Source organism: Anolis sagrei, chromosome Y (assembly GCF_037176765.1).
Source record: "Anolis sagrei isolate rAnoSag1 chromosome Y, rAnoSag1.mat, whole genome shotgun sequence".
NCBI lineage: Eukaryota > Metazoa > Chordata > Lepidosauria > Squamata > Dactyloidae > Anolis > Anolis sagrei.
This window is the reverse complement of record NC_090035.1, coordinates 35,444,564-35,732,921: the sequence shown is the minus strand read 5'-3', so window position 1 is coordinate 35,732,921 and position 288,358 is coordinate 35,444,564. Positions and strand designations below refer to the sequence as shown.

Below are 288,358 nucleotides of genomic sequence, written 5' to 3'. Positions count from 1 at the left end.
ACATTCTGAGATCGCTGTTAACCTCATCCAATGACTGATCAGGACCAAACTTGGCACATAGACCTCTAATGTCCCATTCTACATCCTGGTGTGGTTTGGCCAGGGATGGACCATGGATTATGGGACTTGCAGTACCTTTGCTCAATTTTTGAGACCACTGCAACCCTCATCCAATTACCGATAAAGACCAAACTTGGCACCCTGAGTCTCCATGACGCATTCTACACCCTGGTGCTGTTTGGAGGAGGATGCACCATGGACGATGGGACTTGCAATCCCTGCACTCCCTTCCTAAGACCATTACAACTGCCAACAATGAAGGATCAGGACCACAATTTACACAGAGAGCAAACATGACCCACTCTACATCCTGGTGCGGTTTGGAAGAATTTGACAATGGATGATGGGACTTGCAATCACTTCACTCACTTCCTGAGACTACTGAGACCCTCGCCAGTGACTGATCAAGACCAAATTTGGCACACAGAGCCCCCATGACCCACTCTACATCCTGGTGCACTTTCGAAAAGGACAGACCATGGATGATAGGACTTCAAGAATCTCCACTCCTTTCCCAAGACTGCTGCAACCCTCATCTAATGTCTGATCAAAACCAAACTAAGGATGCACCATGGACGATGGGACTTGCAATCCCTGCACTCCCTTCCTAAGACCATTACAACTGCCAACAATGAAGGATCAGGACCACAATTTACACAGAGAGCCTGCATGACCCACTCTACATCCTGGTGCTATTTCGAGGAGGACAGACCATGGATGATGGAACTTCAAGTACCTCCTCTCTCTTCCCAAGACTGCTGCAACCCTCATCTAATGTCCAATCAAGACCAAACTTGGCAAATAGAGCCCCCATGACCCTCTCTCCATACTACTGCAGTTTGGAGGAGGATGGACCATGGATGATGGGACTTGCAGTATCTAAACTTACTTTGTGAAACCACTGTGACCCTGAACCAATGACTGATCAATACCAAACTTGGCACACAGAGCCCCCATGACCCTATCTACATTGGAGTAGGGTTGGTTATGGATGATGGGACTTGCAGTACCTTCACTCACTTACTGAAACCACTGTAACCCTAATCCAATGACTGATCAAGACTAAACTTAGCACACAGAGCCCCCATGACCCACTCTACATCCTGCTGCAGTTTGAAGAGGGATGGACTTTGGATGATGAGACTTGCAGTACCTTCACTCACTTACTGAAACCATTGTGACACTGAACCAATGACTGATCAAGACCAAACTTGGCACACAGAGCTCCCGTGACCCTATCTGCATCCTGTTTCAGTTTGGAGGAGGGTGGGTCATGGATGATGGGACTTGCAGTACCTTAACTCACTTTCTGAGACCACTGTCACCCTCAGCCAATGACTGATCAAGACCAAACTTGGCACACAGAGTCCCCATGACCCACTCTACATCCCGACGCTTTTCGGAGGAGGACGGACGATGGATGATGGGACTTCCAGTACCTTCACTCACTTCCTGAAACCACAGCAACACTTATCTAAATACCAAGAAAGACCAAACTTGGCACAGAGAGCCCCTTTGCCAACTCAACATTCTGGTGAGTTTTGGGGGAGAACAAACTATGGATGATGGTACTTGCAGTACCTTAACTCACTTTCTGAGAACACTGTGACCCTCATCCAATGACTCATCAAGAACAAAACTTGGCACACAGAGCCCCCACGACCCACTCTCCATTCTGGTGCAATTTGGAGGAGGATGGACCAGAGATGATGGGACTCGCAGTACCTTCACTAACTTCCTGAGACCACTGTGAGCCATATAAATAATAGTTAAAGATCAACCTTGATACACAATTCCTTTCTCAAATAACCCGCGCAGCGCCGGGTCCCCAAGCTAGTAGTAATATATAATACAATATAGCAATATGCATACAATATATTATATTATGCTAATAATATAATATATTGTATGCATAGTTACGGTATCTTGTAAGACATTCTGAGTCCCCTTCGGGGTGAGAAGGGCGTTATATAAATGTCGTAAATAAATAAATAAATAAATATCCCCTTATGGCAGATAGCAGCACAACAATGCTCCTCCTGCTTGGAACAAAATTTGAGTGATGTGACCTCACAACAAGCTTTCTGTTAGTAAGGGATAGAGGATGGAATCCTTGCTTCAGTACAAGAAGGGGGGCCTGATGTACTTCAGATGGGAGAGGGATGACTTTATGAGTCACAAATGTAGCACTATGTGTTTTTTGTCATTCACTTCCAATGGCTCCTTCTGGTTTCTTACTCCCATCACACCTCCTCCATACTGCCTTGTTCTTGCTTTCACTTACAGCTCATTCTCCCAAATGGTTCATCATTCAAAGCACCAGCAGAAATCTCACATGCTTCTGGAAATACTTGGGAAATTAAAAGGCCAGTTGCTAAACAAAATAGAAGATGCTAAAACCACCTTAGAAAACTGTTGTGGTTAGTATCTGCATTTTTGTGTGTATCAGGAGTGACTTGAGAAACTGCAAGTTGTTTCTGGTATGAGATAATTGGCCATCTGCAAGGACTTTGCCCAAGGGATGCCTGGATGTTTTGATGTTTTTACCATCTTTGTGTGAAGCTTCTTTCATGTCCCCGCATGGGGAGCTGGAGCTGACAGAGGGAGCTCATCTGCACTCTCTCTCCAAATTCGAAGGTTGAGAAACACTGGTTTAACCCATTGTGCTACTGGGGGATTCTAGTATCTGCGTGACAGAAATAGGAACTCCAACTTTTCTTTTGTCTCTGTGAGTTTTAGAGAAGCAGATACTGTTAGTCCCCAACAACATGAGCACCTTGAAATCCTTTTTTTTAAAAACTATTTCTCATTAGAACCTGAGCAGCAGTGCCACCAAAATGCGAACTTGAGCTCCTGCTCCTTGACTGGTGACTTGCATACAAACCCTCACATATCAGTTGTAGGATACCAGCTTTAGCTTTTGTCACACCATCTTTGTGACTCTTATTTAAAGGTGTTAACTGTCAGCCCACAGAACACTCTTACTTGCTTATCTGCTCATCTTACCAAGCCCAGAGCTTGTGAGAACTCTTCTAGATGTAGAGGTTGCTAAATATAAATAATTTACCTATCATGGTTTGTTGTGTAACTCATATGGAAGGGGCCACATGAGCACATCCTTCGGATAAAATGCTGACAAGTTCTGTCCAAGACAGAGTGTTGGGGAACCTGTGCCCTTAAGGCAGTGTTTCTCAACTTTCCTGTGACTGCTTAATACATTTCCTCATGTTGTGGTGACCGCCAACCATACAATTATTTCTGTTGCAACCTCATAACTCTAATTGTGCTGGTACGAATGTACCATGAGCTCCAACTTCCTTTTCTTTCTTTGAGTGTATTCCAAAGTTCCATGCATTTTGCAATAAGGTGGCTTCCCTTGGTTTGCAGCCACCTACCTATCATTGTTGGGTTTTTTTTAGTTCCGCCCCTTACCCCAGTGTTCAGGAAGGAAAGGGAGCCATTTTAGTTCAGTCTTACAGTAGAAAGCTTAGCTACAGGACGTGAATCAGCTCCACCTGTAGAGAAGTTTAGTTTCTTATGAAATTCCGGGGGGAAACAGTTCCAAAGGACTCCAGCTGGAGATTCTACAAAGCCTTGACTGGTAGGTCTACTTGGGACTTAAGAAGCTGTTTGGAGCTGGGAGTAGTTTAAAAAGTAAATTGCCCAAGGAGGGGTTAAAAAAGGTTTTCCTCTTAAAGGAAATAAACAGTTCACGAAGCCAGTTGCCTGTCCCTTGTGGACAAGATTAAGAAAGCCACCTGTTGATTCAAAGCCTTGAAGTATTTGTTTGACTTGTTGAAGATCTGAGAAGTATTTGATTGTTTTGCTGAAGACCTAAGCAATAATAAAGGATCTTGTTAAACTTTTCAAGTTTCTAAAGACTTTGCATAGGAAAATCTTTAGGGCCTCTCAGCTGAGGCACCCCGGCTTCCCACTGGGCACAAAGAGCACGTCCTGTTCAAAAGCCAATTGCTATAGGCCCAGCGCGTGACAGCACACTAATTTTGCTACTGTTCTGAATCATAATGTAAATATCTGATATGCAGGATGTATTTTCATTTACTGGTTCAAATTTGGCACAAATACTCAATACGCCCAAATTTGAATACTGATGGGGTTGAGTGGCAGATTGATTTTGTCACCTGGGAGTTGTAGTTGCAGGGATTTATAGTTAACCTACAATCAAAGAGCAGTCTGAATTCCACCAACGATGGAACCGAACCAAACTTGGCACACAGAACTCCCCATGACTAGCAGAAAGTACTGGAAGGGTTTGGTGGCCATGGACCTTGAATTTTGAAGTTGTAGTTCACCTACATCCAGAGAGCATTGTGGATTCAAACAATGATGAATCTGGACCAAACTTGGCACAAATTCTCAATATGCCCAAATGTGACCACTGGTGTAGTTTGGGGAAAATAGACCTTGGCATTTGGGAGTTGTAGTTGCTGGGATTTATAGTTAACCTACACTCAAAGAACATTCTGAACTCTACTAACGTTGGAATTGAACCAAACTTGACACACAGAACTCCCATGACCAACAGAATATACCGGAAGGTATTGGTGGGTAATGGCCTTGAGTTTGGGAGTTGTAGTTCACCTACATCCAGAGAGCACTGTGGACTCAAACAATGATGGATCTGGACCAAACTTGGCACAAATACTCAATATGCCCAAATGGGAACACTGGTGGAATTAGGGGGAAATAGATCTTGCTATTTGGAAGTTGTAGTTGCTGGGATGTATAGTTCACCTGCAATCAAAGAGCATTCTGAACCCCACCAACTATAGAATGGGGCCAAATTTCCTACACAAAACCCCCATGCCTTGTAGGGACTCTCTGATGTGAGCCTCACTCCAGTCTCACACACTCTTCCTCACCCACACATGCGCCATGTGCTAAGCATGTCTGCTCTCCCTTCCCATTGGCTGAGAGGCCGGCTGTGAGGTGAATCACAGCAGAGGAGAGCTTTTGGTGAGAGGCTTCAGCATCTGTTTCCAAAAAGGAAGAGAAGGATGGGTGGAAAGATCTTCAGCCTTCCCTGCCAAATGGGTTCCTATCCAAAAATATATATATATTCTGATTCATGAGCTGGTCATTGACTGCAATAAAGTGAACTTAAACTTGAACAATGTTTTTTGATGGTTTTAGACGACCTTTCTGAAAAATTCTCACAACTCCCCAGAGGCCCTGACCGCCAGGTTTAGAAACACTGAGCTAGGATAAAGAGCAACACATTCAAACTGCAGGAAAAGAGATTCCACTTGAGTATTAGAGCTGTGGAACAGTGGAATGCACTGCTTTGGATTGTGGTGGCGTCTCCTTCTCTGGAGCTTTTTAAATGGGCTAGATGGCCATCTGTTGGGAGTGCTTTGATTGTGTATTCTTACATGATAGGAGGTTGGGCTGGATGCCCTTTGTGGTCTCCCTATGATTCTATATATAACATTGTAATAATGCCCATCTGGCACAATTAGTAAAGTATTACTGAAAGCATTGCATATCTCCCCAAAACAACAAATAATCACCAGAATCCTATTGGGGCTATACGTCTTCGTAAATGCACTTACTTCAGTGGGAATTAGAATTGTGTAGCTGCCTAATATGCAGCAGAGGGCTGCTTTTTATGGTATTATGGTATTATGTGACAGAGCAGCTCCCATTATGCATCCTCATAATTCAGTAACAGAGTTTATGAATGCTTCTGCTCCTTAGCAAGGCATATGCAAAGTTATGCAATGTGACAGGTCATATAGAACCATCATTTTAAAAAGAAACAAATCTGCCCATGGTGGAGAATATTGTGACCAAATGACATGTGGGCCTACTGCTCAGTAGGCTGTCCAGGTTTTGAGTTTCATCAGCTCATTCAAGATCCTTCGTGACCGCATCTCCTACCACCAACCTGCACGATCCCTTCAATCTTCTGGGGAGGCCCTCTTTTCACCCCTTCCTCTATCACAGGCATGACTTGTGGGAACAAGGGAGAGAACCTTCTCCGCTGTGACCTCCCGGCTTTGGAACTCGCTACCTGGCGAGATTAGGCAAGCCCCCACCCAAGCAGCCTTTAAGAAAGAACTGAAAACTAGGCTTTTCCGATGTGTCTTTGGAGAGTGACCATCCATCCCATTTCTGTCTGTTCCATCTACAGTGTTGTCCTTATGATGCACTTTTCCCCATCCTAAATTGAAGGCCTAACCCCACTGTTCATCCTTCTTGGTCTCCTCTCAAATACACTTTTTCTACTCCTACCTTCTCCAGGGTTTTATCATTTTATCTTGTGCATTTGGTCCGCCCATTGTGTTTGATTTTCCATTATGTTATTTTGCTTTATTTATTTTATTTTGCTGCTGTATGTATTTTATTCTGATGTAATTTTTGTTGTTTTGTATTTTATTTGCTGTATTGTATCTTTGGGCTTAGCCTCATGTTAGCTGCCCCGAGATGGTGACAGGGTATAAATAAAATTTATTAATATTATTATTATCCTTGCTATTTTAAAAGAACTGGATGAACTAGATGAGATAGAAGAACTGGATGAACCTTCCATGACCAGATGACTAAACATGCAGAAAGAAGCAATATAGTAGTAATGGGGGACTTCAACTACTCTGATATTTGTTGGAAAGCAAACTTTGCCAAAAGTACAAAGTTCAACAAATTCCTTACTTGTCTTACAGACAATTTTATTGTCCAGAAGGTGAAAGAGGTAACAAGGGGATCAGCTATTCCTGATCTCATTCTAACCAACACTGAGGATCTGGTCAATGGAGTGGAAGTGGTGGGATCCTTAGGTGGGAATGACCATATGCTCCTGGAGTTTGTGATACAAAAGAAGGGGAAACCAAGAGAAGTCAAACACGCATTCTAGACTTTAGGAGAGATGGCTTCAGGAAATTTAAGGAAATGTTAGGTATGATTCCATGGACAGGAAAACTAAAAGAAAATGGAGTTAATGATGGATGGGAGTTTCTTAAAAGTGAGATATTGAAAGCACAATTGCAAACAGTGCCAGCAAGGAGAAAAAAAAATAAGAGAAGTGTAAAGAAACTAGAATGGGACCAAGGGCAAGATGGATGGATGGTATTCTTGAAGGGACTGGCTTGACTCTGAAGAAGCTGTGGGTGGTGACAGCCGACAGGGAGCTCTGGCGTGGGCTGGTCCATGAGGTCACAAAGAGTCGGAAGCGACCGAACAAATAAACAATGATGACGAAACATTTGACAATCTTATCATTCTTTGTATGATAAGATACAAACCAAATACAGGAGTTCCATTCTTGCAGTGTTCTCAATGGCAAGGGTGTTATAAAATTCCGTATCTCCTGAACAACTCTGGTGCATTCTTTTACAAGATTGTTGCAAGATTTATTCTTGAGATTAGTAATTTTTAATTATGTTTTTTTTCTTTTTTATCTGTGACTTCATTTTGCTATACACATCTGTGCTGTGATCTTCTCAGTGTATGCCAATTAAGGCTGTTGTTGAATCGTACTCCATTACTGGTGCTGACATTTAATTGCGAATCCAATTTCCTCTGGTGAAAGCATATAATCTGCATTGCTGTGCTGTGAAATGATGTGCCAGTTCCTTCCTATTGAACATCCCACGCTTCTTTCAGGAGAAGAATGGTAAGCCTTGTAAGCTGCTGAACTCGGCTGTAGGTCCTCTTGCTTTTGATAGGTGTCTTTCAATGAAGAGCAGTCAAGATTACTCAAGCTTACTCCATCAGCTAGGCACCACCACCTGGAATTTCAAGCATCTGCATATGTATCCAGTTTAATTTCCCTTATCTTGTGCTGTTTGGTGATGTTCAATAGCAAATTACTTTAGAAGTAATTTACATATAAATAGCGATGGAAAGATGAAGGTAATGTTGAAAGGCACTTCTTATTCAGGCCGAACAGGGTATAGGGTTACAACCTGTGTTGGATGGGGTTACACTCCGTCTAAAGACACAGGTTCACAGCTTGGGAGTCCCCCTGGATTCGTCACTGAGCCTGGAAGCCAGGGTCTCAGTGGTGGCCAGGAGTGCTTTCGCACAGTTAAAACTTGTGCGCCAGTTGTGCCCGTACCTTGGGAAGTCAAACTTGGCCATGGTAGTCCATGCTTTTTACATGTCAAATTGACTACTGCAATGCACTCAAATTGACTACTGCAAAGTCAATGGGGTTGACTTTGAAGACTGTTTGGAAGCTCAAAGTAATCAAATGGGCAGCAGCCAGATTGTTCACTGGAGCACTGAACCTCAGGATGAGGTTCACTGAACCTCACCCTGTTATGTCAGCTCCATTGCCTGCCAGTCTGACCCTGAGCAAAATTCAAAGTGCTAGCTTTCCCGTATAAAGCCGTAAATGTTTCTGATTCAACTTACTATCTGAATGTAAGTGTTGTATGTGTTCAGCCTGTGGTTGTGTCTGATGTCAATGGGGATAAGGGTTCTTCTGGGCCTGTGTCTATTGACAATGAGGGAGAGGGTTTTGCTGTGCCTGGGTTAAGCTCAGGAGAGATGCCCGAACTGTCTGATGAATGGAGTATTTCTCCTGCAGATGCACAAGGTCAAATTCCTGGGAATGGGCCACAGCAGTCTTTCTCTAAGGATGTTTGTCAGGTGCCCAATTTAATGAGGATGAATTAGACTTTTGTAAATGGAGGCATAGTCCTCAGACTCGATGGAGGTCAATTTGTCTCCAGGAGAAGAGAGATAAGAAAGCCTCATCTCATTGTAAAGCCAAGTAAAATGCTTTCCTTTTGTTTCAGTGGGCAGGAAAGGCTTTATATTGATACCAGAGAAAGTTTCACTTCAATCTCATCAACATTGATACTTCATGACAGTCTTGTTTCTCCAAATAGATTTCTAGCTTCATGTTTCAAGTTTTGCCAAGTTCCTGTTCTGTTTATTGGATTTTCATGCTGCCTCGCTCTATGGATTCTGTACCTTGGACCTTGTGTTTTTACCTTGAAGTCGACAGGGGGAGGAGGAGGAGGTGAAGAAGAAGAAGAACTTTATTTTTCTACCCCGCCTCCATCTCCCCAAAGGGACTCAGGGCGGCTTACAAGGGTCCAAGTCCAAGGCAACAACTTTGTTGCATGGGAGTTTATGGACTGACTTTTATCTTGGAATAACATTGCTTTGAACTATACTGTTATCATTTTTATTTTTTGCTCACATATATTCTTCAATAAACTGCTTGCTTATTTCACCACACTGGTGTAGTGTTTAAAGACAGAGGTGTTTCTGTTCTGGCATACAACAGTAGCTCTCCCTGTGAACCTGGGAGAATGTTAAGATCTTCAGGGGAGGCCCTGCTCTTGGTCCCATTTCCATCACAGGCGCTATTGGTGGGGACGAGATAGGGCCTTCTCAGTGGCTGCCCCTCAGCTATGGAACTCCCCAGTGAGATCAGACTGGCCCCCTCCCTCCTGGATTTTAGAAAAAGAGTGAAAACTTGGTTATGTACTCAGGCATTCGGGTAGTGCAGTTTGGAATCGGCATAGTAACACTAGTGATGGCCACAGGACTAGGTAGGTACCACGTTTTAAAGTTTTATGATATTTATATATTTGATCTGTTTTATTGTTTTGTTTATATATTGTTGAATTGCAGCATCGAATTGTGCCAAATTATGTAAGACCCTCTGAGTCCCTTTCGGGGTGAGAAGGGCGGGGTATAAATACAGTAAGTAAATAAATATGAAAATTAAATGGAGACAGAGCAATAAGGGACAGCTGTGTCTACTATACTTATCATTTGGGCCCATATTTTGAAAATGTGGACTCTTTGTAGTGTGCAAAGTTTGTTAGTAAGTGGAAATTTCCATCTTCAGCCTGCACCCTGATTTCCAATCTTGAACAAACTTTTATCACATCCCTTAATCTTGCTTATAGAGAGGACTGCCCAAAATCTTTATCTCTCAATAATGAATCACTTCTGGGACATTTCTGTAATCAGTTTTCCTCTCATTTTGTGGTTAGGATCTCTGCAAACAGAAGGCAAACCTCCCCCCACCCTCCTTTCCGGTAACAGACCATTGGAAACTTACATCTTTTAGGGTATGTACAGTTTCCGGTGGCGCAGTGGGTTGAAGCACTGAGCTGCTGAGCTTGTTGATCGAAAGGTCGCAGGTTCGATTCCAGGGAGCAGTGTGAGCTTCCGCTGTCAGCCCTAGCTTCTGCCAACCTAGCAGTTCGAAAACATGCAAATGTGAGTAGATCAATAGGTACCGCTCCGGCGGGAAGGTAACAGCGCTCCATGCAGGCATCCCGGCCACATGACCTTGGAGGTGTCTACAGACAACGCTGGCTCTTCGGCTTAGAAATGGAGATGAGCACCACACCCCAGAGTCAGACATGACTGGCCATAATGTCAGGGGACTACCTTTACCTTTACCGTTTCCATATAATACAGAATAGAAATCAAGATAAGTAAGAGTTGCTGATACTGTATATCTTCAAGTTGCTTCCAATCCTAAAGATTTATATATCTATCTAAAGTAATACTGTAATGGCTGGGGGGGGGGGGGGGAGGTTGGCAAGGTTTATTCAGAGGGGTTTTCCTGTGCTTTCCTTTGAGGCTAAGAAATGGGGCTTGCCCAAGGTGATCTAGTGGGTCTCAATGTCTGCATTGAAGCTCTGGTCTCCATAGTCATAGTCCAGTTCTCAGCAGATGGCACCAAGTCGACTCTCAGGATTTCATTGGGCCAAAATTAGAAGGAATTTTTCGCACAGCATACTTGAAGTTGGTCATGTTTAAAGTTTTGAAAGGATATCATTTAAGCCTTTCACCTTAAGAACAGACAAGCATCCCGAGCCCTGAAGATCACCTGGGAAGGAATCCCACTGGAGCATTGCAGCACACCCAAATACCTGGGAGCAGGCCCGTAGCCAGGATTTCATTTCGGGGGGGGGGGGGGGGGGCTAAAAAAATTCAGGGGGGTTTTTGGGGGGGCTGAGTTTCGGGGGGGGGCTGAGTCTGAGTGAAAGAGGGTGTACCCTAGCAAACCTTTTGTATTGTTACCCCAATACCCCCATGCATATGGGATATATTGAATATGGTGATCAGATCATGATATGAATAAACCTAACAGTTTAAATAATGCACCAGTAAGGCCTTTTCGTGAACCACCATGAGAATTGAGGGGGGGGGGGTGAAACCCCTCAAGCCCCCCCTCCCCCGGCTACATGCCTGCCTGAGAGTCACTCTGGACCATTCTCTGACCTACAAGAAGCACTGCCTGAATATCAAGCAGAAAGTGGGTGCTAGAAACAATATCATACAAAAGCTGACTGGCACAAACCTGGGGATCACAACCAGACACAGTGAAGACATATGCCCTTGCGCTATGCCACTTTGCTGCTGAGTATGCATGCCAAGTGTGGAACACATCTAACCATGCTAAAACAATAGATGTGGCTCTTAATGAGACATGATGCATAATCACGGGGTGTCTGCGCCCTACACCACTGGAGAAATTACACTGCTTAGCCGGTATTGCACTACCTGACATCCACCGGGAAGTAGCAGCCAATAGTGAAAGGACCAAGGCAGTGACATCTCCAGCTCATCCCGTTTGGGTATCAGCCAGCACGTCAATGACTTAAATCAAGAAATAGTTTTCTAAGATCTACAGAGACACTCGCTGGAACACCTCAGCAAGCGAGAGTCCAAAAGTGGCAGGCTCAAACCCAGAATCTCAACCAATGGCTGATACCAAATGAGAGACTCTCCCCTGGGCACACAGAGTACTGGGCAACTTGAAAGGTGCTGAACAGACTGAGCTCTGGCACCACAAGATGCAAAGCCAACCTTTGTGGGGGTGGGGGAGGGCTAGAAGGGATTACAGAATGCAGGAGGGGGGAGGGTGATAAATGGGGAGAAATGCCAATCATAAATGAAGATCAAGTGAATCAATTAACTACCTCCATGCTACATAGAGGAAGAGGAACAATTGTTGGATTGGAGGGAGGGGGGAGTGCTACTAGCTGGGGGGCCCATTGAAGTAATAAGGGAGAGGAGGAGGAGATGCGGGAAAGGGAGACCTTTAATTCGGCCTAGGGAATTAGAGAATGTATTAGTAAAACTGAAGCGGTTTTCTGATAAGGTAAGTTTGGGTACCAAGGATGGCGTTTCCTCCGGGTTAAAGGTGGTGCTGTTGAACGCCAGGTCTGTAAATGGTAAAACAACTTTCATCCAGGACTTAATTTTGGAGGAATGGGCAGACTTGGCGTGCATTACGGAGACCTGGAGGTCCCAGCTGTGCCCACTAGGTTTTTCCGTACAGCACCAGCCGAGACCTGGAGGACGGGGAGGCGGGGTTGCAGTGGTCTATAGGGATTCCATCTCCCTGACCAGGTGCCCCATCCTGCAGTCAACCGTTTTTGAATGTGTCTACCTGAGGGTAGGTGACCGGGACAGAATAGGGATTCTGTTAGCGTACCGTCCACCTCACTGCGCTACAGACTCTTTATCTGAGCTAGCTGGGTTGGTCTCGAGCCTGGCGTTGGAGTCTCAACGGCTTATTGTGCTGGGGGACTTCAACGTCCATGCCAAGGCCACCCTATCAGAAGCGGCTCAGGACTTCATGTCTTCCATGGCAACCATGGGGCTGTCCCAAATGGTATCTGGCCCTACTCACAGTGCAGGACACACCTTGGATTTGGTTTTCTGCCAGGGATGGGAGGACAGTGGCGGTATTGAGGAGTTATCTATTACTCCGTTGCCATGGACCGACCATCACCTGATCAGGTTTAGACTCACTGCACCCCATAACCTCTGCAGGGGTGGAGGACCCATTAAGAAGGTCCGCCCTAGGAGACTTATGGATCTTGGGGATTTTCCCGCCACCTCGGTTGGTGATCCTGTTGATGCCCTGGTGTCCCTCTGGAACGGGGAGATGACTAGGGCAATAGACACGATTGCTCCGGAACGTCCCCTCCCAAGTAGACAAGCTAAACCAGCTCCTAGGTTCAATGAGGAGCTGGCAGCGATGAAGCAAAGGAAGAGGAGACTAGAGCGCGTGTGGCATTCGGACCCGAGCAAGTCAAATCAAACATGGTTTGTTGCCCTTCAAAGGGCATATGCTGCGGCAATAAAGGCGGCAAAGAAATCTTTCTTTGCGGCCAATATTACGTCCGCAAAGAACTGTCCGGCTGAGTTGTTTCGAGTTGTCAGAGGTCTATTAAATCCCACCATTCCGGATGGGAACCCTGACAACTCGACGGCCCGCTGTGAAGCATTTGCTCGGTTCTTTGCGGACAAAGTTCTGGCCTGGATACCATATTAATGGCGGTCTCTGAGGATGTAACACGAGCACCTGCTTGTCTGATTTTGATGGATTCATTTCAATTGGTGAAACCCGAGGATGTGGACAAGACACTTGGAGGAATGAGGGCAACCACATGCATCCTAGACCCCTGCCCATCCTGGCTTCTAAAGGAGGCCGGAGGGGGATTGGCCGAGTGGGTGAAAGTGGTGGTTAATGCCTCCCTTCGGGAAGGCAAAATTCCAGTGAGCTTAAAACAAGCTGTAATAAAACCTCTGTTGAAAAAACCATCACTGGACCCCACTCAATTAGTCAACTATCGGCCTGTTTCCAATCTCCCCTTTTTGGGCAAAGTCCTGGAATGTGTGGTGGGCACGGATTATCTGTATCCGGCACAGTCTGGATAGATAGATACGTTTTATTGATTGGCCTATTGGCCGTATCAAAACATTTAACACATAACACAGTTAACACATAGTCATACATAGTCATACATACAACATACAACCCTCGTTATAAAAGAAGTTAAAATAAACAAGCTGTTAACAAGATCTCGTTCAGGTCAAATGTCTGCGTCACCTCCACAGTTTACCCCAATTGATTCTAAATGTGCAATTCTCAGCTGTGTTGCTTTGAATAGAAAAAGGGCTGTTTTGTGTGTTATTTTAGGGTTCTGGCCAGCCAGCAAAAATGAGGTTTTAATATATGGGTCCCAGTGTGTTTTTTGAATAATGTATGGTCCAAGGCAATGGTCTCTCTCTTTCTTATACAGCTCACAGTTGAACAATACATGTGTGATATCCTCCACCTCTGGTGCTCCACAAATACAAAATCGTTGGTTATATGGGACTTGATTAAACCTTCCGTGCTTGTCCATTGTATCCAGCTGTTCAAAACGAGCTCTGGCAAATACCCTCCTAAGGTGTTTAGGCATTTCTGTTTTTAGATATTGAGCTGTTTGGAAGGTATGTTTAAAGCGGCCTAACCATTTCAGTGAGCCAGCTTTACTGAGGGTAGCGATGTCTTTTTGGCCTTCTATATCCAATACTCGTTGAGCAACTATTTTTGGGTCTAACTCTTCTAAGAGATTCGGATACTGAGTCGGAAGTCCACAGCTCCTAATGTATTTTGTCAGGAGAACTAACCAAGAGGATTGATGTTGATTTTCTATATGCTCTAACAGGCACAATTTTGGGAGTCTATCATTTTCCATGGCCATCAGTTTTGCCCAGTAGCTGTAGGCCCTGATTTTGGATAAGCCATCCACTGTGTGTACTCCCAGTTCCGCTCTTACTGCGGCAGCTGGGGTCGTCCTGTCCACTCCTAGGAAACTTCGCAGGTGCTGTGATTGTGATTGCTCTAATAATGGTACCTGGTTTAGACCCCAAACTTCAGCTCCGTACAAGAGCATGGGAGTAACCTTTGCTTTATATACTTTGAGAAGTGGGTCTAACGGCACAGTCTGGCTTTAGGCCAGGACATGGTACCGAGAGAGCCTTGGTCGCCTTAGTGGATGATCTTCGCCGGGAGCAAGACAGGGGGAGTGTGTCCCTGTTGGTTCTGCTGCACCTCTCAGCGGCCTTCGATACCGTCGATCATGGTATCCTTCGTGGGAATGGGCCTTGGTGGCACTGTTTTGCAGTGGCTCAGGTCGTTCCTAGAGGATCGTACCCAGAAGGTGTTGCTGGGGGACAACTGCTTGATCTCACAACCATTGCCTTGTGGGGTCCCGCAGGGTTCTATACTGTCCCGCATGTTGTTTAACATCTACATGAAGCCACTGGGGGAGATCATCCGGAGTTTCGGGGTGCGGTGCTATCTGTCCAACTCTATCACTCCTTCCCACCTACTACTAAGGAGGCTGTTCAGGTCCTTAACCGGTGCTTGGCCGCTGTATCGGACTGGATGAGGGCTAACAAATTGAAACTGAATCCAGACAAGACAGAGGCACTCCTGGTCAGTTGAAAGGCCGAACAGGGCATAGGGTTACAGCCTGTGTTAGATGGGGTTACACTCCCCCTGAAGACGCAAGTTCGCAGCTTGGGTGTGATCCTGGATTCATCGCTGAGCCTGGAACCCCAGGTTTCGGCGGTGACCAGGGGAGCATTTGCATAACTAAAACTTGTGTGCCAGCTGCGCCCGTACCTTGGGAAATCTGACTTGGCCACGGTAGTCCACGCTCTGGTTACATCCCGCATAGATTACTGCAACGTGCTCTACATGGGGTTGCATTTGAAGACGGCCCGGAAGCTTCAAATGGTCCAGCGTGCGGCAGCCAGGTTGCTAACAGGAGCGGCACTCAGGGAGTACACAACTCCTCTGCTGCGCCAGCTCCACTGGCTGCCAGTTTGCTACCGGGCCCAATTCAAGTGCTGGCTTTAGCCTATAAAGCCCTAAACGGTTCTGGCCCAGCCTACCTATCTGAATGCATCTCTTCCTACGAACCCTCCAGGAAGTTAAGATCATCTGAGGAGGCCCTGCTCTCGATCCCATCTGCTTCGCAAGCACGCTTGGCGGGGACGAGAGATAGGGCCTTCTCTGTGGTGGCCCCGCGGCTGTGGAACTCCCTGCCTAGGGATATTAGATCAGCCCCCTCCCTCCTGATCTTTCGTAAGAGAGTGAAAACCTGTCTCTTCAAGCAGGCATTCAGAACCCCGGAATAATCAAGCTTGAGATGGAGAATGACCAAGGAATGGCCAAGACGATGAAAGGGATGAGGATTGGATTGAGAAGATATAGCTCTTTTTAAATTGTTATTGCACTGCCTTTTTTGTCTAAATGCACTTAATTGTTTTTGCTTTTGTATTGTATTGATGGCATCAAATTGTGCCAATATGTAGACCGCCCTGAGTCACCTGCGGGCTGATATGGGCGGGATATAAGTGATGTAAATAAATAAATAAATAAATAAACCTTCAGAAATTGAAGGAATCCACAACATGCGAATGTGGAGAGGAGCAAACCACTGACCACTTGCTGCAATGCAATCTGAGCCCTGCTATATGCACAATGGAGGACAACTACCAAGCTTGCAAACTTTGTATTTTGTCTGTCTCTTTGTTTGTTTTGTTCTGTTAGAAATGTAATACAATGATCTAGTTGCCCCTGACAAGGATGGCCTCTCCAGCTGGGTGTGAATACTATCCCAGGTAGACAGGAACACTTCATGCCCACTCTGAAAAACTGGATATACGGAGAAAACTAACTAGAAACACTAGTACAATGATGCCAATGAAAGGAAGGACATCACATCTCCTACTTGTTAAAAACCCTGGAGCCAGAAGAAAAAGGACAGGACATTGTTATCCCATACTTTATTTTAACTTCTTTAGTACTATTGGCCTGTGAAAGCTTAGTATTGCCAACTAGATCAGTAGTAAGCATCTCATGATCTTGGGTCCAGATAACTCAGTGGTTCTCAACCTTCCTAATGCCACATCCCCTTAATACAGTTCCTCATTTTGACCCCCAACCATAACATTATTTCCGTTGCTACTTCATAACTGTAATTTTGCTACTGTTTTGAATCGTAATGTAAATATCTGGTGTGCAGGATGTATTTTCATTCACTGGACCAAATTTGGCACACATATTAGATACATCCAAATGTGAATACTGGTGAGGTTGCGGGGGATTGATTTTGTCATTTGGGAGTTGTAGTTGCTGGGATTTATTGTTCACCTACAATCAAAGAGCACTCTGAGCTCCACCAATGATGGAATTGAATCAATCTTGGCACACAGAACTCCCATTACCAACAGAAAATACTGGAAGGGTTTGGTGGACATTGATCTTGAGTTTTGGAGTTGTAGTTCACCTACATCCAGAGAGCACTGTGGACTCAAACAAAAATGGATCTGGACCAAACTTGGTATGAATACTCAATATGCCCAGATGTGAACACTGGTGGAGTTTGGGGAAAATAGACCTTGACATTTGGGAGTTGTAGTTTCTGGGATTTATAGTTCACCTACAATCAAAGAGCATTCTGATCTCCACTAATGATGGAATTGAACCAAACTGGGCACACAGACCTCCCATGACCAACAAATTTGAATTCTGGTGGGGTTGCGGGGGATTGATTTTGTTATTTGAGAGCTGTAGTTTCTGGGATTTATAATTTACCTACAATCAAAGAGCATTCTGATCTCCACCAATGATGGAATTGAACCAAACTGGACACACAGATCTCCCATGACCAACAAATGTGAATACTGGTGGGGTTGTGGGGGGTTGATTTTATCATTTGGGAGTTGTAGTTGCTGGGATTTATAGTTCACCTACAATCCAAGAGAATTCTGGACTCTACCAATGATTGAATTGAACCAAGAGAACTCTCACGGCCAACAGAAAATACTGGAAGGGTCTGGTGGGCATTGACCTTGAGTTTGGGAGTTGTAGTTCACCTACATCCAGATAGCACTGTGGACTCAAAGAATGATCGATCTGGACCAACTTGGCATTAATACTCATTATGCCCAAATGTGAACACTGGTGGAGTTTGGGCAAAATAGACCTTGACATTTGGGAGTTGTCATTGCTGGGATTTATAGATCACCTACAATCAAAGAGCATTCTAACCCCCCCCCCCCCCCAACGATAGATTTGGGCCAAAGCTCCCATGACCAACAGAAAACACTGTGTTTTCTGATGGTATTTCGCAACCCCTCTGACACCCCCTCGTGACCCCACCAGTGGTCCCGACCCCCAGGTTGTGAAACGCTGATATAACTGAAGACATCATGTTTCAATTAATGTGGGGCCCATCTACTCTTTAGAATTAATCATGCAGTTTGAAACCACTATAACTGGCATAGTTTAATACTATAACACTGTGAGATTTTTAACTTCATCATTCTTTGGTAGAAAAGGATAATGACCTTTAGAAAGTACAATTCCCAGGAAGCCATAGCATTAAGCCTTGGCAGTTGAAGTGAGGTCCATCTGCATTCATTCTACAGCGTAGCTGGCCTGTATCCATGTTCTACCGTTCTCGAGGCTGAGATATTTTATTATGTTTGCTTTTATCACCACTTATAAGAGGAGATGAGAATCTTCACTTTCATTTAAATGTACATTCCTATGTTACAGAAAAACATGATGTTGAAGATAAGGTATCAGAAAAATATACCTTTCCGGCTTATTAAAAAATAGTTCAACAAATTTGTTGTATTTTATTTTAATAAGGATTATAAGGCCTTGACAGAAAGGTCGCAGGTTCGAATCTGGGAAGCGGCATGAACTTCCACTGTTAGCCCCAGCTTCTGGCAACCTAGCAGTCCGAAAACATGCAAATTGAGTATTTATTTATTTACTAGTTGTCCCCTGCCACGCGTTGCTGTGGCCCAGTCTGGTGATCTGGAAAATAAAGTAATGAGAAAGTGTTGGTTTCTAATATATGTAATTCCTTTCTGCTTGTGAGTAAACAGTATTTTTTCTTGTTTCTTTGTCAGTGTTGATGTGGAGAGTGTCTGGTTTGCCTACTCTGGAATATGCAACATATCATAGTCCTTCTTTAAGGATCTCTTTCAAATCTATGATACTATATCCGTTTGTGTGTGAGAGAGAGAATCATATCTATCTATCAATATTTATGACGGGATGGCTCTTTGTCAGGAGGGCTCTGATTACATTTTCTTGCCCTGGTGAAGAGAGACTGGATGGCCTTAAGTATTTTCTGTTGGTCGTGGGGGTTCCGTGTGGGAAGTTTGCCCCATTTCTGTCATTTGTGGGTTTCAGAATGCTCTTTAATTGTAGTGAACTATAAATCCCAGTAACTGCAAATCCCAAATGTCAAGGTCTATTTCCTCCAAACTCCATCTGTGTTCATATTTGGGCATATGGAATTTTTGTGTCAAGTTTGGTCAAGATCCATCATTGTTTGAGTCCACAGTGCTCTCTGGATGTAGGTGAACTACAACTCCCAAACTCAAGGTCAATGCCCACCAAACCCTTCCAGTGTGTTCTGTTGGTCATGGAAGTCCTGTATGCCATGTTTGGTTCAATTCCAACATTGGTGGAGTTCAGAATGCTCTTTGATTGTAGGTGAACTATAAATCCCAGCAACTACCACTCCCAAATATCAAGGTTGATTTCCCTTAAACTCCACCAGTGTTCATATTTGGGCATATGGAATATTCGTGCCAAGTTTGGTCCAGTTCCATCATTGTTTGAGTCCACAGTGCTCTCTGGATGTGGGTGAACTACAATTCCCAAACTCAAGGACAATGTCCCCCAAACCCTTCCAGTTTTTTCTGTTGGTCATGGGAGCCCTGTGTGGTAAGTTTGGCCCAATTATTATTATTATTATTATTATTATTATTATTATTATTATTAAACTTTATTTGTACCCCGCTAGCATCTCCCGAAGGACTCGATGCGGCTTACAAAGGCCAGGCCTCAATACACAACATACAATACACTTAAAGCAAATTAAAACAATTAAAGCAGTATTAAACAACAAGAACCACAAGCAGTAAACAATACATCAAACAAGATAAAACTGAGCCGGGCCAGAGTAAAGGGTACAGGATTAAAAGTGCTGATGTGACAGGTGATATGTAAGGATTATAGGCGAGTGCAATGTGCAGTGTGCAGCAGTCTTAATTCTAATAAAGTGCGTCTGGGACTTGGTATTGGAGATTTCCTAATCGGGAAAGGCACATCGGAACAGCCAGGTCTTCAAGTTATTTCTGAAGACTGCCAATGTAGGGGCCTGTCTAAGATCTTTGGGGAGAGTGTTCCAGAAACGGGGGGCCACCACGGAAAAGGCCCTGTCTCGTGTCCCCACCAAACGTGCTTGCGACGCCGGCGGGATCACGAGCAAGGCCTCTCCAGATGAACGTAGTGAGTGCGTGGGTTCGTAGATGGAGATGTGGTCACGCAGGTAAGCTGGTCCCAAACCATTCAGGGCTTTGTAGGTAAGCACCTGCACCTTAAATTGGGCTCGGAAGATAAACAGCAGCCAGTGGAGCTCCTTGAACAGGAGGGTTGACCTCTCTCTGTAGGGAGCACCAGTTAACATCCTGGCCGCTGCTCGTTGGACAAGTTGGAATTTCCAAGCCGTTTTCAAGGGCAGCCCCACGTAGAGCGCATTACAGTAATCCAACCTAGAGGTGACCAAGGCATGGACCACTCCGGCCAGATCAGCCTTCGTGAGGTATGGTCGCAGTTGGAGCACGACTCTTAGTTGTGCAAAAGCCCTCCAACATTAGTAGAGTTCAGAATGCTCTTTGTTTGTAGGTAAACTATAAATCCCAGCAACGACAATTCCCAAATGACAAAATCAATTTTTTGAGGGTTGTTAGGTGCCCCCCTCCCCCGGAGGATCCTAATGTCCATGATGGTTCATAGGGGGAGATGCGTTCAGACAGGTAATTTGGGCTGGGGCTGTTTAGGGCTTTATAGGCCAAAGCCCGGTAGCAAACTGGCAGCCAGTGGAGCTCGCGTAATATAGGAGTTGTATGCTCCCTGTAGACCGCCCCAGTTATTAACCTGGCTGCTTCTCATTGGACTATTTGAAGCTTCCGAGTAGTCTTCAAAGGCAACCGCACATAGAGTGCGTTGCAGTAGTCTATTCTAGATGGAACGAGAGCGTGGACTACCGTGGCCAAGTCTTACTTCCCAAGGTACGGGCGCAGCAACCTGGGATTCCACTCAGTGATGAATCCAGGAGAACTCCCAAGCTGCGAACCTGTGTCTTCAAGGGGAGTTTGACCCCGTCCAGCACAGGTTGCGACCCTATACCCTGTTCGGCCTTGTGACTGACCAGGAGGACCTCTGTCTTGTCTGGATTCAACTTCAATTTGCTCGCCCTCATCCAGACCGTCACAGCGGCCAGGCACCGGTTCAGGACTTGGACAGCCTCCTTAGCATCTGGTGGAAATGAGTGATAGAGTTGGACGTCATCTGAGTACAGATGGCATTGAACTCCAAAACTCCAGATGATCTCCCCCAGTGGCTTCATGTAGATGTTAAACAACATGAGGACAATACTGAGCCCTGCGGGACCCCACAGGACAATGGCTGTGGAGCCGAGCAGGAGTCCCCCAGCAACACCTTCTGGTAACGAACCTCCAGGAAGGACTGGAGCCACTGCAGAACAGTACCTCCAAGCAGAGGCGGCCCAACCTGGTAAGCGGATTACGCGAGTGCGTAGGGTGCTTGGACCCAGAGGCACCTGCACAGCAGCCGAAGTTGCCTGGAAAATACTGCGCCTGCACATGCGCTTGTGGCTCTCAGTGAGAGAGCACGAAGCTGCAGTGCTGCACATGGGCGTGGGCTCTGCAGCACACTGAGAGAATAGGTTTGCCAGTTTAAAGACAGAGTCAATCCAGGAGGAAGAAAAGCAGGTTGGCAAATTTAATGTCTATTAAAATGCTAGTCCCCAACAGCCTCGGGCTATTGTGCATTAAACTTCACACCAGAAGCTGGGAGTGTGTTTAAATCCGTTTCTTTCAAAGGGATCTTAACGTTGTGCACTAAACCTCTTGAGGCATCTGAAGGAAGGAGTGTATTTAAATCCAGTTCTTTCAATGGGATCTTAACTATGTGCACTAAACCTCTTGAGGCATCTGAAGGAAGGAGTGTATTTAAATCCACTCCTTTCAATGGGATCTTAATGACATCGAGCATGCTCCCCCCACCCAACAAGGGATGGTGACTTATAGTTCTGCAAAGGACAAGGTACCAGACTCCACAATAGGGGTTAAGTCTTGGTCAGTTTGCCAAGGCTTTAACAACAATGAGGACCCCATGAAACGTCGGGAATAGTTAGACATTGGGGTCTCTGCCTCTTTCGGGAGCTGTAGTTCTCCAAGGACGGGGAGCAAAGCTTGCTTCCAGAGACACCAGGTCCATTTGGGCCACTCAAGAACTCCTGCCAGGACCTTTGTGCAACACCCTTGTGTTTTAGCCATCCCCTATGGACACTCTTTCCCCCCACATGGACAAACCTTACGAAATCTTGCCTTTTATGAACTTTAGATGTATGAAATGTGTTTTCTGCTTTGTGTGGCAGAAGCCTTCCCTGTTTTCTTCTGACCTTTGTTTCCCCTATATACATGAAGAAACTCCACAAAAGGGACTACAAAGCCCCAAACATTCCAGGATTTTTTTTATCCACAACTTCCTTTTGCATGAACAATAGCCTGGGCAGCTGGTGGCCTCGGAGGAATTGCCCAGCCCTCAGCTTGCCCCTTTGGCAAAATTATTATTATTATTATTATTATTATTATTATTATTAACTTTATTTGTACCCCGCGAGCATCTCCCGAAGGACTCGATGCGGCTTACAGAGGCCGAAGCCACAAAAACACAATACAATAGAAAACATAACAAAGCAATAACAAAGCAAATCAACAATTAAGCAAAACAGCAATAACAATACATCAAGACATATTAAAACTGGTTCGGCCGGTGAAAGGGGTACAGGGTTAAAAGTGCTGAAATGGCAGGAGGGGCGTAGGAATTAAAGTACGGTGTGCAGCAATGTTAATTGTGCTAAAGTGCTACTAGGACTTGGGATGGGGATTCCTAATCCGAGAAGGCACAACGGAACAGCCAAGTTTTTAAATTCCTTCTGAAAACTGCTAATGAAGGGGCCTGTCGGAGATCTTTTGGAAGGGCGTTCCAGAGTCGGGAGGCCGCCACGGAGAAGGCCCTGTCCCGTGTCCCCACCAAGCGCGCTTGCGACGTAGGTGGGATCACGAGCAGGGCCTCCCCAGATGATCGAAGCGAGCGTGTGGGTTCATAGATGGAGATGCGGTCACGCAGGTAGGGTGGTCCTAAACCGTTTAGGGCTTTGTAGGTGAGCACCTGCACCTTGAATTGGGCTCGGAAAATAAATGGCAGTCAGTGGAGCTCCTTAAACAGAGGGGTAGACCTCTCTTGATAATGAGCTCCAGTTAGCATCCTGGCTGCTGCCCGCTGAACCAATTGCAGTTTCCGAGCCGTCTTCAAGGGCAGCCCCACGTAGAGCGCATTGCAGTAATCCATTCTAGAGGTGACCAAGGCGTGGACCACCCCGGCCAGGTCAGCCTTCACGAGGTATGGTCGCAGTTGGCGCACAAGTCTCAGTTGCGCAAAAGCCCTCCCGGATACTGCCGACACCTGAGCCTCAAGTGTAAGCGAAGAATCCAAGAGGACACCCAAACTGCGGACCTGTGGCTTTAGGGGGAGTGTAACCCCGTCCAACACAGGTGACCACCCTATACCCCGATCCGGTTTACGATCGACCAGGAGGACCTCTGTCTTATCGGGATTGATCTTCAGCTTGTTCCTCCTCATCCAGATCGACACAGCGGCCAGGCACTCGTCTAGCACCTGAGAAGCCTCCTTGGAATTAGGTGGAAAGTAGTAGTAGAGTGGTGTGTCATCCGCGTAGAGATGGCACCCAACTCCAAAACTCCGGATGACCTCTCCCAGCGGTTTCATGTAGATGTTAAAAAAGCATGGGCGACAAAATAGAGCCTTGCGGGACCCCACAGGTCAAAGGCCAGGGGTCAGAGCAGGCGTCTCCCAGCTTCACCATCTGAGTTCGTCCCTCCAGGAAGAACTGGAGCCACAACAAAACCGTGCCCCCAAGGCCCATCCCGGAGAGACGACCCAGAAGGATACCATGATCGATGGTATCGAAAGCCGCTGAGATGTCCAAGAGAACCAGCAGAGTCACACTCCCCCTGTCCAGCTCTCTGCGGAGGTCATCCACCAAGGCAACCAAGGCTGTCTCGGTGCCATGACCAGGCCTGAAACCAGACTGTGACTGATCTAGGTAGTTGGTGTCGTCTAGGAAACTCTGGAGCTGGGAGGCGACCACCCGCTCCAGCACCTTACCCAGAAAGGGGAGGTTGGAGATCGGTCTGTAGTTACTCAGCACCGTGGAGTCAAGGGAAGCTTTTTTGAGGAGTGGGCGAACCACAGCCTGCTTCAAATTAGATGGAAAAATTCCTTGCTCCAACGATGCATTGATAATCGGTACAAACCAGTCAAGCAACCCCCCTCTGGCTGATTTAATGAGCCAAGATGGGCATGGGTCTAGAGATGAGGTGGTCGCCCTCACAGCCCCAAGAATCTCCTCTACGGTTTCAGGAAGAACAAGCCTAAAAGAATCCCACAAGGTTGGACAAGCAGGTGCCTCCGTCACCTCTTCTGGCACTGCGATGGAATTGGAGTCGAGCTCAAGACGTATCTGGGCGACTTTACCTGCAAAATGGTGTGCGAAATCGCGACACCGAGCTGCAGGGTCATCAGCGACCTCCTCCGCCACAGGTGGGTGGAGGAGTTCTCCCACGACCCGGAACAGCTCCGATGATCTATTTGCTGCAGATGCTATACGGGTGGTCGTGAATGATTTCCTGGCCACCCGTATAGCCACGGAGTATGCCTTAAGAGAGGCTTTAGCCCGTGCTCGATCAGATACATCTCGAGATTTCCTCCATTTGCGCTCTAGCCCCCTTCTTGTATGCTTCATCACAGCCAGCTCCTCGGTGAACCAAGGAGATGGCCTGTCACGACGCAACGAGATGGGGCGTTCAGGTGCGATCGTATCTAACGCCCTGGACATCTCCCCATTATAGAGAGCCACCAAGGCGTCGATAGAATCTTAATCATATTTCCTCCTGAAGGACAAAAGGTCCTCGAAAAACCTTTTACCTTCGCTCTGATTATTCATTCCACTCAAAGCACAATAGATCAGGCTAGCTTGAGATTTCCCCTTTGTCTCCACGGCCGCATGGCATGGCATTTCCTTTGTTTACTCCTTTCCCAGATTCCTTTGTGCTCCCTCATCCCGCCTCCATCTCTCCTTATTGGCTGTCGCCACCAGGTGGCAGAGGTTTCCCCATTGGTTCCTACGGACCACTGGAGCCCATCGCCCAATCATGGCTGGGAACAACAGGGAAGCCGGGGTGGGGAGTTTGAACTCTGCAACTTTGAATTTGCTATAAATGTGACTGTATTGGTGTACTCCCCTCATGCTTAGCTTTGGTGAATTATTGCAACTTTGCATCCGTTTCAGCTGAATCACATTAAACCTCGATGGCTTTTCTTCAACTGGTGAGACTTTTCATTGGGAAATCAGGGGAAAATTTGGGATGCTTCTCTGTCTCACCAGGGAAAAAGAACTCTGATGAGTCTAATTGGTCTTTGCCTCCTGGCAAAGACCCCTAAATTTTAGCTCTAGATCATTAAGGTTCTACACTAAACCTCTTGAGGCATCTGAAGGAAGGAGTGTATTTAAATCCACTCCTTTCAATGGGATCTTAACAATGTGCACTAAACCTCTTGAGACAACAATGTCTCACGGGAGAGGCCTGGCTTGGAAGGAATGCGCCCTAAGTACCCCGGGAGAGGCCTGGCTTGGAAGGAATGCGCCCTAAGTACCCCGGTTTTTACAGTGTGTATGTGTGTGTGTGTGTGTATGTGTGTGTGTGTATATATATATATATAGAGAGAGAGAGAGATTGGTTTGGGGAGGGGGCACCAAAATACTGTTTGCTTACCATTGAAAATTACCTAGGGCCGCCTCTGCCTCCAAGACCCATCCCCTCAAGGTGCCCCAGAAGGATACCGTGGTCTACGGTATCAAAGGCTGCTGAGAGGTCCAGGAGAACCAACAGGTACACACTCCCCCTTCGAGCTCTCTACGGAGATCATCCACTAAGGCAACCGTGGCTGTCTCAGTTCCGTGTCCTGGTCTGAAACCTGAATGCGAAGGATCCAGATAATCAGTTTCGTCCAAGAATCCCTGGAGCTATGAGGCAACCACTTGTTCCAAGACTTTGCCCAAAAAGGGGAGATTGGAAACTGGCCGAAAGTTGTTCAAATCAGTGGGATCCAGTGATGGTTTTTTTTCCAACAGTAGATCAAGAGATACCATCCCAGCAGGAAGGTAACAGTGCTCCATGCAGTCATGCCAGCCACATGACCTTGGAGGTGTCTACGGACAACACTGGCTCTTTGGCTTAGAAATGGAGATGAGCACCAACCCCCAGAGTTGGACATGACTGGACTTAATGTCAGGGGAAAACCTTTACCTTTACAAGGCCTTGAGAAGTGTTTTCATAGACTTATTAGCCAATTAATGTCCCATATTTTATAAAGCAAATAAATAAAATTATATCAGAGAAGTGAGGCTGTTAGCTAGTGATTTTATCATTCAAGAATTATTCTTGGCCACCTGAAATTGGAAACCAATTGGATGCTTTATTTAGGCTGAATCTGGAAACCTTAATCATTTATTTTTATTTATTTACCCTATTTATACCCTGCCTTTCTCTATCCCAAAGGGAACTCAAGACGGCTTACATATAGGCAATTATTCAATGCCTTAGAACAAATACAATTCCAATAAACATTAACATTAAATTAAAATTATAATGAATACATATTAAATATTAAAATAAGGACATTTACTTATTTATATTTCATTTTGTTGACTTTTAATTTTATTTGTATCATGCTGGCTGTATTTTCCAGTTTGCACTGTGCTGATCTACGTACTTACAAACAATAAGCCTGGACTGGAGATACAACCAATAAAATCTAGATGTCTGGGCCCTCTGGGTGTTATGGACTCCAACTCCCAGCATTCCTAACAGCCTCAGGCCCCTTCCTTTTCCCCCTCAGCCACTTAAGCGGCTGAGGGGGAAAAGGAAAGAGTCTGAGGCTGTTAGAAATGGTGGGAGTTAAAGTCCAAAACACTGGGAGGGTCGAAGTTTGCCCATGCCTGCATTCACTGATTCCTTGCATGATCCAACAGAGGCTCCTTCTTTGGAGGCTTTTAAGCAGAGGTGAGATGGCCATCTGTTGGGAGTGCTTTGAATGCAATTTTCCTTCGTCTTGGCAGGGGGTTGAACTGGATGGCCCACGAGGTCTCTTCAAACTCTAGGATTCTACTCAGCCTGATAATGCTTTTAAATGATATATGAGCTATTCTTACATCTTTTCCTGGGCACGTTCAAATTCCTGGTGGTCTATAGATGAGAAATCTCAAGCAGTGGATTGCAAGCTCCATTGAGAAAGTTTGCCAAACAATTTATCCCTGAACCAAATTATTTCTCTTTCTCATGATTTTGACCAGGGCTGGATTATTGACCCAGTCGGCCTAGAAGAAGGTGATTAAAATGATAAAAGATTTTGAGAACAAGCCCTGTGAGAAGCAGCTTAAAGAGCTGGGCATGTTTAGCCTGCAGAAGAGGAGGCTGAGAAGAGACATGATGAGAGTCATTTATAAATATGTGAGGGGAAGTCTCAGGGAAGAGGGAGCAAGCTTCTTTTCTGCTGCCAGTGGAACAATGGCTTCAAACGACAGGAAAGGAGGATCCCATCTGAACATGAGAAAGAACTTCCTGACTGTGAGAGCTGTTCAGCAGTGGAACCCTCCACCTCACAGTGTGTTGGGGCTCTTTCCCATGATTTAGACCAGTGCTGGATTATTGATCCAGCTGGCCCAGAAGAGGGCGACTAAAATGATCAAAGAACTGGAGAACAAGCCCTATGAAGAGCGGCTTAAAAAGCTGGGCATGTTTAGCCTGCAGAAGAGAAGGCTGAGAAGAGACATGATGAGGGCCATGTATAAAGATGTGAGCAGAAGTCTTAGGGGACAGGGAGCAAGCCTGTTTTCTGCTGCCCCGTGGGAGCCGTTCAGCAGTGGAACTTTCTGCTTCAGAGTGTAGTGGGGCCCTTTCTCATGATTCAGACCAGGGCTGGATTATTGACCCAGCTGGCCTAGAAGAAGGCAACTAAAATGATCAAAGTTCTGGAAAACAAACCCTATAAGGAGTGACTTAAAGAGCTGGGCATGTTTAGCCTGCAGAAGAGAAGGTGAGAAGAGACCTGATTAGGGCCATTTATAAAGATGTGAGGGGAAGTCTTAGGGGAGAGGGAGCAAGCCTGTTTTCTGCTGCCCTGTGGGGGCCATTCAGCAGTGGAACTCTCTGCTTCAGAGGGTAGTGAGGCTCTTTCTCATGATTCAGACCAGGGCTGGATTATTGACCCAGCTGGCCTAGAGGAAGGCGACTAAAATGATCAAAGATCTGGAGAACAAGCCCTATGAGGAGCGGCTTAAAAAGCTGGGCAAGTCTAGCCTGCAGAAGAGAAGGCTGAGAAGAGACATGATGAGGGCCATGTATAAAGATGCGAGGGGAAGTCTTAGGGGAGAGGGAGCAAGCCTGTTTTCTGCTGCCCTGGAGACTAGGACGCAGTGGAACAATGGCTTCAAGCGACAGGAAAGGAGGATCCCACCTGAATGTGAGGAAGAACTTCCTAACTGTGAAAGCTGTTCAGCAGTGGAACTCTCCACCTCACAGTGTGCTGGGGCTCTTTCTCATGATTCGGACCAGGGCTGGATTATTGACCCTGCTGGCCTAGAGAAAGACGACTAAAATTATCAAAGATCTGGAGAACAAGCCCTATGAGGAGCGGCTTAAAAAGCTGGGCATGTTTAGCCTGCAGAAGAGAAGGCTGAGAAGAGACATGGTGAGGGCCATGTATCAATATATGGGGGAGCCAAAGATGGCGTCGGCAGGATAGGACGTGATTTAATGGGTTCCGGTGTTTTTGTTCTTCTTACTCCCTCTCCTTGAAATGGGAAACAGAAAACGCAATAGGACTAGCCCTGAGTCAACAACACACCATAAGCCTTCGAAACAACTGAAAATTGATGAACTCCTTGGAGAGGGAACTGTGAGTATACTTGACTTAAACGCCCTGTTTGAAATTACTACTGACAACGCTACTCCTTTAACTCTCCATGATACAGTTAATGAACCTCTATCTGCAGCCTTTGACAATAACTTGGCTTTATATCATGAAGGAGTGTCCTTGGAGTCAAATAATAAAGACGTGTCAGAAGATAATTCCCTCATTACTGAGATAAAACAACATACAGGGCAAAAATTACCCAGGACTTTGTGACGAACCAATGTCTGCTTACAGCCCACACTGTTGTGTCGATCTTCGAACGACTAGAAATAATTGTGGAACAGTTGGAGCTTCTTAAAATTGCTGTCAACCGTTCCACCCAGAGAAACATACCTTTAAAAGAAAGTTCAGCCAAAGATAACAGCACATGGGCCAGAGAGGAGGAGAATATAGTACATGAAAATGCCTCTAGGAGCTCCTTGATAATACGCAAGGAGCTACAAAAACACAACAGCAATAGGATTTTACAAGCCAATCAAATAATGCTGCAAATTGCCCACATTGAAATAAACAAGGCAAATGGAACACACTCAGAGCTATCAGAGCTACCAGCTACTACACATACACCCACAAAGCATTGATATGCTTGCGGTAGAGTGGTTTCCCAGAATGTTGGCTCATGACAGGATTCTCATATCATTTGACCAGATGACAATTCCCAGCATGCTGATGAAGATGAAGCTCTTTCTGTCCAGTTTCCAAATAACACCAATGAGAGTGTTCCGAGATTTAAGCATCACCCCTTTGATAATTCCTTTGCACTGAGGTAATCGCTTGATAAATCCCAAACAAACTCTTTGAAAGAACACGCTGCTGACCAGCCCAGCGAAAACCACTAGCACCCTAATAGAGAAGCAGCCTTTGGAACTAAGTAAGCCAACCTGCAACAAACAACAAGTCATTGCTTGTAGAGTGGACCACCTCAAGAACATGATGTCTACTACTAGGGACCAGGCTGAACCATTAATGGACTTAGTTCCCTCTGTTGAGCCACCACATGCTACGTGGGATTTGGCTGGGGGCTCTGTCGATACACTACTTGCGATGAATGAGGACGACATCACAATTAAAAGTCCAATACACCCTCTAAAGCCTAGGAGGGAAAATCAGATACCTCCAATGCATAAATTGCCACCCAGCCCAAAAGCCTCTGCTCAGACTGAACTTCTGCATATCGGTAATGATTCGGATCTATCGACACCAGTGTGACAATTACACCAGCTATCTTGGAATATAATGGGATGGACAAATAAGTTTCACGATGCAGATTTTGCAATTTATCTGCAACAATTCAAAATTATTTGTTTGCAGGAGACATGGGCCACGGAAACTAATCTTCCTTCCCTCCATGGTTTCAGAGCACATTCAGTTCCAGCAGTGAAAACAAGCTCAAAAGGCCGTGGTAGTGGGGGGCTTACCATATTTATTTCAGTAGATCTGCACGTGGACATTCAACCTTTGGATAGCTCCATCCCACAATATATACAGGCCCCCCTCATTAAGAGCATGTATTTTGGTTATGTAATCTGTATAAATGTCTATTTCCCACCTAGATTATAAAAAAATGGAGACCCTAATAATGTCTGAAACTCTCGCGTGTTTGAAATGCCAATACCCTTCCACAAAGCTCCTCTTGTATGGAGATTTTAATGCTAGAATTGGAATGGGTGTTAATCATGTGGAAGGCACTAACTTCAGACAAGATGGCCAGGTTACATCTGTTGACAGAGTCTTTCAAGACACAATCAGAAACAAGGCCGGTTTGAGTTTCTTAGAGATACTCTCCTTGCATCAATTGCACTGCCTTAATGGGACACAATACGACACAACGCAAGGTGCCTATACTTATGTTACCAATAGGGGAGCTAGTACTATTGATTATATGGCAGTTTCTGCCAACCTGCTACCTGATATCCAAAGATTTGCAATTAATAATAGGGTCATTTTCCTCTGTCACTCCTATTTAATTTTGAAACATCACGTCCAACACAATCCTCTCAAAATTCACAAAATCTAAATGGAATCCATGTTGGAGAATGGAGAATCAGGTGGTCAGTCAACCTAGGCAACTCCATTCTGCACATATTCTAGAGCAACCCCTTTAGATTTTGCTGACAATACATCCTAGACTCTAACACAGACATTTTAAATGCCAATCAATCCATCATTCAAAGTCTCAGACCAAAACTGGTCTGTAGCAAACAACTAAACCACAACAAGGCGGGAACTAACAGATTGTTTGATTCTGAATGCAGAAGCGCCAGGCTAGCCCTAATGGAGTATTCCAAACATACACTTAGAAACAAGGATAGTACTGTCACTGCAAGTCTAGCTCAGATGAGGGCTTCGTATAAAACACTCTTAAAGCAGAAAAAAAAACACACATGTCAGAGCTCAGTGGAACCAATTAGCATTAGCTGTGTCGGAAAAAAATGAGAAGCAGTTCTGGGATATTATCTCAACCGGAATGCATACGGTCAGGCCTTGGGCATATTTCAACACAGCAATGGTTTGACCATTTTAGCAAGCTCTACGGAGCTACTTCTTCAGAAAACCATCCTACTAGTGCTCCCAATACCACATGTTTGCCTTACTGGTCCCCTGTGTCATCTTCTGAGGTGAAGAAATTGATTGCAGCCCTGGCTCTAAGGCCTCAGGGGAAAATATGATGCCCCCAGAAATATTTAAACATCTTTCAGAGTGGCGGGCTCCAATATTAGCCAAAGTGTTCTCACAAATTAAGAACATAGGCATCATCCCAGAGGGCTGGAAACAGAGCATAGTTGTCCCCATTTACAAGAAAGGTGATAAACAAGATCCCAACAATTATCGCCCTATTAGTCTCTTAGATATTGACTCTAAGTTATATAGTAAACACCTGATAAACAAATTAGAGGACTGGGAATTCAATAACCATTCATCCACCCAGAACAGGCTGGTTTCAGAAAAGGACAGAGTACGATTGACCATTGTCTGACCTTGTATTTCTTAGCCCAACAAGCAACTGCTGGACCTACCAAACACCTATTTGTTGCCTTTGTCGACTTAGCAGCAGCTTTTGATTCCATTGATAGAAACCTGTTGTGGCATAAGCTGTGGCATAAGCTGGCACCAATATGGATACGCACCTACTGTTTCTAATCAAGGCACTTTATTCTAACACCACAACTAGAATAAGAGTTGGTATTTCTGGCTCATTGACTGACCCCATTCACACTAATAAAGGAGTAAAACAAGGGTGTCTATTGGCACCCATACTCTTTAACCTTTACTTGAATGATATAATACCTGCACTCTCAGGGCCAGAATTTTTTCCACCTGCAGTAGGATCCAAGAAAAGCTCCACCCTATTAGTTAGGCGATCCCTCGCTTTCCGAGGATGATTGTCTTCCAATATTCTTGTGGGTCCGTATGTGGCTGTGGAGCCCTATTCTTGCTCTGCATCTTCTTCCGCAGTGAGGGCATTGGTTTCCAGGTGGAAGGCGGTCTCGGCCGGGGTTGGCTTGACGCGCCGTCCTCTTGGCACGTTTCTCCTCAAATTCTGCAGCACTGCTGGTCACAGCTGACCTCCAGCTGGAGCGCTCAAGGGCCAGGGCTTCCCAGTTCTCAGTGTCTATGCCAGAGTTTTTAAGGTTGGCTTTGAGCCCATCTTTAAATCTCTTTTCCTGTCCTCCAACATTCCGTTTTCCGTTCTTGAGTTCGGAGTAGAGCAGCTGCTTTGGGAGACGGTGGTCGGGCATCCGGACAACATGGCCAGTCCAGCGGAGTTGGTGGTGGAGGACCATCGCTTCAATGCTGGTGGTCTTTGCTTCTTCCAGCACGCTGACGTTTGTCCGCTTGTCTTCCCAAGAGATTTGCAGGATTTTCCGGAGGCAGCACTGATGGAATCGTTCCAGGAGTTGCATGTGACATCTGTAAACAGTCCACGTCTCATAGGCATAGAGCAGGGTTGGGAGGACAATAGCTTTATAAACCTTGGTATCCCTACAGATGTCCCGGTCATCAAACACTCTCTGCTTCATTCGGAAAAATGCTGCGCTTGCAGAGCTCAGGCGGTGTTGTATTTCGGCGTCGATGTTGACTTTGGTGGAGAGGTGGCTGCCAAGGTAGCGGAAATGATCAACATTTTCTAATGTTACACCATTAAGCTGTATCACTGGCATTGGAGAGGGGTTGGCTGGTGTCTGCTGGAAAAGCACCTTGGTTTTTTCAGTGTTCAATGACAAGCCGAGCTTCTCGTATGCTTCTGCAAAGGTGTTTACAGTGGCTTGTAGATCTTCTTCTGAATGCGCACAGACGACGTTGTCATCAGCATACTGGAGTTCTGTAACAGATGTTGTTGTGACCTTGGTTTTGGCTTTCAGTCTGCTGAGGTTGAATAGCTTGCCATCTGTCCGATAGATGATTTCCACTCCGGTGGGAAGCTTCCCATCAACAAGGTGAAGTATCATAGCAATGAAGGTGGAGAATAAAGTTGGGGCAATAACACATCCCTGTTTGACACCTGATTCCACCTTAAATGGGTCACTTTGGGAGCCATTGCTGTCCAAGACTGTTGCCATCATGTCATCATGGAGGAGCCGCAGGATGTTCACAAATTTGCTTGGGCACCCGATTTTTTGGAGGATGGTCCAGAAAACGCTGTGATTCACTGTGTCGAATGCCTTTGCAAGGTCGATGAATGCCATGTACAGAGGTTGATTTTGTTCTCTGCATTTTTCTTGGAGCTGTCGTGCAGTGAAGATCATGTCCACGGTTCCTCTGGAGGGGCGGAAGCCGTTCTGGGAGGGTGTCTTCTGAGAGGGGCAGAAGGTGGTTTGCAAGGATTCTTGTGAGGATTTTCCCAGCAGAGGTTAGAAGGGAGATACCTCGATAGTTTCCGCAGTCTGTTCTTTCCCCTTTTTTGAAGAGGGTGATGATGGTGGCATCCTTGAAGTCTGCTGCGATTTTCTCGGTCACCCACACTTTTTCTATGAGCTGGTGGAGTTGGTGTGTCCTCGGGTCCTCCCTCTTTAAAGATTTCAGCAGGGATCCCATCCGGTCCGCTGGCTTTGTTATTCTTTTGTTGGCTGATGACATTGCTGACTTCTTCCAGACTAGGCAGTGCTGCAAGCTCATCCCTGGTTTGTAGTTGCGGGATTTGTGAGAGGACCTCCTCGGCCACATTGGAGCTGCGGTTCAGGAGGCTTTGGTAGTGTTCTTTCCAACGTAGTGCAATTGACTTTTGGTCCTTCAGGAGTTTGGTTCCATCTGATGAGCGTAGAGGCTGTATGCCATGGTTTCTTGGTCCATAGATGACCTTTGTGGCTTTGAAGAATCCCTGAGCATCATGAGTATCTGCCAGGTGTTGGATTTCTTCAGCCTTCTTTGTACACCAGATGTTCTTGAGTTCTCTTGTCCTTCTTTGGACTACAGCTTTTGCACTGGCATAGATCTTTTTCTTAGCAGCACAGTTGACGTCTCTCTGCCATGTTTGGAAGGCTTTCCTTTTCTTGTCAATTAGCTGTTGGATCTCGATGTCATTTTCGTCAAACCAATCTTGATGTTTCTTGGTTTGATATCCAATTGTTTCTTCGCAGGCTGTGATGATGGAGGTCTTCAGTTTGTTCCAATGTTCCTCAACATTTTCGGGGTGTTCTGTGGGTAGATGGTTCTTGAGTGCTGTTTGGAAATGGGCTCGTCTGGAGGGCTCCTGAAGGGCTTGGGTGTTCATTTTGCGCCTTGTCTTTCTTCCTTGGAGCCTGCGCTTGGGGGCAATCTTGAGAGCCATCGTTGATCAGATTAGCCTGTGGTCAGTCCAGCAGTCATCAGCACCTGTCATGGCTCTTGTGAGGAGCACCTCACGGCGGTCTCTGGCACGTGTGATTACATAGTCTAAGAGGTGCCAATGTTTTGACTGGGGGTGCTTCCATGATGTCTTGAACTTGTTTTTCTGGCGGAAGAGCGTGTTGGTGATGACAAGGTTGTGTTCCACACATTTGGTGAGAAGCAGGATGCCGTTTGAGTTGCTGTTTCCAACCCCGTCTTTTCCGATGGTCCCTGGCCACAGGTCGAAGTCTCGCCCGACTCTTGCATTGAAGTCCCCCAGGAGGATGATTTTGTCCTCCTTAGGTATCCCAGATAGGACGGTGTCCAGCTGACAGTAGAATTTCTCCTTGATGTCTTCATCAGCATCTAGTGTTGGTGCATAGGCGCTTATGATGGTTGCCTGTTGGTTTTTGGCAAGATCAATTCGGAGGGTTGAGAGTCGTTCGTTGATGCCAGTGGGTGCTTCGGTCAGATGTTTCACCAGATCATTTCTGATAGCAAAGCCAACTCCATGCAGTCTTTGGTCTTCTTCAGGCAGTACCTTCCAGAAGAAGGTGTAGCCTCCTTTTTCTTCCTTCAGCTGTCCCTCTCTTGCTCTCCGGGTCTCTTGAAGGGCTGCTATGTCGATGTTAAAGCGTCCCAGCTCCCTTGCAATGATGGCAGTTCTGCATTCAGGACGTTTGCTGTCACTGTTGTCCATCAGTGTTTGTACATTCCGAAGTTCATATTTCTTTTTTGGCCGCAGGGTGGTGACCTCACTGGACGCAGCAGTCCAGTCAGGGATGAGAGAGGCAGACTATGGTTAGGGCACCTTTTCTAGCTCCCTCCCCATGTGGGGTGAGCAGAGTGGGTCCTCAATAGGGCTGCTCAGTCGCGGATACAGCTGCCGAACTACTCAACTGCCTCGGACCTTGAGGTAGAACGACTGAGTCCGTACCCACCACCCATGTGCCAGTCTGTGACTAGGGGCTTCCAGATTTCACAGTCCTGCCCCCATCGCCACTCGCTGATCGCCATGGGACTTTTGCTGGTTTGTTTTAATTTTCTTTGGAAGATGCCTGTGTGTGGGTTTTTTTAATGTGTGGAGGTCAGTGCACAACTGATCAACACACAGTCTTCACAGAGTGAGGTTCCACTGGTGATGTAGTTTAACACAATGACCGTGGCTCCTCAGTCTGTTGCAGCCTTCTTCCGCCTTCGCAGCCGTTGTAACATGTGCCACGTTATCCTCCACCTGCTCCGCCGTTGTGGTCTTTGGGTCTTCGGACTGTGCTTGGTCTCCCCCGCAGCCACTCCTGGGAGTGCACGACTCCAGTTGTTGTGCCTACAGGTTCATCGAAACATGCAAGCCCCCTCACCACGACAAGGTGACAGTCCATCGAGGGGGTCCATCCTATTATATGCAGATGACATGGTCCTAATTTCACTCACCCAAATTGGCCTGAGAAGACTGCTCTCTAAGCTTGGTGCATATTGTTATAAAGAAAAGCTGAACATCAACTATAATAAAACAAAGGTAATGGTGTTTGGAAGAAGACACTCTCAACACAGATGGTCCATCAGGGGTCACCAAATAAAACAATGTCAGGAATTTAAGTACCTTGGAATCCATTTTACGGAAAGACTATCCTGGAAACTCCATACAGAACACACTAAAGCAGTAGCTTTGAAATCTGCTGGAGCAATACTCAGATTCTACAACACTGCAGGGGGTCATTTAGTTGTCCCAGCCCTTAAAATATTTCAGAGTAAAGTTATAGCCCAGATTTTGTATGGTGCTGCTGTCTGGGGATGGGATGAGTCTCAGACAGCAAAATGTATTCTGGAGGTTCTCCAGAATACATTTCTTAAAAAACTACTGAGACTCCCACTAGGCACTCCGGCAGCCTTGGTCCGGGCAGAGGTAGGTCTCCCCTCCATTAGATCATGTGTTCATTTTACCCTATTTAATTATTGGAGAAATGTAAAAGACTCCTCAGTTCGGGTTCTTCCCAAAGGATGTTTTGAACAGCTAGCAAAATGCAAAGTCTGGAATACTAGATACCAGAAGCTGCTGGAATTTTACCCCACTCTGTCTAATAAGCCTTCTATCTTGAACTCAAGGGAGAAGCTCCATGAATATATTTTTAACAATTGTGCCCACCATGATAGGTAGGCTATTAACAACTTCAAATTTTCCCACTCGTTTAGACTGTACAAACTTGACCATGATAGGGCTATCTACCTGACTAGGCTCACATTTCCAAAACTTAGACAAGCCTTCACAGCCCTTCATTTTCAAAGTATGCCCACAGCAGTAATTGATGGCAGGCATATGGGCATCCCTCTGTCTCTTCGTCTATGTGTTTGCGGGGCCCCAGAAATTGAGGATCTGCCTCACTATTTGCTTTCCTGCCCTTTGTATTCTGAACCAAGAACCAAAATCCTGGGGTTTATTCTCCACCTCCTTCAGAACAACACTGTGTCTGAAATTTTTTTCTATCTCTTGGCTGACACTAACCCCGTGGTTACTCACAAGGTGTCTCTTTTTGCCCTGGCAGCACAGAAAATCCGGACAAAACTAATATCTGATATTGCAGTTGACTGTGCTGGGGATGCTTTCAACTAATAGTGGCTGTTTATGTAGTTTTAATAATGCTGTATCTATTTTCTTTTACTTGGTTTTTAATTATGCAGGTATGAGTCTATACATTATGTAGTATTTTAAAGGTGCATCTTGCCATCGATATATGTAACATTTTAATGATTTATAGGATTTTATTGTGTATTTTATATTGTATTTAATAATCTGGTGTTCATGTATTTATTTATTTGCCTTGCCTTGTATGTGAAAGACCTATGTCTAAGGTCTAAGCATTGAATAAACTACTACAATATGTGAGGGGAAGTTTTAGGGAAGAGGGAGCAAGCCTGTTATCTGCTGCCCTGTAGGAGCCGTTCAGCAGTGAAACTCTCTACTTCAGAGTGTAGTGGGGCTCTTTCTCATGATCCAGACCAGGGCTGGATTATTGACAGAGCTGGCCTAGAGGAAGGCGACTAAAATGATGAAAGATCTGGAGAACAAGCCTTATGAGGAGCTGCTTAAAGAGCTCGGCACGTTTAAGCTGCAGAAGAGAAGGCTGAGAAGAGACATGGTGAGGGCCATGTATCAATATGTGAAGCAAAGTCTTAGGGAAGAGGGAGCAAGCCTGTTTTCTGCTGCCCTGGAGCAGGCCCATAGCCAGGATTTTGTTTTGTTTTTTTTGGGGGGGGGGGGCTGAGTTTGGTTCGGGGGGGGGGGGGGCGGGCTGAGTCTGAGTGAAAGAGGGTCTGCCCTAGCAAACCTTTTGTATCATTACCCCAATACCCCCATGCATTTGGGATATATTGAGTATGGTGATCAGATCATGATATGAATAAACATAACAGTTTAAATAATGTACCAGTAAGGCCTTCTCGCGGACCACCATGAGAGTATTGGGGTAACTATACAAAAGGTTTGCTAGGGTAGACCCTCTTTCACTCAGACTCAGCCCCTCCCCCCAAATCAAACTCAGCTCCCCTCGAAACAAAATCCTGGCTACGGACCTGTTGACGACTAAAAAGATCAAAAATCTGGAGAACAAGACTTATGAGGAGCGCCTTAAAGAGCTAGCCATGTTTAGCCTGCGGAAGAGAAGGCTGAGGAGAGACATGGTGAGGGCCATGTATCAATATGAGAGGGGAAGTCTTAGGGAAGAAGGAACAAGCCTGTTTTCTGCTGCCCTGTGGGAGCTGTTCAGCAGTGGAACTTTCTGCTTCAGGATGTGGTGGAGTCTCCTTCTTTGGAGGCTTTTAAGCAGAGGCGGGATGCCCATCTGTTGGGGGTGCTTTTGAATGCGAATTTTCTGCTTCTCGGCAGGGGGTTGGACTGGATGGCCCACGAGGTCTCTTCCAACTCTAGGATTCTATGATTCTAGGAGGAGCTCAAGGATCCAAGCTCGTTTTTCCCGGCGTCTTGGACTGGGATCGGGCAGTTCCAGATACAGGGGAGACCCAGCTTTGGAGGGGCTTCCAGAGACCCGCCTCCCTTTGCTTCAAGAGACGAGGAGAAGGAGGAGGAAGAGGCAGGCCGGAGCTGGGCGTCGAGGAGGGCGCTTCAGGACGCGGAGGCGGAGAGAGAGAGAGAGAGAGAGAGAGAGAGAGAGAGAGACAGACAGATAGACAGACAGACAGACAGACAGACACAGAGAGAGCGCTGTCCAGTTCTGACCGGAGCAAGACTTTCGGAGGGAGAGCCACGAAGACTAGAGACCTCCTGGGGTGCCTTCTCTCTCCACAGCCTTTCCTTCCTTCCTCGCCCACCCGACGCCGTGAAAATCCCCGCGAAGGATCCTACTGTAAGTCCCCTGGAGGCATTTCTCGGGGTCGAGATGGGAGGAGGGAAGGAGCAGAAGCCCCTCGAGGCAGGCATTCCTGGACCACAGCTCTCCTTGTGGAGTTACAGCCTCCCGTCCCAACTTACGAACAAAACAGGCTCTGTTGGAGTGGTTCTCAACCTTCCTAATGCCGCGACCCCTTAATACAGTTCCTCATGTTGTGGTGACCCTCCAACGATAACATTGTTTTCCAAAGCTGTAATTTTGCTACTCTTATGAATCATAATGTAAATATCTGATATGCAGGATGTATTTTCATTTACTGGACCACATTTGGCACAAATACCCAGTATGCCCAAATTTGAATACTGGTGGAGTTGAGGGGGATTGATTTTGTCATTTGGGAGTTGTAGTTGCTGGGATTTATAGTTCACCTACAATCAAAGAGCATTTTGAAATCCACCAACAATGGAATTGAGCCAAACCGGGCACACAGAACTCCCACGGGGTTGGGGGGGATTGGTTTTGTCATTTGGGATTTGTCGTTGCTGGGATTTATAGTTCACCGACAATCAAAGAGCATTCCGAACTCCACCAATGATGGAGACATCATAATTTAAAACCCTTGGACCTATTGCCACCAAATTTGGCCACAAGACACCTACTAACCCAAGGAGTGACCATTACTCAAAAAAATTGAATTTGCCATTTTTCAGTTGTAGTTGCTGGGATATATAGTTCACCTACAATCAAAGAGCATTCTGAACTTCACCAATGATGGAATTGAACCAAACTTGGCACACAGAACTCCCATGACCAACAGAAAATACTGGAAGGGTTTGGTGAGCATTGACCTTGAGTTCTGGAGTTGTAGTTTACCTACATCCTCAAAGCACTGTGGACTCAAACAATGATGGATCTGGACCAACCTTGGCACAGATTCTCAAATGTGAACACTGGTGGAGTTTGGGGAAAATAGATCTTGACATTTGGGAGTTGTAGTTGCTGGGATTTGTAGTTCACCAACAATCAAAGAGCATTATGAGCTCCACCAACGATGGAATTAAACCAAACTTGGCACACAGAACTCCCCTGACCAACAGAAAATACTGGAAGAGTTTGGTGGGCATTGACCTTGAGTTTGGGAGTTGTAGTTCACCTACTTCCAGAGGTGGACTCAAACAATTATGGATCTGGACCAACCTTAGTACAGATACTCAATATGCCCAAATGTGAACACTGGTGGAGTTTGGGGAAAATCAGACCTTGACATTTGGGAGTTTTAGTTGCTGGGATATGTAGTTCACCTACAATCCAAGAGCATTCTGAACCCCACCAATGATAGAATTGGGCCAAACTTCCCACACAGAACCCCCATGACCAACAGAAAATACTGTGTTTTCAATTGGTCTTTGGTGACCTCTCTGACACCCCTCTCATGACCCCCCCCCCCAGGGGTCCTGACCCCCAGGTTGAGAAACACTACTCTGTAGGTTTTGTTTTGTTTGTTGTTGTTTTTTGTCGTGTCAGGAACAAGTTGCTTCTGATGTGAGAGAATTGGCCGTCTGCAAGGACGTTGCCCGGGGATGCCTGGATGATTTGCTGTTTTTATCATCCTTATGGGAGGCTTCTCTCCTGTCCCCGCATGAAGAGCTGGAGCTGATAGAGGGAGCTCATCCGCCTCTCCCCGGATTCGAACCTGCGACCTGTCGGTCTTTAGCCTTGCCGGCACAGGGCTTTAACCCACTGCGCCACCGGGGGCTCCACTCTGTAGGTTGAATTTGCATGTAAGTCAGAACAGGTGTAACTCCAGCTATATATAATGTGTTGTCGAAGGCTTCCATGACTGGAATCACTGGGTTGTTGTGAGTTTTCTGGGCTGTCTGGCCATGTTCCAGAAGCATTCTCTCTTGACATTTCACCTGCATCTATGGCAGGCATCCTCAGAGGTTGTGAGGTGTGTTGGAAACTAGACAAGTGGGGTTTATATATCTGTGGAATGTCCAGGGTGGGAGAAAGAACTCTTGTCTGCTTATGGCAAATGTCAATGTTGCAATTGGGGAGCTTGATTAGAATTTAGTGGACTTGTAGCATCGAAACCTGGTTGATTGCTGCCTGTGAGATCCTTTCAAAAACTCTAAAATTAGGACAGTAAATAAAGAGCAACACTAAAAAACAGGGGAATTCCAGACAAGAATCAATCAGTGTCAGCTAACACCTCCAAACAAAGGACCCCCAAGCAGCAAGCAGCCTGTTTTGCATTCCCCTGCTTTTTGAGTCTTTCTCTTTATTTACTGCCCTGATTTTAAAGTTTGTTAATACTGGTAGCCAGATCAAACACAAGGAACTCCAGACAAGAAACAATCAGGGACAGCTAATCACCTCTCAACAAAGGATTCCCCCAGACACTAACAAGCCAAACCTAAAAAAACCTGTCAGGCCATCTAATGCTAATCAAGGTGACCAACTGAAACATTCACGCCTACCTCCAATAGACAAGAGTTCCTTCTCCCACTCTGGACATTATTCCACAGATATATAAACCCCACTTGCATTTTCCCAACACACCACTCAACCTCCGAGGATGCCTGCCATAGATGTGGGCAAAACATCAGGAGAGAATGCTTCTGAAACATGGCCAAACAGCCCAGAAAACTCACAGCAACCCAGTATGTGTGTGTATATGTTTTTAGATAGATAGATAGATAGATAGATAGATAGATAGATAGATAGAACAATAGATAGATACATATGCGGGTGGGTCAAAAGGTTTTGCCTCCTGTGTCATAAAAACATTATATAACACATAACAGCAGAAGTTGCTACAGATCATAGCTAGAACTGTCCTCTACGCAAAACTGCTATTCAACATAGTCACCATCAATTTGTACATATTTGCACCATCATTTAACCCAGACATTAAAACCACTCTGGAAAAATTTGGAGTTTGGCTTTGTGACCCATGATTTTAAAGCTGTTTGAACTTCATTCAAGTCATGGGATCTGAAGCCACATTGGTTGTCTTTCAGAGGTCCAAACAGGTTAAAAGTCAGGAGGGGTCAAATCACAAACATTCTTCAAGCGTGATGGTTTTCCATAGGTGTGCAACCTTCTTTTGCCAGAAATTCAATGATGACTCTTTCTTCTAGCTTCAGGTTCATGGTTCTAATTAGTCAATATGAAAAACAAAAGACTATATCAGTAAAGTAGAATTACCTCTATCCTATCATGCATAGATAGTCCAGTAGCTGTGAAAGAAATAAAACTTAGAGCGATGGAGGCGTTACTTTTTGACCCACCCTTGTATATAAGCTTTGGATAGCATATATTTATTTGGCTATCATTACACTTTTAAAATGTACCTGTTCTGACATATTCATAATAATGTTATAATGGTTCTTGTAGGTTTTTTCGGGCTATAGGGCCATGTTCTAGAGGCATTTCTCCTGACATTTCGCCTGCATCTATGGCAGGCATCCTCAGAGGTAGTGAGGTCTGTTGGAAATAGGAAAATGGGTTTATATATCTGTGGAATGACTGGGGTGGGGCAAAGAGCTCACTGCAGAAGCTAGGTGTGAATGTTTCAGCTGACCACCTTCATTAGCATTTGAAGGCCTGGCTGAGCCTGGGAAAATGTTCTGTTGAGAGGTGTTAAGATGTGCCTGGTTGTTTCCTCTCTGCTGTTTTGCTGTAGTAATTTTAGAGTTTTTTAATACTGGTAGCTAGATTTTGTTCATTTTCATGGTCTCCTCCTTTCTGTTGAAATTGTCCACATGTCTGTGGATTTCAATGGCTTCTCTGTGTAGTCTGACATGATGGTTGTTGGAGTGGTCCAGCATTTCTGTGTTCTCAAATAATATGCTGTGTCCAGGCTGGTTCATCTGCTATGGCTGACTTCTCTGGTTGAAGTAGTCTGCAGTGCCTTTCATGTTTCTTGATTCGTGTTTGGGTGCTGCGTTTGGTGGTCCCTATGTAGACTTGTCCACAGCTGCATGGTATACGGTAGACTCCTGCAGAGGTGAGAGGATCCCTCTTGTCCTTTGCTGAACATAGCATTTGTTGGATTTTCTTGGTGGGTTTGTAGATTGTTTGTATGTTATGTTTCCTCATCAGGTTCCCTATGTGGTCAGTGGTTCCCTTGATGTATGGCAGGAACACTTTTCCTCTGGGTGGATCTTCATCTTGACTCTCGTGGCTTGTTCTTGGTCTTGCAGCTCTTCTGATGTCTGAGGTGGAGTATCCATTGGCCTGGAGAGCCCAGTTAAGGTGGTTCAGTTCATCTTGGAGAAGGTGGGGTTCACAGATTCTTTTTGCACGGTCTGCCAAGGTTTTAATTGTGCTTGTTTTTTGACTTGGGTGATGGTTGGAGTTTTTATGTAGATATCTATCTCTGTGTGTGGGTTTTCTGTAGACGGTGTCACCCAATTGTTGATCTGGTTTGCGGATGACTAGGACATCTAGAAAAGGCAGTCTTCCTTCATTTTCTTTTTCCATTGTGAATTGGATTTTTGGGTGGATGCTGTTAAGATGGTCCAGGAACCTGTTGAGTTCTTCTTCTCCATGGCTCCAAATGGTGAAGGTGTCATCCACATATCTGAACCATATCGTGGGCTTTTTGGTTGCTGTTTCCAGGGCTTGTTTTTCAAAGTGTTCCATGTAGAAGTTAGCTATGACTGGGCTGAGAGGGCTCCCTATAGCTACTCCATCTTTCTGTTCATAGAATTCATTGTCCCACTGAAAGTAACTGGTGGTGAGGCAATGGTGAAACAGAGCCGTGATGTCTTCTGGGAACCTCTGGTTGATGAGTGCCATGGTGTCTGCTACCGGGACCATGGTAAATAGAGATACCACATCGAAGCTGATCAGTTTGTCATTGGTATTTAGCTTGAGATTGTTGATTTTTTCTATGAAGTGGGCTGAGTCCTTGATGTAGTGTGTACTGAGCCCAATATGGCTTTGTAACTGTGCAGCGAGAAATTTTGCTAGGTCGTGGACAATTTTGCCAGCTGTGGACAAGTCTACATAGGGACCACCAAACGCAGCACCCAAACACGAATCAAGGAACATGAAAGGCACTGCAGACTACTTCAACCAGAGAAGTCAGCCATAGCAGAGCACCTGATGAACCAGCCTGGACACAGCATATTATTTGAGAACACAGAAATGCTGGACCACTCCAACAACCATCATGTCAGACTACACAGAGAAGCCATTGAAATCCACAGACATGTGGACAATTTCAACAGAAAGGAGGAGACCATGAAAATGAACAAAATCTGGCTACCAGTATTAAAAAAAACTCTAAAATTACTACAGCAAAACAGCAGAGAGGAAACAACCAGGCACATCTTAACACCTCTCAACAGAACATTTTCCCAGGCTCAGCCAGGCCTTCAAATGCTAATGAAGGTGGTCAGCTGAAACATTCACACCTAGCTTCAGCAGAGAGCTCTTTGCCCCGCCCCAGTCATTCCACAGATATATAAACCCATTTTCCTATTTCCAACAGACCTCACTACCTCTGAGAATGCTTTCCATAGATGCAGGCGAAACGTCAGGAGAAATGCCTCTAGAACATGGCCCTATAGCCCAAAAAAACCTACAAGAACCTAGTGATTCCAGCCATGAAAGCCTTCGACAATACAATGTTATAATGTAATACAATGTAATACTAATAATAATACAATATAATAATTATATATTTCATATGATATGTAATACTAGCCATCCCCTCCCACATGCTGATGTGGCCCACATGGGGGTTCTGTGTGGGAGGTTTGGTTCAATTCCATCATTGGTGGGGTTCAGAATGCTCTGTGATTGTAGGTGAACTATAAATCCCAGCAACTACAACTCCCAAATGACAAAATCAATTTTTTTGAGTGAAGGACATACATTGGGTTGTTAGGTGTCTTGTGCTCAAATTTGGTGTCAATTCGTCCAATGGTTTTTGAGTTCTGTTAATCCCACAAACGAACATTACATTTTTATTTATATAGATTACTAATAATATAACAGTATAATAGTATACTACAATATGGGAATGTATGGTACTAACGGCGTTCCATGCAGTCATGCCGGCCACATGACCTTGGAGGTGTCTACAGACAACACCAGCTCTTCGGCTTAGAAATGGCAATGAGCACCAACCCCCAGAGTCGGACATAACTAGACTTCACGTCAAGAGGAAAACCTTTACCTTGGCTATCCCTTTTTAACCTTCTTTGCCACTTGGTTCCTTTTCAGTGAACGTTAAGCTAGCGTATTTGTAGTACTATCATCACTTTCCTGATTGCGAAGACCATTCTCTTTTTGGAGATACAAACAGATTAAATTTGCTACCAGACACGATGAATGTGCTGGGTCTAGTCTTGCTGCCTTTTAAGAGTTTTTGAAATACATTCTAAATTACATACACTATCCAAATATTAGTAGGTGTAATTGACTCCATTTTAATGGATATACTCGCTTTTACATCATGATATCCCTGAGGGAGAACATTATCGTCTAGTTTTGGAAAGCATAAAAGTGTCTTCAACGTCTTTGAATATGAAAGTCGGATCTACAGGTTTGGTTTCTCTCTTGTCAAATATCAATACACCTGTGTAATTATTATTATTATTATTACTATTACTATTATTATTATTATTGTATTAGAACAGTACAACTCTCTTGTCTTTCACCTGTGATTCTTTTTTAAGTTAGTTTAATTTTTAAAAATATTTTATTTACATAAATTAACAACTTACGGTGTAAATAAAACACAAAACAGTGACCATTTTACAAACACATAGTCGCACCACCAAGGCCTGAACAAGTATAATTTCCTTTGCCGTATTTTTATAAATCAACCATTAATCAAATGTCATATCCAAAATTCCTGACCAACAAGGTTGTATTGTTTTCCATTTCCACTCTCTAAAGCATCTATATATATAAAAATGTAATGTTGGTTTGTGGGATTAACATAACTCCAAAACCACTGGACAAAATGCTGCCAAATTTGGCCACAAGACATCTACTAACCCAAGGAGTGGCTATCACTAAAAAAAATTGATTTTGTCATTTGGAAGTTGTAGTTGTTGGGACTTATAGTTTACCTACAATCAAAGAGTAATACTAAAAGAGTTTGGTGGGCATTGATCTTGAGTTTGGGAGTTGTAGTTAATCTACATCCAGAGAGCACTGTGGACTCAAACAATGATGGATCTGAACCAAACTTGGCATGAATATTCCATATGCCCAAATATGAAGACAGATGGAGTTTGTGGGAAATAAACCTTGACATTTGGGAGTTGTCGTTACTGGGATTTATAGTTCACCTACAATCAAAGAGCATTCTGAACCCCACAAACAACAATTGGGGTATTTATTTGTCATGTCACAGCAACCAGCCCATTATATTACATTTCTAACAGAACAAAGCAAACAAACAGACAAAATACAAAACTTGTGAGTTTGGTAGTTGGTTAAATGTCCTTTGACCAGTATCTGGCCACTTGGAGTGCTTCCGGTGTTGCTGCATGAAGGTCCTCCATTGTGCATGTGGCAGGGCTCAGGTTGCATTGCAGCAGGTGGTCAGTGGTTTGCTCTTCTCCACACTCGCATGTCAAGGATTCCACTTTGAAGGTTGGCTCTGCATCTCGTGGTGCCAGAGCGCAGTCTGTTCAGTGCCTTCCAGGTCACCCAGTCCTCTGTGTGCCCAGGAGGGAGTCTCTCATTTGGTATCAGCCATTGGTTAAGGTTCTGGGTTTGAGCCTGCCAGTTTTGGACTCTCGCTTGCTTAGGTGTTCCAGCGAGTGTCTCTGTAGATCTTAGAAAGCTATTTCTAGATTTAAATCGTTGAAGTGCTGGCTGATACCAAAACAGGGGATGAGCTGGAGATGTCTCTGCCTTGGTCCTTTCACTATTGACTGCTACTTCCCGGCGGATGTCAGGTGGTGCAATACCGGCTAAGCAGTGTAATTTCTCCAGCAGACACCCCGTGATAATGCAGCATGTCTCATTAAGAGCCACATCCACTGTTTTAGTGTGGTGAGATGTGTTCCACTCAGCAGCAGAGTAGCACAGCTCAAGGGCAGATGTCTTAACTGTATCTGGTTGTGATCCCCAGGTTTTGTATGATATTGTTTCTAGCACCCACTTTTTGCTTGATGTTCATGCAGTGCCTCTTGTAGGTAAGAGCATGGTCCAGAGGGACTCCCAGGTATTTGGGTGCGCTGCAATGCTCCAGTGGGATTCCTTCCCAGGTGATCTTCAGGGCTCGGGATGCTTCTCTGTTCTTGAGATGAAAGGCACATGTCTGTGTTTTAGATGGATTAGGGATCAGCTGGTTTTCCCTGTAGTAGGCAGTAAGAGCACCTAGAGCTTCGGAGAGCTTCTGTTCCACCGTCTCAAAGCTCCTTGCTTGAGAAGTAATGACACGATCATCAGCATAGATGAAACTCTCTGTCCCTTCTGGCAGTGGCTGGTCATTTGTGTAGATGTTGAACATGGATGGAGCAAGCACGCTCCCCTGAGGCAGGCCATTCTTCTGTTTCCACCATCTGCTTCTCTGGCCCTGGAACTCAACAAAGAAGCTCCTGTTTTGTAGCAGGTTTCCTATGAGGCGGGTGAGGTGGTAGTCCTTTGTGATAGTATACATTTTTCTCAGGAGGAGGCGGTGGTTCACAGTATCATAGGCTGCTGACAGGTCTATGAAGACAGCTCCTGTGATCTGTTGCCTTCCAAAGCCATCTTCTATGTGCTGAGTCAGGTTCAACACTTGCGATGTGCAGCTTTTGCCTTTTCTGAAGCCAGCTTGCTGTGGGATCAGACAAGGGTCTATTTTTTCCGTAATTCTATGCAAAATAAGTCTCTCCAGAACTTTGTAGAGGTGGCACAACAGGGAGATTGGTCTGTAGCGTTTTGGGTCATTACGGTCTTTGCCTGGCTTCAAGCTGGCGATGACGCTTGCTTTCCTCCGGATTTTGGGGATCTGACAGGATGCAGTGCAGTTGTTCATCAGCTCCAGCAGCCAGCGCCTTGCTTTGGGACCAAAGTTCTTGATTTGTTCCATCCGTAGGTCATTCAGGCCAGCTGCTTTGCCATTTTTACATTTATTGAGAGCCATGTCCAATTCAGTAGATGTAAAGGGTTCATGAAGGTTGTTGTTCTCAATCTCTTGTTGTCTGGCTATTGGTTTCTTTCCTACTTTGGTGGCAAAGTTGGGTTTCCCATTCTTCAAGAGTTGGTGTGCTATTTGATCTGCCTTTATGTTGGCATGGGTATTAGTTTGTGAGGGGTCGTTGCTCAGCTGTCTTAACAGCCTCCATGCCTTCTGGCTGCTCCTGCCCATGTCGACCTCTGTGATCAGCTTAGTCCACTGTTCTTTCTTGGCTTCAGAGATGGAGGACACAATGCTCTGCGCTGCTTGAAGGGTTTGCACACTAAATGGGGTGAATTTGGGTGAACTTCCCAAACAGAATCCCCATGACCAACAGAAAATACTTAAGGCCATCCAATCCAACTCCCTTTACCAAGGCAAGAAAATGTAATCAAAGCCCTCCTGACAAAGAGCCATCCAGCCATAGATATAGATAGATCTGATTTACACACACACATAATATTATAGATTTGAAAGAGACCCCTAAAGAAGAATAATTATATGTTGCATGTTCCAGAGTAGGCAAACCAGACAATCTCCACATCAACACTGACAAAGAAACTACAAGAAATACTGTTTACCCACAAGCATAAAGACATTACATATATTAGAAACCAACACTTTCCAGACCACCAGACTGGGCCACAGCAATGCGTGGCAGGGGACGGCTAGTATTTAATAAAGACCGACCAGTATGCATCAAAATTTGATCTGTTAGTTTCCCCCCGAATACCCTCATTTCCATTGATACTTTATCTCCCTATACCAGAGGTCCTCAAACTAAGGCCCGAGGGCCAGATATAGCCCTCCAAGGTCATTTACCCGGCCCTCGCTCAGGGTCAACCTATGTCTGAAACGACTTTAAAGTAGACAGCAACAACAACAATCCTATCTCCTCCCAAATGGAGGACCCCTGTTCTAACTTATTAAACTTACCCATCAAATTTTGTATCCATTCTCATTTCCAATTGAAGAAATTTATAAGAATCAAAAGGCCAAAATCCAAATAAATGGACAAATTTCAGAGGAATTTATGATTGGGAAAGGTTCCAGACAAGGGTGTCCTATCTCCCCCCGATCTTCATAATGGCTTTAGAAATTCTGATGAAAAATATAAAAGAATATGAAAAGATTAAAGGGGTAAAAATTGGAAAACAGAAATACAAGGTCAGAGCTTATGCTGATGACATAATTGATATAATAGGGAACCCAAGAGAGAACATTAATACAATTGAAGAATTTGGCAAACTTGCTGGCTTTAAATTAAACAAACAAAAAACTATTATATTAACGAAGAATATGGCAAACAAGAAGAATTAAAGAGAATTACGGGCCTACAAACTGTAAATAAGATTAAATATTTGGGTATATGGATTACTCCCAAAAATGGTCAGCTTCTCTCTAACAACTACGAAAAATTATGGAAGGAGATACAAAAAGATTTGGAGAAATTGAAATACTTAAATCTATCCCTCATGAGAAGAATAGCACTGGTTAAAATGTCGGTTCTACCAAAACTGCTTTATTTGTTCCAAAATATACCCATAATTAGGAATATTAAGAGATTTAAAGACTGGTCAAAGGACCTTCTAAAATTCACCTGGAAAGGGAATAAAACCAAGAATTAAATATCAAGTGTTGACGGATAAAAAGGATAGAGGAGGCTTCATGAAGGTGTATCATGAAGCGTGTGCTCTGATATGGCTAAAAGAATGGACTGTGCTGAAGAGAGAAAATTTCCTCATGTTAGAAGGCCATGACTTGCGGGTTGGATGGCACGCATATGTTTGGTATGGAAGAGAGAAGAAGGAAAGAAACTTTGGTAACCATTTCGTCCGCTCCTCACTAATCAGAATATGGGATAGATATAAAGATCACTTTTACTCAAAAATACCTCTTTGGATTTCCCCAATGGAAGCCAAACAGAGAAGGCTCCTGGGATGGACAAAGTGGCCAACTTATAAAAAGCTATTAATAAAAGGCTCAATGGAATTGAAATCTCAAGAAGAAATAAAACAAAGCTTTCCAAAAATTACATGGTTGCATTATCTACAAATAAAGGAACAATATAATCAAGATATTAAGCAAGGTTTCCAAATCAAGGAAGAATTCTGGGATAAGTTTATGAAAACCGAAACAAAATGCATAACAAAATTATATGACAAATTGCTAGAATGGTCAACAGAGACTGAACTGATAAAAAAATTGCATGATGAAGTGGGCAGAGAACTTCAAAAGACCAATAGCAATAAGCGACTGGGAAATAATCTATATAAATAAAAATGTAATGTTAGTTCGTGCTACCATCAGAACTCAAAAATCACTGGGGGAATTGACACCAAATTTGGACACAAGACACCTAACAGTCCAATTTATGTCCTCCACTCAAAAAAATTGATTTTGTCATTTGGGAATTGTCATTGCTGGGATTTATAGTTTACCTACAATCAAAGAGCATTCTGAACTCCACCAATGATGGAATTGGGCCAAACTTAGCACATAGGGCTCCCATGACCAACAGAAAAAACTGGAAGGGTTTGGTGGACATTGACCTTGAGTTTGGGAAATATAGTTCACCCACATCCAGAGAGCACCGTGGACTCAAACAATGATGGATCTGGACCAAACTTGACACAAATATTCCATATGCCCAAGTATGAACACAGATGGAGTTTGGAGGAAATAGACCTTGACATTTGGGATTTGTACTTACTGGGATTTATAGTTCACCTACAATCAAAGAGCATTCTGAACTCCACCAATGATGGAATTCAACCAAACATGGCATACAGGACTTCTGTGACCAACAGAACACACTGGAAGGGTTTGGTGGGCATTGACCTTGAGTTTGGGAGTTGTAGTTCACCTATATCCAGAGAGCACTGTGGACTCAAACAATGATGGATCTGGACCAAACTTGACACAAATATTCCATATGCCCAAATATGAACACAGATGAGGTTTGGAGGAAATAGACCTTGACATTTGGGATTTATACTTACTGGGATTTATAGTTCACCTACAATCAAAGAGCATTCTGAACTCCACCAATGATGGAATTGAACCAGACATCGCATACAGGACTTCAATGACCAACAGAACACACTGGAAGGGCTTGTAGTTACTGGGATTTATTGTTCACTATAATTAAAGAGCATTCTGAAACCCACAAACGACAGAAATGGGGCAAACTTCCCACACAGAACCCCCATGACCAACAGAAAATACTTAAGGCCATCCAGTCCAACTCTCTTCACCAGGGCAAGAAAATGTCATCAGAGCCCTCCTGACAAAGCGCCATCCAGTCATAAATATAGATAGATAGATATGATTCTCTCTCACACACACAGATATAGTATCATAGATTTGAAAGGGACCCTTAAAGAAGGACTATGATATGTTGCATATTCCAGAGTAGGCAAACCAGACACTCTCCACATCAACACTGACAAAGAAACTACAAGAAATACTGTTTACCCACAAGCAGAAAGGAATTACATATATTAGAAACCAACACTCTCTCATTCCTTTATTTTCCAGATCACCAGACTGGGTCATAGCAACGCATGGCAGGGGACAGCTAGTTTGGAATAAAAAACTTAAATATACTTATGCAACAGACCTAAAAGAAAACTGGATGAAAATGTTTCATAGGTGGCACATCACCCCAGTCAAACTACAAAGCAACACCAAAAGCCTGCTGGAAATGCAACGGACATGATGGGAGGTTTTTCCATATATGGTGGAGCTGAACGGAAACCCAGAAATACTGGAAAGGTATTCATGAAGAAATGCAGAAAATATTCAACAAAAAATTCCTGAGAAAAGCAAAATACTACTTATTGGGAATTATGGATGGAGACATAAACTTAGATTCAAATGAGGGCATATTATTCACTTACTTGTCGACAGCCACTAGAATTGTCTTTGCGAGACTGGAAGCAGAAGGAAATACCAGAAAAATTCCAATGGATAAAGAAGATAAATTAAATCAAAGACATGGACAAATTAACTTTTTTATTAAAAAGAAACACGGGCAATCTGGATAATCAGACAAACTGGTTAATAATTGAGGATTACATTGAAAACAAGTACAAAGACCTATAACTGGACTAAATTTAAAACTAAGATGTACGAGAAGGATTATATATATATAAAAAACCCGACAGAGACTATACGGGCAGAATTAGATGGAAGTCCGTTTTCTTTTCTTTCTTTCTTTTGGCATTTTTTAAAATATTTTTATATTTTTATAACTTTGCCTTTGTGCTGTACATTGGTTCCCCCCCCCCCTTAACTCCCTCTTGATCTTCATAATTTTCCTACTTTCCTATCTTCTTGAAATTATTCTCCCACTTTCGCTGTAACTTATAACATTTCAATAAAAATATGTTAAAATTTGTTTTTGTATCCATTCCTTCCAGGAAAGAGCAGTTTTCACCACTAATTTTTTATACGAGGGTTGAATGAAAAGTAATGCCTCCACCTTCGTTACTTGAGTTTGGATGGGAATATTTTAATAAATCAAACACAGAAATAATCCTTAGAATGTGCTCTTTAACTACCACTATTCACTTTTTGACACAATCATCAGACAATTGGATACATTTCTGCCAACAATGAACAAGTTTTCTGAAGCTGTCACAGAAGAAGTCGACACTTTATTTCTGCAACCCATCGTGCACAGATCTTCCGATAGCCAAGCAAAGTAATAATGTGACCCACACTTTCTTGTGAAATCCTGATTATGCTTGAAACTTCTCTCTGAGTAGTACGACAATCGTCCTGAATCAATCTGTCAACCTTTTGCTTGTGAAACTCGGTAGTTGCTGTCACAGGATGTCCAACTCTTTGTCACGCAAGTCAGATGATTCCACCTCAACATTTTTAAACTTACTCGCCCAACGACACACAATACTCACATCAACACAATCACCAGAAAACAGCTTGTTTCTCTGATGACTCTCCTTTGGGGTGACACCTTCTGCTGTCAAGAATTCAATGACTGCATGTCGCTTATGTTGCATTGACCAACCGTCTGTGCAGGTTTCCATACTTCGAACTTTAACAACACAACAATTCAATGCTAAGGCTTCCCATCAAAATGGAACTGTAGAGGAGAGTCTACTGAACAAGCCAGTACCTGCCGCATACAAGTACTGCCATCAGTTGAGGAGTTACGAAGGTAGAGGCATTACTTTTCATTCAACCCTCATAATTAAGTTTAAGTCTCAGGTATTCTGTAAATTTTTCCAGTAAAACTATTGGGGTTGGGGGGAACTGCTGGAAATATCTTGTTTTTTTTTAACTTAACCCATATCTTCATAACATCTTTAGCCAGGTTATTTTTACACCCCTTAATTTCTTTGCCTGTTTTTGACCTGAAAAACATTTCTCCATAATCTCTGTGCCAACATTTTCCTTCCCGTTCCCACCAGATTAATTTAGGTTCCGAGAACAGCCTAAAAACTCCCTTTATTATATGTGTCTGATGGTAGGTTTTTACTTCTGGTATTCCTAGTCCCCTAATTTATGAGAAATATACCACAAGCCTCTCGTTAGCCTAGATCTTCTAGTTCCATTACAAAATTCATTGACTAATTTCTGCCTTTTTTAAAGATCAAACTCTGGCAGTTTAATGAGAATCATATTACAGAGGAAGTTAAATTTAGGTAATACTAGCTGTCCCCTGCCATGCGTTGCTGTGGCTCAGTATGTGTATATGTGTTTTGTGTGTGTATATGTATGTGTATATGTGTATATATGTGGTTTTGCGCATGAGTTGTAATGTAAATTTTTTTTTTGGCTTTTTATGTCTCTTCCGCTGTGTTTTCAGTGTTTTTATGAGTGATGGTCACTTGTTAGACTGATACGTGTATTGTGTCCAAATTTGGTGGCAATTCATCCAGTGGCTTTTGAGTTATGCTAATCCCACAAACTAACATTACACACACACACACACACACACACACACACACACACTGTCCCCTGCCACGCATTGTTGTGGCCCAGTCTGTGTATATGTGTTTTGTGTGTGTATATATGTGTATATTTGTGGTTTTGTGCATGCATTGTGATGTTGGTTTTTTTGGCTTTTTAAGTCTCTTCTGCTGCCCCCCCCCCCCATGTTTTTATGAGTGATGGTCACTCATTGGCCTGTTAGGTGTATTGTGCCCAAAAGTTGGTGTCAATTCATCCAGTGGTTTTTGAGTTATCTTAATCCCACAAATAAACATTACATTTTTATTTATATAGATTTTTATTTTAAAGATTGCTATTCTGCCAAACCATGAAATATTTTTTTTGTGTTCTAGTAATCTTTCTTGAATTTCTTTAAATAGTATATCAAGTTAGTTTAATCTAACACAGGCATGGGCAATTTTGGCCCTCTGGGTGTTTTGGACTTCAACTCCCACAATTCAGCTTAAGCAGCTGAGAGGGAAAAGAAAGAAGCTTAAGGCTGTTAGGAATTATGGGAGTTGAAGTCCAAAACACTTGGAGGGCCGAAGTTTGCTCATGCCTGATGTAACATGATGTAGAGAGCTATAAATTTCCACTTCTTCTTTAACCTTTACCATATTCATTGAACTTTCTCACCTATTAAGACATATAATATATTCATTATCTGCCCATGTTTTGCATAAGATGAAAGAGCTGGGGCTTTGTAATTAGTTACCTTTCAATAATTAGCTTTGGGATAATAGACAGAGGGGGCAACTCATCCGGTTACAAATTCCCATACAATGGCGAAATACATTATATTACTCTTTGAAAGGGACCTTGAAGAGCTATGATTTCTTTGAAGTTGAAATTCATTATATTCCTCTTTATTTGGGAGCCCCTGGTGGCGCAGTGGTTAAACTGCAGAGCTGCTGAACTTGCTGACTGAAAGGTCAGCAATTTGAATCTGGGGAGAGGAGTGAGCTTGTTTTGTTAGCCCCAGTTCTGCCAACCTAGCAGTACGAAGAGATACAAATGTGAGTAGATCAAACGGTACTGCTCCAGTGGGATGGTAATGGTGCTCCATGCAGTCATGCTAAAATGGCAGGGAGAAGGTTTCAGGAAAATAGACAAAGAGAGGTCCAGAGGTCTCAAAAGCACGGATTTTATTTCCAGCTGGGGCCTTGGAGTGGACTATGTCCAGAAGCATCCAGAGCCATGATATAGGTACGGACTATGTCTTTTATAGCCTCCAAATGCAGACAAACAAAGACCTCACTACCTCTGAGGATGCTTGCCATAGATGCAGGCAAAACGTCAGGAGAGAATGCCTCTAGACCATGGCCATACAGCCCGAAAAAACCTACAACAACCCAAAGAACATGCTTCTATATACATTTACCTTATTCACTATGTCACCTTAGCATCATACGAATATCAAGTTCTACCTTCCAACATGCAAAAGGCATGTCTCAGTGTCTTTCTAAAGAGCAAGCATCAGGGGCCTGCTTTTGACCTGTCAGGAGGGGGGGGGGCTCCTTCCCTAGATGTAGGGAAAGCACTGGGTTTTTTGTACCAGTCTCTGTGGTTTATCTCTCTCTTGGAATGTATAGATAACATGCCCCCCTCTTCAGCCCCCCCTCTTGCTGTGCCTGGACAGCAGCTTGCTTGTCCTGTTAGCATTCTTACTATACAGAGAGAACTTGATTTTTCTATACATTTCAGTGCTTGTAAAGTACATACAATTCATACATAAATAAATATCTATTTTTCCAATATCTCCTCATCCCACGTGACCTTGGAGATGTCTGTGGACACAGACATCTCCAAGGCCACGTGACCTTGGAGATGTCTGTGGACAATGCTGGTTCTTCGGCTTAGAAATGGAGATCAGCACCACCCCCCAAAGTCGGACACGACTAGACTTAATGTCAAGGAGAAAACCTTTACCTTTACTTACCTCTTTATTTACTGATTTACAGTATTTATAACCCACCCATTTCACCCCAAAGGGGACTCAGGGTGGCATACAGAACACACATACAGTAAACATTCAATGCTGATCATAGAATTAACAAGGACAGACAACACAAAAAGAAGTAAAGGCAGTTTTCCCATCTTATTTCCAGCATTTTGGAGGCTGTGCTCAACTCTGGCCACGGGGCGGGGTGTGTGTGCTGTTGCTCCATCTTCCATGCCAAGGAGCTTTCCTCCAATTGATGTCCTTAAGGGCGTCTTTACTACCTTCCCGCTAAAAGTGGTACCTATTTTTCTACTTGCATTTCTGCTTTCAACTTGCTAGGTGGGCAGGTGAGCTAACACCGGGTGCTCACCCTGACCCGGGCTTGAACTGCCAGCCTTTCGATCAGTACGATTTTTCTGCAGCACAGTGGTTTAGCCTACTGTGCTAAGCCTGGACCCGCTTTAAATAGGACCTCGAAGATCTATGATATTTGTGATGTGGTTAGTCTCTCCACCAATGCAGACTACAATTTTTCATCACTGTTATTACATTATTACTTGCTTTAGCAAAAATGGGACAAATTTTCCTTGTATGTGCTTCTAAGTTAGTATTTCTCAACCTTCTGAATTCTGCGACCCCTTAATACAGTTCCTCATGTTGTGGTGACCCACAACCATAACATTATTTTCATTGCTATTTCATAACTGTAATTTTGCTACTGTTTTGAATCGTAATGTAAATATCTCATATGCAGGATGTATTTTCATTCACTGGATGAAATTTGGCACAAATACACAATATGCCCAAATTGGAATACTGATGGCATTGGGGGGGGGGGGGGATTGATTTTGACATTTGGGATTTGTAGTTGCTGGGATTTATAGTTCACCTACAATCAAAGAGCATTCTGAACTCCACCAACGATGAAACTGAACCAAACTTGGCACACAGAACTCCCATGACCAACAGAAAATACTGGAAGGGTTTGGTGGGTATTGACCTTGAGTTTGGGAGCTGTAGTTCACCAACATCCAGTGGACTCAAACAATGCTGGATCTGGACCAAGACCTGGCATGAATATTCAATATGCTCAAATGTGAATACTTGTGGAGTTTGTGGAAAATAGAACTTGACATTTGCGAATTGTAGTCGCTGGTATTTATAGTTCACCTACAATCAAAGAACATTCTGAACCCCACCAACGATAGAATTGGACCAAATTTCCCATGTGTATTCTGATGCTCTTTGGGGACCCCTCTGACACTTCCCCTTGTGACCCCCCCCCCCCCAGGTCCTGACCCCCAGGTTGAGAAACACTGTTCTAAGTAGACTCCATATATTTTATTTAGATCTGCGCCCTCCTTTTTCCTCTTCCTCCTCCTCCTCCTTTGTGGTGATGCAGTTCCTCTTTTGATCATGCCAAAGTGTCTGCCTTCAGTCCTGCCTTGTTGTAAATCAGTCATCAAAATAATTCTACTTCAGAAAATATTGTTTCTTCTTTTTTGTGAGCCAATACTGTGTTTCGCACCAGTCATTTTATTTTCAGTCCACGCCATATGGACTGAAATTACATTATATATATATATATATATATATATATATATGGGAGAAATGCAGAATCTTCATTTTCACAAGGCGAAAGGTATCTAGTTAAATATGTTTTTCTCAGGCTTCTAATCTTTGGATCATTATCCTGATTTACGTGATTCGTTATAAATACTTGCTGAATGACACAAGAGGGTTATGAGGTGAATTAACTCAACTGAGAAAGCAGACAGGAAGAATAGTCATAGTCTAATTATTTTGGTCATCATGGAAAATGCAGAAATGCTTCCATTTCTGCTGACATTTTGTACGTACTGATATTGAATTGAAAGGGTCTTTGCAAATACTAAGTAAGGGGCTTTGAATGAAATTAACAAAAGAGAGAGATACCCTTTCTCTGTAGAGCACCACAGAAGAAACAAGATGTGACATTTAGAAGATACTTCTTAAACAGGATGTTTGTGGTTAACTTCAAATGTTGTTTTTGAAGTGCAGAGTACGCATGTACAGAAGGTACTTTTCCATCAAAAAGGTCAGAATTATTATTCATAAAAGGTGTTTTCCCTGAGCTCTCTGTTTGTAAAGGGCTATAAAATTTTGCAGATTTCAAGGAAGGGGACGGCAGCCACTTGAAGGATAGCATCTGCGTAATGCTATCAGACTGTTCGTCTTTCTTCATGAAGAAACTAAAATAAAACCTTATTTTTTGATCTTTCATTGGGACTGTCTCCATCCTTCCGTGCTCCCGCGGCCAGACCTAAAAAGACCCAATCTAGGGTCTCTAACATAATTTGGGGGCTCGTGGCCGGGATGGTAAAACAGTCGCGGTGACTGCATGGAAGGAGTGAGCCAGGGACTGTTGCCAATCCGTTCCAATCTGACAGTTGGCGCTGGGTCGCGACATATCAGGGAGAGTTGAGAGGGTACCCGAAAAGCATATAGACCAACTTCCTTGGTTGTCCTGATCAGGAGCCGTCTGTCCAAAGGAACGCACAGATAGGAGAGACAAAAAAAACCAACGTCAGAGGTTCGCCTGGATCGAAAAAAGAGAGGAGGAATCCAGGACAGGCAAGTATTGTTTTCAGATTTATGGATACTTAAGTCAGAGAAAGAGAAGGGAGGCCAGGGCCGAAGAGTGGCCACCAGTTCCTGGTAGTCTAGCCTTTGAAGTGAGATATGGAATGGTAGACTCTGCCTCAGACAAATAGAAGTTACCTGCAAGAGGGGCGGAGGTCAAGGGGACCAGTAGTCTAGTCTTGAAGTTTGCAACAGATAGATAGACACCGCCACAGGAGGGTAACTTAGAAGTTGCAACGGTAAATGGGATCCCAAGGTTAGGATCCAGGATGGAACCTTTCCTCAGTAGTAAAGAGACTGAAGTGGTCCAATAGGGGACCGCAGATAGAAGCCAAAAGAGAAACTAAGGTGTCAAGGATGGTCATTTGGACCAAGGAAAGCCTTAGGGGAAAGATAGGATAAGAAATACTTGACAGATAAAAGGGAATTCAATGATAAGGAGAGTATTATAGGAAAAGAGTAATAGTAAAATCGGGGGACAGTGGATTCCTCAGGAGGTAACAAAGATCATATGAAAATTGTGTGTGAGAATGATTTGTCTTTGAAAGGTGTGTTAAATAGTTTGGTTGAAGAAAGAGTCTGTCTGTCTTTGTTTCTTGTTGTTTGTCTTTGTTTGGCAAGCCAAAAATTTTGTACGTACTTAAGATAGTAAACTAGTATTGATGCAATTGATCCAAAAGGAAAGGATATTTTTTTTCTTTCAGAAGCAATAAAGATAAATAATGATTATGTCTGCATTTGTGTCCGCATACAAGAGAGAACAAAAACCACTTAAAAGAGAAATAAGTCAAGAGAAACGTGATAAAGAAAGAGTTTGAGTGTGTTGTTGAGGGCTTTCATGACCGGAATTGCTAGGTAGTTGTGTGTTTTTTTTCCTGAGTTGTGTGGTCATTTTGCCTCTATCTGTGGTGGGCATTCTTCGGAGGTTGTGAAGTCTGTTGAAATAAACAAGTGATGTTTATATGTCTGTAGAATGCCCAGGATAGGAGAGAGGCTTTGCCTGTTTGAAGAACATGTGAATGACTTAAATTGGTCACCTTGATAGATATCTAATACGCCAAGTAATTCCAGTAAGGTTAAAAGTGACTAGAAGGGACTCCATGGCAGATTGGATATGCTGACATATGCTGACATATGCTGACATATGTAGGATGTGAAGGAATGGATTATCTGCATGTCTAAATGAATATTTTTGACAACATTCCAGTTTATTTATTTGTCGTGTCAGGGCAACCAGTCAATTATATTACATTTCTAACAGAACAAAGCAAACAAACAGACAAAATACAAAATTTGTGAGTTTGATAGTTGATTAAATGTCCCTTGACCAGTAGCTGGCCACTTGAAGTGCTTCTGGTGTTGCTGCAAGAGGGTCCTCCATTGTGCATATGGCAGGGCTCAGGTTGCATTGCAGCGGGTGGTCTGTGGTTTGCTCCTCTCCACACTCGCATGCCGTAGATTCCACTTTGTAGCCCCATTTCTTGAGGTTGGCTCTGCATCTTGTGGTGCCGGAGCGCAGTCTGTTCAGTGCCTTCCAAGTCGCCCAGTCCCCTGTGTGCCCAAGGGGGAGTCTCACATTTGGTCTCAGCCATTCGTTCTGGGTTTGAGCCTGCCAGTTTTGGACTCTCGCTTGCTTAGGTGTTCCAGCGAGTGTCTCTGTAGATCTTAGAAAAACATTTCTAGATTTAAGTCGTTGACATGCTGGCTGATACCCAAACAGTTTGAAGTTAGGTGGTCCAGTGAATGGAATGTGTAAATATATGAATTACTAGCCACTCCCTGCCACACGTGCTGCTGTGGCCCAGTCTGGTGATTTGGAAGAGTAATGAGAAAGTGTTGGTTTTTAATGTATGTAATTTCTTTATGCTTGTGGGTAAACAGTATTTCTCCTTGTTTCTTTGTCAGTACTGGTGTGGAGATTGTCTGGTTTGCCTAGTCTACAACATGCAGCATATGGTTGTCCTTCTTTAGGGGTCCCTTTTTGAAATCTATGATATGTGTGTGAATCATATCTATCTATATCTATGGCTAGATAGCTGTTTGTCAGGAGGCTTTGATTATGTTTTCTTGCCCTGGTAAAGATAGTTGGACTGGATGGGCTATAAATAGCATTTCTCAACATGGGGGCTGGGACCCTTGCGAAGGTCATGGGGGTTCTGTGTGGAAAGTTTGGTTCAGTGGGTTGTTGTAGTTTTTTTCCCGGGCTATATGGCCATGGTCTAGAGGCATTCTCTCCTGACGTTTCACCTGCATCTATGACAAACATCCTCAGAGGTAGTGAGGTCTGTTAGAACTGGCAAAATGGGTTTATATATCTGTGGAATGATCAGGGTGCTGGAGCTAGGTGTGAATGTTTCAACTGACCACCTTGATTAGCATATAATGGTCTGACTGAGCTTGCGGCAAATTTTTGCTGAAATGTGATTAGATGTCCTTGTTTGTTTCCTCTCTGTTGTAATTTTAGATTTTTTTTTAATACTGGTAGCCAGATTTTGTTCATTTTCATGGTTTCTTCCTTTCTCTTGAAATTGTCCACATGTCTGTGGATTTCAATGGCTTCTCTGTGTAGCCTGACGTGGTGGTTGTGAGAATGATCCAGCATTTCTGTGTTCTCAAATAAAATGCTGTGTCCAGGTTGGTTCATCAGGTGTTCAGCTATGGCTTAATTCTATGGTTGAAGTAGTCTGCAGTGCCTTTCATGTTCCTTGATTCATGTTTGGGCCTTGCTGTGTTTGGTGGTCCCTATGTAGATTTGTCCACAGCTGCATGGTATCCGGTAGACTCTTGCAGAAGCGAGAGGATCCCTCTTGTCCTTTGCTGAACGAAGCATTTGTTGGATTTTCTTGGTGGGTCTGTAGATAGTTTGTATGTTGCGTTTCCTCATCAGCTTCCCCATGCGGTCAGTGGTTCCCTTGATGTATGGCAAGAACACTTTTCCTCTGGGTGGATCTTCATCTTTACTCTCGTGGCTTGTTCTTGGTCTTACAGCTCTTCTGATGTCTGAGGTGGAGTATCCATTGGCCTGGAGAGCCCAGTTGAGGTGGTTCAGTTCATCTTGGAGGAGGTGGGCTTCGCAGATTCTTTTTACACGGTCTGCCAAGGCTTTAATTGTGCTTCTTTTCAGTTTGCATTTTTCTGTCATTGGTGGGGCTCAGAATGCTCTTTGATTGTGGGTGAGCTATAGATCCCAGAAACTACAACTCCCAAATTCCTTCCAAGTTTGGTGTCAGTTTGTCCAGTGGTTTTTGAGTTATGTTGGTCCCACAGGCGAGCATTGCATTTTTATTTTTATAGATGTGTGTATGTTTAGAACATTGATATAATTGAAATTGTGGGATGAAAATTATATCTTCAAAAATGTGACTAAAATGATGACGTGTCTGGGGAACATGTCCTATGAGGAGCGGCTTAAAGAGCTGGGCATGTTTAGCCTGAAGAAGAAAAAGCTGAGAGGATACATGATAGTCAGGTATAAATATGTGAGAGAAAGTCATAAAGAGCAGGGAGCAAGTTTGTTTCCTGCTGCCCTGGAAACTAGGATGCAGAGCGATCGTTTCAAACTACAAGAAAAGAGGTCTAAATATTAGAAAGAACTTCCTGATCGTGAGGGCTGTTCGACAGTGGGGCTCTCTGCCCCGGAGCGTGTCGGAGGCTCCTTCTTTGGAGGTTTTTGCACAGAGGTTGGATAGCCATCTGTTGGGAGTGCTTCGAGTACAGTGTTTTCTAGACAGGGGGTACGACTGGATGGCCCATGAGGTCTCTTCCAACTCTAGGATTCTATGAAAATGCAGAAGAAAGAGTGTTTTTGAATTATCTCAAATGCTATGTTTGAAAAAAAAAGATTGTAGATCTGTTTTAATGTATAAATTCTTTGATCTTTTTTTCATGCATCAAACAGAAGAAAAAAAACATTGCGGTTAACAGCTTCCTCCAAGCTATAATTCATTTCAAAACTTGTTAAAAAGAGGAAGTATGCTCTTATCAAAAGAACTGATGATAGAAAAGGGATCTCAAAAAGTCATCTAGCCTTACCTGCGTTTGGAAAAAGAACAAAAAACAACGTTAATATAATGAGGTGTTTTGAATATATTGCATAAGGAAGAGGTGATGATAAAATAATATGTTTACCTATGGAGGGGATTAGTTTTTGCTAAACAAAGATAATTATTTATATATAAGAAAAATGTGTTTGTTTAAATGGTAGAATATATTTCTAGCTCTGTTCTGACTGCAGCAGCGGTGGTCTTAATGTTAACACTAAGTAACTGTCTTAGAAATTTTGATTGTGCCTGTTCCAGTATTAGGAATTTGCTTTGGCCCCAGATTTCAGTTCCATATAATATCATGGGGACAGTTTTTGTTTTATAAACTTTGAATTATCTGAGATAAAGATCCAGAACATCTATGAGATAACTATCTTGCCAGTATGTTAAAGCATGCCCTAAATTTTGACTGCACAAGATTGTAAGTGTAAAAGCCATGAGCCTGTTTCTAAATATACCAAGCCTAGATGTATAAAAAGAACTAAATGCGCTCTGCATCTAGAACCCATTTGTGTCTAGATGGGCAATTTCTGAACATCAGTATTTTGACTTAGATTTGTTATATAAACATATATATTTGTATTCTACTTCAAGAGGACCAGACATATGTTGTATGTTGTGTTTATATTGACTGTTTTTGATAAGGCAAACTGGCTAATCAAGAAAAGAAAAATTGTTGTTGCTAATAGATATACACAGTAACTGAACTAAAAGACTGGAATACTTGTCGTGTTGCCCTCATATTATAATCTATACTTTATAATTCAAAGTTGAATAAAATGTTTAAAGAGATAGATTTTAGTTTTAAGATTCCTTAGGACCAAGAACACTGGACAGATGCCTATGGAGCAGCACATCTCTGAAAACAGCTATGGACTCTATGCTCAACTGCAGAGGATGAGAAGTTTTGAGGCTAGATCCTGTAGCCCCATTCGGGTGCCCTGCACACGATCAGACCTCCAACTATGACCCTATGGACTCTATGGATTGTTTACATCATTCATTTATAGATTGTGATATTGTTGTTATGATCTTTATTTATTTATTTATTTGGGGTTCTTGTACCCCGCCCTTCTCACCCCGAAGGGGACCCAGGGCGGCTTACAGCTGCAAGGCGCACTTAGACGCCTGCTACACAAACAATCATCACAAAAAAAATATATAACAGTACAAATTCCCACAATTCAACATTATCCAATAAAATCAGTAAAATGATAAAATCAGTAAAAACAATACAAACCTGGATCTTCCTCCTACCCATCAGTGTACAATTAACTCAAAGATCTGTTTTGGTTCCATTTCGACAATCCTGCCGATCTTACACATCTGATTGTCTTATTTGGTTGTCATTGTCTAATTGCCTGGTTGCCCAAAGGCCTGGTTCCACAGCCATGTCTTCACCCTCCTCCTGAAACCTTTGCTTTCTTTGAGTTTCTGTAGTTATATAGACATGTGATTCTAAATGTTTTCAGACAAGTTGGAGTGGTCTCACACTGAACTCAATTAGCCCAAAAGCCAGATATTGTTTCTTAAAGGTGGTTATTGGTATTAAGTGACTGAAGATATACTAAAAGGTTAGAGGCAAAATAATAATCTGGAAAAAAAAAAGGCTTCACAAACAACACTGTTGTTTTTAATGTATGTCCTGAAAAGTGCCGAAGACTCGTCGTTTTTTCCTAGTCCTGGTCATGACACTCAGGGGTTGTTCTGAAAGGGGTATTAGATACTGTCAGAAGCCCTCCTGATATGTTCTCCAAGTCCCTGATGGCCCAGATGCCGCCAGGATCAGATGCTTGAGAGACAGGGCATTGAGGGCTGGGTAGAGCTTTGGTGTTTGCAACGTATATATACAATGTCACCTCTGGCCCCAGCCGTAATGATGGCTGTGTGGAGCTCTGGTGTACAACATCACCTCTGGCCCCAGCCGTGCCTTGTGGGCTGACATATCACCCCATGTTCACTATGTTCCAGCATTTGTTTCGGAGAAGAAGTTGAAGATCTAGACATGAATTCATTCCATGGCACAAGTGGACTACAACATCCAGAAGTTTGATATATAGTGGAGGGAAAATAATAATCCAAAGTTGACTTGTTAATAAATTATAGCAATAACAGTGTTGCTTGTTAAGTCTGAAAAAAACTATCCAATTGGTGGATGTAGTTCTCCAAACACCACCTTTTCCACCACACAAATCAGTTAAAAATGGATTGGTTAAAGCTCATGGTTACCTAATTAGACATGGCTTACTATATAGGGGGTCAATAGAGGCCTTGTTAAGTACAGAGACATGTCACACACACACAAAATATATGAAGGAATGAAAGGGTCTTTGAGCGAAATTTGCAAATACTAAGTAAGGGGCTTTGAAGGAAATTAACAAAAGAGAGATATACCCTTTCTCTGTAGAGCACCACGGAAGAAACAAGATGTGACATTTAGAAGATACTTCTAAACTTCTTTGTGGTTAACTTCAAATGTTGTTTTTGAAGCGCAGAGGCCGCATGTACAGAAGGTACTTTTCCATCAAAAAGGTCAGAATTATTATTCATAAAAGGTGTTTTCCCTGAGCTCTCTGTTTGTAAAGGGCTATAAAAGTTTGCAGATTTCAAGGGAGGGGACGGCAGCCACTTGAAGGATAGCATCTGCGTATTGCTATCAGGCTGTTCGACTTTCTTCATGACGAAACTAAAATAACACCTTGTTTTTTCATTGGGACTGTCTCCATCCTTCTGTGCTCCCGTGACTGGACCTAAAAATTATTATTATTATTATTATTAACTTTATTTGTACCCCGCTAGCATCTCCGGAAGGACTCGATGCGGCTTACACGGGCCGAAGCCACAAAACACAATACAATAGAAAAACATAACACAGCAATAAACAAAGCAAATCAAACAATTAAGCAAAATAACCACAATGACAATACATCAAGACACTATTAAAACTGGTTCGGCCAGCGCAATGGGGTACAGGGTTAAAAGTGCTGAGATGGCAGGAGGAACGTAGGATTAAAAGTGCGGTGTGCAGCAACATTAGTTGTGCTAAAGTGCATCTAGGACTTGGGATGGGGATTCCTAATCTGCGAAGGCACATCGGAACAGCCAAGTTTTTAGGTTCCTTCTGAAAACTGCCAGAGTAGGGGCCTGACGAAGCTCTTTTGGAAGGGCATTCCAAAGTCGGGGGGCCGCCACAGAGAAGGCCCTGTCCCGCGTCCCCACCAAGCGCGCTTGCGACGTAGGTGGGATAACGAGCAGGGCCTCCCCAGATGACCGGAGTGAGCGTGTGGGTTCGTAGATGGAAATGCGGTCACGCAGGTAGGGTGGTCCCAAACCGTTCAGGGCTTTGTAGGTGAGCACCTGCACCTTGAATTGGGCTCGGAAAATAAATGGCAGCCAGTGGAGCTCCTTGAACAAGAGGGTTGACCTCTCTTGATAATGAGCTCCAGTTAGCATCCTAGCTGCTGCCCGCTGGACCAATTGTAGTTTCCGAGCCGTCTTCAAGGGCAGCCCCACGTAGAGCGCATTGCAGTAATCCATTCTAGAGGTGACCAAGGCGTGGACCACCCCGGCCAGATCCGCCTTCACGAGGTACGGTCGCAGCTGGCGCACAAGTCTCAGTTGTGCAAAGGCCCTCCCGGATACCGCCGACACCTGGGCCTCAAGTGTGAGCGAAGAATCCAAGAGGACACCGAAACTGCGGACCTGTGGCTTCAGGGGGAGTGTAACCCCGTCCAACACAGGTTGCCACCCTATACCCCGATCCGGTTTACGATCGACCAGGAGGACCTCTGTCTTGTCGGGATTGATCTTCAGCTTGTTCTTCCTCATCCAGATCGACACAGCGGCCAGGCACTCGTCCAGCACCCGAGAAGCCTCCTTGGAATTAGGTGGAAAGGAGTAGTAGAGTTGTGTGTCATCCGCATAGAGATGGCACCCAACTCCAAAACTCCGGATGACCTCTCCCAGCGGTTTCATGTAGATGTTGAAGAGCATGGGCGACAAGATAGATCCTTGCGGGACCCCACAGGTCAAAGGCCAGGGGTCCGAGCAGGCGTCTCCCAGCTTCACCAACTGGGTACGTCCCTCCAGGAAGGACCGGAGCCACGACAGAACAGTGCCCCCAAGGCCCATCCCAGAGAGACGACCCAGGAGGATACCATGATCGATGGTATCGAAAGCCGCTGAGATGTCCAGGAGAACCAACAGGGTCACACTCCCCCTGTCCAGCTCTCTACGGAGGTCATCCACCAAGGCGACCAAGGCTGTCTCGGTGCCATGACCAGGCCTGAAACCAGACTGTGCCTGATCTAGGTAGTTGGTATCGTCTAGGAAGCCCTGGAGCTGCGAGGCGACCACCCGCTCCAGCACCTTACCCAGGAAAGGGAGGTTGGAGACTGGTCTGTAGTTATTCAGCACCGTGGAGTCAAGGGAAGCTTTTTTGAGGAGTGGACGAACCACTGCCTGTTTCAAACCAGATGGAAAAATCCCTTGCTCCAACGATGTATTGATAATCAATACAAACCAGTCAACCAACCCCTCCCTGGCTGATTTAATGAGCCAAGATGGGCATGGGTCTAGAGGTGAGGTGGTCGCCCTCACAGCCCCAAGAACCTCCTCTACGGTTTCAGGAAGAACAAGCCTAAAAGAATCCCACGAAATTGGACAAGCAGGTACCTCCGTCACCTCTTCAGGCACTGCGATGGAATTGGAGTCGAGCTCGAGGCGTATCTGGGCGACTTTATCTGCAAAATGGTGTGCGAAATCGCGACACCGAGCTGCGGGGTCGTCAGGGACCTCCTCCACCGCAGGTGGGTGGAGGAGTTCTCCCACGACCCGAAACAGCTCCGATGATCTATTTGCTGCAGATGCTATACGAGCGGTCGTGAATGACTTCCTGGCCGCCCGTATGGCCACGGAGTATGCCTTAAGAGAGGCTCTAGCCCGTGTTCGATCAGATACATCTCGAGATTTCCTCCATTTGCGCTCTAGCCCCCTTCTCGTGTGCTTCATCACAGCCAGCTCCTCGGTGAACCAAGGAGATGGCCTGTCACGACGCAACGAGATGGGGCGTTCGGGTGCGATCATATCTAACGCCCTGGCCATCTCCCCGTTATAGAGAGTTACCAAGGCATCGATAGAATCGCCAGGCTCCAAGGCAGGAAGAACCCTAAGATTCCTCAGGAATCCATCCGGATCCATCAGTCTCCTAGGGCGGACCATCTTAATTTGTCCTCCACCCCTGCGGAGGTTTAGGGTCGCAGTAAGTCTAAATGTGATCAGATGATGGTCAGACCATGACACTGGAAGGATGTTTTGATCTTCCACTCTGATCAATTCGTCGTCCGCCACAAAGACAAGGTCGAGAGTGTGCCCAGCTTGATGCGTGGGGCCGGATATTATCTGTGACAGTCCTATGGCCGTCATGGTGGCCATAAAGTCCTGAGCTGCGCCAGATAAAGTGGTCTCGGCGTGGATGTTAAAGTCTCCCAGCACCACCAGGCGCTGGGAGACCAAGGCCGAATTAGAGACCACCTCCGCTAACTCAGACAGGGAAGCTGCTGGATCTCGGGGTGGACGATACACCAACAGGAACCCCACACTGTCACGGCTCCCCACCTTCAAGTGGACACATTCAAACCCAGAAGCTTGCGGGACAACGCATCTGGTCACGGCGATGGATTGCCAGAAGACCACTGCGACCCCTCCTCCCCGCCCCCCTTGTCTAGCCTGCTGATGCACTCCAAAACCTGGTGGGCACAGCTGAGAGAGATTTACTCCCCCCAGCTCGTCCAACCAGGTCTCGGTAATGCATGCCAGATCCGCCCTCTCATCCAGGATCAGGTCCTGGATGGCCGCAGTCTTACCATTAACGGATCTGGCATTAATCAGCAGGACCTTTAGACCAAGGGGGCTGCCATGGAGCCTACCACTACCTACCTTCTCCAGGGTCGCAAGGACTCTGTTGCGCTTCTCCCTGGGATGACGGTGACCCGCTATTCTCCTCCCCCACACGACTTGAATGGCACCCCCCTCCTCCGGAACCCTCTCCCCCCCTACATGGCCGGGGTCTGTAACTAGTCAGCTCTCAGAGGAAGGAGTCGGGCTGGGGAATAGTCTCCCTTGGGCGTTGGGAAGGGATGTTTCTGAAGATGAGGTAGATAATGAAACATCAAGGGAGCTGAGTGGACTGAATAAGGGAAGGGTTCTCGAGCGAAGGAGTGTAGCTGGTTGAGTGGGGGCGACCGGGACAGATGGAGTCTCAAAATTATACGAACCAGGAGGGGGGGCCCTAACCGGTGAGCTAGTTGTGGATACACGGGGACCTGATGGGGTATGGCAAGAAGGAACCCCGGAGGCAAATAAGGGGCGTATCTGAGGGTCCACAACTACCCTCCTAATGGTAATGCCCCATTTCTTTAAGTCATAGCGCTTTGCCATAAGCTCTCCGAGCCATGAGTTGTCTTCTGGTGTTATTTGAAGATGGGAGGAACAGTCAGATGATTGGTAGTCCCTCCATAACCATACTATGGCTTCTATTCTTATTTCCTGTGGTCTTTTACCCAGGATTTGGGCCAAGGAGTTACAAACTGCCCTCTTGGAGGTCCATCTGCCTCTGTTAACCATTTGGTCCGCAATGTCCACCGCAAACATGTCAGTTTGTAGATGTTGATCCTTAGCACAGGCTGCGGTTGGCTGAACCAAAAGATCTGTTGTTGTATTATTAATCGTCCTCTGAGCGGCCTTCACAGACCGCTGCCACTCCACGATGTTCTCAATCCTATGACTGCCCAAAGATTCTCCCCTTCCCTCAGTCAACTCCTCATTCATTCCTCGTTCAGCCCCAAGATCCCCAAGATCCAACGTGCCTTTCTCCCCATTTTGGCACAAGTCCTTAATTAAATCTGCACACAAAGAGTTCTCAGTCTTTGGGGGAAAGGATTGCACAGGAATTCCTGAGAAAGAGGCAAAATCTCTAAGGAGGTGGTCCATTTTCTCGTTTAAAAACCTGAGTTGTAATAACACATGGTTAAACGATTCCCTCAGGAGGTCGTAAAAGTGCAAAAGATCATTCTTCGCATGAGGCTCTGCTATATCCATTCCTATGTCTAAAGGTAGCTCTCACAACAATCAATCCGGGCACTCCCACTCGCTTCCCTCACATTCACTTCCAACACAACCAGCCACTCCCAGGCACTCCAAAGATCCCCACACTCCTCTCTCTCCCACAATACACTCTACCAGCCACACTAGCCTGCGCTCGCACACACTAAACTAACCACACCCAGTAGTCATACACACTTCCTATATCACACTCTCCACCCACTCCCACAAAACACTCGGACAGTTAGACTAAACCGACTCACTCTCTCACTAGACTAAACACACCCAACAAACATCCACTCAATTCCTATGAATCACTTTATCACAACCCTAGTCTAAACACACTCAGCTACCATCCGCACCTTCCTATGTAGTATTTCTATGTCACGGCCAGACTCATGCGCTCTCCTGGGCCTCTTCCCTAACCCACCCCAGCAATCCAGTCCTCTAGTATCAAAGCCTATAAATCACTATGACCTCCTAACATACACTCAGCAATTAAAACCACACAAACAACATACAACATATAGCCAACTAACCTAAAACTAAAACCAAAATACACTAGCCAAAAAGAGAAAGTGGGAAAATAGAGTAAGAATAAAAATAATAAAACAAACAAAATAAAACGATGAAAGAGTCAGATGGCGATAGAGGTTCCTTCCCAGTGAAGACACTCAAGCGCTCAAACAACAGCTTCTTGAAGTTCTTCGGCCCCCTCTCGGTGCAGGAGGGTCGACAAGGGCCACAGCTGGCTGGAGCAGTCTTCGCCCCTCCGGGTGACAAGGGAGGGGCGGCGGCAGCGTAGCAGTGTTCTCTCTGGGCCCCTTCTTAGGTGGAACGGAGGGGCCACGGCTCACTCGCCTCCCGATGGAAGGGGGCGGCGGAACGTGGCGCAGAGCTCTTCCCACGGCCCCTTCCAGATGGACGGAGGGGCCGGATCGCAAGCAGCCGGCTCTCTTTCACCCCTCCCGGATGGCAAGGGAGGGGCAGAGGCAGTGCAGCCCGGCGCTCTTCCACGGCCCCTTCTTGATGTTACAGAGGGGCCGGATGCGCCACGGCTGGCAAGCTCTTCTTCTTCACCCCCTCCAGATGGTAAGGGAGGGGGCGGTGGCTGCGCGGCCGAGATCTAGTAGGCCCTTTCGCTCTCCACCCGGCTGGGGAGGCTTCCGACGGCACGCAAGAGATCCGCCACAGCTGATCGGGGCTTCTCTCTCACCTCCTCCGGTATGGCAGGGGGGTGGGGGCACACCGCGATGCGGCCTAGCAGGCCTCAGGCCTGGATGGAATTAGGGCCCGTGGCAAGCAAATGAGTCCTCACACCAGCCTCCCTCAGCGGGAGGCCCCGTGGCTTTACCGGTTGGAAGCAGGCTGCGATGGGATGGCAGTGGGCGACGGAGGCAGCCGCGGAGGAATGGCGGCGTTGCGCGACCGGCCGCGGTGGAATGGCGGCGGCGCGCAGCTATTTCGGCCTTCAAAGGCCCTCTTCCTACTCGTTGCCCCCCGGATCACTTAGGGGGGAAGTCTTCCCCAAAAGTAAAGGGTAAAGGGCGGCCGCGAGAGGGGGGGGGAGTCGGGTAGATTAAACTCGCCCCTGGAGCTGGCAGTGCTGTGTGTCTTCACAGCGCCATCTTGGAAAAAAAAAATCTAGGGTCTCTAACAGAATCTAGGGTCCCAATCTAGGGTCTCTAACAGAATTATGTGAGATTCTCAGCTCAAGAATGTACAATTTCTCTCTATATAATCCAGATACCAAAGGAAAATTTATGGCAGGCTAATTTTTTCCCTTCTTGAAAGGCTAGTACTATACTTTTTAATAACAAAATAGACTTTTGTACTCAGCCAATACTGATATATATATTTTAGCAGTATTTGGAAAATGTGTTCATGTCTAATGCCAAACTATATCGATTAAACATACTGTATATATTCGAATATAAACTGACATGGATATAAGCCGAGGCACCTAATTTTACCACAAAAAAACTGGAAAAACTCGAGTATTAACTGAGGGTGGAAAAGGAACCCGTACTGCTAAATTTCAAAATAAAAATAGATACCAATATAATTACATTAATTAAGGCATCAGTAGTTTAAATATTTTTGAATATTTACAGTATTTCAAAGAAAAACAATAAATTAGTTCTGTAAGTGGAAAAGTAGGGTTAACAAAAACAGTATGGTATCAAAATGATAATAATAATAATAATAATAATAATAATAATATAAAATCTTCATTTGTATCCCACCCTATCTCCCATGGGGACTCAGGTCGGCTTCCAACATAGTCACAGGCAAACATTCAATGCCTATATAAACAATGCAGAGCTAGATGTATATCTATAATTATATATACTAATTTTACATATGCATTTCCCCCTGAAATGTTTGTGAATCCTCTCTCTATATATGTGTATTTCCCTCCTGCGATATTTACAAGCCCTATATATGTTTATATCTATGTTTATATCTATCTAGACATCTCTCTCTGTATGTGTGTGTGTGTGTGTGTGTGCTTTCCCCCTGTAATATTTGCAAGCCCTATATATCTATATTCATATCTATCTATAAATATCGCAAATGGCCTATAAATGTCATAAATAAATAAATAAATCTAGACATGTCTATATATATTTGTGTGTGCATTTCCCCCCGTAATATTTTCAGGCCCTATATATCTATCTCGACATCTCTTTATATATAGATAATTATATCTATTAGGATTTGCAAAGACTTGCAAACATCTGAGGGGAAATTCATATATACTGTAAAATTTGTTTATATATACATATACATACACATACATACATATATATGTGTGTGTGTGTGTGTGTGTGTGTCTCCGGTCCAGTGTACCTATCCGAACGTATCTCCTTCTATGTCCCACCTCGGTGCTTAAGATATTCTGGGGAGGCCCTGTTCTCGGCTCCGCCTTTGTCTCAAACACGTTTGGCAGGGACGAGGGACAGGGCCTTCTTGGTGGTAGGCCCCAGTCTGTGGAATTTGCTTGCTGGGGAAATTAGGTCATCGTCATCCCTCCTCACCTTTAGAAAGAAGGTAGAAATGTGGTTGTGGGACCAGGCCTTCAGGCAATTAGGTTAAAGGACAATTGATAATGTTTGACTATGGCTTGGAAGTGGATTTGGGTAAGTTAAGCGGAGTAATCATTAGTATATGGCTAGATAAATAACCATCAGACTGGCAATAGCTAAATGGATCATAAGTATACTGTTTAATCTTTATTTATTAATGTTCATGTTCTTAATTGTTATATTTGCTATTTTGTATTTTGTATTTTTGTATTTTATGATGCGGCATTGAATTATTGCCAATTGGAAACCGCCCTGAGTCCCCCTAGAGGTTGAGAAGGGCGGGGTAAAAATGTTTGAAATAAATAAATAAATAACACACACATACACACACACACACACACACACACAGAGAGAGATGTTCAGATATATAGTTGCTTCTATATGTTTATCAATATCTATACCTATATACGATTTGCAGAGACTTGCAAACACCTGAGGGGAAAATTCATATTTAAAAATAATGTATACATATAGTTATACAGGTACATGGAATACATATAGATATACAGGTACATGGAAATCTCGAGATAGCTATATGTATATAGAATTTGCAAAGACCTGAAACCATATGAGGGGAAAACTTCCAAGGGAACAAAAATGCACATATAAAGTTAATACATTTAGATACACACAAAAAAGCCAGGAAATTGGATGGGACAAGGAGAGAGAAATATATCCTATATTGTAAGTTATGGTCTCCAAGCTATGCTGCCCGGCCTTGACCCCATTATAAGCCAAGGGAAGCTTTTTCAACTCAAAAAAAAAAGGGCTGGAAAAACTCGGCTTATCTTCAAGTATATACGGTATACCTGAGATGCTGAATAATATCACATATCCCATGAGATTGACTATAATCCATGAAAGCTTGGATTACTGCAAATGCATTATAGTAACATTTAACTTGACTTTGTTGTTTTTTGCTGGTAAGCGAATACTGTTATTTATATTTACTGTTTTATTTACATTATTTAGAAAGCACCAAACAATTAAAATATGTTCTATAACCTAAGTTGTAGCTAAAGTGTGAAGTCCTGGCTCTGCCTTCTCCTCCCCTCTGTTTTGGTTTCCTCTGTTTATAGTCCTTCCCAATAGTGAGGACACCTTCCTTGTATTAGTTTTTGGGTGGAGCTTAAACTCCCCCCAGAGGCCAGTCTTAGTTGGTCTATTCAATTTCCCTGCATAGAGCTCTTGCTGTACTCCTCCTTTTTTCTGCAGCAGAGCTACAGAGATTGTCTGGTATCCTAGGCCCAAGCAATCAAAACAGGCATTCTTAGCACCTGCATTTAGCAGTTTAACAACAGTCCAAAGGACAACAGAAGTTTTTGGCTAGCCTAAGTGTACAGAAGTCAATTATAAATTGTATGATTTTAACTCTATTTGTGTTTAGATTGGCTGCACTAATGCTGGAGCGGCCTAACTGAGAGGAGTGTGTTGCCATGGAGACGATGTAGGCTAGAGAGAGAAGTGGGAGGAGCTTAGAGGGGAGAGTTTGAAAAACGACAGTTAATGTTCAGTTAGGGTTTAGGTTTAGAGGAGTGAGCAGTCATGAGTTAAGATTTGAGGGTGAGGAAAGATTAGGAGGTTATAGCTGAAAGAGAGTGAATTGTGAAGCAAAGTTTCGAGGCTTTGGAAAGCCAGATTAAGCTACTGGAAGTTTCTTAGGCTAGAGAGGCTGATAAGGGAAACATAACCAATATTCCGTTAGTCTAAAGAAAAGCTAAAGAATAAGCTTATTAAGTATCTGATCAGGGGAGGATCAGATAAGGGAGACATCCCTGTATTGAAACTTTGTTTCGTAATAAGTGCTTCACCTCAGGAAGATACTGTATAACCTGAAAGAGTATAACATTCAACTAACCAAGCATTATTCTGAGTTCTATAAGAAAAGTTACAACTTGCAACTACACGCTTTGTGCTCAATAAACTTGTTAACTTTTGTTTGAAGACTGCCTCATCTCCATCAATTCTGCGTCCAGTGTGCTATTTCTCACAATATTATAACTTACCTCACGTGGTGGCAGAAACGCAGGAGAAAGTGACCAAATAGATCTATATTCTTATCTCCAGTCACGCTACAATACATACAGTATAATTACTACTAAGTTATTACTATCTTAATAAAGGAAGAGGTGCGATTAAACAGCCTCCCTTCTAACTTGATGATAAATTTGGTTCCTTTCAAATTGGTAGCAACAATAATCATCCCTAGGCTCCCCTGCTCCTCCTAAGCTTCACAGGAGAGAAGATCAAGACAGTTTGTAAGCAACAATTTATAATCACTTTACACCAGAGGCAAAATACTTTCAAAGATTCCAGAAAGATGACTGCAACCAGCAAATTCTCCTTTTGTAATGTATTGTTTTAAGTTACCTTATGATAGTCCTGGGTGGAGTTAACCCTTTATTCATCTTGTTTCAGTAAACTCATTTGGTTATCTTTTCACCTTGCCTAAAGTGTCTATATCTGCTAAGAGCCCTAATCTTAACAGAAGGTATCAGAAGGTAAAGCCAGACAATATAGTTTTCCCAAAGGCTCGGGCGTGTCATCACATAAAGTCTGTTCGACTGATAGCCATTGTCAGTGCTATTCAAAGTGGTGGTCCGTGGATCAATGCTGGTTTGTGGATTGTTTGCTACTGGTCCTTGAGACATTCTTAGTAAAACAATTATAGTCAACTAGCTGTACCCACCACATGTTGTTGTGGCCAACCTTCCCTCCCTCTTTCTCGCCTTCATTCCCTCCTTCCTTCACTCCCTCTTAACTTTTTTTTCTTGTTTCTTTCCTTCTTCCATCGCTACCTCTTTCTTTCCTTCCCCCCATTTATTTTCCTTCCTCTTTCTCTCCTTTCTTCCTTCTCTGCCTTTCCTTCCCTCCTTAGCTCTTTGCTTCCATCCTTCCTTCCTTCTTCTTTCCTTCTCTCCCTCTTTCTTATGCTTCTTTCCCTCCTTCCTTCGCTCCCTCTTTCTTTCCTTTCCTTTTTTCTGTCCTTCTCTCCTTCCTTCCTTCTCTACCTCTTTCTTTCCTTCCTCCTTTTTCTTTTCCTTCCTTTCTCTCCTTTCTTGCTTCTCTACTTCTTTCATTCCTTCCTTTGCTCCTTGCTTCCTGGCTTCCTTCTCTCTTTCCATCTTTCTTACCCTCGCTCTTTCTCTCCTTCCTCTTTCTTTCTTTCTTTCTTTCTTTCCTTCCTTTTTTCTTTCTTTTCTTCTTTCCCTCTCTTTTTTCTGTATTGTCATTTAGCTTTCCACCATTTAGCTTTTAGGGGGTTTCAAGTACTTTCCACTGGTTTTTCTTTTTTTTGGGGGGGGGGGATGGCGGTTATGAGTGATGGTCACTTGTTGGTCTGTTAGGGGTGTAGTGTCCAAATTTTGTGTCAATTTGTCCTGTGTTTTTTGAGTTATGTTAATCCCACAAACGAACATTACATTTTTATTTATATGGATAGACACAGACAAGTTTTTGGCATATTGAGGAGGAAAGCACTGGCATATTTAGCAAACTCACAAATTCCAGTAAGTATCCAATCCAGCTTTAATCATACTGGAAGCAGAGCGACTAAAATTGACTTAGGTGAGTCCTGGATCACTTAAGTCATACTGTTCTGTCGACGCTGGACCTGAAATGAAGTGCCTTTAAGAGAGGATGCATGGCTTGGATCCAGTGGGAAGCCAGGGCCCCCGAAAATAAGCCTTTAGAGAAATTTCCCTTATTAAAGTCTTTATGAGGCTTGAGCTTAAATATAACAGTCTTTTATTGATGAACACACAGGAATTGTAATATTTTCTTAACAGTCTCTTGGCTCTTGCAACCTTATTCACAGGGAACAGGCACTATCTTCAAAAATCTTGTTCAAAGGAAAATTCCCCTTTCTAGCTCCTCCCAGACTGCTGTGAACCTAAACCCGACTGGTTTGAATCCACTACCGGCTGAACTGTGTCTCAGAACCGAGTAGACATACCAGCAGGCCTGTAGTCACCTAGCTGCTTTGATGGTTAGAGCTGTTATTCCCTCCGGAATTCCTCAGGGCTGTAAGGCTGTTTCCCCGGAAAGTCTTAAGGGATGAAGCCTTTGCACAGGAGGACATCTGTATGCATCCTCTGCATTGACTTCCTTTGCTGGCCCCTTCCCTCCAAAAAACCCAGAGAGGGGCGGGACCAGGGATCCTAACTATAATAGGTGGCTTGCCCTATGATTGCAAACTATAACAGGAAGCCACCCTGCTGCAAAATCCCAAGCCTGGAATTGCAAACCAACATTTAATTTAAAGCAAATAAATTTGGAGCTCCTGGAACAGCTGTTCCAGAACACTCCTGGCCTAGATTTCTCAATGATGAGAAATCTACACTATAACAAATGCCAAATCTAATTTGGCAATAAACAATTACCCATGCCCTATGATTGCAAACTATAACAGGAAGCCACCCTGCTGCAAAATCCCAAGCCTGGAATTGCAAACCAACATTTAATTTAAAGCAAATAAATTTGGAGCTCCTGGAACAGCTGTTCCAGAACACTCCTGGCCTAGATTTCTCAATGATGAGAAATCTACACTATAACAAATGCCAAATCTAATTTGGCAATAAACAATTACCCATTCAATAATAACACAACATCACAAATTGGTCTGTGTAACACAGAAACATTGCCATTTTGGCACACTCTTAGTTCTACCTTCCTTACCAATCCATCCGGACTTGGCAAGGTCTCTGCAACTTTGGCCAAAGGCCACTTGAAACGAGGTAAGGATTTGTCTTTAAGCAAAACAACAACCCCAACTTGGAGGTTGGGCTTAGAGTCTTTCTACTTCCTACAACTCTGAAGTTGAGCCAGGTACTCTGCCTTCCAGCATCTCCAAAACTGGTTGGCAAGAGTTTGAGTTTGTTTCCAGAGTGCTCTGTAAGACCCTTCGGGAACAGGGTACATAATTTTCTGCCAATCAGAAGTCTTTTGAGTCAAAATGGACGCAGGAGTGAGAAGCTGTGGAGTATCAGAGTCCGTGGTGATGGGCACCAATGGGCGGCTATTTACAATGGCTGACACCTCCGCCATCAAAGTGATTAAAACATCATGAGTCAAATTCTTACACTCTAAAAACATAGCATTTAAAATCTTTCTACACAAACCAATCATACGTTCCCACCCACCCCCCACCCCCCGTGAGACGCATGCAGGATATTAAATAATCATGTAACCTTTTCTGTACTCAAATACCTGTTGACACTGGGATCCTATCTGGGGGCACTTTTAACCTAGGGAAGGTGACGTTCAATGGGACAATTTTGGCCTTGGCCATAACAAAACCCAAAGCGCAAGAACTGGAGTCCTTTTCTCTGGCATAAGCCACAGCTGAAATAGCTTTCTCCAAGGCATTGCAAAAGACATGGAGTTCGTTGTGCAAGCTCTGTGAAGGGCTCCTGGCCATGAATTGGTGTGGGATACTCAGCTGGTGTAAATCTTGAGCCTGGGTGGCCCAAGTCGTCCAAGAGCTTTTAATGGACTGAGGAACTTCTTGATCCCAGTCCATTTTACTTTGAATGACCTCTCGAAAGAGGAGCTTGGCTGTTATCATGACAGGGTGGCCATTCCCAATGGGTCGAAAACACCATTAACTGCTGATAACATCTGTCTCTTGGTGTTCGCCAGTGAACCGTGTAGCCCTAACTGACAAGAGGTCCAGATGGGTGTGCCAAAGCAAGCCTAAGCTGGACTGGGCGCTTGCATCCTGGAACAACTCCAATACGTTGTCTTGTATCAGATCTTCAGTCAGGAAGGCTTTTAAAATGTCGATGCTGTTAGAGTTGATCTTGTGCAGCCGTATGTTGGCCTTTTTCAACAGGGATTGGACATTCTTCACTGTATTAACTGCAGACTGTATGGTGGCAAACGACACAAGCAAGTCATCTACATAAAAATTCTGATTAATAACGGGAGACTTGAAGGTCAAAGAAATGTCCAAACCTTTCCGCAGTCTGTCGCAGGCAATAGTTGGCCACCGCCGGAGATGGTGTGTTTCCAAACACATGGACCCGCACCTGGAAGGCCTTTACATCCGCTAGAGCAGGCCCCAAACTAAGGCCTGCGGGCCACACCTGGCCCCCCGGGGGCATTTATCCGGCCCGCGATGTGCACTGGCTCGCCACACCCCCTTGGTCTTCTCCCGGTGTTGTGCATGCCCAGGGGACGGTGGAGCGAGCGTGCTTCCTCTGCACCGGCCCTCTTCCCCCCACACGCTTGTCAATGTCCCCTGGGTGGGCACTTCCTACACTGATGCCAGGAGCACGCATCCAAGGCCAGTGTAGGGAATGTGCTCCCTGCACCGCTCCTTTTCCCCACACACTTGCAAACACTGGGAGAAAGATGCTCCCTGGCATTGGCAAGTGCTCGTGGGAAGAGGGCCAGTGCAGAGAGTGTGCTCCCTCCACTGGCCCCTGGGCATGCACTCCCTGCACCATCCCCCTCCCAGCATTGGCAAATGCGCGGGGCAAGAGAGCGGGGGGGGGGGGGGAGAGCCAACACAAGTGTTAGCACACGGGAGAAGAGGTGGCCACCGGGGGTGCTCCCTGCCTCGAGGGGCAGCCCGGTGGCTCAGATGCCATGGCAACAGTGCACCTCTCCTGGGGGCTGTGCCAGCACTCCTCTCCAAAGAGGCTTCCCCCAGCAGCTGTGCCTCAAGGCAGTGGGAGAGAGCCCTGTGGTTTTGATGACAGAGCTGAAGCAATATGTTGTTGTTGTTCATTCGTTCAGTCGTCTCCGACTCTTCGTGACCTCATGGACCAGCCCACGCCAGAGCTCCCTGTCGGCCGTTACCACCCCCAGCTCCCTCAAGGTCAGTCCAGTCACTTCAAGGATGCCATCCATCCATCTTGCCCTTGGTCGGCCCCTCTTCCTTTTGCCTTCCACTTTCCCCCGCATAATTGTCTTCTCTAGGCTTTCCTGTCTCCTCATGATGTGGCCAAAGTACTTCAACTTTGTCTCTAGTATCTTTCCCTCCAGTGAGCAGTCGGGCTTTATTTCCTGGAGGATGGACTGGTTGGATCTTCTCGCAGTCCAAGGCACTCTCAGCACTTTCCTCCAACACCACAGCTCAAAAGCATCGATCTTCCTTCGCTCAGCCTTCCCTAAGGTCCAGCTCTCACATCCGTAGGTGACTACAGGGAATACCATGGCTTTGACTAGGCGGATCTTTGTTGTCAGGCTGATGTCTCTACTCTTTATTATTTTATCGAGACTGGACATTGCTCTCCTCCCAAGAAGTAAGCGTCTTCTGATTTCCTGGCCACAGTCTGCATCTGCAGTAATCTTTGCCCCTAGAAATACAATATAAGGTACTGCAAATCCCATAATCTGTTGAAGATCTTACCTCAAAGTAATGGGACTTCTGTATGCCAAGTTTGGTTCAGATCCATTTTTGGAGGAGCTCAGAATGCTCTTTGATGGCTGGTGAACTATAAATCCTCAGAACTGCAATTCCCAAATGTCAGGATCTCTTTTCCCCAAACCCCTCCTGCTTTAAAGAATAGCAATGATATTTAGTTCTATTGTAATGTTTCATATATTTGTAGATTTAAAATTGTATTGAAATGTAAACTGCTTTGCCCCCTTCCACACAGCTGTATAAAATCCACTTAACTGGCTTATATGGCAGTGTGTACTCTGACAATGCAGTTGAAAGCAGATATTGTGGATTATCTGCCTTGATATTCTGGGCTATGTGGCTGTTTGGAAGGGCCCTTTCAGACAGGCCCTATATCCCACGATCTGATCCTAGGTTTTCTGTTTATCCCAGATTATCTGGCAGTGCAGACTCATATAATTCAGTTTAAAACAGAAAACCTGGGATCAGATCCTGGGATATAGGGCCTGTCTGGAAGGGCCCACAATCTCCTTGTGGAGACAAAAAGTGGTGTATAAATAAACGTAATGATAAAATTGTAGAACAGAAATCTTTTCCTGGTTTGAAAGTGTTATTTTCTTTTTAATTTTGTGGCCCTTATTTTGAAAGTAGTAGTTCTTATCCAGAAACTTTGTGTGCCTGCCACAAACAATGATGACGAGAGGTTATGGGAGTTTGATCAATAGGCTGATCAGTTAAACATATTCATGTGTTCCCTGTTATAGTAAGCCTGTTACCCATGCTACGACATACTTGAAGTCAAAAATTTCATTTATTTGTAATTAGAAATAAATGTTTCACAATATATTAAATAAATGTTTCACAATATTCCCATGTAAACTATAGTCCGGCCCCCCAACAGTCTGAGGGACAGTGAACTGGCCCCCTGTTCAAAAAGTTTGAGGACCCCTGCGCTAGAGCCTGGGTGTCTTTAAATCATAAAAACTTTAAAAACTTTCTATGTTCCGGTGTGACCAAGAACGCATATAACATTTTGAAGATGTCAGCGATGACAGAATACTTGGATTCCCTGAACCTAAGTATGATTCCGATGAGGCTGTTCAGAAGATCTGGTCCTTTCAGGAGCATATCATTCAGCGAAATGACATTGACATTTAGCACTGGCGTCAAACACAATGCGCACCTTTTCCGGCTTTTGCAGGTGTGTAACCTTATGGAAGGGAAGGAACCAAGACTCTTCCTTGTCTGAACCAAGATTAGATGGCTCAGCATACTTTGCTGTAAACATGTCGTCCATAAACTGAACGATTTGCTGTTTAGTCTTGGGATCACGCTGCATCTTACTTCTCAAAGACTGCAGTCTCTTCTCAGCTACCTGTCTGTTGGGAGGTAGGGTAGGCCGGTCTGCTTTGAAGGGCAAAGGGGCGATCCAATTTCCTTCCTCGCTGAGAGTGACCTCGGAGTTCATGATTTCCAGGAACGCTTGCTCATCTTGGGAGAGCGCTGTGTTCTCATCATCCCGGGACACGTCAAAGATGGAAGAGAACTCAGATGAAACTCCTTGGCAGCAAACAGAAATGTGGCTGAGGCAACTTTGCATGAGGGTGCCTCTGCCACAGCTGAGGGCATTTGGCTGATCTGGGCACAGGGAAGACGGAGGATGCATTCTGTCAGCACATACAGGCCCCTGTATGGTCCATCCTAAAGGAGTCTTCTGTGCCAGAGATGCGCCAGGAGGACCTCTCTTCTCAGCTCGAATGCTCATCAAGCTGGGGCAGTTGGATCCAATGAGCAGGACTATGTCGATGCCCGGCTCAAAGGGTGGAATGAGGTCTTGTAATCCTTTCAGGTGAGGATGCTCTTGCATCATCTCTCTGGTAGCAATCTGTTCCTTATTGCGTGGGATGGATGCACACTCAATAAGGTCAGGTAACTCAAAACGAATGTCTTTGCTACATGGCAAAATGATAAATTCAGATGCAACGCAGCCCTGCCTTCACTGTTTGCCTGTACAAGTGGAAATACAATAGTCAATAGTCTTTGCCTGCCCCTTAAAGATTTTGAAGAAGTCAGGGGTGGCCAGGGAACCGTCGCTTTGGTTGTCGAGGGCCACGTACATTTTCTTCTTCATCCAAGGCTTGCTGGCAGGAAAAACCTCTGCCAAACAAATGGGGTGACAAATCCTGGTCTTCTTTGGGCTGCCGCACAACTGGGTGCAGGCTACAGAAGGTGCCTCAGTGCCCGATGAAGGTCCAGCTGAGTCTTTAGAATAGGCTTCTGGGGAGCGTGGACTGGTGGCTCCACTCTTGACCTTGGAGGGCACGAAATTCTTGTCATGCATAGCCGAGCAAGGCTTTTCGGATTGGCACACCTCGCACTTCACCTTTTCTTTGCATGACTTTAACTGGTGGGGAGTTGCACCACAGCACCTGAAGCAGATCTTGGACTTCTTGAGGATCTCGACTTTGTCTGCATGAGGTTTCTTGGCAAACTCTCTGCAGTCGGCCAAACTGTGGATTTTGCATGCAGTGGGCACAAGACATCCTTGGGGTCAGCTGGAGATGAGTTGGTCTCCGTGGACTTGACAGCGATGTTTCTCTTGGTGCCACTGTCTTTTGTAGGTTTCTTAGGGTCTTTGATGGGCCTATTCAACCTTGGAGTCCCATAAAGAGTTGGAAATCCCGTCTGTGGGTCGTTGAGTTGCATGGCGGCATTAGTAACAAAGTCCACAAGATGGGTGAATGGTGGGTAGACCTGATGGTTGGCCTGAAGACTTCTTTACCCCACTCTTCTTGTAAGGAGAATGGCAGCTCCTGGGTGATGGCAGTTTGGGACAGGTGTTGGTCCAGGCAGGCAAACCCTGGAAGCTGAGGATTTCCCTTGGCAGACTGAAGCTCAATCAATAAGTCTGACAAGTCCCAACACTGTCTAAAGTCCTTAGGTTTGAGCACTGGGAACTTATGAAGTCTGTCCATCACTGAGGCTTCAATTTGGGTGCTGGACCTGTAGCGTTGATCAAGCCTCATCCATGCAGTGTCCAATGCTCTGTCTGGTTGGTCGATGAGAGCTGAAAAAATCCGCCTCACCTGCTGAGCTGATATTGGACCAAGCTAAGCAATCAAAAGAGTCAATTGTTCCTCCGAGGTCAGTCTTAAACTCTGTATGGCTCGCTGAAAAGTCTTTTTCCAAAGTAGGAAATCTTCTGGCCGGTCAGAGAATTTTTCCACACTTTTGTCCCTCAAATCCTTCTTCAGGTTCCAGAACAAAGACTCAAGCTGTGACTGAGGAGTTTGCAGAAACGGAAGGGGTGTTTGGTCAGGGGTAAAGGTGAAGTTCTTCTGAAATCTAGAAGGTCTATTCCAGGGGACTCCTGCAGCCTCAGGAATGGGCGAAACCCTGATTTCTGGGCTGGGTTTTGGTGCCTCAGTAGGTGGTTGTGGGCTCCTGGCCCTGAATTGCTCGGCCTGCCTGTGTGGCACGATGTTGCTGTCTGCATGCACCAGCTTGCTGTCTTGGAAACCAATCTGGGCTGGCAGAAGAGGCATTGTTGGAGGTGTTGGCAAAAGGTTGGCAATCTCTTGAGACAGCTCTCCTTGCAGCGTCTTCGCCAGGATGTTGGCACGGACCCCTTTTTTGAGCTGCCTCCTGTTGGGTGCGGGTCAACTTTAACTTTGATTCTAATTTGGCCAGGGCAGAACATAATTCAGCTTGTTCGACCTGGAGCTCAATTTGAACCCGCTCGAAGTAAACACCTAGATCTGCAACTGCTGCCTCAGCTTCAGCCTCCACTATTTTTTCCTGCAGCTCCATCTGCTTGGCTTCTTTGTTGTAAAGGGCCGCCTTCGATGAGGAGCTGCTCCTGCTGACGGAACATCCTGATGCGGAGCCATGTCTGCTGCTATGCTTCCTGCTGGTGTGGCTGTGCTTGCTTTGGCCAGAAGCACCTCCCTGACTGCTCTGCGCACTTAAAGCCTTTGGGGAATGCTTAAGGAGCTCAGGGACCACACTACTAGTGGGCGAAGCTTGACCTTCTTTGTCCCTTCTGGGGGAGGAACCAAAGTTGGCTGCATGAAACAAATGAGCATAGCTAACTTCCCTACGCCTAACACTGTTCAAAAACTGAATTGTCCTAGAATCTGTATCCTGGCTGTTTATTTTACTAAGGACCTGGGCGATGTCATCAACCAGGCCCCTCCACTTATTAACCAAAACCTTAAGATCTGCTTTGATGTCTTGTGACTGCTTTATATCCCCAGAACTCTGTAGCTGGCTATCCAGGCCAATAATAGAAAGCCAGATGTTTTCAGCCTTATCTGTGAGCTGAATTTCTTTCTCCAAAAGTAAATCTAATGCCTTTTGCGTGGGGTGCAAAGAACTGTGGGATCTTAGGTCATAAGGCCTGCTCTCAGATTTTGGTGAGCTTGAGGTATGAGCCATGATAACAAATTGCCCAAACAGTATAGCAATACAGGTAAAATAGAGCAATCAGTATATCACTAACCAACAGTCAATAGAACACACAATATGAAAATGCAATCATAAGCACAAAGAGCAGGCGATATAGCATGCAGTAATAAAGCAGTCAGTGAATCAATGCAAATATTCAAGCAATATAACAATGCAATTTCAATAGGATGCAGCAAACAGCATATAAATGCAATTGCAACAACAAATAGAGCAGGCAAATATCAAGGCAGTTGTTAGCACACTCAAAAATTACTTTAAGGCAGAATAGACACAGCAGACACAATAATTCGAATGCACATTAGGCTCTTGTTGTAAGGCTGCAAAAGGCCATAAGGAATAAAAATGCTCCTTTCCAGGAACCTGAGAAGGCAAAGCTGTAACAGGGCTTCCTTCAAAAAGGGCGGAAAAAGCTTGCTCCTGTGGCTGAAGAAATGTAGCAATGCTGTGCAGGACTTAGTAGGGCTTGCTGCAAAAGCTTCTGGCTGGAGATTTGCAAAGTGTTGCAAACTGTGCAGGGCTCAGAAAGGGCGGGAAGAATCTGGCTTCTGTAGCTCAGTGGTTCTCAATCTTCCTAATGCCACGACCCCTTAATACGCTTCCTCATGTTATGGTGACCCCCAAACATAAAATTAGTTTCATTGCTACTTCATAACTCATTTTGCTGCTGTTATGAATAGTAACAGATTGGGGGAGGGTATTGATTTTGTCCTGTGGGAGTTGTAGTTGCTTGGATTTATAGTTCACCTACAATCAAAGAGCATTCTGAACTCCACCAACGATGGAACTGAATCAAACTTGGCACACAGAATTCCCATGACCAACAGAAAATACTGGAAGGGTTTGGTGGGCACTGACCTTGAGTTTTGGGAGTTGTAGTTTACCTACATCCAGAGAGAACTGTAGATTCAAACAATGATGGATCTGGACCAAACTTGGCACGAATTCTCAGTATGCCCAAATGTAAATACTAGTAGAGTTTGGGGGAAATAGACCTTGACATTTGGGAGTTGTAGTTGCGGGGATTTATAGTTCACCTACAATCAAAGAGCATTCGAACCCTACCAAGGATTGAATTGGCCCAAACGTCCCACACAGAACCTCCATGACCAACAGAAAATACTGGGTTTTCTGTTGGTCTTTGGTGACCCCTCTGACACACCCTTGCGACCCCTCCAGGGGTCTCGACCCCCAGGTTGAGAAACACTGCTGTAGCTGGAACAAACTGTTACAATTTGCTAAAGCTGCTGGTTGCTGGCTGAAATGTACCAAATTGTGCAGGTCTTCAAAAGAGACGGGAAAAGCTGATACAAACTTGCAGGATTTCTTTGCAAGGAAGGTGGAGCTTGGAGCAAAGAAGGAGGCAACCAGCCCCTCTCTTCTGGTCACATGGGCTGTCCTTGCAAGATGGCCGAAAATGAAGAAGCACGAGCAGATGGGCTCCTGTTCAAGATGGCTGAAACTCCTCAGACACACACAGATGAATGCTGGTAATAGAAACTTGGAATGGCCTGTACAGGCTCCCTGTTCTATAGCCTTTAAAGTACCCTTTCTTTTACTCCTGGGCTGCCAGAGCAACTGGAATCGTCCCTTAATGTTCTGTTGCCGCTGGACCTGAAATGAAATGCCTTTAAGAGAGGATGCATGGCTTGGATCCAGCGGGAAGCCAGGGCCCCCAAAAATATGTCTTTAGAGAAATTTCTCTTATTAAACAGTCTTTATGAGGCTTGAGCTTAAATATAACAGTCTTTTATTGATGAACACACAGGAATTGTAAAGTTTTCTTAACAGTCTCTTGGCTCTTGCAACCTTGTTCACAGGGAACAGGCACTATCTTCAAAAACCTTGTTCAAAGGAAAATTCCCCTTTCTAACTCCTCCCAGGCTGCTGTGAACCTAAACCTGACTGATTTGAATCCACTACCGGCTGAACTGTGTCTCAGAACCGAGTAGACGTACCAGCAGGCCTGTAGTCACCTAGCTGCTTTGATGGTTAGAGCTGTTATTCCCTCCCTTACAGGGCTGTAAGGCTGCTTCCCCGGAAAGTCTTAAGGGATGAAGCCTTTGCACAGGAGGACGTCTGTATACATTCTCTGCATTGACTTCCTTTGCCGAGACTAACTGAAAAATGGCCCCTTCCCTCCAAAAAACCCAGAGAGGGGCGGGACCAGGGATCCTAACTATAATAGACAAGTGGCCTGCCCTATGATTGCAAACTATAACAGGAAGCCACCCTGCTGCAAAATCCCAAGCCTGGGATTGCAAACCAACATTTAATTCAAAGCAAATAAATTTGGAGCTCCTGGAACAGCTGTTCCAGAACACATACTGACTTCAATTGCTCTACGCCAGTGGTCCAGGGAGTCTTAAGGGCTTTGCATGCTCTTCCCAGGGGCTCTGCCTCTGCTCCAGGAAAATTAAATAAAAATTGAATGAAATTAAATAATAAGAAACAAAAAGTAGAACCACAATAAGAAAACTAGAAATGAATGGAAATTTGCCATGTTGAATTTGCCACTGTGCAAATAATTTGCAATCACAGGTGTCTCATTGAATGTTTATACGTTATTTTATGTTATGTTGTAATTAGGCCTGCTGTTGCACTACAGTGCATTCTAGTTTTGTTATAATGCAAAGGGTTTGATTTATTGGAAGAATTTTTATCTATGGGCAAGTTTTGACAGTATTGGTGGTAAAGGGGATTACAATCCCCGAAATGGATGAGGCTTGGGACCAGGCCCGTAGCAAACCTTTTGTATCATTACCCCAATACCCCCACGCATATGGGATATATTGAGCATGGTGATCAGATCATGATAGTAATAAACATAACAGTTTAAATAATGCACCAGTAAGTCCTTTTCGTGAACCACCATGAAAATTTGGGGGGGGGGGGGCTGAAGCCCCCGGAGCCCCCCCCCCTCCCCCCGGCTACATGCCTGCTTGGGACTGGGTTATGGTGCAGCTAGTTTGTAGCCAGCTGCATTAAATCACTACTTACTGAGAGGTCATGAGTTCGAAGCCAGCCCAGGTCAGAGTGAGCTCCTGACCATTACTAGTCTAGCTTGCTGCTGACCTATGCAGCCCGAAAGACAGTTGCATCTGTCAAGTAGGAAATTTAAGTACTGCTTTATGCGGGGTAATTAATTTAACTAATTTACGACACCATAAAACCTTCCAGCAGTGTGTGTAAGAATGAGGAAGTACTCCATTAAAGGCTCAGTGTTAACAATATTATATCCTCATAACTGCATTCAGGCGATACTATCCTTTGAGATAAATGATAATTCTATCTAATCATCTAATACAAAGCATCTTTTTGGTGTAATACATATGAATGTGTGGTGATCTCAATGACAATTACACAAGTACATAATGCAGAGCTTGGCTAAACCAAGATAAAGGCCCAAGGACTGGGCTGTGGCGCAGTTGGCTAGGAGTCAGCTGCATTAAATCACCACTGACCGAAAGGTCATGAGTTCGAAGCCAGCCCAGGACAGAGTAAGCTCCCGACTATTGTCTAGCTTGTTGTCGACCTTTGCAACCCGAAAGACAGTTGCATCTGTCAAATAGGAAATTTAGGTACTGCTTATACAGGAAGGCTAATTTAACTAATTTATGATGCCATAAAAATCCCCAGCAACAGGTGAAAGAATGAAGAAGTACTCCATCAAGGACTCGGTGTCACAAGTGGATGGTGAAGTGACAGCTCCCCCTGTGGCCGGAATCAAGCATACCCTCATTAAGCTGGAAAGCTGGAATGTTAAATTGCCTCTATGTCTGTCTATGTATGTTGTATGTCTAATGGCATTGTATATGAGCATTGTGAGTCCCCTGTGGGGTGAGAAGGGTGGGAGTATAAATACTGTAAATAAATAAAATAAATTGGTATAAGACAAAAGCACAGCCTATAAAAGGAAAATGTCAATGATGTATTAATGGTAGGTAACAAAGTAACCCAAAAACATGCACTAGGGAGCAAGTAACAGTAACAAAGAGAGACGCCTACAGCTTGTATACAGCCAGTTTGGAGAAATCAATAATTCCGATGTCCTGGTTTCTCCCTTTTGTTTAGTTTTAGAACCTAGAGTGGTACAATGAAAAAATGGGTTTATAGGGTACTTCCAATTTGTGTTCCCTGATCCAGTGCACTCCAACTGTTTTGGATTAGAACTCATAATATTTCTAATTGTACATCAAGTTAGCTGGATAATTCAAAACATCTGGAGGGTGCCATGTTGGCTGCATTAACCTGTGGAGGATGAGGAGAAGGAAAGGAAAGGAGAATCCACCTGAACATTAGGAAGAACTTCCTGACTGTGAGAGCTGTTTAGCACTGGAACTCTCTGCTCCAGAGTATGGTGGAGGCTTCTTCTTTGGAAGCTTTTAAGCAGAGGCGTGATGGCCATTTGTCAGGGGTGTTTTGAATGCAACTTTCCTGCTTCTCGGCAGGGGATTGGACTGGATGGTCCACAAGGTCTCTTCCAACTCTAGGATTCTATGATTCTAGGAGGAAGAGGAAGATGAGAGGAGGAGGAGGAGGAGGAGGAGGAGGAGGAGGAGGAGGAGGAGGAGGAGGAAGGTAGAAATGAGAAAGGGGAAGAAGGGAAGGAGAAGTTTACCAAGTTCCTATAAACTTCTGATTTCCAAGAAACAATGTGCAGACATGGAATGAAACGACTGAGTCAAGTTTCCCACTTTTGAGTTTTATTGTAGTTTTTACTGGAGATAATGTTGCAGTAACCTGACACTGAATCTTTATGTTTCTCCAACCCAATTTCATAATCCTCCCAATGGTGATGCTGCTTAAAAAAAATCTAAGTATACATAGGAGAAGGAGGAAAAGTGGAGTAAAGCTACTGGGAACTCTTTGTTTTAAAAAGTTTTGTTTAAAAATATTTATTATTATTTTATCATGGTTTAATACATATGTTATTCATTGTTTGTTTTACAGCAGATACATATTATTCGATACAACCTACCATACTTTTGGCATCTAGTGTTATTTTTCTGCTTATACATATTTTCTATCACTCACCACTGTGCTCCACTCCCCACTCCCAGGTCACACCTTTTACATGTCATCTGTCCAAAATTTCAATTCTTCTTGTGGAGGTAACTTTCCTTCTTTATTTTTTGCCCCTACACAATTGGCCACACTTTCCCACCCAAGAACACTCCCTCTTTTTAGCCCTCTCAGTTCCCTTGATGCTTCTCTTTCAAGCGTCCCTACATGAGATCCAAGGGAAATTATACTCTAGCCTTACTTCCTCGGAAAGTTGACTAGCCACAGATTCCAACTACGTGGGGGGGGGGGGAGGTCTCGGAGGAGAGGGGCACCATCCAGGTTGTGTGGGGGAGGAGATTTGCTGGTCACCAACGTCCCAGGGAGAAGTGCAACAGAGTTCTTGCGACCCTGGTGAAGGTAGGAAGTGATAGGCTCCATGACAGATCTCTTGGTCTTAAGGTTCTGCTGATTAATGCCAGATCCGTCAATGGAAAGACCGCTGCCATTTAGGACTTGATCCTGGATGAGAGGGCGGATCTGGCTTGCATCACCGAGACATGGCTGGACGAGCTGGGGGGAGTAAATCTTACTCAGCTGTGCCCACCGGATTTTGGAGTGCATCTGCAGGCTAGGCCGGGGGGGGGGGGGGCGGGGAGGTGGGGTCGCAGTAGTCTATCGGCAATCCATCACCGTGGTCAGATGCTCGGTTCCACAATCATCTGGGTTCGAGTGTGTCCACTTGATGTTGGGAAACCGTGACAGCTTGGGGTTTCTGCTGGTGTACCGCCCGCCCCGCAACCTGGCAGTTTCCCTGCCCGAGCTAGCAGAAGTGGTCTCCAATTTGGCCTTGGCCTCCCAGCGCCTAGTGGTGTTGGGAGATTTTAACATCCATGCTGAGACCCCTTTGACTGGAGCAGCTCAGGACTTCATAGCCACCATGACGATCAAGGGGCTCTCACAAGTTATATCTGGACCCACCCATCAGGCTGGACATACACTCGACCTAGTTTTTGTGGTGGACAACGAAATGATCAGAGTAGAAGAACAAAACATCCTTCCTTTGTCATGGTCCGATCACTATCTGATCAGTTTTAGACTTTCTGCGACCCTTAACCTCTGCAGGGGTGGAGGACGAATTAAGATGGTCCGCCCCAGGAGACTGATGGATCCGGATGGTTTCCTGAGGAATCTTGGGGTTTTTCCTGCCATGGAGCCTGGCAATCCTGCCGACGCCTTGGTTGATCTCTATAACAGGGAGATGACCAGGGCGATAGATACGATTGATCCCGAACGCCCCATCTCATTGCGTCGAGTTGACCCTGATGAAACACACGAGAAGAGGGCTAGAGTGCAAATGGAGGAAATCTCGAGATGTGTCTGACCAAGCATGGGCTAAAGCCTCTCTTAAGGCATATACCATGGCTATACGAGTAGCCAGGGAGTCTTTCACGACTACCCATATAGCGTCTGCAGCAAATAGATTGTTGGAGTTGTTTCGGGTTGTCGGGGAACTCTTTCACCCACCGGTGGTAGAGGAGACCTTTGATGACCCAGCAACTCAGTGTCACGAGTTCGCACACCATTTTGCAGACAAAGTTGCTCAGATACGTCTTGAGCTGAACTCCAACTTCACCGCAGTTCCAGGGGAGGTGATTGAGGCATCTGCTTGTCCAACTTTGTGGGATTCTTTTAGGCTTGTTCTTCCTGAGACTGTGGAGGAGGTCCTTGGTGCTGTGAGGGCGACCACATTGGCTCTAGACTCTTGCCCGTCTTGGCTAATTAAATCGGCCAGGGAGGGGTTGGTAGATTGCTTTGTGTTGATCATTAATGCATCACTGGAGCAGGGGTTTTTTCCATCTCAATTGAAACAAGTGGTGGTTTGTCCACTTCTTTAAAAGTTTTCCCTTGACTCCACGGTGCTGAACAACTTCAGATCAATCTCCAACCTCCATTTCTTAGGCAAGGTGCTGGAGCGGGTTGTCGCCTTCCAGCTCCAGGGTTTTCTAGATGACAACAACTACCTAGATCAGTCACAGTCTGATTTCAGGCCTGGCCACGGCACCGAGACGGCCTGGTTGCCTTGGTGGATGACCTGCATAGAGAGCTGGACAGGGGGAGTGTGACTGTTGGTTCTCTTGGACATCTCAGCGGCTTTCGATACCATCGATCATGGTATCCTTCTGGGATGACTCTCTGGGATGGCACGGTTTTGTCGTGGCTTCAGTCCTTCCTGGAGGGTCAATCCCAGATGGTGAAGCTGAGAGATGCCTGCTCGGACCCATGGCCTTTGACCTGTGGGGTCCTGCAAGGCTCTATTTTGTCTTCCATGCCGAAAAGTAGCAGGAGAGCTGAGGGATGATATATTATTGCCACCAATTTGAAAGGAACCAGTATTCAGGAGATTTTACCCCAGTTCCCAATTTTAAAAAGACTTAGCTGATTTGCAGTGGAGGTTGCTGATTAGGAACCAAATTTATCATCAAGTTAGAAGGGAGGCTGTTCAATTGCACCTCCTCCTTTATTACAAAAGTAATAACTTAGTAGTAATTACACTGTATATACTGTAGCGTGACTGGAGAGAAGAATGTAGATTTATTTGGTTATTTTTCCCTACGTTTCTGCCACCACGTGAGGTAAGTTGTAATATTGTGAGAAATGGCACTTTGTACACAGAATAGACGGAGCTGAGGCAATCTTCAAATAAAAGTTAACAATTTTATTAAGTACACAGCGTGTGGTTGCAAGACATAACTTTTCCTTGTTGCACTTGGAATAATACTTGTAACTTTAACAGTTCATTCTTTCAAGTAACACAGTATCTTTCTGACACAGAGCACTTGTTTCAGACAAAGTTTCCATACAGGGATGTTTCCCTTAGTTGATCCTCCCTAGATCAAATACTAAGCAAACTATTCTTTAGCCTCTCCTTAGACTAAAAGAATTCCAGCTATGTTTCACCATTCGGCTGCACTAGCCTGAGAAACTTCCAATAGCCAAACCCAGCTTTTCAAAGCCTCAAAGTTTTGCTTCACAAGTCACTCCGCCACCTTTCCTTTCCTTCTCTCCCAACTCCTAACTCCTCACTCCTCTGAACCTAACTCCTGACTGCTCACTCCTCTAAACCTAAACCCTAACTGATTTTTAACTGTTGTTTTTTCAAACTCTCCCCTCTAAGCTCCTCCATGCCTTGGTCACCTCTAGATTAGATTACTGTAATGCGCTCTACGTGGGGCTGCCCTTGAAAATGGCTCGGAAATTCCAACTGGTCCAACGGGAGGCGGCCAGGATGTTACCTGGCACTCCTTACAGAGAGAGGTCAACCCTCTTCTTTAAGGAGCTCAATTGGCTGCCGTTTACCTACCGAACCCAATTCAAGGTGCAGGTGCTTACTTACAAAGCCCTAAACGGTTTGGGACCTGCCTACCTGCGTGACTGCATCTCTGTTTATGAACCCACATGCTCCCTTCATTCATCCAGAGAGGCCCTGCTCGCGATCCCACCTGCGTCGTAGGCGTGTTTGGTGGGGATGAGGGACAGGGCCTTCTCTGTGGTTGCCCCCCGACTTCGGAACACCCTCCCCAAAGATATTAGACTAGCACCCAACGTTGCACATTGGCAGTCTTTAGGAAGAACTTGAAGACATGGCTATTCCGATGTGCTTTTCCAGAATAGGATAACCCCCAGCACTATGTCCTAGGAAGCACTTTATTAGAGTTTAAGACTCTCTGCACATTGCACTTGCCCAGAATTCCAACATACCACCTGTCACACCCAGCACTTTTTTAACCTGTACCCATCCCTGGCCCGGCCTTGGTTTTTATTGTGCAATGGTGTAATGTTTTGTTATTGCTTATGTTTTTAATTTGCTTTGTATTGTATCATTATTGTTTGCTGTTGTTGTGTTGAGGCCTTGGCCTTTGTAAGCCACATCGAGTCCTTCAGGAGATGCTAGCGGGGTACCAATAAAGTTTAATAATAATAATAATAATAATAATAATAATAATAATAATTTTAAAATCCTTTTTCAATAAATTTTCTCCATACATCATCAAAATCACTTTATTTCCATATACCTCTTTTACCTTTTAATATACATGTCAGCTTATCATGTATTACTAATTTCCATACTTTCTTGTACCACTCCTCTATTTGTATATTTATTTCCTTTTTCCAGTTAAAAAGGTTTCATTGACAGATAATAAATAGTAAATTATTTTGGGTTGTTGTGAGTTTTCCAGACTATATGGCCATGTAGCATTCTTCAACCACATCTACGGCAGCCATCCTCAGAAGTTGTGAGGTTTGTTGGAAACTAGGCAAGTGAGGTTTATATATCTGTGGAATAATGTCCAGGGTGAGAGAAAGAACTCTTGTCTGCTTGAGGCAAGTGTGAATGTTGCAATTGGCCAGCTTGATTAACATTGAATGGCCTTGCAGGTTCAAAGCTTGGCAGATTGCTGCCTGGGGGAATCCTTTGTTGGGAGGTGTTAGGTAGCCCTGATTTATTTATTTACTTACTCTATTTATATCCCACTTTTCGCTACCCCAAAGGGGACTCAAGGTGGCTTTACATATGGCAACTATTTGAAGCCTTTAGACAACAGAGAGTTAAATACATCTAAGTTAAAATTTTAAATTAGAGTTAAAATGCACATTAAAACATATAAACATTATAATCACTACTAAAATCACTCCATCCACAATTATAATCTGGGTCTGTTCCAAGCATCATTGCACATATTTCTCAGTTATCACAGCAATGTAGTTTATCTCTATAGGCTGACTGATTCTTGTCTGGAATTTCCCTGCTTTTTGAGTGTTGCTCTTTATTTACTGTCCTGATTTTACTGTCCTGATGCCAGCTAACACATCCAAACAAAGGACCCCCGGGCAGCAATCAGCCAGGCTTTAATGCTGGAAGGCCATTAAAGTGTGAATGTTGCAATTGGCCAGCTTGATTAGCATTGAATGGCCTTGCAGTTTCAAAGCCTGGCTGATTGCTGCCTGCGGGTCCTTTGTTTGGATGTATTAGCTGGCCCTGATTGATTCTTGTCTGGAATTACCCTGTTTTTTGAGTGTTGCTCTTTAGTTACTTTCCTGATTTTAGAGTTTTTCAAAGGATCCCCAGGCAGAAATCAGCCAGGCTTTGATGCTACAAGGTCATTAAATGCTAATCAAGTTGTCCAAGTGAACACTCACACTTGCCACAAGCAGACAAGAGTTATTTCTCCCACCCTGGACATTCCACAAATATATAAACCCCACTTGCCTAGTGTGAAGGAGCGTGGTTAAAGCTTACTGCCACCTAATGTGTGAGGAAAGCTGGGCAACGATCAATATCAGCTTAGGAGCGATTTTATAAAGGGACTATTAATTACAGAAGGCTTTATTCATCTGATAGCGCAGCGTTTACTGTCCCCGGCTTGACTCCATTTCCCATGCAGGCTGTTTGCCTTGAGAGAAACTGTATCAGGCAAGGCTTGAGGAAAACAGTAACAAGTTTATTTTAACAGGAGTATAACATGTTTAACTGTTTCTTCACAAGAGGCACAAATCTTGATTGGTTACATTAGTAAGGTTTCATGAGTAATCTCAGGCACAGACTTCAAGAGGTTTCTATAAGCAGATGTAACTCTTCTGGACATCTGCCCTAATAAAACAAATAAGCTAAAAGGCTTATGAACGGAATTGGCTCCCAGCCAAACCTTGATTCTTAACTCAGAATCAATAACCCCCTGTAGTCTTATCACTACTGGGTCTTTTTCTGTAACCCCTTTGGTCACCAATTAATTCCCTGAATCTCCACCCAGAGATTCAGTCTTCCCTATAGCACACCGGCTACAGACACATTCCCTGAATCTCCACCCAGAGACTCAGTCTTCTCAGTAGCTCACCGGCTTACTGATTGACTTTTCTTAAAAAGCTGCGTTGTGAAGAGGCAGTTGGCTCCGCCCCTGTTGCTATGGCAACTCAGCTAATGCCAAGCCACCATCTCCAACAAAACATAATCCTCCATACTTACCATCCATAAACTACTGTTTAAACAACACATAAACATGAGAATAAAAGTTACACATCGTCACACCTCCCAACCCATAAGGATTATTTTTTACTTTTCTACCAACTAGAATGGTCAAAAATAATTTGGATAATATCAACATCATCTAACTATATACAAACCATATATTGATCAGCTATTCAATAATATCCATGTATGCGATACCAAAGTCTCACATTTCTAACATACTTCTTATCTCTTCTGCAATATACTTGGTTAATTTTCCTGTGACTCTACTGACATATAATTTCAATATTTTTACATATATCAGTCTTTTAATATCATTAAGTCCTTTAAACTTATGAGCAAGTCTGAATAATTTGAAGAGATTTAAGTCTCTATAGTTAATCACAGGTTGTTCATAACTAAGAGTCTCTTGGTCTTCCATGAAGTTACAATGCTGTTGTAGGAAGCCTTCTCCTTTCTCTTCTTTTGCTGCTGGAGCTTCTTCTTTCAACCTGATCTTCCAATTATCAGGAACCGTTCTGCTTTCATTGAGTTTTAAGGCTCGAATAAAGGCTTGCTTCAACGTAGCATCAGGTCTTAATGAAGAATTTGTTGTACCTTGAACATCTTTTCTTGGTATTGAAGAGAATTCTCCATCGTTGGAAGAACAAACAAGAACACTGTCTTTCTTCACTGCAGTCCCATCACTGCTGTCTGGATGAACCTCCAAACCTTGGAACTGGAGATTTGTCTTTTTATCAAGACTAACACAGTCAGTGTATATCACTTTTCTTAACAGTCCATCAGCTTGGTTTTTATCCTCTTCTTCTTCCTCGCTGGAAGATGAAGATTTTTTCTCCGATATATAACTAGATCTTCTTTCTCTGCTTATTTTCTTTTCAGCTGTAGGAATTTTGAAGTGTTCAGGTTTAGTAAGGAGAAGCTGATCCAACGTTTCATTCTCAGCAAAATGTCTCTCTTCTTTTTGATAAATTTCACTTAGATTCTTAACTTTAACCACAGTTCCGATCTTCAAAACTTCTTTTGTGCGACCATCTGGAACCTCTATAGTGATTGAATCATGTTTGGAAGTTATCTTCACTTCAACTAGTCTTTTAGGTGTGTTGATCTCTGTTTTACAGAAGGTTTTTTGATATTTTGTACTCTCAACCATGTCTACTGCCAAATAAATAGGTTCCTTAAGGGTTAGCTTTTCTTCAGCTTTATCTTCTGATTGTATTTTATTGTCTTTGTCAATGAGCTCAGCAGAGGTAATTTCTTTACTTGGAGCTGAAGGTAATACATCTTTTAATGTCAATGATTCTTTCAGCTCTTTTTTCTCCTCAGAATTTATCACTTGTTCTGCAGGACCCACGGTTTCTATATTCTCATCACTGGCTCTATCTGGGTGCTCATCATATTTCTGAGGTACCACACTCAAGTCTTTTTCCTCTGATATTTAGGTAACTCTGATATTTTCTTAATCCTTCTGGCCAAGTCATTTCCAATCAAGCATGAGTAAGGGATCTCTGAACTTATGGCAAAATCCCACATGCCTGTCCAATTGCCATATCTTATAGGCAAAGAGACCACGTTTGAAGTAATCGCTGGTCCTAAACCTTTTAAATTAATCTGAGAAGTAGAATTTTGATACCTCTCAGGTACCATCTTTGGATGAATTACACAAACTTCAGAACCCGTGTTTCTCCACCCTTGCAACAGGTTTCCATCTATTTTGATGGGTTCCAAATAGTCATTTGGGACTGTGTTTAGTACCACAAACAAACACTGTTTTTCAATCTGTTCCCCTTTTTGAACTACCTCAGTGCAATCCTTCTTAGCATTGGATTCCACTTCTTTTTCAGGGGTATTTCTTTCTCTAATGAAGAAGGTGGACTTCTCTTTTCTCAGGAGATTACATTGAGACTTAAAATGTCCTAATTTTCCACAATGAAAACAGCCCTTATTTCCCTCAGTACTGTTAGGCTGCATGGTGCCTGCCATCCTAAAGGTGGTGTTTTCTACCGCAGAGCCTCTCCCTGGCTGACTGTGAGGGAATTTTTTAAATGGCGGTTGGGATTGTCTTGCTTCCTTCCTGACTCCTTCTTCTTCTTTAAATCCTTCCTTTAAAGTAATCAACTGGTCCACCATGATAGCTGCCTGTGTTGAAGTTTTGGGGTTTCTATTCTGTATAATCCATCTATAATCAAGGGGGAACCTGTTGATAAAACTGCTCTTTTTGAATTAAGTTTTTCAGCCGCTAAAAGTCATTTACCTCAGCGCCTCTGATCCAACTCTCAAAGTATTGTGCTTGCTTGGAGACTAATTGAGAATAACTCTCATATTTTTCCTTTTTGATCGTCCTGAACTTCATCCTATAAAATTCAGGTGTCAGCTGTAATTTCTGTTGGACTTGTCATTTGAACTTAGAGTAATCTCTATGTTCTGTCTCTGCCATGTCGCTGTAAATCTCCAGGAGTTTACCACAAATCTGTGGCCTTAAATATATCATCCATTTTTCCTCAGCCACATTGAAGTCCTTACAACATCTTTCGAAGGAAATTAGGAACTTTTCTACACTGTCTTCTTTATTATATCTTGGGAATTTTCTCAAAATATGATCCATAGGGATCTCCTCTGGTCTCTCCTGTATATTCACTTGTGTCTGAGGGAGAGTTAAATGTTGTTTTTTAATTTCTAATTCCATTTTTCGTAATTCAGCCTGCCTGACTTTTTCTCTCTCTTCTGCCTCCAACTCCATTTGTGCCCTTTGGGCTTCCATTTCTGCCTGTCTTGCCCTGTGCTGTGCCTCAATTTCCAATTTCCTTAATTAGCTGATATTTGTACTGTAACTCAGACGTAGGAGTTTGGTCTGAGTCTGAGCTTCCCTCTTCTTGATAAGCCTCAACCTCCTTGGTTAATTTGCTTTGCTTCTTAGTCACCATCTTTGGCTCCAACTTTTACCTCAAGATTTTTCCTTTAGGCAATCTTAGGCACTAAATCAGATGTTAAACGTATCCCATCGTTTGCCACCAATTGTGAAGGAGCATGTTTAAAGCTTACTGCCATCTAATGTGTGAGGAAAGCCGGGCAATGATCAATATCAGCTTAGGAGCTATTTTATAAAGGGACTATTAATTACAGAAGGCTTTATTCATCTGATAGTGCAGCGTTTACTGTCCCCGGCTTGACTCCATTTCCCATGCAGGCTGTTTGCCTTGAGAGAAACTGTATCAGGCAAGGCTTGAGGAAAACAGTAACAAGTTTATTTTAACAGGAGTATAACATGTTTAACTGCTTCTTCACAAGAGGCACAAATCTTGATTGGTTACATTAGTAAGGTTTCATGAGTAATCTCAGGCACAGACTTCAAGAGGTTTCTATAAGCAGATGTAACTCTTCTGGACAACTGTCCTAATAAAACAAATAAGCTAAAAGGCTTATTAACGGAATTGGCTCCCAGCCAAATCTTGATTCTTAACTCAGAATCAATAACCCCCTGTAGTCTTATCACTACTGGGTCTTTTTCTGTAACCCCTTTGGTCACCAATTAATTCCCTGAATCTCCACCCTATAGCACACCGGCTACAGACACATTCCCTGAATCTCCACCCAGAGACTCAGTCTTCTCAGTAGCTCACCGGCTTACTGACTGACTTTTCTTAAAAAGCTGCGTCGTGAAGAGGCAGTTGGCTCCGTCCCTGTTGCAACTCAGCTAATGCCAAGCCACCATCTCCAATAAAACATAATCCTCCATACTTACCATCCATAAACTACTGTTTAAACAACACATAAACATGAGAATAAAAGTTACACATCGTCACATCTAGTTTCCAACAAACCTCACAACCTCTGAGGAAGCTTGCCATAGATGTGGGCGAAACATCAGGAGAGAATCCTTCTGGAACATGGCCAGACAGCCCAGAAAACTCACAGCAACCCAGTGGTTCTGGCCATGAAATCTTTCGACAATAAATTATTTTGTTTAATATTATCAATTTCATGAGTTACAACACACCGTTAATACAGCAAAATGTGTCATGACTCCCTTAAATTCATGGCCAAAAGTTGGTTATTATTGTAGTTGCATTTAATATTTTAGCTTGTGCATTTGGCCCACCCTTTGTGTTTGATTTTTTTATTATGTTATTTTGCACTGTTTATTTTATTCTGTTATTTTATGTATTTTGTTGTGATGTAAATTTTCTGTTGTTTTTTGTTTTGTTTCTAACTTTGCTGTATTACTTTTGGGCTTGGCCTCATGTTAGCTGCCCCAAGTCCCCTTTGGGGAGGTGGTGGCGGGGTATAAATAATGATGATGATGATGATTATTATTATTATTATTAATCACTACTGAATTGAATAATCAATGTTAATATACTTGAGGATTAGCTAGAGGAGTCATAGCATTACAAAATGCACTGTAGTTAAAACTTGGTTAATGCATTTGTTGTTGTCTTGGCTTCTGTTTAACAGTGGAGCCCTCTCTCCTGAGCGTTGAAATTCTCATCCAAAATGTATGGTTTTCAATAAAGGCTTCAAGTTAAAAGAAAAATCCAGCATGACGCAGTACAATTTGTCTGCAAACTTGGCTTTCAAGGACTTGTCCAACAAGTCTCTCAATGCCAGCCGCATGCCAGAGGATTGGGACGAGGGGAAATTAGGCTTAAAGATTTCTCTTGCTATTGTCTTGGCTGCGATCACGTTGGCGACAATGCTTTTCAACGTCTTTGTTATCATCACAATTATGCTTATCAGAAAACTCCACACTCCTGCAAATTACCTCATTGGCTCCTTGGCTGCCACAGACCTTTTAGTGTCTATCCTTGTTATGCCAATCAGTATTGCTTACACCGTCAGCCACATCTGGACTTTTGGGCAGATCATATGTGACATCTGGCTGTCCTCGGACATCACCTGCTGAATGGCCTCCATTCTGTACCTTTGTGTTATCGCCTTGGACAGGTATTGGGCCATCACGGATGCCTTGGAATATACCAAGCGCCGGACGGCTGGTAGAGCCGCCCTAATGATTGCCATTGTTTGGGTTATCTCTATTTGTATCTCCATGCCATCCCTTTTCTGGAGGCAAGCCAAAGCTCACGAAATACTAACCGAGTGCCAAGTGAACACAGATGAAATCTCCTACACTATCTACTCTACCTGCGGAGCCTCCTACATCCCAATGGTGTTGCTCCTGATCTTGTATGGCAGGATTTACATGGCTGCTCGGTCTTGAATTCTGAAGCCACCACCTCTGTACGGCAAGCTGTTCACCATGGCCCAACTCATTGCCGGCTCAGCTTTGTTCCCTTAGCTCCAACCTTCACGAGGGGCATTCTAATTCCAGCAGCTCGTCCATGTTTATCAACCACGTCGCAATCAAAGTTGCCAATAACACCCTAGAGAGGAAACGGATTTCCGCCACCCGGGAGAGGAAGGCCACGAAAACTCTGGGGATTATTTTAGGGGCGTTCATTTTCTGCTGACTGCCCTTCTTTGTGATGGCTTTGATGCTGCCTATCTGCCAGGATGCCTGTTCAGCCCCGCCTGAACTATTTGACTTTTTCACATGGTTAGGCTACCTGAACTCCCTCATCAACCCCGTGATCTATACAGCTTTCAATGAAGAATTCAAACAAGCTTTTCAGAAAATGATACAATTTAAGAAATGCTCCTAGCTGTCTGGCTTTTAACCAAATTACCAATTCATCACTTTTCCCGCCACCTGTATATGTAGTTTCTACATTTGGTTGGACATTTGCCTCCCTTTAGCAAACCCGCACTGATTTTATTTTATGTATTTATATATACAGTTGCTCATCCTGTTGGTAATAATCGCTGTTAGTATTTTGGTGTCTTGATTGATTAATGATATTGGCCTATAAGAACCAGGGTCTGTCAAATCTTTCTTTGGTTTGAGTAATAATATAGTTAATTATTGCTTTCATGATCACGGTATTTGTTCTCCATCCATTATTAAATAATTCTAATGATTTTGGAGTTATCATTGCCTCAAATGTTTTGTAATATTCTGAGCCAGCCCATCTGGTCCAGGTGCTTTCCCATTTTTTAATTTCCTAATTGCTTGCTCTATTTCCTCTCTCTTAATTGGTGCTTCTAGTTACTCTCTGTCTGTTTCTGAGGGCCCTCCCACACAGTCCTATGTCCCAGAATATCAAGGTAGAAATTCCCACATTATCTGAGTGTGAACTTAGATAACTCAGTTCAAAGCAGATATTGTGGGATTTTCTGCCTTGATATTCTGGGATATAGGGCTGTGTGGAAGGGCTGTCAGAGTGAGAGGTGGATTTGGGTTGCTGTGAGTTTTCCGGGTTGTATGGCCATGTTCCAGAAGCATTCTCTCCTGATGTTTCACCCACATCTATGGCAGGCATCCTCAGAGGTTGTGAGGTCTGTTGGAAGCTAGGCAAGTGGGGTTTATATATCTATGGAAGGTCCAGGGTGGGAGAAAGAACTGTTGTCTGCTTGAGGCAGGTATGAATGTTGCAATTGGCCACCTTGATTAGCACTGAATGCCCTTGCAGCTTCAAAGACTGGCTGCCTCCTACCTTCGGGAATCCTTTGTTGGGAGTGATTAGCTGGCTCTGATTGTTTCTTGTCTGGAATTTCCCTGTTTGTGACGGTCGCTCTTTATTTATTTATTTATTTATTTATTTCACAGTTTTGTATACCGAGCTTCTCAACCTCGTTGAGGGACTCAGCCTGGTTTACAGCCATAAAAACATATACATTCATTAAAAAATTTTAATGTCCTGATTTTAGAGTTTTTAAATACAGGTAGCCAGATAATGATAGTAATAATAATAATAATAATAATAATAGGAGCAACCCTCTTCTTCCATGCAGGAAAAGCACAATCAAAGCACTTTGAGTGATAGGAGGGAAATAGGGTTTTGGAAGCAAGGAAAGCGAGGGGGAAAGGTCTTTGGCAGCGAGGCTCTATGAAAATCAAGGTGTTGTGTCAAGTGGTGCACACAGACATTGAAAATGCCATAATTATTTGTGCCAGGATATGGCGCCCTTTGCATTACTTTTGAAGACAAACATTGCCTTTCTAAAGAAGTTATGTTAAAAGAATATTCAAAAGCTGGGAAGGACAGTGGTAAATGAAAGAAACACTAATCACATTGAGAAACTGAGATAACACAGTCTGACATAATTAATACTTGAGAATGCATTCTGCTATCATTTTTAAAGATACATTTAAACAGGCATAATATGAGAGTCCAAAACAAGTCCAAAGAAGAAGTCTAGAAGACTGTAGACAAGGAGGAAGCAGATGTTAAGTAAGAGCCTATGAAATCTTTATATGTACTATTTAAATAGAAGACAGTACTTACGTACTTACATACTTACTTACTTAGGCGATCCCTCATTCTCATTCGGAGAATGAGTGGTCCTAGTGGTGGGTACATAGGTGACTATGGAGCCTTATTCTTGATCTGCACGTTCTCCCGCACTGAGGGTATTGGTTTTCAGGTGGAAGGCGGTCCTGGTCAGGATTGGTTTGATGCACCTTCCTCTTGGCACGTTTCTCTATTTCGCCCTCCATTCGTGCCTCTTCAAATTCTACAGCACTTCTGATCACAGCTGACCTCCAGCTGGAGCGCTCAAGGGCCAGGGCTTCCCAGGTCTCAATGTCCATGCCAGAGTTTTAAAGATTGGCTTTGAGCTCATCTTTAAATCTTTTTTCCTGTCCTCCAACATTCTGTTTTCCATTCTTGAGTTCTGAGTAGAGCAACCGCTTTGGGAGAGGGTGGTCGGGCATCTGGACAACATGGCAATGGATACAAAGAGCTAAGAGGCTGGTTGTAGGGCTTTATCATACAAACCCACCATTCTATCTCACTCTCATTGATGGCAGATGCATATTGAAATGAGCACCTTTGAATACCACACTTCTTTCCCTTCATGCAATTGTATTAATTCAGTAATGTGTGATCCCACAGTTATACTTCCACATACCATTGTAACCTTGCCTTCCCACACTTCTATTGCTTTGTAATTTTTTAAAAAGCGATTTTCAATTTCAAGGGGTCAGATGGCCCTTGCAGTCTGTTATGATTCTATGATTTATGTCTTATGCATCTCTATAATGGGTGCCCTTTACCTGGGCCACATCAACAAAGCATGATACTTACTGGAGCCCCCAGTGGCACAGGAGCCCCCAGTGCCGGCAGGACTGAAGACCAACAGGTTGCAGGTTCGAATCCAGGAGAGCGCAGATGAGCTCCCTCTGTCAGCTCTGGCTCCCCATGTGGGGACATGAGAGAAGCGTCACACAAGGATGGTAAAACATCAAAAAACATCCTGGCATCCCCTGGGCAACATCCTTGCAGACAGCCAATTCTCCCACACCAGAAGTGACTTGCAGTTTCTCAAGTTGCTCTTGACATGAAAAACAAAACAAAGATTTATAATTGCAGTGGCCAATTTTAACCAAATTAGAATAAAGATGCTTACTAATCTGTAGCACGTACTCTCCGACAATTCACAGAGGAAAATAGGACGTGTGTTTCTGAGCAACATCAGAGTGTGGTCAAAGGGGCAACATTGTTATTAATTAGCACAAACACACAAAACGATTATTGTAAACAGCCATTTTATGTCTCTTGCACTGATGACAGCCTCATCATGCTAGGGCAGGCATGGGCAAACTTTGTGTTTTGGACTTCAAGTCCCACAATTCCTAACAGCCTCAGGCCTCTTCCTCCCCCCCCCCCCCAGCTTCTTAAGTAGGCCTTCACTGAGCTGGAGAAGGGAGAATGTAGGCAAGTAGTTCTCCCAGGCTTGGGCAAACTTGGGCCCTCCAGTTCTTCTGGACTTCAGCTCCCACAATACCTAACATCCTCACGCCTCTTCCTCCCCCTCCCCTCCAGCTGCTTAAGTAGGCCTTCACTGAGCTGGAGAAGGGAGAATGTAGGCAAGTAGCTATCCCAGGCTTGGGCAAACTTGGGCCTTCCAGGTATTTTGGACTTCAGCTCCCACAATTCCTAACAGCCTCAGGCCCTTTACTTTTCTCCCTCAGTCACTTAAGCTTTATTTACTGTCCTGATTTTAGAGTTTTTACATACTGGTAGCCAGGTTTTGTGAGCTATAGCAGAACACCTGATGAACCAATCTGCTCACAGCATATTGTTTGAGAACACAGAAATGCTGGACCACTCTGACAACCACCATGCCAGACTACATAGAGAAGTTATTGAGACCCACAAGCATGTGGACAATTTCAATAGAAAGGAGGAGACCATGAAAATGAACAAAATCTGGCTACCAGTATTCAAAAACTCTAAAATTATAACAGTAAATAAAGATCAACACACAAACACATGGGAACTCCAGACAAGAAACAATCAGGGACGGCTAATCACCTCTCAACAAAGGATTCCCTCAGGCAGTAACAAACTACACCTAAAAACTGTCAGGCCATCAAATGCTAATCAAGGTAACAAATTCAAACATTCACACCTACCTCCAACAGACAAGAGTTCTTTCTCCCACCCTGGACTTTCCACAAAGATATAAACCCAATTTTCCTAGTTTCCAACAGACCTCACAAGCTCTGAGGATGCTTGCCATAGATGCAGGCAAAACGTCAGGAGAGAATGCTTCTAGAATATGACCATACAGCATATTAGTTGAGAATACAGAAATGCCGGACCACTCTAACAACTACCAGGTCAGACTACACAGAGAAGCCATTGAAATTCACAAGCATGTGGACAATTTCAACAGAAAGAAAGAAACCATGAAAATGAACAAAATCAGATTATCAGTATTTAAAAAACTCTAAAATCATAACACTCAAAAACAGGGGAATTCCAGACAAGAAACAATCAGGGCCAGCTAACACCTCCCAACAAAAGATTCCTCCAGGCAGGAAGAAGCCAGGCTTTGAAGCTGCAAGCATTAAATGCTTATCAAGCTGGCCAATTGCAACATTCACACTTGCCTCAAGCAGACAACAGTTCTTTCAGACTGGATATTTATTTATTTACAGTATTTATATTCCACCCTTCTTACCCCGCAGGGGACTCAGGGCGGAGTACAATGCACATATTCACGGCAAACATTCAATGCCATAGTCATACAACATATATAGACAGACACAGAGACAATTTAACATTCCAGCTTTCCGGCTTCATGGGAGAGCTGTTGCTTCGCCGTCCAGGGGGAGCTGTTGCTTTGCAGTTCACTTGTGACGGAGTACTTCCTCATTCTTATGCATGCTGCTGGAAGGTTTTACATTCCACACACACACACATATATAAACCCCATTTGCCTAGTTTCCAGCAGACCTCACAACCTCTGAGGATGACTGTCACCGATGTGGGCGAAATATCAGGAGAGAATGCTTCTAGGACATGGCCAGACAGCCCGGAAAACTCACAGCAACCCAAACTTACCTTGCATTTTTAAAATTTTGCAGCAAATTAATTAAACTGACAATAAAGGAAGAAAATAGCACACGGAGATAGAAATCGGGATATTTTAAAAACTGCTGAGATAGCGGTCCTGTAGAGGATTAACTGGCGCTACTGCCGCCAAACCAGGGCCATTGACAGTATTTGCTACCCGCCAGCCAGCACTGTTACACTTTATTTAGGCCAGAGTGTCTAATGGGATTCACTTCTTAGTAATTGAATTACCACTTTAATTATTCATAGGGCTGAGTCTTCTCTGCCTACTCATTCTTGCTTACTTGGGAAGATATGTCCCGTAGTTAACTCTTTTTTTTCTTTTGACCTCTGCTATTCTAAGAAAGAAAGATTCAACTCAAGTTATAGGTAATCTGGTTCACAGCAAAGCTAATTAATATACATTTCACTCCATTGAAGGTAAAGAGAATGCCTACGTGCCAAATCCACTCCTTTCCTTTCTACATGTCACTTGATTCCATATATTGATATGTATATTGCATACTTGCATGTACCACTGATATGTATATTGCAGCATCGAGTCCTTCGGGAGATGCTAGCGGGGTACAAATAAAGTTAATAATAATAATAATATTGCATGCTTGCATGTGTTCCTGGGGATGGATTGCAACATGCCATAAACTCTTCAGAGTGCAAAAATCCCAGAAGAAACCCTAAGTGTGCTGTTAACCACAATGCTATTGCTTTTAAGTTCAGTCGGGGCACAATATTGGCAGGCAGGTTGTGATTGTGCTTGCCTCCCTGCAGGCACTTTCCCATCCATTATCATGCCAACATCTTTAACTGTGAAGACACTCACAAAAACAATGTGCAGCTAAGAAGTGCCCTCCATGTTTTCAGTATAGTGCAAGTGTGCATAGGCTACACCAGTGCTTCTAGGAGCCCCCGGTGGCGCAGTGGGTTAAAGCACAGGTCGCAGGTTCGAATCCGGGGAGAGGCGGATGAGTTCCCTCTATTAGCTCCAGCTTCTCATGTGGGGACATGAGAAAAGCCTCCCACAAGGATGATAAAACATCAAAAATCATCAAGGTGGGCAACATCCTTGCAGATGGCCAATTCTCTCACAACAGGAGCAATTGCTCCTGACATGACAAAAAAACAAAACAAAAAAAACTCCAGTGCTTCTCAAAGTGCCCAGATCACTGGCTACTAGCGCTTGGAGAATTTATGGGAAAGAAGAAAATAACTGTAGCCAATGGGCAGAAATATGTTGCTGGTCCCTGGCACAAGGCTGCAGGGAGAAATTCCTGCCAGATTTCTATATCAGATGGCTTAAGAAATACTGGGTTTGATTACAGGCACAAAACAAGAAAACTAGCCTGCAGAAGAGAAGACTGAGAGGAGACATTATAGTCATGTGAGGAGAAATCACAGAGAGGAGGGAGCAAGCTTGTTTTCTGCTGCCCTGGAGACTAGGATATGGAACAATGGCTTCAAACTGCAGTAAAGGATATTCCACCTGAACATTAGGAAGAACTTCCTAACTGTGAGAGCTGTTTAGCAGTGGAACTCTCTGCCCCAGAGTGTGGTGGTGGCTCCTTCTATGGAGGCTTTTAAACAGAGGCTGGATGGCCATCTGTTGGGGGTGCTTTGAATACAATTTTCCTGCTTCTTGGCAGAATGGGATTGGACTGGTTGGCCCACGAGGTCTCTTCCAATTCTATGATTCTACAACAGATGCATAAACAAACTTAAAACATCAATCGCAAGATGTATTGATAAATTGAAATGAAAACCAATACAAGAGTCCAGATATACAAAATGTAAAATGTACACACTTAGTACACTACTAAAAAGTAACCTAATGCATTAACAGGCATCTCAAAAATTGATAAAGATGTATATAATTATCAGTTCCAGCCAGCACTGTATAGTTGTGTCTTTCTATTATTTTTATTTTATCACTACAGTCTATCCTGTCTTACTATCACTGTTTTGAGTTTGTTTGTGCATTTGTTCTGGTTTCTTTGCTTTGTGACATCCTAATTTGAGGCTCTTCTGCTTTTGTTGTGAATCCTAGATTTTAGGCAGCCTTGAGTCTTTTCTGGGGCCGCAGTGGTGCAGCGGGTTAAACCGCTGAGCTGCTGAATTTGCTGATCGGAAGGTTGGTGATTTTAATCTGTGGGATGAGGTGAGCTCCTGCTGTCAGTAGCAGCTTCTGGCAACATAACAGTTAAAAAACATGCAAATGTGAGAAGATCAATCGTTACTTTTTTATTTTTGTCGTGGCAGGCACAACTTGAAAAAACTGCAAGTCGCTTCTGGTGTGAAAGAATTAGCCGTCTGCAAGGACATTGCCCAGGGGACGCCTGGATGTTTTGATGTGTTGCCATCCTTGTGGGAGGCTTCTCCCATGTCCCTGCATGAGGAGCTGGAGCTGACAGAGGAAGCTCATCCGTGCTCTCCCTGGATTCGAACATACGGCCTGTCGGTCTTAAGTCCTGCTGGCACAGGGTTTTAACCCACTGTGCCACTGGGAGTTCCATCAATCGTTACTGCCTGTTACTGCCCTAATGGCACTCCACTGTCATACACCAGAGCAGGCACCTCCCTGACCTTAAACACCATACCAGCTTGGTAAAATCAGCAATCAGTTTATTGAAGAATATATGTAGGCAAAGATAGCAAAGTTCCAAAACAAAGGCTAATCCATGAGCTTCAAGGCAAAACAAGATACAAGATACAAAAATCCATGAAATAAGGTACAAGAATCCATGAAAAAAGGCAGCATGAAAAATCTGATACACAATCAGGAGCTTGGCAAAAACTTGGTACATGAAACTAAGAACACTTGAAAACAAGACTGTGATGAAATTCCAACATTGACTCAACTGAAGCAACTCTTTCCCATGAATCAATATAAAGCTTTTCAGATCCCAAAAACTGAAAGGAAAGCATTTCTCTTGATCTTAGACCCAGATAAGGGTTGCTTCTCTCTCTTTGGCATGTACAGACAACGCTGGCTCTTCAGTTTAGAAATGGAGATGACCATCACCCCTCAGAGTCAAACATGACTAGACTTAATGTAAAGGGGAAACCTTTACCTTTAATTATTTTTTGAGAGGACTAAACAAGGTCTGTCTTAATATTTCTTAGTGGTCTTTTACGGCACTTCTGTTGGATAATGCCGTAAGGAGGCTCAACTTCATAAAGCAAATTTGGCCGGTTATTTCAGGTCAGGGCTTTATTATCACCGAAACCTATTATTAAGGCCTCCCTCCTTCTGTTCATGTTGTCAGCACAATGTGAACTTCCTTGCTTTTCATACACGCATAGTGGCGGAGTGTATTATTTTACACATGGCGCAAATTATCATCTGGCTTGAGAATGAATGGTCTGTGAGGAGGTCAGGATGACAACAGCTCTCTCTGCCCATTCTGAGGACAATCTGGACTCCAAAGGCTGGCATCCTGGCTCTGAGAAGGGGCTGTGTTTCTCCTGGCTGGAAATCTGCTGAGAAGCAGCATCTGTCGGCAGAGCAGAGATTTAACCAAGTCACTGCTGGCAGGATTTTGCACTGCAGCAGCATACCTTGTCTCCATACTGGGATCGTTGTGCAATGCTGCACTTTACCAAAGCCGCTGCCTGTCCCAGCATGACTGAAAGCAAGACATCTTCACCCTGCTTCCAGGTAGGACTGAGTCCCTGCCTTCTCCAACAATTGATTTCCTTTTCCAGGAAAACAAGAAGAGTCTTGTTTTGTACAGTTGCCTGATTTCTCTCTATTGTACTGCATTATGCTATAAGAAGACGATGCTAATGAAGAAAGCCTGATCAGGGTATTACAGCATGGCCCATTGTATTGCAGATCCTTAGGAAGAAATGTAGCTGACACATGAGTGAGAATGTATTTTTGAAGGCTTTCATGGCCAGTATCACTGGGTTGTTGTGAGTTGTCCAGACCGTATGGCCATGCTCCAGAAGCATTCCCTCCTGACATTTTGCCTGCATCTACAGCAGGAATCCTCAAAGGTTGTGAAACGTCAGGAGAGAATGCTTCGGGAACATGGCCATACAGCCCGGACAACTCACAACAACCCACGTGGGTGGGAGTTGCTTCCAAATAATAAGCAGCTCTTGAACCCGGAGGCAAACCATCCCCGTGGATTTTGTGTAGCAGAACTTTCTGTTTTACTTGTGGGGGACACATCTCCTGCAATGGGATGGAACTCCTGCAGAAACTTGGGTGATCTGGTTGTGTTCTTAGGGATGGTTCTTGGTAGTCAATGAAGGCTGCGATCCTCACTTTATGTGTGTCTGAGACAGCCCTGTGAATTTCAGTAAAGCCATTCTAGAGGAGGGGCCCCAGTTTGCTTTTGATTACTCTGTGATGGTATGACAGTGATTTTTTTTCAGGACAATATGACTTAATAAATCAAAATAAAGTGTTTATTAGGACAAAACACCCTTATGGTGCCAGCGGAGTATTGTAAAACCTTGACAAGACTCCTTCTTTGGAGGTTTTTAAACAGAGGCTGAATGGCCATCTGTTGGGGGTGCTTTGAATGCAATTTTCCTGCTTCTTGGCAGAATGGGATTGGACTGAATGGCCCACAAGGTCTCTTCCAACTCAATGATTCTATGAAACTGTTGAAGTAGATGATGTTATATGGGTGTGCTTAACATGGGTGGCATTACGGTTTAAACCACTGAATTGCTGAACTTGCTGACCAGAAGGTTGATGGTTTGAATCTGCGGGAAAGGGTGAGCTCCCACTGTTAGCCCGAGCTTCTGCCAACCTAGCAGTTTGAAAACATTCAAGTATGAGTAGATCAATAGGTACCACCTCAGAGGGAAGGTAACGGCGCTCCATGCAGTCATGCTGACCACATGACCTAGGACAGTGTTTTTCAACCTTCCTAATGCCGCAACCCCTTAATACAGTTCCTCATGTCGTGGTGATCCCCAACCATGAAATTATTTTTGTTGCTACTTCACAACTTTCATTTTGCTACTGTTATGAATTGCAGTGTCAATATCTGATATGCAGGATGTATTTTCATTTACTGGACCAAATTAGGCACAAATACCCAGTGCTCCCAAATTTGAATACTGATGGTGTTGGATGGGGAACTGATTTTGTTCTTTGGGAGTTGTAATTGCTGGCATATAGTTCACCTCCAATCAAGGAGCATTCCTCCTTCCTTCCTTCCTTTATTTATTTTATTTATTTCCTATATTTATACCCCACCCTTCTCCCTCCCGAAGAGACTCAGGACGGCCTAACGAAAGCATCATACGATGCTAGCATAATAAAAACAACCACAGTACAATCTTATATATATATATAAATGTTCTGTGCATAATGAGTACCTTAAAACAAAAGAACCAGTGAATGAAAACACACCAAATTTGGCCACAAAATGTCTCAAAACACAAGGAGTGACCATCACTCAACAAATTATGATTTTGTCATTTGGGAGTTGTAGTTGCTGGCATTTATAGTTCACCTATAATCAGAGAGCATTCTGAATTCCACTAATGATGGAATTGAACCAAACTTGGCACACAGAACTCCCCTGACCAACAGAAAACACTAGAAGGGTTTGCTGGGCATTAACCTTGAGTTTTGGAATTGTAGTTCACCTACATCACTCAGAGGCTCACCAGGCTCCTCAAGCCCTATCACCGTCCTCCCCTCATGTTGATTCATGTAGGAACCAATGATACTGCAAGGCATACGTTTCAAAAGATCACAAATGATTTTCGAGCTCTAGGAGCAAAGCTAAAAGAATGTAATGTACAGGTGGTCTTTTCATCCCTCCTCCCTGTTGTAAGACACGGACCCACAAGAGCCAGAAAAATAGTACAGGTCAATGACTGGCTTAGAAAATGGTGTCAGGAGGAACGCTTTGGCTTCCTCGACCATGGCCTGCTTTTCCAGGAGGATGGCCTACTGGCAAGGGATGGGGTGCATCTCACACAAGTAGGAAAACACCTTTTTGCTCACAGACTCGCAAACCTCATTAGACGCACTTTAAACTAGGTCCACCGGGGGAGGGGGACAACAGCCTTGCGAACACTACTTTACCCATAATGTCTGGGAATAGCCAGAAGGCTAAACGGAGGGCTGCACAAACACAACAAGGACCAAGTACCAAAAGCACAATAATCCCAATTAAACAGCTCAAGGGAAGATCCCAGGGGCTCACATGTCTTTACACTAATGCACAGAGCATGGGAAATAAACAAGACGAACTCCAACTTTTAGCACAACACCACAAATATGATATCATAGCCATCACTGAAACCTGGTGGGATGACTCCTATCGCTGGAATGTAGATATCGAGGGGTATAACCTCTTTCACAGAAACCGAAAAAGGGGAGAGGAGGCGGAGTAGCCTTATATGTCAAAAACTCTTATGCTGCAGAAGAGATTCAAAACAGCAATCTGGGAAACCAGCTTGAAATCATCTGGATAAGAATCAAGGGAACTGGGACTCAAAAAGATGTAGTTGTAGGCGTCTACTACAGACCCCCAAGCCAGGAGGAAGAACTTGATGAAATCTTCTGCCAACAGTTGACCAAACAGGCACAGAGAAGAGATGTAGTAGTCATGCGCGATTTCAACTATCCCGATATTTGCTGGAAAACAAACTCAGCCAAGAGTACAAGGTCCAACAAATTCCTCGCTTGCCTTGCAGACAATTTCATGGTCCAGAAGGTAGAAGAGGCAACAAGGGGATTGGCTACTCTTGATCTCATCCTAACAAATGCGGAGGACCTGATCGATACGGTCGAAGTGGTAGGATCCTTAGGGGCAAGTGACCATGTGCTCCTGCAATTTGAGGTACAAAGGAAGGCCGAAACTAAGACAAGTCAAACCCGCATTTTGGACCTTAGGAGAGCTGATTTCCAAAAAATGAAGGAAACGCTGAGCAGCATTCCGTGGACACAGATACTAAAAGATAAGGGAGTTACGGATGGATGGGAATTTCTCAAGAGTGAAATACTCAAGGCGCAATTGCAAACCGTGCCAGAGAAAAAATAGGACAAGTGCAAAGAAGCCAGAATGGATGTCCAAAGAACTTCTAACTGTGCTAAGACACAAAAGAGACATGCACAAGAAGTGGAAAAAGGGAGAAATCACCAAAGAAGAATTCAAACAAATAGCCAACACCTGTAGGGAAAAGGTCCGCAAGGCTAAAGCAAAAAACGAGCTCAGACTTGCCAGGGACATTAAAAACAATAAAAAGGGCTTCTATTCTTATGTCAGTAGAAAAAGGAAAAACAAGGAGGCGATAGGACCTCTTCACGGAGAAGATGGGGCAATGCTGACAGGGGATAGGGAAAAGGCAGAACTACTTAATGCCTTCTTTGCCTCGGTCTTCTCACAAAAAGAGAGTCTTCAACCTCAGCAAGATGGAGTGGATGAGGGATTGGAGGACATCCAACCCCAAATTGGGAAAGAAGTCGTCCAGGAATACCTGGCCGCTCTTAATGAGTTCAAGTCCCCAGGGCCAGATCAACTACACCCCAGAGTATTGAAGGAACTAGCGGAAGTCATTTCGGAACCATTGACAACCATCTTTGAGAGTTCTTGGAGAACGGGAGAAGTTCCAGCAAATTGGAGGAGGGCCAATGTGGTCCCAATCTTCAAGAAGGGAAAAAAGGATGACCCAAACAACTACCGTCCGGTCAGCCTCACGTCAATACCGGGCAAGATTCTGGAAAAGATTGTTAAGGAAACGGTCTGCAAACAGAAACAAATGCAGTCATCGCTAATAGTCAACATGGATTTATCAAAAACAAGTCATGCCAGACTAATCTGATCTCTTTCTTCGATAGAGCTACAAGCTGGGTAGATGCGGGGAATTCCGTGGATGTAGCGTACCTGGATTTCAGTAAGGCCTTCGACAAGGTCCCCCATGACCTTCTGGCAAGGAAACTAGTCCAATGTGGGCTAGGCAAAACTACGGTGAGGTGGATCTGTAATTGGTTAAGTGGACGAACACAGAGAGTGCTCACTAATGCTTCCTCTTCATCTTGGAAAGAAGTGACAAGTGGAGTGCCGCAGGGTTCCGTCCTGGGCCCGGTCCTGTTCAACATCTTTATTAATGACTTAGATGAAGGGCTAGAAGGCATGATCATCAAGTTTGCAGATGACACCAAATTGGGAAGGATAGCCAATAGTCCAGAGGACAGGAGCAGAATTCAAAACGATCTTGACAGATTAGAGAGATGGGCCAAAACTAACAAAATGAAGTTCAACAGTGACAAATGCAAGATACTCCACTTTGGCAGAAAAAATGAAATGCAAAGATACAGAATGGGGGATGCCTGGCTCGAGAGCAGTACGTGTGAAAAAGATCTTGGAGTCCTCGTGGACAACAAGTTAAACATGAGCCAACAATGTGATGTGGCGGCAAAAAAAGCCAATGGGATTTTGGCCTGCATCAATAGGAGCATAGTGTCTAGATCTAAGGAAGTAATGCTACCCCTCTATTCTGCTTTGGTTAGACCACATCTGGAATATTGTGTCCAATTCTGGGCACCACAATTCAAGAGAGATATTGACAAGCTGGAATGTGTCCAGAGGAGGGCGACTAAAATGATCAAGGGTCTGGAGAACAAGCCCTATGAGGAGCGGCTTAGGGAACTGGGCATGTTTAGCCTGAAGAAGAGAAGGCTGAGAGGAGATATGATAGCCATGTATAAATATGTGAGAGGAAGCCACAGGGAGGAGGGAGCAAGCTTGTTTTCTGCTTCCTTGGAGACTAGGACGCGGAACAATGGCTTCAAACTACAAGAGAGGAGATTCCATCTGAACATGAGGAAGAACTTCCTGACTGTGAGAGCCGTTCAGCAGTGGAACTCTCTGCCCCGGAGTGTGGTGGAGGCTCCTTCTTTGGAAGCTTTTAAGCAGAGGCTGGATGGCCATTTTTCAGGTGTGATTTGAATGCAATATTCCTGCTTCTTGGCAGGGGGTTGGACTGGATGGCCCATGAGGTCTCTTCCAACTCTTTGATTCTATGATTCTATACATCTAGAGAGCACCATGGACTCAAACAACGCTGGATCTGGACCAAACTTGGCAGGAATACTCAATATGCCCCAGATGTGAACAATGGTGTCGTTTGAGAGAAATAGACCTTGACATTTGGGAGTTGTAGTTGCTGGGATTTGTAGCTCACCTACAATAAAAGCGCATTCTGAACCCCACCAATGATAGAATTGGGCCATACTTCCCATACAGAACCCCCAGGACCAACAGAAAATCTTGTGTTTTCTGATGGTCTTTGGCGACCCCTCTGACCCCCTCGTGACCCCCCCCCAGGGGTCCTGACCCCCAGGTTGAGAAATGCTGACCTAGGAGATGTCTAAGGATAATGCCTGCTCTTCAGCTTAGAAACAGGGATGAGCACCACCCCCCAGGGTCAGACACGACTAAACTTAATGTCAAGGGGAAACCTTTACCTTTATAACAGGAATATTTGGGCTAAAGGTGCTACAAAGAGAACACATGAGACTGTAGCCTCATACTTTAAGGCTGAGGGTGTTGTCTAAAACCTATTATGATTGGAAGGGGTTATATTAAAATGGGAGAGAAAAAATAATGCTGACTTAACAAACGCTGGATTAATGCTTCTCAAAGCATTGAATCAGAGCAGCAGCAGCTACATGGAAGATCGAGATAGGCTCCATTTCATTGAGGAAAATATGGGATTTTTTCTATTAGGAAGATTAATTTATTTAAGAAATTAAAACATTGAGAAGTAGTGATTGGATTGGGGCAACACTGATTATACTGAAGGCTCTCAGTATTCTTTAAACATTATTACTGCCTCATTCACACATGAGTCTATTGTTTCATACAGTCAGTAATTAATCAACACAGCAGTTAATAATCCCCATAACCAATATTATTAATATTACTAAGAAGAACAGAACCAATATTCTTAATATTATTAGAAATAACAGAACCAACACCACTGTACCCAAGTTCAATATGCCAGTCTCCCAGGAGACTGGTTTGCATTGCTTTTTTAGTTGCTTCGAGTGGCTGCCCCTTGCATTTTTCTCAGGAGCTGCTGCAGCCTTGCAAAGCCAGGAGTTTAACAGCCAAAGGCAGGAAAAGCTAGTCTGCAAGCTCTTTACAATGGTTGGCCTAGGGAGCAGCTCTTTGAGCCCGCCCTTCCTCCTGAGTAAAGACTTCCATTTTGGAATTCTCCCTGCCTCTTCAGTTCTGAAGAAGGAATCTGATGTGATGGTGGCCAGAAAGGTAGTTCCGACAAACCACTGTAAAAACAATTGAGTTATTGAGAATTGAGAAATTAAGATAGACAGAGAAGTTTATTGAGAAGTATTGAACTATAGTTAGATAGATTATAAGAGAGTTATAGAGTATAAAGAAAAATAGATATTGAGCTTTGAGAACTGAGTTTTATAGAGTCTTATAGAGAGAGAGAGACTGCATTGCCTTATCTCCAAAGCTAATCTGGAGCTTAGATAGGTAAAAATGTGTTCTTTCTAAAAGACAACAGCTCTGGATTAGGGTGAAGGATCCCTGGATCCCTTTGCCACTTGGGGAAAGGCTGACTCAGTAGCTGGTGGAGAAGAGAAAGAAGAAATATCTATTTGGTTTATCAATTGACTGTTCTGTTTGCAACTTTGAGTAATAAATATACTTTTTTGATGTTCAGAACGTGTAATAGACTCAGTTGCTGAAAATCTCAATCTTCTCAAGAAAAGCACCAGCAGTTCGCCCAGGCATAGGGAACAGCACATCATAGTTTTGTTTTTAAAAGCGCCTGGGTGTAACGGCACATAAGTACTTCTAATACCTGTAAATAGGAATAATTACTCATTCATAAATTATCAATTAAATTATAATTAACTAGATTGGGTACCTGGTGTTGTCTGGGTTATTTCAAAGAGTAAAAATTTTTACACTGAAGAGATTTTACTCTATAACGAGTTTTGGGTTTTTTTTGCTTTTCACTGGAAGATCATACTTTTTCAAAAGGTTATAATTTTCAAATGGTTGTGAATGCAGTTTTTCTCCAAGTGCTTGTGGAGATTCCAGTTTTCCAAAAGGTTATGGTATCTAGTGCAGTGTTTCTCATCTTGGGGGTAGGGACCCCAGGGAGGTCGCAAGGAGGGGTCACCAAGGACCATCAGAAAACACAATATTTTCTGTTGGTCATAAAAGTGCTGTGTGGAAAGTAGGCAAACTATAAATCCCAGCAACTACAACTACCAATTGTCAAGGTCTATTTTCCCCAAACTCCACCTGTACTCACGTTTAGGTATATTGAGTATTCGGTCCAGATCCATCATTGTTTGAGTCCATGGTGCTCTCTGGATATAGGTGAACTACAACTCCAAAACTTGTCAATGCCCAACAAACCCTTCCAGTATTTTCTCTTGGCCATGGGAGTTCCGTGTGCCAAGTTTGGTTCAATACCACCGTTGATGGAGTTTGGAATGCTCTTTGATTGTTGGTGAACTATAAATCTCAGCAACTACAACTTCCAAATGTCACCGTCTATTTTCCCCAAACTCCATCAGTGTCCCTATTTGGGCATATTAAGTATTTGTGTCAAGTTTGGTCCAGATCCATCATTGTTTGAGTCTATGGTGCTCTTTGGATATGGTGAACTACAACTCAAAAATTCAAGGTTAATGCCCAACAAACCCAGTATTTTCTGTTGGTCATGAGAGTTCTGGGTGCCATGTTTGGTTTAGTTCTATCATTGGTGGAGAATGCTGTTTGATTGAAGGTGAATTATAAATCCCAACAACTACAGCTCCCAAATATCAAGGTCTTCTTGTTGTTCATTCGTTCAGTCATCTCTGACTCTTCGTGACCTCATGGACAGAGCTCCCTGTCGCCCGTCACCACTCCCAGCTCCTTCAAGATCAGTCCAGTCACTTCAAGGATGCCATCCATCGATCTTGCCCTTGGTCGGCCCCTCTTCCTTTTGCCTTCCACTTTCCCCAGCATAATTGTCTTCTCTAGGCTTTGCTGTCTCCTCATGATGTGGCCAAAGTACTTCAACTTTGTCTCTAGTATCCTTCCCTCCAGTGAGCAGCCGGGCTTTATTTCCTGGAGGATGGACTGGTTGGATCTTCTCGCAGTCCAAGGCACTCTCAGAACTTTCCTCCAACACCACAGCTCAAAAGCATCGATCTTCCTTCGCTCAGCCTTCACTAAGGTCCAGCTCTCACATCCATAGGTTACTACAGGGAATATCATGGCTTTGACTAGGAGGATCTTTGTTACCAATCTGATGTCTCTACTTTACTATTTTATCGAGATTGGACATTGCTCTCCTCCCAAGAAGTAAGCGACTTCTGATTTCCTGGCCACAGTCTGCATCTGCAGTAATCTTTGCGCCTAGAAATACAAAGTCTGTTACGGCCTCCACATTTTCTCTCTCTATTTTCCAGTTGTCAATCATTCTTGTTGTCATAATCTTGGTTTTTTTTATGTTTAGCTGCAACCCGGCTTTTGCTCTTTCTTCTTTCACCTTGATTAGAAGGCTCCTCAGGTCCTCCTCGCTTTCGGCCATCAGAGTGGTGTCATCTGCATATCTGAGGTTGTTAATGTTTCTTCCAGCAATTTTCAACCCAGTTTGTATTCATCCAGCCCCGCACATCGCATGACGTGTTCTGCATACAAGTTAAAAAGGTTGAGTGAGAGTATGCAGCCTTGCCGTACGCCTTTCCCAATCTTGAACCCGTCTGTTGTTCTGTGGTCAGTTCTGACTGTTGCTACTTGGTCCTTGTACAGATTCCTCAGGAGAGAGACAAGATGGCTTGGTATGCCCATCCCACCAAGAACTTGCCACAATTTATTATGATCCACACAGTCAAAGGCTTTAGAGTAGTCAATGAAGCAGAAATAGATGTTTTTCTGAAACTCCCTGCCTTTCTCCATTATCTAGCGGATATTGGCAATCTGGTCTCTCGTTCCTCTGCCTTTTCTAAACCCAGCTTGAACATCTGCAACTCTCTCTCCATCTATTGCTGGACTCTTCCTTGCGGGATCTTGAGCATTACCTTACTGGCATGAGAAATGAGGGCCAATGTATGGAAGTTTGAGCAGTCTTTCGCATTTCCCTTTTTTTGGTATGGGGATATAAGTTGATTTTTTTCCAGTCTGGTGGCCATTCTTGTGTTTTCCATATTTGCTGGCATATGGCATGCATCACCTTGACAGCATCATCTTTTAAGATTTTAAACAGTTCAGCTGGGATCCCGTCGTCTCCTGCTGCCTTGTTGTTAGCAATGCTTCTTAAGGCCCATTCAACCTCACTCCTCAGGATGTCTGGTTCTAATTCATTCACCACACCGTCAAAACTATCCTCGATATTATTATCTTTCCTATACAGATCTTCTGTATAGTCTCGCCACCTTCTCTTGATCTCTTCAGCTTCTGTTAGGTCCCTGCCATCTTTGTTTTTTATCATATCCATTTTTTGCCTGAAATTTACCTCCAATGTATCTAATTTTCTGGAAGAGGTCTTTTGTCCTTCCTAGTCTGTTGTCTTCTTCCACTTCCATGCATTGCTTATTTAAAAATAGTTCCTTATCTCGTCTGGCTAACCTCTGGAATTGCGCATTTAACTGGGCATATCTCCCCTTATTCCTGTTTCTTTTTGCTTCCCTCCTTTCTTGGACTACTTCCAGTGTCTCAGCAGATATCAAGGTCTGTTGTTGTTGTTCATTCGTTCAGTCGTCTCCGACTCTTCGTGACCTCATGGGCCAGCCCACGCCAGAGCTCCCTGTCGGCCGTTACCACCCCCAGCTCCCTCAAGGTCAGTCCAGTCACTTCAAGGATGCCATCTATCCATCTTGCCCTTGGTCGGCCCCTCTTCCTTTTGCCTTCCACTTTCCCCAGCATAATTGTCTTCTCTAGGCTTTCCTGTCTCCTCATGATGTGGCCAAAGTACTTCAACTTTGTCTCTAGTATCTTTCCCTCCAGTGAGCAGTCGGGCTTTATTTCCTGGAAGATGGACTGGTTGGATCTTCTCGCAGTCCAAGGCACTCTCAGAACTTTCCTTCAACACCACAGCTCAAAAGCATCAATCTTCCTTCGCTCAGCCTTCCCTAAGGTCTAGCTCTCACATCCGTAGGTTACTACAGGGAATACCATGGCTTTGACTAGGCGGATCTTTGTTGCCAGTCTGATGTCTCTACTCTTTACTATTTTATCGAGATTGGACATTGCTCTCCTCCCAAGAAGTAAGCGTCTTCTGATTTCCTGGTCACAGTCTGCATCTGCAGTAATCTTTGCACCTAGAAATACAAAGTCTGTCATGGCCTCCACGGTTTCTCCCTCTATTTTCCAGTTGTCAATCATTCTTGTTGCCATAATCTTGGTTTTTTTGACGTTTAGCTGCAACCCGGCTTTTGCGCTTTCTTCTTTCACCTTGATTAAAAGGCTCCTCAGCTCCTCCTCACTTTCGGCCATCAGAGTGGTGTCATCTGCATTTCTGAGGTTGTTAATGTTTCTTCCAGCAATTTTCACCCCAGCTTTGCATTCATCCAGCCCCGCACATCGCATGACGTGTTCTGCATACAAGTTAAAAAGGTTGGGTGAGAGGATGCAGCCTTGCCGTACGCCTTTCCCAATCTTGAACCAGTCTGTTGTTCCGTGGTCAGTTCTTACTGTTGCTACTTGGTCCTTGTACAGATTCCTCAGGAGAGAGACAAGGTGGCTTGGGATGCCCATCCCACTAAGAACTTGCCACAATTTATTATGATCCACACAGTCAAAGGCTTTAGGTCAATGAAGCAGAAGTAGATGTTTTTTCTGAAACTCCCTGCCTTTCTCCATTATCCAGTGGATATTGGCAATTTGGTCTCTCGTTCCTCTACCTTTTCTAAACCCAGCTTGAACATCTGGCAGCTCTCGCTCCATGTATTGCTGGAGTCTTCCTTGCAGGATCTTGAGCATTACCTTACTGGCATGAGAAATAAGGGCCACTGTGCGGAAGTTTGAGCAGTCTTTCGCATTTCCCTTTTTTGGTATGGGGATATAAGTTGATTTTTTCCAGTCTGATGGCCATTCTTGTGTTTTCCATATTTGCTGGCAAATGGCATGCATCACCTTGACAGCATCATCTTTTAAGATTTTAAACAGTTCAGCTGGGATCCCGTCGTCTCCTGCTGCCTTGTTGTTAGCAATGCTTCTTAAGGCCCATTCAACCTCACTCCTCAGGATGTCTGGTTCTAATTCATTCACCACACCGTCAAAACTATCCTCGATATTATTATCCTTCCTATACAGATCTTCTGTATAGTCTCGCCACCTTCTCTTGATCTCTTCAGCTTCTGTTAGGTCCCTGCCATCTTTGTTTCTTATCATACCAATCTTTGCCTGAAATTTACCTCCAATGTTTCTAATTTTCTGGAAGAGGTCTCTTGTCCTTCCTATTCTGTTGTCTTCTTCCACTTCCATGCATTGCTTATTTAAAAATAGTTCCTTATCTCTTCTGGCTAACCTCTGGAATTGCGCATTTAACTGGGCATATCTCCCCTTATCCCTGTTTCCTTTTGCTTTCCTCCTTTCTTGGGCTACTTCCAGTGTCTCAGCAGACAACCATTTTGCCTTCTTGGTTTTCTTTTTCTTTGGGACGTACTTTGTTGCCGCCTCCTGAACAATGTCTCGGACTTCTGTCCATAGTTCTTCTGGGACTCTGTTTACTAAATCTAGTCCTTCAAATCTGTTCTTCACTTCCACTGTATATTCGCTAGGAATGTTAGTGAGATCATATCTAACTGGTCTGTGTATATCAAGGTCTATTCTCCCCAAACTCCATCCTGCATACCAGATATTTACATGATGATTCATAATAGCAGCAAAATTAGTTGTGAAGTAGCAACTAAAATAATTTTATGGTTAAGAGTCACCACAATATGAGGAACTGTATGAAGGGGTCACGACATTAGGAAGGTTGAGAACTCTAGTGTGTCATCAACAGGGAAGGCAACAAAATCAACCTCTGTACATGGCATTCATCGACCTTGCAAAGGCATTCGACACAGTGATTGCAGCGCTCTCTGGACCATCCTCCAAAAAATCGGGTGTCCTGACAAATTTGTCTACTTCCTGCGGCTCCTCCATGATGACATGATGACAACAGTCATGGACTGCAATGGCTCCCAAAGTGACCCATTTAAGGTGGAATCAGGCATCAAACAGGGATGTGTTATCGCCCCAACTTTATTCTCCACCTTCATCGCTATGATACTTCATCTTGTTGATGGGAAGCTTCCCACCAGAGTGGAAATCATCTATTGGACAGATGGCAAGCTGTTTAACCTCAGCAGACTGAAAGCCAAAACCAAGGTTACAACAACATCTGTCATAGAACTCCAGTATGCTGATGACAACATCGTCTGTGTGCATTCAGAAGAAGACCTACAAGCCACCTTCGCAGAAACATACGAGAAGCTCAAATGTTCTTCCAGCAATCACCGGCTAATCCCTCTCCAATGCCAGAGATACAGCTTAATGGTGTAACATTAGGAAAATGTTGACCATTTCTGCTACCTCAGCAGCCACCTCTCCACCAAAGTAATCACTGACACCAAAATACAACACCGCCTGAGCTTTGTGAGTGCAACATTTTTCCGAATGAAGCAGAGAGTGTTTGAGGACCGGGACATCCGTAGGGATACCAAGGAGCTTGTTTATAAAGCTATTGTCATCCCAACCCTGCTATATCTCTGCCTAACGTGGACAGTCTACAGACGTTACATGCAACTCCTAGAACAATTCCATCAGTGCTGCTTCCGGAAAATCCTGCAAATCTCTTGGGAAGACAAGCGGACAAATGTCAGCAAAGACCAGCAGCATTGAAGCGATGGTCCTCCGCAGGCAGGTAGCCGGGGGGGGGGGGGGGAGGCTTGAGGGGCTTAAACCCGCCCCCCCCAAATTCTCAGGGTGGTCCGCAAGAAGTCCTTACTGGTACATTATTTAAACTGTTATGTTTATTCGTATCATGATCTGATCACCATGCTCAATATATCTCATAAGCATGGGGGTATTGGGGTGACTATACAAAAGGTTTACTAGGGTAGACCCTCTTTCACTCAGACTCAGCCCCCCCCCCCGAATCAAACTCAGCTCCCCCCGAATAAAAATCCTGGCTATGGGCCTGGTCCTCCGCCATCAACTCCGCTGGACTGGCCACGTTGTCCGGATGCTTGACCACAGTCTCCCAAAGCAGTTGCTCTACTCCAACCTCATGAACAAAACAGAATGTTGGAGGACAGGAAAAGAGATTTAAAGATGGGCTCAAAGCTAACCCAAAAAACTCTGGTATAGACACTGAGAACTGGGGAGCCCTGGCCTTTGAGCGCTCCAGCTGGAGGTGAGCTGTGACCAGCAGTGCTGCAGAATTTGAAGAGGCACGAATGGAGGGCGAAAGAGAGAAAACTGCCAAGAGGAAGGCGTGTCAAGGGACCGCCTTCCGTCTGGAAACCAATGCCCTCACTATGGGAGAAGATGCAGATCAAGAACAAGGCTCCACAGTCACCTACGGACCCACCCTGGATTATCCTACTCGGACAAGGAGGGATCGCCTAAGTAAGCAACGTAGGAGCCCCTGGTGGCGCAGTGGGTTAAAGCCCTGCGCTGGCAGGACTGAAGACCGACAGGTCGCCGGTTCGAATCCCGGGAGAGGCGGATGACCTCCCTCTATCGGCTCCAGCTCCTCATGCGGGGACAAGAGAGAAGCCTCCCACAAGGATGACAGAACATTAGAAATCATCCGGGCTTCCCCTGGGTAACGTCCTTGCAGACGGCCAATTCTCTCACAACAGGAGCGGTTGCTTCTGACACGACAAAAAAAAAAAAAGTAAGCAACATGAGCATGTGGGGAGGCGGGGGCGGGGCCTCCCTTCTCGATCACTCCCCCTTCCACCCCGCCCCCCCCCCACGTCACTCAGTCCTCCTCCTCCCCCCTCCCAGCCTGCCTCCATCCGGCCTGCTCCCCGCCTCTCATTGTCAGGAGGCGCCCGCGCTGCAGCACTCGCCCCGGATCCAAGCGGCCCCCCGGCTTCGAGAAGGGGTCCCGACGGGGAGGCCCTGCAGTGCCGCCCTGGCCTCCGGGAAAGAGGTAAGGAGGAGGGGCAGCGGGAGAGAGAGAGACAGGAAGAGAGAGAAAGTGCTGCCCCAACCGAGGACTGTGAGAGATCCGCTTTGTTCGAGGGGAGAGAGGAAGAAAGTGCGTTCTTCGGCTGTTTCCTTTAGGAAAAGAGCACAAGCCCGCCTTGTTAGGGGAACTTCCCAGTTTCTTCCCAAGGAAGGAAGGAGGGAGGGAGGGCTGGGCCCTTCTTCCTGCGCAGGAAATGGAGGAGGAGGAGGAGGGCGGGAGAGAAGGAGCTGCAGGCCCGTTTCCCTGGAAGGAGGAGAGTTCGGAACGCCTCCTCAAGGCTCTGGAGCCCCTCTGAAGCCTTCCTTCTTTCAGGTCTCAAGTCTGGGCCAACTTGGGCCCTCCTTCCAGGTGTTTCGGACCCCCAACTCCCCCCATTCCTAACATCCAGTGGGAGTTGGAAGTCCACAAAACACCTGGAGGGAGGTCCCAAGTTGGCCCAGGCCTGGCATATTAGAACCTGATTCCTAAAACATATCACTCTGGATGGTGGGCTTACCTGCTTTGAACTGGATCATATGGCAATGTAGATGGGTCCAGAGCAGGCATGGGCCAACTTGGGCCCTCCAGGTATTTTGGACTTTAACTCCAACCATTCCTAACAGCCTCAGGCCCCTTTCGTTTCCCTCTCTGCCGTTTAAGTAGGTCTTAAGTAGAGCTGAAGAAGGGAGAATATAGGGAAGCAGGTATTCCAGGCTTGGGCAAACTTGGGCCCTCCAAGTGTTTTGGACTTCAACTCCCACCATTCCTAACAGCCTCAGGCCTCATCCTTTTCCCACTTCAACCGCATAAGTAGGCCTTCACCGAGCTGGAGATGGAGAATATAAGCAAGTAATTATTCCAGGCATGGTCAAACTTGGGCCCTTTCTCCAGGTATTTTGGACTTCAACTCCCACCATTCCTAACAGACTCGGGCCTCTTCCTTTTCCTGCCTCAGTCGCATAAGTAGGCCTTCATCGAGCTGGAGAAGGGAGAATGTAAGCAAGTAGCTATCTCAAGCTTGAGCAAACTTTGGCCCTCCTGATGTTTTGGACTTCAATTCCCACAATTCCTAACAGCCTTAGGAGCCTTCCTTTTCCCACCCCTCAGCCCCTTAAGTAGGCATTCACCAAGCTAGAGAAGGGTGAATGTGGGCAAGTAGCTATCCCAGGCCTGGGCAAACTTGGGCCCTTCCTCCAGGTGCTTTGGACTTCAACTCCCACCATTCCTAACAGCCTCAGGCCCCTTCCTTTTCCTGCCTCAGTCGCTTAAGTAGGCCTTCACTGAGCTGGAGAAGGGAGAATGTAGTGAAGCAGGTATTCCAGGCTTGGGCAAACTTGGGCCCTTCCTCCAGGTGCTTTGGACTTCAACTCCCACCATTCCTAACAGCCTCAGGCCCCTTCCTTTTCCTGCCTCAGTCGCTTAAGTAGGCCTTCACTGAGCTGGAGAAGGGAGAATGTAGTGAAGCAGGTATTCCAGGCTTGGGCAAACTTGGGCCCTCCAAGTGTTTTGGACTTCCACCATTCCTAACAGCCTCAGCCCCCTTCCTTTTCCCACCTCAGCCGCTTAAGTAGGCCTTCACTGAGCTGGAGAAGGGGGAATGTAGGCAAGTAGCTATACTAGGCTTGGGCAAACTTGGGCCCTCTAGGTCTTTTGGGCTTCAACTCCCACCATTCCTAACAACCTCAGGCCTCTTCCTTTTCCCGCCTCAGCCACTTAAGTAGGCTTTCACTGAGCTGGAGAAGGGAGAATGTAGGCAAGTAGCCAGACAGAAGTGTAAGCGGAGGATTATGTGCCAGCTTTCTGATTGGCTGCCGCTGTGTTGCTATTTGCATATGGTCTCTGATTGACCAGCTGCAACAGGAGCCCCTGGTGGAGAAAAGGGTTCATGACAGAAACGGAGACATGAGAGAAGGAAATTTGCATATGGTCTCTGATATGTCACAATGCCAAGATTCTGAGATGACAAAGAAAGGAAAGGAAAAGGCCAGGGGCATTGTCAGAAAATAACCAATACAGACCAAACTTGGCACACAAAGCCCCCATGACCCACTCGACATCCTACTGCAGTTTGGAGGAGGATGGACCATGGATGATGGGACTTGCAGTACCATCACTCACATTCTGAGACCGCTGTTAACCTCATCCAATGACTGATCAAGGCCAAACTTGGCACATAGACCTCTCATGACCCACTTTACATCCTGGTGTGGTTTGGCCAGGGATGGACCATGGATTATGGGACTTGCAGTCCCTTTGCTCAATTCTTGAGACCACTGCAAACTTCATCCAATTACCAATAAAGACCAAACTTGGCACACTGAGTCTCCATGACACACTCTACATCCTGGTGCGGTTTGGAGGAGGATGCACCATGGATGATGGGACTTGCAATACCTGCACTTCCTTCCTGAGACCATTACAACTGCCAACAGTGATGGATCAGGATCACAATTCACACAGAGAGCCTGCATGACCCACTCTACATCCTGGTGCGGTTTGGAAAAAGTTGGATGGAGATGGATGATGGGACTTGCAGTAACTTCACCCACTTCCTGAGACCACTGAGATCCTCGCCAATGACTGATCAACACCAAGCTTGGCACACAGAGCCCCCATGACGCACTCTACATCCTGGTGCACTTTGGAGGAGGACAGACCATGGATGATGGGACTTCAAGTACCTCCATTCCCTTTCCAAGACTGCTGCAACCCTCATCTAGTTACCAATCAAGACCAAATTTGTCACACATAGCCCCCTTGACCCACCCTACATCCCGGTGTTGTTTGAAGGAGTGTGGACGATGGATGATGGGACTTGTAGTACCTTCATTTACTTCCTGAAACCACAGCGACACTTATCCAAATACCAAAAAAGACCAAACTTGGCACAGAGAGCCCCCTTGGCCAACTCAACATTCTGGTGAGGTTTGGGGGAGAACAGACTATGGAGGATGGGACTTGCAGTACCTAAATTCACTTTCTGAGACCACTGTGACCCTCATCCAATGATTGATCAAGAACAAAATATGGCGCACAGAGCCCCCACGACCCACTCTCCTTTCTGGTGCAATTTGGAGGAGGATAGATTACAGATGATGGGACTCGCAGTACCTTCACTAACTTCCTGAGACCACTGCGAGCCATATAAATAACCGATAAAGACCAACCTTGACACAAAATGCCTTTTTCACATAGCCCGGGCAGCGCCCGTTCCCCAAGCTAGTCTATACATATAACTAGCTTTCCCTGCCACGTGTTGCTGTGGCCCACCTTACCTCCCTCTTTCTCTCCTTCTTTCCCTCATTTCCTTTTCTTCTTTCCTTCTCTCCTTCCTTCCTTCTCTTCCTCTTTCCTTCTTCCTTTTTTCTTTTCCTTCCCTTTCCCTTTCTTCCTTCTCTGCCTCTTTCCTTCCTTCCTTCCTGTGGTTTTTGTTTCCATTCTTTCTTTTGTCTTTCCTTCCTTCCCCCTTCTTTTTCTTTCTCTTTTTCCTTTGCGCCTCTTTCCTTCCTTTTCTGTCCTTCTCTCCTTCCTTCTCTTCCTCTTTCCTTATTCCTTTTTACTTTTCCTTCCCTTTCTCTTTCATCTGTCTCTGCCTCTTTCCTTTCTTCCTTCCTTTGGTTTTTGTTTCCATTCTTCCTTTTGTCTGTCCTTCCTTCCCCCCTCATTTTCTTTCTTTCTCTTCTTCCTTCGCTCCTCTTTCCTTCCTTTTTTTTCCTTATCTCCTTCCTTCTTTCTCTACCCATTTCTTTCCATCCCTCTTCATTTCCTCTTTCTCTCTTTTCTTCCTTCTCTACCTCTTTCCTTCTTTCCTTCACTTTTTACTTCCATGTTTCCTTCTCTGTTTCGTTCCTTTCTTCGATGTTTTTCCTCTTCTTTAATTGGGCCCGCTGCGGTGAAGGAAGGGGGCGTGTCTTACCGGAGGGGGGTGGGAAGATTGAGTCTGGGCGGGAAGGGGCGGGGCGGCGAAGGGAGGGGGCGTGTCTTACCGGAGGGGGGTTGGGAGGAGGGAAGGATTGAGTCTGGGTGGGAAGGAGTGGGGCGGCGAAGGGAGGGGGTGTGTCTTACTTTGCAAATTGTGGGTTTGGTAAAATGTTGTTTGCTATTTTGATGAGATTTGTGCATACCTTGTAGGTTGAGGTATGTGCATGGGAAATTTGGTAAATTTTTGGCCGGGGGGGGGGGGGGGGTGAATTTTGCTGTCCTGTTGAACGCCCCTTACAGATTTATATATATAGATAAAAGTCAAAGTTTGTATGCGGCGGACGTGTGGCGGTGCGAGCGGAGTATATGTGCCAGCTTTCTGATTGGCTGCTGTTGTGGTGCTATTGCATATGGTCTCTGATTGGCCAACTTCAACAGGAGCCCCTAGTGGAGAAAAGGGTTCATGACAGAAACGAAGACATGAGAGAAGGAAATTTGTATATGGTCTCTGATTGGCCAGCCACAATTCCAAGATTCCAAGATGACAAAGAGAGGAAAGGAAAAGGCCAGGGGCTTTGTCAGAAAATTACCAATACAGACCAAACTTGGCACACAGAACCTGCAAGACCCACTCTACATCCTACTGCAGTTGGATGAACCATGGATGATGGGACTTGCAGTACCATCACTTATATTCTGAGACCGCTGTAAACCTCATCCAATGACTGATCAGAACCAAACTTGGCACATAGACCTCTCATGACCCACTTTACGTCCTGGTGTGGTGTGGCCGGGGATGAACTATGGATTATGGGACTTGCAGTACCTTTGCTCAGTTCTTGAGACCACTGCAACCCTTATCCAATTACCAATAAAGACCAAACTTGGCACACTGAGTCTCCATGACGCACTCTACATCCTCGTGCGGTTTGGAGGAGGATGCACCATGGACGATGGGACTTGCAATACCTGCACTCCCTCCCTAAGACCATTACAACTGCCAACAATGATGGATCAGGACCACAATTTACACAGGGAGCCGGCATGACCCACTCTACATCCTGGTGTAGTTTGGAAGAATTTGTCAATGGATGATGGGACTTGCAGTCACTTCACTGACTTCCTGAGACCACTGAGACCCTCGCCAATTACCCACTTTATGTCCTGAGGATGTTTCTACATCCTGATGCTGTTTCAAGTATCTCCTCTCACTTCCCAAGACTGCTGCAACCCTCATTTAATGACCGATCAAGACCACAGTTGGCACACAGAGCCCCCATGGGCCACTCTACTTCCTGGTGCTGTTTGGAGGATGGACGATGGATGATGGGACTTCAAGTACCTCCACTAACTTCCCAAGACTGCTGCAACCCTCATCTAATAACCGATCAAGACCAAACTTGACACACAGAAACCCCATTAGCTATTCCAAACCCTGGTGCTGTTCAGAGACGATGGATGATGGGACTTGCAGTACCTTCTCTCATTTCCCAAGACTTCTGCAACACTATCTAATGACCAATCAAGACCAAACTTGGCACACAGAGCCCCCATGACCCTCTCTCCATCCTGGAGCTCTTTGGAGGATAGACCACAGATGATGGGACTCGCTGTACCTTCACTAATTTCCTGAGACCGCTGCGAGCCATATAAATAACTGATAAAGACCAACCTTGATACACAGTTCCTTTCTCATATAACCCGGGCAGTGCTGGGTCCCCAAGCTAGTATATAATGAAAGTCAAGGTTTGTGTGCAGAGGTGTGGCAGTGTATGTGCCAGCATTCTGATTCGCTGTCACTGTGGTGCTATTTGTATATGGTCTCTGATTGGCCAGCCTGAAAGTTCCAAAATTCTGATTGGCTGCTGCTGTGGTGCTATTTGCATATGGTCTCTGATCGGCCGGCTTCAACAGGAGCCCCTGGTGGAGAAAAGGGTTCATGACAGAAATGAGGCATGAGAGAAGGAAATTTGCATATGGTCTCTGATTGACCTGCCTCAATTCCAAGATTCCGAGATGACAAAGAGACTAAAGGAAATGGCCAGGGGCTGTTTCGGAAAATTACCAATACAGACCAAACTTGGCACACAGAGCCCCCATGACCCACTCTACATCCTACTGCAGTTTGGAGGAGGATGAACCATGGATGATGGGACTTACAGTACCATCACTCACATTCTGAGACTGCTGTGAAACTCATCCAATGACTGATCAAGGCCAAACTTGGCACATAAACCTCTCATGACCCACTTTACATCCTGATGTGGTTTGGCCGGGGATGGACCATGGATTATGGGACTTGCAGTACCTTTGCTCAATTCTTGAGACCACTGCAACCTTCATCCAATTACCGATAAAGACCAAACTGGGCACACTGAGTCTCCATGATGCACTCTACATCCTGGTGCGGTTTGGAAGAGGATGCACCATGGACGATGGGACTTGCAATACCTGCACTTCCTTCCTGAGACCATTACAACTGCCAACAGTGATGGATCAGGATCACAATTCACACAGAGAGCCTGCATGACCCACTCTACATCCTGGTGCGGTTTGGAAAAAGTTGGAGATGGATGATGGGACTTGCAGTAACTTCACCCACTTCCTGAGACCACTGAGACCCTCGCCAATGACTGATCAACACCAAACTTGGCACACAGAGCCCCCATGACCCACTCTACACCCTGGTGCACTTTGGAAGAGGACAGACCATGGATGATGGGACTTCAAGTACCTCCATTCCCTTTCCAAGACTGCTGTAACCGTCATCTAATTACAAATCAAGACCAAATTTGTCACACATAGCCCCCTTGACCCACCCTATATCCCGGTGCTGTTTGAAGGAGAATGGACAATGGATGATGGGACTTGTAGTACCTTCATTTACTTCCTGAAAACACAGCGACACTTATTCAAATACCAATAAAGACCACACTTGGCACAGAGAGCCCCCGTGGTGAACCTAATATTCTGGTGAGGTTTGGGAGAGAACAGAGTATGGGTGATGGAACTTCAAGTACCTCCCTCACTTCCCAAGACTTCTGCAGCATTAATCTAATGACCAATCAAGACCAAACTTGGCACACAGAGCCCCCATGACCCACTCTCCATCCCGGAGCAGTTTGGTGGAGGATTGACCACAGATGATGGGACTCGCAGTACTTTTACTAACTTCCTGAGACCACTGCGAGCCATATAAATAACTGATAAAGACCAACCTTGATACACAATTCTTTTCTCAATTAACCCGGGCAGCACCGGGTCCCCAAGCTAGTATAATAATAATGTGTTGTCAAAGGTTTTCATTGCCAGTATGACTATATTCCAGAAGCATTCTCTCTTAAAGTTTCGCCCACATCTATGGGAGGCATCCTCAGAGATTGTGAAGTCTATTGGAAACTAGGCAAGTGGGGTTTATATATCTGCGAAATGATGTCCAGGGTGGGAGAAAGAACCTCACCCACTCAAAACAAGTTGAAATGCTTCAGTTGGCCACTTTGATCAGCATCAAATGTCCTTCTAGCTTCAAAGCCTGGCTGCTTCCTACCTGGGAAATCCCCTGTATCCTCGATGAAGCGGAGAAATTGCAGACACAAGACAGTCAGGGCCAGCTAACACCCAACAGAGGATTCCCCCAGGCAGGAAGCAGCCTGCTGGACACCACTTGTACCTGAACAAACCCCAGTGATCCCATCTATGACTATACATACATACATACATACATACATATATATATTAGAACAAATACAGCATCTTGTGTTAGAACTCCTGGTTGTCATTGCTCATGTTAACAGTTTCAGGTGACATCCAATCAAACATAGGTTGGATTACTCTGCAGGAGGTCACTATTGGGGCAAGGGAAGTGAATATTAATAAGTTGCTGTGAGTTTTCTGGGCTGTGTGGTTATGTTCCAGGAGCATTCTCTCCTGACGTTTCGCCCACATCTATGGCAGGTATCCTCAGAAGTTGTGAGGTCTGTTGGCAGCTAGACAAGTGGGATTTATATATCTGTGGAATGTCCAGGGTGGGAGTAAGAACTCTTGTGTGTTGGAAGCAAGTGTGAATGTTGCGGTTGGCCAGCTTGATTAGCATTGAATTGCCTTGCAGCTTCAAGACTTTGCTGCTTCCTAGCCTGGGGGAATTCTTTGTTGGGAGGTGATTAGCTGACCCTGATTGTTTCCTGTCTGGAATTCCCCTGTTTTTTTGAGAGTTCTTCTTTATCTGTTGACGTGATTTTAGAGTATTTTAATACTTGTAGTCAGATTTTGTTCATTTTCATGGTTTCCTCCTGAATGTTGCAGTTGGCAACATGGTGCTCATCTCCATTTCTAAGCCAAAGAGCCAGCGTTGTCTGTAGACACCTCCAAGGTCGTAGCCGGCATGAATGCATGGAGCGCTGTTACCTTCCCGACAGAGCTGTATCTATTGATCTACCCACATTTGCATGTTTTCGAACTGGTAAGTTGGCAGAAGCTGGGGCTAACAGTGGGAGCTCATGATGCTCCCTGGATTTGAACCTGCGACCTTTCAGTCGACAAGTTCAGCAGCTCAGCAATTTCATCCATTGCACCACTGGGGGTGCCTTGTTTAGCATTAAATGATCTTGTAGCTTCAAAGCCTGGAGAAATACATTGTTAATACATTGGGCAGTTTTAATGTTATGCCATTTGAAGAGCAGAGAAATGTGTGGACCTCTCAATGTTTTTGGACCGCATCTCACATGGGTCCTTCTTGATCACCAGTGTTGTGGGGAAATGGTGAAACTGAAGTCCAGCAGCGTCTGGCTGGCAATACTTTTTCCATGGCTGGAATGGGATGCTGTGTGAGTTCAACAGTCTGAAAAATGGTAGCCTTCATGTGTTATGTTTGTTTCTACTTTTGTTTCTACTTTCTACTCTGCTATGAAGACCTAGAGCTTGGGGTTTATATATCTATGCTGTTGAGACACTTTTTAGTCATGCATCATTTTGTGACACAGTAATTCAGTTTTACTAGCAAACTGCAGCTTAAACCAACCTCTTATAAGATATACTGACGTATACATCTATATATATAAATCTGTTAGGCGAGTCCAATGGGACAGCAAAACTCTAAAAAAAAAACCAACGAAACTTAACCAAAATTCCCATGCCCATAACACAACCCACAAGGTACAAACATATCTACTCAAAATGAAAAACAACACAACAACACACTCACGAAACGGCAAAAAAAAAAACAAAACTAAAAAAAACCCCAACGAAACTAAACCAAAATTCCCATGCCCATAACACAACCCACAAGGTACAAACATATCTACTCAAAATGAAAAACAACACAACAACACACTCACGAAACGGCAAAAAAAAAAAACAAAACTCAAAAAAACCCCAACGAAACTAAACCAAAATTCCCATGCCCATAACACAATCCACAAGGTACAAACATATCTACTCAAAATGAAAAACAACACAACACACTCACAAAATGGCAAAACAACTGAGCATGCGCATTGGCGCCCAGCCGCAAGTTCCCTGGCGCGCGCGCACAGCCTTCCTGCCAACGTTCCCTCTGCGGAAGCCATACCCACTCCTAAGCCCCGCTGCACCACTTCCCGCACACACACACCCCTGCCGCACGCACACACAACCCCACGCTCCATCACTCCCCCCGCCACCGCACACACACACACATGCAACCCCATGCTCTATCACTCCCCCCGCCGCCGCACACACGTACGCAACCCCACGCTCCATCACTCCCCTGCCACCACACACACACGCAACCCCACGCTCCATCACTCCCCCCGCCGCCGCACACACACACGCAATCCCACACTCCATCACTCCTGCTGCCGCACACACACACGCAACCCCACGCTTCATCATTCCCCCCGCCGCCGTACACACACACAACCCTACGCTCCATCACTCCCCCCGCCGCCACACACACAAACGCAACCCCACTCCCCCCGCCACCACAAACACACACGCAACCTCACTCCCCCGTCACCGCACACACACACGCAACCCCATGCTCCATCCCTCCCCCCTCCGCCGCACACGCATGCAACTCCACGCTCCATTACTCCCCCCGCCGCCACACACACACGCAACCCCACGCTCCATCATTCCCCCCGCCGCCGCACACACACACTCAACCCTACGCTTCATCACTCCCCCCGCCGCCACACACACAAACGCAACCCCACTCCCCCCGCCACCACACACACGCAACCTCACTCCCCCCGTCGCCGCACACACACACGCAACCCCTTGCTCCATCCCTCCCCCCGCCGCCGCACACACACACGCAACCCGACGCTCCATCATTCCCCCCGCCGCCACACACACACACGCAACCCTACGCTCCATCACTCCCCCGCCGCCACACACACAAACGCAACCCCACTCCCCCCGCCACCACACACACACACACGCACCTCACTCCCCCGTCGCCGCACACACACACGCAACCCCATGCTCCATCCCTCCCCCCGCCGCCGCACACACACACGCAACTCCATGCTCCATCACTCTTCCCCGCCGCCACACACACACGCAACACCACACTCCATCACTCCCCCTGCCGCCGCACACACACATGCAACCCCATGCTCCATCCCTCCCCCCGCCGCCGCACACGCAACTCCACGCTCCATCACTCTTCCCCGCCACCACACACACACGCAACACCACGCTCCATCACTCCCCCCGCCGCCGCACACACACACGCAACCCCACGCTCCATCACTCCCCCCGCCGCCACACACACAAACGCAACCCCACTCCCCCCGCCACCACAAACACACACGCAACCTCACTCCCCCGTCACCGCACACACACACGCAACCCCATGCTCCATCCCTCCCCCCTCCGCCGCACACGCATGCAACTCCACGCTCCATTACTCCCCCCGCCGCCACACACACACGCAACCCCACGCTCCATCATTCCCCCCGCCGCCGCACACACACACTCAACCCTACGCTTCATCACTCCCCCCGCCGCCACACACACAAACGCAACCCCACTCCCCCCGCCACCACACACACGCAACCTCACTCCCCCCGTCGCCGCACACACACACGCAACCCCTTGCTCCATCCCTCCCCCCGCCGCCGCACACACACACGCAACCCGACGCTCCATCATTCCCCCTGCCGCCACACACACACACGCAACCCTACGCTCCATCACTCCCCCGCCGCCACACACACAAACGCAACCCCACTCCCCCCGCCACCACACACACACACACGCACCTCACTCCCCCGTCGCCGCACACACACACGCAACCCCATGCTCCATCCCTCCCCCCGCCGCCGCACACACACACGCAACTCCATGCTCCATCACTCTTCCCCGCCGCCACACACACACGCAACACCACACTCCATCACTCCCCCTGCCGCCGCACACACACATGCAACCCCATGCTCCATCCCTCCCCCCGCCGCCGCACACGCAACTCCACGCTCCATCACTCTTCCCCGCCACCACACACACGCAACACCACGCTCCATCACTCCCCCCGCCGCCGCACACACACACGCAACCCCACGCTCCATCATTCCCCCCGCCGCCGCACACACACACGCAACCCCACGCTCCATTACTCCCCCCGCTGCCGCACACACACACACAACCCCACTCCCCCGCCGCCACGCACACTCACACAACCCCACGCTCCATCACTCCCCCGCCCCAATCTTACCTCCTTTTACTTCACGCCACCTCCAAACCCCACCCCGCCCCTTTCCACCCTGTCAAAATCCAGGAAAGACAGGAAGGAAGGAAAGAAGGAAGAAAGAGAGAGGGAGGTAAAGAAAAAGGGGGAAGGAAGGAAAGTCAGAGAAAGAAGAAGAAAAGGAAAGAAAAGGAAAGATGGAAGGAAAGAAAAGAGAGACAGCAGAAGAGAGAGAAAAAGGGGGAAGGAAGGAAAGAGGTAGAGAAGGAAGAAATGAGAGACAGAGGGATGGAAAGAAAAAGGGGGAAGTAATGAAGGAGAGAAGGAAAGAAAAAAGGGAATGAAGGAAGGAAAGAGGGAGTGAAGGAAGGGCAAAGATGTAGAGAAAGAGGGAGGGAAGGAAAGAAGGAAAGAGAGAAGGAAGAAAAGAGGCCAGAAGAGAAAGAAAAAGGGGGAAGGAAGGAAGGAAGGAAGGAAGGAAGGAGAGAAGGAAAGAAAAAAGGGAATGAAGGAAGGAAAGAGAGAGTGAAGGAAGGAGGAAGATGTAGAGAAAGAGGGAGGGAAGGAAAGAAGGAAAGAGAGAAGGAAGAAAAGAGACCAGAAGAGAAAGAAAAAGGGGGAAGGAAGGAAAGAGATAGAGAAAGAAGAGGAGAAGGAAAGATGGGAGGGAAGGAAGGAAGGAAGGAGGGAAAGAAGGAGAGAAAGAGGGAAAGTTGGCCACAGCAACACGTGGTGGGTAAAGGTTGTTATTTCTATTATTATTATTATGCTATTCCTATTAGACCTTGGGGGAATGGGAGAGGTGTCAGGTCACAGAGGCAATGCATTGCATTATTGTTATTGTTATGATGGTGGTGAAATAAAAGGAAATAAAAAGAGAAAGAAGGAAGCAAACAGGGAGGGAAGAAAGGCAAAGGAAGAAAGGGGGGGGGGGGAATGAAGGAAAGAGAGAAGGATGAAACCAAGTAGTGAAAGAAGGAAAGAAAGAAAGAGGTAGAGAAGGAGAGAAAGGGGAGGAAAAGGGGGAAGGAATAGGTAGGTACCTCTCTTTCATAATAGTCCAGATATCTACCTCAACTTTGATAAGTTTTACTATAGGCCACAGCAACGCATGGCAGGGCACAGCTAGTAAATTATAATAATGAATGTATGGGCATTTATCTCATGAAATCTTTTTAAAATGTGATTCATTGCTCATTTCACATAAGACTCAGAGGTGTCTCACTACATTTGCGTGACACACCTACATGGTGCAACCAACACACCAATGTGTCACGATACAGTTTGGAGAATTTAGACCTGAAGGGAGCGCCTATATCAGTGGTTCTCAACCTTCCTTATGCTGTGACCCCTAAATACAGTTCCTCATGTTGTGGTGACCCTCAATCATAAAATTATTTTTGTTGCTAATTCATAACTGTCATTTTGCTACTGTCCCTTTTAAATGGTCTTTTAATGTATGACAATGTTTTAGTTAATGTTTATCTGACTTTTTTTATTATTGTTGTTGGCATCTAATGGCTACCGGTTATAAGCCTGAGTCCCATCCCCCCGCCCCAACCCCATCCCCAGCCCGGGATGAGAAGGACGGGATATAAATGTCCTAAACAAACAAATAAATACTGTTATGAATTGAAATGTAACACCCCCACGAAACTTGGCACACAGATTGGCCATGACAAACAGAAAATACTGGAGGGGTTTGGGCGGAATTCACAGGGATTTAGGGGAGATGTAGTTTACCTACATCCCGGAGAGCACTGTGAACCCAAACCACTATGGATCTGGACAAAACTTGGCATAAATACTCAGTATGCCCAAATTTGAACACTGATGGAGTTTGGGGGAAAATAGACCTTGACATTTGGGAGTTGTAGTACTTAGATAGATAATTCATCTACAATCAGAGCATTCTGAATTCCAAGAATGATGATACTGAACCTAATTTGGCACACAGAACTCCCATGACCAACAGAAAATACTGGAAGGATTTGGTGGGCATTAACCTTGGGTTTTGGAGTTGTAGTTCACCTACATCCAGAAAGCACTGTGGACTCAAACAGTGATGGATCTGGACCAAACTTGGCAAGAATACTTAATATGCCCCAATGTGAACACTGGTGGAGCTTTGGGAAAATAGACCTTGACATTTGGGAGTTGTAGTGCTTGGATTTATAGTTCACCTACAATCAGAGCATTCTGAACTCCACCAATGATTGAATTGAACTGAACTTGGCACACAGAACTCCCATGACCAACAGAAAATACTGGAAGGGTTTTTTGTTTTTAGCTCTTACAGTCACTCCAGGAGACTATTATTATTATTATTATTATTATTATTATTATTATTATTATAAAACTCAGTTGGAAGGAAACCCCAAATCCAGCCACCATCTTTCTGCCAGGCAGGAAGATAGAATTACTATTCTATTATTATACATAACCATCTTCTTCATCATCATTATTATAGCTTGGGGACCCGGCGCTGCCCGGGTTATTAGAGAAAGGAATTGTATATGAAGGTTGGTCTTTATCAGTTATTTATATGGCTCGCAGTGGTCTCAGGAAGTTTGTGAAGGTACTGCGAGTCCCATCATCTGTGGTCCATCTTCCTCCAAATTGCACCAGGATGGAGAGTGGGCCGTGGGGGCTCTGTGTGCTAAGTTTGGTCTTTATCAGTCATTGGATGAGGGTCACAGCGGTCTCAGAAAGTGAGTTACGGTACTGCAAGTCCCATCATCCATAGTCTCCCTCAAACATCACCAGAATGTTTTTTTTAAAAATTATCTTTATTGGTTTTCTTAAAATACACAAATGACTTACGAAAAGAAAAAAGAAAGAAGAAGAGAGAAGAGAGAGAGAAAAAAAGGAAAGAAAGAAAGAAAGAAAGAAAGAAAGAAAAGAAAAGAAAAGAAAAGAAAGAAAAATAATAAAAATTTGACCTCCTGGTGTCTTTCAGAAATCTTCTGTTTAGTATTGTCCATGATTTTTCTTGATTGCTTTAGGTTCTTCTCTTTTCTCTCCCTAAGTCTTTTGAGTTTCAGTCTTCGTTTATCTATTTCAGATCCGGGTTTCTTTTTTCTTTCTTCTTAAATATTCCAAGACTTCTCGCCAATTCGTTTCTTTTCTTTCCATTTCCTTATTCTTCAAAATTAGAAAGGTAAGCCTGTCTAAATTACTGATTTCCAGTATTTTTATAATCCATTCCTCTTCCTTCGGTGATTCTTTTTGTCTCCATTTTTTTGCGTAGCAAATCCTCGTTGCTGTTAGTACTAGAAACAGAATTTTATCTTTATCTTTTTCTAAGTCCTTGTCGTACATTCCTAATAGGAAGATCTCCAGTTACATTGGGATTTTAAGTTTTAACATATTTTGAATTTCATTTTGTATTTTTCTCCAATATACTTTCGCCTTTTCACAGCCCCACCACATGTGAAAGAAAGATCCTTCTTTCTTTCTACATTTCCAACATGTGGTGCTTGTGTTGTTATATATTTTGCCTAACTTTTTTGGAGTTAAGTACCACCTTTGGGATATTTTTACCCAATTCTCCCTTAATTCTGAGGCATATGTGTATTTCAGTCTCTTTTTCCAAATTTCCTCCCACTCGGCTTGTCTAATGTTCCTTCCTACATTCTCATTCCATCTCTTCATATAATGTTTTTCTGTTTTAGTCTCTAATTGCCACTCTAAAAGTTTTTTGTATAATTTTGTTATTAATTTCTTCTCCGAGGCCATAATTCTGTCCCAAAAATCGTTTCCCTGGGCAAATCCTAATTTTATGTCTAATTTATATTTTTCTTTAATCTGCCAGTATTGTAGCCATGTTATTTTTCTGTCTATCGTATTTAATTCGTGTTGGTCTTTCATAACTAAGGTTCCTAAGTGGTTTTTCAGAATCTCTTTGTATACTGGCCATTCGTTCCAGCCCAAACACCTCCTCTGGCTTGCTTCTAAAGGTGACACCCATAAGGGTGTTTTTGTATACATTTTTATTTTGTATTTCTCCCACACTTTTAGAATTGAGGATCTTGTGAAATGGTTCCCAATTTTTTTTTCCTTTTCTTTTTCTTTATACCAAATATATAAATGCTAACCTCCCCTAAGATCTATTCCTTCTACTGTCAGTAGTTTCCTCTTTTTTAACATTGCCCAGTCCCTGGCCCATACTAAGGCGCAGGACTCATAGTATAATTTTAGGTCTGGTGTTGCCAATCCTCCTTTTTCCTTTTGTTCTATTAGATTGTTGTAATGAATTCTTGGTTTCTTATTATTCCAAATGAATTTAGTTAGATCTTTACTCCATTCCTTAAATAATTTCATATTTCTGACTATGGGTAGATTTTGAAAAATAAATATCATTTTTGGTAATATTTGCATTTTAATTGTTGCTATCCTCCCTAATAGGGATAGGTTTTTGCCTTTCCAATTTTCCAATTCTTTCCTAATCTCCTTCCATTTGTTTAAGTAGTTATTTTGTAATAATTGTAGATTTTTGGCTGTCAAATAAATTCCTAAATATTTTAATTTTGTTACTATTTGTATGTTCCATTTACTACTTATTTCCTCTTGTTCTTTCTTAGTAATATTTTTTGTTATTGCCTTTGTTTTTTCTAAATTTATTTTAAATCCAGCTACTTTGCCAAAACTGTTTATCTCTTCCAACCATTGACCTAATTTTTTTGGGGGATTTTCAATTATACAAATTATGTCGTCGGCAAAAGCCTTATACTTGAAGTCCTGTTCCTGTATTCTTGCCCCAACTAACTCTTTTTCCTCTCTAAATCTTTTCAGTAAAACTTCCAACGTTAGAATAAATATTAAAGGGGATAGGGGGCACCCCTGTCTGGTACCTTTTTCTATTTTTATCGTTTCTGTTTCCATTCCATTCACTATAACTTTTGCTTCCTGGTTTTCGTAAATTGCATCAATTGTATTCTGAAAATAATAGCCCATGTCAATTTCTTTTATCAAACATTTGAAAAATAACCAATTAACATTATCAAAGGCTTTCTCCGCGTCCACTGCCATAAACATTACTTTTTTTGGTGATAAATTTCATAATATTCAATTAAATCAATTACTGTCCTCACATTATCCTTCTGATATCTTCCGGGTAGAAAACCTGCCTGATCCTCGTCTATATAATTTGTAAGTACCTTTTTCATTCTTTCTGCTAAAATATTGCTAAATATTTTGTAATCTACATTTAGTAGGGATATTGGCCTATAGTTTTTTACCTCTTCCGGATTTGAATTTTCCTTATGTATTATCGTTATATTAGCTTGTTTCCAAGAATCGGGTATTTCTTTATATATTCTAACATTATTCATTATTTTCTTTAAATATGGTGTTAACTCCTTTTGAAATACTTTATAATAACCTGATGAGAGACCATCCGGTCCTGGGGCTTTATTTGGTTTCAGTTTTTTTATTGCTGTTTTTATTTCTTGTTCTGATATTTCTTTATTTAGAATTTCTCTTTGGTCGTCCGAAATTTTTCGTAATTTTTGTTTTCCTAAATAGTCATGGATCTTTTCCTGGTCTATATTCTCATCCTGGTATAATTTTTTGTAAAAGTCAGAAAATTGCTTCTTAATATCTTCATCCTGAGTGTAAATTGTGTCTTTGTTCCTTATTTTCGAAATGTATGTCTTTTCCTTTTTTCCCCCTTAGTTTATTTGACAACCATTTTCCAGGTTTATTTGCATTCAAAAATAAATCTTGTTTTAAGTATTTTAGTTGTCTTTCCCTTTCCTCTACTTCTAGGTAGTCCAACTGTTTACGCAGGTAGTCCAGATTCCCTATTATCTCTTTATTTTTTGGATTTTTTTCAATTTGTCTTCCTCTTTTTTTAAGTCATCTAGAATTTCCTTAATCTTTTGAGCTTTCTGTTTATTTTTTATTGCTTTCTGCTGTATGAAGTTACCCCTAATTACGGCCTTACTCGCCTCCCATAGCGTCAATATATTCGTATCTGGATTATCATTCAACTCGAAGTACTCTTTTATAACCCTTCTATTCTTTTCCACATCTTCTTCCCTTTTTATCAAATTTTTGTCCAATTTCCATATTTTTACTCTTTCTGATAACTCTATTTTTACTTCCAATGGGCAGTGGTCTGATTATATCCTTGGCGTAATTTGAATATTCCTTACTTTTCCTAATACCTCTGGTGATGCCCACACCATATCAATTCTAGACCAATTCTGGAATCTGGCTGAGTAGTATGTGTAGTCCTTCCTATTTTGATTTCTTGTTCTCCATATGTCTTTTAGATTTAGTTTCCCCATCAGTTTTATTAATGATTTGGGTAGGTTGCCTTTATCCCTGTTTTTCTTTGTGGTGTAGTTTCTTTTGCTTCTGTCTAGATCTCTGTCTAGGACTCCATTAAAATCTCCTAAAATTAGGAGATGATCATATTCTTGCTCTATATATTTCTTTAGCTTTTCTGTGAATTTAATTTTGGATTCATTGGGTGCATATATTGGGTAACATCTTTTGATTTTTAATTTTAATATTAATTCCTAATATTCTACCCTCTTCGTCTTTAAACGCTAATTCTGCTGGGATATTATTATCTACATATGTTACCACCCCTCTTTTTTTTTTCCTGTGCAGAGGCTATAAATGTTTGGCCTAATTTCTTATTTTCTAAATGAGCTACATGTTCTTTCTTTATGTGCGTTTCTTGTAGGGCCACAATATGAAACTTTTTCTTAATGAGTCTATTAAATACTTTATTTCTTTTAAATTGTGACTTCCGGGTGCATGAAGATGGCGGAGAGACGCATACACTGAAAGCTCTGCAGAAGTGTGTGAGCGCTGGGTCCGACCGGGTAGAGCTTAGCTCCCTTCCCCCTTGTGGATTGAAGCAGGGGGAACAGCGAAACCGGGTGGGTCAGCCGATGGTCCGAAAGGGGGTCTTCTCCTCAAGAGGAGATCCCTGAAAGGATCCGGTATATGACTCCAAGGTACGGCGGGTCGCCCAGAACGCAGCAGATCTTAAAAGAAGATCGCCATATCTCCGGCCGCATGCACTTTTAATCAAAAGAAAGAGGAGAAGGAGGAGGTAAGAACAATAAGAACAATATAAGGAAGGAAGGAGGTGTCGGAAGGAATCTTAAAAACTTTCCCTAGAGAAAGAGAAGTTGCAGAAACAATAAGAGAAGGAGGAGGAGAGAAGAGAGGAGAGGAGGAGATTTGGAGGAGGAAAGAAAAGAACGTAAAAGTATTAATGTGAGAGGCATCCCGCATGATAAACAACTCAAATTTAAAATAAAGGGGGGCCGGGCCAATCAGGTGAGCGGATTGGATGACTAGAGAGGAAAGCAAAGAAATCAAAGAATAAAGAAATAGTTTAATATATAAGGCAGTAAGATAAGACAAGATAAAATAAGAGAAAGAGAGCTTAAATAACGGGCATCAAGCAGCAAATACTAAAGTTAAGAAGCCAAGATACCGGAGAAAAGGAAGAGAATTAGAAGAATTTATATATGATATTGTATTCCAACAATTAAGATAATAACCAACAATAAGTAGTACAAGCAGTACAAGCAGTATACGAGGAAAGGAAGAAAACTCTGACCTTGAGAATAGTTTTGTTTAGTCTACGAAGAAGAAGAGGGAGGAGGAGGCATCGAAGGACGAAGGAGGACGGAGGAGGGGAAGTGGCGAAGGACAAGCCGGCCCAGGGACGCCAGTGACGCCGGAGGTGCTTGCTGGGCGCGGAAGGGAAGCAGCTGGAAATCCCGCAAGAGGACGCGAGAAGACGGAAGAAAGGTGAGAGCGGGACGCCAGGAGCGTCAGCGGCGCCAGCAGCGCCTGAGTGACGTGGAAGGGAAACAATTGGGAGATCTCGCAAGAGGACGCGAGAGGGTGGAAGAGAGGCGAGAATTGGGACGAGATTAAGGAACAAGGAAGTAAACAGAGAAAATATCGTGAGAAGGCAAGGAGTGAATGAAACAAACTAAAAACCGTGAGAACCAAAAGTAGGAAAGGAATATAAGGAGAACTAAACAAGGAAGTAAAGGGGAAAGAAGGAAACTCATTGAGAATTGGAGAAAAAGGACAGAAAGAGTGAAAGAAGGGTCAAGGAAACAACAGGAAGAAGGGCTAAAACATCAAGACGGTAAGCCAAAAAGAGGTGGACGAAATAAGCGGGTGGCGAAACGAATTGGGAAAAACGGAGGCTTGAAGGAAGGCACAGGGGAAAAGGAAGGAACTGTGAACGCAAATTATAAAGGCATAAAGAACGAGACTGAGCTAATAGAATATACTTGGAGACAGAAAGACCCAAATTTATATAGCTAAATAATAGAAACAAATAAATAAATAATAATAAAAATAAGTTAAAAAAATAATTGGAAATTTTTTTATAGCAATAATAAAAATAAGATTAATAACAATACAAGGAAAAAAAAGTATATGTAATTCTCTCTCCACCTAGAAATAAAGAAGCCGGCGACTGGAAAAAAAATTAAATAACAAACAATATATAAAGAAGGATCAAACGATATAGGATAAAGACCACAAGATGTACAATACAAGAAACAAAACGGAGAAAAATGAGAAAGGTGAGAAAACTGAAAAGAACAGAAAGAGCAAAAAGAGCAAAAAGAAGCTAAAGGTCCAACAAGGAGGGCCTCTCTATTAGAAGAACTAAATTTGAAAGAACTTCTGGAAAAAATGACAGAGAAGATGATGAAAGAAATTCAGACAGTGCAAGTGAAACAAGACTTCGCCCAAAAGCTATCTCAGGAACAAATGGCAGACTTAAAGAAGGAGATTAAAGAGGAGATTGGAGGAGTAAAAAAAGAACTCACTTTAATGCAGCAGGAACTAAAAGAACTGAAAATGGAAAAGAAATAAAAAAGACACAAGAGGGTATACAGGAAAAGATGAAAAATCTAGAACTGAAAGCGGCACGACTTGAAGAAAGATGCGAAAGGATGGAAACGAAAGAATTAGAGTATCAGCTAAGACTGAGGAACATAGAGGAAGACCCAAAGGAAAATATACGTAATAAAGTGATAGAGATCCTAGCCGAATTGTTGGAATATACAGACCAAGAGATGCAGGACCAAACGGACAGAGTTTATAGAGTCAGCACAAATTTTGCCATGAAAAATAGCGTCGCACGAGACGTGGTGGTGCACTTTGCGAAAAAAACCACAAGAGATGAGATACTGAAGACAAATAATAGAAGAATGGTCTACTACAAGGGAAAAAAAATAATAATCTTGAAGGAATTTCCCAATACGGTACTGTCGAGAAGGAGAAAGTATAACTTACTAACCGAAGAGCTAAAAAGGTATAGAATAAGATACAGGTGGGAGAGAGAAGAAGGGTTAATGGCATCATACAGAGACCAGAGGTATTGGATTAAGAATGTGGAGAGAGCAAAGGAGTTCCTAGAGAAAATAAGATCAGAAGAAAGAGACAGAAAGAAGACACCGAGAAGAGACAGATTAAAGAAAAGAGAGGAAGAAGAGAAGATGACAGAAAAGGAGATTGATAAGGAAGACCAAAAGGAAGGAAACCAGAAGAATCCAGAAAGAGAGGAACCCAGAGAAAAATGCCAGACAGGAGAAGGAGGACAGGGCGGTGGAGACGAAAAAGATAATGAGGAAGGAGAAGAACCTGGAGAAGGAGAGGAAGAGGAGGTAGAAGGGGAAGGTCCAACAGAACAAATATGTCAAGGATGAATGAACTACGAATATATTTTAATAATATTAAACATCACCAGAATGTTGAGTTGGCCATGGGGGTTCTCTGTGCCAAGTTTGGTCTTTATTGGTATTTGGATGAGTGTCACTGTGGTTTCAGGAAGTGAGTGAAGGTACTGCAAGTCCCATCATTCATAGTCTGTTCTCCCCCAAACCTCACCAGAATGTTGAGTTGGCCATGGGGGTTCTGTGTGCCAAGCTTGGTCTTCATCGGTCATTAGATGAGGGTCTCAGTGGTTTCACTGTGAGTGAAGGTACTGCAAGTCCCATCATCCATGGTGCATCATACTCCAAACGGCACCAGGATGTAGAGTGGATCATGGAGACCCGGTGTGCCAAGTTTGGTCCTCATCGGAAATTGGATGATGGTTGCAGTGGTCTCAGGAATTGAGCGAAGGTACTGCAAGTCCCATAATCCACGCTTGATCCACAGTCAAACCACACCATGGCGTAAAGTGGGTCATGAGAGGTCTATGTACCAAGTTTGGTGTTGTTCAGTCATTGTTGAGGATCGCAGCAGTCTCGGAAAGCGAGTAGAGGTACTTCAAGTCCCATCATCCATGGTTCATCCTCCTCCAAACTGCAGTAGGATGTCGAGTGGGTCATGGGGGCTTTGTGTGCCAAGTTTGGTCTGTATTGGTAATTTTCCGACAGAGCCCCTGGCCTTTTCCTTTCCTCTCTTTGTCATCTCGGAATCTTGGAATTGAGGCTGGCCAATCAGAGAAGGAATATGCAAATTTCCTTCTCATGTCCCCGTTTCTGTCATGAACTCTTTTCTCCACCAGGGGCTCCTATTGAAGCCGGCCAATCAGAGACCATATGCAAATAGCACCATAGCGGCAGCCAATCAGAACGCTGGCACATACTCCTCCCGTCGCACTGCCACACTTTTGTCCTCCGCATACAAACTTTGACTTTTATTATATGTATAGATTATTAAATATGTGAAAATAATAAATTATGGGCATGTGTTTTGAACTAGGAGTCTGAAGACTTGGGTTCTAATAAATGGCAATGGAGTGCCACTGGATGACCTTGAGAAAGACACAATTTCTCAACCTCAAAGAAGGCAAAAGCAGACTCCTTCTGAAAACATCTTGCAAAGAAAATCCAGTGCTAGGTTCATCTTGGGGCCCTTCCAGATGGGCCCTATATCCCAGGATATGATCCCAGATTATCTGTTTTGAACTGGATTATATGAGTCCGCACTGCCAGATAATCTGGGATAAACAGAAAACCTGGGATCAGATTTTGGAATATAGGGCCTGTCTAGAAGGGTCCCTAGACCCCTTCCACACTGTTCTTATATCCCAGGATATGATCCCAGGTTATCTGCTTTGAACTGGATTATATGAGTCTGCACTGCCAGATAATCTGGGATAAACAGAAAACCTGGAATCAGATCTTGGAATATACGGCCTGTCTGGAAGGGCCCCTAGACCCCTTCCACACTGTCCTTATATCCCAGGATTTGATCCCAGGTTATCTACTTTGAACTGGATTATATGAGTCTGCACTGCCAGATAATCTGGGATAAACAGAAAACCTGGGGTCAGATCTTGGGATATAGGGCCTGTCTGGAAGGGCCCCTAGGCCCCATCTACACTGTCCTTATATCCCAGGATCTGATCCCAGGTTATCGACTTTGAACTGGATTATATGAGTCTGCAATGCCAGATAATCTGGGATAAACAGAAAACCTGGGATCACATATTGGGATATAGGGCCTGTCTGGAAGGGCCCCTAGGCCTCATCTACACTGTCCTTATATCCCAGGATTTGATCCCAGGTTATCTGCTTTGAACTGGATTATATGAGTCTGCACTGCCAGATAATCTGGGATAAACAGAAAACCTGGGGCTCCGATCTTGGGATATAGGGCCTGTTTGAAAGGGCCCATAGGCCCCATCTACACTGTCCTCATATCCCAGGATCTGATCCCAGGTTATCTGCTTTGTACTGGATTATATGAGTCTGCACTGCCAGATAATCTGGGATAAACAGAAAACCTGGGGCTCAGATCTTGGGGTATATGCCTGTTTGAAAGGGCCCCTAGGCCCCATTTATACTGTCCTCATATCCCAGGATCTGATCCCAGGTTATCTGCTTTGTACAAGATTATACGAGTCTGCACTGCCAGATAATCTGGGATAAACAGAAAACCTGGGGCTCAGATCTTGGGATATAGGGCCTGTTTGAAAGGGCCCCTAGGCCCCATCTACACTGTCCTCATATCCCAGGATCTGATCCCAGGTCATCTGCTTTGTACTGGATTATATGAGTCTGCACTGCCAGATAATCTGGGATAAACAGAAAACCTGGGGCTCAGATCTTGGGATATAGGGCCTGTTTGAAAGGGCCCCTAGGCCCCATCTACACTGTCCTCATATCCCAGGATCTGATCCCAGGTCATCTGCTTTGTACTGGATTATATGAGTCTGCACTGCCAGATAATCTGGGATAAACAGAAAACTTGGGATCAGATCTTGGGATATAGGACCTGTTTGGAAGGGTCCCAAGGCTCCTTCATCATCATCATCAGACTAAGGCAGTTGGAAGGGAACCCCAAAGGTGATCTAGTCCTGCCCCCTTCTTTCTGCCAGGCAGGAAGATGGAATTATTATTATATTATTATACATTATTATTATTAGTGTTGTTATTATTATAATTGTAAGACTCAGACAGGTGGAAGGGAACCCAAAGGACATCCAGCCCAGCCCCCTTCTTTCTGCCACACAGGGAGATAGAATTACTGCCAGAGCAACAACAATAATAATGATAATGATAATAACAGTAAGTAAAGCTTATGATAGGCTTTCCCATCCTTTCTGCTCCAAATAATAATACTAATACTACTAATAATAGTAGTAGTCTCCTGGAGTCACTGGATGGGTTTGGTGGGCATTGACCAGAGTTTTAGAACTGAAGTTCACTAATATCCAGAGAGAACTCTGGACTCAAACAGTGAGGGATCTGGACCAAATTTGTTATAAATACCTGATGCCCCGAAATTGGAGAACTGGTGGAGTCAGGGGGCGCTTGGACGCAGAGGGAACAGGCGCTCGTGGGTGAAGAGGGGAGCAAGGAGGGGAGGTCTGAATGGAGGGAGGGGCCAGCCAGACACACAGGCCCTTGGGAAAGAGGAGGAGGGAGGGGGGGGGGAGAAGGAAGGAAGAGGCAGAGAGATGGGGGGGGGGTCGCCTCCAGGGATAAGCTTTTCACGTGCTGAAGGGCCGAGAGGAGGAAGAAGAAGAGGATGAATTGCATTGTTTTGTGTGGCTCTTTTTGACCGGAGGCTCCAGATAAGCCAGTTGCGGGAGGAGGGGGAGGGGCCAAAGGAGGAGGAGGCGACCCCTCAGAAATGGCCTAACAACCTGGGTCGGGACCCCCAGGTTGAGAAACGCTGGCCTATATAGAGCATACCCAATGGGCAAGTGGTGCAGGGAAGCTCGAAATGCAGTAACCAGTCAAGAACTCATCTGCGTCAGGAAGACTTGTATTAATCAAACTTCACCCCCAGGGTAGAGATGTTTGTGCTCAATTTACTCTGAGGAATTTTTTGCAGCTCTCTTAAAAATGAAACCATCTCCCTTGCTCATAAAAGCAGATTTTGGGTGTGAATCTGAGCATGTTTATTGCCTTCTGGGTCTATTTTTGTTTATTCAGGGCCGATGAGTGAGCAAGACTGTTTTAGGAGCATGGGAAGGAGCAGACCATTGCTTTCTGAGGAAATAATGCATTTGTTTTCACTAAAGTTCTATGGAATTCAGCACTTTTGGCTGTGGACAAGCTATTGTCAGAAAGAGAAGCAGGACAAGGGTTTCTGCTTTCCTTAATTATTAATTGTGCCTGGTTCCTCTGTTGGTGCTCTGATAATAAATTTGGCTCAGCAAACCAAAGGCAGCATTCTTTCCCCCCTTCTCTCCAATTACCAGTGCCCCGTGGTTACTTAAAAGAAAGGCACTTTGCTTATACCTGAGCATGCTTTTTAAAAAAATCTGATCAACACACATTTTGTTGCCACAAATATTACACCTGTTTCTGGATATGTTTGACTTTCTGTTCCTTAAAATAGCACCAGTTTCCCCCATCAACTCTCGTTTTTGAGATACAGAAAATAATAATAATAATAAGAATAATAATAATAATCTTTATTTATACCCTCCAATCATCCCCACCATCTCCTCCAATGGGGAATCAGGGCAGCTTACATGAGGCCAAGCCCAAACAACATATTACAGCAAAATAAAACCAAAAACATAAGCAACAAGCATGAACATCATAATTACATAAAAACATATGAGTACATTAACAATATAACATTACAATAAACACAATCACAGTGATAATGGGCGGGCCCCATGTGCAGGATAAAATGTTTAAAAACTCGGGCAAGATAAGATGAGAAGCAAGTTATTTGAAAGAGGGAGCTCATAAAAACAGGATTGTGGAACCAAGCTTTCCCACGAGGGGACGGACGGACGTGTACTCCAGTGACAGAGGCGCTGAGGGGAGCAGTAATGTCATATTGTGTACCTACTCACCAAAGGTGCAGCGGAAGAGCCAGGTTTTAGGTTCTTTTTAAAGGTTTCTAGTGTAGGGGCTTTCCTGATCTTCAGGTAATGAGTTCCAGAGTCAGGGGGCCACAGAGGAGAAGGCTCTCTCTCCCTTGTGCCCACAAGGCGAGCTTATGAAACTGGCAGGGGTGAAAGGAGGGCCTCCCCTGAAAATCGAAGGGATTGGGTTGGTTCGTGGAGGGAGATACGGTCATGAAGGTAGGCGGGTCACCATTTACTATACTAGTCACCATCTGCTCATCCATAAAAATCATAACCATAGGTAAGAAATTGAGCTGATGCAGTCTACCTCATTTATTTATTTATTTTGTATCAAAAGCATTGCATAAATTCGTATAAAATTGATAAAAATAGAAGTAGCGCAGGCAGCTAAATTCTTTTGACCAGAAATGGGCAATGGCATTGTCTGTAGCCTCCAACAATTCTTCTGTACATGAGGCAGGGCAGAGTGGACAAGCATACAGATGCGGAGTTGTCTACCTACTGCAAGCCTCTGAATCAGCACTCTGAAGAACTCCAAAAAACAGGCCTAAAAACCAAGATAGTAAGAAGAATGTGTGTGTGTGTTTTTGTATTTTGGAAGTAGGAATGTTGAACTTCTGGAAGAACTGCCAGAAGAGCTGGAATGGGCCAAACTAAAAGCTTATCCAGTCCAGGACATTAATGTAGTAGCACCCTTTTGTTCTATGTTCCCCAGCAGTGGTGTATTTCTTTTGACATTGCAGATGATATAGCCATCAAAACTAGTAGATGACACTCGATGAATTCATCTAATTGCCTTTTAAAGCCACCCAGGGTGATAACCGTTTGCTCATCTCCTGAAAGCAAATTCCTTATTTTAATTATGCAGTATATGAATAAGTTATAAAATAACCTTTCTTCTAGGTTCTTGTGGGTTTTTTCGGGCTATAGAGCCATGTTCTAGAGGCATTTCTCCTGACGTTTCGCCTGCATCAGAGGTTGAGGTCTGTTGGAAGTAGGAAAAATGGGTTTATATATCTGTGGAATGGCTGGGGTGGGGCAAGGAGCTCTTCCCTGCTGCAGTTAGGTGTGAATGTTTAGCTGATCACCTTCATTAGCATTTGAAGGTCTGCCTGAGCCTGGGAAAATCTGTTGCTGGGAGGTGTTAATCTGTGCCTGGTTTTTTCCTCTCTGTTGTTTAGCTGTTATAATTTTAGAGTTTTTTAATACTGGTAGCCAGATTTTGTTCATTTTCATGGTCTCTTCCTTTCTGTTGAAATTGTCCACATGCTTGTGGATTTCAATGGCTTCTCTGTGTAGTCTGACATGGTGGTTGTTGGTGTGGTCCAGCATTTCTGTGTTCTCAAATAATATGCTGTGTCCAGGCTGGTTCATCAGGTGCTCTGCTATGGCTGACTTCTCTGGTTGAAGTAGTCTGCAGTGCCTTTCATGTTCCTTGATGCGTGTCTGGGCACTGCGTTTGGTGGTCCCTATGTAGACTTGTCCACAGCTGCATGGTATACGGTAGACTCCTGCAGAGGTGAGAGGATCCCTCTTGTCCTTTGCTGAACGTAGCATTTGTTGGATTTTCTTGGTGGGTTTGTAGATTGTTTGTATGTTGTGTTTCCTCATCAGCTTCCCTATGCGATCAGTGGTTCCCTTGATGTATGGCAGGAACACTTTTCCTCTGGGTGGATCTTCATCTTGACTCTCGTGGCTTGTTCTTGGTCTTGCAGCTCTTCTGATGTCTGAGGTGGAGTATCCATTGGCCTGGAGAGCCCAGTTGAGGTGGTTCAGTTCATCTTGGAGGAGGTGGGGTTCGCAGATTCTTTTTGCACAGTCTGCCAAGGCTTTTATGGTGCTTCTTTTTTGACTTGGGTGATGGTTGGAGTTTTTATGTAGATATCTATCTGTGTGTGGGGGTTTTCTGTAGACGGTGTGACCCAATTGTTGATCTGGTTTGCGGATGACTAGGACATCTAGAAAAGGCAGTCTTCCTTCATTTTCTTTTTCCATGGTGAACTGGATGTTTGGGTGGATGCTGTTAAGATGGTCCAGGAACCTGTTGAGTTCTTCTTCTCCATGGCTCCAAATGGTGAAGGTGTCATCCACATATCTGAACCATATCGTGGGTTTTTTGGTTGCTGTTTCCAGGGCTTGTTCTTCAAAGTGTTCCATGTAGAAGTTAGCTATGACCGGGCTGAGAGGGCTCCCCATAGCTACTCCATCTTTCTGTTCGTAGAATTCATTGTCCCACTGGAAGTAACGGGTGGTAAGGCAATGGTGAAACAGAGCCGTGATGTCTTCTGGGAACCTCTGTTTGATGAGTGCCATGGTGTCTGCTACCGGGACCATGGTAAATAGAGATACCACATCGAAGCTGATCAGTTTGTCGTTTGTATTTAGCTTGAGATTGCTGATTTTTTCTATGAAGTGGGCTGAGTCCTTGATGTAGTGTGTAGTGAGCCCAATATGGCTTTGTAACTGTGCAGCAAGAAATTTTGCTAGGCCGTATGTGGGGGATCCAATGGCACTCACGATGGGTCTGAGTGGGGTAGAGTCCTTATGGATTTTTGGGAGTCCATAAAGCCTGGGTGGATGGGCTTCCGATTTACATAGCTGTTGTCGTATGTCAAAGTTTATGGAGGAGTTCTTAATCAGGGTGTTGGTTTTTTTTGGTTATTTTGGCAGTTGGGTCTTGCTTGAGTTTTTTGTATATAGTAGGGTCCAGGAGTTTTCTGATCTTCTCCTTGTATTGTTCAGTATGCATGATAACTGTAGCATTCCCCTTGTCTGCTGGCATAACGAGGATATCCGGATCTGAATTCAGTTCTCTGATGGCTTGTCTCTCCTTCCTAGTAATGTTACTGGAGGGAAGTTTTGCCTTTTTCAGGATCCTTGCTGTTTCTGCTCGTACTTCCTCTGCTTCCTCCTCGGGGAGGCGATAAATTGCTGATTCAACATTGGCAATGATGTTTTCTACTGGGATCCTGGTGGCGGTTACAGCAAAGTTTCCTCCTTTCGCTAGTATGGATACTTGGTCTTCAGAGAGTTGTCTGTCTGTCAGGTTGATGATGGTCCGTGATGTATCCAGTTCTGGTTTCGGCTGTTGCTTTTGGCGTTTGTGGAATTTTTGTTTTTGTCTGTTGGTGTGGACAGCCATGTTTTTCTCCATTTTCCTGTAAGTGAGGTTGTCTATTTTGTCCCAGTCCTGGGAATTCATCTTCTGGCTGATGTTGATATGGAGGTGCAGCAACATCAGCCAGAAGATGAATTCCCAGGTCATAGCTAACTTCTATATGGAACACTTTGAAGAACAAGCCCTGGAAACAGCAACCAAAATGAAGGAAGACTGCCTTTTCTAGATGTCCTAGTCATCCGCAAACCAGATCAACAATTGGGTCACACTGTCTACAGAAAACCCACACACACAGATAGATATCTACATAAAAACTCCAACCATCACCCAAGTCAAAAAAGAAGCACCATAAAAGCCTTGGCAGACCGTGCAAAAAGAATCTGCGAACCCCACCTCCTCCAAGATGAACTGAACCACCTCAACTGGGCTCTCCAGGCCAATGGATACTCCACCTCAGACATCAGAAGAGCTGCAAGATCAAGAACAAGCCACGAGAGTCAAGATGAAGATCCACCCAGAGGAAAAGTGTTCCTGCCATACATCAAGGGAACCACTGATCGCATAGGGAAGCTGATGAGGAAACACAACATACAAACAATCTACAAACCCACCAAGAAAATCCAACAAATGCTACGTTCAGCAAAGGACAAGAGGGATCCTCTCACCTCTGCAGGAGTCTACCGTATACCATGCAGCTGTGGACAAGTCTACATAGGGACCACCAAACGCAGCGCCCAGACACGCATCAAGGAACATGAAAGGCACTGCAGACTACTTCAACCAGAGAAGTCAGCCATAGCAGAGCACCTGATGAACCAGCCTGGACACAGCATATTATTTGAGAACACAGAAATGCTGGACCACACCAACAACCACCATGTCAGACTACACAGAGAAGCCATTGAAATCCACAAGCATGTGGACAATTTCAACAGAAAGGAAGAGACCATGAAAATGAACAAAATCTGGCTACCAGTATTAAAAAACTCTAAAATTATAACAGCTAAACAACAGAGAGGAAAAAACCAGGCACAGATTAACACCTCCCAGCAACAGATTTTCCCAGGCTCAGGCAGGCCTTCAAATGCTAATGAAGGTGATCAGCTAAACATTCACACCTAACTGCAGCAGGGAAGAGCTCCTTGCCCCACCCCAGCCATTCCACAGATATATAAACCCATTTTTCCTACTTCCAACAGACCTCACACCTCTGAGGATGCTTGCCATAGATGCAGGCGAAACGTCAGGAGAAATGCCTCTAGAACATGGCTCTATAGCCCGAAAAAACCCACAAGAACCTAGTGGAAAAAACCTTTTTTAATATATCCAATTCCATACCTTTATGTTGTTTCCATTGCTTTTCCAGCCCCCCCCCCCCCATGTTAAAATGTTTCCTAATTTATTGTGGCATCATTGGCATATATGATGCCTCTGAGCATGTAGAATGAGGGAAAAGCAAATTCTAAACAAAGAAGGAATGCCATTTGGCACTGTGATTCTTTTATTAATAGTGAGTTGTTGAATGTTTTGGGCTTTCCCTATGTTTTTCTTTTTGCCATGCTTATTTCATTTTTTAGACTGAAGATGGTTTTGGTTTTCTTTTCCCCAAAACATCCTTTCTTCCTTTCATGCAGGACAATGAATAAAAAGTGCCTGAAGCAGCACTGAAAAGTGTGTTGGTGGATAATAGGTTAATGACAGATTTTAAAAGAAGTTCAATACAAGAGTAGGGCATGTTTTTGTTCCCAGAGGAAAATTCATTTAGGAGGGGAACTGTGTTCAGGTTGTGTTCTAAAGACCATAGGGTGGGCTCAAAGGAAAGTCGGTGGAAAATATGAAATTTTAAAAAATGAATTTCAACATTTCCCACCAAACATAAACATCACAGCTCAATTCTGAGCATGTCTGTATGTTCCTATACAAATTGACCCAGGTTTAAAGATCACAGATATAGCTAGTGAAGTCCTTCCTGGTGGCTGCTCCTAAACTTTGGATTCTGCCAAGGGATGTGCAGTTGTTCCTTTTCCTGCATTCTTTTTACTGGCAGACCAATTTCTTATTTAAACAAGTTTTCAGCTTTTAACTGCTTGGTGCACAGCATGTTGATTTTAATGTACTTTTATCTATGCCGAATTCATGTTTCTAAGTATTTCAGAGTTTTTAATATTTGTATTTCAGTTTGTTTCTAGCTGTATTATTTTAATTATTGGGCAAGTTGTTTGGGTTCCATATGGAAGAAAGGCAGGTTATACATTAAATAAGTGAGCTCCAGGGCAACAATTTCTTGGGGTGCAAAGAACAGTCCAGTTCTCAGCTACTTTGGGCCTAATACTACGAAAAATGTGGGATATAATAAAATAGTTGCAGACATAGCAAAATGAGTGGAGCAACATCTGATTATTTGAGCCTAAGGAAAGGGGGCACATTGTTGTTCTGGTTCTGGCAGCAAAATATCTCAGCATGGTGCCATTTTTCCTGGTGCTACCACTGAAGTGAACCCCTGCAAGCATTCTTTGTTAACAAAGAAGGGCTAAAGTTGGAAAAATATTTTTTTGGACTGCAACACCCAGTGCGGTCAAGCTGCAGGGAGAGAACATTGCTAAGTGCTCTGTTAGTTGGCAAAGTCGTGTCATTTTTCTCCCAACAGGAGTTATATTTTGAACTGAGTAATTTGTCCTCCAGGCTTCTCCGTACAGCACCAACCGAGATCCGGGGGACGGGGAGGCGGGGTCGCAGTGGTCTATAGAGATTCCATCCATCTGACCAGGAGTCCCGTCCCGCAGACCACAAATTTTGAAGGCGTCCACCTGAGGGTGGGTGACTGGGACAGAATAGGGATTCTGCTAGTGTACCGTCCACCTCGCTGCACTACAGTCTCCCTACCTGAGTTAGCGGGGGTGGTCTCGAGCCTGGCGTTGGAGTCCCAACGGCTTCTTGTGCTGGGGGACTTCAATATCCATGCCGAGGCGACCCTCACAGGAGCGGCTCAGGACTTCATGTCTGCCATGGCGACCATGGGGCTGTCCCAACAAATATCTGGCCCCACCCACTGTGCTGGACATACATTGGACTTGGTTTTCTGCCAGGGATGGGAGCAGGGTGGCGGTGTGGAGGAGTTGTCCATCTCTCCGTTGCCATGGACTGACCACTTCCTGATCAGATTTAGGCTCACTGCGCCCCCTAACCTCCGCAAAGGTGGAGGACCCATTAAGATGGTCCGCCCCAGGAGGCTTATGGATCCGAATGGATTCCTGACGGCTCTTGGGAATTTTCCCGCCACCTCGGTAGGTGACCATGTCGACGCCTTGGTCGCTCTCTGGAATGGGGAGATGACCAGGGCAATTGACATGATTGCTCCAGAACGTCCCCTCTCAAGTAGCCGAGCTAAACCAGCTCCTTGGTTTACTGAGGAGCTGGCAGTGATGAAGCGAAGGAAGAGGGAACTAGAGAGCGTGTGGCACTCGGACCCAAGCGAGTCAAATCGAGCACGGTTTGTGTCCTTTCTAAGGGCATATGCCGCGGCAATAAAAGCCGCAAAGAAAACTTTCTTTGCGGCCACTATTGCGTCTGCAAAAAACCATCCGGCAGAGTTGTTTCGGATTGTCAGAGGTCTTTTAACTCCCGCCACCTCAGGCGGGAGCCCTGACAATTCGGTCACGCGCTGCGAAGCATTTGCTCGGTTCTTTGCAGACAAAGTCGCCTTGATCCGTTCTGGGCTGGACACCATGTTAAATGCAGTCTCCGAGGATGTGACACGAGCACCTGCTTGTCCTATTTTGATGGATTCTTTTCAGTTTGTGAAGCCCGAGGATGTGGACAAGATACTCGGAGGAATGAGGCCCATCACGTCCATCCTAGACCCCTGCCTATCCTGGCTTCTGAGGGAGGCCAGAGGGGGATTGGCTGAGTGGGTAACGGTGGTGGTTAATGCCTCCCTTCGGGAAGGCAAGATTCCAGCGAGCCTAAAACAGGCTATTATAAAACCGCTGTTGAAGAAACCATCATTGGACCCCACTAAATTTGACAACTTTCGGCCTGTTTCCAATCTCCCCTTTTTGGGCAAAGTCATGGAAAGCGTGGTGGCCTCACAACTCCAGGTATTCTTGAGAGACACGGATTATCTGGATCCGGCACAGTCTGGTTTCAGACCGGGGCATGGTACCGAGACGGTCTTGGTCGCCTTAGTGGATGATCTGCGCCGGGGGCTAGACAGGGGGAGTGTGTCCCTGTTGGTGATCCTGGACCTCTCAGCGGCCTTCGATACCGTCGACCACGGTATCCTTCTGGGGCGCCTTGCGGAAATGGGTCTTGGGGGCACTGCTTTGCAGTGGCTCCAGTCATTTCTGGAGGGCCGTACCCAGAAGGTGTTATTGGGGGACTCCTGTTCAACACCACAGCCTTTGACCTGTGGGGTTCCTCAGGGCTCTATATTGTCCCCCATGCTGTTTAACATCTACATGAAGCCGCTGGGTGAGATCATTCGGAGTTTCGGTGTGCAGTGTCATCTGTACGCAGATGATGTCCAACTCTGTCACTCCTTCCCACCTGCTACTAAGGAGGCTGTCGAGGTCCTGAACCGGTGCCTGGCCGCTGTAATGGACTGGATGAGGGCGAACAAACTGAAATTAAATCCAGACAAGACAGAGGTACTCCTGGTCAGTCGCAAGGCCGAGCAGGGTTTAGGGTTACAGCCTGTGCTGGATGGGGTCGCACTCCCCTTGAAGGCGCAGGTTCGCAGCTTGGGTGTGATCCTGGATTCATCGTTGAGCCTGGATCCCGAGGTTTCAGCGGTGACCAGGGGAGCATTTGCACAGCTTAGGCTCGTGCGCCAGCTGCGCCCGTACCTTGGGAAGTCTGACTTGGCCACGGTGGTACACGCTCTGGTCACATCCCGCCTTGACTACTGCAACGCTCTCTACGTGGGGCTGCCCTTGAAGACAACCCGGAAGCTTCAGCTAGTCCAGCGCGCGGCAGCCATGTTACTAACAGGAGCAGGACGCAGGGAGCATACAACGCCCTTGTTGTTCCAGCTCCACTGGCTGCCGATCTGCTACCGGGCCCAATTTAAGGTGCTGGTGCTATCCTACAAAGCCCTAAACGGTTCCGGCCCAAAATACCTTTCGGACCGCATCTCGGCCTATGAGCCCACGAGGACCTTGAGATCGTCTGGGGAGGCCCTTCTCTCGATCCCGCCTGCTTCACAGGCACGCCTGGCGGGGACGAGGGATAGGGCCTTCTCAGTGGTGGCCTCCCGGCTGTGGAACACCCTCCCTGTTGACATCAGACAGGCGCCCTCCCTTATGTCCTTCCGGAAGAGCCTGAAGACATGGCTATTTGAGAAGGCATTTAACTAAATGCTACAGTAACTGGAAATGACAACTGGAACTGAATATAGACTACGAGATTGGTTATGATTCTATGATAAGATGAAGCGGTTATTTTAGTGTAATTAGATGATAGTGTATTAGTGATATGTTGTTTTTTGTCGTTGTAGTTATTGTAAAATATGTTTTTTATATGTTGTACACCGCCGCGAGTCGCCCTAGGGCTGAGAGCGGCGGTTAACAAATGCAGCAAATAAATAAAATAAATAAATAATTGTTAAAGGAACAAGCATAAATATTTATTTACAGTATTTATACCCCGCCCTTCTCACTTAGATCGGCTTTATGGAAGACACATACGACAAACATTCAGTGCTGATTATACAATCTTATTTCTGGCATCTTGGAGGCTGTGCTTGACTCTGGCCACGGGGAGATGCTGTCGCTCCATCTTCTATGCCAGTGGTTCTCAACCTGGGGTCCCCAGATGTTTTTGGCCTTCAACTCCCAGAAATCCTAACAGCTGGTAAACTGGCTGGGATTTCTGGGAGTTGTAGGCCAAAAACATCTGGGGACCCCAGGTTGAGAACTGTTCTATGCCGAGGAGCTTTCCTCCGATCGATGTCCTTAAGGGTGCCTTCATTCCCTCTCCACGATGCGGTACCTATTTTATCTACTTGCATTTCTGCTTTCCACCTGCTATGTGGGCAGGTGAGCTGGGGCTAAAAGTGGGTGCTCACCCTGACCCGGGCTTGAACTGCCAACCGTATGATCAGCAGGATTTTTCTGCAGCTTTGCGGTTTAGCATGCTGTGCTAAGCCCACCCTCTCAAATACCTCAATAGTACCAGATCTTTTCAGACCTTAAAAGCAAAGGAGGGCCAGTCCTGGTTAATACTTGGATGGGAAACCAGCAATGAATACTGTCAACTATATTTCAGATGAAGGAACTGGCAGGACTACTTCTAAGTTTTTCCTGCCCATTGGATTGCAAATTGAAAGCCTGCACAACAAACACAAAACTGTTGAAGGCTCATGAAGACAGATCCAAAATTGACAGCCCTTATTTTTTATTTTTCTGTGCTGTGCAGAGCAGACTTTTAAAGCAGAATAAGACCTCTAACTCCCTGTATTTCACACACTCCCGTGTGGAACTACTACTTTCTTATAGTTTCATACTGACCCTAAGGTGGTGTCAGTGGGTTAACCCTTGTGCCAGCAAGATCGTGGTTCAAATTCAGGGAGAGTGGGTTGCGCTCCCTGTCAGCTCCAGTTCCCCATGCGAGGACATGAGAGAAGCCTCCCACAAGGACGGTAAAACATCCAGGCATCCCCTTGGCAACATCCTTGCAGACAGCCAATTTTTTCACACCAGTAGCGACTTGCAGTTTCTCAAGTTGCTCCTAACATGAAAAAAAATACTGATCCTTTTGGATTAGTTCCCAAGTGGTCCCTTCATTAAACAAAGTTAGATAACAGTCTCAGGCAGCAAATATTAGGGGACACTGCCCAGCTCCTCCTCATAAGCTACCAGCTCATTCTTTTCTCTTAGAATAGAGTTTGTCTCACAGTCTGTTCTGCATCCCCAAGTTGCTCAGAAGTAATGGAGGATGCTCTCCTATTGTCAGTGCTGGAGTTTCAGCTCCGAGTCCGTCAGCTTGTGTCTATTGCAGGCCAGGTCTGATGTTTTGTCCTTTGCCACAGGCAGAAATATATCCTGGGCAGGCACTACAGACTTCCTTAAGCCCATTTCTTTTCTTTTCTTTTTGAAAGGATTTTGATTAAAGTTATATAAGATTACATGGAAAGAAGGGGAATATTTAAAAGAAGATAGAAAAGTAGGAATAATAGCTTAATACCCACTCCCAAACAACAACAGCTCAAAAATAGAAAAGGAGGGGAGAAAAGAGAGGGGAAAAAAGGGCGGGGGGAAAGAAGGTAAAAAAACCCCCAACTATATATATGAAAAATTACTTCTATTTCATCTTCAGGTTCTTAGTCTCATTAGTTTCCCAGACTTTTTTAAAAAAAACCCGTTTCCTCTTATTCTCTTTTCTCTTTATCATAGTTTTTAAAGAGGGCCCAGTCCATCCTCTTTATCGGGTTCCTGGTATTCTTTTTTTTTTTTAAGTCAGTTCGTCCATATCACTTATTTCTCTAATTTTGACCAGCCATTCATCAATGGCTGGTCAAAATTAGAAACTTTATCCTGTTTCCAAAATTTCGCTAAGGTTATTCTTGCCGCTATCGTAAAATATGTGAATAATTTATCTTCATTTTCGTTCAGCTGTAATTCCAGGTCTGTAAAACCTAGCAAATAATATTCTGGTTTCTTTTTAAATGGCGCTCCATGCAGTCATGCCGGCCACATGACCTTGGAGGTGTCTACGGACAACGCTGGCTCAAGAAATATAGATGAGCACCACACCTCAGAGTCAGACATGACTGGACTTAATGTCAGGGGACTACCTACCTACCTTCTTTTTAAATACTCTTTTCAAAAAAAATGTGTGTTTCCTCATGGACCAACGTCCAGTATTTCATTGTTTCTTTGCAAGTCCACCAAATTTTTTATATATGAGAGCCAATTTGGGGTGGTGGTGGTGGTGGTATACCATCTGTGGAACATTTTAATCCAATTCTCTTTCAGATCTATTGCATAAGTATATTTTAATTTTTTGTTCCACATTTTTCCCACTCTCTAAATTGAATAGGCCTTCTTATATTCTCTGATTTCTGAAAAAAAATTCCCTAGCTTCTCGATCATACCACATGTAGGCATGCCAACCTACAAGTAAATCGAATACCTCTAAATTTAAAAATTTCTCTTTATCAAGAGTCATCCAATCTCTTACCCATAAGAGTGCGCATGCTTCGTGATATATTTTTAGATCCGGAAAACCCAGTCCACTTCTTGATTTTTTATCTGGATTTAAGTACTTTATTCTTGGTCTTTTTTCATCCCAAACAAATTTCATTAAATCTTTATTCCATTTTTTAAACAAAGTTTGATTTCTGATTATGGGTATATTCTGGAATAAAAATAGTAGTTTCTGTAAGACATTTATTTTTACTAGAGAGATCCTACCTAGTAAAGATAGTTTCAAAAATTTCCATTTCTTAAGGTCTTTCCGAATGTTATTCCAGATCCTTTCATAATTGTTCTTCAAAAGTTGACAATTTCTCGCCGACAGCCAAATGCCTAAGTATTTTATCTTCTTTACTATTTCCATACCTGTATCATTTGCAATTCTTGGTTGTTTGTCCATATCTACATTCTTAGTTAAAATTTTAGTTTTCCCTTTGTTTTAAATTTTAAAACCTACCACCTTTCCAAATTCGTGTATTTTTTAAATCCAATTTTGCAAATTGTTGATTTGGTCTTCCACGATACCTAACAAATCATCGGCAAAGGCTCTTATTTTATATTCCTGTTTTCCAAATTTTGCGCCTTTATATATTTGCATCTTTTATTTTCTTCATCAGAGGTTCTAAGGCCATTATGAATATTAATGGGAATAAAGGGCAGCCTTATCTTGTTCCTTTTGTAATAAAAAATTCATCAGTCATCTGGCCGTTTATCCTTATTTTAGCTTTTTGCAAATTATATATGGCATTAATTGCATTATTAAATTTGGCTCCCATGTCTAATTTTTGTGTCAATATCTTAAAGAAGTCCCCATTTAAGTTGTCAAAAGCTTTTTCTGCGTCAAAAGATAAAACAGCGAATTCTTTTTGGTGGTTCGACTCATAGTATCCTATCAAATCTAAGACTGTATGGATATTATCTTTCATATATCTATCTGGGAGGAATCCTGTTTGTTCTTCCCCTAACCACTCATTTAAAAATTCCTTTTGTCTTGTGGCCAGGATATTTGCAAAGATTTTGTAATCAACATTCAAGAGAGAAATTGGTCTATAGTTCTTAATATCGAAATCAGCTGTACCTTCCTTGTGTATCATAATAATGTCCACTTCATTCCAAGATTCTGGAATTATTTGGTAAGTTAGTGCCTCGTTTAAGACCTTCTTTAAGACTTCATTGATTTATAGAAACCTCCTGTAAATCCGTCTGGCCCTGGGACCTTGACTGCACCCATTTTATTTATTACTTTTTCTATTTCATCTGCTGTTATTTCCTTATTCAGTTTTTCCCTAACTTCTTCAGAATTGTTTTGCAATTTCATTTGGCCTATATATTCCATAATCTCTTCCTTATTTATCTTCTTCTTCGAATATAGTTGCCCATGATTTTTTTTTTTGAATTCTTCCATTATCTTCTTATCTGTAGTTAATACCTTATCTCCAGAATTTATCTTTGTTATTTGTTTGGCTTGTTTTTTTTCCATACTTGTCTTGCCAACCACTTCCCTGATCTATTTGCATTTTCAAATGTCTGTTGTTTTAGGAACTTCAACTCTCTAGCTTGTAATTCAAGTTCTAATTGGGATTTCTCCTGTTTTAATATCGCTAATTCTTTAATCAATTTTTTATTCTCGGGTTTCCTCATTAATTCAGATTCTTTATTTTCTATTTTAGTCATGGTATCTTTCATTGCTTTATTTCTTTCTTTATTTTTCCTGGCCCCATGCTGGATCAAACATCCCCTAAGAACCGCTTTAAGTGCATCCCATATCACTTGTGGTTTCATATCTGCTGTGTCATTAATTAGAAGGTACTCTTGAATTGTTTTATTATAATATTCCTTATCTTCTTCTGTTTTAATCAGATTTTCAATTAGTCTCTTTTCTACATTGATTTCTGTGATTTATTATTGTTTCCAGGGAACAATGGTCTGATAAGTCTCATGGACTTAAGCCCATTTATGACTTAGTTCCTCCAAGTTGAAACAAGGAGAAAGTTTGGGGTAGCTCATGAGGACATTGCCTCCCACAAATAAGATTTCTCTCCTCGTCTGCCTTGCTCATGAATTTTTTTTTATTCCTTATATTTCTAACATTTTCAAGAATGAGACATTGAAAACCATTAACACCTGGGACTCTTCTATTTGCTGTGTTCATATTCCATTGGTAATGTGCTCCTTTTCTTTGGATGCCACCCTAAACTGTATTTCTTAATGCTTGAATGAAAGTTTAAGTTACTGCAATGCTAGAAATGTGGAGATTTAAGGTAAAATGTAATTACTAGGGGACTGGATTCTTATTGTGGAAGCCCAGTGTGAGTAGCAAGAGGAGACAAGCCCGTTTCCTTTCTATTAGCCAGCTGCTGGTGCCTATGCATGAGGATCACTTTGATACTCTGATTATTCTACCCAATAATTTCCCCCCTTTCAGCCGAAAAATGTAGGAGGAAAGGACATTTTGATGCCACTAGGAGGCAGAAAACTATGCCAATTTGCTTTAATTCAGCCAGCAATCTTAGCAGCAGATGCCCTAATTTTAGTCCCCTCAGACCTGGCATATCTGATTGGTTCTTATCGCACAGCACTCCTGAAGGTGGGCTTACCTGCTTTGAACTGGATTATATGGCAGTGTAGATGCGTTCAGAGCAGGCATGGGCTAACTTGGGCCCTTCAGGTGTTTTGGACTTCAGCTCCCACAATTCCTAACAGCCTCAGACCTCTTCTGTTTACTTTTCACTTTCCTTGTCTGCTTAAGTGACTGAGGGGGGAAAGGAAAGGTCCTGAGGCTATTGGGAATTGTGGGACTTGAGGTCCATAACACCCGGAGAGCCCATATGCCCATGCTGGGTCCTGAGTGTCATGCCCAAGGCCTGTGATCCAAATCCATCCTGCCATGTTCTATGTGGCACATATTTCAGAGCTGATAGCATTTCAAATGGTTGTCCTTGCACATTGCTTTGTGCTTGTTATTATTCACAGATTGTGGTCAATGGTTGAGGCCAGTGTGCAATATGGTTTCTCAGGTTATTTTATTATACCTTAAGGCAGGGGTCGTCAAACTAAGGCCCGAAGCCCGGATACGGCCCTCCAAGTTCATTTACTCGGCCCTCGCTCAGGGTCAACCTACGTCTGAAACAACTTGAATGCACACAATAACAACAACAATCCTATCTTATCAGCCAAAAGCAGGTCCACACTTCCCATTGAAATACTAATACATTTATATCGGTTAAAATTGTTCTACACTTTAATTATTGTATAGTTCTTAAATGGGATTTTTTTTTTTTTGCATTACAAATATGTGCAGTGTGCATAGGAATTCATTCATGTTTTTTTTCCCCTCAAATTATAATCCAGCCCTCCAACAGTTTGATAGACGGTGACCTGGTCCTGTGTTTAAAAAGTTCGAGGACCCCTGCCTTAAGGTATAGTGACATTTATACAGTCTTACCATTGCACATTGTCGTTTGGAGGCAACAATATGGCTGATGTGGATCAGGGATGAAGATGAGCTTGACACTCATGCTTTATGGTTTGCTTCTACCATTTCTCTCTCTGCTTTTTTCATAGTTTCAGCGTCCTTTACAGCACTCTGATGGGTAGAAATTAGGCTTTCCCCATAATAAATGTACCAATAAAACTGCATATGTTGCTTTTTGTCGTATTGTGAAGCTGTTACAGATTGTATCCAGGAAGCAATGCAATAAGAGAAAGGTTGTAATGCAATGGGTTAAACCCTTGTGCTGACAGGACTGCTGACCAAAAGGTCAGCAATTCAAATCCAGGAAGCGGGGTGAGCTCCTGTCTGTCAACTCCAGTTTCCCACAGGATCCTAAAACATTCGGGCTTCCTCTGGGCAACATCCTTGCAGATGGCCAATTTTCTCACACCAGAAGCAACTTGCAGTTTCTCAAGTCGCTCCTGACACAAAAAAGTCCCCTCAGGTGGGAAACTTTGACCAAGTGTTATACTATTGTCATTTTATTAATCTATTTCTGTATATCCTTCTTTTTTACCAGTCTGGAACCAAAGGCAACCTACAAATGTTAAAACACATACAACTAAAATGTTACATTATCCAAAAGTTATAATTAAACTATCAATAAAATTAAAAGCAGTTAAAATAGACAACTAAAAAGAACAACGAACACATATAAGCACAATCAAGGTCTTTTCCCTTAAAGGACAGCCCTCAAACATTTGTTTATGTGCTTCCAAAGTGACAGCAAGGAGAGCTCCCTTGAAAGGGAGGGCAGTGTTAGAGGACAGTTTTCCATGCTGCTTGTCCTGCACTTCTTCATCAAGGTAGATTTGATGGAAGAGTTTGTTCTATTTCCTGTGCTGAAATATGGCTACCAGTCCAGTAAGCTTCGCCCAGTGTCCTAGTCGAGCATCCAGACCACCACATTCTCATTATTTTTGAATAAATCTGTATTTGTGTATGCAAACATGATGAGATATCTTGGAGTTGAGACCCAAGTCAAACAAAGAATAAATTTATGTATCATATACATCTATGCCTGAAGATAATTTCATACAATGATTTTGTGCATGAAACAGTTTCTATACATTTAACCATGCTGAATTTTTTGCCTTCTTCTTTGACGCCTGCTTGACAACAACTGGTTATACCTGGGGTTTACAAACACAACTGCTGTCAGGCACAACATGGAGACAGATCAGTGGAAAATGGGTGAAACAATGCCCAGAAACAGCCCAAATATGCTTTAAGGATTAGGGAGCAATGGAAAAAATAACACACCAGAAGTATGAAGGGATTGGTGATAGCATGGGTGGAAATACAGGATATATGTCTGTCGGTTAATATTCTGGTTGTGTACAAAATCTTGGTCTCAGGACTAGAACCTAAAGGTAATTTTTATTAGGGTTGGCTGTCAAAACTGTTGGGCCTTTCCAAAGTACTTAAAAGGATCAAAGAAGGCTTTTCTGTGTAACTATCAGTGCCGTTGTGTGTGTGGGGAGGGTGTAGTTTGATAAGCCTAAGTTAATCCACACACTTTGTTATGGAATAGTGGTGTACTTAAATTCTCTTTTACAGATATGTTTGTTTCTTCTTCCAATGTCTGGGTGTGGGGAGGTGCAGACAAAATGGTACCATCCAGCCACAGAAGGGAGGGAGCACAAGACCTGGGTGAATGCCAGGTTTTTCAGAAGTACAAAAGGATGGGAGTGACACAGGGACCTTAGTTGGAAGGGCATTCTCTAGTATGGATACACTAAATGTGTGGGTACACATTAGAGCAGTGGTTCTCAACCTCCCTAATGCCGTGACCCCTTAATGCAGTTTCTCATGTTGTGGTGACCCCCCAATCATAACATTATTTTTGTTGCTACTGTTATGAATTGTAATGTAAATATCTGATATTCAGGATGTATTTTCGTTCACTGGACCAAATCTGGCAGAAATACCCAAAACACCCAAATTTGAATACTGGTAGGGTTGGGGGGAGGGGTGGGGTGATTTTTTCATTTGGGAATTGTAGTTGCTGTGATCAAAGACCATTCTGAACCCCACTAACGATGAAATTGAACCAACTTGGCACACAGAACTCCCATGACCAATAGAAAATACTGGCAGGGTTTGGTGGGCACTGACCTTGAACTTGGGAATTGTAGTTCACCTACATCCAGAGAGCACTGTGTTTCTTCAGCATGGTCACTGTGAAATCTACACCTGTGGTATTTCCTGCGTCCACGCAGCTGATTCGGATCCTTATTGAAAAGCTTTTGCCAAATCAGGGACTCCAGCCCCGACCATCCACTCCAGTAATAAAGCCAGGCAGTGGGGCTTGAGGCCTTAGTTACTTTTGTCGGAGAAACCAGCAACAACTCGGTGTTCTCTCCTAAAACAACTATTGGTTTGACTCAAGGACTCCAGTTTGACTACTTTAACAGACTGCAATTCCAACTTGTGTTTTGGGACATTTGTTTATCCTACTCAGGCCATTATGGCATTTTCTTCAACTTTGAAATGTATGGCTTATGGGGGGAAGTTGCTCCAGGGTTACTCCCAACCCCTTTGTGTTTCTTGCCAGTGGGAGGACAAACTACTCCCTCCTTCCAAAAAAAAAAAAAAGAAAGAAAGAAAAGAAAGTGCCTTGTCCTCTGGGGCGCAGGCTTCTTTGCCTTTGGCAATGGGCAGTAATTTACCTTCTTTTTCTTTTCCCCTTGCTCAGAAAGCACTGTGGCTTAGTGCCAATAACTTTGTTTTGGGTTGCAGCCTAGCCTCTCAGCTGTTTCTGTTTTTCGAAGACTGCTTGCTCACACTGCTCATGCTTTCCCTGCTCCATTTATCCCAGTAGGCAGTAGACGCTGCAGCAATCCCTGCCATGATTTTGCCCCCCTCAAGAGAGGGGAAGCTCAAGGCAGCTACACCACTTGTGTGAGTGATGGCTAGCCAAGGCTTTGGGTCCCAGCCCATGGAATATAACTCCTTGGAGGGGCCTTCGGGCTACCATCCTCCCTCTGCATCATGCCGCCTGGGAGCTTCAGTGACGGTTCAGAATGTACATACTGTGTCTTTTGGACCCCATCTGCTACTTGGCCCATGCCTCAACATGTAGGTTGGTACTATTTTGAATAGGCACAAACTGCACCCCACTTTCCTTCTCAAGGATTTGTGGTCTCTTCTTTTGGTTTTCAGGAGTTTAATAAGACTTTTCCCCAAACTCATTCTGGTGTTTCCTCTCAGCTGCAACCAGTCAATGAGTCTAGTGTAGATTCTGACTCCTATGAGTAGCAGATTTCTCCTACTCTTGAGGAGGACTTTTCCATCCCAGCTTCCATAGGGGATGTGTTACCTAATTTTTCCTCCTTGATTGCTCATCTGGCTCATTCCCTTCAGTTGCCTTCCATATCTTCTTTTGATACACCAGTAGAGGATCTGCTTTTCTCAGTTGAGCAACAGCAGAAACAAGCTCCAAGTTCAGTTCTCCCAATACTTCCATACTTGCTTAAGCTTGGAAACAAACAAACAAACAAACAAACAAAAAACCAACAAGAGGCAACTCCTGTGTCTGTGTCTGGAATTTCTAAGTTTGTAAATGCACTTTACTGCATAGGCACCTGTGAAGGAGTGTGGTTAAAGCTTACTGCCGCCTAATCTGTGAGAAAAGCCGGGCAACGATCAATATCGGCTTAGGAGCTATTTTATAAAGGGACTATTAATTACAGAAGGCTTTATTCATTTGATAGCGTAGCGTTTACTGTCCCTGGCTTGACTTTACTTCTTATGCAGGCTGTTTGCCTTGAGAGAAACTGTATCAGGCAAGGCTTGAGGAAAACAGTAACAAGTTTATTTTAACAGGAGTATAATATGTTTAACTGTTTTTTCACAAGAGGCACAAACCTTGATTGGTTACATTAGTAAGGTTTCATGAGTAATCTCAGGCACAGACTTCAAGAGGTTTCTATAAGCAGATGTAACTCTTCTGGACAACTGTCCTAATAAAACAAATAAGCTAAAAGGTTTATTAACAGAATTGGCTCCCAGCCAAACTTTGATTCTTAACTCAGAATCAATAACCCCCTGTAGTTTTATCACTACCAGGTCCTTTTCTGTAACCACATTGGTCACCAATTAATTCCCTGAATCTCCACCCAGAGACTCAGTCTTCCCAGTAGCTCACCGGCTTACTGACATATTCCCTGAATCTCCATCCAGAGACTCAGTCTTCCCAGTAGCTCACCGGCTTACTGACTGACTTTCAAAACAGCTGCCCCGTGAAGAGGCAGTTGGCTCCGCCCCTGTTGCTATGGCAACCCAGCTAACGCCAAGCCACCATCTCCAACCAAATATATTCCTTCATACTTACCATTTATCAACCACTGTCTAAACAACACATAAACATGAGAATAATAGTTACACATCGTCACAGCACCTCTTCAGCAGAGTGGTTAGTTAAGCCTACTAAACTGAACTTTATTGTGGTCAAAGCTGTTTAAGCCAAGAAAGCTAAGACACCTCAAGTCACTCCACTGTGATAAGAAGGTCCACACCACTGCTTTCCTACTCACTCGCATGATTCATTACCATGCTTGTATGGCAGCCTATCAGGTGCTCTTGTGGCATAACTCAGCACCTTATTTGGATCTCCTTCCCCTACAACATCAACAGATCCCAAGGGCTTTCTGTCAGTAAGGTCTCGCCTTAGCTTCTCATCAGAAAGATATGGCTAAGCACAGCACCGATACAGCACTAAAGGTGTTTGCTGCAGCAACGGCCATCCACCATCATGCTTGGCTGAGATCCTCTACCCTCTCCAAAGAAGTCAGAGCAATGGCAGAAGAATTGCCCATGGCAGAACATAGTCTGTTTCATCCTGATACAGACCTTCACTTAAAGTATGCACAAGATTTGACAGACTGCTTCTAAGTTTGGCTTTTTGCCACAATCTTTTTCCAGCCTAGATTGTGGTGGCCAGCCCCTCAGCTTAATTATCATCAACCTTCATGACCTGTTTCCTTCAGTCCTCAGCAGGGCCAGAACTCTAGGTTCTCTGTAGCTGGGAGACTTAATTTTTCCACTAGGGATGACAACAAACTAAAGGGAAAGAACAAGATCAGGGCCAACAGCGTTTTTAGCATGCATTTTTCTCTTCTTTGATAGCCTCCAACCCTTCAGCTCCAGTTTTTGGAGCTCCACCTCATAATTTTTAGATGCATGTTTATGCAATTTAATTTCTCAAACTGTCCCCACTAGGGACTCTACGGGCCACTCCTGTTTTTTAGCAGGAGGTAATTACTTTTTGGTTTCCAAGAAAGGCAGTGGGCTTTGGCCTGTTTAGGACCTTAGAGGACTTTATGCATATATTGCATATCATAAATTTCAGATGTTGTCATTACCAACCATCCTCCCTCTGTTATCCAGCTAGGCATGGTTCAGTAGTATTGATTTGAAGGATGTCTATTTTCATGTGGTGATTAGACCACAAGACGGTAGATTTTTGTCACTTTTTACTAACAGTCAGGCCTTTTCATTTCTTCGTTTTGGTATCTCCACAGCTCCACGGGTGTTACTAAGGGGATGGCTGTGGTGCTGGCTCATCTTTGGGTGCACGGGGTAGTAGTTTACCCCCATATTGATGGCTGGTTGTTGATGCACAGTCCTGTGAGTATCTACAGAGGAACATTGAGTTTACTCTGTTTTATAGCAAAAGCTTGGTCTTATTATCAACAAGGTAAAATCTCTTATTCAGTCTATCCAAACAACCCAATTCATTGGGGCTGTATTGGACTCCTTGCACGCAAGGGCCTACTTGCTAGAAGACAGATTTCTGAATCTGCATGCATTCGCTCTTTGAGTCTGGCAGAAGCCATACATCCATGCTAGGGATGTCCAGTGCCTTTTGGGACACATGGCATTCACCACAGCTGCCACTCCTTTCTCCTGTTTGCACCTTCGGCCTCTCCAGAATTGGTTTCTTTGGGCATTTCATCCCATGCAGGATGAGCCCAATGAATGTCTCATTGTCCATTTAGCCATCCACAGGTCTCTCAACTAGTGGACTTATCGCTCCAATCTCTGTGTGGGCATATTTTTATGTCCTCCAAGACCCTCAATAATGTTAGCAACAGACACTTCCCTCTCAGAATGGTGAGCTCACCTCAAGGGTCACACCACCCATGGTCCTTGGGCGGCCATAGAGGGCACAGAACACATCAACTATTTGGAGTTACTCACAGTAGAAATGGCACTGCACCTTTTCTGTCATTTGCTCATGGACAGTATTGTCCAGCTTACCAACAACAACACGATTGTGATATTCTATATCAACAAATAGGGCGGGATGCACTATCACACTTTGCTTGCCCTCATCATCAGAATTTGGGACTGGTATATAGCCAAAACCATAACCATCAGTGCCATTCATCAAGAACTCCCTTGCTGACTCCCTCAGTCAGACAGTTTATACTGACCACTAATGGTCCCTTCATCCTTCTCAGGCATGGGAGCTCTTTGTCAGATGGCAAACTTCCCTTGTGGATTTGTTTGCCTCTCCCGCCAATATGAAGTGCCAGTTCTTTGGAGCAGGTCTTACCACCACCAGATAGGCTGTTTGGGAGATGCCTTCCTCCTGGATTGGACATCCGCCCTCCTGTGCATCTTTCCACCACTGTCACTGCTGTCCAGAGTGGTCTCTCGTCTTCAAGCAGAGCAGGTCGATTGCATTCTCATCACACCATGGTGGCGCCACCAGCCATGGTTTGACACTCTGCTCCAACTCGCAGGCAGCTATTACATTCGGTTGCCACTCAGACAGGACTTGCTGACTGTGGGCAACAGCCCAGTCCTGTACTCCCAGATCACTCAGTTCCGGTTGACGGTGGGGCAGATCCGGCCTCAGCCCTCTCTCAACCAGTAAAGGGCATTTTGGACCTTGCCCTGAGACCTGCCACCAAACATTCTTACATTTGTAAGTGGTGTCATTTTTGCATTTTTTTTCCACAAAAGCATGGGGTTCAGGCTCTGTCTGCTTCTACTTCCCTCCTCCTGGATTTTTTTTGATTTCTCTGTCAGATTCAGGACTCTCATCATTCTTGAAGGTCAATCTGGCAACTATAGATTCATTTAGAAGCGAGCATTCTCTTCCCTCTCCTTTATCCGATCCTCTTGTAAAGAGATTTCTGCAAGGCTTTCAAAATTTCTGGCTGCAAGGTTGGAGGTTGTTCTTTCTTGGACGTTGGAGGTTGTTCTTTCCACCCTTACGAAACCACCATTTGAGCCAATGGCCACTTCTGACATGTTCCATCTATCATGGAAAACAGCATTTTTAGTGCCTATTACTTCTGCTCATTGCGCTAGCGAGCTTATGGCTCTTTGAGTCGATAGTCCTTACCTGAAATTTCATAAGGTAAGGTCTTGCTGCGCAAAGACATTTTCTTCTTACCTAAGGCAGCATCACAGTTTCATATGTCTCAGGACATTGTCTTTCCAACCTTATTTCCAAATCCCTCTACTCCTCTGGAGCAGTCTTTACAACTTCTTGATGTGCAGAGAGCCCTTGCCTTCTATGTCCACTGCACAGCTCTATTACGAAAGTCACTAAGACTTTTTGTCAAGTACCGTAAGGACTTTGTAGGCCTTCAGGTTTCTACTCAGAGATTGGCCGCTTGGATAGTCGCAGCTATCCGGCTACCATATCAGATGGCAGGACTGGACTTACCTGTTCAGATCCATGCTCATTCCACTCGAGCAGTGGAAGCCTCTGTGGCTTTTTGCATGGTGTGTCACTGGATGACATTTGTCGGGCGGCCATTTGGTTGACACCACACATATTTGTCTCCCATTAGTAATTGGACTTGGCTGCCAAAAGATGTGTGGCTTTTGGGAGAACAGTTTTTTTTTCTGCACTAGCATGATGCCCACCATCCATGGGACTGCTTGCTAGTCTACCACAGATGTGGATTTCACAGTGACCATGCTGAAGAAAGTAAGGTTGCTTACCTGTAACCATGTTTCTTCAAGTGGTCAACTGTGAAATTCACACAACTCGCCCATCCTCTCCGCACTCCGTCATGCCTTCTATCTCCGACTGCCTTTCGAGGTACGGAACTAAGGCCTCAAGCCCCGCTGCCTGGCTTTATTACTGGAGTGGATGAGCAGGACTGGAGTCCCTGATTTGGCAAAAGCTTTTCAATAAGGATCCAAAGCAGCTGCGTGGACGCAGAAAATACCACAGGTGTGAATTTCACAGTTGACCACTCAAAGAAACATGGTTACAGGCAAGCAACCTTACTTTCCTGATGGTCTTTGGTGATCCTTTTGACACCCCCTCATGACCCCCAGGGGTCCCGACCCCCAGGTTGAGAAACGCTGGCTTAGAGGCAACATCATGTTGCTTAACTATTGGTGACAGAGGGGGCACAGATAACTAGGGAGGAAAGGAAGGAAGAATGGAATAATGGAATGGATTAATGTGGAGGCGGTCATGGCGGAGTGAATGGAACAATGAAGAGGAAGTCTCTGTTGCGACATTTTCACAGGTCTCATTTGTATGATATATTCCTTATGTTACACATTTCATAATGAGCTCTTCTACATATTTGGGCAACTTCTCACATTATGTAAAGATGTTTCATAGAAGGGCCATGCCTTCCAACAATGAAAAAAGTAGCTAGTTTTTTAAAAGAGGAAGAGAGGGCGATGAAACAATTTTGTGGACTGCCATGCTTGAATAAATCCCTCCAGCTGTTCTAGGATTGTAGATAATCTTGAAATTATTTAAAGGCAATGTGAATGACTGGCTGGAAAGCCATATTTTATGTAATTTTTTATGCATGTATAATTTAATGCCAGCCCTTTTAACTGCAATTTGGACATTTTATGATGCAGTAGACCAGTGGTTCCCAACCTATAGGCGTAGACCACCAAGAACAAAATATGGTCCGTGGTCTCACCATTACTATATCATTGCCTCAAAACCATGCGGCAACAAGAGCAACTGATCTCACCCCCTCTTATTGTGCTGAGCAATGGGGATGTCACAAGGGGAGAGGCTGACTACCATGAAAGATTACTACTACCACATCAGCTCTAGATTATTAAATATGGTTTTCTGTGGGCAAGCAGATCGCAACTACTGCATGGCATATGTTCTGTATCAGAAACTAGAGCTGATGTGGTCTACCCAATGCAATTTTCTGAATCAGCACCCCAAATAGCAAAACTAGCAAAACTGAATCTAAAGCTGAGCAAAAACTGAATCATAACCCTTTTGGTACTAATGTTGGAGAGTGGTCCCTGGTCAAAAAAAGGTTGGGATCACTGCAGTAAACTCATAGAGCTAAATAAAATCTTAATCACACAAAGAGTAAATCCATTGAAATAAATGAGAAGTCAGAATGGGCCTTTAAAATTACAAGACAGATAACAACTTCACTTACTAAAACAAAGCATGGGATATTCAATTAGAAAGATGCCTATATAGATGAATCTATGGATGTAGCATCATAAAGCAAAACGTAAGCACTTGAACTCAGTTGGCTTTAAAACCAGATGTGATTTTCTAAAGGGCTTGGTAGAAAGGAAGGTGTGTGCCATCTACCAAAATACCATCAGTGGGGGCCACTTTTTTTCAAAATGCTTCATATCATATGTCTACTGAAAAGTAAGTACTATTGAATTAGAAAAGACTTAACTTTCCTACTTGCCCAGATATTTTTTGAGCTTCAATTCCTAAAAGACCTTGCCAAGATGGCCACTTTCCAAGCTTTGTGCTTACCATGGGATCTCAACAAGATTGTTTCTAGGTAGCCAGGCGTAAAGCTCTTGAGTATATGTGAAGATTTTGAGTATGTTGTATAATCTCTACAATGTGAGATTATGTTTGGAAGGGATGATGATGACTGTATTCCCATATTTCTGAAGGGCTTCAAGTGGAGGAGGCTATTTGTAGTGATGGTCATTAAGTCTCTGGAGGTTTCAGGCATGGGGTTTTCCCAGCCCTATTTGATAGTTCCAGGAATTGAACCTGTGACCTTCATTGGGCAAAGGATGTTCTCTGCTATTAAGTTATTAGCTCCTCTCCAGTTGTATTTCACTCCTCAGTTCCCTTGGGGCTGAGGATGATTAAGAGAGGTTGGACCAAGTGACTTCATTATTCATATTTGGCTCTGGGGCTTCAAGCACGCCATTCATGTATTGAGTAGTGAAATGTCTTTGAGCTGTTGGGATTTTAGCTTCTTATAATTGGCATTAGTAGTGAGTCTCCCATGACCCAAGGGGTGAACAGATATTCTGGTATGGATTTATTTACTGTATTTAGTTAATTTTTTCATTGAAGTATGCAATACAGAATTTTAATAACCCACCTTGAGCATTTGTAATCGCCAGTTCACATAATTGGCCAGTTGCAAGGCCAAACAGGGCATAGGGTTACAGCCTGTGTTGGAGGGGGTTGCACCCCCCCTGAAGACGCAGGTTCGCAGCTTGAGTGTGACCCTGGACTCATCGCTGAGCCTGGAACCCCAGGTTTCGGCGGTGACCAGGGGAGCGCTTGCACAGCTAAAGCTTGTGTGTCAGCTGCGCCCGTACCTTGGGAAGTCTGACTTGGCCACGGTAGTCCACGCTCTGGTTACATCCCATTTAGACTACTGCAATGCTCTCTACGTGGGGTTGCCTTTGAAGACAGCTCGGAAGCTCCAACTAGTCCAACGCTCAGCAGCCATGATTTTAACAGGAGTGGAGCGTAGGGAGCATACAACCCCCCTGTTGCGCCAACTCCACTGGCTACCGGGCTCAATTCAAAGTGCTGGCGTTGACCTTTAAAGCCCTAAACGGTTCCGGCCCAAGCTACCTATCCGACCGCATCTCTGCCTATGAACCCACCAGGACTTTGAGATCTTCTGGAGAGGCCCTGCTCTCAATCCCGCCTGCTTCTCAAGCACGGCTGGCGGGGACGAGAGATAGGGCCTTCTCGGTGGTAGCTCCTCGGCTGTGGAACGCCCTTCCTACGGATATTAGACTAGCACCATCTTTAATGGTATTCCGCAAAAAAAGTGAAGACCTGGCTGTTTGAGCAGGCGTTCAAATAATCAGTGCAATGATTGGTTAATGAACACTGGAATGGAACAAAGGATGACGAATCTGGAACATGTTTTTGATGATGAGACGACAATGAATGGGTATTGTAGTAACTGTTTATTAATTGTGTAATGTGTTAGGTTGTTAACTGTTTTTATATTGTAGCACTGAATTTTTGCTGTTCGTATTTGTTGTGAACCGCTGTGAGTCGTCTTCGGGCTGAGAACAGCAGTATATAAGTAAGGCAAATAAATAAATAAATAAATAAAGAGATAGATAGTTCCCTATGCTGTGGCTGCGCTGCCATGCTCTGGCCATAATTCAGCCCACACTCCTTGATGTCATCATTTTATTGTGTAGCATGGGCAGGACTTGTTGCTTCTTGGGAACTGAATGAAGGATGTGAGTCAACATGCTTTTATTATTTATATATGTTGGTTGATTTTAACAAACCGTTTTGGGTACATGGTGTAATCTGACACAAAATCAATACTTTGATAAAGTTTTGTTTCAATTGGATTTATAGAGATTCATCTCAGTTACAGGCAGACTTATGCATGCTCACAAAAGTGAAGAAAAATATTTCTAGTAGATTCATTCAGGTCTTGTTTCTTTGTGAATGGTGAGTACTCTTTTGGAACTTGTTTGCATGAAAAGGTCCTGAGCACCACTCAGGAAAAAAACACCCCTTTTCAGAACTCTTTAGCTGTTATAGCAAGGCGTTGGGGAATTCTGGAAGCTTTGAATAAATAGTAATTCCTGCTCTTGCTGTTATATGTGATTGCAGATAACCAAAACATCATAGCAGCCTGAAATGACCATGGCCACATGACTTGAAAGCACTTAGAGATAGCAGATTCCAGAATCCCCAGAAAGCTTACTTTCTTTCATTAGACCAGGGTTCTTGATGTTTTATTGTCACAAGTACTCTTCCCCATAGCCATGTAGCATGGTTAGGTAACTTGTGTCTCATTCCCATCATTCCCCTGCTTCTGCACTTTCATTCTAGACCAGGCAGCTTCAGGGCTTTTCCTAAGATATTTGGAGATTTTGGAAAAATTACATTTTTGGACAGCAACTACAGCACAATCTAAAACGTTTAGTCAAAAATTAACATTTCCAAAGTTGGAATAATGCGTTCAGGGAAAAGGGATGTTGATGCCAGAGTATGAAGATAGCATATTGCTTTGATTTGGAGCCAGTCATTCTGTCCACGCTGTGCGGGGTATAACGATCCGGATAAATCAGATCTCACTCGCTGCCACCAATTATAAAGGATCTAGCAGATCGATCTCAATCGCTGGAGACCAAATTATAAAGATCTATTCAGATCATTAATCAATGCTGCCACCAATACTAAGAGCGACCATCAATTGTCAAGGGTTACCCAAATTTTAAAAGGTTTATTTACTTTGAAAGTATGCTGCCACCATTAGTTTCTTCAAAAGTTGCTTTTGTGATCTTCAAGCTTTGAGGCACACTTGAGTCAGGTTTTGATGAACAATAATCAACAAAGTTTATTATTTAGAATGGTTACAAATGCATCAATATCTTGGCTGTTACAGAAAGTTGTGTCTTAAAAGCGTGATGGTTACAAGAATGGTTCTATCTTTGTTACTAAAGAGTTTCTTCTCTCCTTCCACACAAGAATATTGACAGGATAGTTTGTCTGACAGTAATTCTTAAAGCAGCACAGATAGTCCTAACCTGGATCTATCTTTCTACTTCTCAAAACAAAACAAGAATCCTAACAGGACTGAATCTCTGTCAGAACTTCTTCAGTAGCCCAGATAAACTTAATCCTAGTTCTATCCTGCTACTACCCAGCTATACTCCTAATAGCTGTCCGTTTGCTTTAGCTACCCTGCTGGCAAACTTCTGGCTAGGCCTTTTGCCTTTTTATTCTAACCCTTAACACCAAACTCCTAAACACCCCTTCTCTTCAAACCCCAAACTCCAACTCGCTATAGCTTAAAACGCTCCTTTTTTCCTCTCAGTTCCTCCTAAACTCCGCCCCCTTTTTCTCCACCAATCCCGGCCATTCCCTGCTGTCTAATGCCTAAGACACGCCCCCCCTCTCTGAAACTCTCTAAGGTGGCATCTTCCCTACTCTAAAATGGCCGCTGCTGTTTCGCCTTGTCCATACCTAATCCCACTAAGCTTACAGGCTTTTCTAGGCCCTCCATCCTGGCTGCTAAAAGGTAAGGGTTCTTTACATCCCTCCCCATCTCAAGATGTTTTGCGGAGTGAAGAGGTTTGCTGACCTCTTCCAAAGCAAAACCTAACTTAATATCCTAAGTCTAACTAGACCCCCTAACTAATCTATCTACCTTCTCTATTGTAAGCAACACATCTAAACACATTCTGCAGTAAACACATATGCAAATGTTAATACTACATATTAAGCAATCAATACAATATACACAATAAATCACTCCTGTGAAAAAAAATCATGTTAAATACATTACAGCAATGCATATAAACAATCTATCATAGAAAACACAATACCTTTTCCAATCCTGGATTCTAATTTTAACTCATGGCTCTGGACAACATATCTGCAATGACATTTTGAGTACCTATATGAGGCCATTCTAGTATTGTCCATACCTTATCTATATCTGGCCACATATTGTCTCCTGACATTCTATGGACATACAATCTCAATACTTATATATCAATCTTTTAATATCATCAAGTTTCCTAAACTTATGAACAAGTCTAAATAATTTGGAGAGATTCAAGTCTCTGTATCCAATCACAAGTTATTTCATTCTTTGTTACTAAAGAGTTTCTTCCCTTCCTCCACACAAGAATACTGACAGGATAGTTTGTCTGACAGTATAGTCCTAACCTGGATAGTCCTAACCTGGATCTACACAGATAGTCCTAACCTGGATCTATCTTTCTACTTCTCAAAACAATATAGTCCTAACCTGGATCTATCTTTCTACTTCTCAAAACAAAACAAGAATCCTAACAGGACTGAATCTCTGTCAGAACTTCTTCAGTAGCCCAGATAAACTTAATCCTAGTTCTATCCTGCTACTACCTCGCTACTCCTAATAGCTGTCCGTTTGCTTTAGCTACCCTGCTGGCAAACTTCTGGCTAGGCCTTTTGCCTTTTTATTCTAACCCTTAACACCAAACTCCTAAACACCCCTTCTCTTCAAACCCCAAACTCCAACTCGCTATAACTTAAAACGCTCCTTTTTTCCTCTCAGTTCCTCCTAAACTCCGCCCCCTTTTTCTCCACCAATCCCGGCCATTCCCTGCTGTCTAATGCCTAAGACACGCCCCCCCCTCTCTGAAACTCTCTAAGGTGGCATCTTCCCTACTCTAAAATGGCCGCTGCTGTTTCTCCTTGTCCATACCTAATCCCACTAAGCTTACAGGCTTTTCTAGGCCCTCCATCCTGGCTGCTAAAAGGTAAAGGTTCTTTAAACCGGGCTGCTCCAGAGTTTCACCAAACTTTCTTTAATGTGGGGCTAAACTGGTTCAGCTCTGTTTGTCCCATATTAAGGATCAAACGTCCCTGGACATTGTTTGGACATCTAAGAGCAGACATGCCTCAAGACAGTTACCTTTATGTGGCAAAGTCTATTGTATCACTTTGGACTACAGTTATATATGAAGGAGAATCACATTTTGAATGCTCCCCCTTATAATAAACTGCTTGTAAAGAGAAAACTAGATTTTAAAAAGCTCTTTACAAATCTTTGCCTGCTCCGCTGGGTTTCTGTGTGCAGACAATCAAACATAGCTGTGCATCCAAAAACAGTATCACATAGAGCTGTCATTTTATTCTTACCTCTTTCTATTGTGAATGTCAAGCCTCAGCAGAGCTTTGTGGATGAAAGTCTAGAAACCTAAGGACAGTCAATGCTGACTATTGATTTTAGTTCACTACAACCCCACTGCAATGCTGAACATACAAATACCCACTACACTCTCAGGTAGGACTTAATGTATAAATAAGATTTTCAAAGGGCTGAAATGGATAAATTAACTTTAATTCTACAGCAAGTTAATACACAAAAATTGCAAGAAGAATGGAAACCTTTTACGGATTTCATAAAAAAACAGAAAATATGAATACAATAGGATTTGTGAACTAAAAGTAAAATGAAATAATACATATTTGAGAGTAAAAAAGTGTTAGAAAATTAATGAGTTAATACTTTTGAATTAGAATAGAAAGGTGTATAACTTCAAGAAGGTTGATACCATAGATGTATACATTATAGGAAGATTTAGTATGTGTAGAATCTATATGAATGATAGATAATTATTATAAATACTAGCTGTCCCCTGCCATGTGTTGCTGTGGCCCAGTCTGTTGATCTGGAAAATAAAGTAATGAGAAAGTGTTGGTTTCTAATATATGTAATTTCTTTCTGCTTGTGGGTAAACAGTATTTCTTGCTGTTTCTTTGTCAGTGTTGATGTGGATAGTGCCTGGTTTGCCCACCCTGGAACATGGAACATATAGTTGTTCTTCTTTAAGGGTCCCTTTCAAATCTATGATACTATATGTGTGTGAATCATATCTATCTATCTATCTATCTATCTATCTATGTCTATGGCTGGATGGGTCTTTGTGAGGAGGACTTTGATTACATTTTCTTGCCCTGATGAAGGGAGCTGGATTGGATGGCCTCAAGTATTTTCTGTTGGTCATGGGGGTTCTGTGTGGGAAGTTTGCCCTGATTCTGTCGTTCGTGGGGTTCAGAATGCTCTTTGATTGCAGGTGAACCATAAATTCCAGTAACTAAAACTCCCAAATGTCAAGGTCTATTTTCCCCAAACTCCATCTGTGTTCATATTTGGGTGTATTGAGCGCTTGTGCCAAGTGTGGTCCAGCTCCATCATTGTTTGAGTCCGTAGTGGTCTCTGGATGTAGGTGAACTACAACTCCCAAACTGAAGGTCAATGGCCCACCAAACCCTTCAAATATTTTCTGTTGGTCGGGGGATTCCTGTATGCCAAGTGTGGTTCAATTCCATCGTTGGTGGAGTCCAGAATGTTCTTTGAATATAGGTGACCTATAAATCCCAGCAGTTACAACTCCCAAATGACAAAATCGTAATTTTTTGAGTGATGGTCACTCCTTGTGTTGTGAGACATTTTTTTTTGCCAAATTTGGTGTGATTTTGTTGATTGGTTTTTTTGTTTTTAAGGCAGTCATTATGCACAGAGTATTTTTATGGAAGTGACCTCCAAGGGCCATCTAGTCCAGCCCCTACTGGCATAAGGGAAAAGCACAAACAAACCATTCCTGAGAGATGGCCATTCAGCCTCAGTATACTACTACTACTACTACTACTAATAATAATAATAATAATATAGAATAATAATATAGAAGAATCCTAGTATAGAAGAGACCTGAAGGGGCCATCCAGACCAGCCCCTTTTGGGAAATGGGAGAAGCACAATCTAACCACTCCTGAGAGATAGCCAGCTTCAGGTTAAGAATAAGAACAACAACAACAATAATAGCAGTCCACTTACATCTGGAGAACACTGTGAACCAACAGAAAGATGGCAAAATTTGAACACGGAGTTTGGGGAAGACCTTGACATTTGGGAGTTGCTTGTGGGGGGGATGGGCCCTTCGCTCTTTCACCCCACGTAGTACAGAAGGGGAAAGAAGGGAGGGAAAGACAGAAGATAAGGGGAAAAAGGAAACGGAAAGAAGGAAGGAAGGAAGGAAGGAAGGAAGGGGAAGGGTAGGAGGGAGGAGAAACAGAAGGGGAAGAAGGGAAGGAAGGAAAGAACGGGCAGAAGATAACGAAGAAGGAAAGGAAGGACAGAAGATAAGGTGAAGAATGGAAAGGAAAGGTAAGACAGAAGGGGAAAGAATGGAAGGGAAGGAAAGGGAAGGGAGGGAAGAAGGATAAAAAGAACAGAAGATAAAGTAACGGAAGGAAGGAAGGAAAGACAGAGGATAAGGGGAAGAAGGGAAGGAAGGAAGGAAGGAAGGAAGGAAGGAAGGAAGGAAGGAGGGAGGGAGGGAGGGAGGGGAGGGGAGGGGAGGGAGGAAAAACAGAAGATAAGGGAAGGAAGGATCAGAGCACTGTGGCTGCCCATGAGCTACAGGGAAGCGGGGGTGGGGGGGGAGGGGTGAAAGAGCCATGCCTTGCCAGGAAGGCAGCAGGGCTCGGGAAGAGAGGGGTGCTGCATTGGAAGGCCAGGCGGGGCTTGGTGCAGGGCCTCTGGGAGACCTCTTGGGGGGAACAGAGGGAGGGAGGGAGGACGCCTGGGCCCAAAATGGCTGTGTGGTGAGGGCCAAATCTCTGGCGACGGAGGGATCAGAAGCAGGAGTCCTCTCTGCCTGCAACTCCTCCTGGGAAAGGCGGGGAGGCCTCTCCCAGGCGCAGGTGCTATGGGAGGCTCAGCACCAGCAGCATGGTGATGGAGTGGAGAAGGTGCCTTCTGCTTCTGCCCCCTCGCTTAAAGAGGCCCCTCTGTCTCCGTCGGTCAGGCTGGTGTTTCAGATTTTAAATTTTGGTGGAGCTGTGGCTGGTTCTGAGAGGCCCAGCAGCCCTTGCCGCCAGAAGTTCCGCTGCGAGACGATGGAGGAGCTCTCTTACATGCACGTGCGCTCCCCCCACAGCTGCACACATGCGCTGTAATGGCTTCTCCTTTTATTAAGGATTTCTAAGTTGTTTTCAGTTTTGTTTTATTTTTTATTATTGATGGTCACACCTTGTATGGTGAGGAGTTTTGTTGTCAAATTTGGTGGATATTGGCCCAGCAGTTCTTTTGTTTTTAAGCCACTCATTACGACATGAGCATTTATATATATATATATAGATAGATAGATAGATAGATAGATAGATTTACATGTATATTACTGATCTACTAACAAAAGAAATTAACTCTAAGATATGTATATAGATGGCTGTGTAAAAAAAAAGCGTTTGAATAAGTTAATTGTTAAAATAAGTAGAATGAACACTCTGGTTTGGAAGAGAAGAGAAGAAAAGAAGGAGCAATATAGTAAGACAAATGAAATCAATGCAGATCCTGAAGGATAAACTTCTACTCTTGTTAGAGAAGATATTATAGTTGGAACTTTTTTCCCTTTCTTCCTATACTGAAGAATATGTATAACAATACTCCAGTGGGTGGAAAGGAGTACACAGGTGATGTTCAGCTCTGTTACTCCTTTCCACCCACTGCTAAGGAGCCTGTTCAGGTTCTGAACTGGTGCTTGGCAGCTGTGATGGTCTGGATGAGGGTGAACAAATTGAAATTGAATCCAGACAAGAAAGAGGCACTACTGGTCAGTCATAAGGCCAAACAGGATATAGGGTTACAGCCTGTGCTGGACAAGGTTACACTCCCTTTAAAGGCAAAGGTTCTCAGCTTGGGAGTGATTCTAGATTCATTGCTGAGCCTGGAACCCTAGGTCTCGGCGGTGGTCAGGGAAGCTTTTTCACAATTAAAACATGTGCAACAGTTGTGCCCATACCTTGGGAAATCAGACTTGGACACAGTAGTCCACGCTGTAGTTACATCTCTAATAGACTACTGCAACACACCTCCCAGAGCTGGACACAACTAGACTTAACGTCAAGACTTTACCTTTACTATTGGCCAGTAGTTCCAAATGTTATTGGATTTCAGCTCCCAGATGCTGCAGCTAGTATGGTCAACAGCGTGGGATTCTGGGAACTGTAGTTCCACATCTGAGGAAGCACAAAATAGGAACCATGTATGGATAAGCAGCAGGATGGCAAGGGCAGAAAAAAAAAAGAAATTATGCCAAATTATAAAGAGTGATTAACTCCTCAGGGTGCACCTATATGCTACATGCTCAGATTTTTTAAAAAAATCATGATTATCATTATTTTTTTCTCTTTAAAGAACCCTGGCAATTCTAATAATGTAAAATTGCTGAGACTTCAAGGGCCTTTACAGAAGAAAGTGTTTGCAGGATTCCACTAGAAAGAAGTGGAATCTCTGTGGCACTCTAGTGGAGTGCCGCAGAGTTCAATCTTGGGCCCAGTACTGTTCAACATCTTTATTAATAGCTTGGATGAAGGTTTAGAGCAGGGGTCCTCAAACTAAGGCCCAGGAGCTGGATACTGCCCTTCAAGGTCATTTACCCGGCCCTCACTCAGGGTCAACCTAAGTCTGAAACGACTTGAAAGCACCCAACAACAACAACAATTCTATGTCATCAGCCAAAAGCAGGCACACACTTCCCATTTAAATACTAATAAGTTTATATTTGCTAAAATTGTTCATCGTTTTAATTATTGTATTCTTTTGAAGTGTTTTTTTTTTGCACTACAAATCAGAGATGTGCAATATGCATAGGAATTTTCATGTTTTTTTCAACTTACAATCCCTTGAGCAGGTTGAGGGACTGTGACCTGGCCCTCTGTTTAAAAAGTTTGAGGCCCCCTGCTTTAGAGGGTATTAGAATCAGAATTCAAAATGACCTTAACAGATTAGAGAGCGGGGCCAAAACTAACAAAATGCATTTCAGCTAGAAAAAATGTAATATACTACACTTAGGCAGAAAAAATGAAATCCAAAGATACAGAATGGGTGACGCCTAGCTTGACAGCAGTTCATATGAGAAAGGTCTTGGAGACTTTGTGGACAACAAGTTGAAAATGAGCCAACAGTTTCTGCGGAAAATACGAAGGAACCGCTAGGCTAAGCTGGAACCAAACTGCTAGGGGAACGGGACTAATTAAGGACTTGAATTAAGGACTTGAATTAAGAAATAAATTTATGAGAACCGAAGAGCAACTGAAGGTATAAAAAGCTTTTTAAAAAGTGCTTGCTAATCCCAAAGGACTGTGCAGAATCTATGAAGAGAGCACAGAAGTGTAGAACAGTGTTGGACTCTCCAACATTCTTGCAGTTGCCTCTGATATTGGACTGTTTTGCCTTTCTTTACCCTATCCCTATTTAAACAAGGACTGTCTCTAATATTGTCATCTATTTGTTGCAGCCAAAAGGCAGCAAGCATTTACCTAGTCATATTTTGGTGAGGTTTTTTTTCTAGATCCTGTTGCTTCCTCACCTCTTTGCTTGTTCCCTTTTAAAATTGTCACTGCTATTATTGTGGTTCTTTCTTGCTGCTGTTAAATTTCCTGTATGCAAATACTGAGGGATAAGAAAGAAAATACCAAAGGCTGAATTATTACCTCAACATGGGAAGAATTGTTATACCAAGTTCCATTAAATTAAATAAGAGGAACATACTGAATGAGAGAAAAAAGGGAAAGAACATCTAGAGACACAAAGAAATACGAATAACGGTACGGGGGTGAGTCGATAAGTAGTGCATATTCCGTAAATATTTTGTAAATTGCTAAAATTGCATTACTCACCCACCAAAATAGTTAGCGCACGATCAGAATTTTAATCTGTATTGCTTACCAATGTATAGAATGTTTATTTATGCATAAATGGATAGGGAAAGAATTTAAATTAACGGTTATGGCTGGCTACCGCAGGCAATAGAATGATGTGTAGGAGGGATACAATGTGTGATACTGATAATTGTTGTATAACTGGTACTGTATAACTGTTAAACCGTTCAAATGATATACAGTTGACAAAGTACTAACGGAGAGGAAAAGGACTGGGAAGAGAGGAGAACCATGTCGACACCGAAAGTGAAGACGGACAAGGATAGGGAAAAGGAGAAAGAGAAAAAAACACAAACCAGGAAAGACTCACTAACAAAAGACCCACTAACAGAAGAAGCCACACTTAAAAAGGAAGAGTTTACTATGAAAGACCTAATGAGAGAAATCCTAAAACTGCAATTGGATGTTCAAAGATTAGAGGGGAAACAAGAGGAGCAATATAATAGCATCAAGAAGGAGATGGAAGAGATGAAGAAAGAAGTCAAGGAGGAGGTGCAAATAGCAATGAAGGAGGAAGTAAAAAACATCTATAAAGAAATTGAGACTTGAAGACAAGAGAGGAAAGAAGATGCCAAAGAAAGTAAAGCAATCAAACATCAACAAGGAGAATTGGAAAAAAAACTTTTAAAAACCCAGACAATAAGAAAATGTGCCTACAATTGGATATACTTAGAAAAAGAATAGAATCTTTTCAGTTAGAAGAAATAAGTCAAAAACTTAAATACATGAAACAAAACCACTTCGAGAACACTAATAAAGTTGGGAGATACCTAGCATGGAAGATCAGAAGGAGAAAAAACAAACAGCAGATAAATAAAATAGAAGAGGAGGGGAAATGCTATGTCAACCAAATTGAGTAACAATTTCACAAATTCTATAAGAAATTATACATGGACGATAATATCAGTAAAGAAAAGATCTTATCCTACCTGGGAAAACAGAAAATAAAGAAATTGACAGAGGAGGAAAGAGAGATATTAAATAAGAAGGCAACAGAAGAGGAAATATGGAAGATAATAGCAGACCTACCATCAAATAAATCCCCTAGCCCGGATGGACTGATGGAAAAGTATTACAAAACGTTTAGTGAGGTATTAACACCACCCCTGATGAAAGTGATAAACAGAGCTTTGGAGGAGAGGAAGATGCCTGATACATGGAGGACTGCGTATATAACGCTAATACCTAAAGAAGACCGTGACAACACAAAAATCAAAAACTTTCGACCTATCTCCTTGCTCAATGTTGATTAAAAAATATTCTCAGGATTACTAGCATCGAGACTGAAAAGAGTTCTTATCTCAAGGATACATGAAGATCAAACCGGCTTTTTGCCAGGGAGACAAATAAGTAATAACGCCAGATTGATCCTAACCGCAATAGAATACTACGAGAGGCATATACAAAAAGAAGTAGGACTTCTTTTCTTAGACGCGGAAAAAACCTTTGACAGGGTCAACTGGGGATTCATAATCAAACTGTTAAAAGAAATGGACGCCGGCTTCCACTTTATAAATGCAATTAGGGCAATTTATTCACAACAGTCTACAGGAATTATACTGAACGGACAAACCTCCGAATTAATTAAAATAAATAGGGGAACTAGACAGGGATGTCCATTATCCCCACTGATTTTTATCATGACCCTGGAGGTGCTATTGGAAAGCATTAAAAGAAACCAGGAAATCAACGGATTAAAGGTGAGGTTACATAGATACAAAGTAGCTGCTTTCGCGGACAATGTGATGTGCCTAATGGAGGACCCAATAGAGCAATGGGACAAATGGTGGAAGGAATTGGAGACATTTGAAGAAGTGGTAGGGCTGAAGATTAATAAAGATAGGACTAAATTCCTGATTAAGAACATGTCAAGAAAGAGAAAGGAGGAACTAAGGAAGAAAACAGGGATTGAAATTGTAACAAAGGTTAAATACTTAGGGATACAGATAACAGCTAGTAATGCGCAATTATTAAAAAAATAATTATGATACTAGATGGAAGAAGATAAAGGAAAAAATGGGACAATGGATGAAGTTAGACCTATCTCTCTTAGGAAGGATAACACTCAGAAAAATGAACATCCTTGCGGAGGTGTTATACCTATTCTGAATGATCCCAATAGTAAGAACTAAACAGACATTAACCAAATGGCAGAAAGACATAAATAGATTTATATGGCAAAATAAAAAGGCCAGAATAAAATTCAGAAATTTAAGCGACGAAACCAAGAGGGGAGGACTAGAATTGCCAGACCTTCAGCTATACTATGACGCAGCGGCACTGGTTTGGGTTAAGGATTGGGCAGTGTTAAGTAGCAACAGAATATTATCATTGGAAGGAGAAGACCTGAACAGAGGGTGGAAAAAAAATTCAATAATCACTTTGTCAGAGCATCGCTGATCAAGGTTTGGAACAGATATAAAATGAGATGGTACACCAGGACACCGATGTGGCTGTCACCAAACGAGGCTGATCAAAGAAGAGAAATGTCAAATGAAAAATGGCTGACATACAAGCAACTGATCCACATAAACAATCATGAAATAAGAATTAAAACACTGGACGAAATACAGCAAATAGAACCCAAATTTTCTTGGTTCCAGTACTGGCAGGTCAACGAAAACTTTAAAGAAGATAAGAAAACAGGATTTGAACTAAAAGAAAACTTGTGGGATAAAATAATAAAAACAGAGAGTAAACTAATAAAAAGACTGTATCAGCAATTGCTAATGTGGGCAACTGAGGAGGAGCAGGTAAAGGTAGTCATGATTAAGTGGGCTAAAATGATAGGACACACAATCACCATGTCAGAGTGGGAGGAGGTATGGACAAAGAAACTGAAATATGCATATGCCACAGAGATAAAAGAAAACTGGGTAAAGATGTTCTACCTGTGGTACCAAACTCCAGAAAAATTAGCCAAGTACAGTAAGGGGAGGATTGATAAAAAGTGCTGAAGATGCCAAAAGAAAGTGGGATCTTTTAAACACATGTGGTGGGATTGCGGAGTCGTTAGGGAATTCCGGTCAGAGGTGCATAGAAAAATGGAAGAGATTGTCCAATCTAAGTTTGAATTCAGACCAGAACATTTTTTGCTTGGAATGACTAACTTTAAGTTGAACAAAAATGATGACAAGATCTTTTTTTACTTGACCATAGCAGCGAGAATAAGCATAGCACGTGTATGGAAGACCAAATATACAGCAACTTTTAACTTGTGGATTAATAAGGCTATGGATATCATGAACATGGACCTGCTGACACAAAAAATAAGAAAAAATAGAACAAAAGCAATGATTGGAGCAAGTTCATTAATTTTTTAGAGAAGAATAATCTTAAGTATTGTTAAAAACAGAAAGGAAAGAAGATTCCCGGAAGAGAAGACAAAATAGGTTAATTAGGAAAAGTTAGAAACGAAATCAACTATGTTCGCAAGGAATCCTAGAAGTTAAGGGGAATTTATATGTATATATGTATTTATTTATGTGTATTTATATGTCTAGTATGTGCAATGTTAGGGGGTAAAGAGGGGTGGGGGATGGGGCGGGGGTTAGATAAGTAGGCAGGGTAGGCAGGTAGGTAAATAGATAGGGATAAATATGAATTATGAAATCAGGAAATGTATGTAAGAAAGTAATAGATAAAGGAGGAAGTATTCAACCAACAATAATAGTAGCTCCTTTAACATGTATGTATGTATGTATGTATGTATGTATGTATAGTTTTTGTGGTGTTTTGTGTTTGGTCCTGTTTGTTTATTTGTTAGTGCTGTCCAAATCTTTTTCAATAAAAAATTAATTTAAGAAAAAGAAAATGAGCCAACAGTGTGATGTAGCAACTAAAAAAGCCAATGGGATTTTGGACTGCATCGAAAGAAGTATAGTGCCTAGATCGAGAAAGGTCATGGTGCCTCTCTGTTTGGCTTTGGTTGGACCTCACCTGGAAACGACTTGCAGTTTCCTGTCGTAGTTAACTGGAATCACACATTGTGGTATTCCTGCACCTACGCAGGCCAGCCTCGGAACCTTCTAGAAAGCTTAAAGAATTGTATCCCCCTCCTGGCTCCCCCTCCCCCTCCTCGAGTATATAAGACCCCTGGGTGGAGCCAGCCTCCATCCTCTTTTTTCCGCCGTAGCAAGATCAGCAACGAACCTGATCTTGCTAGATTCATCTCTTGGCTTTTGACTTGGACTGTTTTAATGGACTTTGCAAGGTACTCTATCCCCCTTCGACCCGGATCGCAACAGGACTTCTCTCTCTCGCTTCCCTGAAGTTGGGCCTGCTCGAAAGGATGGCGACTACTTCTTTTAAGAGGTGTTCGGCCTGCCCCAATGTGCTCCCTGACACAGATGGCCATACCCTCTGCCTGGCTTGCCTGGGAGAGGGGCACCTCTCCCAGGCCTGTGCTGTGTGCACGGCTTTCACGCCTCAAACGTGCAAGAACAGGGAGCTTCGCTTAAAGGCTGCCCTGTACAAGAGGGCCCTGCTACCCCCTCTCCCCAGCCCCCAAGCAACGGGAGAGAGGCCTAACTTACCAGCGGCAGCTAGGCCGGAGCCTGCAGGCCCCAAAAAGAAGGCGAAGAAACAAGGGGACAAAACCCGGCAAGATGGCCGCTCACAAACCGCCCAGGGAAAGATCCCCGAGAAAAGAGCGGGAAAATCTGCGGCCGTTCTCCCAGTGGCCACACAGAGGAGCTCGCCTCCAATGGCCGACCACATGGTGACGGAGGCCCAGCCTTCCCCCAGGCCTGTCCCCTCGCCGGCATCGATGCGCTCCCCCGCTTCAGCCCAGTCTCCGCCTACCTTGTTTCCAGTACCGAGAGAACCAAACGCGGCTGAGCGACTCCCGGACGCGCTGCTGCCGACTCCCGAGATCGACTTGCCGAGCTCGGCCGAGCTCCACCTCCTTGAGCCCAAGATGCCTCCCTCTCCAGGGGGCGTGGCTTCCGGCTGGGAGCCACCTCCCCTCCCATCAGGAGGGTGGAGGAAGGGGTGGCGACTCCGACAGGAGTACCCTCGACGCCGGCGAACGGAGCCGAGTTCGCAGTCCCTATAGCGCCGGTACCGAGGGCGCAGAAGGGGAAGCGAGCCAGCAGCAAGAGGAGGAGGTCGAGGTCGCCTTCCCACCGCAACAGGAAGCGCGGCCATTCCCGGCGCCGGCGCGCATTGAGAGGAAGGTCGGGTGCAGCCTCGCGCTCCCCTTCCTCCTCAAGTGACTCTTCCTCCTCCTCCTCCTCCTCCTCCTCCTCCTCCAACTGTTCTTCTACAAGGAGGAGCTCCAGGAGATCTCATCGGGGCTAGGGACCTCAGGCAGCAGCTCCCCAATGGGGACCCTATGGCCCAGGACCTTACCAATTTGCTGGACCTTGGAACATGGGGCCTGCAGGGCATTTCATGTATGCACAGCATGCAGCACCCCCTTTTGCCCCATTTGCAAACATGGATGCAATTCAAGGCATTCAGCAGAGGGGATGTGGAACTGCCACCACAATTTTTCCCCCTACACCATCGGCTTCAACATCATAGAATCATAGAATCAAAGAGTTGGAAGAGACCTCATAGGCCATCCAGTCCAACCCCCTGCCAAGAAGCAGGAATATTGCATTCAAATCACCCCTGACAAATGGCCATCCAGCCTTTCCTTAAAAGCTTCCAAAGAAGGAGCCTCCACCACACTCCGGGGCAGAGAGTTCCACTGCTGAACGGCTCTCACAGTCAGGAAGTTCTTCCTCATGTTCAGATGGAATCTCCTCTCTTGTAGTTTGAAGCCATTGTTCCGCGTCCTAGTCTCCAAGGAAGCAGAAAACAAGCTTGCTCCCTCCTCCCTGTGGCTTCCTCTCACATATTTATACATGGCTATCATATCTCCTCTCAGCCTTCTCTTCTTCAGGCTAAACATGCCCAGTTCCCTAAGCCGCTCCTCATAGGGCTTGTTCTCCAGACCCTTGATCATTTTAGTCGCCCTCCTCTGGACACATTCCAGTTTGTCAATATCATTGACTGTGCCCCTCACAAGAGGGCAAGGACATATGACTTCCACTCAGATTGCTTGCACTGAGCAAGCCTCTGTTTGTGCTGACCAAAATTTATGTGTTGATCGCTCATGTATTGACATGTCTAATTGTGAAGCTACTAATCCTGTAAATGCTAGCCCTCCTGTACTGCCAGGCACCCCGCAGGTGACCCAGGAGTTGACATTACCAGCAGGTGATCAGGTTGCCTTAGAACTGGAGGACTCAGATTCCTCTGCAGAACCATGTGACTCCCCCCAGGCTGGGGAGGCGTCCGATCCCACACCGCCACCTCCAGATTTCAATAAATTTACATCACTAATAGACAGAATGATTAAGGCGCTGGACATACCAGCTCCAAAGGCGCAGGAGCATGTCGAGGACCCGATGTTCCTGTCGGAGGAACAGGCCACCCCGACTTCCACATCACTCCCAATGCTTCCATATCTTTTGAAGTTATCAAAAATTTTGGATGCCCCCCCAACCAGTGTACCAGCCACACCAAAGAAAGTCGACTCCTTATATAGGCACCCTTTCTGCCCCCCCCCCCCCCGATAAAGAGGGCAAGAAGGTAGACCTACTGGGAAAAAAGGCCCATTTAGCGGCAGGTTTGGTGACCAGAATGGCTCATTATTCCACTTATATGAGCGGGTACCAAACATTCCTATGGATGAAAATACTCCCCTATTTGGACAAGCTCCCGCCTGAGGAACAGCGTTTTCCAAAGGCTCTACAATCAGAGGCCCTATTGTTGTCGAAGGTCCAAAAGGACTTCGCAAAACACCTCGCCGAGTCTGCAGGCCACCTGTTCGCCACAGCGACCTCTATCCGGAGGCACGCGTGGCTACGCACTGCTAATTTATCGGAGGAGGGCAAGACCCTAGCAGAGGAACTCCCTCTACACGAGGGAGGCCTCTTCAACCCCGAAACGGACGTAACCCTAAAGGAAAAGCAGGAGGTACGGCAAGCTGCTGGTAAGTTTGGTTATACCTGGCAGCCGTACAATCAAAGCCGCCCTAGATGGCAAGCACCTCCTAATCAATATCGCAAAAGTTTCAATAACTCATTTGCGGGATCGGGTAGAGGGAGGGGCCCCCCATCCCCTAGATTCCAGAGCAACAAGAGAAGCTCTTACTCATCAAAGAATAGGTATCAGCCATACCAGGCCAGATCTAAGAATCAGAGTGCCTCCAGGAAGCGCCTTTGACGCCTCTATTAATATGGGCTCCCTGGAATCTGAGGAGTCGCCCCACTCCCAGTTTGTCTCCCCTCAGTTACCCATTTCCCTTGACCCTAACTATCTACCTAGTTGTGGTACTCCCACATCCCACCCCAATTTTGTTAACAGGTTACGGGGTTTTTACGATAGTTGGGCCAGTATCACCACGGACAAGTGGGTACTAGCAATCATCCAGGCTGGTTACACCATCGAATTTGAGACTACCCCTCCGGTGGGAAAGGTTAGGAGTACTACTCCTTCGGAAGTTTTACTCAGTGAGATTAACACTCTCCTGGCAAAGGGTGCTATTTCACCAGTTCCGGTTGCAATGTTTCCCTCATGTTTTTTCTCGAGGTACTTTGTTGTTACAAAGCGTGGTTGCGGCTTTAGAGCCATTTTGGATTTGAGAGACCTAAATAAAGCAAATTTGCCAAAGAAATTTCGTATGGTGACGCTTTCCTCCATCATGCCACTCATTCCAGAGAGTGCATGGTTTGCTACCATACGGGATGCCTACTTTCACTTATCTATAGTGCCTCACCACCGTAGATTTTTGACGTTTATGGTGGGTACCAGAGCCTTCCAGTACAATGTCCTCCCATTCGGACTCAGTACTGCCCAAGAGTGTTCACAAAGTGCATGGCGGTGGTGGTAGCACACTTACGAGCTCAGGGAATAGTTATTTACCCGTATATTGATGACTGGCTTATTATCGGGAAATCAGCTCCCCAGGTGCAGAAACATGTGCATATTACTTTATGTCTCCTCCAGTCCTTGGGCCTGATCGTCAACGTGGAGAAGTCCTCTCTGGAACCATCCCGTGGCATCCTGTTTATTGGGGCATTCTTCGATGCATTGACGCGCAGGGCCTACCTCCCAGCGGAGCGTTTCTCCAACCTACAAACACAGGTGAAGTTGACCCTGGATTCTGCAAGAGTGTCAGCCAAACAGGTTCAGACACTATTGGGGTACATGGCTTCCACTACCTCAGTGACTCCCTTTGCACGCTTGCGTATGTGCCCCCTCCAATCATGGTTTGGGTCGGTCTTCAATCCCCTCAGCGACTGTCCCCGACTCAAATTTACACTACTGGAGGAGGTCCATATGTCCATAGCATGGTGGCTGCAACCCCAATTCGTATGCTCGGGCCTCCCTTTCCAACTACCATACCCCACCAGAATAGTCACAACGGACTCGTCCCTGACGGGGTGGGGTGCCCATTCACAAGGGCTAGTCGCGCAGGGCAAATGGTCCCCAGACGAAGCACTCCTTCACATAAATGTTCTAGAGTTGCTAGCCGTCGAAAGAGCGCTAAAGTCATTCGAAAGGCTCGTTCTAGGCCAAGTCGTTCAGATCCTGACAGACAACACAACTGTGATGTTTTATCTGAACAAGCAGGGAGGCACACATTCTCCCCAGCTATTACGACTAACATTGAGCATTTGGGAATGGTGCATACAGAGGCAGGTGTATCTACATGCCACTCACCTCCCGGGACAAGAAAACTCATTGGCAGATGCCCTCAGCAGAAACTCGCTAAGCCATCACGACTGGTCCCTTCATCCCCTAGAGGCGAACAGACTCTTTCGCCTTTGGGGCATACGTTGGTCTATCTGTTTGCCACCAGGGACAACAGGAAATGCGAGATGTATTGTTCGAGACTTCCAACCCCCAGAGAACAGGGTTGTCTAGGGGATGCATTTCTCAGGGAATGGAGAGGGGGACTGGCGTATGCGTTCCCTCCCTTCCCTCTCCTGAGGGTGGTGGCGAAATTGCAAAGGGACAACGCCTATTGCATCCTGGTCACTCCGTGGTGGCCTCGCCAACCATGGTTTGCCCCCCTGTTACAACTATCGAGGGGAATCCACATGAGACTAGGGAAGAGAACCGATCTTCTGACGTCTCAGGAGGGGCAGGTTCTGTATCCAGATGTCCTCCTTTTGAAGTTGACAGCCTGGCTAATTCTGCCCCAAGATCAGATATGCCCTCCAGCCTTCCTCAAAGTGTGAAGCGTATCATTGAGGCGGCGCATAGGCCCTCTACTAAACGGTCATACTTGTTCAAGTGGTCGCACTTTAGAAGTTTTTCGAGGGCAAGAAATCAGGAACCTGAAGCTGCTCCTATCTCCACGGTGTTAGAATTTTTATCAACACTTCATGAAGCAGGGCTCTCTAACTCTTCTCTTAAGTGTTACCTAGCGGCCATTTCCTGGTTTAGGAGAAAGGTGGGGTTACCATCCTGTTTTACGGACCCGTTGGTCAAATGGTTTCTGAGGGGTCTAGGCAATATTAGACCCTCCGTGGCCCCAATTGCTCCTTCTTGGAGTTCAGAGTTGGTTCTCTCGGCCCTGATGAAGCCCCCTTTTGAACCTATGGCTACGTCAGAATTGGGTCCTCTGACCTGGAAGGTAGTCTTTCTAGTGGCGATTACATCTGCCAGAAGAGCTAGTGAGCTTTGTGCGCTCAGAGTAGACCCCCCCTTACTTGAAATTTCATAAGGATAAGGTGGTACTTTGTACTGATATTGCCTTTTTGCCTAAGGTAGCCACAAGGTTCCATATGTCACAGGAGATAGTTCTCCCTGCATTCTTTCAGAACCCGGAGACTCCCATGGAGAGGGGTTTACACTCTCTGGATGTGAGAAGGGCTTTAGCTTTTTACCTACAAAGGACTTCTGATTTCAGACAATCCCCTAGGTTGTTTGTAAAATATCGAAAGGATACTAGGGGCCTCCCTGTTTCTTCTCAGAGATTATCTGCTTGGATTGTTTCTGCTATTCGTACCTCCTACAGAGTGGCAGGCAAGGAATTGCCCCGTCAGGTTAAGGGCCATTCGACGAGGGCTGTAGCGGCCTCTACAGCGTTCATGAGGGGTGTCCCTTTGGAGACGATTTGTAGGGCTGCCATATGGGCCTCTCCTTCCACTTTTGTTTCCCACTATAAGTTGGACTGTGTGTCGAGAAGAGAGGCGAGATTCGGTAGGGTGGTGCTGTTCTCAGCAGTGGCATGATCCCACCAGCCATTACATAGCTCGCTAGTCTACCACAATGTGCGATTCACAGTTAACTACGACAGGAAATGGAAGGTTGCTTACCTGTAACTGTGGTTTCCTGAGTAGTTACCTGTGAATTCGCACATATCCTCCCTTCCTCCCCTCGAGTATCACTTCTTCTGGCTGCTTTAGCGGCGGAAAAAAGAGGATGGAGGCTGGCTCCACCCAGGGGTCTTATATACTCGAGGATAGGGAGGTGGAGCCAGGAGGGGGATACAATTCTTTAAGCTTTCTAGAAGGTTCCGAGGCTGGCCTGCGCAGGCGCAGGAATACCACAATGTGCGAATTCACAGGTAACTACTCAGGAAACCACGGTTACAGGTAGGCAACCTTCCATTTCTCAAGTTGCTCCTGACACAACAAAAGAAACAACTGGAATACTGTGTCCAGGGGAAGACAACTAAAATTATCAAAGGTCTGGAGACCATACCCTATGAGGAGCATCTTAAAGAGCTGGGTATGTTTTGCCTGCAGAAGAGGAAGTCGAGAGGAGACATGATAGCCATGTATAAATATGTGAAGGGATATGATAAGGAAGAAGGAGCAGGCTGCCCTGGAAATTAGGACTTGGAACAATGGGGTTAAATGATAGGAAAGAAGATTCCACCTGAACATTAGGAAGAACTTCTTAGAGCTGTTCAGCAGTGGAACTTCTGGAAGCTCCTTCCTTGAAAGCTTTTAAACAGAGGCTGGATGGCCATCTGTAAGGGAACTTGGATTTTGCTTTTCCTGCATGGCACAGGGTTGGACTAAATGGCCCATGTGGTGTCTTCCAACTCTGTTACTCTATGATGCTTTCATTGAGACCTGACATAAGGAGACAGCTTGATGCTCCGGTAACAGGGATAAGCAATTCATAAAAAATGATGTCTGCTTTCTCAATCCCTTAGTTAGCTGGTGTACTATTTCTCTTTAGATGGATAACCTTTTTTTGCAATCAAGTTTACCTTGGTTGAAACTTACCAATGGGATGGAGCAAGAATGGAGAAAATTAGGTCCCTTTCAGATTTTCTTCTTATAAATGCGATCAATTTGGTTGAAAGGGAACAATTGGCCAAGACTGTGCAGCTGTCTAAATAACTTTATGGGAATTTGAATTTCATCCTCTCCAATCTTGATTTGACACAATAGCTAATGCACTCTACTAGTGGTAATGTAGGCTCTCAGCCATCACCCATTGACCATCAGTGCCAACAGACACATATTGTTAAGGTTTCTTGAGTGCTGGATAATTGCTGTTGCCTGAATGCTATTAGTTTCCTTAGTCTGCTGCATTCAGTAACATGGTTTAGTATTCTGAAAAGCGGATTTCCTTTTTTTGCTGCAGTGCTGCAGGTTTGCTGTGTCCTTCACCAATCTGCACTTTTTTTAAAAAAAAAAGGTGTTGTACAAAAATGCATCACTGCAAACAATGCAATGCTTTCAATACACACTGCCTTCCAAAAGCCAAAGAATGCTAGCACATGCAGCTTGTGTGATTTGATGAGAAAGGCGGAGGGAAGATATTTTTCTCAGCAGAGGTGACTGCAGACTCTGGAAATGCAAACAGGTCGCCTGATCTCATTGCAGCACTTTTCAGCTGGCTCATGCCTGGTTCACCCATCCCCTCTTCAGAGTGTGCAAAGCAAGCTTGAAAGGAAGAGAGAGAGAGAAATCTGGTGAAATGCCTTTGTGAACTTGTTGTTACATGTGGTGCCTAAGTGAAACATACCAGAAGGAAACAGAAGAACATATAGCAAGGAGATTTTCCTCTTTCCCTCCCTCGATCTTGCCATTAACAATGTGATCAGGCTGTGCCTTTTGTCTAGCTTCTCCTGTTGAGAACAATAATTATACTTCAGAACATTCCATTAAATTGTTTAACAGATGGAGATCCTTAATGTGAGGCAAGGAATTCTCCCTTAACTCCGATATCCCTGCGTATACGTTTTGTCTTATTTTTGCCTTTCTGCAGCTTAAGTCCGACAATGACCTTGGAACCACCATATTAAACCATTCATTGTATTGTATACAGGCTGCCTAAAAACCTGTTAGTAAATTACTGCAATAACTAAATTAAAAGACATTGTTGACTCATGTTTAAGTTATTGTCCACAGTGACTCCAAGATAGTTTTCAAACATACTGCTGTCAAGCCAGGCATCCTCCCTTCTGTATGAAATGCAAAGATACAGAATGGGGGATGATGCCTGGCTCAACAGCAGTACATGTGACAACAATTTAAACATGAGCCAACAATGTCATGCAATGGCAAAAAAGGCCAATTAGATTTAGGAGTATAGTATGTCTAGATCCAGGGAAGTCATGTTACCCCTCTATTCTGCCTTGGTCAGATCACACCTGGAATCACATTGTGTCACATTCTGGGCACCATTCTGGAAGATATTGACTCTGAGTTAGAATGTGTCCAGAGGAGGGCAACTAAAATGATCAGAGATTTGGAGAACAAGCCCTATGAGGAGTGACGTAAAGAGCTGGTCATGTTTAGCCTGCGCAAGGGAAGGCTGAGAGGAGACATGATGAGGGTCATGTATAAATATGTGAGGGGAAGTCTCAGGGGACCAAGTTTGTTTTCTGCTACCCTGGAGATTAGGACGCAGTGGAACAATGGCTTCAAGCTACAGGAAAGGAGATTCTACCTGAACATGAGGAAGAACTTCCTAACTGTGAGAGCTGTTCAGCAGAGGAACTCTCCCCCAGAGTGTGGTGGAGGCTCCCTCTTTGGAGGCTTTTAAACACAGGCTGGATGGCCATCTGTCGGGGGTGCTTTGAATGCGAATTTCCTTCTTCTTGGCAGGAGCTTGGACTGAATGGCCCATGACGTCTCTTCCAATTATATGATTCTATGATACTACTCAGCATGATAAAGCTTTTAAATGATATATGAGCTATTCTTACATCTCGTCCTGGGCATATTCAAATTTCTGGTGGTCTGTAGATCAGAAATCTCAAACAGTGGATTGCAAGCTCCACTGAGAAAGTTTGCCAAACAATTTATTCCTGAAACAAATTATTTCTCTTTCTCGTAATTCAGACCAGGGATGGATTATTGAACCAGTTAACAAGAACCTGAATAATTTGCCATAGTCTACTAATTGTTATCAGTAAAGCAGTATCCAAAAAGGCCCTATGCTTTTCATAATACAGGGGTATGGGAGGCATGCTTTACCTGTGTCATTCCAGCACCAAGTCAAGAGATTTTGATAAATGTATTCTTGATCTAGTTGGAACTGCTAGCTCTATCCTTCCTGGTTAATTTATATGCTGCATTTCCAGTTTGTATTTAGATGTAATTATGACTTTGTATTGATGCTGTTCTTCCCTGGGAAGCTAGAAAACTGTTTTTTTTTTCCTACTTCAAGCATTGGCTCTCAACCTTCCTAATGCCACAACCCCTTAATACAGTTCCTCATGTTGTGGTGACCCCCAACCAAGACATTATTTTCATTGCTACTTCATAACTGTAATTTTGCTACAGTTATAAATCATAAGCGGTCTGTTTTTTTCGGGGCATTGTTCAGTTTTTGTGTTAGGCAATCCATTTGCACCAGATCAAATATTTTGATTATCCAGTCTTCCGCTCTAGGGATTTCGTCTTGTTTCCATAGTCTTGCAATTTGTAGTCTAGCTGCAGTGCTGAATAAGAAAAGCATCTTGTCCTGGTTTTTGGTTAGTTTTGTTTCAGATATCCCTAATAGGTATGACTCTGGTTTAAGGGGGTAGTTGGCTTTTAGAATTTTTTGGGTCATGGAGTGTATTTCCTTCCAGTATTTTTTAATTCTCTTGCATGTCCACTGTGCGTGTATGAATGTCCCCTTTTCTTCTTTGCACTTCCAACAGGCACTAGATATCCCTTTGTTAAATTCGGCAAGTTTTTCAGGGGTATAGTACCAGCGGTATAGCATTTTATACCAATTTTCTTTTAGGTCATTAGTGGTCGTATATTTCAATTTTTTATTCCAGATTTCTTCCCATTGGTCGGTGAGGATGCTATGCCCTATGTCCTTTGCCCATTGTATTTGGCAGTTTTTAATTTGTTTATCTTCTGTAGACCAAATTAAGAGTTTTTGATAAATGATTTTGATCAGCTTTTTATCTTTTTGTAGAATTAATTCCCAAAATCCTTCCTCTTGGTTAAAACCTATTTTACCATCCTCCTTAAATCCTTGTTGAATTTGTTAATATTGTAACCAGGTTAATTTTTCATTCAAAAGTTTAAGCTCGTCATAAGATTTTAAAATGAGATCACCATCAGCATTTTTTTTTAGCATTTGTTTGTAACTTAGCCAATTCTCCTCCCCTAAATCTCTTTTGTGTCTTGCTTCCATTGGCGATATCCACAAAGGGGTCTTATTGTAAAGTCGTAATTTATATTTCTCCCAGGTTTTAATTAATGCAGTTCTTATAAAATGGTTACTGAAGTTTTTCTCCACTCTTCTTTTGTTATGCCAGCCGGTTCTCAGATCATGCCTCTCTAGCGTTAGTAATGCCTTATTCTTTAGTGTGGCCCATTCCTTAATTCCTACCAAATTGCAGGCCTCGTAATATAATTTGAAATTGGGAAGGCCTAGGCCCCCTCTTTTCCTATCATCGGTTAGCACTTTAAAGTTTACTCTTGGTTTTCCGTTTCTCCATATAAATTTGAAGATTTCTTTGTTCCATTTTTTAAATAGATAGTCGTTGCTAATTAGTGGTAATGCCTAGAAAAGAAATAAAAGCTTAGGGAGAATATTCATTTTTAATATTGCGATCCGACCCATCAATGAAATGTTTTCATATTTCCATCTCTCCAAATCTTTATGGATTTTATTCCATAAAAGTTCATAATTGTTCTTTAGTAGTTTTGTATTGCTTTGTGTAATCGTTACTCATAAGTATTTGACTTTACTCTCAATCATTATTCCTGTTTTGTCTTGTAACAGATCTTTTGATTTTTTGTCTATATTTTTAACTAGAAGTTTAGTTTTTTGCTTATTAAGTTTAAATCCCGCTAAATTCCCGAACCTTTTGATTTTGGTCAGCCAATCATCACTTGTCTTTAATGGGTCTTCGATGATACAAGCAACATTATCTGCGTAGACTCTTAGTTTGTATTGTTGTTTTTGAATTTTATTCCTTTTAGGTTATCGTCATTATTTATGTCTCTTATTAAGGTTTCAATTATTAAAATAAAAAGGAGTGAGGATAGAGGGCAGCCCTGACGTGTTCCTTGTGTGATCTTAAAGGGAGGCGACTCCTGACCGTTTATTATTAAAGTGGCTTCCTGTCTTTCGTATATTGCGTTCACTGCGTTTTGAAAGTTGTATCCTATGTCCAGTTCCTTTAATAACAATTTTAGGTAGTTCCAATTCACTTTATCAAAAACCTTTTCAGTGTTGATAAAGAGTAATGCCAATTGTTTTTCATTGATTTGATACTTCCGGTTGGTGGCAGATCGATGGAGGACATGTCCTCCTCGGCTCTGTAAGGGGACAGCCAGGATTTTTTGAGTACGGGAGCTAAATCTCCCTCTCCGATTGATGGACTGAGATCACGGAGGTTAGACAAAGGGTTAGACAAAGGTTGTGAGGCGGCCAACGGTGTCTGAGAGGTGCCCCCCTCAAGGGGACACCCAAAGACGCCTGGCAACGCGACACCACTTTGCAAGCTCAAACCACGGCAGGGAGCCATTAGGCTCCCTAGACTCCATCGGCCACCAGCACACAGAACAAAGAGATGAATCTAGAAGAATAGGAAATGGACAACAAGGCAAATTTCACAAAAAATAAGAAGGGGAGAAGCACTAAAATTACAGCAAATACTGGGAGTGAGTGTATGGATGAAAGTTCTCCATTAATCAAAGTTTAACACAACAACCCCCCTCCTCCCTCCTGAAGCAGAAGAGAACTGATTTGAACATAAAAAAGGGGGCACTGACCTTGAAAACGCCACACTGCCATCAGGCCAAGGCCAAGAAGATAGGGAGGAGAAAGGAGATAAGCCGCCCGAACGTGGAGGAGGAGGAGGAAAGAGGGCAGCGACTCTCCTGGTGAAAGAACGTGGCGCCGAATACCTCATCCGACGAAAACACGCAGAACCACACGCGAGACTGAAAGCAGGGCCGTCTCACGTGACTGTGGAAGGGACGCCTCGTGAGATAAAGAAAGACTGGAAAGAAGCCAAGCCTTGAAAGGTGGAAAAAGGGCAAAACCAAAGGAAGAAAAAATAAAATAAAATAAACAGAAAATCACAGAAATCTCGGAAATAATAAGGAAAATATTAAGCAAAAATAATAAAAAACAAAAAAAACAAAAATAAAAAATAACAAACAAATACATAAATAAATAAGGAAAATCAGGAGACTCAACGGGCACTAGCAACAAGCCCACAACAACAACAACAAAAATTATTATTCAAACAAAGTACTCAAAAATAATAATAAAAAGAAATAAAAATTAATTAAAAAATATTGAAGAAACAAGAAGGAAAAGAGAAAAGGGGATAGGAAGTCACCAAAGTATAGCAACCAAAACACCCAGAACAAAGTAAAATCAGCAGAAATAAAATCAAAACCTGGATACATGAAATAAAATTATATAAATACATAAACAAAAGTTAACAAAATAAAAAACAAAAAACCCCAAAACAAAACAATAAAATAAACACCAACACTGATCAAATATTGACAAAGTAGCAAACACACAGTAAAACCACAACAAAATGCAAAGCAAAAAAGACAAAGCGCAATCACAAATGGCGCAAACAGCACAAATAGGGAAAGCACCACAATCACCACAGGTGGCACAAGTGGCATTAGTCACCAAATTGCAAACCAAAAGGAACTCCACAAATGAAGAAAATGTACTCAAGGACATACTAGCGGAGATTTAAAAAATATCGAGCAAACAGGATGAACAACATAAAGAACTGCAAGCAGAAATCCAGAGTCTAAAGATGGATTTAAAAGAAGATATCAGGAAGCTCCAAGAAAACGTAGATAACATGAAGAAAGAGAACCAAAAAATAAACAAAGCCCAAGGAAAATCAGATTACAAAATCAATAAACTAGAAAATCTCACCCAAAAAATCCAACAACAAACTGAACTGCTGGAAAATAGAGAATTAGATCAACTCAGACTAAGAAACTTGGAAGAATTAAAAGATGAAAATATAAAACAGATCACAATCAATCTATTTGCAGAACTGCTTGAAGTAGACACAGAAATCATAGGACAAGATGTGGATAGGATATACACGGTCCCTACGGGTTACTCCAAAAGAAATAAGACCTCAAGAGATGTGGTGGTTAGCTTTTGTAGGAAAAGTACCAGAGATGAAATTCTAAAGGTAAATGCCAAAAAAACAATATATTACAAAGAGAAAAGAGTCATCATCATGAAAGAGGTTACCCAACAAGCACTAATGAGAAGAAGGAAATACTCCTTCCTAACGGAAGAGCTGGTTAAAAGAAAGATAAAGTTCAAATGGGAGAAACTAGAAGGTATAACGGTCACCCTAAATGACACTAGATATTGGTTAAAAACCGAGGAAAAAGCCAGAACCTTTTACGCTAATCACATAAAGACAACGTCGCAGGACCCATACCCAAAAAGGACGCCCGGAAATAGAAAAGGTGAATATCTCAAAGATCGTGAGATGTCTCAGAAGACAAGACTGAAATTGACGAAGAGGGTGACAGAGACAGAGAGGAAGATGACGGTAGCAAACCAAGAACCAAACTAAAGGAAAGAGATCTAAAACGTCTAAGGAAATTCTCACCAGAGAATTATCACTTGATGCTGCCCCAAGAAGTTGCCCAATGGGAAATGCAAGAAAACACAAATGAGTAAAGACATCCGAGTTTATTCCAACAACAAGTGGCACAAGTGGCATTCTCCGTGTAAACGGAATTCTCCGTGTAAACGGAAGAGAATCTTTAATCACCTTAAACAACAGAATTTCGACCTTATCGCTCTTCAAGAGACACATATTTGTGGCAAACATGTAAAGCATCTAACTCAAGCCAGGCTGGGCTTAGAATTCTATGCGGCAAGCAACGAAAAGAAAAAAGGAGTTGTGTTATATATTAAAAACTAAACACAAAACAAGCTTTTAAAGATATGGACGGTAGATACATTGGGGTCATTATTGAAATAAAAAATATGAAAGCATTGATCTGTAATATTTATTGCCCAAATGGACCAAAACAAAAATTTATAAAGGGATTAAAAAAAGACAGACAAACAGGAGTTCGACGAATTGATACTACTAGGAGACTTCAACGGAGTTGTTGATCTGAACTTAGACAAATTATATAATAATTCAAAAAATCTTTCCGACAGAAGCAGAACATGCCTACTGCCAAAAAGTTTCCTAACCCATTAAAAAAAATCTAAATCTAAGAGATATTTGGAGACACGTTAATGGACCTACAAAGGATTTCACATTCTATTCAAACAGACATTACTCCTGGTCTCGAATAGATATGGCATGGGCAACCAATTTAATACTACTAAGAATTAAAAAGATCAAAATAACAGCAAGGTTGTTCTCAGATCATTGCCCAATAGAATTTACAATAAAAGGAACTGACACTAAATTTAGATGGAGATTAAAAGAAAATTTACTAAAAGCGGAAAAAGACATTGAAATGAATAGGAAATTACTAAAAGAATACCTAGAATTAAACAAGGGAGAGGAAACGACAAAAAATACCCAATGGGAAGCCATGAAAGCGGTCATGCGTGGGTACTTTATGCAACAGGAAACAATTAATAGAAACAACAAGAATAGAGAGTTTTAAAAAACCACTGAAAGCTTAGATACAATAGAAAACCTACTAAACCCCTCCCCCCTAAAGACAAAAACATAATATTAAGATTGGAAGCACTCAAAAAACAGTTACAATGATTACAAACAGAAAAAATAGAAAAAGAATTAAAATACATGAGGGTAAATTATTTCCAAAATGCGAACAAGATAGGCAAATGGTTAGCCAACAAGTTAAACAAGCGTAAGCAGAAGCAATTAATTACAAAAATAAATGTCGAAGGGAAGACCTTCACCGAAGGGAAAAGTATCACAAACCAATTTTTGAATTTCTACCAAAAATTATATAAAAAGATAGATATCCCTGAGGAAGAAATCTCGGAATACATATGCAACTTAAAATTACCTAAATTAACGGACAATCAGAGAGAAATACTAAATGGACCAACCACCACACACGAAATAGACAATGCAATTCAGAAACTAAAAAACAATAAGGCACCGGGCCCAGATGGCTACATTGCAATATTCTATAAGACATTTAAGGACGAGCTAACCCCCCTCCCCCTATTAAAAGATATTATGAATAACATCCTGGCCAACAAAATAATCCCCCAACCCTGGGAAACTGCAAATATCATTTTGATACACAAAGACGGCACTGACCCACTGGAAATCAAAAATTATAGACCTATATCCTTACTAAATAATGACTACAAGTTATTCACAACGATTATGTCAGAGAGATTAAAGACTTTCCTGATAGATTGGGCATCAAAAGAACAAACAGGTTTCCTTCCCAATAGGCACATTAAAGACAACGTTAGGGTATTAATAGATACTATCGAATATTTTGAAACTCACTAACATTCCTAGCGAATATACAGTGGAAGTGAAGAACAGATTTGAAGGACTAGATTTAGTAAACAGATTCCCAGAAAAACTATGGACAGACGTCTGCGACATTGTTCAGGAGGCGGCAACAAAGTACGACCCAAAGAAAAAGAAAACCAAGAAGGCAAAATGGTTGTCTGCTGAGATACTGGAAGTAGCCCAAGAAAGGAGGAAAGCAAAAGGAAACAGTGATAAGGGGAGATATGCCCAGTTAAATGCGCAATTCCAGAGGTTAGCCAGAAGAGATAAGGAACTATTTTTAAATAAGCAATGCATGGAAGTGGAAGAAGACAACAGAATAGGAAGGACAAGAGACCTCTTCCAGAAAATTAGAAACATTGGAGGTAAGTTTCAGGCAAAAATGGGTATGATGAGAAACAAAAATGGCAGGGACCTAACAGAAGCTGAAGAGATCAAGAGAAGGTGGTGAGACTAAATAGAAGATCTGTATAGGAAGGATAATAATATCGAGGATAGTTTTGATGGTGTGGTGAATGAAATAGAACCAGACATCCTGAGGAGTGAGGTTGAATGGGCCTTAAGAAGCATTGCTAACAACAAGGCAGCAGGAGACGACGGGATCCCAGCTGAACTGTTTAAAATCTTAAAAGATGATGCTGTCAAGGTGATGCATGCCATATGCCAGCAAATATGGAAAACACAAGAATGGCCATCAGACTGGAAAAAATCTGCTCAAACTTCCGTACAGTGGCCCTTATTTCTCATGCCAGTAAGGTAATGCTCAAGATCCTGCAAGGAAGACTCCAGCAATACATGGAGCGAGAGCTGCCAGATATTCAAGCTGGGTTTAGAAAAGGCAGAGGAACGAGAGACCAGATTGCCAGTATCCGCTGGATAATGAAGAAAGGCAGGGAGTTTCAGAAAAACATCTATTTCTGCTTCATTGACTATTCTAAAGCCTTTGATTGTGTGGATCATAATAAATTGTGGCAAGTTCTTGGTGGGATGGGCATACCAAGCCACCTTGTCTCTCTCCTGAGGAATCTGTACAAGGACCAAGTAACAACAGTAAGAACTGACCACGGAACAATAGACTGGTTCAAGATTGGGAAAGGCATACGGCAAGGCTGTATCCTCTCACCCAACCTTTTTAACTTGTATGCAGAACACATCATGCGATGTGCGGGGCTGGATGAATGCAAAGCTGGGGTGAAAATTGCTGGAAGAAACATTAACAACCTCAGATATGCAGATGACACCACTCTGATGGCCGAAAGCGAGGAGGAGCTGAGGAGCCTTCTAATCAAGGTGAAAGAAGAAAGTGCAAAAGCTGGGTTGTAGCTAAACATAAAAAAAAAACCAAGATTATGGCAACAAGAATGATTGACAACTGGAAAATAGAGGGAGAAAATGTGGAGGCCGTGACAGACTTTGTATTTCTAGGCGCAGAGATTACTGCAGATGCAGACTGTGGCCAGGAAATCAGAAGACGCTTACTTCTTGGGAGGAGAGCAATGTCCAATCTCGATAAAATAGTAAAGAGTAGAGACATCACATTGGCAACAAAGATCCGCCTAGTCAAAGCCATGGTATTCCCTGTAGTAACCTACGGATGTGAGAGCTGGACCTTAGGGAAGGCTGAGCGAAGGAAGATAGATGCTTTTAAACTGTGATGTTGGAGGAAAATTCTGAGAGTGCCTTGGACTGCGAGAAGATCCAACCAGTCCATCCTCCAGGAAATAAAGCCCGACTGCTCATTGGAGGGAAGGATACTAGAGACAAAGTTGAAGTACTTTGGCCACATCATGAGGAGACAGCAAAGCCTAGAGAAAACAATTATGCTGGGGAAAGTGGAAGGTAAAAGGAAGAGGGGCCAACCAAGGGCAAGATGGATGGATGGCAAGATGGATGGAAGCCCGAGGATGTGGACAAGATATTTGGAGGAATGAGGCCCACCACGTCCATCCTAGACCCCTGCCCATCCTGGCTTCTGAAGGAGGCCAGAGGGGGATTGGCCGAGTGGGTAACGGTGGTGGTGAATGCCTCCCTTCGGGAAGGCAAGATTCCAGCGAGCCTAAAACAGGCTATTATAAAGCCGCTGTTGAAGAAGCCATCACTGGACCCCACCAAATTCGAAAACTTTCGGCCTGTTTCCAATCTTCCCTACTTGGGCAAAGTCATGGAAAGCGTGGTGGCCTCACAACTCCAGGTATTCTTGAGAGACACGGATTATCTGGATCCGGCACAGTCTGGTTTCAGACCGGGACATGGTACCGAGACGGTCTTGGTCGCCTTAGTCGATGATCTGCGCCGGGAGCTAGACAGGGGGAGTGTGTCCCTGTTGGTGCTCCTGGACCTCTCAGCGGCCTTCGATACCGTCGACCACGGTATTCTTCTGGGGCGCCTTGCAGAGATGGGTCTCGGGGGCACTGCTTTGCAGTGGCTCCGGTCATTTCTGGAGGGCCGTACCCAGAAGGTGTTATTGGGGGACTCCTGTTCAACACCACAGCCTTTGACCTGTGGGGTTCCTCAGGGCTCCATCCTGTCCCCCATGCTGTTTAACATCTACATGAAGCCGCTGGGTGAGATCATCCGGAGTTTCGGGGTGCGGTGTCATCTGTACGCAGATGATGTCCAACTCTGTCACTCCTTCCCACCTGCTACTAAGGAGGCCGTCGAAGTCCTGAACCGGTGCCTGGCCGCTGTAATGGTCTGGATGAGGGCGAACAAACTGAAATTAAATCCAGACAAGACAGAGGTACTCCTGGTCAGTCGCAAGGCCGAACAGGGTATAGGGTTACAGCCTGTGCTGGACGGGGTCGCACTCCCCTTGAAGGCTCAGGTTCGCAGCTTGGGTGTGACCCTGGACTCGTCGCTGAGCCTGGATCCCCAGGTTTCAGCGGTGACCAGGGGAGCATTTGCACAGCTCAGGCTCGTGCGCCAGCTGCGCCCGTATCTTGGGAAGTCTGACTTGGCCACGGTGGTACACGCTTTGGTCACATCCCGCCTCGACTACTGCAACGCTCTCTACGTGGGGCTGCCCTTGAAAACGGCCCGGAAGCTCCAGCTAGTCCAGCGCGCGGCAGCCATGTTGTTAACAGGAGCAGGGCGTAGGGAGCACACAACGCCCCTGCTGTCCCAGCTCCACTGGCTGCCGATTTGCTACCGGGCCCAATTTAAGGTGCTGGTACTATCCTACAAAGCCCTAAACGGTTCCGGCCCAAAATACCTTGCAGACCGCATCTTGGCCTACGAGCCCACGAGGACCTTGAGATCATCCGGGGAGGCCCTTCTCTCGATCCCGTCTGCCTCACAGGCACGCCTGGCGGGGACGAGAGAGCGGGCCTTCTCGGTGGTGGCCCCCCGGCTGTGGAACGCCCTCCCTGCTGAAGTTAGACAGGCGCCCTCCCTTATGGCCTTTCGTAAGAGCCTGAAAACATGGCTCTTCGAATTGGCCTTTAACTGAGTGCTATATCTTGGCAATGATGACCGGAATGGACCACGACTATGAGACTGACTATGACCCATGATATGACGAAGCGGATTTTTAGTATAAGTATATGTCAAGTAGTAGTAGCATGTTATGTATTGTTCTGATTACTGTAAATTGTCTTTTCTATGTTGTTGTTCACCGCCACGAGTCGCCCCCTGGGCTGAGAGTGGCGGTAAATAAGTGCAAGTAATAAATAAATAAATAAATAAATAAATAAATGGCATCCTTGAAGTGACTGGACTGACCTTGAAGGAGCTGGGGGTGGTGAAGGAGCTCTGGCGTGGGCTGATCCATGAGGTCACGAAGAGTCGGAGATGACTGAACGAATGAACAACAACATGAATCATAATGTAACTATCTGATATGCAGGATGTATTTTCATTCACTGGACCAAATTTGGCACAAATAACTGATAACACCAAAATCTGAATACTGGTGGGGTTGGGGGGCATTGATTTTGTCATTTGGGAGTTGTAGTTGCTGGGATTGATAGTTAACCAGGCATCAAAAAGCATTCTGAACTTCACTAACAATGGAATCAAACCAAACTTGGCACACAGAACTCTCGTGGCCAGCAGAAAATACGAAAAGGTTTTGGTGGGCATTGACCTTGAGTTTTGGAGTTGTAGTTCACCTACATCCAGAGAGCTCTGTGGAGAATGATTGATCTGGACCAAACTTGGCACGAATACTCAATATGCCCAAATGTGAACACTGGTCGAGTTTGGGGAAAATAGACCTTGACATTTGGGAGTTGTAGTTGCTGGGTTTTATAGTTCACCTATAATGAGAGATCATTCTGAGGCCCACCAACGATAAATGTGGGCCAAACTTCCCACACAGAACCCCCATGACCAACAGAAAATACTGTGTTTTCTGATGGTCTTTGGTGACTCCTCTGACATCCCTCTCGTGACCCCTCCCCCATGGTCCCGACCCCCAGGTTGAGAAACGCTGGATTGGAGAGTTTAAATTAAATAACACTGAATGAAAACTGAGTAGAAAAAAACTACATAGGAAGCACCCTCACAATATTTGCAATGGGCTTTATATCTTTAAAAACCCTTCTCAAAACAGAGGATTGCCGACTGTTTAACAGGCAGTAAGGAATCATAGAATCTTAGAGTTAGAAGAGACTGCATGGGCCATCCAATCCAACCCCCTTATTTGATGAAGGAAAAGCACAATCAAAGCACCCATGACAGATGGCCATCCAGCCTCTGTTTAAAAGCCTCCAAGGAAGGAGTTTCCACTACACTCTGAGGCAGAGAGTTCCTCTGTTGAACAGTTCTTACATTCAGGAGGTTCTTCATAATGTTCAGGCGGAAACTCCGTTCTTGTAATTTGAATCCATTGCTCTGAGTCCTTGTCTCCAGGGCAGCAGAAAGGAAGGAAAGATGAAGAGAATTAAATTTGTAACAACAGTTTTCAGTCCAGAAGCAATGGCTGAACCCATTCACTCCTCAGTTGGGGATGAATTATTTGTCAGCATCAGTGCCTTTGAGGACTGGCAAAATTGCATTGCAGGAACTACATCTAATTGTTGTTTCCAATAAAAGTAGGTGAATTGAATCAGTGGAATTTGCATAAGTATTAGTATATCTATGATTGCATTTAACAAATTATTCTTAAAATATGTGAACAGGTGACAGTGATATGTAAGTGGCAGCCCTATCCATATACTTAAGAGTACATTCACTGTGTCCTGATCTGGCTATTGCTTGGCTTTCCTGTCAAGTTAAGCTGGAGTTGTGTTAGAGCAGTATCACTTGTGCATGTATTCAATAATAGAATAACTTCTTCCTCCTCGCACATCAGCATCATAACAATTGCTTGAGTTGTTCATAATTAAGCATTACTTCATGTAGAAGTGTGCATTATCATACGTTTCATCACTTGTGACTTGCAGCAGCCATGGATTCAAATTGCCCCCATTGAACAATAATTTGTTTAATCTAAGATGCTGTTTCACACATATGACTCAACATTTGAAGTTACCTTCATTCAATAAAATAGCTTCATTGGCAACACTAAGGCCAATAGTACGATACAAAATTTTTATTATTGTATTTTAAGTTTTACCCTTTTTTCATGTCAGGAGCAACTTGAGAAACTGCAAGTCACTTCTGGTGTGAGAGAATTGGTTGCCTGCAAGGATGTTGCCCAGGGGATGCACGGATATTTTGATGTTTTACCATCCTTGTGGGAGGCTTATCTCATATCCCCGCATGCGAAGCTGGGGCTGACAGACAGGAGCTCATCCACGCTCTCCCCAGATTCAAGCCTCTCAGCTATCGGTCTTCAGTCCTGCCGGCACAAGAGTTTAACCTATTGCGCAACCGGGGGCTCCAGTTTTACACTCATGACAAAATATTTATTCATTTTTTTTAAAATATTCATATGTCTATGCATTTCCCTTGTTTTTGAATTCAGTTGTATTGTGCCATGCCATTGTTGAGTCCCTAGGGGAGAAAAGTAAATAAAAATAACATCATCATTATTATTTTGACGAGAGGAAATTAGTCTATTTTAGGGAAATTTTTCACTTTAATATCACTATGGCTATCATCTTATTAAGACTTACTTAAGAATAGCTTTTTGGGATTTATATCTAAATGGAAAGCATGCAAATACATTGTAAAAGTGGAATAATAGTATAAGAGTTCAACTGAATTCAGTTATCCCCCACGTATGCAGTTTTGACTTTTGTGGATTTGATTAAAATGTTTTATCTGGGATGTCATGAGATAGTTGGGGTAAAAGTGGTGAAAACAGGAGAGAAACCTCTTCCTCAGTTCCCTCCTGTTTTCCCCTCTCTTCTGGGATGACCATCCATCCCATGTCCTTCCACCGTCTTTCTCCGTCCTTCCTCCCCTTACATCATCGTTCTCTATCAGGATTCAATTGACATCTGACTTTTGAAAGAGGTCTTCAGGCTTCATTTCCATATGCAAAAAAAAAAAAATCCTGTGCACGTTGCACATACCTTATTTGTAGTGGAAAAACTGTGAAAGAACAATGCAATCTTAAAAATGAAGAATAACCATCATAAACTTACCAGTATTTCAATGGGAATGTGGCTCCGCTTTTGTCTGGTTGGCCTTTTTTGCCATTGCATGTCTGCTGAGATAGTCAAGTTAATTGTTGTAACTGTGTGCCTTCAAGTCATTTCAGACGTCGGGCACCCTAAGTATAAAATTAGAATGGAAGGTGGGTCAACAACCTTGGAGGGAGCTTTAGTTTGGAGACACCTGAGATAGAGCCACTTCTGGGAAGAGAGGCATTAATATGGCTAGTACAGTGGAGATAGGCATGCTTTTTTGCTCCCTCTGATTTTTTCCCTCTGATGCTTTCTGACTGAGCTGAAAAGGAAATTGGAAAATTGAAGCAAATTTAGATGAAAGATTTCATATGGAGGTTAAAGAGGGAATCTTCTAGATATGAAAGAGAATCTAAGCCTCCTTGCTCATGTAAAACAAACTTGCCCCAGTTAAGAAAGCGCAGCTTACTTTGTAAATATATCTTGCCTCAAGCCAGAAACCATTTATGTCCTTGCTGAAAAAAAGGGTTGGTGCTCTCCAGTGACTTAGTCTTGGACATTATCTAGTTGCAGGGAACAAGTTCAGGCAGGTTCTCTGCTCCTTCTGGTTGTCCTTTTGGATCCGTGACAACGTCATATGAAGTTTAGGCTTCCTGTGGGAGAAAGGGCCCTTCCACACAGTCCTATGTCCCATTGTGGAAAATCCCACAATATCTGCTTTGAACTGGGTTATCTGAGTCTACACTCAAGATAATGTGGGATTTTCTGCCTTGATATTATAGAATCATAGAGTTGGAAGAGACCTCATGGGCCATCCAGTCCAACCCCCTGCCAAGAAGCAGGAATATTGCATTCAAAGCACCCCTGACAGATGGCCATCCAGCCTCTGTTTAAAAGCCTCCAAAGAAGGCGCCTCCACCAAACTCCGGGGCAGCTCTCACAATCAGGAAGTTCTTCCTAATGTTCAGATGGAATATTCTTGGATATCGGGTTGTGTGGAAGTGCTCAAAGTGTTTTTTAACAAAATAAAAGGAGCCATACTGGATTATGCTGAAGGCTAAACTAACCCAACATTGGTCAAGCAGGACTTGATGTAACAGCGGCATTCTGCGTGTACTCCTCACTTCAGGAACTGTTCCTGCATGGCATACTGCTCTGATACTTGGAAGAAATATATAACCCAGTCTCTGTCATCCTCTTTTAAAACCTTCCATGCTGGCCGGCACTTCTGCATCTTGCAGAAGTAAATTCCATAACTGAATGAGTTGCAAGCTGGGTAGATGTAGCATATATGGATTTCAGTAAGGCCTTTGGCAAGGTTCCCCATGACCTCCTGACAAACAAACTAGTCAAATGTGGGCTAAGCAAATCTATGGTTAGGTGGATCTGTAATTGGTGAACAAACCCAGAGGGTGCTTCCTCTTTGTCCTTGAAAGAAGTGATGAGTGGAGTGCCGCAGAGCTCTGTCCTGGGCCCAGTTCTGATCAACACCTTTATTAATGACTTAGATGAAGTGTTAGAAGGCATGATCATCAAGTTTGCAGATGACACCAAATTGGGAGGGATTGCTAATACTCTAGGAGACAGAGTATGGGAGGAGTCAGAGAACTGAGACCTGCCTCAGGGAGAGGAATTACGGCTCTGGCTAGAAGCCAGACTTTAAAACAAACAAACAAAACTAGACCTGAATGTGCGTGTTTCAGGAAGCTGACTTTTTATTGTTGAAGGCTTTCATGGCTGGAATCACTGGGTTGTTATCAGGCATGTAGCTGGGGGGGGGGGGGGCTCCTCATAGGACTTGTTCTCCAGATCCTTGATCATTTTAGTCGCCCTCTCCTGGACACATTTCAGCTTGTCAATATCTCTCTTCAGTTGTGATGCCCAGATTTGGACACAATATTCCAGATGAAGTCTAACCAAGGCAGAATAGAGGTGTAGCATGACTTCTCTGGATCTAGACACTATACTCCTATTTAATGCTAATTATAGTGGATAATTGCAACATTAACAGCTAGCTCACACAGACAAGAGTTCTTTCTCCCATCCTAGATTTACTCAGATATATAAGCCTCACTTGTCCTAGTTTCCAACAGACCTCAAACCTCTGAGGATGCTTGCCACAGATGTGGGTGAAATGTCAGGAGAGAAATCTTCTGGAACATGGCCATACAGCCCGGAAAACTCACAGCAACCCAGTAAACAATAAAATGTCCGCAGTAACAGATTCATTCCATTTATAGTACTAAAAGTAGTATTATTTTTTAAGATGTGGATGATACTGTTCCTTCTTCGAGCAGTACCACATCAGCTGCCCATTGCTCAAGCCAACAAAGTGGTCATACTCCTGAAGCTGACAAAATATCAGAACTTTCAAAAATGTGTTTTTATAACTGGCATACAGAGTCTTTTGACATCGGAGACATTAAACAAGAGAAGATCAATGACAACACAAAGAAAAACATTCTTCAGTCAGTTCTCCTCCCAAAACAGCCTTAAACGTTTCCTTTAACCAAAAGTAATAATCAAAAGAGAAAATTTCAAGAAAAATGGATTACAGACCCCACTTCATGATTTCCTTTCTTGGCCTATTCTAAAAAAGAAAAGAAAAAAAAGATGCAGTTTATTGCAAACCATGTTTTTTGTTTTATCATGATGGTATAGGAAAAGGAAGTCACGAGGCTCCTGGAAAGTTGGTTACACATGGTTTTAGAGACTGGAAGAAAGCCAAACACGCTGCTACAGAATATCACAAGGCTTGTGTTGTACATTCAGACAATTTCACCAAGATAATGTCAGGAAAACAAAAAGATATTTGCTCTCAAATAGACACACAACTTGCAAGGGAGAGGGAGGAAAACAGAGCTGCTCTAGTCCCTATTATTGAAATAATTCTCTTTTGTGCAGTGGAAGAGTTGCCTCTTAGAGGAGATGGAGAGTGGTCCTCTCTCCTTGGAAAAACCTTCCAAAAAAGATGGGAAATTTCGAACCTTACTACGATTTAGAGCATGCTCTGGAGATGAAAATCTAAGGAGACATGTTATTAACTGCAGCAAAAATGCTACATGAATAAGTGTGTAGGGCAGGGCTATGATGGAGTTGCCACCATGGCTGTCCATCTAAATAGAGTTCAAACAAGAATTCGAGAAACATACCCCAAAGCAAGATATTTTCATTGTGCAAGTCATCGACTGAACCTTGCATTGAGCGATACATTTTCAAACTCTTCTGTCAGAAATTGTCTTGGAACAATAAAAGAAATAACACATTTCTTCAGAAACAGTTCAAGTGCTAACAATCTTTTGCAGATTAATATTAGCGTTCATGTGCCAGAAACAAAGAAAAAAAGACTGACACGTTTATGTGAGACTCGTTTCATTGAGAGGCATGATAGTGTATTGACATTCGTTGAACTATTTAAGCCGATTGTAGTTGCCTTAGAAGAAATCTCAGAGAAACCATGGAAAATATCTTCTTCAGCTTCAAACTTTTTGACTGCAATTGAAAAAAGTGATTTCATTGTTACCCTGTTTGTTTGTGAACAACTCTTCAGCCTTACTTTGCCCCTATCAATTTTTCTTAAGGAAAAATGTCTTGATATGGCATCTGCCATAAACCACGCTGTCACTGTTAAAGTTTTAGAAGTTTTGAGAGCAGATGCAAAATATCATTTTGTAAAACTCTTTGACTTAGCAAGAACATCTGAAAAAACATTTTAAAGCAACTTGACTATTCCACGGCAAAGTTCAAGACAGATGCATCGAGCAAATCCAGGGACTAATTCTGTAGAAGATTATTTCAGAGTTGTGGTGTTCATACCATGTGTCGATTCACTCATACAGAACATTACCGAAAGGTTCATGTCAAATGAATATATTTTGACCGGTTTTCAGGTTCTCCTCCCTGGGTTTTCAGGTCTAGACAAAGTTCACCATATGGAACAACTGTCAGAATACTTTGAAAATGACGCAGCACTTGCTTCCGTCAAGGCTGAGTACATAATGTGGTGTAATATTACACCATCAATTAAGAAAGATACTGAGGTACTTAAAGTGTTGGAACTGTGTGACAAAACCTACTATCGGTCAATAAATTTTCTTTTGACTGTGTTAGCTACTCTACCAGTAACAACATGCAGTGTGGAAAGATCATTTTCAACCATGAAGAGAGTGAAAAGTGTATCTAGAAGTTTAATGACAGACCAGAGACTTAGTGGACTAGCAATGATTTCCATCCATCGGGACATTACTATCACACCAGAAAAAGTAATTGACAAAATGCCGGGGAGAAGAAAAGAAGACTGTTGCTGTAAAGTAAAAAATAAGTCAGAGTATTCTAAAAATTTTGTTAATGAAAGTTAATAAATAACATTTAATATTTAAACTGTTATGTTTATTCATATCATGATCTGATCACCATGCTCAATATATCCCATATGCATGGGGGTATTGGGATAACAATACAAAAGGTTTGGTAGGGTAGATCCTCTCTCACTCAGACTCAGCCCCCCTCCCCCCCAAACCAAATCCTGGCTACGGGCCTGGTTTTTATAGGTTTTTTGAAGATGTTTGCTATAGATGCAGGCGAAACGTCAGGAGAGAATGCCTCTAGAACATGGCCATTCAGCCCGAAAATACAACAACCCAAGCTGATTTCTGCTTCAGAAAACAAATTCTGTGTCTGTTGACTTAAATCATGGACAAGCAATAGGTACACATCCCAATGATATCAAACCAAAGACGGTTGTATCAGTGGTACAGTTCTCACACATTTGGTGCAGCAGTTTCCATATGTCTGAGGCTCCATCTATACTGCCTTATAATCCAGTTTCTGAATCCAAATTATCTGCTTTGAACTGGATTATATGGCAGTGTAGACTCATATAATCCAGTTCAAAGCAGATAATCCGGATTCAAAAACTAAATTACAGTAGAGTCTCATTTATCCAACATAAATGGGCAGAAGAACCTTGGATAAGTAAAACTGTTGGATAATAAGGAGGAATCAAGGAAAAATCGATAAAACGTCAAATTATGTGATGATTTTAGAAATTAAGCACCAAATCATCATGTTCCACAACAAATTGACAGAAAAAGCAGTTCAATACATGGTAATGTTATGTAGTAATTACTTCATTTACAAATTTAGCATCAAAACATTGCAATGTATTGGAACAGCTGTGGATCCAGGTTGGAGGCAGACTAGTTGGATGAGCGAAGATTGGATAAGTGAGACTCCGCTGTATATAGATCCAACCTCAGTCTTATGCAATGTTGTTGCTGCAGCTGCTGAGTCCTAAATGAACATGTAGAAACAATTCTGAAGGTGATTCTATGCTGTGGAAATGATGTTGTTTGACACTACATTAACTGTCATGACTCAGTGATATGGAACCATGGGAATTGTAGTTTGGTGGGTTTGGTGAGACAACAGCACTCTTTAGTTTGGTGAGATACCAGCACTCTAGGACAATGAAAACTAAAGACTTTCTAAAAGCACCAGTCCCAGTATTCCACATCTCTGAGCCATGGCAATTAATGGTGCCAAACTCCATTAATTTTACAGTGTAGATGAAAGATTTGGTTCAAATCTGGGGAGCAGGGTGAGCTCCCACTGTTAGGCCCAGCTTCTGCCTACCTAGCAGTTCTAAAACATCCAAATGTGTGAAGATCAATAGGTACTACTTCTGTGGGAAGGTAATGGCATTCCATACAGTCATGCCAGCCACATGACCTTGAAGGTGTTTATGGACAATGGCGGCTCTTTGGCTTAGAAATGTAGATGAGCACCATCCCCCAGAGTCAGACATGACTAGGCTTAATGTCAAGGGGAAACCTTTACCTTTTTAGATGCACCCTGTGTCTCCTAAACCTGGCATTATTCGCTTTAGAAGAATTTGAAAGTCACAAGGAAGTCCAAGAATAACTCCTGTGTGTGAGGCTGCGAACCAAGAGACCACATTCTGGAGAAGAGCTGTAGCAGTGGATTGTACCTTATAACTGTAGGTCACCAGCTTAAGCTGAAGTGCATTTCCAGTGAAGTCACGTAGGAGCATTCACCATAGTGAAGTACCTTATTGTAAGTCAGTATATAGCTTAAGTGGGTGGAGTAGCTGTCATTTCTGATTAATTTGAAGGTAGCATTTCCAGATGTGTAAATCAAAACTTGCTTTGCTTGTCCCCGTTGCCTGTCACTTGTTCTCACAGTGAACCGATTGCCACGAGTGTAAAAAAGTAGCAAAAAATGTAGTGTTCAAGGAAGAAATAGAGGCCAAGTAAGAAACCATGATCATCAGAAGAGGAGGAAAGAAGAGGAAGACACAGTTGTCATGGTAGTCAGTTTGTGGTCCTCCTGGTTCCTTTCCACACTACACCATTATGTCACTAATTTCAGTTGAACAGCCGTAGTTCAATCCTATGGAATCCTGGGGTTTGTAATTTAAGGAGTAGTGGTAGTAGTAGTAGTAGTAGTAATAATAATAATAATAATAATAATAATAATAATAATAATAATAATAATATACTTCATTTATATTCCGCTCTATCTCCCTGAGGGGACTCAGAGCAGATTGCAGAATACATATACAGTGTTCCCTCACTACTTCGCGATTCGCTTGATGTGGACTTGCTGTTTCACAGGTTTTTGAAAATATTAATATAAAATATAAAGCATTTATGTCCAATGGAAGCCAGGGACCCTGGAAGTGCAGCAGCCTGAGACCCAACAGGGAAGGCCTGCCTCCCTGGCCTCCACATTCCCCGGAAGTGTGGTGGCCTGAGACCCAACAGAGAAGGCCTGCCTCCCTGACCTCCACGTACCCCGGAAGTGTAGTGGCCCGAGGCACAGCAGGGAAGGCCTGCCTTCCTGACCTGCAGCCTGTGTGGCTCTGGAGGCTCTGCCGGGGTGTGCGAATGCCAGGGAGGCAGGCAGGTGCCCTAAGGATGGGCCAGGATGTAAGGAAGTGTTGGTAAGAAAATAATATATAAAATATATATAATAATGTATAAATATTAAAATTTATGTAGTGTCCCTACTTTGCGGATTTTCACTTATTGCAGGTGGTCCTGGAACGCAATAATTGAGGGAACACTGTATGGCAAACATTCAGTGCCGTTATACAATTAACAAAGACAGACAATACAAAGACACAGACAAGGCTTCCCTCTTTTTCATTTCCGGCATTTCAAGGCTGTACCATGGGGAGATACTGTTGTTTTTCCCACCGAGGAGCCTGTTGTCCATGGATGCTTTCCTGATCAAATTGCTGGCATGTCTTCAGAGGCATCTTTTACCTCCCCGCTAAAGTTATATACCTATCTACTCACATTACTGTTTTCGAACTGCTAGGTAAGCAGAAACTAGGGCTGACAGCAGGAACTCACCCCGACCTGTGGCTTGAACTGCCAACCTTCCGGCCAGCAAGATTTTCTGTAGCTGGCAGTTTAACCTGCTGTGCTAACTGCATCCCTTAGAATATTTATTTATTTATTTATTTACTTTATTTGTATACTGCTCTTCTCAACCTTAGGCGACTCACAGCGGTTAACAACAAGAACAGCAAAAATTCAATTTTACCACCACATGGTATAAAAAAAGTTAACCATAACATATTATAGAAAAGTATACAATTAACAACAATATACAATTAACACCAATAGCCATTCACTAGCGTCTCATCACTAAAAACATGATCCAGATCTGTTATCCATTGTTCCATTCCTATGTTCATTACATTTATTGCACTAACTATTCGAACGCCTGCTCAAACAACCAAGTTTTCACTTTTTTGCGGAATATCATTAATGATTGAGCTAGTCTAATGTCATAGAATCATAGAATCATAGAATCAAAGAGTTGGAAGAGACCTCATGGGCCATCCAGTCCAACCCCCTGCCAAGAAGCAGGAATATTGCATTCAAATCACCCCTGACAAATGGCCATCCAGCCTCTGCTTAAAAGCTTCCAAAGAAGGAGCCTCCACCACACTCCGGGGCAGAGAGTTCCACTGCTGAACGGCTCTCACAGTCAGGAAGTTCTTCCTAATGTTCAGATGGAATCTCCTCTCTTGTAGTTTGAAGCCATTGTTCCGCGTCCTAGTCTCCAAGGAAGCAGAAAACAAGCTTGCTCCCTCCTCCCTGTGGCTTCCTCTCACATGTCCGTGGGAAGGGCGTTCCACAGCTGCGGGGCCACCACCGAGAAGGCCCTATCTCTCGTCCCCGCCACCTGTGCCTGTGAGGCAGGCGGGATCGAGAGCAGGGCCTCCCTGGAAGATCTCAAAGTCCTAGTGGGTTCATAGGCAGAGATGCGGTCGGATAGGTAGCTTGGGCTGGAACCATTTAGGGCTTTAAAGACCAACGCCAGCACTTTGAATTGAGCCCGGTAGCAAATCGGTAGCCAGTGGAGTTGGCGCAGCAGGGGGGTTGTATGCTCCCTGCGCTCCACTCCTGTTAGAATCATGGCTGCCGAGCGTTGGACTAGTTGAAGCTTCCGAGCTGTCTTCAAAGGCAACCCCACGTAGAGCGCATTGCAGTAGTCTAAACGGGATGTAACCAGAGCGTGGACTACCGTGGCCAAGTCAGACTTCCCAAGGTACGGGCACAGCTGGTGCACAAGCTTTAGCTGTGCAAATGCTCCCCTGGTCACTGCCGAAACCTGGGGTTCCAGGCTCAGCGATGAGTCCAGGGTCACACCCAAGCTGCGAACCTGCGTCTTCAGGGGGAGTGTGACCCCATCCAACACAGGCTGTAACCCTATGCCCTGTTCGGCCTTGCTACTGACCGGGAGTACCTCTGTCTTGTCTGGATTCAATTTCAATTTATTCGCCCTCATTCAGACCGTCACAGTGGCCAAGCACCAGTTCAGGACCTGGACAGCTTCCTTAGTAGCAGGTGGAAAGGAGTGACAGTGTTGGACATCATCCGCGTACAGATGACTCCGTACCCGGAAACTCTGGATGATCTCCCCCAGCGGCTTCATGTAGATGTTAAACAACATGGGAGACAATACTGAGCCCTGAGGAACCCCACAAGACAAAGGTTGTGGTGTTGAACAGGTGTCTCCCAGTAGAGATCGATCCTCTAGGAATGACCGGAGCCATTGCAGAACAGTACCTCCAAGACCCATCCCCTTGAGGTGTCCCAGAAGGATACTGTGGTTGACGGTATCGAAGGCTGCTGAGAGGTCCAGCAGCACCAACAGGGACACACTCCCCCTGTCGAGCTCCCGGTGCAGATCATCCACTAAGGCGACCAAGGCTGTCTCGGTACCATGTCCCAGCCTAAAGCCAGACTGTGCTGGGTCTAGATAATTCGTGTCTACCAAGAATACCTGGAGTTGTGAGGCCACCACACGTTCCAAGACTTTGCCCAAGAAGGGGAGATTGGAAACTGGCTGATAGTTGTCGAATTTAGTGGGGTCCAGTGATGGTTTTTTCAACAGCGGTTTTATTATAGCTTGTTTTAAGCTCGCTGGAATCTTGCCTTCCCGAAGGGAAGCATTAACCACCACCTTAACCCATTCAGCCAATCCCCCTCTGGCCTCCTTTAGAAGCCAGGATGGGCAGGGGTCCAGGATGCATGTGATTGGCCTCATTCCTCCAAGTATTTATTTATTTATTATTTATTTATTTGCTTCACTTTTATACCGCATATTTCAGCCCTTGACAGGCGACTCAATGCGGTTTACAGTGTAATTAAAATACAGCAATACAACAACCGGGACGACAACGTCGCTCCACAACAATTAACATCAGACAGACAAATCAACAAACAACATATATAACGCCTCCGTTAAAGTCAGATCCATTCTCATAGCCATTGTGCCATTCCTATGTTCAGTTACCGTCTTCCTTAGTTAGTTGCATTGCTTAGCCAAACGCTTGTTTGTAAAGCCAGGTCTTGACCATTCTCTGAAACGCCAGCAACGAAGGTGCCTGTCTGATGTCTGCTGGCAAGGCATTCCATAGCCAAGGGGCCACCACTGAGAAGGCCCTGTCTCTCGTCCCCGCCAAGCGCACCTGTGACGCAGGCAGGATCGAGAGCAGGGCCTCCCCAGACAATCTTAATGTTCTAGTCGGTTCGTAGGTGGAGATGCGTTCGGAGAGGTAAGCGGGGCCAGAACCGTTTAGGGCTTTATAGGCTAAAGCCAGCACCTTGAATTGTGCCCGGTAGCGGATTGGCAGCCAGTGGAGCTGGCTCAGCAGAGGAGTGGTGTGCTCCCTGAGTGCCGCTCCCGTTAGCAACCTGGCTGCCGAACGCTGGACCATCTGGAGCTTCCGGGCCGTCTTCAAGGGCAACCCCATGTAGAGCGCGTTGCAGTAATCAATCCGGGATGTGACCAGAGCGTGGACCACCGTGGCCTTGTCCGACTTCCCAAGGTACAGGCGCAGCTGGCGCACAAGTTTGAGTTGTGCAAATGCTCCCCAGGAGTGGTGTGCTCCCTGAGTGCCTGGACACCGCCGAAACCTGGGGTTCCAAGCTTAGCGAGGAGTCCAGGATCACACCCAAGCTGCGAACCTGCGTCTTCAGGGGGAGTGTAACCCCGTCCAACACAGGCTGTAACCCTATACCCTGTTCGGCCTTCCGACTGACCAGGAGTGCCTCTGTCTTATCTGGATTCAATTTCAATTTGTTCGCCCTCATCCAGTCCGATACAGCGGCCAAGCAACGGTTCAGGACCTGAACAGCCTCCTTAGTAGTAGGTGGGAAGGAGTGACAGAGTTGGACGTCATCTGCGTACAGATAACACCGCACCCCGAAACTCCGGATGATCTCTCCCAACGGCTTCATGTAGATGTTAAATAACATGGGGGACAATATTGAGCCCTGCGGGACCCCACAAGTCAATGGTTGTGGGGTAGAGCAGTTGTCCCCCAGCAACACCTTCTGAGTACGATCCTCTAGGAAGGACCTGAGCCACTGCAGAACAGTGCCACCAAGGCCCATTCCCGCGAGGCGTCCCAGAAGGATACCGTGGTCGACGGTATCGAAGGCCGCTGAGAGGTCCAGCAGAACTAACAGGGACACACTCCCCCTGTCTAGCTCCCTGCGCAGATCATCCACTAAGGCGACCAAGGCTGTCTCGGTACCATGTCCCGGCCTGAAACCAGACTGTGCCGGATCTAGATAATCAGTGTCTACCAAGAATGCCTGGAGTTGTGAGGCCACCACACGTTCCAGGACTTTGCCCAAAAAGGGAAGATTGGAAACAGGCCGAAAGTTGATGAATTGAGTGGGATCCAGTGATGGTTTCTTCAACAGCGGTTTTATCACAGCTTGTTTTAAGCTGGCTGGAATTTTGCCTTCCCGAAGGGAGGCATTAACCACCACCTCCACCCACTCGGCCAATCCCCCTCTGGCCTCCTTTAGAAGCCAGGATGGGCAGGGGTCTAGGATGCATGTGGTAGCTCTCATTCCTCCAAGCATCTTGTCCATATCCTCAGGTTTCACCAATTGAAATGAATCCAACGAAATCAGATAAGCAGATGCTCGTGTTACATCCTCTGAGACTGCCGTTAACATGGTGTCCAGGTCGGAACGGATCAAAGCGACTTTGTCCGCAAAGAACCGGGCAAAAGCTTCACAGCGGGCCGTCGAGTTGTCAGGGTTCCCATCCGACTTGGTGGGATTTAATAGACCTCTGACAACTCGAAACAGCTCAGCCGGACGGTTCTTTGCGGACGCAATATTGGCCGCAAAGAAAGATTTCTTTGCCACCTTTATTGCCACGGCATATGCCCTAAGAAGAGCGACATACCGTGTTCGATTTGACTCACTCGGGTCCGAACGCCACACGCGCTCTAGTCTCCTCTTCCTTCGCTTCATTGCTGCCAGCTCCTCGGTGAACCAAGGAGCTGGTTTAGCTCGGCTACTTGAGAGGGGACGTTCCGGAGCAATCGTGTCTATTGCCCTAGTCATCTCCCTATTCCAGTGAGACACCAGGGCATCAACAGGATCACCAACCAAGGAAGCGGGAAAATCCCCAAGAGCTGTCAGGAATCCATTCGGATCCATAAGCCTCCTGGGGCGGACCAACTTAATGGGTCCCCCACCTCTGCAGAGGTTGGGAGGTGCAGTAAGTCTAAAGCTGACCAGATAGTGGTCGGTCCATGGCAACGGAGAGATGGATAACTCCTCAACACCGCCACTCTGCTCCCATCCCTGACAGAAAACCAAGTCCAATGTGTGTCCAGCACTGTGAGTGGGGCCAGATATCTGTTGGGACAGCCCCATGGTTGCCATGGAAGACATGAAGTCCTGAGCCGCTCCTACTAGGGTAGTCTCAGCTCTGAAAAGGCTGAATCGCAGTAATGAGCTACAAAAGTATCTTGTCCACATCCTTGGGTTTCACCAATTGAAATGAATCCATCAAAACTGGACAAGCAGGTGCTCGTGTTACATCCTCAAAGACTACCATTAACATGATATCCAGACCAGAACGGATCAAAGCGACTTTGTCTGCAAAGAACTGATCAAAAACTTCACAGAGAGAAGTCGAATAGTCAGGGTTCCCACCTTGAGTGGTGGGATTTAAAAGGCCTCTGACAATTCAGAACAGCTCAGCTGAATGGTTCTTTGCAGACGCAATAATGGCCGCAAAGAGAGCGACCAGGGCCTCAACAGGATCACCTACCGAGGCGGTGGGAAACTCCCCAAGAGCCATCAGGAATCCATCCGGATCCATAAGCCTCCTGGGGCGGACCAACTTAATGGGTCCTCCACCTCTGCAGAGGTTAGGGGGCGCAGTGAGCCTAAATCTGACCAGGAAGTGGTGGGTCCATGGCAACAGAGAGATGGTCAACTCCTTGACACCGCTACCTTCCTCCCATCCCTGGCAGAAAACCAAGTCCAATGTATGTCCTGCACTGTGAGTGGGGCCAGATACTTGTTGGGACAGCCCCATGGTTGCCATGGCAGACATGAAGTCCTGAGCCGCTCCTGAAAGGGCCGCCTTGGCATGGACATTGAAGTCCCCCAGGACAAGGAGCCGCTGGGACTCCCAATGCCAGGCTTGAGACCACCCCCGCTAGCTCAAGTAAGGAGACTGTAGTGCAGCGAGGTGGACGGTACACTAACAGAATCCCTATTCTGTCTCGGTCACCCAACCTCAAGTGGACGCATTCAAAATTTGTTGACTGCAGGATGGGGCCCCTGGTCAGAGGGATGGAATCTCTATAGACCACTGAAACCCCGCCTTCCCGCCCTCCGGATCTTGGCTGGTGCTGCACGGAAAAACCTGGTGGGCAGAGCTGGGTCAAATTCACGCCTCCAGCTTCATCCAACCAGGTCTCCGTAATGCACACCAGATCTGCCCGTTCATCCAGGATTAAATCCTGGATGAAGGTTGTTTTTTCATTGACAGATCTGGCGTTCAACAGCACCACCTTCAATCCAGAGGGACCACCATCCTGGTTACACCTGTTTACCATATCAGGAGACCGGTTTGGAATTACTAATGTTGTTACACGATCCCTAGGCCGAATGAATGGTCTCCTTTTCCCGCATCTCCCCTTCCCCACCACCACTTCTATGGGGGCCCCTCGGCTGGTGGAACACCTTCCCTCTTCCATGCCGCATTCCATATCCATAACCTCCGTTATATCATTCCAATATGTACTCCGTTATATCATTCCAGTGCCTAATCACACTAAGCTCACAAAGGCATGGCAATTAAAATGAAAACATATCATAATTTTGCAGTATGTAGTGTGGAAGGGTTCAAGATTATTTTGGAACTATTGTTCCAATCAAATTAAAATGTTGTATGAATGAAAAGTCCTTAGAATGGTTAGGTGAGAAGGAGAGGACTTTATAGGCTCTGAAAAGGCTGAATCTGCAGTAATGAGCTACAAAACCTACCGTATATCCTCATATATAAATCTAGTATTTTTACCACAAAATCAAACCGAAAACCTGATCTGTCTTATCCATGGGTCAATATAACTGCTGTACCTTAACTCTTATCACAAAAGGGACCACTTCTTTCTTGTTGAAAGGTTAGAGCTTAGACGGCATACTAGACGACTTTCTAAGCCAAGAAAGTCACCTTAGAAGTGGGGGGGGGGGGGTCGTCTTGTGTGCCGGCTATAAGTTCCACCACTTGAGGATGCCGAGAGCGAGGGACGCGAGCAGCCATTAGAGGCCAAAGGGAGCCTGCTGGTATCGCAGCTCAACTGGCCAGCACTCCCGGCAGACCTGCCGCTCCTCCTCATCCCCCCTCGCCATCCCCAAGCAGTGCAGCCTGCTGCTCTTGCCCTTGCACAAGCCCAGCTGGCCATCACCGCTGGCAGCACTGCCGCTCCTCCTCCCCGTCCTCCTCCTGAAGGAAAAAGGGGCAGAAGAGGCTGCCCCCAAACCTTCCATTCCCGGCCTCTTTCTCCCTCTCCTCTCCTTCCTCAAACAGTGCTACTCAAGGAGAGTCAAAACAAAGGCACCTCCCAGAAAGTCCTGCTGGAGAAACTTCTTTCTCTCTCCCCTCTTTGGGGTTTCTTTCCTGTCTCTGTGTTCAGCTCCCTGTGAAAGAACAGCCGCTCTTAAGTTTTAAAAGTTTTCAATAGCCTGCAGAGGGAGGAAGAAAAAGGTCTCTTTCCCCTGTTTTGTTTTGTTTCTGCAGCCAAGAACGAGGCAGCCTTAAAGGGGAAGTCCCAGTGCAAGAGCCATCTACTCTTAAAGGGGAATCCCCCCCAAAAAACTGCCACAGATTCAGTCCCATGGAATCACAGGAGTTGTAGTTTTACAAGGTCCTTAGCCTTCCCTGTTTAAGAGAGCCAGTACCATACCAAACTACAAGTCCCAGTTTTCTATCAGATTGTTTTGAATTTCAACTCTCACAATGCCTAACAGCTACTGGCTGGGTTGCTGTGAGTTTTCCAGACTGTATAGCCATGTTCCAGAAGTGTCCTCTCCTAATGTTTTGCCCAGATCTATGCCAGGCATCCTTGGAGGTTGTGAGGTCTGTTGGAAACATGGCAAGTGGGATTTATATATCTGTGGAAAGTCCAGGGTGGGAGAAAGAACTCTTGTCTGCTTGAGGCAAGTGGGAATGTTGCCATTGGCTACCTTGATTAGCATTGAATGGCCTTGCAGCTTCAAAGCCTGGCTGCTTCCTGCCTAGGGGAATCCTTTGTTGGGAGGTGTTAGTTGGTCCTGATTTTTTATTGTCTGGATTGCCCCTGCTTTTGAGTGTTGTTTTTTATTTACTGTCCTGATTTTAGAGGAGTTTTTTAAATACTGGTAGCCAGATTTTGTTCATTTTCATGGTTTCCTCCTTTCTGTTGAAATTGTCCACATGCTTCTTGTGGATTGCAATGGCTTCTCTGTGGAGTCTGACATGGTGGTTGTGAGAGTGGTCCAGCATTTCTGTGTTCTCAAATACTGACTGTTAGGAATTGTGGGAGTTGAAGTCCAAAACACCTGGAGGGCTACAGTTTGCCCATGCCTGATTTAGATCTATCTCAAAAAGGGTATATTCATCAAACCCTTTGGGCATGACCTTGGAAATATCTGGCTGCAGTACAAAATGTTCTCACGTGTTGGGTTTTGGAAGCTGCACAAGATGGCTTTATGACAACTTCTGTCCCCTCAGCTTACCACTAGCTGCTGCATTTCCCTCCCCTGGCTTATACTCGAGTCAATAAATTTTCCCAGTTTTTGGTCGTAAAATTAGGTGCCTCAGCTTATATTCGGGTCAGCTTATACTCGAGTATATATGGCAACTAGAACTGGATGGCCACCTGTTGGGGAGGCTTGCATTGTGTCTTCCTGCCTGGCAGGAGTGAGTGGGTTGGAATGGATGGCCATTGGAGTCCCAACTCTAGCGTTCTGTTGTTGTTGTTATTGTTAAGCAGAGTTGTATGGCCACCTGTTAGGAAGGCTTGCATTGTGTCTTCTTGCCTGGCAGGAATGGGGTTGGACTGAATGGTCATTGAGGTCCCTTCTATTATTATTGTTGTTGTTATTGCTATTATTGTTGTTATTGATATTATTAAGTAGAACAGGATGGCCATCTGTCGGGAGGGCTTGGACATGTGTTCCTGTCTGGCAGAATTAGGGTTAGACTGGATGGCCATTGGAGTCCCTTCTAATTCTAGATTTCCATTATTGTTGTTGTTGTTGGGGAAAGGACATTGGACCCGGCCCTGGTCTCACTCTAGGTAAGGTAAGGTAAACATTTATAGAAATTTATTACACTCCATGGACCCACAACTGTTAAATAAATAATAAACATACAGGAGTTTACAGGTGAGGTAAAGGTTTTCTCCTGACGTTAAGTCCAGTCGTGTCCGGCTCTGGGGGTTGGCGCTCATCTCCATTTCTAAGCCGAAGAGCTGGATACTGCTTTGATAGTCTTGGATTTGAAATCAAATCTGATGTTTTTATTTTTTATTTTTATTTGGTGTGCGATGGAAGAGGGGTGGTCTTATATGGCGAGTATATACCAAACTCTATATTTTAACTGGAAAAGTTGGGGATCGTCTTATACGCCCAGTCTTATATGCCGGAATATACGGTACTAGCCTTCCACTCTCTTTGTCCATGGGGCTACTTCAGGCCTTTCTGAAGGTCTGGATGGAAAAATGGCAGCAGTGGTGGCAAGGGGCATCTGGCCCCCGAGGCACCACAGGCACTTGCCCCTCTCCACGGATTGTCCCTCAATTTATTCACAGGTCAGATCAAAAACTGCAATTTAGGCTACAAATCCTGTTCTTAGTTTATGCATAAGTTGATTTATGCACAAATATATATGGTAGTTTGTTTTTAAATCTTAAAACTTTTGTGATTTGCAATTGGATAATCAAATCAGGCAGATTAAATAGCTCACATTTACGAATGTCTCAGTGACTGCTGCTTCAATGACAACTTCCTAGGCGTGTCGAAGGAAGCGTGTGCACAGACTCCTGTGGAAGTTGTTTCATCTATCAATTTGAATTTCCTGGTAAAAGGGCCATTCCTGATAATACCGATTTACCAAGGGAAGCTGTGTTAATGTCTGGAACAACCAACCAATATTGGTGTGGGCAACAATTATTATCTTACACTCTCCCTTGCCTAGCTGTTTTATAGTTGGCTGCATCCATTTTGTAATCCTGGCCATTGGTTGTTAAGACTTGTCTGATGAAGCTATAATTTTTAGTGTGTTTTAGCAGGATTTTTGTATTTTATGATGCTTTAAGTTTTCTTATTTTGTTTATTAAGTTAAATTAGGTTGTTTTATATTGTCTGATGAGCTTGTCTTGATGTAATTTGTATGGTTTTCTTTTTGGCGACTAAATGTTTGCATTATATGTTGGAAACCAGCCTGGGGAGACAGGGTAGTATACAAGTAAAGATGATGATGGTTATTACAACATTCATAGTCTGCACAAGGAATTGAGAACTTTTATTCTTCTAGATTAGCGCTTTCCTTTATAATAATCACACTTAAAGAAATAGATATTGGGAATTACTTTATCAATGCTATCAAGGCTATTTATAATACCCAATCAGCTAAAATTATAGTTAATGGCTGTGACGATGTGTAAGTTTTATTTCTTTGGTTATGTGTAGTTTGGACAGTGGTTTAGGGATGGTAAGTATGGGAGATTATGTTTTGTGGGAGAGGGTGGTTTGGTGTTAGCTGAGTTGCCATAGCAACAGGGGCGGAGCCAACTGCCTCTTCATGAGGCAGCTGTGTTTTAAAAAGTCAGTCAGTGTCCGGAGAGCTACTGAGAGAACACTGAGTCTCAGGGTGGAGATTCAGGGAATGTAGTTGTAAGCCGGTGAGCTACAGGAAGGGCCTGATTTCTCTAGTGGGAGAAACAGGGAATTAGTCAGTGGCCGGAGAGCTACTGAGAAAACACTGAGTCTCAGGGTGGAGATTCAGGGAATGTAGTTGTAAGCCGGTGAGCTACAGGAAGGGCCTGATTTCTCTAGTGGGAGAAACAGGGAGTTAGTCAGTGGCCAGAGAGCTACTGAGAGAACACTGAGTCTCTAGGTGGAGATTCAGGGAATGTGTCTGTAGCCAGTGTGCTATAGGGAATTCTGTAAAAATAAGCCTTTTAGCTTAGTTGTTATATTAGGGCAGTTGTCCAGAAGGGTTACATCTGCTTAAAGAAACTTCTTGAAGACTGTGCCTGAGATTACTCATGAAACATTACTATTGTAACCATCAAGATTTGTGCCTCTTTTGAAGAAACAGTTAAACTTATTATACTGCTGTTAAAATAAACTTGTTACTGTTCTCCTCAAGTCTTGCCTGATACAGGTTCTTCTAAGTTGAACAGCCTGCAATAATAAAGTCAGCCAGAAATAGTCCCTTTATAAAATAGTTCCTAGGCTGATATTGATCATTGCCCGGCTTCCCTCATAGATTAGGTAGCAGTGGGTGTTTTACCACTCGCACCTTCACATTTGGAGGCATTTGGTGGCATTAATACAGTCTTCTTTACAATTGGTGGCAGCAGTTTAACGACCTCTTTACAACGGCATACAAACGGAAAAGATAGATCCAAAAAGGTGTACGACAGGGGTGCCCTCTAACTCCCTTGTTATTCATACTGGTACTTGAAATCTTACTGGAAGAAATAAGGACAGACAAGGATCTACAAGGGATGAAGATAAGAACGGAGGAAATTAAGGTCCGAGTTTGCTGACAACGTTGTGTGCATAGTAGAAAAACCCTTAGAATCAATACAAAAGTAGATTTAAAAAATTTGGAACATTGGCAGGATTTAAAATAAATAAAAATACAACAAAGATCATAACAAAAAATATTACGAGAGAAAGGAAACAGAAATTACAAGAATTGGCTGAGATAGAAGTAGTGAAGAAAGCTAAATATTTAAGAATTGTAATCTCTTTTGAAATGGTCATATGACTGATCAAATAAATAAATATTATTATTATTAGAATTGTAATCTCAAATTCTAATTGACACCTCCTCAAAGATAACTATGACCATACCTGGGAATGAATATATATATATATATATATATATATATATATATATAAAAGTTGGAAATTAATGAATTTGTCATTATTGGGAAGGATATCAGTAATTAAAATGTGTTCTACGTAAAATGATATTTTTATTCCAAATGATTCCTATCCTTAGAACAAATATTTATTTCAAAAAATGGAATAAGGATATACTAGATTTTATATGGAATGGGAAGAAGGCCAGAGTTAAGTTCAGGATATTTATTTATTTATTTATTTACAGTTCTTATATTCCACCCTTCTCACCCCGCAGGGGACTCAGGGCGGATTACAGTAAACACATATATGGCAAACATTCAATGCCAGTTTGACAAACAACATTTAACAGACAAATACACCGAAGCTATTTAACTTTTTTTCTGGCCGCCAGGGGAGCTGCTGCTTTTCATTGTCCATCAACACATTCTGGCCGCCAGGGGAGCTGCTGCTTTTCATCGTCCGCATTCCCCGGAGTCTTTTTTTCTTTATGGCCTCATAAATTAGTTAAATTTAGCCTCCCACACAAGGTGGTACCTTATTTTCCTACTTGACAGATGCAACTGTCTTTCGGATTGCAAAGGTCGATAACGGGCTACACAATGGCTGGACACCCACTCCAGCCCGGGCTGGCTTCGAACTCATGACCTTTTGGTCAGAGTGATCTTAATGCAGCTGACACTCAGCCAGCTGCGCCACAATCATATTGACAGATGAGAGGAATAGAGGGGGACTAGCATTACCGAATCTGGAATTGTATTTCAAGGCAAGCGCCCTGACATGGGTTAAAGAATGGGCAACATTACAAAAGAAAAAGATCTTAACACTAAAGGATTTGATGTAAGAGGAGGCTGGCACGCCTATCTTTGGTATGGCAAGGCCAAAGTGGAAAAAAAAATTATGGATCATTTTGTAAGAGCGGCATTATTGAAAGTATGGAATAAGTATAAAAGGTTCTTTTCTACAAAAAAAAAAAAAAACCCCTCTATGGGTATCCCCAGCCGAAGCATTTCACAATAGGGAAATACCAAGTGAAAGATGGCTCACCTATAAATGCTTAATAAAAAATATAATAATGAATGGAAATTGAAAACTTTAGATGAAATAAGAGAATTTGGTAGAAGAATGAGTTGGTTCCACTATTTGCAAACGAAGGATTGCTTTAAGGAAGATTTAAAGATAGGCTTCAATTCGCAAGAAATGTATTGGGACTTAATAATTCAAAAAGAGAAAAAAATAATTAGAATACTTTATCAAAAACTACTAGAATGGGATACAGAGAAAGACTTGATAAAGGATAATATGATTAAGTGGGCAAGGGATGTCGGACATTCAATTTTATTAAAGGAATGGAAACTGGTATGGAAGATTAGATTAAGATATACAAGGGCAGAAAACATTAAAAAAATTGGTACAAGATATTTTATCATTGCTATTTAACACCCGTCCAAATATCCAAATTTTACAAAACATATAATAATAAATGCTGGAAATGCGGGGAAAAAATAGGAACCTACTTCCACCTATGACGGGGATGTAAAATAATAAAGAAATGCTGGATTTCAATTCATAAACATATTTTAAAAATTATTATGGTCAAATATGACTTGAAAACCGGAATATTATTTATTAAATTTAATAAATTTTGAGTTGGGGAAGAATGAGGAGAAGATTTTGTTCTATTTGACAGCTGTGGCGAGAGTTATGGTAACCTAGACATGGAAAAGAAAGGACTTACCTTTAATAGAAGACTGGATAGCTAAAACCATAGAATATATGAATATTGACAAACTATCATAATTAATGGAAAACATTAATAAAATACACCATATCAAGTGGGAACTTCTGGAAAAATACTTGCAGGAAGAAATGAAGCTTCAAATTCAACAAAATAAAATGGAAAGGACTATAACAAGAAGTTAGTATATTACGGAAGAATTTTTTTGTTTACTTAAAAGACTAAATCTCTGCGGATCGCACTGGAAGCACCCCATTCCACTCCACTCTCTAGTTTTATCCCATTTACCCCTTTCACTAGACCCCTTTCCCATTTCCCACCTTTCCTCCCCAGTACCAAATTACCCCAACCCATCCACCCCATGACCCTTTATTCCTACGTTCTTCTTCCTCTTCTTTTTCTTTCCTTTCTTTCTTTTTTCTATAAAACAAATTGTTCACCCTCTTTCACTGTAAAATGAAAAAACGTGAATAAAGATAATTTAAAAAAAATAGATCAGCACTTTCCAAACATTTCATGTTGGCATACTTTCTAGGCATGCATCATTTTGCTACACAGTAATTCAGTTTTACTATCAAACCTTAGGCTAAACCAACCCCTTATAAGATATATGATACATTGTAATAACAAAATGCATGGGAACACAACCTATCTCATGAAAACTTTTCATATATATATATATATATATATATATATATATATATATAATTTTTATTGGTGAATTTTCACTTTGTTTTCTTTTAGCCATGTCTTCAATGGTGTCCAGTCCGTCATCTTCATTGGCTTATTTTGTATTTTTGATAGTAGATATCTTAGTTTGTCCATATTCATTGTGTTGAGGATTTTCTTTATCCAATCCTCTTTTTGAGGTCTTGTTTTTAGTTTCCATAATTTAGCATAAATCAGTCTTGCCTTTCATTTATATTTTTAAGTATATGATTTATTGCTTATTTTGTATAGACTCTAAGGTTCATTATGTTTACACGACACACCTACACGCTGCAGCCGACACACTAATGTGTCATGACACACAGTTGGAAAACTTTGCTCTAGATGTTTTGGACTACATTTTCCATCATCCTCTTTGATGTTGGCCTGGGCTACTAGGAATGAAACAAACTGACCTTTCACACTAGACAATTATGGCACCATATTCCACTAATTGCCATGGCAAATCTTATGGAATTTCTAGTTTGGCATGGTGATATTCCTGTCTAGCTTAGAATTCTAACTATCCCATTCTAAATTGCAAACCCCAACATCTCATAAATGCAATCATGACTGTGAAAATACAATATAGTTCCATTTTATAACAGTGTCATGCAGAAAAGCCTCCAAAGCCTTAAAGCCCACATTTGTATTCTACACAATTCCTATTCTCAACTAGAGAAAATATTAAAGGTCCTTTTCTCTGAAGATGGTGAGTTAATGAATTAGCATTGTTTGTTTCTGTAACATCAACAAGAGACATATCACAAAAATGTCACCATATTGCTGTATGTATCTTTGTATTTCTAGTAAAATCCCAAGAAATTGGACCAAGCAGGACGGCAACAGACTTGTGACATGTTCCTGTTAACATCAGAAGCAACTTCCAGGGATATGATTGCATCTCTGGTATCCTCACATTCAAGGACCTTAAATAGTAGGCTTGGTTGATCGTGTTCGTTAGTTTCTAAACTCGTTATGAATTCGTATTTAAATTAGCTTCGATCCAATATCGAGCCATGCAGGAATAGTGTGAGGAGTAATTAAGAATCGATTTTTTTTCCATTTTTCGTAATTATTTTCGAATGTCTGGTGCAAGTTTTACAATCTCGCAGTTTCTCTTCCCTCCCCGGTACCAAGCTGCGCATTTACCCCACTTCTAGTCCCTGGCCTCAGCTTAAGCCAATGAATTCCCCTTCTCTCTCCCCTCCTGCCTCATTACTTTATTTTTCATACCATCACTCTATGCCACAGCAATGCATTGCTGGGTACAGCTAGTATAATATATAACATAACATAACATAACATATAATATAATTAATATATTATGTTATATTATATTATATTATTATAATATGTTATATTATATTACTATAATATATTTTATATATATTATATTATATTAATTATATATATTATATTATATTATTATTATATTATTGTATATTATATTGTATTATTACTAGCTGTATCCTGCCACGCGTTGCTGTGGCCTATAGTAAATCTTTTCAAAGTAGAGGTAGATATCTGGTCTATTACGAAAGAGAGGTACCTACCTATTCCTTCCCCCTTTTTCTCCCCCTTTCTCTCCTTGCTTCCTTCTCTCCCTCTTTCTTTCTTTACCTCTTTCCTGCCTTTCCTTCCTTCTTTTGCTCCTTGGTTTCATCCTTCTCTTTTTCCTTCATTCCCTCTCTTCCTCTCTTCCTTTCATTCCCTTTCTTCCTTTGCCTCCCTTCTTCCCTCCATGTTTCCTTCCTTCTTTCATTTTTTTATCTCCTTTTCTCCTTCCTTCCTTACCTCTTTGCTGCCTTTCCTTCCTTTTATTTTTCTTTCCTTTCTACTTTCTCTTCTTCCTTCCTTCGGTACCTCTTTCTTTCCTGCCTTCCCTCCTTCCTTTCTTCCTTCCCAATGCTTACCAAACCCTTCTCATGGGAGTCCTGTGTGCCACGTTTGGTTTAATTCCGTCGTTGGTGGAGTTCAGAATGCTTTGATTATAGGTAAGCTATAAATCCCAGCAGCTACAACGGAGGGGGGTGGGAGGAGGAGGAGGAGGAGTGCAGGGGCGGGGCCTCACTGGGTAGGGGCGGGGCTTTGGCGGAAAGGGGTGGGAGGAGGATAATTTACACCCCAGGATTGGATGGCAGTTTTTCTGCTTTTATATGAATTATATGAATCCCCACTGTTAGATAATCTGAGATAAACAGAAAACCTTGGATCATATCCTGAGCTATAGGGCTTGTCTGGAAGGCCCCTGAATCTACACTGCCATATATCCCCGTTCAGAGCAGAAAATGTGGGATTTTATTCAGCTGTGTGGAAGGGTAGAGTGTCCTGCTTTTAGCCTTGGAGATCGAGGAGACCTTGAGAGGGTCACACTCTCTCAGCCTCAGAGGAAGACCATGGCAATCCAAACCAAACCCTGTGGTGGCTTTGCCTTTGGCCTGGAAGTAGTTTGGTGAGCATTTGGCCAAGAAGATGGAAGTTGGTAGAACTACAGGAAAGAAGGAAGGAATCAAGCGGTGGCCGCAAAGGAGTCTGGGAGTCATAGTCCTCACCTCTAAATCAGGAATGGGCAAACTTGGGCCTTCCAGGTGTTTTGGACTTCAACTCCCGCCATTCCTAACAGCCTCAGCCCTTTGGAGGAGGAGTGCAGGGGCGGGGCCTCAGTGGGTGTGGGCAGGGCTTTGTCGGAGGGGGGAGGGAGGTGTGGAGGGTGCGTTGGCCATTTGGCCATGTGTGCGCGCCGGGGACTTTGCGCCATTGCGCATGCTCAGTTGTTTTGTCATTTTGTGAGTGTGTTGTTGTGTTGTATTTTTATTTTGATTCGATTTGTTTGTACCTTGTGGGTGGTACAAACACCCCTTTCTGATTTACTCCGCTCTCACACCCCTTTCCGATTTACTCCGCTTGACAGGGATAATGTCACCAGAATCCTGACTGCTGCAAAACCAACCACCTGTTCCCTTGATACATGCCCCTCTTGGCTGGTTAAGAGCTGCCTGGAAGGTCTACTTGATCCGTTGAGTAATATAATCAATGGCTCTCTTGAACAGGGGGTCTTCCCGGACCACCTAAAAGAAGCAAGGGTTCATCCCTTGCTAAAGAAGCCTAGCTTGGATCCCATGATCCTTGCCAATTATCGTCCTGTCTCTAACCTTCCATTCTTAGGCAAGATGATAGAGCGGGCCGTACTGGGACAATTGCAACAATTTTTGGATGACACAGCCAGTCTGGACCCTTTCCAGTCAGGTTTCCGCCCTGGCCATGGGACAGAGACAGTCCTGGTTGCCATTACAGATGAACTTCGTCGCCAGTCTGATAACGGCAGATCAGAGCTACTGGTACTTCTCGACCTTACCACAACGTTTAACACCGTTGACTACGATCTAATGATTCACCGTCTTGCCATGTCTGGAGTTTGCGGTCAGCCCCTCAATTGGTTCGACTCATTTCTCCAAAACCGGAGTATATGGATCAAGTCTCTGAAAGATCTCCCCTCCTATGTGGGGCACCCCAAGGTGAAATTCTCTCCCCTCTTCTCTTCAACATCTATGTTAGATCGCTTGCTAGTTTGGTTCGGAGTTTCAGCCTAGACTGCTATCAATATGCAGTCGACACCCAACTCCTTCTGCGTTTGGAGCCTGGAGCAATGTCAATACCGGACAATTTCACCTTATGTCTGGAGGCTCTGTCGAACTGGCTACATGCTAGTAGACTGAAGGTGAACCCGGCGAAGACTGAGATTCTCTGACATGGCCGCTCGATTGGTCTGACCCATTTGCTACCCACCTTAGATGGTGCTGCCCTATCTCCTTCACCTACCATTAAGAGCTTGGGTGTCGTTTTGGATTCGCAGCTGACAATTTAAGCCCAGGTCGCTGCTGCCAGCAAACAGGCCTTTTCCCATCTATGACAAGTGAGGCAATTGGCACCCTACCTATCTGATGCAAGACAGCAATCCGGGAAACCAGCTTGAAAGCATCAGGATAAGAATCAAGGGAACTGGGACTCAAAAAGATCTTGTTGTAGGCTTCTACTACAGACCTCTAAGCCAGGAGGAAGAACTTGATGAAGTCTTCTGCCAACAGTTGACCAAACAGGCACAGAGAAGAGATGTACTAGTCATGAGTGATTTCAGCTATCCCGATATTTGCTGGAAAACAAACTCGGCCAAGAGTACAAAGTCCAACAAATTCCTCTCTTGCCTTGCAGACAATTTCATGGTCCAGAAGGTAGAAGAGGCAACAAGGGGATTGGCTACTCTTGATCTCATCCTAACAAATGCGGAGGACCTGATTGATGCTGTTGAAGTGGTAGGATCCTTAGGGGCAAGTGACCATGTGCTCCTGCAATTTGAGGTACAAAGGAAGGCTGAAACTAAGACAAGTCAAACCTGCATTTTAGACTTTAGGAGAGCTGATTTCCAAAAAATGAAGGAAACACTGAGTAGCATTCCGTGGACACAGATACTAAAAGACAAGGGAGTTACGGATGGATGGGAGTTTCTCAAGAGTGAAATACTTAAGGCGGAATTGCAAACCGTGCCAACAAAGAGAAAAAATAGGACAAGTGCAAGGAAGCCAGAATGGATGTCCAAAGAACTTCTAACTGTGCTAAGACACAAAAGAGAAATGCACAAGAAGTGGAAAAAGGGAGAAATCACCAAAGAAAAATTCAAACAAATAGCCAACACCTGTAGGAAAAATGTCTGCAAGGCTAAAGCACAAAACGAGCTCAGACTTGCCAGGGACATTAAAAACAATAAAAAGGGATTCTTTTCTTATGTTAGTAGAAAAAGGAAAAACAAGCAGGCGATAGGGCCTCTTCGAGGAGAAGATGGGGCAATGCTGACAGGGGATAGGGAAAAGGCAGAACTACTTAATACCTTCTTTGCCTCGGTCTTCTCACAAAAAGAAAGTCATATTCAACCTCAGCAAGATGGAGTGGATGAGGGATTAGAGGACATCCAACCTCAAATTAGGAAACAAGTCGTCCAGGAATACCTGGCTGCTCTAAATGAGTTCAAGTCCCCAGGGCCAGATCAACTACACCCAAGAGTACTGAAGGAACTAGCGGAAGTCATTTCGGAACCATTGGCAATCATCTTTGAGAGTTCTTGGAGAATGGGAGAAGTTCCAGCAGATTGGAGGGGGGCCAATGTGGTCCCAATCTTAAAGAAGGGAAAAAAGGATGACCCAAACAACTACCGTCTGGTCAGCCTCACGTCGATACCAGGCAAGATTCTGGAAAAGATTGTTAAGGAAGTGGTCTGCAAACACTTAGAAACAAATGCAGTCATCGCTAATAGTCAACATGGATTTATCAAAAACAAGTCATGCCAGACTAATCTGATCTCTTTTTTTGATAGAGTTACAAGCTGGGTAGATGCGGGGCATGCCGTGGATGTAGCGTACCTGGATTTCAGTAAGGCCTTCTACAAGGTCCCCCACGACCGTCTGGCAAGGAAACTAGCCCAATGTGGGCTAGGCAAAACTATGGTGAGGTGGATCTGTAATTGGCTAAATGGACGAACCCAGAGGGTGCTCACCAATGCTTCCTCTTCATCCTGGAAAGCAGTGACGAGTGGAGTGCCGTAGAGTTCCGTCCTGGGCCCGATCCTGTTCAATATCTTTATTAATGACTTAGATGAAGGCAGAATCATCAAGTTTGCAGATGACACCAAATTGGGAGGGATAACCAATACTCCAGAGGACAGGAGCAGGATTCAAAATGATCTTGACAGATTAGAGAGATGGGCCAAAACTAACAAAATGAAGTTCTACAGTGACAAATGCAAGATACTCCACTTTGGTAGGAAAAACGAAATGCAAAGATACAGAATGGGGGATGCCTAGCTTGAGAGCAGTACGTGTGAAAAAGATCTTGGAGTCCTCGTGGAAACAAGTTAAGCATGAGCCAACAATGTGATGTGGCGGCAAAAAAAGTCAATGGGATTTTGGCCTGCATCAATAGGAGCATAGTGTCTAGATCTAGGGAAGTAATGTTACCCCTCTATTCTGCTTTGGTTAGACCACACCTGGAATATTGTGTCCAATTCTGGGCACCACAATTGAAGAGAGATATTGACAAGCTGGAATGTGTCCAGAGGAGGACGACTAAAATGATCAAGGGTCTGGAGAACAAGCCCTATGAGGAGCGGCTTAAGGAGCTGGGCATGTTTAGCCTGAAGAAGAGAAGGCTGAGAGGAGATGTGATAACCATGTATAAATATGTCAGAGGAAGCCACAAGGAGGAGGGAGCAAGCTTGTTTTCTGCTTCCTTGCAGACTAGGATGCGGAACAATGGCTTCAAACTACAAGAGAGGAGATTCCATCTGAACATAAGGAAGAACTTCCTGACTGTGAGAGCCGTTCAGCAGTGGAACTCTCTGCCCCGGAAAGTGGTGGAGGCTCCTTCTTTGGAAGCTTTTAAACAGAGATTGGATGGCCATCTGTCAGGGGTGATTTGAATGCAGTATTCCTGCTTCTTGGCAGGGGGTTGGACTGGATGGCCCATGAGGTCTCTTCCAACTCTTTGATTCTATGATTCTATGATGAGCTCTGGCAACAGTCATCCATGCCACGGTTACATCTAGACTGTATGTTGGCCTTCCAATGTCTATGACCTGAAAGCTCCTTATTGTTCAGAATGCGGCAGCCAGGCTACTCACAAGAACACCCATGAAATGCCATACAATACCAGTGTTGCGGCATTTGCATTGGCTTCCAACTGATTTGTTGTTGTTGTTGTTCATTTGTTCAGTCATCTCCGACTCTTCGTGACCTCATGGATCAGCCCACGCCAGAGCTCCCTGTCGGACGTCACCACCCCCAGCTCCTTCAAGGTCAGTCCAGTCACTTCAAGGATGCCATCCATCCATCTTGCCCTTGGTCGGCCCCTCTTCCTTTTGCCTTCCACTTTCCCCAGCATAATTGTCTTCTCTAGGCTTTGCTGTCTCCTCATGATGTGGCCAAAGTACTTCAACTTTGTCTCTAGTATCCTTCCCTCCAATGAGCAGTCAGGCTTTATTTCCTGGAGGATGGACTGGTTGGATCTTCTCGCAGTCCAAGGCACTCCAACACCACAGTTCGAAATCTTCCTTCGCTCAGCCTTCCCTAAGGTCCAGCTCTCACATCCGTAGGTTACTACAGGGAATACCATGGCTTTGACTAGGCGGATCTTTGTTGCCAATGTGATGTCTCTACTCTTTACTATTTTATCGAGATTGGACATTGCTCTCCTCCCAAGAAGTAAGCGTCTTCTGATTTCCTGGCCACAGTCTGCATCTGCAATCATCTTTGCACCTAGAAATACAAAGTCTGTCACGGCCTCTACGTTTTCTCCCTCTATTTTCCAGTTGTCAATCGTTGTTGCCATAATCTTGGTTTTTTTTATGTTTAGCTGCAACCCAGCTTTTGCGCTTTCTTCTTTCACCTTGATTAGAAGGCTCCTCAACTCCTCCTCGCTTTTGGTCATCAGAGTGGTGTCATCTGCATATCTGAGGTTGTTAATGTTTCTTCCAGCAATTTTCACCCCAGCTTTGCATTCATCAAGCCCCGCACATCGCATGATGTGTTCTGCATACAAGTTAAAAAGGTTGGGTGAGAGTATGCAGCCTTGCCGTACGCCTTTCCCAATCTTGAACGAGTCTGTTGTTCCGTGGTCAGTTCTTACTGTTGTTACTTGGTCCTTGTACAGATTCCTCAGGAGAGAGACAAGGTGGCTTGGTATGCCCATCTCACCAAGAACTTGCCACAATTTATTATGATCCACACAGTCAAAGGCTTTAGAATAGTAAATGAAGCAGAAGTAGATGTTTTTCTGAAACTCCTGGCCTTTCTCCATTATCCAGCGGATATTGGCAATCTGGTCTCTCGTTCCTCTGCCTTTTCTAAACCCAGCTTGAACGTCTGGCAACTCTCACTCCATGTATTGCTGGAGTCTTCCTTGCAGGATCTTGAGCATTGCCTTACTGGCATGAGAAATAAGGGCCACTGTACGGAAGTTTGAGCAGTCTTTCGCATTTCCCTTTTTTGGTATGGGGATATAAGTTGATTTTTTCCAGTCTGGTGGCCATTCTTGTGTTTTCCATATTTGCTGGCAAATGGCATGCATCACCTTGACAGCACCATCTTTTAAGATTTTAAACAGTTCAGCTGGGATCCCGTCGTCTCCTGCTACCTTGTTGTTAGCAATGCTTCTTAAGGCCCATTCAACCTCACTCCTCAGGATGGAGGTCTCTTGTCCTTCCTATTCTGTTGTCTTCTTCCACTTCCATGCATTGCTTATTTAAAAATAGTTCCTTATCTCTTCTGGCTAACCTCTGGAATTGCGCATTTAACTGGGCATATCTCCCCTTATCACTGTTTCCGTGGTCTATATAAGATGCTAATTCTGACCTTTAAAATTCTTTACGGCCAGGGTCCATCGTATCTTAGGGATCGTCTCTCATTCTCCCATCATCGGAGGTCGCAATGACCATCCCATTGTGACTTACTTTATATACCGGGTCCTAGAGAAGTGCACTTGGAAAGGACCAGACGCAGAGCTTTTTCTATCTCTGCCCCTGCCTTGTGGAATTCCTTGCCACCCTATATGAGAGCCATTTGTGAGTTAGGGCCTTTTACCCTAGCACTTAAGACCTGGCTTTTTACTAGAGCTTTTGATCTTTTTTAATTTTATCAATATCTGTATGTATGTATTTTTATCCTTTACAATTTTAGCTTGTAAATCGCCTAGAGCATCTTGGATGGAGGGGGATTAATAAGTAATTAGATGATGATGATGATTGTCTGTAGCCTTAACCCTAAGTTACTAATTTTCTTATCTTCAAGAAGTGTTAACTTAGCAATTACAGGTGAAATGCCCAAAGGCTTTATTCTACTTCTAACAGCTGTCTGCTCCTTGAAGAAGAGTAGGCATACAAATAGTCAAGACCTCTGAATTTCATATCTCGGTTTTGCTTATATATGCAGTAGAATGAGGTGTTGTAATGCTATTATACAGCATTTCTCAACCTTGGGGTTAGGACCCCTGGGGGGTGTCGAAAGGGTCTCCAAAGACCATCAGAAAACACCGTATTTTCTGTTGGTTATGGGGGTTCTGTGTGGGAATTTTGGCCCAATTCCATTGTTGGTGGGGTTCAGAATGCTCTTTGATTGTAGGTGAACTATAAATCCCAGCAACTACAACTCCCAAATGTCAAGGTCTATTTTCCTCCCAAACTCCACCACTGTTCACATTTGAGTATTCATATTGAGTATTCATGCCAAGTCATGCCAAGGCTCATGCCAAGTTTGGTCCAGATCCATCATTGTTTGAGTCCACTGTGCTCTCTGGATGTAGGTGAACTACAATTCCTAAACTCAAGGTCAATGGCCACCAAACCCCAGACTACACAGAGAAGCCATTGAAATCCGCAAGCATGTGCACAATTTCAACAGAAAGGAAGAAATCATGAAAATGAACAAAATCTGGCTACCAGTATTAAAAAACTCAAAAATTACAAAAAGCAAAACAACAGAGAGTAAACAATCAGGCACATCAAATCACCTCTCAAAGAAAGATTCCCCCCAGGCACTTCCAAACCATTAAATGCTAATCAAGGTGGTCAGTTGGAACATTCACACCTAGCTCCAGCAGGCAAACGTCTTTTGTCCCACCCTGGTCTTTCCACAGATATATAAACCCATTTTCCTACTTCCAACAGACCTCACTACCTCTGAGAATGCTTGCCATAGATGCAGGCGAAACATCAGGAGAAAATGCTTCTAGAACATGGCCATATAGTCCGGAAAACCTACAACAACCTTCCAGTATTTTTTGTTGGTCATGGGAATTCTGTGTGCCAAGTTTGACTCAGTTCCATCATTAGTAGAGTTCAGAATGCTCTTTGATTGTAGATTAACTATAAATCCCAGAAACTACAACTCCCAAATGACAAAATCAATCCTCGCCAAGCCCACCACTATTCAAATTTGGGCATATCGGGTATTTGTGCCAAATTTAGTTCAGTGAATAAATATACCTCCTGCATATCAGATATTTACATGACAATTCATAACAGTAGCAAAATTAGAGTTATGAAGTAGCAACAAAAATGAGCAACTGTATTAAGGGATCACAACATTAGGAAGGTTGAGAACCAATACTACAGTATTACAAAATAGTACATGAGATTGCAGGAGGGAAATACTATTTTTCCAATTCACCTCTATCTTTACAATGGAGTAAGCAATAGTCTTATCAGATATTATTCCTATCTACATTGGCTCACTGTAGCATTCCAAATTTTCATACAGGAGCAACTCTCTCAGCTCCTTTTGGAAATACAGCCAGCCCTCTGAACTCATAGGGAATTGGTTCCAGGCCCTTATTGGGTTGCTGTGAGTTTTCTGGGCTTCATGGCTATGTTCTTAGAAGCATTCTCTCTTGATGTTTCACCCACATCTATGGCAGGCATTCTTAGAAGTTGTGAGGTCTGAGGATAGCCATACAGCCTGGAAAACTTTTGGAACATGGCCTTACAGCCCGGAAAACTCACAGCAACCCAGTGATTCCGGCCATGAAAGCCTTTGACAACACTGAGTTGTTGTAGTTCTAATAACTACAAGCATTGCAAAGATAATGAAGAAGAAGCAAGGAGCACTCCATTGAGTTCCTAGCTGTCCTTCAGCAATGCAACCCCAATGTCAACAAAGAAGCAAAGAGCATAGTCAGATCCATAGTTGGTTGAATTTGTGGGTGCAAAACCTTTACAAATGGAGAGCCGGCTTTATAGTCAAAGAAGTCAGAGCAGATTGAATCACAAGTCTTGAAAAGAAAACTACTGGGAAAAGCTTTTTCTCCTTCATTATAATCACTTTCTTCTCTTTCATTTCAGCTGCCATCATTTCATCAGGATTAATTAAACAACAGGAAGAATAAAACCTTTTGAAAGTCCTTGCCCCCCTCCAAAGGCGACAAAAACAACAACAGCAAACATGGCAGATTACTCTGCTTATAAAGAGACCTCAAATCGTCATTTGCGTTTCAAACTTCAGAGCCTCAGTCGCCGCCTTGATGAATTGGAAGAAGCTACCAAAAACCTTCAGAAAGCTGAGGATGAACTACTAGAGCTGCAGGACAAAGTAATCCAGGCAGAAGGCAGCAACTCGAGTATGTTGGCTGATGTGGAAACTCTGCGGAAAAGGGTTCTGAAAATCGAAGGGAAGGATGAGGAGATCAGGAAGGCAGAAGAGCTTTGCCAGCTGATGAAGGAGAAATTGGAGGAAGAAGAAAGTCTCACTCGGGAGCTGAAATCTGAAATTGAGCGGCTTCAGAAGCGAATGACAAAGCTGGAGAAGTTGGAGGACGCCTTTGGCCGGAGTAAGAACGATTGCACTCAGCTTTGCCTCAGCCTCAATGAGGAGAAAAACCTGACCAAGAAAATTTCAACTGAACTGGAAGCTCTTAAGGCCATAGTAAAAGAACTTGAACAATCAGAAGACCGGCTAGATAAAACTGAGCAGAGTTTGATGAGTGAGCTGGAAAAACTGAAATCTTTAGCTGTTGTTTTTATAAATGAAAGAAAACACTTCACTGAAAAAGAGAAGCAGAATGAGAAGTTAATTCAAGAGCTAACACAAAAGTTGGAGCAAAACAACAAACTGAACCGGGCAGATCAGACGCGAAACACATCGAATCTACTGGAGCGATCGTCCAATAGTATACTTGAGAGAAATGATTTGAGGATTGACGTTGACTTGACGACGTCTGCACTGTCCTCAAAAGAAACAAGAAGAAAAGGGAGCTTGGACTACCTTAAACTCATGAAAAATGAAACTCGAAACAAATCTGAAAACCAGAAGAATAAAAACCAAGAAGACAACAAAGTGAACGACTTAAATCAAGAAATTGAGAAACTGAAGATTCAAATCAAATGTTTTGAGTCTTTAGAAGAAGAACTTAAAACCCTGAGAGCCAAAAATAATGACCTGCACGATAATTATTTAAGTGAGCAGAATAAAAATAAGGTGCTCACGGGGCAACTTGAAGAAATAAAAACGCAGATGAAAAAGCAAAAAGAGCTAGAGAATGGCGAGGCAGAAATAGAGGAAATTAATTTGCATAGCCGAATTAAGCATGATAGAGCTAAACACCGAGTGGTCGTTGCTGAATTGGCTGTTTCAAAGCAAAAGTCCCGAGAACTTTCACCGCAGCATAGATGGGAGAGGATACGTAATCGAGAAACCTCATTAAATTCTGAGGGCTACGGCCAGGCTAGTAAACGGGTTACAAGTCCTAATCTGAACAGCAGGAGAACAGCCAAAGCGTCTAGTACTTCAGCATTGTTAGACACATTAGCAACTGATGGCAAACAGATAGAAAACAAACCATGTCCATCGCAGAGAGAGAGTGTCACTCCACCTGCTGAAGTCAAAAAATCTCGAGAGCAACCATCCGTGCTTAGCCGTTACCCACCTGCAGCACAGGAGCACAAATCATGGAAGTCTTCTTCGAAACCCAAGAATGAAAGCGCATTGAGAGGTAAAGCCGAAAAAACATCCCAGGCACTCAATGACACTCATCACTGTAAATCTGATGAACTTGAAGACATTCTGAACAAAACAGAAAATGCTGTATCATCTTCTGAAAATGGAAATAAAACACATCTCACGGAATCATCCATTCTTCTGACGGAGACTCTGATCTCAAGCACTAATTACGGGCCGACCAATGGAACTGCTTTGTCCTATCGGCATTATCTCTCTGCAGAAATGTTAGATACTGAGCCCACCAGCTCAAAGATGGAAAACACACCACCTGTTTCTTCTCGCAGACAGCACTTGGAAGAGGACTCTGTAAAGGTCCCTAAATATCATGAAAGAGAGTCTATAGATGCTCCAGTGGAAATGACAAAACCTTTACTTTTAGCAAAGTCTTGGCTTTCTTCAAGAAGCCAGGAAGATCTCTTGCAGAGTCATTCAGTTCCTCAGAAAGAAAAAACTGATCAGACGTTCACAGTAAATTCAAACAATAGTGGCCTGAAATCAACGTCTACAAGAACCAAAGTCATCAACCCCAGTAGCACTCCAGAAGAGAAAGGTAAATTCACAGTTGCGCCTAATATGTTTGATTTAAGGCCAAAGAAGGAACCTGTTTCTAGAGACTTCACAAGCTCAATGGGATCTTTTCAGACATCTCCCCTCGAGAATGAAAAAAGGTCTTGTGGTGAAGAGGAACACAGAAGGCCATCCAAAACATCTTCAGCAGGGTTGAAATCCAGAAGGCAGTTCAGCCCAAGGGAAGCTCTGAGATCTCAAGCCGTCATCAAGCCAGCAATTGTGGAAAAAGACATGAAGAAAATTATGGGTGGTTCTGGATCAGGGTCAGGAGCCAGCTCTGAAAAGCAGCCCGCTGTCTTTAAAACAGTGTCACACAAAATGACAAGCAGCATTACTATTTACCCATCTGAGCCAGTTACTCAAAGAACCAGCACAAGTGAGCCCAGAAAGGACCAGCAGCAGGTTTCTGCCAGCAATAGTAGAGTCATTCCAAATGAGCTTTCCACAGGAGGGAAAGCAGCCAACACACCATATGAGATCTTGATTAACAAGAATAATATGTCTTTGAAGTCACCAGGGGCTGATAAAAATGGGGACCCTGTTTTGAGAAGCAGGGTGGGAACCGTAGTCTCTAAAAGTAGCATTATAATCAAACCTTCTGAGTTACTTGAGAAGAACAGTGGAACAGCGGTGGACACACTTCACTGGAAAAGCCATGGCCCTCCAAACTCATCTGAGACCAAACAAGTCACGGTGAGAAGTGCGTGGCGAACAAGGCAGGGTTTGCACTCTTTGGAGGATTCGGCAACCAAAGCTGATGAAAACGCAACCCCTCGGGATCCATATCGGTCATCTACTGATCTTTCCAAACCAGAAGGGACTGGCCCACGTCTATATGCGATTGAGCAGAATTCCAGAAGGGCCAGTGCTGGTATAAACTCTTGGAACACTCCGGAATTAGACAGTAGAAGGACCAAAAGTAGCTTGAGTGCATCTGAGATGCTCAGCCAGAAAAGTAGTGCCAATGAGCCTGTGGAGGATTCTTCCTGGAGTTGCCCAGTATTGCCTGTAAGTGTGTATGTCGATCTGTTGTTTTTAAATAATTACAGTTAGAAATTGGGTTCAAGGTGTTGGAAACCAGGAAGCAGACATGGCACTTTGTGGGGTGTCAGCATGTGTCGTTGTAAAAGTCATAATCTCACAAGTATCACCCCTCCCCATCTATTCCCCATTGGAAATAAGTGAACAACAATGCTGGTTTTTTTATTATTCATATAAGAAGCAGTCTAAACTCTCTCTGAGACTGTCAGGGAAGAAGGAGATACATTAATGAGATGACATCTGAACTTCTGTAGGCCTCCAGGTCTGTTCTGAAAACTCTAGCAATGTTTTGCCAGAAAAGTAAGGGAAAGATTGGCAAATTGGGGGCACTGGGGTAAAGCATAATATATTATACTAGCTGTCCCCTGCCATGTGTTGCTGTGACCCAGTCTGTTGATCTGGAAAATAAAGTAATGAGAAAGTGTTGGTTTCTAATATATGTAATTTCTTTCTGCTTGTGGGTAAACAGTATTTCTTGCTGTTTCTTTGTCAGTGTTGATGTGGAGAGTGCCTGGTTTGCCAACCCTGGGACATGGAACATACAGTTGTCCTTCTTTAAGGGTCCCGTTCAAATCTATGATACTATATCTCTGTGTGTGAATCATATCTATCTATCTATCTATCTATCTATCTATCTATCTATCTATCTATGTCTATGGCTAGATGGGTCTTTGGGAGGAGGACTTTGATTACATTTTCTTGCCCTGATGAAGGGAGCTGGATTGGATGGCCTCAAGTATTTTCTGTTGGTCATGGGGGTTCTGTGTGGGAAGTTTGCCCTGATTCTGTCGTTCGTGGGGTTCAGAATGCTCTTTGATTGCAGGTGAACCATAAATCCCAGTAACTAAAACTTCCAAATGTCAAGGTCTATTTCCCCCAAACTCCATCTGTGTTCATATTTGGGTATATTGAGCGCTTGTGCAAAGTGTGGTCCAGATCCATCATTGTTTGAGTCTGTAGTGGTCTCTGGATGTAGGTGAACTACAACTCCAAAACTGAAGGTCAATGGCCCGCCAAACCCTTCAAATATTTTCTGTTGCTCAGGGGATTCCTGTATGCCAAGTGTGGTTCAATTCCATCGTTGATGGAGTCCAGAATGCTCTTCGAATATAGGTGACCTATAAATCCCAGCAGTTACAACTCCCAAATGACAAAACCATAATTTTTTGAGTGATGGTCACTCCTTGTGTTGTGAGACATTTTGTTGCCAAATTTGTTGTGATTTCGTTCATTGGTTCTTTTGTTTATAAGGCAGTCATTATGCACAGAGCATTTTTATGGAAGAGACCTCCAAGGGCCATCTAGTCCAGCCCCTTCTGGCATAAGGGAAAAGCACAATCAAACCCTCCTGAGAGATGGTCATTCAGCCTCAATATAATAATACTATTACTACTACTACTATTATTATTATTATTATTAATAATAATAATAATAATAAAAGAATCCTAGTATAGAAGAGACCTGAAGGGGCCATCCATACCAGCCCCTTTTGGGAAGTGGGAGAAGCACAATCTAAACACTCCTGAGAGATAGCCAGCTTCAGGTTAATAATAAGAATAAGAACAACAACAACAACAATAATAGCAGTCCACTTACATCTGGAGAACACTGAACCAACAGAAAGATGGCAAAATTTGAACACGGTGGAGTTTGGGGAAGACCTTGACATCTGGGAGTTGCTTGTGGAGCGGGGGGGGGGGGGGCATGGGCCCTTCGCTCTTTCACCTCACGTAGGACAGAAGGGGAAAGAAGGGAGGGAAAGACAGAAGATAAGGGGAAGAAGGAAACAGAAGGAAGGAAGGAAGGAAGGAAGGAAGGAAGGAAGGGGAAGGGTAGGGGGGAGGAGAAACAAGAGGAAGGGAAGGAAGGAAAGAATGGGCAGAAGATAACAAAGAAGGAAAGGAAGGACAGAAGATAAGGTGAAGAAGGGAAGAATGGAAAGGAAAGGTAGGACAGAAGGGGAAATAATAGAAGGGAAGGGAAGGGAAGGGAAGGGAGGGAGGGAGGAAGGAAACAAAGAACAGAAGATAAAGTAAAGGAAGGAAGGAAAGACAGAGGATGAGGGGAAGGAAGGAAGGAAGGAAGGAAGGAAAGAGGAGAGGAGGGGAGGGAGGAAAAACAGGAGATAAGGGAAGGAAGGATCAGAGCATTGTGGCTGCCCCATGAGCTACAGGGAAGCGGGGGGGGGGGGGTGTGAAAGAGCCGCACATGGCCAGGAAGCTGGTGGGGCACGGGAAGAGAGGGGTGCTGCATCGGAAGGCCGGGCTGGGCTTGGTGCAGGGCCTCTGGGAGACCTCTTGGGGGGAATGGAGGGAAGGAGGGAAGACGGCCAGGCCCAAAACGGCTGTGTGGTGAGGGCCAAATTTCTGGCGACGGAGGGGTCAGAAGCAGGAGTCCATGTATGAATAAAGTTTATTGCACTAGCCATAGGCCATGACATCAATAACATACAACCTTTATAAACACATTCCAATATAAACCAAAACCCATTCAAAATTTAAAAAACTAGATCTTTAAAATTTTGCTGGCAGAAACCTAATAATAGTAGAGAAGCAGGAGTCCTCTCTGCCTGCAACTCCTCCTGGGAAAGGCGGGGAGGCCTCTCCCAGGCGCAGGTGCTATGGCAGGCTCAGCACCAGCAGCACGGCGACGGAGTGGAGAAGGCGCCTCCTGCTTCTGCTCCCTCGCTCGAAGAGGCCCCTCTGTCTCCATCGGTCAGGCTGGTGTTTCAGTTTTTAAATTTTGGTGGAGCTGTGGCTGGCTCCGGGAGGCCCAGCAGACCTTGCCGCCACAAGTTCCGCCGAGAGACGATGGAGGAGCTCTCTTACATGCATGTGCGCTCCCCCCACAGCTGCATGCATGCGCTGTAATGGCTTCTCCTTTTATTAAGGATTTCAAAGTTGTTTTTAGTTTTATTTTATTTTTTATTATTGATGGTCACACCTTGTATGGTGAGGAGTTTTGTTGCCAAATATGGTGGATATTGGCCCAGCATTCTTTTGTTTTAAAGTCACTCATTACGACATGAGCATTTTTATATATGTAGATGATTAGTATAAAGACTCCTTAATGCTCTTTGGGCAGGGGGTCAAACAATCCACTACTGCCACACCCTATTATAATAACCAGGCAGATGGCAATGTGATCAATCCCACCATCTACCCCTAATCATAAAGGCAGTCTTTATGGCCAAACAATATAACTGGACAGGGGGCAAACAGATCCCAACCCTGTCCCTCCTTCGATGAGGAATTCACACCACTTTGGCACTTATAGCGTTTGAGGGGATGTCTCTTGATTTAAAACCTTCGCTGCCACCATAAACCAAATAATCAGGAACCCTCTAGCTATTTAGAATGTTAAAAGGCTTTTCTAGGACCACCAAGTACTGTATATTACCAAGGCTTCTTTGAGGGGAAACAGGAGAGGTTGTTTCAAAAAGGAAATAGACTCAAACTACAATTGGCACTTGACTCAGGCTTAAATTTTAAAAATAACAAGAAAGAGTTTATTGAATACAAGTTACAGAATAAAAGTGAATGCAGGTTCAGAGGCTTAGCTGTTACAATTAAAGTGTTCTTGGTTCTTAGAAGCGTAACGGTTGCTTGAGAGAATGGTTCTATTCTTTGTTACAATTCCTAAACAAACCCCAGCTATTTCTTTTCTAAAATAGCTGTAACCAGTCTGCCACAGCCTACTTTGCTGTGCAAACTATAGGCAAGCTGCCTATTCCTAACAGAGACTCCTAAAACTCTAATCCTACTCTAACATCACCCAGAACTGAACTGCACTGTCAAACTAAGCTTCTCTCTTTCCCTCCAACTGTGTAACTCCACCCCCCCCTTTTCCAACCAATCCTGGCTGTTGCTGGGCTGGCTCAGGCCTAGGCCACTCCCCCTCTCTGAACTGGAGTCTTCCCTAAACTAAGATGGCTCCTGCAGCTCTCTGCCAGGCCCTCCAAGCTAAAACTACCTAGCCTGTCTCTTCCTAGGCCCTGCCACCCCCAGCTGGCAAGGTAAGGGATCTTCACATTCCCTCCCCACCTCAAGATGGTTTGCGGAGTGAAAAGGTTTGCAGACCTTTTCCGAAGCAAAGCCTAACAATATCCTAGGCCCAACTAACCCCCCTTACTATCTATTCTAGCATAGTAAATACAATACCTTTTCCATGGAATGCCTCCTGACATTCTATGTACATATAATCTCTATACTCTTACCTATATATATATCAATATTCTAATATCATAAAGAATCTTACACTTATGAACAAGTTTAAGTAATCTGGAGAGATTTAAGTCTCTGTATCTAAACACAAATTATTTCATTAATAAGAGACTTTCTGTCTGCTATAAGGTTATAACACACTAGAAGGAATTTCTCTTCTATTTTAATAAACAGTCTATTCAAACATCTCTATATCTACATCTAACTACATTTTGTCTATTAGCAAAACCTACATACCTAACACACCTCAATATAATACATACCTACATCATACCTATTGTATGAAATATATACAGTTCACCACTTGTAATAACACCATATACCTTGTAAGACTGCAATTGACCAGATTAACCAATTCTTAAACAATACACTATCTTATACCTTGTTATAATAACACCTTCATTCAGAAATGTGTTATTTGGTCTGGCCCTTGTAGATAATAAAGTCGTTTGTTCCTTTTTTGTTCCTTCACCCAATTCCAATTCTCCTTCCCCTATTACTTAGTTTTACATTACAACCGGCCAGTCCACTTTTTACAGTATTATACTCTTTTGCAGTCTTTGACCCTATCACATAAGGTTCCTCCCAAGAAACCTCCAGTTTCTTTTTAGATCTTGGTTCTAAAACCAGGACCTCATCTCCCACATCAAAACATTGGTGTCTTGCGTGTAGATCCGCCTGTTCTTTCTGCTTCAGCTGGGCAGTTGACAAACTCTCGGCTGCGCAGTCTCTCATGGTGGTTAAATGTTCTCTTAAGTCCTCGATGTAGCTGTTGATATCACTCTCCGGAATGTCCTCTGCTCCTGTCCATGCTTCCTTCAAAATGTCCATAGGTCCTCTTGGAGTTCTCCCATATAGCAGTTCAAATGGGCTGAACTTGGTGCTGGCTTGTGGAACCTCCCGATAAGCAAACAAGAAGTGTTGAAGCTTCTTGTCCCAATCATTAGGGTTCTTGTGGACGTACGCCTTCAGCATGTGGTTGAGGGTACCGTTGAATCTCTCCGTCAAGCCGTTGGTTTGAGGATGGTATGGAGTAGAAGTAAGATGCTTGATCTTGCAGGTCCGGAACAGTTCTTGCATCATCTGGGACATGAAGGTGGCTCCAAGATCTGTGATGATAGATCTGGGGAAAACCATGCGTGCAAATACATTGAGCAGCGCGTCTGCCACTGTTTTGGCGTCCGTTTCCTTCAATGGAATTGCCTCTGGGTATCGTGTGGCAAAGTCCACGGCAGTCAAGATAAATCTATGTCCATCAAGCGTCTTGTGGGACATAGGGCCAATGATGTCCACTCCAACCTTGTCAAAGGGAACAGTGACAACTGGAATGGATTGTAACAGTCCTTCTGTCTTGTCTTTGGCTTTTCCCACCATTTGACAAGTCTCACAGGATTTACAATAGGCTGTCACATCACCTCCCATTCCTGGCCAAAAAAATCTTGACTGTATGCGATCTTTGGTCTTCTTGATACCTAGGTGTCCACTGAAGGTGGTATCATGGGCTAGCTTGAGGATTTTAGCCCTATACTTTTGTGGAACTACCAGTTGTGTTCTTTCCTCAAAAAATTTGGGACCTTTCTGTCTCCTCACAACTCGGTACAGTTTATTCTCCACAACTTTAAACAAAGCTGGTTTTTCACTTGTGGGTGTGTGGTTTTCTGGGACCACTTCATCCCATAAGGGTTTTAAGCTTTCATCATGTTGTTGAGCTGCTTCAAACTGCCTCATATGGCTTTGGTTCAAACTGAAGGGAATTTCTTGGCTGACATTTTCAGTTTGTGAGGTAGATGGTTGTTCATCTGTAACAGTGTATTCAGCCTCCCCTTCTAGTTCAGCTTGGCTTCTGGTAATAATATTAACATGTCTGCAGCGCTCAGCCAAATCGTTGCCCAACAATACTGGCACTTCTAAATCATTAAACAGTCCCATTCTCCATTTTCCAGAGAAGTTCTTATATTCTATTGGGATTTCAGCCACTGACACTTCGAACACAGGGCCATAAAGGACTTCCTTTATGGACTTCCGGTTCCGGCATGGTGGCAAGCAGCTGGAAAACGCTGAGCTGCTCTACCTTTGCTACTGAAATCTAAAGGAATCGCCATCCCCTCACCAATCCATCCACAAGTGAGGGAGGAGAGACCCCGAGCATTTGGCTCTCCGTAGAGGTTCGCAGAGCCAGAGGAAGAACTAGGAGGGCGGAGGAAAGGCGGAGGAAAGGCTGAAGCAGGGGAAGAAGGAGAAGCGGCCGCCATTACATCGCGGCCGTTCGACCTACCTGCAGCCTCCGCGGCCTTGGCGAGCTTGTTGGGGGCTATCAGCTGGCTAGACCACCGCTGCAGCCGTTGCCATCAGGCCTCCATCGGCTCCTTACTTCCACCGGGCCACCACTCTCCCGGGCGCTGCCTGGCCTCCGCGTCTGCTAAGGCCCCGCGCCTCCGCGCTGCCGCGCTGCCTCCGCGCCTCCGCGCCTCCGCGCTGCCTGGCCTCCGCGCCTCCGCGCTGCCTGGCCTCCGCGTCTGCCAAGCTGCTAAGCTGCGGCCGCCATCTTCGCTGGGCTGCCTCCCGGAGGGGCCGCCGAACTGCCGCTGCCACAGCGGCTGGACCACCACCAGGCCGGACCATCTCCACAGGGCCGGCGCCGCCGTCGCGGCTGCCGCGGCCGCCATTACGATCGGCCGCGGCCGGCACCATCGCAGGGCCGCTGCCGTCGCCACCCGGAGGAGATTGGAGAGGAGAAGTGGGGAGCGAGGAAGCCTGAAGCCAGGGGACGAGCTGCCGCCGCCGCCACCGCGAGCAGCCGAGCCGCCGAGCCGCTGAGCAGCCGCTGCCGGTCCAGCGCCGCCGCCGCCGGCCGCCGGGTGGGGGGTTGGGCGCTCCCTAACCCCCGCAACCGCGGCCGGTGGAGTGTCACCGCAGCTTTTGCCGGGCTGCTGGGCCACTGGGCCACGGCTGAGTGGCTGGGCCCGTTTTTTAGCCATCAGGCGAGTTCGTCTTCACCCTTCAACTTAGACGAACTTTACAGCTCTACACCGAGCTCCCCTGGTCGGCTGATCCCATCTCGCCCCTCATCTTCGCCCGCCGGTACAGAGGACCTCGTGCTATTCCACCTTTGGGCGAGTCCACTTTTATTGATTGCTACTCTTGTGTAGACAGCTGTGCGGACCTTTGGCCGGCATTCGGGTTCTCTTTTTGTGTGTAAATCTTTAAGCTGGTTTCCCCTCTGTGATCCTCTGAGCAAAGTGTGATTAACCATCTGTGCTACTCCACCCCCGAGGTACCAACTCCGGAAGCCTATCCGCCGGTTTACCAACCGTCCAAGCCCGATTGGGGGTCATAGCAATATTAGTTAACCATCGTACACGGGTAGTGTATAATTAGCAACTAGCACTTCCCGGTAGTCCTGGTTGTTATTATTATCATTGTTATAAGAACGATTTGGAACACTCAAGCGTCTTCCAACTGCTGCTAGACTGCATTAGCACTTTCACCCCTTCCCTGTTCCTCCGTGCCGCACTTTATACCGTTAAGTAGAGCACTTTAGATCTAGCATTTATTAATGTGCGTTGAATGTGTGTTGCTGCTGAGTGATCATTGACGATCATCCTCGATCATTGACGGACTGTTCCAGAAATTGTTGCACTTTAAGAACTTTAAGAACTGGCACCTTAAGACCTAACGATATTTTGCACTTTAAGAACTGGCTATATCGATACCATCATCCGAATCGTCGCCACCCATGTGGTTCCCTGCCCCCCTCTGGATACTGTTTACGTTACTCTGCTGTGGCGGAGGGGGCGGAGGAGGAGGTGGCCTGGAATCTGGAATTGAGAGTGTGGTGGGAAGGGGGGAGGAGGGGGAGGGGAGATGCTGGCAAGAACTAATAAGCTTGACAACAAGTATAGGAGGAAATACCCTTATGGCTCACAACTGCGGCATGGAGGGAGGGAGGTGTTCCACTAGCCGAGGGGCCCCCATAGAGGTCGTGGTGGGAAGGAGGAGATGCGGGAGAAGGAGACCACGAATTCGGCTTAATTCGGACCGCTTTCCTAAATTAACTATTCCCAACAGGTCTCCTAAGGTAATTTGGTGTAACCAGGTGAGCGGGCCCTCTGGCTTGAAGGTGGTGTTGTTGAACGCCAGGTCGGTCAACGGAAAAACATCTTGGATCCAGGACTTAATCCTGGAGGAGCGGGCAGACCTGGCGTGTATCACGGAGACCTGGCTGGATGAAGCGGGGGGCGTAAATCTCTCCCAGCTTTGTCCTCCAGGCTTCTCCGTGCAACACCAACCTAGAGCCGGAGGACGGGGAGGCGGGGTCGCAGTGGTCTATAGAGATTCCATCCATCTAACCAGGAGCCCCATCCCGCAGACCACAAATTTCGAATGCGTCCACCTGAGGGTGGGTGACCGGGACAGAATAGGGATTCTGCTAGTGTACCGTCCACCTCGCTGCACTACAGTCTCCCTACCTGAGCTAGCGGGGGTGGTCTCGAGCCTGGCGGTGGAGTCCCAACGGCTCCTTGTGCTGGGGGACTTCAACATCCACGCCGAGGCAACCATCACAGGTGCGGCTCAGGACTTCATGTCCGCCATGGCAACCATGGGGCTGTCCCAACGAATAACTGGCCCCACCCACTGTGCTGGACACACATTGGACTTGGTTTTCTGTCAGGGATGGGAGCAGGGTGGCGGTGTGGAGGAGTTGTCTAGCTCTCCGTTGCCATGGTCCGACCACTTCCTGATTAGATTTAGACTCACTGCGCCCCCTAACCTCCGCAAGGGTGGAGGACCTATTAGGATGGTCCGCCCCAGGAGGCTAATGGATCCGAGTGGATTCCTGACGGCTCTTGGGGAGTTTCCCGCCGCCGCGGTAGGTGATCATGTCGAGGCCTTGGTCGCTCTCTGGAATGGGGAGATGACCAGGGCTATTGACAAGATCGCTCCGGAACGTCCCCTCTCGAGTAACCGAGCTAAACCAGCCCCTTGGTTTACTGAGGAGCTGGCAGCGATGAAGCGAAAGAAGAGGGTTCTAGAGAGCGTGTGGCGCTCAGACCCAAGCGAGTCAAATCGAACACGGTTTGTGTCCTTTTTAAGGGCATATGCCGCGGCAATAAAAGCCGCAAAGAAATCTTTCTTTGCGGCCACTATTGCGTCTGCAAAAAACCGTCCGGCGGAGTTGTTTCGGGTTGTCAGAGGTCTTTTAACTCCCCCAACCTCAGGTGGGAGCACTGACAACTCGGCAGCACGCTGTGAAGCATTTGCTCGGTTCTTTGCAGACAAAGTCGCTTTGATCCGCTCTGGGCTGGACGCCGCATTAGATGCAGTCTCCGTGGATGTGACACAAGCACCTGCTTGTCCGATTTTATTGGATTCTTTTCAGTTTGTGAAACCCGAGGATGTGGACAAGATACTTGGAGGAATGAGACCCACCACGTCCATCCTAGACCCCTGCCCATCCTGGCTTCTGAAAGAGGCCAGAGGGGGATTGGCCGAGTGGGTAACGGTGGTGGTTAATGCCTCCCTTCGGGAAGGCAAGATTCCAGCGAGCCTAAAACAGGCTGTTGTAAAGCCGCTGTTGAAGAAACCATCACTCGACCCCACTAAATTGGACAACTTTCGGCCTGTTTCCAATCTTCCCTTCTTGGGCAAAGTCATGGAAAGCGTGGTGGCCTCACAACTCCAGGTATTCTTGAGAGACACGGATATTCTGGATCCGGCACAGTCTGGTTTCAGACCGGGACATGGTACCGAGACGGTCTTGGTCGCCTTAGTGGATGATCTGCGCCGGGAGCTAGACAGGGGGAGTGTGTCCCTGTTGGTGCTCCTGGACCTCTCAGCGGCCTTCGATACCGTCGACCACGGTATTCTTCTGGGGCGCCTTGCAGAGATGGGACTTGGGGGCACTGCTTTGCAGTGGCTCCGGTCATTTCTGGAGGGTCGTACTCAGAAGGTGTTGCTGGGGGACTCCTGTTCAGCGCCACAGCCGTTGATCTGTGGCGTTCCTCAGGGTTCCATCTTGTCCCCCTTGCTGTTTAACATCTACATGAAGCCGCTGGGTGAGATCATCCGGAGTTTCGGGGTGCGGTGTCACCTGTACGCAGATGATGTCCAACTCTGTCACTCCTTCCCACCTGCTACTAAGGAGGCCGTCGAAGTCCTGAACCGGTGCCTGGCCGCTGTAATGGTCTGGATGAGGGCGAACAAACTGAAATTAAATCCAGACAAGACAGAGGTACTCCTGGTCAGTCGCAAGGCCGAACAGGGTATAGGGTTACAGCCTGTGCTGGACGGGGTCGCACTCCCCTTGAAGGCACAGGTTCGCAGCTTGGGTGTGACCCTGGACTCATCGCTGAGCCTGGAGCCCCAGGTTTCAGCGGTGACCAGGGGAGCATTTGCACAGCTTCGGCTCGTGCGCCAGCTGCGCCCGTATCTTGGGAAGTCTGACTTGGCCACGGTGGTACACGCTTTGGTCACATCCCGCCTCGACTACTGCAACGCTCTCTACGTGGGGCTGCCCTTGAAGACGGCCCGGAAGCTTCAGCTAGTTCAGCGCGCGGCAGCCATGTTGTTAACGGGGGCTGGACGCAGAGAGCATACAACGCCTCTGCTGTCCCAGCTCCACTGGCTGCCGATTTGCTACCGGGCCCAATTTAAGGTGCTGGTGTTATCCTACAAAGCCCTAAACGGTTCCGGCCCAAAATACCTTGCAGACCGCATCTCGGCCTACGAGCCCATGAGGGCCTTGAGATCATCCGGGGAGGCCCTTCTCTCGGTCCCGCCTGCCTCACAGGCACGTTTGGCGGGGACGAGGGAGCGGGCCTTCTCGGTGGTGGCCCCCCGGCTGTGGAACACTCTCCCTGCTGAAGTTAGACAGGCGCCCTCCTTGATGGCCTTTCGCAGGAGCCTAAAAACATGGCTCTTTGAACAGGCCTTCAATTGAGGATAGTTAAATTGACAATGGAATGAACTAGGACTACGAATTTCGGCTATGACCCCAGGACTTGACGAAGCGGATTTTTAGTATAAGTGTATGTTATGTGGTATCCGTCTGGTTTGTATCGTCTTTATTTACTGTATATTGTCTTCTTGTTGTTGTTGTTCACCGCCCCGAGTCGCCTCCGGGCTGAGAGGGGCGGTCAATAAATGCAAGTAATAAATAAATAAATAAATAAATAAATTCCTCTCAGCTTGTACTTTCGGCCTGGAAGTATCTGGTCTGCCTTGACAAACTCTGGCCTAATGAGTGTCTCTGAATCCCATTAGTTCTTGACCCTTTACTTTGATCACCCTCAAATAATCTCCATTTGTCTCTTTCTCAGTACTCCATACACGCATTATCTTCACAGGCTCTTCCTGTGCGTGTGGAGACTGACTTTCTTCGTGTGGAGATATTTGCCTAACCACCTTAACTGGCTTTGGTGGTGTAACTGGCCTTTTCTGGGTGTTTAATTTAGGGCAAGCCGTTTTCTTATGACCCTCTTGATGGCAGAAGTAACAGACAAGTTTTCCTGTGGCAATCTCTGGAATGCGGTCCCTCCTGACAGGATTTTGGTTTCCCACGTCAGTTTTCTCTTTTGGAACCCATTCCCTCGGTCTCTTGGTGGCTCCTGAGCCATGACTCACATTCCAGTCATGCTCCATCTCATCCAACCAAGCCACGAGATCTGACACTTGTTTAATCTTCTTGTCCTTAATGAATCATCTCATTTGTATGGGGATCAGTCGATAAAACTGTTCCATACAAACTAAATGTTTTAACTCTTCAAAAGTGGTCGTTTTCCTTCCTTCCAGCCATCTCTCTAGGGCTTTTTCCACTCGGCTCCCCAATTGTGAAAAGGTTTCTCCTGGCTTCCTTTTGATCTCCCTGAACATCTTTCTACTTTGTTCAGGAGTCAAGCCAAACCTCAGCTTCACCCTTTCTTTAAATATGAGGTAACTCCCGCTCTCTGTCTCTCGCAGATCAGCGTAAACCTCACTAAGTTCCCCACAAAGCAGTGGTCTCAGGTACACCATCATTTTATCTTCAGGTACCTCGAAATCATGGGCAGCCCGTTCAAAGGTAGCCAGAAAGGACTCTACGCAGTCCCCCTTTACATAACGAGGAAAGTTCTTTAACACCCTTTGCATGTTAGAGTCTTGCTGTTGGCTTAAGTTAGGAGTTCTCTCATATTCTCTAAATTGTAGTTCTGTCATTCTCTCCTCATGTTTTAACCATTCTATCTCAGCCATTCTTTCTCTCTGCCTTTCCTCAGCTTGCATTCTTTCTCTTTCCATTTCAATCATTCTTTCCTTCTCCCTTTCTTCAGCTTGCCTTCTTTCTCTTTCCCTTTCTGCCTGAATCTTTTCTCTTTCTCTTTCAGCCTGAATCTTTTCTCTTTCTCTTTCAGCCTGAAACTCAAGTTCTTTCAACCTCATTTCTAGCCTAAGCTTTTCAATGGCCAAAGAGGTAGCTATCTGTTCATGTCTACCCTCTGGTATTTGGGTCTCAGTCTCCTCAACTACAGAGGCAGTTGTCTCCCCTTCCCTTTCTGGTTCTTCAGGAGTACCCTTCTTTGTCTTTGGTGGTGCCATGGTGCCTAATGTGTTTTAAAATGGCGCTCGAGGTGTTCTCTCTCTGAGGTAATCCTTGGTGTCACGTTTTGACCAAAATTTTACCTCAGGATTCACACAAAAATGCCCTGGATTGAGATGTTACACGAATCCACACCGCTGCAAACCAAATTATAAAGACTCCTTAATGCTCTTTGGGCAGGGGGTCAAACAATCCACTACTGCCACACCCTATTATAATAACCAGGCAGATGGCAATGTGATCAATCCCACCATCTACCCCTAATCATAAAGGCAGTCTTTATGGCCAAACAATATAACTGGACAGGGGGCAAACAGATCCCAACCCTGTCCCTCCTTTGATGAGGAATTCACACCACTTTGGCACTTATAGCGTTTGAGGGGATGTCTCTTGATTTAAAACCTTCGCTGCCACCATAAACCAAATAATCAGGAACCCTCTAGCTATTTAGAATGTTAAAAGGCTTTTCTAGGACCACCAAGTACTGTATATTACCAAGGCTTCTTTGAGGGGAAACAGGAGAGGTTGTTTAAAAAAGGAAATCGACTCAAACCACAAATGGCACTTGACTCAGGCTTAAATTTTAAAAATAACAAGAAAGAGTTTATTGAATACAAGTTACAGAATAAAAGTGAATGCAGGTTCAGAGGCTTAGCTGTTACAATTAAAGTGTTCTTGGTTCTTAGAAGCGTAACGGTTGCTTGAGAGAATGGTTCTATTCTTTGTTACAATTCCTAAACAAACCCCAGCTATTTCTTTTCTAAAATAGCTGTAACCAGTCTGCCACAGCCTACTTTGCTGTGCAAACTATAGGCAAGCTGCCTATTCCTAACAGAGACTCCTAAAACTCTAATCCTACTCTAACATCACCCAGAACTGAACTGCACTGTCAAACTAAGCTTCTCTCTTTCCCTCCAACTGTGTAACTCCGCCCCCCTTTTTCCAACCAATCCTGGCTGTTGCTGGGCTGGCTCAGGCCTAGGCCACTCCCCCTCTGAACTGGAGTCTTCCCTAAACTAAGATGGCTCCTGCAGCTCTCTGCCAGGCCCTCCAAGCTAAAACTACCTAGCCTGTCTCTTCCTAGGCCCTGCCACCCCCAGCTGGCAAGGTAAGGGATCTTCACAATTAGCATAGTACAATATCAGTATTATATATTTCTGTATTGTACTATACCATTATATTGTAATGTTATTAGTAATATTACATGACATGGGAGCCCCCGGTGGCACAGTAGGTTAAACCACTGTGTTGGCAGGACTGAAGACTGACAGGTTGCAGGTTCGAATCCGGGGAGAGGCAGCTGAACGCCCTCTATCAGCCCCAGCTCCTCATGCGGGGACATGAGAGAAACCTCCCACAAGGATGATAAAAACATCAAATCATCCGGACGACCCCTGGGCAACGTCCTTGCAGACAGCCAATTCTCTCACACCAGAAGCAACTTGCAGTTTCTCAAGTCGCTCCTGAAACAACCAAAACAAATTACATGTAATATAAAATATATAATTATAATAGCATATTATTATTGGTATTATATTGTATTACATTATAATATTATAAATATTATATGCATATACAATATATTATACTTTATGCCATAGGAAGGAGACCCCGGTGGCACAGTCGGTTAAACTCTTGTGCTGGCAGGACTGAAGACTGATAGGTCGGAGGTTCGAATCCTGGAGAGTGTAGATGAGCTCCCTCAGGCAGCTCCAGCTCCTCGTGCGGGGACACGAGAGAGGTCTCCCACAAGGATGGTAAAAACACCAAAACATCCGGGTGTCCTCTGGGCAACGTCCTTGCAGATGGCCAATTTGCACATACCACAAGAGACTTGCCATTTCTCAAGTTGCTCCTGACATGAAAAAAAAATTTCCTAGGAAAGAATCTGACACTACTCATATTCTGGGTATTTTCCTCCCACTGCAGTCAATGGATTTTAGGCGGCAAGGCTTGCAGTCAATGGAAGGCAAGAAGAAAATGCCTGTCTTCCTTCCTCCCCCAGACACTTATTATCAAGACTGTAGCAAAAGAGCAGGTGCCTTGCCTATGGATACCTCCCCCCCCCCCCACACACACACACCCCTTACATATGCAGTTAATATATTTAGACTGCAGAAGTGGGCAACTGCAATGACTGCCAACATCGCTTTTTGTCCCTGCAGAGCACCCCATTTGAAAGAAATGACTGAAGATCAACTTCTGGTTTCAACTTCCAATTTTTGTTGTTGTTACGTGGATAGGTTATTTTTGGGGAGGGTGCTTTGGATCCTGAGGAACATTGCATTCTGGAAAATGTAGTTTATGGCAGGGCCTTTTGCATCCTCTGCCACTGAGGGCCTCGTCTTTCTAAACTACATTTAAGATGACTGAGTCTCCTGCTCATTAAATGTAGTCCCGCTGTCCTTATGATGACAATGGGGCAAAACTCCAAAGTAGAAGAATTTGTTTTTAAGCACTGTATGTGGCTTTAGCAAAGTTGCTCAATAGTTATATGTACTGAAAATTAAACTATCCTTGGAAGACATCTGAACATTACAAAACATTTACAAAAAAATAGTGTTTCAATTTCTAAATCCCCCCACCTCTCTTTAATGTCTCAGAAATTGCATCATATGCACAAATTTAACAAATTTAATCAAATATACAATTATGATCCAAAATTATGCACAAGCCTAGTAGATGCAGTTGTTCATGGTGAGTACAAATTGCTGTAACAAGGCTTGGTAAACCGCAATTCCTAAAATCCACAAGCATTGGCTATGCTGGGAGGGGAGTTCTGACAATTGTTCTGATGGTTTTTAAGATTGAACCAGGGGGTGTTGTGTTTTATTGCTCTTAATAGATTTGTGTCATGGTTCTATTGCTTTTAACTATGTATTTTTAATATTTCTATGGTTTATTCAGTGATTATATATTTTTTAGATTTTAAATTATATATTGTATTGCTTTTATTGTTAGTTGCTTTTTAGAGAGATAAAGCAGGGTAGAAAGAACAACAACAACAACTTTGTAGAGATGTTCAATGTATTGTCGAAGGCTTTCATGGCCGGAATCACTGGGTTGTTGTGAGTTTTCCCGGCTGTATGGCCATGTTCCAGAGGCATTCTCTCCTGATATTTTGCCTGCATCTACGGCAGGCATCCTCAAAGATTGTGAGGTCTGTTGGAAATCAGGAAAATGGGGTTTATATATCTGGAATGATGTACAGGGTGGGAGAAAGAACCCCAACCACTTGAAGCAAGTTGAAATGCTGAAGTTGGCCACCTTGATCATCATTGAATGCCCTTGCAGCTTCAAAGCCTGGCTGCTTCCTGCCTGGAGAATCCATTGTTGGAATCTTCCATGAAGCGGGGAAATTCCAGACAAAAGACAGTCAGGGCCAGCTAATAGTTCGCAACGGGAGATTTTCTCAGGCAGGAAGCAGCCTGGGAGAATGAACAAAATCTGGCTACCAGTATTTTAAAACCCCTAAAATTATAACTGTAAATGAAGAACAACACTCAAAAATAAGGGAACTCCAGACAAGAAACAATCAGGGCAATCTAATCACGTCCCAGCAAAGGATTCCCCCAGGCAGGAATCAGCCAGGCTTTGAAGCTGCAAGGCCATTAAAAGCTAATCAAGGTGACCCATTGCAACATTCACACCTGCCTCAAACAGACAAGAGTTCTTTCTCCCACCCTGAATGAAATTACATTTCACAGGTATGTAAACCCCATTTTTCTAGTTTCCAACAGATCTCACAACCTCTGAGGATGCCTGCCATAGGTGCAGGTGAAACGTCAAGAGAGAATGCCACTGGAACATGGCTATACAGCCTGGAAAAGTCACAACCACCCAATAATAACTCCGCTCCAAAAGTATTTTCTCAAGCTGTTATTGGAATCTAGAATAGAACTTGAAGAGACCACAAGGACCATTCAGTCCAACACCATCCTACTATGCAGGAATACACATTTGAAACACTCCTGACAAATAGCTATCCAGTGTCTGTTTGAAAATCTCCAAAGAGGGGCCCCACCTACACTGCCATATAAGGCAGTTTCAAACCATGTGCTGTTGCACGCTGGACCTGTAAATAAGACTGTAGACAGGACATAAATTCTGTGTGCCCAACGGGACGCCGGGGCTGCCTCAGATTAAAGGCCTTTGGATTTCCTTAAACAGAGTCTTTAGATTGGTCAAAGTTCTTTATTATTGAAAACAAACGGGTACTTCAAGGCTTTCTTAATGGTCTATTGGCTCTCTCTCAATCTTGTCCACTGGGAACAGGGACTATCTTCATAACTGTATTTTAACTAATGGGGAAATCCTTAACTTCTAATCTGGGCAGTCTGTCTTTGCCTCTGTTGGCTTGGAGCCCCTACACCCGGTACCAACTGCTTCTGGCTTCTGCGAGTGACCCTTACCAAGCAGAGCTTTGTAGACTTCCAGGGGAAAAAGAAAGAGTTCAGGTTTCAGTGATGGCTGGCTGAAGTACTGTGAGACCGGATTCCCTCAGCAAAGGAGCTGTAAGGCTGTATATCTTCCGGCCAAGCCATGGAGCCGTTTCTACCCGGCCAAGCTGTAGAAGACGAAGCTTTCTACAGGAGCTCCTGGCTTTATGTCCTGCATGAAAGGCTTCTCTGTGTGGACTGGCCCAAAATGGCTCCTATTCCCTCCAAAACCCAAAAGGGGCAGGACCAGGGAACCTAACGATAATTGACAGGTGGTTTGCCCTATAATTGCAGCCAAAAGAAGCCACCTATCTGCAGAGTCTCTGAAACTTAGGACTACAACAAACATTCAATGCAAAGCAAACAAAATTGGAGCTCCGGATACAGCTGTACCTGCACACTCCTGGCCTAGATTTCTCAATGATGAGAAATCTACACTTTAACAATGACAAATCTACTTTGGTATTGAACAATTACCCATTCAATAACAACACAATATCACGAATTGGTCTGTGTAACACAGAAACATTGCCATGTTGGCTCACTCTTAGTTTTACCTTCCTTACCAATCCATCCGGACTTGGCAAGGTCTCTGTAATTTTGGCCAAAGGCCACTTGAAACAAGGTAAGGATTTGTCTTTAAGTAACATATCCCCAACTTGGAGGTTGGGTTTAGAGTCTTTCCACTTCCTGCGACTCTGGAGTTGAGCCAGGTACTCTGCCTTCCAGCATCTCCAAAACTGATTGGCAAGAGTTTGTGTTTGTTTCCAGAGTGCTTTGTAAGATCTTTCGGGGACAGGGTACATAATTTCCTGCCATTCAGAAGTCTTTTGAGTCAAAATGGAAGTAGGAGTGAGAAGCTGTGGAATGTCTGAGTCTGTGGTGATGGGCACCAATGGGCGGCTATTTACAATGGCTGTCACCTCCACCATCAAAGTGACCAAAACATCATGGGTCAGATTCTTACACTCTAAAAGCATAGCATTCAAAATCTTTCTACACAAACCAATCATATGTTCCCACACTCACCCCATGTGAGACGCATGTGGTACATTAAACAACCATGTAACCTTTTCTGCATTCAAATAGTTGTCGACACTGGGGTCTTTGGCAAACTTAACAACACAGTCTTTGGCAAACTTAACAACAACAAAATTTGTGCCACAATCCGATCTGATCATTCTAACAGGACCCCTGATGGAGATAAACCTCTTTACAGCATTTAAAAAGGCAGAAGTATCCATACACTCAATGACCTCGATGTGAATGGCTTGGTTAACTAAACAGGTGAAGATGACTGCCCATCTTTTATTGTTAACAGGGCACCCATGAGTTCTCCTAGTTACCACCTCCCACGGACCAAACACATCAATACCAATATGGGTGAAAGGAGGATAAATCTGGGTCCTATCGGGGGGTAGTTCTAACATGAGTTGGCTTTGGCAACTGGCTCTTAGCCTCCTGCATGTAACATATTTATAAATGACACTACTGACTAGCCTTCTGGCATTGACTAACCAGAAACCTTGATTTCTCAGTGCCCCTTCTGTAAAGGCCCTGCCCTGATGCTGCACCTTGCCGTGAGAATAGCGAACCAACAAGGTGGCTAGATGGCCTTTAGGGATGATGACGGGGTTTTTGACACAGTCAGAAAACTTAGATCTGTTTACTCTCCCACCCACTCTAAGGACTCCCTGAGAGTCTAAAAAGAGGTTCAACAACTTAATACAACTATCCTCAGGGAGACTGGCTCCTCTTTGAAGGCAGTCGACCTCTTCTTTAAACATGTCCCTCTGGACAGACCTGAAAATCAAATTCTCAGCCTTCAAAAAGTCTTGGCCTTGGGGTTTGCCTCCCTTCTTGTGCACAGCTAAATGAAAGAGTCTGGCCACCATGCCCTTCAGCGTGGGCCAGTTTGAAAAATGTTCAAAAATTGATGAGTCCAAAACTCCAACTAGCTTGCTGGGCTCTAGAGTTGTTGCTTTGCAGGATTGGACCTCACGGAGGTCCGGATCCTCCGCAAATGAAAAAATCTTTGGAAAGTCAGGGTTGGCTAGGCACTCTGGTCCAGACAGCCAGGTGGAACTTAAAGTCTTGTGTACAGAAGCGCCACGACTAGTGATATCTGCAGGGTTGTCAGTGGCCACATGATGCCACTGGTCGGGAGTGGAGCTTGCCAAAATAACGTTGATTCTGTTATTAACATAAACTTTAAATCGTTTTGTGGTGTTTCTCAAATAACCCAATACTATCATACTATCAGTATGAAAGAAAGTGTCCGAAAAGAACTATTCAGTTTCTCCTTCGATTATTTGAGCTATTTGAATGGCTAACACAGCTGCACACAGTTCTAACCTAGGGATGGTGGCGTTAGAGGGAGCAATCTTGGCCTTGGCCATGACAAAACCTAAAGTGCGAGAACTAGAGTCTTTTTGCCTGGCGTAAGCCACAGCTGCAATAGCTTTCTCCGAGGCATCGCAAAAGACATGGAGTTCGGTGTGCGAGCCTTGCAAAGGTCTCCTGGCCGTGAATTGGCACGGGATGCTCAACTGGTGCAAATCCTGAGCCTGGGTGGCCCAAGCGGTCCAAGAGTTCTTAATGGACTGAGAAACTTCCTGATCCCAGCCCAGTTTGCTTTCAATTACCTCTCGAAAGAGGAGCTTGGCTGTTATCATGAGAGGGGCAGTCATTTCCAATGGATCGAAAACACCATTAACTGCCGATAACATTTGTCTGTGTTCACGCCAGTGAACCTTGTGGCCCTGACTGACAAGAGGTCCAGAGGGGTGTCCCAAAGCAAGCCTAAGCTGGACTGGGCGCTCGCGTCCTGGAACAACTCCAATACGTCTTGTATCAGGTCTTCAGACGGGAAGGCTCTTAAAACATTGGTGCTGTTAAAGTTGATCTTGCGCAGCCTGATGTTGGCCATTTTTAAACAAGGATTGGATATCCTTCACTGTACTAACTGCAGACTGCATGGTGTCAAACGACACAAGCAAGTCATCTATATAAAAATTCTGATTAATAACTTGGGTGACCCAAGGGTCAAAGGAATGTCCAAATCTTTCAGCAGTCTTTCGCAAGCAATAGTTGGCCACCGCAAGAGATGGTGTGTTTCCAAACACATGGACCCCCATCTGGAAGGTTTTCAAACCTGCCAGAGATTGATGGCTTCAAACCATTAAAACTTCAAAAACTTTCTATGTCCTGGTGTGACTAGGAACGCATAAAACATTTTGAAGATGTCAGCAATGACAGCATACTTGGATTCCCTGAACCTAAGTATGACTCCGATGAGGCTGTTCAGAAGGCCTGGTCCCTTCAGGAGCACGTCATTCAATGAGATGTCCTTGCATTTGGCGCTGGCATCAAACACAATGCGCACCTTTTCCGGCTTCTGAGGGTGGGTGACCTTATGGAAGGGAAGAAACCAAGACTCTTCTTTGTCTCAGCATACCTTGCTGTAAATATGTCATCCATAAACTGAATGATTTGCTGTTTAGTCTTGGGATCACGCTGCATCTTACTTCTCAAAGACTGCAGTCTCTTCTCTGCTACCTGTCTATTGGGAGGCAGGGTAGACCGGTCTGCTTTGAAGGGCAAAGGGGCGATCCAATTACCTTTCTCACTGAGAGTGACCTCGGAGTTCATGATGTTCAGGAACGCTTGCTCATCTCGGGAGAGCGCTGTGTTCTCGTTGTCCCGGGATACATCGAAGATAGATGAGAACTCAAATGAAACTCCTTGGCAGCAAACAGAAATGTGGCTGAGGCAACTTTTCATGAGGGTGACTCTGCCACAGCTGAGGGTGTTTGGCTGATCTGGACACAGAGAAGACAGAGGATGCATTCTGTCGACACATACAGATCCCTGTATGATCCCTGTATGGTCCCTGTATGGAGTCTTCTGTGCCAAAGGTGCACCAGGAGGACCTCTCTTCTCAGCTCGGATTCTCATCAAGCTGGGGCAGTTGGATCTGATGAGCAGGACTATGTCAATGCCCGGCTCAAAGTGTGGAATGACGTCCTGTAGTCCTTTTAGGTGATGCGCTTGCATCATCTCTCTGGTAGCAATCTGGTCCTTATTGCATGGGATGGGCACACATTCAATAAGGTCAGGTAACTCAAAACGAATGTCTTTGCCACATGGTGAAATGATAAATCCAGATGTCTTCTGTGTTTGCCCGTACAAGTAGAAATACAATACTCTTTGCCTGCCATTTAAAGATTTTGAAGAAGTCAGGGGTGGCCAGGGAACCGTCGCTTTGGTTGTCAAGGGCCACGTACATTTTCTTCTTCATCCAAGGCTTGCTGGCAGGCTAGACCTCTGCCAAACAGATGGGGTGGCAAATCCTAGTCTTCTTTGGGCTGCCGCACAGCTGTGTGCAGGCCACAGAGGGTGCCTCAGTACCCAATGGAGGTCCAGCCGAAACTTCTGGGGAGCGTGACTGATGGCTCCGCTCTTGACCTTGGAGGGCACAAAACCCTTGTCATGTATAGCTGAGCAATGTTTTTCGGATTGGCACACCTCGCACTTTATCTTTTCTTTGCGTAACTTTGACTGGTGGGGAGTTGCACCACAGCACCTGAAGCAGATCCTGGACCTTTTGAGGATCTTGACCTTGTCTGCCTGAGGCTTCTTGGCAAACTCTCTGCAGTCGGTCAAACTGTGGTGTTTTGCATGCAGTGGGCACAAAACATCCTTAGGCGTTGTCTTGGCGTCAGCTGGAGATGCGTTGGTCTCCGTGGACTTGACGACGATGTTTCTCTTAGTACCACTGTCCTTTGCAGGTTTCTTAGGATCTTTGATGGGCCTGTCCGTCTTTGGAGTCCCGTAAAGAGTTGGAAATCCCGTTTGTGGGTCGTTGAGTTGCATGGTGGCATTTGTAATGAAATCCACAAGATGGATGAACGGTGGGTAGACCTGATGATTGGCCTACTTGAATCTGAAGACTTCTCTGCCCCACTCTTCTTGTAAGGAGTACGGCAGTTTCTGAGTGATGGCAGTTTGGGACAGGTGTTGGTCCAGGCAGGCATACCCTGGAAGCTATGGGTTTCCCTTGGCTGACTGGAGCTCAATCAATAAGTCTGACAGGTCCCAAAGCTGTTTAAAGTCCTTAGGCTTGAGCACTGGGAACTTATGAAGTCTGTCCATCAGCGAGGCTTCAATCTGGGTGCTGGACCTGTAGCACTGATCAAGTGCCCTCGTCCATGGAGTGTCCAATGCTCTGTCTGGTTGGTCAATGAGAGCTGAGAAAATTCTTCTCACCTGCTGAGCTGATACTGGACCAAGCCAGGCAATCATAAGAGTCAATTGTTCCTCAGAGGTGGGCCTTAAACTCTGTATGGCACGTTGAAAAGTCTTTTTCCAAAGTAGGAAATCTTCTGGCCGGTCAGAGAATTTTTCCACACCTTTGTCCCTCAAATCCTTCTTCGGGTTCCTGGACAAAGACTCAAGCTGCGACTGAGGAGTTTGCAGAAATGGAAGGGGTGTTTGGTCAGGGGTAAAGGTGAAGTTCTTCTGGAATTTAGAAGGTTCATTCCAGCGGCCTCAGGAATGGGCGAAACCCTGATTTCCAGGCTGGGCTTTGGTGCCTGAGTTGGTGGCTGTGGGCTCCTGGCCCTGAATTGCTCGGCCTGCCTGCATGGCACAATGTTGCTGTCTGCATGCACCAGCTTGCTGTCTTGGAAACTAACGTGGGCTGGCAGAAGAGGCATGGTTGGAGGGGTTGGCAAAAGGTTGACGTTTTCTTGAGACAGGTCTCCTTGCAGCACCTTCGCCAGGATGCTGGCACAGACCCTTTTCTGCTCTGCCTCCTGCTGGATGTGCGACAACTTCAACTTTGCCTCTAAGTCGGCCTGTTTTGTCTCTAACTCTAATTGAGCCCGCTCAAAGTCCAGGCCTTGATTTGCAGCTGCTGCCTCAGCTTCAGCCCAGCTTCTGTAGCTCTAAAAGTATTTTTTCTTGCAGTTCCAGACTGCTTCCTTAACGTATAAGGCTGTCATTGATTAGGAGCTGCTGCTGGAGATGGACGATCCAGATGCTGAGTCATGTCTGCTGCTATGTTTCCTGCTGGTGTGGCTGTGTTTGCTATGGGCAGATTCGCTTGCCTGACTGTTCTTTGCACTTGAAGCCTTTGGGAAATGATTGAGCTCAGGGATCACACTACCAGAGGGCGAAGCTTGGCCTTCTTTGTCCCTTCTGGGGGAGGGACCAAAGTCGGCTGCATGAAACAAATGAACATAGCTAGATTCCCTAAGCTTAACACTGTTCAAAAGCTGAATTACCCTAAGATCTGCATCCTGGATGTTTATTTTGCTAAGCACCTCAGCAATGCCATCAACCAGGCCCCTCCACTTAGTAATCAAAACCTTAAGATCTGCTCCGATGTCCTGAGATTTCTCTAAATCCTCAGAAGGCTGTAACTGGTTATCTAGGTCGACAATAGAAAGCCATACGCTTTCCATCTTATCTGTAAGCCTAGATTCCTTCTATAAGAGTGCATCTAAGGCTTTCTGGGATGGGTGCCGAGAGCTCTGGGATCTTAGGTCATAGGTTTTGGTCTCAGATTTTGGGGAACTTGAGGTGTGCGCCATGACAGCAAATTGCCCAAACAGTATAGCAATATAGGTAAAATGACAAGTGGAGCAATCAGTATATCAATAACCAACAGTCAATAGAGCACACAATATGTAAATGCAATCATAAGCACAAAGAGCAGGCGATATAGCAATTCAGTAATAAAGCAGTCAGTGTATCAATGCAAATATTACAGATAAAGCAAGCAATATATCAGTGCACATTACAAGCACATTCAAAAACCACTTTAAAGTAGAGAGTAAGACACAGCAGACACAATAAATCAAATGCAGGTTAAACTCTTGCTGACAGGCTGCAAAACCAAAAGGAATTGCAAAGGGCTTCTTTCCAGGAACCTGAGAAGCAAAGCACCAAAGGCTGCTGCAAAGCTGAGCTTCAAAAAGACGGGAACTTGCTTCTGGCTGAAGACTGTAGCAATACTGTGCAGGATTCCAAAAAGGGCGGGAAGAACTGTAGCAACTTTGCAAAGCTGGCTGTGTAGATCTTCAAAAAGGGCGGGAAGAAAGCTGATGCAAACTTTCAGACTCCTCTTGCAAGGAAGGTGGAGCTTGGAGCAAAGAAGGAGGCTGCCAGCTCCTCCCTTCTGGTCACATGGGGTGTCTTACAAGATGGCTGAAAATGAAGAAACATGAAACCCCCCAGACACGAACAGATGGATGCTGGTAATGAAGACTTGAAATGGCTTGTACAGGCTCCCTTAAACACTGTTCTGTAGCTCTAAAAGTCCTTTTCTCTACTCCCGGGTGGCAGAAGCCACCAGCTTGCGTCTTCTACTGTGCTATCGCACGCTGGGCCTGTACATAAGACTGTAGACAGGACATACATTCTGTGTGCCCAACGGGATGCCGGAGTTGCCTCAGATTAAAGGCCCTTGGATTTCCTTAAACAGAGTCTTTAGATTAGTCAAAGGTTTAACCAAGTTCTTTATTATTGAAAACAAGCAAGTACTTCAGGGCTTTCTAATGGTCTATTGGCTCTCTCTCAATCTTGTCCACTAGGAACAGGGACTATCTTCATAACTGTATTTTAACTAATGGGGAAATCCTTAACTTCTAATTTGGGCAGTCTGTCTTTGCCTCTGTTGGCGTGGAGCCCCTACACCCGTTACAACTGCTTCTGGCTTCTGCGAGTGACCCTTACCAAGCAGAGTTTTGTAGACTTCCAGGGGAAAAAGAAGGAGTTCAGGTTTCAGTGATAGCTGGCTGAAGTGCTGTGAGACCGGACTCCCTCAGCAAAGGAGCTGTAAGGCTGTATATCATCCGGCCAAGCCAAGGGGCCTTTTCTACCCAGCCAAGCTATAGAAGACGAAACTTTCTACGGGAGCTCCTGGCTTTATGTCCTGCATGAAAGGCTTCTCTGTGTGGACTGGCCCAAAATGGCTCCTATTCCCTCCAAAACCCAAAAGGGGCAGGACCAGGGAACCTAACGATAATTGACAGGTGGCTTGCCCTATGATTGCAGCCAAAAGAAGCCACCTATCTGCAGAGTCCCTACAACAAACATTCAATGCAACTACAACAAACATTCAATGCAAAGCAAACAAAATTGGAGCTCCGGATTCAGCTGTACCTGCACAAACCATATAATATGGCAGTGTAGATGGGGCCAAGGGGACTGTTTCTGTCTCTCCACCATTTCTCTCCCTTCTTGAATTTTTCCATAGCTTTCCTATATAACACACCATAGGAATATGTAAACAACCGAATCATTTCCATTTATTCCTGTGCACTAGTTGCCACTAGTTATGTGGCTGGAACAGTAGTTCTTTCTAAGCACTATCTCCAAGAAAGACCCTGGTCCCTCATTTTGTGGTGGAAACAATACTGGAGTCCAGCAGCACTTGAAACTACAGTCTAAATCCTTCACCTTGAGGAGCTATTTTCCCATCTGTTCTTCAAAATAATATTTTATTATAAAGTCACAATGCTTTTGGCAGAGAAAGGACTTAACAGCCACCAAGAACAATGTTTCAAATGCTCAGGAAGCCAGAAGGCAGCAATTAGCAATGTGTGCATGTGGTTTGGGTTTTTTAAAGAACCATGATATTGAGGGAAGGATGCAGAAGGAATTTGGAATATTTCTTGGATTAATAATACACATTCTAATAATGTTAGGGTGACTTTGATTTTGATTGTGTGGTGTGGGCCCTCTGCTGGTACTAGTTTGTAAATGCAGGATTCTTTTGGTAAGATTTATTTAAAGCTATGCACTGTAATGCCTGAATGCATTTATATTGAGGATTTATTTAGAACCAAGCCAAAGCCAAGGTACAAAAGAGTAGAATGGATAGGCAGCCAAGCATAGTATTAAGGAAAAGGGTGCCTTTGAACACATGAGGTCAATACCAGAATCAAATTCATAAGTCATTTAGAACATTAGGAAGAGCTTCCTGACTGTGAGAGCTGTTCAGCAGTAGACCTCTCTGCCTCAGAGTGTGGAGGAGGCTCTTTCTTTGGAAATTTTTAAACAGAGGCTGGATGGCCATCTGTTGTGGGTGCTTTGAATGCAATTTTCCTGCTTCTTGACAGGAGGTTGGACTGGATGGCCCATGAGGTCTCTTCCAACTCTATGATTCTATGATTCAGTTGGTTCCCTAGCTTTTTTTCAGCAACCAGATGCAAGAGAAGATTACATGGGAAAGGTTAATTCCTGGGTATTTTCTGTAATGAAAATTTTAAAAGGTCTGGTATCATTTCACCTATATAGATGATCCCCAAGTTACAAACAAGGTTCTATAGGTTGTGTGTGTGTGTGTGTGTAGGGCCCCCTGGTGGTGCAGTGGGTTAAACCACTGAGCTGCTGAACTTGCTGGTTGAAAGGTTGGCAGTTTGAATCCGGGGAGTGGGGTGAGCTCCCATTGTTAGCCCCAGCATCTGCCACCCTTGCAGTTCAAAAGGATGCAAATGTGGGTAGATCAATAGGTACAGCTTAGGTGGAAAGGTAACTGCGCTCCACACTGTCATGCTGGCCACATGACCTAGGAGAAGCTTATGGACAATGCCGGCTCTTTGGCTTAGAAATGGAGATGAGCACCACCCCTCAGAGTCAGACATGACTAGACTTAACCTTTACCTTTACACACACACACACACACACACACACACACACACACACGGATACATGCTTCGGAAACATAGGGAAGGGCAAACAGCCCCATGGTGTTTTTCTTGCTGTCTGTGCCCCTGTTCAGAAGATTTCACCTCACTTTCTGTCCTTGTGATCATTAGATTTTGAAAATTTGGCTTGTTGTGGAAACAGGGATTGGTGACAAGGCTTTGGTGGAGACACCTTTCCCTCATGATAAGTCTTTCAAGAGTGAATTTCCCTTCCGAAGGATAGGTTCCTCACACTTCCTATTGTCTCACCCCCGTTTTAAACTAGGAGTTCTTTGTAAGTCAGATGTTTGTAACTTGGGCACTACCTGTATATTATTTCTAAATTCACATGGGCAGGAGACAAATGGTGGACTTTGCCACAGACACTTGGGGATCAGAAAGATGCCATCTGGGAGCAGCATGAACAGACCTCTGTCTTCCTAAAGCACCTAACCCTTTTCTTGGTTTTGGTACAGGAGGAACACAAAGACTTTGTTCCCAGTTCCAGAAGAAAACCATTCAGCTCCTCTGAGCAGCTCTCCTGGGCGAACACACCAAGGAAGAGGCCAGAAAGCAAGCTGGAGTCCTCCTGTCAGCTGCCAGGCAGCAAAACCGAGGGACGGAGACGTTGGTCCAAAGGCTACTCAGAAGGAAACTGATCTGACTGAGGGTGAGGTGGGATCTGTTGTGGTTTATAACAAGAGATTCTTGTGCTCCTTTTGTCTAGTCTCAGAACATGCCTGAGAACTGATGTAGGCACTCAGCCGATTGTGGGTTAGTACTCAAAGGACCATACCAGAAGGGAATAGGTGCGTTGTCTGTCATCACCATCATAAGCGATCTCTCATGGGGGAGTAGGATTGTCTCCCAAAGCTAGGGCCTTGGCTGTGAGTTAGAACAACTGATTCCATATCCACGGGCCATGAGCCACTCCATAGCTAGAGGTTTCCAGATTTCAAAGTTCTGGCCCTGTTGCCAGTCACCAGTTTTCATGGGACTTTTGTTGCCATTGCAAATCATTGCAAATCATCAATCAAATTTTGTTGCCATTGCAAATCATCTGTTTGAAGTAATCTCCAGATGTATATTTATTTATTTCGAACATTTCTAACCCGCTCTTCTCAATCCACCCTAACAGCAACCCCTTGATGCATGTAATCCCACTGACCACTTTGATTCATTTGCCAAGAGAAAGGCAGGATATTTGATAGATATAGCTAGGCAGAAAGACAAACAATTGTTGTGGTTAGATTCCCAGACTAGGAAAACCTGAGTTTAAAACTTTATTGGTCCATGAAAGTTGCCAAGTGACCTTGGATTGGTCATATTGTGATCCTGATCTACTTTAGATGTAAACATTAAAGAAGTGGATGCAATTACGCATTGATAAATCCATAGCTTTCTTCTTTCCCTGTAGACACATTCCTGCTGCCCTGAACTCTTTTGAGGACGTGTAGAATAAAATTATGCCACCCATATAAAAAATCACACCATTTAGCAATTTGCATTTTTCCACAAGCAGGGAAGTCCTAGTTCTAGTTGAGTGGGAGCTGATTTGGGAGAAAATGGTGTTGTGTCATTATCGTTCATGCCTACAAACTCAGAGCAACCACTTCCAATCGGGATGATGGAAGTGGTGGAAGTTGGAATTCAACACAACTGTGAAGGTTTTGGTAGGGAAGAGCAGTAGCTCTTCTTAAGTGTTGGAAATAGCAATCTTCCAAGCTTCCACTGACTGTTTGTTAATGTATCTATACTTGTTAGCCTGCATTCTACGTATGTGTTGATTTGCCACTTTGACTTACCTCTTTGATATGGAAGGAGTTATAGATGTGATTGTACTGAGCACGTGCAAACTCAGGATGCCATTTTATGTTCAGTTTGCTTTTGGACTTCAATGAGGTAGATGTGTTTACTTCAGTGTGGTAAGTCTGCTTACCACTTCAGTGGAAGTGGATGTATGTGCTTATGGACTTGAGTATGGATGTATTTAAAGACATTTTAAAGACTATTTGCTTGCATAATGAATATATACAAGTTTGTTGGTAAACAAGATATGCTATTTTTCAAAGAAGACTACTTTGTATTGTCAAAGGCTTTCATGGCCGGAATCACTGGGTTGTTGTAAGTTTTTTCGGGCTACATGGCCATGTTTTAGAGGCATTCTCTCCTGATGTTTCTCCTGCATCTATGATAAGCATCCTCAGAGGTAGTGAGGTCTGTTGGAAGTAGGCAAATGGCTTTATATATCTGTGAAATGACCAGGGTGGGACAAAGAACTCTTGTCTGTTGGAGCTAGGCGTGAATGTTTCAACTGACCACCTTGATTAGCATTTGATGGCCTGGCAGTACCTGGGGCAATCTTTTGTTGAGAGGTGATTAGATGTTCTTTATTGTTTCCTCTCTGTTGTTTTGCTACTTCGTTTTGTCTCTTGAGTGCATGTCTTAAATAAGAGGTTTTAAGGGAGTGTGTATGTGTGTGTGTGTGTGTGTGTGTGTGTGTGTGTATATAGGGCTTGCTTTTCTACGTCCCACCTCTGAGTTTAAGATAGTTCGCAAACGCGTTTGGCAGAGACGAGAGACAGGGTCTTCTCGGTGGTGGCCCCTCACCTGTGGAACATGCTCCTCAGCGAAATTAGGTCAGCTCCATCCCTCCTTTACTTTAGGAAGAAGCTCTACACATAGTTTTGGGACCAGGCATTTGGGTAACAGGCTTGACAGCAATCACAATGTTTTAGGACAGGCTTTGGACTGGGTTGTTGGCCGCTGAATCGGACTCGGATATGGCAGTGTTGTATTGTGTTTTTGTATGTTTTGGCATCGAATTGCTGCCATTGTAAGCAGTCCTGAGTCCCTCCCTTGGAGGTTGAGAAGGATGGTGTACAAATGTTTTAAACAAACAAACAAACAAACAAATAAATATTACAACTGCAAATTCTACTTCAAACAACCATCATCTGCTAACCAGGTATATTTTTAGTGGCCTGTCTTTACCCTTGGCCATTTAAAAACATGGTTCCTCAGTTTAACAGCTGAGCTACCTGTGTGCTATTATGTTAATGTTTTATGAATATCACTAGTCTTAAGGTTTGACTTCTAACAAGGTCACACCATTCTTGATTTGTGCTTTTCAAGTGGTCTCTATGTTCATAGAGATTCACCTTTTGCTAGACAGAGGTGACATCATTTTACCTTTGTAATGATGTTATGGTGTACTGGAATTTCCAATAGATTGTGGACTTTCCAATATTAAGGGCCATCCAGTGACCCAAGCCCTTTGGCTTTTGTGGATAATGCAAAGCTTCCTCAGTTCTTGCTTCAGCTGCAGCAGCATGTGAAAACCAATGGGAAAGGAATTGTTCCCTCTTGTAGGCCACAGCTAGGAAGAAGCTGAACCATCAGCCACTAGGTTAACAGCAGGAAAGGGAGCAAGGTGGTGTTGGAAAAGGTAATGATGGATAGTTACCCACAAGTCCAGCACTTGATATAATGTTTTTTCTCTTTCTCCACTCCAGTGTTTCCTGCCCCAATACATGGCCTCCAGAAGCTGACCTTCACCCCCCTCCTTGCTCTGGTCTTCCATGCCGCTCTCAACCACTGGGACCCATCTGGTGCCTATCCTTCGACCCATTCTGTGCTCAAGGCCTTGCCCTCTCACTTAACCTTGGGAAGATTTTGAAATTTTATTTTAAGACTGGCTTTGCATTTTCCTTCACCATGGTGTAGGCCACAGTATTGTTGCTCAGGGCAATCCCACTCCATTGTCTTAAAAGCTTGAACCTGCAGGACCGCATCTTAAGAGACAGCTGGGATACTTGGGACAGACATTTCCTGTTTTAGCAACCACTACAAGTGGAGACCTAGCCTAGTTGCATCTTAACCTTCGGGATCTTTTAAGAGGCCGGAATTTACGTGAAAGCCATGAATCAGACTACTAAGAGTCTCCATCAATCACTATGGATTTTTGCTGTTATAGCTTCAGAGAGTACAGTTTGCACTGAACCTGGATGCCCCAGAGTCTGGTGCTCCATGCACTGGCTTGGCTGGGACCATTTGGAAAGAGGAGGCTGTTGCTTCACAACAGCCCTGTCTCCTTTCTGTCCTCATCTCCTCACTTGGCCCTTGTGAAAAACTTTCTCCCCAATTCTTAAGCAATAATCCAAACAAACCCTTGTCATCACAACTCTTTTGCTGAGGATTGTCAGTGTACCCACCTTTTTTTCACTCCCAAAGTCCTCATTCCTTGACCTCGGCTCCTTGGGCAAGTCTAACAAGATCCAGAAGTACAGCCTCCAGTTGCAATGGATCAGGCAGTGCAATAAGCCTTCTCACTACATCCTGCGGACTGCTGCACAAGGCCAAGAAGGAGCTCTTGCAGAGAGCGATCCCTGCAATGCATTATTTGAACTAATCACGTGAGGTCTTAATTCTGCCCCTCTTTTCCCCCAATGGTACAGCCACTGGGAATTTGGGCAGAACTGGCTGGAAAGCTGAGCAAGAAGTCTCCTATGTACAGTCGATCAACACATTCATGGGGTGGGAGGGGACACTTTTGTAAACATTTCTGCTACCTCACTCTTCACTTGCTTGAGCAAAGGAACCAGTGGAGATTCCTCCAGAGATACAGTGTCCTCCTTCCCTACCGAAATCAACACACTCCGCTGTGCATCTATCTCCACATATCTGCTCTAAATCTTCCTCCATGTGCTTGGAGCATAATTCTTAGATGCTGCTGAACTGTAAGTTTTCATTCTCTCCTCCACACTCCCTCCAATTTGCTAGTGCTAGGGATTAAGGTCTGCCATCTCCCTTTTAGGATGAACTGTGTTAATACATGCATACCTACTTATGTGATGACCATTCTGAAATGGTCAGCCACCTTTCCCCAAGCTGGTATTCTACCGTTGATACATCTCTGATTGTCACAGTCAGCAGGGCTAGTGGTCAGAGATGGAGTCCAAAATATCAAAAGAGCAAACCAGTGCAAAGTAATGGCACCATAAACACTAGCTGTAGAGATTATGGGAGGCAGTAAAAAAAACACGTCCATACACGCATGTGACCACATTCACTATCCCCAAGCAATTAATATATGTGTCAAAAAGGCCCTCAAGACTGAAACCAAGCAGATGCAGGTCAGTCAGATGATAGTGTTGTGTCCAGGGGATTTGCAGGAATTGATATGCAGGCAGGGATAGATGCTTAACCCTAATCCTCCTCACATATGCTTGCACACATGCTCAATTTGCCCAGGACAGCTGAGAACAAACATAGGGTGAATGTTTACTTGAGAAGTGTAAACATCATGAAGTGGGAACTGGAGTAATCCCCTCAGTTCCTCCTTGCAACGGTATCCTTTCCTGCCCCAATATTAGTGCTGGGAAGCCAACACAGGTTTGGGTATCCCTGTTTATGACTTAGGGTGTTGTTTAGTTGAGAGCTAGCCTTGAAATCTCAGCGTCCCATCTTGACCAACTGCATTCTCTTGTGCACGTGCTCCAGATTAGTTGAAACCACAGTAATAGTGTTCCTCCTTCTGCATACAACAAATCAGCATCAACACTTTTCCTTCCAGCCCACCAAGCTACTTGCTTGATGGCAAGGCCCAAAAAGGCAGCATTGTTGCATCTAAATTGAGATGTGCTTCTTTCTTTTTAAATTTTTCTTTATTGTATTGTTAACAACTATTTGTAATACATTTATCTTTACATTGCTTTAGTATCAATACATTTTTTTCTTTCCACCTCTTAACCCTCCCCCCTCCCCCTATTGACAAGTTGGTCCTTCTTCATTTATTCGAGCCATCGTTGCATTCTATCTAGTTTTTTTTTCCAACAATCGTCTTCTGGTTTAGCTTATTGTATCCAATTTTTAATGGGTGATCATATTTCTTTGATTTCCTTCTGCTTTTCTGTCCATATATTTTCATTTCTTATAATGTCTGTAATTTCCAATTGTACTTGTTCCCACACATATTCATACCATTTTCCCAGGGTCCATTTCTTTTTTTTCTTTCCACCCCCAGGCAATCACAGCTTGTGCTGCTCTAAACATCATCATAACAAATTTTTGTTCATGCGCCTTTATTTTACTGTTCCCCACAAATCCCTTTTAAGAGAATCTCCATATTTAAATCATTTTTTATTTTTGTATATAATTCAATTTTCATGAAGATTTGATTCCAGAACTTTTGTGTCTCCTTACATTCCCACCATAGATGTGAGTACTCTCTACTCCCACAGTGCCAATATTTCGGATTTAGACCCTGGATCATATGTGCCAATTGAATTGGTGTCCTATACCATTTTATTACTTTCTGCTCCAGATCCCTATATTTTTCTATCTTTATTTTATTTAATCCATTCCTTATTCTATTTTTTCTTTCCCTAAGCCTCCTTCCTTTTCCCACCTATTTTCCATCCTTTTATACATAAATTCCCTGTCTTCTAACATTCTTCAATATATTTTACCTAACCCTTTTTGCTTTTCACTGGATCTTTCTTTCAATATTCTATCGATTATATTTTCGCCCATATTACTTTCTTCCTTTTTTATTTGTTTTAAATGCCTCTTAATATTAATATTAGCCTAAACCTTTCTTCCCCTAAATTTTCTAGCTGACTCCATTCCATTAATACACCATTTTCATTATATAAATCCTTTATTTTATAATATCCCAACTGTTTCAGTTTCTTTATAATGCTCTTATCTTCTTTGTTCCTCAGACTCCCTACTTCCTTTGAGAAAAATGGCATCCATTTTTTCCATTTCTCCCATATTTTTAAAGCTATTTTCCTTGGACTTACTGTTTTCTCTATCACCTCTTTTAGTTTTTGTGTGTCCATATTCACCTTGACCTTTATTTACTTTATTTTCTCTTCTTATCCATTTCACTTGCTTTTCTTCTTCTAGTTCCAAAATTGCCTTCAATTTTGGTATCTCCCATCCTATTTCTTTGTTTGACATATATAATTCCTTTCTAATTTCAATTGAGATGTGCTTCAACCTCTCTATACTGGGGGGGGGGGGGGGGGGGTTAATTGCACTTTCAGGAAAAGGCTAAACATTCCTTCAGAGCTTTATACAACCCCTTGGGTGTGTTTTGCAGAACTATAGAGCTCAGTTCAGCCCACAACTCTCTCCAAAGCCAATATAATCTTAGACCTGGATTTTTTAAAAAATGAAACAATGCCAGTATTTATTTCTTTGCCTTTTAATATGTTGAACCTGTATAAAACTTAACTAGATTCCCTCACATACTTATTTTTATGTAGTTTTTTTTAAAAAAGGAGTATAAATGTTCCTAATCATTTTATATATATGAGGCAGAGGACACAGGCAATACCTTTTGTTCATCTAGCTGTTGAAAGTAAAATACCCAGTAGGAAGGATCTCAAACATGACCCTTCTACTAAGTTGAGATGCAAAATGTCCATGTATCCTGTTGGGCAAATAAAATTGACTATTGCCGCATATTACTTTATAGTGAGGGAGGTGGCCTGCTTTGGGCCTTTTGAAATGTGAAAAACACAAAAGATTTTGTGTTTTTAAAATTTAAATTCCGCATGAATTTTCCATATATACACTTATGTGTGTAATGCATTGCCGGTCACTGGACAAGACCATGGAGGATACTAAGCCACACTGTGCAATAGCCTGCTTAGCTATTACTCTATTTTCCGGTGTATAAGATGACCCCCAACTTTTCCAGTTAAAATATAGAGTTTGGGATATACTCACCGTATAAGACTACTCCTTTTCCAACGCACACCAAATAAAAATTTAAAAACATCAGATTTGATTTCAATATGGTGATTTTCCTATTATCGTAACTTCTTCTCTGCCTCTCAGATCTCGCGCATGCACGCCTGTGCCACTTCATTGCAGCCCTCAGGGGCAAGATCTGAGAGGCAGAGAAGGAAGTACATTAATAGGATACAAGGGCACGCCAGACAGGTGAAAGAGACATGTTTTTCTGGGCACAGCACCGCTCTGTCTCTTTTTTTCAATACCTTGCATATCCCAGATGCCTGCAGCTTGCTCTGCCTTGCACTTACACCTTCCCAGTGAGGCGCCTCTCACCTCGTCATCGGGACCGCGTTAAGTCACTTCTTTCCATGAACCCTTGCGAGTGGATTTTCTTGTATCGTACTTGTACAGCGGCACCCTTGCTGCTTTCATACGGTTGCCACATGCGGTGAGGATGTGGCTGCAGCCGCATAAAGATCCTGGAATCGTCCAGGGACTCTATTCTGGGAAATTGTGAGTAAAAGGAAAGGGAATCCAGTGTTCTAATTGTATGTACTGCATGTGTTTTTTTTCTTCCTATCAAGAAATGTAAATTCCAACTTACTCCATCTGGAGGTCTTATAAGTTGCTTACCTGTAACTGTTGTGGCCTGAGTAGTCACCTATGAATTTGTACAGTGCGCAGTGCAACTTTCGGAACCTTCTAGAATATAAAAAGATATTTTTAGCTCTCAGCTAGCCCTCCCCCCCCCCGAGTATATATAGCCCGTAGGCGGGAGTAGCCTGCAGTTCTCTTCCGCCGCAAAGCAGCTAGAAGGTGTGGCATGATACTCGAGGGGAGGACGGGCGGGTATGTACGAATTCAGAGGTGACTACTCAGGAAACTACAGTTACAGGTAAGCAACTTATAATTTCCTGTCGTAGTCACAGTGAATCGTACATTTGGTAGATTAGCGAGCTACTAACCTCGGCTGGTGGGATCATGCCACCGCCAAAGAAAATACCGCTCTACCAAACTCCATATCCTTTCTGGAGACCACATCCACCTTGTAATGTGACACAAACGTCAAAGAGGACGACCAAACAGCTGCCCGGCAGATGGCATCCAGAGCCACTCCCTTCAGGAATGCCGTCGATGTTGCCACCGACCTCGTGGAGTGGCCCCTAACCTGTAAAGGTAAGTCTTTACCTGCCAGGCGATAACATAAATGAATAACAGAAACTATCCAGGAAGAAAATCTCTGGGACGACAACGGAAGACCCACTGAGTCTTTACAATATTTTACAAACAACCTGGGTGTCTTTCTAATAGGTGACGTCCTATCCACATAAAAGGTCAGCGCCCTACATACATCAAGTAAATGTAGGGAGCGTTCTGTGGCTGTAGATGGATTTTGGAAAAACCCAGGTAATACCAATTCCTGAGACATGTGGAAACGAGATGAGACCTTCGGAAGAAAGGTGATGTCTGTTCTCAATACTGCTCTGTCTCTATGAAATATGAAAGCACATAATTCACTAGCACGTCTGGCTGAAGTTATAGTAACCAAAAAGGCCGTCTTCCATGACAAAAGGGAGAGATCTACCCTGGCTAAAGGTTCAAAGGGAGGTTTCGACAGACAAGATAACACAACCTCTAAACTCCAAACCGAAGTAACCGGTGCTACTGAGGGCCTAATATTGGCAAAACCTCTTTAAAAAAATTTTAACCAGCAGGTCAGCGAAAGATGAAGGTAGACCCGACTTCCATCTGAACCACGAAATGGCGGCTAAATAGCATTTCAGGGATGAGAGGGACAAACCTGCGTCCGATAGAGACACTAAAAAATCTAACACAACCGGTATAGAAACAGTATTAGGATCTAAACCCTTCAAATGGACGAAAGAACAAAACTTGGACCATTTATAGATGTAAGACCGCTTGGTTGGGGCCCTATAGGCCGCCTCAACAATAGCCAAAACCGGTGAGGATAGGACCCCGAATGGAGTTACAGCTCTGGCCTGATCCTCCATGCTGTGAGCTTCAACTTGTACACCTCCGGGTAAAGGACCTGGCCGCCCTGAGATGTTAACAGGTCCACTCTGTCCGGAAACCAGAAGAACACTCCCCTCGCCATCTGATGCAAGGGGGCAAACCATGGCTGACGGGGCGACCAGGGGGTTATCAAAATGTACTGACCGCCCTCTCTTTGGATCTTGGCTACCACCCTGAGAAGGAGGGGAAAGGGTGGGAAAGCGTATGCGGGGCAAACAGACCAATCCTGGAGGAATGCATCCCCCAGACAACCTATCTCTGGGGAGGCTCGAGTCCAAGAGCAAAACAGGGTGCATTTCGAGTTGCAAACAAGTCCACCTCTGGGATGCCCCATGCTCGAAAGATTCTCAGGGTTTTGCAGTAGTGAAGTGACCACTTGTGGTGCGTTAGTGGGCTCCTGCTGAGAGTGTCTGCCAACAGGTTCTGTTCCCCTTGAAGATGCGACACCAGGAGATGCACCCCGCGATCCAGGCACCAATCCCAAATTTGGATGGTAAGAGTCAGAAGGGGAATAGTGAGTCCCCCCCCCCCCTGGTTGAGATAGTACATCACCGTGGTGTTGTCGATGAGTACGTCCCCTTATAACTCTTTAGAAAGACATTAGGGCCCTCTCCACTGCAAGTAACTCTAGGACGTTTATATGAAGAGCTTTTTCTTCTCCTGTCCACACGCCTTGAGTGACCAGACCCTGCGTGTGAGCTCCCCAGCCAGTAAGTGAAGAATTCATGGTGATTACACAGGTAGGGGGAGGTGGGTGGAAGGGGAAACCCACACAAACCCATAGTACATCGGTCCAGCAGCGGAGCGATTGGTGGACAGATGCAGGTAGTGTGAGCCGCACAGAGGGCTGTCCGTAAGGGGATGGAATGTTAACACAAACCATGACTGGAGGGGCCGCATGCGTAACCTGGCTTTTGGAGTGACAGCGGTGGTGGACGCCATGTGTCCTAGCAGCACCTGCACTTGTCTGGCCGTCACAAAGTGGGCAAACATGACGTGCTGCACCAGCTCCCTCAGGTTGGCAAACCAGTCTGCTGGGAGGAAGGCACTCTGAACGACTGAGTCCAACGACTGAGTCCAGTTGATCTTCTGAGAAAGGGACAGACACGACTTGTCGAGATTGACAATGAGTCCCAGGGACTGAAGGAGAGATAAAACACAAGAGATTTGGGTTCTAAGCTGGTCTTGTGATCGCGAAACGATCAGCCAGTCGTCAATATAAGGGTAAACCGTTACCCCCCTAGTGGGTAGGTAAGCCGCCACCACTGACATACACTTGGTAAAAACCCAGGGGGCTGAGGACAAGCCGAAGGGAAGGACATTGAAACAGTAAGCCTGATGTCCCACCACGAATGTGAGAAACCTTCGGTGGTGGTGAGCAATTGACAGGTGAAAATAAGCGTCCTTTAAGTTGATGGTGGCAAACCACACCCCTTTGGACAACAAGGGTAGAATGGAGGCAAGAGTAACCATCCAAAACTTTTTTGGACGAACATGTTTATTCAGTAATCTGAGATTGAAATTGGGATGCAGCCCACCTCCCTGTTTCGCAATCAGGAAATAACGGGAGAAGAAACAGTACTTAAACATGGAGGGACTCAGGGGTAATATAGCCCCCTTGTCCAACAGCATTCTAACTTCTTCTAACAGGGGATCAGACAGCAGGGTATGCTTAACTTGATCTACTCTCGGCTGGTCAAGGAACTCGATTGCGTAGCCCTGGGAGATGATGGAAAGTACCTACCTATCTGTGGTAATGTTGGCCCACTCCTGGTAAAAGGGGGACAATCTATCCCCAAACTGACAAGGAACCACCGGCAAAACTGCTTGAACAAAAGTGGTAGAACCGTCTGCAACAGGCAGGGAAAACTCAGATGCAACAACATCAGATTGTATGGCAATTGCGTCAAAGACGCTTCTTGGGCCCCATCTGGGGCTTGGCCTTATTCCCAAAGGCTTGGTTGTGGGGTCTCGAGAAGTAAGGGCTTCCCCTCCCACCCTGTTATCTGGAGGAGCTATTGTTTCTGTTTCTAAAAGGCCCCGTGTAGGAGTTTCCATAGCTCCTATGGAAGTTGGAGCTGGGTAAAGACCACCTTTGGTGTTGTTGAGAATAGAGTTGCCATACATACCCAAATTTGCCAGCGGCCTGCCTAATATCTTGTTTTTGCTTGAGCCTATCATCCGTCTGCAGATTGAATAGGCCGTCCTCATGGAAGGGCAGGTCCTCTGCGAGGGCCTTCCCCTCCTCCAAGAGGTTGGAGGCGCGCAACCAAGTGTGTCTCCTGATTGAGGTGGGAGTGGAAAAGAGGTTGCCTGCAGCCTCCGCTAAATGCTTCGCAAAGTCTTTCTGCATTTTCGATAAGGCAAGCACCTCGGTTTGTAGAGCCCTGGGGAATCGTTGCTGGTCTGATGGAAGCAATTCAATATAAGGCAAAATCTTACCCCACAAAAAGGTTTGATAACCGCTAGTGTAGGTGGCATAATGTGTCATGCGGGTAAATAAACCCGCCACAAAGTGGGCCTTTCCCCCCAGAGTATCGATTTTCTTGCCCTCCCTATCCGGGGGGGGGGGGGTAGTGAGGGAGTTCTTGGGGCGTTTTGTTTTTGCCACCTCTGCTACCACCGTATTTGGTTTAGGAAGGGCCACGACCCACTTCGCAGATGAGACATCAATTTTGTACAGGGAGTCCAACCTCCTGTGGATAGCCACCAGTGCGAGGGACATGTCAGCCACCTTAGCCAGCTTTAGGAGGTACACCAGTACAGGTAGTGGGGAGGCAGGTGTTACCACCTGCTTATCGCAAACAAACATGGGGTCCTCCAGGTGTTCGGGGGGTTTGGGGGCGGGAATATCTAGGGCCTTTATCATCCTATCAATTAAGGCTGCAAATTTATTAACGTCAGCAGGATAAATAAAAGATGTGCTCCCGCCCTCCCCCTGTTGGGCAGTGTCAGGCAAATCCTGGTCTGAATCAGAGCTAGCCATATCAATTTCTCTCTGTATAGGTTCATCATGCATAGAAACCATAATAGGCCCCATGGGGGTGGAGTCACCTTGCAGATGAGGCTGAGAAACAGTCAACACAGTTGAATTCTCCCCAGATAACGTCCCTTGAGTGCAAGTTGGCCCAGCAGGCAAAGGTAGGGGTGAGGTCAACACAGAAGCCGTACTACACAAGTTTATGTCATTGGAGTTCAACACAGTCGAAGGTCCACACAAAGAGGCCCTTCCTGAGTCAGCATGAGAGGTGGAGAGGGCCTCACTGGGAGCCAAGGGTCAAGCCATTGGGACAGGCATGGCCCCTGTCGCCGGTGCCGCTGAAAATCCAGGTATAGGGAAGGCAGGCATCGTGGTCTGGACGAAGACCATTTGCCCGAAGGGCCCATTTGCCAAAAGCCTGGGTAAGGCACGGGGGCCAGAGGAGGGTGTCTCCGGTGTGGGGGCTTGGAGTGCCTGGAACACCTGCTCCGCCTGGAGCTCGCCGAGGAGGATGAGGAGGAAGACGAGGAGGTTGGAGAGCGACGGAAACGCCTTGATGCTGACCGACGTTGGCGGCGACTTGACCTTCCGCTCCTCCTGGAGGGAGACTTGGATCGCCTGGGCCTTATGGGGCGCAGAGGGCCCTGAGGCCAAGGCTGGGAGGCAGCCGTGGGCATCGAGGCTGAAGCAGACCCCTCGTTGTTGGCTCAATCCCGAGCCTGGAGTTCCCCTTGTTCTAGCGGGGCGATGCTGGCAGTGTCATCAGGGGGAGGGGCCTCGGCCACCATAAGGGGCAGGCCCCTCGTCAGCTCGATCCTGAGCCTGGAGTTCCCCTTGTTCTAGCGGGGCGATGCCGGCAGCGTCATCGGGGGGAGGGACCTCGCCTACCATAAGGGGCGGGGCCGAGTGAGCCTCCGGGGTCGAACAGACCGGCATCGGTGGGGGAGGTGTCGCCGCCGGAGCAGCGCTGAGGCCAGGCAACCCCACTGGAACCTCTCAAGCCCGGCTCACAGGGGGAGGAGAAGGCAGCTGCATTCCCGATGCCGGAGGCGTCCGGGAAGAGGGCTCTGCTGCGTGCGCATGTGCGGGTCCTGGAGTGCCGGCTGCGGTAGCCGCTGCAATTGTATTTGCC

General features: G+C 44.3%; 1 protein-coding gene and 2 pseudogenes across 2 annotated transcripts; 2 read left to right on the top strand and 1 right to left on the bottom strand.

The window, feature by feature from the left end:
- Nucleotides 1-96,126: 96,126 nt before the first annotated feature.
- On the bottom strand, nucleotides 96,127-97,074 carry LOC137095592 (AT-rich interactive domain-containing protein 4B pseudogene; annotated as a pseudogene).
- Nucleotides 97,075-100,461: 3,387 nt separating this feature from the next.
- On the top strand, nucleotides 100,462-101,630 carry LOC137095701 (5-hydroxytryptamine receptor 1D-like; annotated as a pseudogene).
- Nucleotides 101,631-124,291: 22,661 nt separating this feature from the next.
- Nucleotides 124,292-281,299, top strand: LOC137095130 (leucine zipper protein 1-like). Of its 2 annotated transcripts, XM_067461425.1 has the most exons (5): nucleotides 124,292-124,438; nucleotides 164,995-165,062; nucleotides 244,270-247,501; nucleotides 274,940-275,133; nucleotides 277,979-281,299. In XM_067461425.1, exons 3-4 carry the CDS (start codon nucleotides 244,370-244,372, stop codon nucleotides 275,120-275,122), a joined length of 3,315 nt encoding a protein of 1,104 aa, XP_067317526.1. In that variant the 5' UTR covers nucleotides 124,292-124,438; nucleotides 164,995-165,062; nucleotides 244,270-244,369; the 3' UTR covers nucleotides 275,123-275,133; nucleotides 277,979-281,299. The 2 variants fall into 2 exon arrangements, with proteins under 2 accessions (XP_067317526.1, XP_067317525.1); XM_067461424.1 differs by lacking the exon at nucleotides 164,995-165,062.
- Nucleotides 281,300-288,358: the final 7,059 nt, after the last annotated feature.

Coding starts and splice junctions, on each gene's coding strand:
- LOC137095130 (XM_067461424.1), top strand. CDS start 244,370: ATGGCAGATTACTCTGCTTATAAAGAGACCTCAAATCGTCATTTGCGT. Junction 247,502..274,939: donor GGAGTTGCCCAGTATTGCCT/GTAAGTGTGTAT, acceptor GTTTTGGTACAG/GAGGAACACAAAGACTTTGT.